The sequence below is a fragment of the Mastigoproctus giganteus genome, chromosome 6, assembly GCF_048544385.1.
Source record: "Mastigoproctus giganteus isolate SK-2022 chromosome 6, ASM4854438v1, whole genome shotgun sequence".
In the NCBI taxonomy this organism is placed as follows: Eukaryota; Metazoa; Arthropoda; class Arachnida; order Uropygi; family Thelyphonidae; genus Mastigoproctus; species Mastigoproctus giganteus.
Genome location: NC_143580.1, coordinates 66931337 through 67219694, shown reverse-complemented (window position 1 = coordinate 67219694; position 288358 = coordinate 66931337). Strand labels below are relative to the sequence as shown.

Here is a 288358-nt window from a genome sequence, read left to right as displayed (position 1 = left end):
ATCAGAGCCTTTCCTTATACAGTTGCCCTTTTGCCAATCTCGCCATGCAAGTTGCCCATCTTTGGACCCTTTCAAGAAGCTCAATGACTTTTTTCAGATGAGCTCTCCATACTTGAATACAGTATTCCAAATGAGCTGTTACAATTGTCTTATACAGTGGGATTATGACCTCCCTGTCTCTATAGGACAATGTTCAATAAATCATCAGTAGGACACCATGAGTTTTCCTGTCTACCTGTTTACACCATTCAGAAAATTTCATATCTGCCTGTATCATAACTCCCAGATCCTGTTCTTCTTCTGCTGTTTTAAATTCAACCCCTCCAAGTGTATAGTTCATTTTGTGGGAGTTATTCCCAAGTGTAAGACCTTGCATTTTGCTTCATTAAAACTTAGCTGCTGCTGTTCTGCCCATTCCTGAAGCCTCTTCAAGTCATCCCAGAAGAGTGCTTCATGGCACTGATCATTAACAACTCTACCAGCCTTTATGTTGTCTGCAAATTTTGACATCACGCCTTCTATCCCTTCATCGATGTCATTTTATGAAAATGAGAAACAACAGTATTCCAAGAACTGAACTTTGATGGGCCCCACTTCTGATTTGACACCAGTCTAAAGATTATTCATTAACCTCAGTAATCTCAACATATTCCAACTTATACAGTAACCTTTCATGAGAGACTAAGTCAAATGCTTTGCTAATTTAGTTAAACATAATTTGCCCTTAACAAAACTATGTTGTATGCTCTTCAGCATGCTATTTCTTTCTAAATGTTCCTGGAATTGCACTTTTAATCATTGCCTCTAAGATTTTCCCTGCTACTGAAGTCAGACTAATTGGTCTGTAGTTGCCGACTTCACTATTAGAACCACTTTTAGGTATTGGCAATACGTTGGCATATCTCTAGTCGAAAGTAATCTCGCTGAGTTCAAAGATGCCATCATAATTAACTTCAGTGGTTCAATACAAGTTCAGGAGACTTACTTGCCTTTATATTCAAAGTTTTTCTAATAAAGAGTTTATATGTAATTTTTAAATCACTAATTTCATATGGCTCAGCTTCACTCGCATAGATTCTTCTCAGCGTAAAAGGGCTTTCATCAGTAAAGGCTGATGCCGAGTACCGATTCAATCATCAGCAACATTAGCTGGGTATCTAAGACTTTCCCTACACCCGGTACACAAGGGTCCAGTCTGATTCACTTTCTTCTCAGTTGTGTTCACATATATGAAAAATTCCTTGTCCCCATTCTTTGCTCTCTTATCCAGTAATTTTTCAAACACAGACTTGGCTTCCCTAACCTTATATGTGGTAATATTACAGATCATCTTGTAACGGTTGCAGGCTTCAGTACCTTTTGTCACTCTAACTATTCCATGCTATCTTTTTCTGCTCTATTACACCAGCCAGCTCTGCATTCCTCCTTTTTGGCATCCTGCTCATATATATTTTCTTAATGGTATGTATGCATTCATGGCTTTTGTGATATTTGATTGAAAGGCATTCCTCAATTCAAACGTATTCACTCTCACTCTGCAATCTGCCCAATTATAAGATGCCATGTAGATGCATAGCAGACAGCTGGGAGGAAGACAGTTTTATATATCTACCCACACTTGTAGGTAGAAGGAATTTGTTTTGTAGAGACGGGATACACTTAAACAAAGGTGGTGCAAAAGTTTTTGCCAGTATTATTGAGGATACCTTAAAGGTTCAGGGAAACTGCTAGTTAGGGGGGGGGGGGTGTGAGTAATACTGACACGCGTTTATCTGATAATATTGGTCAGAGTAACTCTTGCCCATACCACAAGAGTTCTTATCTATTACCCCAACTAGATGTTCTGGGGGCAGAAACGTTTCAAGTGAGCGGGTAGCTAATGCCAGGGAAGCGAGCCTAAAAAACTTCAAGGGTTGTGTTAGGGTTGTTAAATATACAAGAACAGTAAGTCCTAATTGTTTATATAGTAATGTTAGAAATGTCGTCAATAAAATGAGCGAATTCGAACTGCTGGTTAAAACAAGTAACGCGGACATAATAGGGCTTACGGAGACGTGGTGCCACCCGGAAATTGGGGATGATAAGTTTCAGTACGGCTTGTATAAAGTGTTTAGGAAGGATAGGGTAGATAGAAGGGGTGGTGGGGTAATGCTTCTTATAAGAAGCAGCCTGAGTGCAATGATAGCTTTCCCGGATTCAGATGTTTCACATGCTAATATAGAATCTGTATGGTGTGAGATAGTTGGAAACAAAGGCATAGTGCGAGTAGGAGCAATCTACAGACCAGGTGATTGTGAAGATTATGATGAAAGCCTCTACATGCAAATGGAATGGGCAAGTAAGTGTCAATGCCTTATTATGGGTGATTTCAATTTGCCTCTAATTGATTGGAGTAAATGGGAAGGAAACTCGACATGGGGAACAATTTTCAATCAACTAGATGACTTATTTGTATCAGCATGTCAGGGAAAGTACTAGGGAAAAGAATATTCTAGACCTCATCATCACCTATGAACCAGATGACATAATAGGGCTGACAGTACAGGAACCACTAGCAGGAAATTATCACGGAGTTCTATGGTGGATGATAAGAGAGAGGTTGAAAGTCTTGAAAGTTTGTTTGTTATTTGGGAGCATTAACAACTAAGGCCATATTGCTCCGGGTAATTGGTGGTCATTCCCTGACCTTTCCACATCCTCCATATTTGGTGGTCGTGGGCTCGAACCCTAGTCTAATCAAAAGCGTGTGCTATGCACTGCTGCTCCTGCCCACCTGGCTACAGAGGCGCTGAGAGAGAGGTAGCAGTAGTTAAAGGCAAAGGAATGGGTTTTAATTTCAGAAAAGGAAATTACAATGCCTTAAGGTGCTACATGGCTTCTATTAACTGGGTAGATATCGCACAGAGATTGAATACAATTGAACTGTGGTATGCTTTTAAAACATTAATCACAGATGCCTTGAATGCGTATTTACCATTAAAAAAATACTCCACGAGGAGGGTTCAAAGTTGGATGAATAGTGAAGTTGCCACGTTACTTGAGCAGAAAAAGGTGGCATGGAAAGGTTAGAGAGCAATGAAAAGTACTGAAGCCTATAACAGCTACAAGATGATCTGTAATAGAGCCACAGAAAAGGTTCGACAGGCAAAGGCAGTTTATGAGAAATCACTAGCAAACAGAGTAAGGAATTCTTCACATATATAAATGCCAAGAAGAGCAGGACAAACCAGATTGGACCTTTACGTAAGGGAAAGGGGTTAGTATTAAATACACCAGCTTCCGTTGCAGATGAACTCAACAGTTGTTTTGCATCGATATTTACAAATGGAAAACCTTTTGTGGCAATGGAAAATTGTGGGAGCGAAGTTGAAAAATATGTAATTAATGATTGAAATTTCGCAAGATTATTTAATGAAAAAACTTTTGAGCCTACAGGCCAGTAAGGCTCCTGGAGTTGATGGAATATACCCTATAATCTTAAGGGAGGCGGCAAGTGAGTGCATTGAACCATTGAGGCTAATTATGCGAGCATCACTAGACTCTGGGGAGATTCCCTTGGATTGGAAAAGTGCCAATGTATCTCCCACACATAAGGGTGGCTCTCTAAGAGTGAAGTGGGAAATTATTGACCTCTCAGTCTGACTTCAGTGGTAGGGAAAATCATGGGGGTAATGATCAAGGGTGGAATTCAGGATCATTTGGATCGAATTGAAATTCTCAAGGATATTCAGCATGGTTTTGTAAAAGGAAAATCATGTTTAACAAATCTGGTTCGCTATTTTGAAAGGGTCACTCACGAGCTGGATTTAGGGAATAATTTCGACATTATTTAGATTTCAGCAAAGCTTTTGACTCAGTCCCACATGAGCGGTTGCTTTATAAGCTGGAACAGGTTGGAATCACTGGGAAAATCCTTAGATGGATAGCAGCATGGCTTCAGGGCAGGAGGCAGAGGGTTGTGATAAATGGCTATTCCTCAGATTGGGTTGATGTAAGAAGTGGGGTTCCCCAAGGATCAGTATTAGGACCACTGTTGTTTTTAATTTTCATAAACAACATCGATGAAGGGATAGAGGGCGTGATGTCAAAATTTGCAGATGATGTTAAAATTGGTAGAGTAGTTAATGATCACTGTCAAGCTGTGCTTCTTCAGAGAGACCTAGATAGACTTCAGGAATGGTCAGAAAAACGGCAGCTATGCTTTAATCCAGCAAAGTGTAAGGTATTACACCTGGGAAACAGTAATCCCAAAATAACTTATTCACTTGGTGGAGTTAAACTAAACCCAGTATACGGTCAGACATGAAATTCTCTGAGCATTGTAAACAGGTTGAAAGGAAGGCCCATGGTGTCCTATTGATGATCTATTGAACTTCTGCAAGTAGAGATAGGGAAGTGATAATCCCATTATATAAGGCTTTTGTTAGACGACACTTGGAATACTGTGTTCAAGTGTGGAGACCGCACCTAAAAAAAGACATCGAGCTTCTTGAAAGGGTGCAAAGACGGGTAACTCGCCTGGTGAGATCGGCAAAAGGGCGTCCTTATGAAGAAAGACTTTGAATATGTGGGTTGCAGAGTTTGGAAACTAGAAACCTTAGAGGAGATTTGATTGAGGTGTTTAAGGCTCTGAGAGGCGTCAGCAAAATGAATGAGGACGAAATTTTTAAGATTATAAATGATGCTAGAACTAGGGGATATAAATTCAAGTTACGGGAGGGAAATGTTTAGATTGGACTGCAGGAAGTTTTATTTTAGCCAGCGAGTTATAAATTACTGGAATAAGTTGCCTACATCGGTGGTAGAGGCTGACAGTTTGGGGAAATTCAAAGGTCATCTGGATAGTACCTTTGGATCAGGGAAGTGCATAGGATGATAGGTTTAATTTCCTTTTCTTTTATTAATTATTATTATTTATTTATTATTTTTTTTTTTTTTTTAGCTGGTGCAGCATAAGGCCATAGGCTTTCTTGCACCATGCGGCCATTACTAAGTGTGGAGCATATTAGCCCATCTGCTCAACTAATTCTAGTTAGCATGCTAGCATAGTCCTAATCTTTGCCATGAGATGAGAAAGATATACATAAAGGATTAATTTAGTGTCAAAAATTATGCCCAAATATTTCAACTGTGTAACAAGATTTAGAGTGGTTCCTGAGAGTGTAATGCTTGGTGGGTGTCTTATATCTGGGGATCCTTTAAGTAGGATTGACCTAGTTTTGTCACTGGAGATATTGAGCCAACATAGTGGTCCAGTCCTGTAGTTTGGAAAGTATTGTGTTTTCACTATCCTCGAGTGCATCCCAGTTGTTTTCCTTAACAAGGATCATATGATCATCCATAAAAGCAATATATTATGTTTGAGAGATGGGAATGCTTATGTACTCGTTGAGGACGATGGATCAAAAGAAGGGGCCGGGACTGGCCCCAATGACAGTCTCTTGAACCTTGTCTAGTATCAGTTCAAACTGGACAGATCTAAATCCAAGTATTCTTTAAGTATGATTGATCTAGTTTTCTCAGTGGAATTGTTGTGCCTACATAGATGGTCGTCTAGTCCTGCAGTTTGGCAGTTGTTGGATTTTCAATTTGCTTGAGTGCAGCCTGATTGTTTGCCTTACAAGGATCATATGGCATCTGTATAGGTTAACAGGGATTTCTTCCTAGCAAAGTCACCTCAGGATACTCAGCCACCAAAGAACATCAACTGATCCAGAAAAATCAATCGAGGTGGAAAGGTTGTATTTTTCTTGAGCTGAGTTGACTATAGTAACGATGTGTTGCATGGCATCTTCAGTAGACTTGCCCTCTTTGAATTTGTTTTATAGAGTGGAGATAAGTTTTGCCTTTTGGTAGCAAGTAGTTAAATCTGGAGAGGGGTATTGGCTTTGCATTAGCAACATTGTTTTCGCTATATCAATACCCATTCAAGGGTTATGTGCTACAGTGCTGTAGATTGTTTTTTGCTAGATGCCAACAATGTTGAGGGGCACACAGAACATTTGTTCTTGTGAGCTTTATTCAGTGCAAGACTTAAATGAACAAGTGCAGTGTTTGTAAAATGCTCTGACCAGCACTTTTAAAATAAAAAATGGATTGCTAATAATAGATTTGAAAATAAAGAGTGACATAAAAAGCATACTGTTGAAAACATGGCCATGCAAAAGCTTCATTGGCCTGCCTATATCTCTGACTTTAACCCAATTTTAACATCATGTCCTTAGTTGCCCTTGTACCATAAAAACCGAAACCAAACCCAATTTTAACACCTTTGGGATGAACTGGGTCGTTGGCTTTTTGCCATGCAAAGATGCCTGCATTCAGTGGCTGAATGCAGTGTTGAAGGACGGAGGGATGTTCAAAATTCTTTTTTCCTGTTTTTAAAAATTGGTATCAGAGTTTACCAACAAGGATACAGCATGTAATAAGATCAAAGTTGGCTGATATGTTTTTAAATATTTTATCAATAAAAGGCTCTTTGAAACATGCAGGTGTCTAGTTACTTTTAGTAATTGTGTGTGTGTGTGTGTGTGTGTGTGTGTGTGTGTGTGTGTGTGTGTGTGTGTGTGTGTGTGTGTGTGTGTGTGTGTTATAATTCTAGGAAAATTATGTATTAATTTTGTGGGTTTTAGTGTTATTACTTCATGTAAAAATAGTATTTTTTTTAAAACACCTACTAAAATTAGATGACTGGGAGACGGCTCGAAAAGCGCCTTTCCGAACACAAAAGAGCGATCCGCTTAGCGGATGTGGAGCACTCAGCTATTGCCGAGCACATCTCGGCAACCCACCACGACATTGACCCACACCGCGATGTCGTGATTGTGGATGTCCCGCCATTATCTGCGCCGCACCTGGTTGGAATCGTTAAACATCAAATGCACCAATACCTCAGTGAACAGGAACAGTGGTTGTCAAGTCCACCCTATCACCGAAACAACGATCCTGTCCATTGAAAAGCGCTGGCCACGTCCACATACATCACCACAGGCTTCAAATTCAAACAATTAGCCACGCGCTTCACGTACCAGATTGGCAGTACACGCCTCCATTCTAACTGTCATTTCATATCAACTGAAGAAGGTTAACTAGATAACCGAAAGCTCTATGTATCTAATCTAATATATGTATATTTCCTTTTATTAAACCTGTTACAAAAATCCATATTTTTGTATCCGTTTCCCTCTGAGCAACTGCAATTTTAATTTTAGTAGTAATGAATCCGGAGCGCATAGGCCTCTTTAATCATAATCATAAAACACCTAGTTATATTAAAGGCGGCGGCAAAGCAACTAAGCAAACCCTTAACCATAAATTATGAGAGCATCCTTTGACTCAGGGGAGGTTCCCACGAACTGCAGATGTGCAAATGTATCCCCAATTCACAAAGGGGGATTGAAGGGTGACACGAGTAATTACAGACCAGTTAGTTTAAGTTCTGTTCTGGGTAAAATAATGGGGGTCACTGGTTAAAGATGCATTGCAGGGTCATCTAGACAAGACTGCAGCAATAATTCAGACACAGCATGGGTTTGTTAAGGGAAAGTCTTGTCTGACAAATTTGATAGGATATTATGATGTGGTTACAAAGGAACTGGATGCTAAAAATAATTTTGATATCATATATTTGGATTTCAGGAAAGCTTTTGACACTGTTGCGCATGGAAGACTATTGTACAAATTGGAGCAAAATGGTATTAAAGGTAAGTTGCTACAATGGATAAAAGGATGGCTAAGTGGGAGAAGACAGGGGGTGGTAATCAATGGGTGCTGCTCTTCATGGACTAATGTTATTAGTGGAGTCCCACAGGGTTCGGTGTTGGGTCCACTGTTGTTTTGTATATTTATCAATGATATTGATGAAGTTATTTATTATAATAAATAACTAAATAATATAATAAAGATAAATATATATACAAAAAATAAAATAAAAATAAAGTAAACTGCCTGTGTGTTTTATCATGAAGGTAACTTAATCCAGTATTTAACAACTCACTGGCTATATCAGACTTAATGTCGAAGTTTGCAGATGATACAAAGGTTGGCAGGGTTGATAATGACAGCAGTGGCAGTGTGCTACTGCAACAGGATCTAGATAATTTGGGAAGATGGGCTAAGAAGTGACAACTGAAGTTTAACCTTGACAAATGCAAAGTACTGAATATGGGTAGAAGTAACCCCAGAGAAACGTACCAACTGTGTGGTACTACACACACACAACATGGTGTCACATAGATATAAGGAATGCTGAACTGGAATTTGGGGAGTACAATGTGCACAGAAAGGATAGGAAGGGAGGAGGTGTTATGCTGTTAATAAAGAAAAACATAAAATCAAAAGAAGTGCATCCAGTTGATATAGATGAACAGTGCACTGTTGAGTCAGCTTGGTGTGACATAAGCATTGTGAAAGCAAAAATTAGAGTAGGAGTGTGTTATGACTCGAATGAGTACAATGAACAATTGTACAGAGAAATAGAGTGGGCTAGTAAATCGGAATGCCTTATAATGGGGGATTTTAACTTCCCAGATATTGACTGGAACTTGTGGGTTGGGCACTCACACACTAGTCAGACTTTTGTGGATTTATTGAATGATTGTTTTCTGCAGCAGCATGTTCGAGAGGCAACCAGAGAAAGAAATACTCTTGATCTGGTTATCAGCAGTGATCATTCATGTATTAGGAATTTTCAGATAAAAGAACCACTAGGTGACAGTGATCACAGTGTACTGACGTGGGATTTACTTAAAGATTTAATTACCATCAGGGGTAAAGGAAAGGGTTTTTGCTTCCATAAAGGCGAGTACAGTGGTCTCTGACAGTTTTTAAATTTTGTTCAGTGGGATCAACTGACGATGTTACCAACAGTAAATTCTAAGTGGGAAGCATTCAAGGAATTAATCATGGAAGCTACTAAAAGTTTCATACCTATTAAGATATATTGTTCAAGGTTTAGGCCTAAATGGTTGTCAAATGAACTAATGAGACTCGTAACAGAGAAGAAAAATGCATGGGATGCATATAAATTATCAAGCGACTCAGAAGCTTATGGCAGATATAAGTTAATCTGTAATCGGGTCACAAAGGAGGTTCGGCAGACGAAGGAAGATTACGAGAAATCCTTGGCAAAAGATGCTAAGAAAAACAGCAAGGATTTCTTTACTTATATAAACTCTAAAATAAAGGGGATGAATCTGATTGGTCCACTTGACATCGATGGTTCGACTGTTGATGATCCTGCTCAGATAGCAAACAAACTGAATGAGTATTTTGCATCTACATTCACACATGAGGAATTATTAAGGTTTTAAAATGGCAGAAGGTTATCATATTGTAGCAGTGTGCTTAATGATCTTGTAATAACTGAGAGCAAAGTGGAAGAGAAATTGTTGAAGTTAAACGTAAGAAAAGCACCTGGGGTGGATGGCATCTATCCAGTTATATTAAAGGAGGCGACAAAGCAACTAAGCAAACCCTTAGCCATAATTATGAGAGCATCCTTGGACTCAGGGGAGTTTCCCACGGACTGGAGATGTGCAAATGTATCCCCAATTCACAAAGGGGGATCGAAGGGTGACACGAGTAATTACAAACCAGTTAGTTTAACTTCTGTTCCGGGTAAAATAATGGAGTCGCTAGTTAAAGATGCATTGCAGAATCATCTAGACAAGATTGCAGCAATAATTCAGACACAGCATGGGTTTGTTAAGGGAAAGTCTTGTCTGACAAATTTGATAGGATATTATGATGTGGTTACAAAGGAACTGGATGCAAAAAATAATTTTGATTTCAGGAAAGCTTTTGACACTGTTGCGCATGGAAGACTATTGTACAAATTGGAGCAGAATGGTATTAAGGGTAAGTTGCTACAATGGATAAAAGGATGGTTAAGTGCGAGAAGACAGAGGGTGGTAATTAATGGGTGCTGCTCTTCTTGGACTAATGTTATTAGTGGAGTCCCACAGGGTTTGGTGGTAGGTCCACTGTTGTTTTGCATTTTTATCAATGATATTGATGAAGGTATATCAGGCTTAATGTCGAAGTTTGCAGATGATACAAAGGTTGGCAGGGTTGTTAATGACAGTAATGGCAGTGCTACTGCAACAGGATCTAGATAATTTGGGCGGATGGGCTAAGAAGTGGCAACTGAAGTTTAACCTTGACAAATGCAAAGTACTGCATATGGGTAGAAGTAACTCCAGAGAAACGTACCAACTGTGTGGTACTACACTTAAGGTGGTAGAAAATGAAAAAGACCTGGGAGTAATTGTGCAGTCAGATATGAAGTTCTCTGAGCAATGCAGACAGGCTGCCAGAGCAGGTCATGGGGTTTTGTCAATGATATATAGGAATTTTGCTAGCAGGGAAAAGGAGGTGATTATCCCTTTGTACACGGCAATGGTCAGGCCACGCCTTGAGTACTGCATACAGGTCTGGAGGCCTCATTTTAGGAAGGATGTAGATTTACTTGAGTGTGTACAGAGAAGGGCAACAAGATTGGTGAGGGGAATGAAGGGATCCTCTTACCAAGAGAGACTTAAGTTCTGAAAATTGCAGTGGCTGGAGACTACGCACCTGCACGGTGATCTGATTGAGGTATATAAGGCCTTGAATGGGTTGAGCACGCTGAATTCTGACGGGATCCTTCCACTTGTTCAGATTACAAACCTTAGGGAGCATAAATTCAAATTAAGAAAAGACAGATGTAGAATAGATGTGCAGAAATTTGCCTTTAGCCAGAGGGTGGTTAATTGCTGGAACAAACTTCCATCTGTCGTTGTGGAAGTTGATAGGTTGAATAAATTTAAGGAGGAACTGGACAGGCATTTGGAGGGAATGGTGTGTTTTTTTTTTGTTTTTTTTTTGGCTGATGCTGCATAAGCTCATACATTTGCTTTCTTGCATCACATGCCACTACTACTACTATATTATTTGTAATTATACTTATTATAATGAAAACTGCTAGTAATGCTGAATTTATTAATATCATGGACAGTTCTGTCATTGGATAATGATATTTCTCATATTGGTACTTACAACTCCAAAAACCCATTCACTAATACATCACATGTTAATTTAATATTAGTGTTTGAACATTAACAAATATAATTTTATTTTAATTTGGGAGAAGATGTACTGATTGCAGTTGTTAAGATTGCGGAAGCATTATTATTCATATTCCAAGAAAAAATATAATTATAAATCTGCCTAATTGGCATTGTAATATTTCAAAAAAAGACACATAGTAATATTTATTATTAATACACAGTTTGTAAGGATAATTAATATCTGCAAAAAATAGAATATACTGCAACTGAAATTATTGATAATAAAAAAAATTTTCACTAAATACTTTTCCCAATGGATTATTAAATTTAATGTTAATAGAGCATGGTGTATGATTGGCCTGACAGTCATTAGCATTAGTAGAGGCATATGATACAAGAAAGCAAGCTTATATAGCATCAGCCAAAAAAAAAAAAAAAACGTTTCCTGTTTCACCTATCCATTCACTCCAAAAGTTTGTCCAGTTCACCCTTGAATTTATTTAAACTATCAACTTCCACAACGACAGATGGAAGTTTGTCTCAGCAATCAACTGCCTGCTTGCTAAAGACAAATTTTTGCACATCTATTTTACAATTGTCTTTCCTCAATTTGAATTTATGGCCACTCAGGTGCGGAATCATATTCTTAATTCAATCATTGAACAAGTATTGGTGCCATCCAGTTAAAGTGAGGTATTATTGTTAATTATATGGTACAAGGAAATGTTGCAATAGCCAAAAAAATAATGAAATAAATAACTAAATAATATAATAAAAATAAATATATATACAAAAAATAAAATAAAAATAAAGTAAACAGCCTGTGTGTTTCATCATGAAGGTAACTTATTCCAGTATTTAACAACTCACCGGCTAAAAAAAAAGCTTGCCACAATATAGTCTAAACCTCTTATTAATTTGAATTTATGGCTCTGAGTTCTACAAACATAACAGTAAAAGTTTCATCCTCGTTCATTTTACTTTGACCTTTTAGAGATTTATATACCTCAGTCACATCTCCTTTAAGGAGTCTAGTTTTCAAGCTCTCTAACCCACATATTCAGTCTTTCCTCATACCTACTCCCTTTTGCTGATCTCACCAGGCACATTGCCCATCTTTGGAACCTTTCAAGAAGTTTGATATCTCTCTTTATTAGGTGTGATACACAGTATTCCAGGTATAATCTTACAATTGCCTTATAGAATGGGATTATGACTTCCCTATCACTACAAGAAAATGTTTGATAAATTGTCAGTATACCACAGCAGGCCTTCCTTGCTACCTGTTTATGCTGCTCGGAGAACTTCCTTCCTGACCGTATTGTCACTTCCAGTTCCCTTTGTTCTGTACTGTTTTTAATTCACCCCCACCAATTGTATATGTTATTTTGGTTGCTGCTTCCCAAGTCTTCATGCATTAAGAATCTGCAGATAAATGAACCACTAGGTGGCAGTGATCACAGTGTTCTGAAGTGGAATTTACTCAAAGAGGTAACTACCATTAGGGGTAAAGGGAAGGGGTATTGCTTTCGTAAAGGTGACTACGATGGACTGAGACAGTATTTAAATTCTATACAGTGGGATCAACTAATGATGTTACCAACAGCAAATTCAAAATGGGAAGCATTCAAAGAACTTATCTTGGAAGCTACTAGGCTTTACATATCAACTAAGAAATATTGTTCAAGGTTTAGGCCTAAATGGATGTCAGATGAACTAATGAGGCATATGGCAGAGAAGAAAAATGCATGGGATACATACAAATTAACACGTGACACAGAAGCCTATGATAGATACAAGTTGATCTGTAACCAGGTTACAAAGGAGGTTAGGCAGGCAAAGGCAGATTACGAGAAATCCTTGGCAAAGGATGCGAAGAAAAACAGCAAAGAGTTCTTTACATAAGAGTTCTTTGTAAAGAGTTTTTACTTATGTAAAGAACCCCCTAGAGGGAAGGGGATGAATCAGATTGGTCCACTTGATATCAATAGGTCAACTGTTGATGATCCTGCTCAGGTAGCTAACAAACTAAATGAATATTTTGCATCGACATTCACACATGAGGAGTTATTCAGCGAGGGGAATGCCAGAGGTGTATTCAACTCTGGCAGTAAGCTAGAGAATCTTGTAATAACTGAGAGTAAAGTGGAGGAGAAATTGTTGAAGATAAGCACAAGAAAGGCACCTGGGGTGGATGGAATCTATCCAGTTATGTTAAAGGAGGCAGCAATGGAAGTAAGCAAACCCTTAGCCATAATTATGAGAGCTTCCTTGGACTCAGGGGAGGTACCCATGTACTGGAGATGTGCAAATGTGACCCCAATTCACAAAGGAGGATCAAAGGCTGACACAAGTAATTATAGACCTGTGAGTTAACTTCTGTTCCCGGAAAATTAATTAAGGCACTGGTTAAAGAAGCACTGCAGGATCATCTAGACAAGACTTCAGTTATAGCTCAGACACATCATGGTTTTGTTAAGGGGAAGTCTTGCCTGACCAATTTGATTGGATACTATGATGCAGTCACAAAAGAACTGGATGCAGGGAATAACTTTGATATTATATACTTGGATCTTAGAAAGGCTTTTGATACTGTTGCACATGGAAGACTGCTGCACAAATTGGAGCAGTGTGGCATTGGAGGCAAATTGCTGCTATGGATAAAGGGGTTGGTTGAGGGGGAGAAGACAGAGTGGTAATCAATGGACACTGCTCATCGTGGACTAATGTTATTAGTGGAGTCCCTCAGGGTTCAGTATTGGGTACTTTATTGTTTTCTGTATTTATAAATGATATTGATGATGGTATATCAAACTTAATGTCCAAGTTTGCAGACGATACGAAGGTTGGCAGGGTTGTCAAGGACACTACTGACACTATGCTGCTGCAACAGGATCTGGAAAGGTTGAGCAGATGGGCTGAGAGGTGGCAAATGAAGTTTAACATTGACAAATGTAAAGTACTACATATGGGAAACAGCAACCCCAGAGCAACGTATCAACTGTGTGGTACTACACTGACAGTGGTAGAGAATGAAAGGGACCTGGGAGTGGTTGTGCAGGCATATATGAAATTCTCTGAGCAGTGCAGACGGGCTGCAAGAGTAGCTCATGGTGTATTGTCAATGATATATAGGAATTTTTCTAGCAGGGATAAGGAGGTGATTATTCCCTTGTATAAGGCAATGGTCAGGCCGCACCTAGAGTACTGTATACAGGCCTGGAGGCCTCATTTCAAGAAGGATGTAGAGCTGCTGGAACAAGTACAGAGAAGGGCAACAAGATTAGTGAATGGAACAAAGGGGTACTCTTATACGATGAAAGGCTTAAGTTTTGCGAATTACAGTGTCTGGAGACTAGACACCAGTGAGGTGATCTGATAGAGGTGTACAAAGCCTTGAATGGTTTGAGCATGCTCAATGCTGATGGGATTCTTCCTCTTGCTCAGAATAATCACCTGAGAGGGCATAAATTCAAATTGAGGAAAGACAGATGTAGGATAGATGTGCGGAAATTTGCCTTTAGCCAGCGGGTGGTTGGTAGGTGGAACAGACTTCCATCCCTTGTCGTGGAAGTTGATAGCCTAAATAAGTTTAAGGCTCGGCTGGACAGGTATTTTGAACGAACAGAGGGGTGAAGTGGAAGTGGTTATTTTTTATTTATTTATTTTACTTTAATTTTTTTGGCTGATGCTGCATAAGCTTGCTTTCTTACATCAAATGCCTCTACTAATGCTAATGCTAAAAGTGCAAGACCTTGCATTTTCTATACTAAAACATAGCTGCTATTTTTCTGAGTGCCCTTGAGGCCTATTCAGAAGGAGCACTGTTTGGTGTTGATCATTAACCACTCTCCCAATCTGCACATTGTCTCAAATTTCGACATCACACCCTCTACCCTTCATTGGTGTAATTTATTTAAATCATTTACTAATCTCATATCTCATCTTGGGGTTTACCTGTTTTGAAGCAGTCCATTAGATTTAGTTGAGTAATTTATGGGTCAACATACCACTAGTTAACTATATACAAGTTGTGGCAATAAAGTTCTTAGACTGGTGCAATGAAAAGAACACAAAGTGAAGGAGCTCAAAAATGGTTTTATTTTTATTCCAAGTAATTTCCACCTGATTGTGAAGCCGACCGGGCTAGCCGAGTGGGTAAAAGTACCTGCCCGGCAACCCAAAGGTCGCGGGTTCGATTCCCGCCTCAGGCTTGGATCAAAGTACTGCAAAAACCTTGGGAGGTGCAGTATGGCCACAGAAGCCGATGCGCCAACAACTACCAAATCAAAAAAAAAACCTGATTGTGAATGCACTTATTACGCCATTCTAAAAGTTTCTTAAGAGTTATATGATATTCAGTTCAGCAGTTACGTTTTTCTTTATTTACTCAACATACTGAAATATTTCTTTTGAAGGCAGTTTTCATCTTGGGAATGAAGAAAACGTCTGCCGGTATTAAATCAGGGAGTATCATGGATTGATCCTTACAGCACCATGTTTTGTGAGAAATGTCTTCATAAAACATGCATAGTGGTGGAGGTATTGTCGCACCACAAGAACCAGCTGCCTTTCTCTTGAAATTGCGACTTTATCCAGAAAATGTGCTTCACTAGTCTTTGAAGCACCTATACATAGAATGCACTGTTGACTATCTGTAATTCAAGTACAAATTCCTTATGAATCACGCCCTGTTTGTCGAAAAACATAATCAGCATCCTCTTGATCCTGGACTTCTGTAAATAAATTTTTTTGGGCCTTGGTAATAGTAGTAGTGGCATATGATGCAAGAAAGCAAGTGTATGAGCTTATGCAGCATCAGCCAAAAAAAAAAATCACACCATTCCCTCCAAATGCCTGTCCAGTTCCTCCTTAAATTTATTCAACCTATCAACTTCCACAACGACAGATGGAAGTTTGTTCCAGCAATTAACCACCCGCTGGCTAAAGGCAAATTTCCGCACATCTATTCTACATCTGTCTTTTCTTAATTTGAATTTATGACCCCTTAGGTTCGTAATCTGAACAAGTGGAAGGATCCCATCAGAATCAGCGTGCTCAACCCATTCAAGGCCTTATACACCTCAATCATATCACCGCGCATGTGCCTAGTCTCCAGCCACTGCAATTTGCAGAACTTAAGTCTCTCTTGGTAAGAGGATCCCTTCATTCCCCTCACCAATCTTGTTGCCCTTCTCTGTACACGCTCAAGTAAATCTACATCCTTCCTAAAATGAGGCCTCCAGACCTGTACGCAGTACTCAAGGCGTGGCCTGACCATTGCCTTATACAGAGGGACAATCACCTCCTCCCTGCTAGCAAAATTCCTATATATCATTGACAAAACACCATGACCTGCCCTGGCAGCCTGTCTGCATTGCTCAGAAAACTTCATATCTGACTGCACAATTACTCCCAGGTCTTTTTCATTTTCTACCACCTTAAGTGTAGTACCACACAGTTGGTACGTTTCTCTGGGGTTACTTCTACCCATATGCAGTACTTTGCATTTGTCAACATTAAACTTCAGTTGCCACTTCTTAGCCCATCTGCCCAAATTATCTAGATCCTGTTGCAGTTACACACTGCCATTACTGTTATTAACAACCCTGCCAACCTTTGTATCATCTGCAAACTTCGACATTAAGCCTGATATACCTTCATCAATATCATTGATAAATATACAAAATAACAGTGGACCTAACACCGAACCCTGTGAAACTCCACTAATAACATTAGTCCACGAAGAGCAGTACCCATTGATTACCACCCTCTGTCTTCTCCCACTTAACCATCCTTTTATCCATTGTAGCAACTTACCCTTAATACCAATCTGCTGCAATCTGTACAGTAGTCTTCCATGGGCAACAGTGTCAAAAGCTTTCCTGAAATCCAAATATATGATATCAAAATAATTTTTTGTATCCAGTTCCTTTGTAACCACATCATAATATCCTATCAAATTTGTCAAACAAGACTTTCCCTTAACAAACTCATGCAGTGTCTGAATTATTGCTGCAGTCTTGTCTAGATGATCCTGCAATGCATCTTTAACCAGTGACTCCATTATTTTACCTGAAACAGAAGTTAAACTAACTGGTCTGTAATTACACGTGTCACCTTTCGATCCCCCTTTGTGAATTGGGGATACATTTGCACATCTCCAGTCCATGGGAACCTGCCTTGAGTCCAAGGATGCTCTCATAATTATGGCTAAGGGTTTGCTTAGTTGCTTTGCTGCCTTCTTTAATATAACTGGATAGATCCCATCTACCCCAGGTGCTTTTCTTATGTTTAACTTCAACAATTTCTCCTCCACTTTGCTTTCAGTTATTACAAAATCATTAAGCACCCTGCTACAATTTGATAACCTTCTGCCATTTTCAAACCTTAATAATTCCTCAAGTGTGAATGTAGATGCAAAATACTCATTCAGTTTGTTGGCTATCTGAGTAGGATCATCAACAGTCGAACCATCAATGTCAAGTGGACCAATCAGATTCATCCCCTTCCTTTTAGAGTTGCTTCTTGATTAGACCGGGGTTCGAGCCCGTCACCACCAAATATGGAGGATGCGGAAAGGTCAGGAAATGACCACCGCATATCCCGGAGCAATATATGGCCTTAGTTGCTAATGCTCCTAAAAATCAAATAACAAACAAACCTTTTAGAGTTTATATAAGTAAAGAAATGCTTGCTGTTTTTCTTAGCATCTTTTGCCAAGGAATTCTCGTAATCTTCCTTCGCCTGCCTAACCTCCTTTGTGACCTGATTACAGACTAGCTTATATCTGCCATAGGCTTCTGAGTCGCTTGAAAATTTATATGCATCCCATGCATATTTCTTCTCTGTTACGAGTCTCATTAGTTCATTAGATAACCATTTAGGCGTAAACCTTGAACAGTATTTCTTAATAGGTATGAAACTTTTAGTAGCATCCACGATTAATTCCTTGAATGCTTCCCACTTAGAATTTACTGTTGGTAACAGTGTCAGTGGAGACCACTGTACTCGCCTTTACAGAAGCAAAAACCCTTTCCTTTACCCCTGATGGTAATTAAATCTTTAAGTAAATCCCACATCAGTACACTGTGATCACTGCCACCTAGTGGTTCCTTTATCTGCAAATTCTTAATACACGAATGATCACAGCTGATAACCAGATCAAGAGTATTACTTTCTCTGGTTGCCTCTCGAACATGCTGCTGCAGAAAACAATCATCCAATAAATCCACAAAAGTCTGACTAGTGTGTGAGTGACCAATCCACAAGTTCCAGTCAATATCTGGGAAGTTAAAATCCCCTATTATAAGACATTCTGATTTACTAGCCCACTCTATTTCTCTGTACAATTGTTCATTGTACTCATTCGAGTCATTAGGCCTATAACGCACTGCTACTCTTATTTTTGCTTTCGCTACTTATTCTAATAGAAGTTGTGCAAGAATCACCATCACCTCTGCCTATGGCTACTGTTAAACTATTAGTCCTTGTATCCCCCCAAGCTATCAGTTTTCCGACCCACCTAACACTACCTCTATAGCATAACAAATATTCTTGCAACCTTTCTATTTAAGTGTATCCCTTCCCTGTAGAAGCAGTCTCTCCTGTTAACAAATACAGTCCAGGCTGAATTGATCGACAAGCCTCTCATAATATACTCCCTTCTATCGTGTCTGGGCAGAATTGCAGACACTTTCAAATTCAACCCTAATTCCCGGCTTTTGTTTAACAGTGACCTGTACTTGTTAAGTAATTCTGCCGGTCTCCTACTCCTAATATCATTCGTGCCAATGTGTACAACTATATCACCTTTTGTGCCCTTAAAAGATGATATCCGCTCTACAACTTCATCAGCCTTTGCCCCTGGCAGACATACCCTGGTCCTGTTCCACCTATCCTTTTTACAAAGCATGTTTCCTGTTTCCCTGACAATAGAGTCACCAACAACTATTAGTTCTTGTGGGACCAGCGCATTCTGCCTTAGGGGTTGCTACTGTGTTGCGTGATGACCAAGTGCAAGCTCTGGCGTTTATGTGGGCAGCTGAGAGCCTGATGGGATCCTCAATTTATCTTTCGAGGGCATCCACCCTGTCCTTCAAACTCTCATATAGGCCCATAACAACGCTGAGTTGTCGCTTGATTTCCTTACACTCTTTACATCGCGCACACACAAAGACATCCCCCATGGCAATATCATGTTCCGTTCCAGAGAGTTCGGCAAACATTTCACAAGTCGCACATGTTTTTAGGCTCTGATGCATTGGAGAATCATCCCCCTCAGTTCTCCCCCGAGTCACAGCACTCCTGCCACTTTGTGCCTGTTGCTTTGCTGCTCTAGTTTGGGGCATGATACTTTAAATTAATAAAATCAATAAATTAAATTAATTAAATGTCAATACTACGCTATCTAATAGAAATAGTGAAGCATATTACTCTATAAATTATACGTTAGATCTACCTAACTACCTCAATTAAAAATTTGAATTCCCTACCACTATATAAAAAAACAATATCTGCAAGATTCGAACGAAATAACTGTTTTACGTATATTAAGTATTACGTATATCTACAAAAACTGTTTATCTAAATTAAAATAAAAATAACCAGCGTAACTATAACTATAAGACTACGTATTAAGTACAATATAAAATAACAATTATGTAAATAAAAAGGCAAACACTTATCGTTTTTTCGGAGCCTGCAACTCACAACTGTAATTTTTAAAAAAAGTCAGCGCCCTAATGATTTTGAAGTTCACTGCATGCTCTGATGCTTTGTCTCTGGGTTGTACTCCCACAGCGTCTGTCTTCAGTGAAAATACAGTCAAAGGAAATTAGGATTGTCATGAAAAGTCTGGATGATGAAGTCTTTGCACGGTGATACTCTTTGTTGCTTTTTCTCATTTGTGAGACTGTGTGGCACAAATTTTGCACAGATGTTCCTTTTCCCTAAATCTTCATGCAGAATATGACAAATCATATCCATTCAGTCGTCTCCTTATTCATATCCATCTCATCAGCCATCATTCTGAAAGTCAAACGATGATCTCTTACTACAATTTCCCAATTTTTGCAATTCTGTCCTCATTTTGAGAGGTTGACAGATTCCCACTTCTTGGGTCATCTCAAACTTCCTCACATCTGTCTTTGAGCCGCTTATACCATTCAGACACACTGGTACGACTTAGCATTTCATCACCATAAACAGTTAACATTTTATACATTTCTGTTGCAAATTTTCCCAGCTTAAAGCAAAATCATGACATGAAATGTTAATGCTACTAATGGTTGTTACTTGCAACTTGTCAGCTTACTGGACAATCTGTGTACTACCACCTGTTGGAGGCAGTTTGAACTACAACATGACCACAACAGCACCAGTCCAGGAACTTCATTGCACACCTCTTATATCATACAACCTTAGAAATGCTATACCCACATTGCCTTGATTATGTCCTTTAATTTAATATAAACATGTTATTTTGTATCAACTGTTACACCCTACCCATTACTAATAATTGTACTAATTGGTTATCATTAATTTGATTATATTTTACTTATTTATTCAATATTAACTTATATTGATTATATCTTTAAAACTAAAATTAAATTATTAAATAACAGTAATCAGTTCAATTCAGAGGCAGAAGATAGGAAATGGTTATTAATGAACACTGCTCTCCTTGGACCATGTTATTAGTGGGTTCCCCCTGGGTTCAGTGCCGAGCCTGTTACTGTTTGCAGTGTTTATTAATGACACTAATAAAACATATCAAGCTTATTGTTTAAGTTTTCAGATGATACAAAGTTTGCTAGGGTTAATGACAGGTTAATCAAGGCATACTACTGCAACAAGATCTAGAAAAATTAGGCATATGGGTTGAGAGGTGACATTTTTAAGTTCAACATTGATGAGTACAAGGTGTCACATATTGGTCACACTACTAGCATACTTCACAGTAGTAGATCTGCAAGGGGAGGGGCACATGAGGAAAGAACATGAATATGTGGTCTACAAAGCTTGGTAACTAGACACCTTAGAGGAGATCTGATTGGGAATTTTAAGGCTCCGAGAGGGGATAGTGAAATGAATGAAGGCATGATTTTCACGGTTATAAATGATTCCAAAACTTGGATCTATAAATGCAGTTTATGGAAATAAAGATTTATACTGTATTGTATGTCCTCCTAGACATTATAGTGATTTCACCATTTCTCACTCATTAGTAGAGATCTGGTTTTGAGTCCCAGCAGCACCTGGAGTAATTTCTAATATGTCTTCAACCGGGGGCTGTGGCCAACTGATCTCAGGCTGAGAGAGTAGGATTTCCTCTCTGAGTTTTTCCAGGTTTTTCAGCCCACATAACATGTAAATCAGCCTGTGAACATATACTTATGTAGACATAACATGCAGTACACAACAGAGCAATAATGTTTAAGTTGTTGATACTCCTAAAAACCAATATCAACAACAACAGCTGAATCGTAGGAGTTTTCTTTTAGATGATGAGTTTTTAAATACGGGAATAAGTTGCCTCTGTGGGTAGTTGAAGCTGACAGCTTTGAGATATTCAGTGGTCATCTGAATAGATATGTACATGAGGAGGGAAACACATATGTAGTTTATATTCTTTTATTTATATACATATTATCTTATATTTTGGCTGTAAAACAAAAGCCAGTGGCTTCCTTGCACTATGCAGCTAATAATAATGACTGGGACTGTGAAGTCTGTAACCGACTTGGACATTTTGGATGACAATTATGGACAGGTACTTAGAAATTCATGCACATCACAGTACTGTGGAAACAGGCTTTCGGTTTCAGTACAATAGTGCTCCATACCACACATAGCAAAGATCATACAGGCCTTGTTTATGGCACAATTGAATATGATGTCAGAGTTGGACAAGTTGACATAGAGCTTGGATCTCGACCCCATTGAACACCATGGAAGAATGAAGGTTAATCCAGATAATACCACACATTTTAGAAAGTACAGTTGAGGCCATCGTGCAGGCCAAGGGTAGCCCAACAATTTATTAGGTTTTTGAATTAAAATGCATTTTTGCCTCTGTGTGTCTAGATACCTTCATTCATATAGTGTATGTTAAGTTGTAATAACTGGAAATATCAGAGATATCACCAGAATACATAGTTTGAACTTTAAACTATTTCCAAAACTTATGTATGTTTAATGTTGTAATAAAATTTTTATAAAATTCCCTAAAATTTCTTTCAGGCTACAAACATAATTCCTTCGTCACACCATTCACCATCAACTTCTTTACGACCAACTTCTACCCCCCTCTTACATACAGGAGCAACAGCTTGTAAAAATATTTGTTCATCCAACACCCTCATGAAAAGCACTGGACCCCATATGTATGCTCAAGTAAACAGACCACAAAAAAATCCTTATGCTAAATTACGAGGTCATTCAGACTCTGATCGTGATACAGATGAATATGATGATCCACAAAAATTTAACTCCAAAAGAATAGGAATTGCTGTAGTTAATCAATCATCTACACCAGAAGCTGATCTTGGTGAACCCCCTCCAATACCAGAAAAGCACTTTGATATCTCAGAGGTTCCATCACCTGTAAATCCAACTGGTAAGTGTTAAAATTACAAATACTTCAAAATTAAACACTGGATGTACAAGTCTTTGATGTGAAAATAGGTCATTAAAATAATCTTTTAGATATTTTAATATTAGAAAATTTTGACAACTGTATTCTGCATTTAAATCTATTCCTTATTATATATCTTTTTTTTTTTTAATGATTGGCCAAAAAAGGAAGGGGTGTGTGTGTGTGTGTGTGTGTGTGTGTGTGTGTGTGTGTGTGTGTGTGTGTGTGTGAGTAATGGAGTATCAAAATGCTCGTACCCATGCCTAGAAAGGTGAAACTTCACAGGAACTTTAATCCTTTTCTATGTACTCTCCATGTATAGTAACACATTTTTACCATATATAGGTCAGTTGTTTAATTCCTTGATTATAGACGTCAGCACTTTTTGCCTGAAACCACAATTCCACTTCATTGATGACTTCCTGAGACGAATCAAGGCAGTGTCCATGCAATGGTTTCTTCATTTCTCAAACAAGACGTCTGACAGTGCTAGGTCAGAAGGATAGGGTGGATGCTGCAGTAATTCGAAACTGCACACAAATCCAACAGTTGGCAAGGACTGTTGGATTTGTGTGCAGTTGCATTCGACATTGCTTCTGCAAAGGCATCAGCAATTTTGGAACCCATCATGTGGAGAACTTAGACGTGCACATTGTCATGTAAAATTCTGTGGGCAGACCCATAACTAATTCCCACTGCATTTGCTATTAAATGAATTGTCATGTCTGTCACTCAGTGCCAGCTGCTCACTGTCTGTGGATGTTGATGGCCTTCCTTCCCTTGCCTCATCAAAGACTTGTACGACTGCATTGGAACTTCTGTTTCCACCTTTTTACAGTGTCATAGGATGGACAATTCTGCCCGTACACAGTTTTCATTTCTTCGTCAATTTCCTGAGCTTTCTTGCCCTACAAATGCAGAAACTTGATCACTGCTTGATACTCCACTTTGTCAACCGTAGCGTCCTTCCTCAGATTCCTGGCTCCACCTCTGGTCACCTACGGGGATGAAATTCCACATGTTAGTTATTGAATATGTAGACAACTTATATTAAAAACTGCATCTTCCTACTGATGTTTTATCTAGGTCAGGGTATGAACTTTATATATATATATATAATTCTAATTAAATCCAAATGAATCAAATATTAGACAGCAGAAATAAGTGCAAAATTAAGTGAAAATAAAAAAAATAAGGATAGTAGAGCAGACATCAGTCGCAGCAAATATGCAAAAACCACAACATGTTGTGTATTTAACTATAATTTTATGTTTCAATAAAAAGAAATGAAAGTATGCCAGTAGCATGGCAAACTAATAGAGGCGAAAAAGAATTTAATGTGCAAAATTAAGAATAGAGTACTGTTGGAGAAACGTTATTAAATAATTTAGAAAAAAAAAGAGTCCAAATTAAGGGAAAATTTAGCAGTGCTCCCCCCCCCCCTTTGCTAAGCACCAGTTTCCAAATTGCATGAAATATCATTATATGTAAATGTAACCAGCCAACAATACAGAAATAAGTAATATCAAATTGAATTGGGGGGGAATATATATATATATAAAGTGCAAGAGGTATTTAAGAATTTCCTAGACTATCATATATTACACTGTTTGAAAGTAAAATAGACATTCTTGTAAATGTAACCCAAGTTTTAGAATAATATATTAAATATATAATTTTTTAGGTTTGAAAAACATTGTCTGCCAAGACCAGTAATTTCACAAAAGATGTCATAAAATGATTGATTCAGATTCAAATCGACAAGGATATGGCAGAGATGTTACGTCATTTATATTTAAACAGTTTTAATAGTTTCAATTCAAAGTTTAAATTTTAAGCAATGTATACAGTCGCAGTGGTACTATGTATTATAATTATGAGGTGGGAGGCCCTGACTAAAAATTAAGCTTAGCATCAAAGCTTAATCACTAAAAATTAAGCTTAGCATTATTCAGATTTTTGTGTGTATGTTACAGTCTAGTATCTTGATTCTATCATGATATATTAATTAGTTCTAGTTGGCACTGGTTTCAATGAGTACTCCATCGATTCAGATTGATCAGCATTTATTTCTAAAAAGAAATTCTCTGGATATTCTGCTAGATCCCATATTTTCTACAGTACGTGTGGTGGAAAGAAAATGGGCACATTGGAGCAGGCTGTCAATATCTTTGTCATCTGCAAACATTGACACAACTCAGTGAATCAATCAGACTAGTGGTGCCATAAACAGCAGACCCATTAATACTGGGCACTTTCCATTAATACCAAGTCCTTTCCACAAATGAGCACACTAGAGTGGTCTTTTGTGCCTCTTGTGAGATATACCTCTCTGTTATGTATCTCCCAAGGGAGCAAAAGAACTCTTATCAGACTCTTATTCTTATCTCTCTCTCTCTATATGCAAGAAGCAATTTTATGAATGCTAGCACATCTATTTTATATGTGCAGTATTGGACTCATTAACTAGAAAGCTTGAGACCAGAGGCTTTCTGTATTTTTTTGGATCCTTAGCAAGAGAAATTAGAATACATGAAAAAAATAATTAAAATCTTATATTAAGATGTGTTTTATCTAAAAAGTATTAGTAAATACAAATTTTAATACCATCATAATCTAAACAACAGAATTAAAATACAGTAAGCACCGGTTATAGTGATCACGTTTGCAAATCGAATTTTGATTCTAATAAATGGAAATTCTAATAAGCGAAAATCGATCGAATATTATTCAGGCTATAAAAATAAAGATATAAAGCACAAATTTACACTCTATTACCAAAAGTTTTTTACCAATTAAATGATGTGTGAAAATCAGGAGAATATTATCTGCAGGTTAGCAAAATAAAAATAAATTTATACTTATATACATAGCTTAATTAATATACACATTAATTAAACATAACACTTTGTAATATGATTATAATTTTTAATAGTCACTTATTTTAGATTACTTTAAATTATCACTACAAAGTTATAGATTTTTCAATATTGCATAACAGTCTATATTCACGGTCACTTGCACCAGTTTCTTCCAATTCTCCCCTCAGGACGGCTATAGTTTCGTGAGTTTGCGATTTTGTAACTGGATTCGTTCAGGTTCATCTTCATTTTCCTCCTCCTTGGCAAAATTATCAGTAACAGACTGGGCAATTTCTTCTCCTGTTAAAGCTGTAGTTTATAACAGATTGTACAAACAAAAAGGCCCAATAAACTGAAAACTGCAAATTGGTTTTATTGTTCATAAGTTGTGATTATCAGAAATGTGCTTTAGAAAAATATTATAGAGGCATTCAAAATGATTCTTATAACCAAAGATTCAAAATTTTGCCCTCTCAAATATTATTACTTTTTATAATGAACATTAAGTATTTCAATATATATTAATACATGCAGTGCAACCTTGATATAATGTGGTGTCAGGGATATCTTTTAGCACCTGCTTTATAGCCCGAAATAAACTTTACCTAGTTCTTTCCTAATTTTTAATATGAATATGCATGATCTAAACATTTTATTGTAATTTTACTATTTTTATTGTAAGCTTTCATTTTGGCATGTGTAGGGGTGTTTCACATTTGTTGTTTAATTGATCACTTAATGCACACAAATTCACAAGCAATAAATTCCCTCTTCAGGGACAATTATTGTTTCAGTGGCAGAAAGAATTAACTGCAATCGTGAGCCTTAAAGTTTGTGCATGTAAGAAGGTGGCTTTAAGTTTCATTTTCAGTCATTTGAAACAGAATATCTGTTTGCATGTGTTGACATAGTTGTTCCAAGTTCTTCCTATGTGGTGGTGGGGGGAGGAAGTAATTGTGTGACATCTCATGGCTGTTGATGGCAGTTGTTCTGCAGTAGTACTTGTCCTCCAATACATCTTTATGCTTATTGAGTGGGGGAACAGTGACCAAATGTTTCTTTAGTTCTGCCTTGAACTTATTTAAGTTGCTGACCTCCACTACAATTGATGGAAGTTTGTTCCAACTATCAACCACCCACTGGGGCTAAAGGTGAATTTCCACACATCAATTTGAATTTATAACCCCTCATGAGTAATCTGAGCAAGAGGAAGAATCCCATTAGCATTGAGCTTGTTCAGTCCATTCAAGACCTTATACACCTCAATTAGACCACCTCGCAGGTGCCTAGTCTCCAGAAGCTGCAATTTGCAGAACTTAAGCCTTTCTTGGTAACGCCAACCCTTTGTTCTACTCACCAATCTCGTTTCCCTTCTCTGTACTCATTCCAGCAGCTCTACATTTTTCGTAAAATGAGCCTCCAGACCTGTATACAGTACTCAAGGTGTGGCATTACCATTGCCTTATACAAGTGGACAATCATCCACTTAGCCCTGGGCACCTCCGTAGCCAGGTGGGCAGGAGCAGCAGTGCATAGCACACGCTTCTTGATTAGACCGGAGTTCGAGACTGTGACCACCAAATACGGAGGATGTGGAAAGGTCAGGGAATGACCACTGCATATCCCCGGAGCAATATGGCCTTAGTTGTTAATGCTCCTAAAAACCAAATAACAACAACCCTTAGCCCTGCTAACAAAATTCCTGTATATCTTTGACAAGACACCATGAGCTACTCTTGCAGCCTTTTTGCACTGCTCAGAAAACTTCTGCTCAACTTTTCCAGATCCTGTTGCAGTAGCATACTATCATTACTGTCATTAACAACCCTTCCAACCTTTGTATCAACTGCAAACTTAGACATTAAGCTTGATATACCTTCATCAATATCATTGATAAATATATAAAACAACAATGGGCCCAACGCCGAACCCTGAGGGACACCACTAATAACATTGAACTTGGCTTTATCTTGCAGAAATTGAATGTAAAACTGTCAAAGATTAGGAGCAGTAGAGTGATTATTAAAGCTACTACCCCTACAGATAGCAATGTTATGAAAGATCTGAGATTGGTAAGCATGGTGTAAAACCAGAGGCTCTAAACGCTAGGGGACCAGGACCGTCTGTCATATTATTTGATGTCCAAGGGGATATCTATTATAAGAATTTTGAGGGACACTTAATAGTTGAAGAATTTGCTTATCTCTAGTCCTACAGTGTGGTGGAAACCACCTTTGACACCACCTGGGCAACTATAATGATCAGAAATACCAAACTGACCTTGACTAAGGTGAACACACCTTTTGCACTGGCTTTACAGCCTACACACATCACCAGTCATCTTGGTTCCTCCCCAGGGCCTATCTTAGGCCTAGGTAAACTAGGTATGTGCCTAGGGCCCATACTTTGAGGGGATCCATAAATGGCAATGGTTCCTTACAAAATTTTTGCTCGTGTTCCTTACAAAATTTGCAAATAAAATATACTTTCAATTTGTAATGTAGCTTCTACATTCTTCTGAAATATATTTTCAATTTGTAATGTAGCTTCTAGTCAAAATGCATGTGCCACCAATATGTTCAGATTTGTATATATTTCCTTAGAAATATATGCAGATGTATTTGCTTTACAATTTTATACTGATTGTGTAATCCTAATTTTCCAAGGGCCCTATGCCCTATTTTTTTACTATTAAAGTAGGGCATAGGGTCCCCTAAAAATATTTTGCCTAGGGACCAAGTACTCCAAAGATAACCCTGTTCATAATAAACATTTGTACAGGGCCCCAAATAAACTTTTGCCTAGGGCCTGCATATCCTGAAGTTAGGCCCTGTTCCTTCCACATTATTTCAGTTTACTGCAGGCTAATAGTAGATATCACCCCTATAACTCACTTTCTCTAATGTTCTCTTGCATCTCTAGCAGTTAAGAGAATCCTGGTGGCAGTGGATGCCAATTGCCGATCGAGACTCTGGCACAGCCTGACTGAGGACTGTGCTGGTATTCACAATGGCCAAGCAATGGAGAACTTGCTTGCTGCCATGCCGTTTGTGGTCCTAAACTAGCCCCACAACCTGCCAACTTTCAGCTCAACTGTGTGGGAGTCAAATATTGGTGTAACCCTGTCTGCAGCCTCTTAGCTTATAAAATAACTAACTGGTGTGTCAAAGAAGCTTGTACCACATCTGATCACAGAGCAATAACTTTTAAATTTGTCTGTCAATTGGAGGCCCCCTACTTTGACATAACAGGGTATAATATCAATAAATCTGAGTGGAAAACTTTTCAGCAAACCCTCAGAACAGAAGTTAACAAGATGCAATCTTCCCTCCTAAGCCAGCAAACACCTGCAATTCACTGTAAAAAAATTATCCAGGTCTTAAATCAGTACATTTAATTCCTCCATAAGGAAAAAGTATCCCAGAATAAATGGAATCCCTCTGGTGAAGGGTAACCTGGGGCAGAAAAAAAATTGCAGAGGGCAAGAGCTACCTGGCCTGAAAATGAGGTGAATGATCTGTGGGAAACCTATAGGACCCTCTGAAACAAATAAACCACCTTTATAAGGCACAGAATTATATGGGTGTCCAATCTATGGAAATCCCCAAAGTGTACTCATTACAAAGATTGGCCCATTACCTAGAAACCAAGAACATTTGTTCATCACAGAAAGAGTTTTAGTATTAGTAATGGCCATATGGTTCAAGGAAGCCTAAGGCTTTTGGCTGGTGCATCATAAGCCTTAGGCTTCCTTGTAAATAAATATATGTATATGGTATATATGCATTCAAGGTTTCTGTGATTAGTGTTTTAAAGGTATACCATAATTCAATTGTATTTGCTTTCTGTGAGATATCTACCCAGTTAATAGAGGCCATGTAGCAACTTAAGCCATCATAATTTCCTTTCCTGAAATTATAACCCATTCTTTTGCCTTTAACTACTGCTACCTCTATCTTCATCATCCACTGTAGAACTCTGTGATCACTTCCTGCTACTGGTTCCTATACTATCAGCACTATTATGTCATCTGGTTCATGGGTGATGATGAGGTCTAGAATATTCTTTTTTATTACTTTCCCTGGCATGTTGATACAAATGACAGTCATCTGGTTGAGTTAAAAATTTCTCCCATGTTCAGTTTCCTGCCCATTTGCACCAATCATTAGAGGCAAATTAAAATTGCCCATAATAAGACATTCACGCTTACTTGCCCATTCCATTTTCATGTAGAGGCTCTCATAATCTTCACAATCACCTGGCTTGGAGATTACTCCCATTCTCATTATACCTTTGCTTCCAACTATCTCACACAATACAGATTCTATACTATCATGCGAAACACCTGAATCCCGGAAAGCTTTTGTTGTACTCAGACTGCTTTTGATAAGAAGCGTGACCTCACCACCCCTTCTGTCTGCTCTGTCCTTCCTAAATACATTACATGTATTTAGGAAGGACATACCATACAAAGTCCCAAGTACATACCGTACAAACTCATCATCCTCTATTTCTGGTTGGCACCATGTTTCTATAAGGCCTATTATGTCAGCATTACTTGTCCTAACCAGCAGTTCGAATTCACTCATTTGATTGACAACAGTTCTGACATTACTGTATAAACAATTAAGACTTAGTGTTCTTGAATAGTTAACTACCCTGTCACACCCCTTTAAGATATTTAAGCTTGCTTTCCTGGCATTAGCTACCTACTCATTTGAAACGTTTCTGCCCCCAGAACATATTACTAATATGATCTGTTGTGCTGACAAACAGGAACTCTTGAGGTATGTGCAAGCATTACTTTGACCATATTATCAGATAAATGTATATTTATATTACCCTTGGCCCCCCCCCCAAACTAGCAGTTTTCCTGAACCTTTAAAGTATCCTCAATAATACTGGCAAAAACCCTTGCACCACCTTTGTTTAAATGTATCCTGTCTCTACAAAAGAAATTCCTTCTACCTACTAGTGTGGGCCCAAGGTGATAAAAATTTTCCCTCAAGAAGCCTTGCAGAGTCCTTCAAGTCTTGAGTTAATCCACAAGGCCTTCAGCATATAATCCCTCGTATTGTGCCTGGGCAGAATTGCAGATGCATAGACATTATGACCTAACTCGCGGAATTTCTTCAGCATGGTCCTATATTTGTCTAACAAATCGTCAGATCATGTGTGTTTAAAATCATTAATCCACACATGAATAATAATATTCTCTTTACCTCCCTTAATTAAATCGGATAATCTGTTGGTGACATCATTAATTGTTGCTCCCAGCAGACATAGCATTAGCATTAGTAGAGGCATATGATGCAAGAAAGCAAGCTTATTCAGCATTAGCCAAAAAAAAAAAAAAAAAAAAAAACACACCACTCCCATTTCACCCCTCCGTTCGTTCGAAATACCTGTCCAGTTGAGCCTTAAATATGTTTAGGCTATCAACTTCAACAACAAGTTATGGAAGTCGGTTCCGCCAACCAACCACCCGCTGGCCAAAGGCAAATTTCCGCACATCTATCCGACATCCATCCTTCGTCAATTTGAATTTATGCCCTCTGAGGTGATTATTCTGAGCAAGATGAAGAATCCATTGGCATTGAGCATGCTCAAACCATTCAAAGCCTTATACACCTCTATCAGATCACCTTGCCGGTGCCTAGTCTCCAGACTCTGTAATTTGCAAAACTTAAGCCTTTCTTCATAAGAGCAACCCTTTGTTCCATTCACTAATCTTGTTGCCCATCTCTGTACCCGTTCCAGCAGCTCTACATCCTTCTTGAAATGAGGCCTCCAGACCTGTATACAGAACTCTAGGTGTGGCCTAACCATTGCCTTATACAAGGGAATAATCACCTACTTATCCCTGCTAGAAAAATTCCTGTATATCATTGACAAGACACCATGAGCTACTCTTGCAGCTCATCTGCACTGCTCAGAGAACTTCATATCTGCCTGCACAATTACCCCCAGGTCATTTTCATTCTCCACCACTGTCAGTGTAGTACCGCAGAGTTAATACATTGCTCTGTGGTTACTGTTTCCCATATGTAGTACTTTACATTTGTCAATGTTAAACTTCATTTGCCACCTCTCAGCCCATCTGTTCAACCTTTCCAGATCCTGTTGCAGCAGCATAGCGTCAGTAGTGTCCTTAACAACCCTGCCAACCTTTGTATCATCTGCAAACTTGGACATTAAGCTTGATATACCATCATCAATATCATTTATAAATACAGAAAACAATATGGACCCAACACTGAACCCTGAGGGACTCCACTAATAACATTAGTCCACGATGAGCAGTGTCCATTGATTACCACTCTCTGCCTTCTCCCCCTCAACCACCCCTTTATCCATAGCAGCAATTTGCCTCCAATGCCACACTGCTCCAATTTGTGCAGCAGTCTTCCATGTGCAACAGTATCAAAGGCCTTTCTAAGATCCAAATATATAATATCAGAGTTATTCCCTGCATCCAGTTCTTTTGTGACTACATCATAGTATCCAATCAAATTGGTCAGGCAAAACCTGCCCTTAACAAAACCATGCTGCGTCTGAGCTATAACTGAATTCTTGTCTAGATGATCCTGCAGTGCTTCTTTAACCAGTGCCTCCATTAATTTTCCTGGAACAGAAGTTAAACTAACAGGTCTATAATTACTTGTGTCAGCCTTTGATCCTCCTTTGTGAATTGGGGTTACATTTGCTCATCTCCAGTCTATGGGTACCTCCCCTGAGTCCAAAGAAGCTCTCATAATTATGGCTAGGGGTTTGCTTACTTCCTTTGCTGCCTCTTTTAATATAACTGGATAGATCCCATCCACCCCAGGTGCCTTTTTTATGTTTATCCTCAACAATCTCTCCTCCACTTTCCTTTCAGTTATTACAAAATCATCTAGCTCACTGCCAATGTCTACTTTACCTACGTCATTCTCCTTCCTGAATAACTCCTCATGCGTGAATGTAGATGCAAAATACTCATTTAGATTGTTAGCCACCTGAGCAGGATCCTCAACTGTTGAACCATCAATATCCAGTGGACCAATCTGATTCATCCCTTTCCTTCTTGAGTTTAAATAGGTAAAGAACTCTTTTCTGTTTTTCTTTGCATCCTTTGCCAAAGATTTTTCGTAGTCTGCCTTTGCCTGCCTAATCTCCTTTGTGACTTGGTTACAGACCAACTTATATCTATCATAGGCTTCCATGTCGCCCATTAATTTGTATGTATTCCATGCATTTTTCTTCTCTGCCACATGTCTCATTAGTTCATCTGAAAACCATTTAGGCCTAAACCTTGAACAATATTTCTTAGTTGGTATGTAAAGCCTGGTAGCTTCCAAGATTAGTTCCTTGAATGCTTCCCATTTTGAGTTTGCTGTTGGTAACATCATCAGTTGGTCCCACTGTATAGAATTTAAATACTGTCTCAGACCATCATAGTCGCCTTTACGAAAACAAAAACCCTTCCCTTTACCTCTGATGGTAGTTACCTCCTTGAGTAAATCCCACTTCAACACACTGTGATCACTGTCACCTAGTGGTTCATTTATCTGCAGATTCTTAATTAGCATTAGCATTAGCATTAGTAGAGGCATTTGATGCAAGAAAGCAAGCTTATGCAGCATCAGCCAAAAAAAAAAAAAAAAAAAAAAAAAGTAACATAAATAAATAAAAATAACCACTTCCACTTCACCCCTCTGTTCGTTCGAAATACCTGTCCAGCTGAGCCTTAAACTTATTTAGGCTATCAACTTCCACGACAAGGGATGGAAGTCTGTTCCACCCACCAACCACCCGCTGGCTAAAGGCAAATTTCCGCACATCTATCCTACATCTGTCTTTCCTCAATTTGAATTTATGCCCTCTCAGGTGATTTTTCTGAGCTAGAGGAAGAATCCCATCAGCATTGAGCATGCTCAAACCATTCAAGGCTTTGTACACCTCTATCAGATCACCCCGCTGGTGCCTAGTTTCCAGACACTGTAATTTGCAAAACTTAAGCCTTTCTTTGTAAGAGAACCCCTTTGTCCCATTCACCAATCTAGTTGCCCTTCTCTGTACTCGTTCCAGCAGCTCTACATCCTTCCTGAAATGAGGCCTCCAGGCCTGTATACAGTACTCTAGGTGTGGCCTGACCATTGCCTTATACAAGGGAATAATCACCTCCTTATCCCTGCTAGAAAAATTTCTATATATCATTGACAATACACCATGAGCTACTCTTGCAGCTCGTCTGCACTGCTCAGAGAACTTCATATCTGCCTGCACCACCACCCCCAGGTCCCTTTCATTCTCTGCCACTGTCAGTGTAGTACCACAGAGTTGATACATTGCTCTGGGGTTGCTGTTTCCCATATGTAGTACTTTACATTTGTCAATGTTAAACTTCATTTGCCACCTCGAAGCCCATCTGCTCAACCTTTCCAAATCCTGTTGCAGCAGCATAGTGTCAGTAGTGTCCTTGACAACCCTGCCAACCTTTGTATCGTCTGCAAACTTGGACATTAAGCCTGATATACCATCATCAATATCATTTATAAATACAGAAAACAATAAAGGCCCCAATACTGAACCCTGAGGGACTCCACTAATAACATTAGTCCACGATGAGCAGTGTCCATTGATTACCACTCTCTGTCTTCTCCCCCTCAACCACCCCTTTATCCATAGCAGCAACTTGCCTCCAATGCCACACTGCTCCAATTTGTGCAGCAGTCTTCCATGTGCAACAGTATCAAAAGCCTTTCTAAGATCCAAGTATATAATATCAAAGTTATTCCCTGCATCCAGTTCTTTTGTGACTGCATCATAGTATCCAATCAAATTGGTCAGGCAAGACTTCCCCTTAACAAAACCATGCTGTGTCCTAGCTATAACTGAAGTCTTGTCTAGATGATCCTGCAGTGCTTCTTTCACCAGTGCCTCCATTAATTTTCCGGGAACAGAAGTTAAACTCACAGGTCTATAATTACTTGTGTCAGCCTTTGATCCCCCTTTGTGAATTGGGGTCACATTTGCACATCTCCAGTCAATGGGTACCTCCCCTGAGTCCAAGGAAGCTCTCATAATTATGGCTAAGGGTTTGCTTACCTCCTTTGCTGCCTCCTTTAATATAACTGGATAGATCCCATCCACCCCAGGTGCCTTTCTTGTGTTTATCTTCAACAATTTCTCCTCCACTTTGCTCTCAGTTATTACAAGATTCTCTAGCTTACTGCTAGAGTTGAATACACCTCTGGCATTCCCCTCGCTGAATAACTCCTCATGTGTGAATGTCGATGCAAAATATTCATTTAGTTTGTTAGCTACCCGAGCAGGGTCATCAACAGTTGACCCATCGATCTCAAGTGGACCAATCTGATTCATCCCCTTCCTTCTAGAGTTTACATAAGTAAAGAACTCTTTGCTGTTTTTCTTCGCATCCCTTGCCAAGGATCTCTCGTAATCTGCCTTCGCCTGCCTAACCTCCTTTGTAACTTGGTTACAGATCAACTTGTATCTATCATAGGCATCCGTGTCACGTGTTAATTTGTATGTATCCCATGCATTTTTCTTCTCTGCCATATGCCTCATTAGTTCATCTGACAACCATTTAGGCCTAAACCTTGAACAATATTTCTTAGTTGGTATGTAAAGCCTAGTAGCTTCCACGATAAGTTCTTTGAATGCTTCCCATTTTGAATTTGCTGTTGGCAATATCATCAGTTGATCCCACTGTATAGAATTTAAATACTGTCTCAGTCCATTGTAGTCGCCTTTACGAAAGCAATACCCCTTCCCTTTACCCCTAATGGTAGTTACCTCTTTGAGTAACTCCCACTTCAGCACACTGTGATCACTGCCACCAAGTGGTTCATTTATCTGCAGATTCTGAATGCATGAAGAATCACTACTGATAATCAAATCAAGAGTATTACTCCCTCTAGTTGCCTCCCGAACATGCTGATGTAGAAAACAATCATCCAATAAATCCACAAAAGCCTTGCTACTGTGTGAGTGACCAGCCCCCAAATTCCAGTCAATATCTGGGAAATTAAAATCCCCCATTATAAGACTCTCTGATTTACTGGCCCACTCTATTTCTCCGAACAGTTTCTTATTATACTCATCAGAGTCATTAGGCCTATAGCACACTCCTACTCTCAATTTTGATCTCCCAATGCTTATGTCACACCAAACTGACTCGACACTGCACTGTCCAGCGATGTCGACTGGCTTCACTTCCTTGGATTTTATGTGTTTCTTAATTAATAGCATAACCCCTCCTCCCTTCCTATCCTGTCTATCCTTTCTGTACACATTGTACTCCCCAAATTCCAGTTCTGCATTTCTTATATCTGTGTGACACCACGTCTCTGAAATCCCCACAATATCTGCCTTTGATGTTTTGAGCAATACCTCAAATTCATCAAATTTATTTACTAAACTCCTAGCATTGGTGTACACACAAGTATACATGCACCTGTTCTTTTTCTTAGCTACCCTAACACAACCCATGTGTTTACTTGTACCCCAATGATTCCCAGCAGTCTCTGAAATATCCTGCATCTTATTTTCCAGGCTGCGGCTCATTCCAATAGAAGCAGTGCAAGAATCACTTTCACCTCTGCCAGTGGCTACTGTTAATCTATTAGTCCTTGTATCCCCCCAATCTAGCAGTTTTCCGACCCACCTAACATTGCCTCGATAGCATCAGCAAACATTCTTGCACCCTTTCTATTTAAGTGTATCCCATCCCTGTAGAAGCAGTCTCTCCTGTTAACAAGTACAGACCAGGCTGAAAAAAATTCTACCCCTTGAGCCCTGCACAATCTTTCCAGGGCCGAATTGATTGACAGGGCTCTCATCATATACTCCCTCCTATCGTGTCTGGGCAGAATTGCAGACACTTTCAATTTCAACCCTAATTCACGGCTTTTTTTCATCAGTGACCTGTACTTGTCAAGTAATTCCGCCGGTCTCCTACTCTTAATGTCATTAGTGCCAACGTGTACAAATTAATGCATGAAGAATCACTACTGATAATCAGATCAAGAGTATTGCTCCCTCTTGTTGCCTCACGAACATGCTGATGTAGAAAACAATCATCCAATAAATCCACAAAAGCCTGGCTAGTGTGTGAGTGACCAACCCACAAATTCCAGTCAATATCTGGGAAATTAAAATCCTCCATTATAAGACTCTCTGATTTACTGGCCCACTCCATTTCCCTGTACAATATCTTATTATACTCATCAGAGTCATTAGGTCTATAGCACACTCCTACTCTCAATTTTGATTTCCCTATGCTTATGTCACACCAAACTGACTCGACACTGCCCTGTCCATCGATGTCGACTGGCTTCACTTCCTTGGATTTTATGTGTTTCTTAACTAATAGCATAACCCCTCCTCCCCTCCTGTCCTGTCTATCCTTTCTATACACATTGTATTCCCCAAATTCCAGTTCCGCATTCCTTATATCTGTGTGACACCACATCTCTGATATCCCAACAATATCTGCCTTTGATGTTTTGAGCAATACCTCAAATTCATCAAATTTATTTACCCAACTCCTAGCATTGGTGTACACGCAAGTATGCATGCACCTGTTTCTATTCTTAGCTACCCTAACACAACCCATGTGTTTACTTGTACCGCAATTATTATTATTATTATTATTATTATCCATATGATGCATGGAAGCCTGAGGCTTATGCTGCACCAGGAAAAAAAAAAAGTTCCCGAGTAGCCCTGAGAGAGAGAGAGAGAGAGTCAAAAGTAGAAGGGAATCACCAAGAAAGGGAAGAATGATGATATCCAGCTCAGGACCCTGGGTGTGCCAAGCCCATACTCACCAGATGTGAGCCCCCGGGGTTAAATGACTCCCAGCAGTCTCTGAAATATCCTGCATCTTGTTTTTCAGGCTTCTGCTCATTTCAATAGAAGCAGTGCAAGAATCACTTCCACCTCTGCCAGTGGCTACTGTTAATCTATTAGTCCTTGTATCCCCCTCAACTAGCAGTTTTCCGACCCACCTAACACTGCCTCGACAGCATCAGCAAAAATTCTTGCACCTTTTCTGTGGCTCTGCTCTCTGTGGACTAATGTTATTAGTGAATTCCCCAGGGTTCGGTGTTAGCTCCATTGGTGTTTTCTGCATTTATTAATATTATTGATGTATATCAGATGTATATTATTGATGTATTATAGTATATCAGGCTTAATGTCCAAGTTTGCACACTGTACAAAGGTTGGTAGGGTTGTTAATGACAGTAAGAACGGTACACTGCTGCAACAGGATCGAGAAAAGTTAAGCAGATGGGCTGAGAGGTGGCAAATGAAGTTTAACGTTGACAAATGTAAAGTACTACATATGAGTAGGAGCAATCCCAGAGTGACGTATCAACTCTGTGATACTACACTGATAGTGGTAGAGAATGAAAGGGACCTGGAGGTAATTGTGCAGGCAGATATTAAGTTTTCTGAACAGCGCAGACGGTCTGCAAGAGTAGCTCATAGCTTCTTGTCAATGATATACAGGAATTTTTCTAGCAGGGATAAGGAGGTGATTATCCCCTTATATAAGGCAATGGTCAGGCCACACCTTGCATATTGTATACAGGTCTGGAGGCCTCATTTTAAGGATGTAGAGCTGTTGGAACAAGTACTGAGAAGGGCAACGAGATTAGTGAATGGAACAAAGGGTTGCTCTTATGAAGAAAGGCTTGTAAATTTTGCAAATTACAGTGTCTGGAGACTAGGCACCTGCGAGGTGATCTGATTGAGGTGTATAAAGTCTTGAATGGTTTGAGCATGCTCAATGCTGATGGAATTCTTCCTCTTGCTCAGAATAATCAGTTGAGTGGGGCATAAATTCAAATTGAGGAAAGACAGATGTAGATAGATGTGCGGAAGTTTGCCTTTAGCCAGCGGGTGGTTGGTCGGTGGAACAGAGTTCCATCCTTTGTTGTGCAAGTTGATAGCCTAAATAAATTTAAAGCTGAGCTGGACAGGTACTTGGAACGAATGGAGGGGTGAAATGGGAGCATGTTTTGTTTTTTTTTTTTTTTTTGCTGATGTTGCATAAGCTTGCTTTCTTGCATCATATGCCTCTGCTAATGCTAACAAGCTTCCATCTGTCACTGTGGAAGTTGACAGCTTAAATAAATTGAAGGCTGAACTAGACAAACTTTTGGGGTGAATGGATGGGTGAAACAGGAAGAGTTTTTTTTTTTTTTTTGAATGATAAATAAGCTTGCTTTCTTGCATCATATTCCTCTACTAATGCTAATTTATATTAATAGTGGCAATTTTGCTTTCTTGTGTAATTACCACTACTAATACAAATTGAAGAAAATATTTTATCTTGTTCTTTCTGCAGTTATACTGGGAGGACACTGAAACTGGGACGATACCAATAAGGTATATATGTGACAATTAAAACTTATCTTTTGCTGATGGATAAATACAAGTTGCAGCTAAAATGAAATGAGAATCATTGCTTTCCAGTGCCTTACTACTGCACATTTTAACAACATTAATATCGTGCTGCATCTTGTTTTTTTTTTTCTGTACAGATCAGTTTTTGTTTCATTGCAATCAATTAAGTTTTGATTGTACTGAGCCTCTTTAAGTAAATCAGTGTTTTAACCCTTTGGCAGAAAAATGAGGGGTCATAATTTAGAGCAAAGAATTGCTATTAAATTTTTAGTGAAGCTGAGTAAAAATGGTGCAGAAAAGTTGGAGATGTTATGAAAAGTGTATTGTGATGAAACCATGAGTCAGCCATGCGTGTATGAATGGTTCAGAGAGGGACAGAAAGATGTCCATGATGAAAAGAAGACAGGAAGACCCCCAACTTCAATGATAGATGAAAATTTTGAAAAAATTTGAGAGATCATGTACCAAGACCATCAGATGAGCATTCGACTAATTGTAGAACAGTTAAGTTATGCATTGACAAAGAACCAGTAAGAACAATTTTGATGGAGTGGTTGGGCATCATAACATTGGAACATGCACCTTATTCACCAAATGGTACCATCCGACTTTTTCTGTTCCCAAAAATTTAAATCCACCTCAAAGGAAAACGATTGGAGGACTTAGCAGACATTCAGAAGAACACAACACAACACAGCAATTAAAGGTATATCTTCTGAGAATGTCTGCAGCTGTTTTAGATCCTGGAAATTGTGAATGGAGTGCCGCATAAGCACGACTGGAGAGTACTTTGGAGGGAATGAACATTGTTCTATTTAAAATAATAAGCGATTTAAAAAATATTTCTTGTTTCTTTTTAACCACACCTTGTACTTTATTATTTTCCTGTATGCAGTCAGTTGTCTCCTTATCAAACTGGTATTCTACAATTTTCCAAGCAAAACTTATTTTTCTAATTTGGGTTATGTTGATATATTCCTATCTGTTTATTTTGTAATGGATGCTAGTGGTGAGTATGTGTTGTGAGTGTGGACAACATAGCTTGCAATGACACAAATGAAGTATGATGTACTGCATAATGTTTTGGCCATGCTTTGGTGATGTTAAACAAACATATTAAATATACAAAAACCGGATAATCACTGTAGTATGATAATATTGAATGTGTAAGGAAACATCTGGAATATGAATTTTATGTTCCAAATATATATACAGCAGGCCCTCGTTATAACACGGTTCGCTCTACGCTTATTCGCTATAACACTGTTTTTATATTATAACCCAAATCTCACTCTAACGCTGTCACAACTCACTATAACACTCTTTTACCCGCATACGGATTGAATTTTTGGCATGTTTAACGAAAAAGTTTCATATGATGTAGTCGATAGCTTGAAAATGAATAGCAGTTTCCCAAGCTAATTTAATTGCACTATGGTGACTTGTTACGATAAACATTTTAAAAAATGATCGGCTAAGGTAAAGAAAGCCTGCATGAGAAGCACACAAAAGTTTGATGAAATTTACCGGTAAAAGTACTTTGCCATAACGGCATTTGTATTGTTGCTTGCTCAGTAAACAGATAATGGGTGTTATCGGTCTGGAGTAAAAGTTGAATCCCCGAGAGATTGAAACCGTCCTGAAGTGGAGGAGGGTAACCTGACCTTTTTTTCTTTAGAATCACGAACAGAGTCATATTGGAAGTTCTGGCGTCGTAAAAAATGTTCATAATGTAGTTTCACGTGGGCTTCCTTTGCCTTTTTTTTTTTTTTTTCTTAATAAACAGTTTATCCACTAGTCCACCAGTGATTCTAAAGAAAAAGGTCAGGTTACCCCCCTCCACTTTGGGAGGGTTTCAATCTCCCATGGGATTCAATTTCTACTCCTGACCAGTAACACCCACCGTCTGTTTTCCGAGCGAGCAACAATACAAATGCCATTACGGCAAAGTACTTTTACCAGTAAATTTCATCCAACTTTTGCATGCTTCTCGTGCAGGCTTTCTTTACCTTCGCCAAATGATCAAGTATATTGCTTGTAATATTTGCTTTATGTACATTTAGCCAAAGTCTAGTCATCACTCGGTACAGAGCTAGACATCATCTGTAACGGACAGTTTACTCGAACATTGTATCATAATCAATGCAACGCAGTTACATTTTCCAAGATTAATAATGACGGATAAGAATTAAAAAGAAATGATGTCTGGATGCGGTACAAAGTCTACTAAGGTAAGAAAAATACTGAATTTGAAAATTAAATTATACGTTTTGAAGCAAATCGATTCCGTTCAACAACAAGTGGATGTAATTTAGGACTGGCAGGTTCAACTATAAGAACAATTATAAAAAATAAAGAATTAATTTTAGCAGTGGGAAAGACAGCTCTTTCACTGTAAGCAACTAGGCCGGCTATTATAATTGAAATGGACAGAGACTTCTAAATAATTTTATTGAAGATAATATCCAACGCACAATTCCATTAAGTTAAATATTATTAAAGAAAAAGTGATTAGCTTATATGATGATCTGAAGAAAGCTCACCTTTAAAAAAAAAATGTGGAACCATTTAAAGATAGATTTGAAATCCAGGCAGAAGCCACAAGTGCAGCTCAAGAAGGAGCCAAAACTTTCAAAAAATAACTTCTAAAAATTTTTGAAGAGTATTGTTGAACTTCTCAAGTTTTTAACATAGATTAAGCAGGACTTTTTTGGAAACAAATGCCTAATAGAAAAAAAAAAAAAAAAACATGCCAGGCTTCAAAAGCAGCGAAGGATCGGTTGACTTTATTTGGTGGTAATGCTGTGGGAATTTTAAAGTAAAACCCCTTTTAGTTTGCTATGAAGACGGCCAAAGTACAACCCAAAACTGACCAAAGTTACGAAAACTCGACAGCCCAGGACCATCAGATTAATAAATTCATAATTTTGATACGTAATGTAGTTACTTACCACATAATCATATACGTATGTAATGGAGAATATTTTATATGTACAAATTTTTAATATTAAATACAGTAAACCCCCGCTATTCGCGGTATCTGTATTCGTGATCGCCGATTTAATATAAAATGAAACCTAAAAAAATGTGAATTTTTAAGCGCTGTGAATATTTTCCGCCATAAAAAAACATGGGCATGACTAAAATTGTTTCCTGGTCAAAACAGAGCTCAGTGCGTGGGGGGAGAGGGGTGACAAAATCGCTAGCGTGGATGTTTCTCGCTAATCCTTGTTTGGTATGTGTTATGCGCTTGTCATGGGAGGTTTCATCGTTTGCTTTTAATTTATATGCTTATAAATTGAATAAATTTATCAATTTATAAATTGATATGCTTACAAAAATGATAAATCTACCTTTTTGCAGTGTAAAACAGACTTTTTAGAGTGTGTTAACGGAAGAAAGTGACTTTATTGTGGACAACTTCTTTCTAACCCCTACAAAAATATGGCTACGAATATCAAGAGAAATGTGAAAATATCAAAGAAGGTGATGACATTAGCGAATAAAATTGAGTTATTAGATAAAATTTCTAATGGTGAAAGTGTCTCCTCAGTGGCAAAACATTATAAAATCAATGAGTCAATGGTACGATCAATCAAAAAATCGGAAGAAAAAATCGGCCGTAGTGTCCGTGAAAACACGCTAATTGCTTCAAAAATTTGCTCAGTAACTCGTGATGTTAAATTAGAAAAAATGGAAAAGGCTTTAAATCTGTGGATAGAAGACCGAACTCAAAATAAAATTCCGTTAAGTTCACTCATCATTTGTGAAAAGGCAAAACTCCTTTATCAACACTTTAGCGAAACTGTCGATAGCACTGGCTGGATAAGTTTTTTAGCTAGCAAAGGCGCTAGTTTGAAAAATTTGTTTGAAATTTCTAATAAATATTACATTTAATATTAAATTTTCTTATTTTCATTTCGATGCCATATGCTTGCATTTCACTATGTACTATCTATGTACATAGTCATATTATGAAGGTACATATAATACATACATAGACAAAATTTTAGACTAGTTTTTCTTAAATATTTCGTACTTTGGAACGGAACCCCTTTATAACTCAGTATTCGCGTTTTCGGTATTCGCGACATTTCTTAGGAACGTAACCCCCGCGAATAGCGGGGGTTTACTGTATTTTGACCGACATGTGCGTCTTTTCGCTACTGTTTATTACTGATTAGGAAATATCCTATGGCATAGACTGTGACTCAAATATACATATGTAACATTATGGGAATATGGCGCTCACTTAGCGCTCTGCTTTTCCGGGAACGAATTATCAGCGTTAATCGGGGGTCACCTGTATATATATATATATATACAATCGAACTTCCCTATAACGAATTCGATAAATCCAGCAAAAAAATTCGTTATAGAGAAATTTCATTATACAGAGAATATCTTTTTTATTAGAAATTATCTAATTAGAAAAATGAAAACGAATCTACATTTATTTTTAATGTATTTTATTTCAAAAACATACTTATTTAAATTACGTTTGCACAATTTTCGCCGGTAAGTATCACAAATTAAAAAAAAAAATCCGTAATTTTCGTTTGCACAGTACAATTAAAAAATTGTCTGATTCTCAAAGAAAATCTCACATTTGTTCAGAGCATTAAAAACATTATCAGGAACATTTTCACAAAACTGTAGACCCATACGAACCAACGCCTCTGTAGCCAGGTGGGAAGGAGCCGCACTGCATAGCATACGCTTCTTGATTAGACCGAGGTTCAAGACCGTCACCACCAAATACAGAAGATGCGGAAAGATCAGTGAATGACCACCACAAAGCCCGGAGCAATATGGCCTTAGTTGCTAATGCTCCTAAAAAAAAACCAACCCATACGGAACCGTTAATCAAGCGTTAATTATTTCTTCGCGAGTTGGCTTTTCTACAGGTTGTTCTGATGCGTCATCGTTAATTTCTTCGTGATCATGGTCACTTTTAACACTGTTCAGCAGTATTTCATCTTCATTTGGATGTTCTGCTGTGATCTACATAAACATAACTATTCAGTGTTATTTCATTTTCAATGTTTCCGGACGATTCTAATAATGTCCAAAAGTTTTTTAGTTGTGAAAGGGGCAGTTCATCTAGTTCGTCCAGTCGTTGTTCGACTTCTGTATTCAATGCAAATCCTGCTTTCGAAAAACAATTTTGAATAGTATATTCAGCGACATCGTTTGTCCAAACTTTTGCCAGTTCAGAGATGCAGTCTCTAAGGTTGCACAGTACAATTAAAAGTTTCTATTTTCTGATAACGAATTGACAATCTTCATTATTATTCTCTTTCGATAATGAAATTTAAAATTTTTAATAATGTCTTGGTCCATTGGCTGGAGTTTTGACGTTATGTTTGGTGGTAAAAACAACTTCGCACTTTTAAGTTTGGCAGAATGTGCCGGACAGTTGTCAGTCACCAACACGATTTTCCTGTTTTCTTTTGTTATACGCTTGTCTAGTTTTAATATCCATTCTTCAAAAATATCACTTGTCATCCATGCTTTTTTATTAAAAGGTGTAGCCAACTTCCAAAAATTTTGTGCCTCTAAAACATCTTGGGTTTTTTGATATTTCGATGACTAAAAGTCTTAATTTTTCACTTCCTGTCATATTTGCTCCAACTAGCACAGTGATTCTTTCTTTGCTTTGTTTTCTGCCAAAACATTTATCATCCTTAAAAGCAAGTGTTCTATTCGGTAAACATTTAAAGAATAAACCCATCTTGTTAGCATTAGAAACATCCTTACGCTCATATTCTTCCAAAATCTTCTTTAAGGTATTGTTCCTCCAACTGTTGCAATCTTCTTCGCTTACATTAACACTTTCTCCACAAATAACCTTTTCTGCAATTCTGTGGCACTTCTTAAATTTATCTAGCCACCTAGTGCTCACATTAAATTCTGTATGTCCAAGGGACTGTGCAAATTTCAGAGCTTGTTGCTTAATTATTAGGCCCGATATTGGGATATTCTTTTCACGTATCATTTGCACCCATTTTAGAACAGCTTTATCAACATCTTCGTATATACACAACTTAATTCGATTCTTGTCTGCTGCTCCTTCAATTGCATTTAAAATTGATTCTCAATTTTTTTAAAATCGTAGATAAACTGCTTGCAGATATGCCATATTTCTCTGCAACATCTTTTTTCTTAAAACCCTGGTCGATATCGTAACAATCTTTGCTTTATCATTAATACTTAAACACTTTCTCTTCGACATTGTTTTTGCAATTGTAAAAATTACTGGACTGCAGCTCTTGCCGATACATACACTTCAAACTTCGTTGCGCTGGCCATATAGTGAATTGTTAGTACCGCCTACTCAATGACGTTCACTTACCAATTCAACAATATTACTCCCTTTGAAGAAATATATGACTTTGTGAATTTCTTTTATTCTGCTTTCATTCATATATACACGAAAGAAAATTTATGATTTAACGTATGTTGTATGTTACTTTTCAGAAGAAAAAAAAAAATACAAGAGCATATAGCCTATGTGATTGATGACGAACAAAATTTTAAAAAAAAATCATGAAAACCATCTACTGGGAGTCCAGTTAGACAAGAACGGACATATCATATAATGATTGACATGAAGATCACGTGGTACAATTGAGGGGAGAAGTGAATGTCACTCAGTAGGTGTTACTAAAAACCGACTATGGTAGCATAGCATTCTATGTATTGCCGCCGCAACATGCTAAAGGTTTACCGCAGCGAACTTCGTTTTCCCCTGAGCCAACATCAATTTACAAATTACCTTATTTATTGTAAAGTTTACGACCACTTTTAAGAAAACCCATTTGGTTTAATAACTGTAACAAAAATGAAACAAAGACCCTCCTGTGGGCATCAATGGCCACAAGTGTTCACTAAAAGGATGATTATTAATTCCAGATGCCAATGCGCAATTTCGGAAGGAAGGAGGCAGTATATTTGAGCGGCTGTTTAGCAGTAAATGCTTGAAAATCTTCAAAAATGCTTTTACTAATTTTTTTAAAAATTCGTTATAGAGAGACTAACACTTCGTTATGTGGGGTTAATTTTACATGTAATTTCGTTTCAAGGTGCAACGTTTCGCGAAAAAATTCGTAATACAGAGAAATTCATTAAATAGAAGTTCGTAGTAGAGAAGTTCCACTGTATATATATTTTTTTTATAACATTTTATTCAAGTTTAAACGACCCCATCTATATGACTGAGTAAGGCCTAAATGTCATAAATCCAAACATAACAATACATGCAGAGGGGACCAGGCTGAACACTTCTGGCATACATAAACCACTAATTACAAGTAATATTTAAAAAGGCAGAGAGGACAAAAAATGAAACAGATGCCATAATGAAAGAAATTAAATCCTGTGCTGAAAAAGAATGACTTACATAGAGATCTTCAAACCACTTAATCCACTTATGGATGTCTGTAAATTACCCATACTTAAATCTGCATAAAATGAATATTTTCGTAATGGAGCAGTTGTTACTAAAATTCTGTGACTAATCATCAGAATTATTGCACTGAAAGCTCTTTCTCTTTATTTTGTCACAGATGCAGTAGTTGATGGAACTGTGCCTTCGGTAGAAATGTATATAACTCCACATATCAGTCCCCTTGTCCATGATCTTCACCATGCACCCGTTGTACATGAAGAAGTTACAAATTTCCAAGGTAAAGAACTTGTACTGAGTGTTTAGTATAGCATTTAGGCGCTTAAATTTAATGATAAACCCTATTTACAAAATACTGTTGTCTTGGGAAAATTTACAGTTTAATAGTTAAAATATTGATATTAGATGTTTGAATTGTATTCTTTTTAATCTTTTATGTATGTATCTCTCTGCTCATTCTAAACTAAAGGTTACTACCAGGTATAGTAAACAACTAACTTTAAATATCCCCATAGAATGAAATCTAGTGCTGACAAACGGGTTTTAGAGTGCCTGTTTTGTCCTGTGGTGTCCTATATATTCGCATCTTGCATTCTTATTCAGCTGTTCTCTTAATAAATTAGCAGAATGAGAGGATGTGTATTGTTGGAATCAAAAACTGCTGCATTCAAGACAGAAAGCTTTCTCCACACTACAGTTGTTTGAGCTTAGAGAATATAGAATTTAAATTACTCATAAGAGTAAAGAAAAAGTGTCTGATGCCTAAGTACCTCACCCACCACGGAGCAGTTCTAGCTCTTTTTTCCTCAGTTCTAGCTCTTTTTGCACAAGTGTTTTCTGTGGTTTCGTCTCGATTAGGTAGGGGCTACAAGGGGGGTAAGGCAGCTTGTTTTCACCGATTACAAGTGAGAAGCACTTGTAATCAGTGAAACAAGCCATGCAGACTGTGTAATATGAGACCTTACTTATGAAATGTCTATGATCTCCGTTGTCGGTGCGCCAATAAACACCAAAACAACAACAACTTATGAAATGTGGACAATGCCAATTTCCACATCTATGGCTGCTTCTGATGAATTTTCAGGCATAATTTCTAATGAAGAAATGTTGCACAGTAGTCTCGAGTTACTGATCTTCCAAGTGATGCATGATCAGCAGCAATAATGCCCTCATAATCATAGGCCACGATGACCATTTATTTCACCTTTGTTGCTAGCAACATTTTGAGGAGCATGGTTGAAGGGGCTTCCACTGAGCTGATTATGACTTCAGTTCTGATTTATAGTTGTGTGTCTGTGTCTCATCACTGGCAACAGTGCAATTTAAAAACTCTTAATTTTCTTGTTGGTAACATGTGAGTAACTGCATTATAGTCTTTACTCTTTGCTTGTTGTTCATCTGAAAGCAAATGTAGGACCCAATGTTTTTTTTTTTTTTTTAGGAGCATTAGCAACTAAGGCCATATTGCTCCAAGACCCAACGGACAGCAACCTTTTATTTTTATAACACCCCAGTTAAAATTCAGTGAACTGATGATTTCAGTATTCCAGATTCATTAGCTATTTTTTCAAGTCATACTTCTTTTGAATTAACATTATTATCACCATTTTCTCCAAAATAGTGATAACGATTGTTGATGTGTTTATGAATATTTCTGTCTACCTTTTTATCTTCAACACTGGTCTAACCTTGATGAAACCTTAGAGAAAAGCATGGAATTGTGCTATGATCTACTGTTGACTCATCGCACTTACCTCCCACAACAAATCATGAATTGTGCTGGCATTCAACCACGTAAAGTGTTAATTTTGATAAAATATGTTTGAAGTGAAACTGTAATCTGATGTGAAGCAACATCACCATCCATTTCTAAAAGTCTCTATACAAATGTTCAATGCAGGAACTCTGTTTCAAGTGCATGCACGCTGAGGAGGGAAGTCAAATTATTGTACTGATAAATATCATTCACTCAGGCATACGAAGTGTGGAGCACATACGCAGATGCACTTCTTAGCATTAGTAGAGGCATATGATGCAAGAAAGCAAGCTTATACAGCATCAGCAAAAAACCCCATTCCGTTTTGCTGATCCATTCACTCTAAATGTTTGTGTAGTTTGCCTTGAATTTATTTAAGCTATCAACTACCACAACAACAGACTGAAGTTTATTCCAGCAGTCAACTACATGCTGACTGCCGACTGGGCTAGCCAGGTGAGTGAAATGCCTGCCTGGCAACCCAAAGGTCGTGGATTTGAATCCCGCTTCGGGCTTGGATCAGAGTAAATGCAAAAACTTTGGGAGATGCATTATGGCCACAGAAGCCGATGCACTAACAAAAAAAAAACACGCTGACTAAAGGCAAATTTCTGCACATCTATTCTGTAACTGTCTTTCCTCAGTTTGAATCTATGCCCCCTCAGGTTTTCATCTGAGCAAGAGGTAGAATCCCATCAGCATTGAGTGTGCTCAATCCATTCAAGGCCTTATACACCTCAATTAGATTGCCTAGCAGGTGCTTAGTCTCCAGAAGCTGCAATTTGCAGAACTTAAGCCTTTCTTCATAAGAGCACCCTTTGTTCCCCCCTCACCAGTCTTGTTGCCCTTCTCTGTATTCGTTCTAGCAACTCTACATCCTTCCTAAAATGAGGCTTTCAGACCTGTACACAGTACTCAAAGTGTGGCCTGACCATTGCGTTATATAGGGTGGCCACTGAAAGACTGAAGGGTTTGAAAAAGTCATAACTTGTTCATTTTTAATCTTTTTTATTTTCTTTTATTGCAGGTTATAGAGCAACCCTTGGAAATTAAAATGTGGCCACTGAAAGACTGACCACCCTTTCAGAATCTTCTGAAGCGATGTTCTGGCGATGCCTAGTTGAGCAGAGTGACGACGGGTAGAGGCAGATGGATCCTCAAGGACACTCTGCCGTACAGCTTCCACCGCTGCATCAGTGCGCTTAGGACCTCTTCCCAGAAGATCACCGACTGATCCAGTTCTTTCAAACCGGGCAATTAGGTTCCGAATCATGTTATTGCTAGGAGAACTTTAAAATGTTGCCAGTATTTTCTCTGAGTTTCAATAATTGATCTTTCACTGGAATAGAAAAACCCAACAAGTTTTACTCGTTGCTGGACATCATATGTAGCCATTTTAATCTCCAAGGGATGCTCTATAGACTGTAAAAAAAAAAATAAAAAGGATTAAAAATGAACAAGTTATGACTTTTTCAAACTCTTCAATCTTTCAGTGGCCACCCTGTACAAAGGGATAATCACCTCCTTATCCTTGCTCACAAAATTCCTGTATAACATTGACAAGACCCCATGACGTAGTATGGAAGCATGTCTGTGCTGCTCAGAAAACTTCATATCTGACTGCACAATTACACGCAGATCTCTTTCATTCTCCACTACCCTTAGTGTAATGCCACCCAGTTGGTACATTTCTCTGGGGTTACTGCTACAGATATACAGTACATTGCATTTGTGAATATTAAACTTCAGTTGCCACTTCAGCCCATTTGCCCAGCTTTTCCAGATCTTGTTGCAGCAGCATACTGTCATTACTGTTATTAACAACCCTGCTAACCTTTATATCATCTGCAAACTTTGACATTAAACTTGATATATACCTTCATCAGTATCATTGATAAATATACAAAACAAAAATGGGCCTGACGCCGAACCCTGAGGGACACCACTAATAACATTAGTCCACGTAGAGCAGTATGCATTGATTACCACTCTGTCTTCTCCCACTCAACCATCCTTTTATGCATTGTAGCAACTTGCCCTTAATGCCATACTGCTCCAATTTGTACAGTAGTCTTCCATGTGCAACAGTATCAAATGCTTTCCTGAAATCCAAGTGTATATCAAAATTATTTTTTACATCCAGTTCCATTGTGACCACGTCATAGTATCCAATCAAATTTGTCAGACAAGGCTTTCCCTTAACAAACCCAGGCTGTGTCTGAATTATTGCTGCAGTCTTGTCTAGATGATCCTGCAATGCATCTTTAACCAGTGACTCCATTATTTTACCTGAAACAGAAGTTAAACTAACTGGTCTGTAATTACGCGTGTCACCCTTCGATCCCCCTTTGTGAATTGGGGATACATTTGCACATCTCCAGTCCATGGGAACCTGCCCTGAGTCCAAGGATGCCCTCATAATTATGGCTAAGGGTTTGCTTAGTTGCTTTGCCGCCTCCTTTAATATAACTGGATAGATCTCACTCCCCCAGGTGCCTTTCTTATGTTTAACTTCAACAATTTCTCCTCCACTTTGCACTCAATTATTACAAAATCATTTAACTCCCTGTTAGAGTTTGATAAACATCTGACCCTCTTCTCCTTGAATAACTCCGCATGTGTGAATATTGATGCAAAATACTCATTTAGTTTGGCAGCTATCTGAGAATGATCATCTACAGTCAAACCATTGATACCAATTGGACCAATCTGATTTATCCCCTTCCTTTGATACTTTTGGGATGAAGTTGTAGATGTTCAAGGATATCCATATAAAGGCTTGTCTCCAGACTCACCTGGCTTTGGTTTTGGGATAGAGTGATGAAATTTGTCACAGGCCTCCTCTGGCATCCAAGATCACCATCATGCAGTAATACCAGTCACTCTTGCATTGTATAGACTGATGTCCTTACTGCTAAATAATTCATACCAGAAGAGCAACCAAATAACCAGATCGTGACAGTAATTTAAGCAACTTTTTACAATTACATTTTGTTTTGGTTTCACTGCCTTTGTTGATGCCATTGATGCCTGTCCTGTCACAATGTGGTAATGGAAACAAACTTTAATTCAACTGTACTTCTAATTTTAAGACTAAAAGACTTAAAATAGAAATGTTAATCTCCATATCATAAAGAAAATCTGTTTCCTATCTGATATGAATCGCATTTTTATGATGATCTTTTAATCCATTTTGACGTTACACATCTCCATTAAACCATCAATTCACCACTTCTCTTAAGACTAGCATGTTTAGAAATATATCTGTGGGAATTGTCATAGTATGCTTGGCAAAAGATGTTTCTGAAAGTTTGGGCTTTAAAAAGGAATGAAAATAAATTTGTGCTGGTTTTTATTTTGTGTTGTGCTTGCTTGACTCTTGTGAATACATAGTGGTTAAGCTTGCTGCCCTTCCACACCATGCAGAGAAGGTTAGGTTCAAATTCTATTAAAAAGGATGAATTTTGCTAGACCAAGGACAAGTTTGTCATGTATAGGGGGTTGTTTAACCCCAGAAACTTTTTTTTCATTCTGGAAAATTCAAACCAGCTGTAGAATATGGAAAATTTACAAACAGAATACACTGGTACCTTGTAGCTATATTTTTTTTTAGTACAAAAAGAGAATGATGACAACATTGTGCTCTTTTATAAACATGTGCATGTAAAGAATTACATTGTTTAAGGGGGTTCACTAAGAGACTTCAGAAACCATTGTAAAACATAAACAGAAGAATATGCATATAAAGTAAAACAAAAACATGAGCACAAATGGAATGATATTGGTATAGCAGAGACAGCAGTCCAGCCAAAGTTGGTGCCATTCCTTTGTTATGAATATTGTTATTGTGTTGTTAAGGAAGGAAAATCTAGTATCAGTGCCGTTTTGTATCAGATTAATAATAACTTAATACAAAAATAATATACATACCCTAATTGTTTGGGAACCTGTGGTCTAGAGGCCTCTTTTTCAACTTTGTTGAAAAAAAAGCCTCTAGACCAGTGGTTGGCAACCTGTGGCTCTTTAACTTTTAGCACACATGAAGCACAATTTGAAATGGAGTTAGAGGACTTAAAATTCAAGGACGTGCAGTGCCAGACTAAAATGCCTTAAAACTGAAATTGAGGATTTGGAGAAGCAAAAGACGGCTTTTGCAATTCTACACAAATGGACGGCGATGGATGAGTTGAAAAAGCAAATCCAAATTGTGTTCATTGCATGGAGTAGCTTACCAGAGAAGTATATAAATTTGAAAATATTTGCGTTTGGACTTCTCTCAGTTTTTGGTTCAACGCATTTCTGCGAGCAAATATTTTTGAACATGAACTATATTAAAAATAAATCAAGAAACCGTCTGAACAATGTGATTCTCTCAGCATGTTTAAAGATGAAAATTACAGCATACTCACCTGATGTTGAGAGACTTTATCATATTTTCTGAAAATTACAATGTGTGTAGATTGTCATTTTGAGGAATTACATGCAAAGGAAAGATCCTTCAGAGAACAAAGGAAGCAATAATTGAGAAAGAAAGAAGTTACTTAGTGAGTTTAGAGTTAAACTATGGATGAAGTGTTTGAAAGGAAAGAGGGGAAATTGTAGATGCTAGATCAGAACTGCACCTGCAGAAATATCTGAAGAAAGGCACGCAACAGAAATTACATGTCTTAGTGATTGTAAAGGAGTAAGTTTGTAAGTTAGAAATCATTAATTAATCCAATTTAACTATTTTATATCATATAGGGAAGTGCTTTGCAAACTTTTTTTGTCCTCAGAGCCCTTTTACAATCTAAACTTTTTGGTGATCCTAACATCTTTAAAAACAGTAATAAATAGTGATTAAAAATTAACAGAACAGTGCTGGCCTGGGATCCCATTGTGCGGCATGTTTTGAAAACCTCTGCTCTCGGCAATTCTGAATCTTGGATGTTTCTTAATTCGTATTAAAATATTATTAATGTATCTCAAACACCGTCATCCCAGGCATATTTTCTGTGTTGTCTGTCCGTCTTTTGTTAACCTGGCACCCACTGTATAGGACCAGACAGATTGCTCCTAAAAATCAATGCTGCATATTAACCATTATTTTATTTATTTATTTTTTTTTTTTATGAAAACCCCAAACACGACAGGTATTAGAACCTATGGTACTTAGTACCGTGCTTGGGTTGGAGGTTGAGAAGATGAAAGAAGATATTTGTTGACATTAGACTTGAACTTCTGTAGACTGTAATTTTCAGGAAATACGTATGAAGGAAGGTGGTTCCAGAAAACGGCAATTGAATGAATGAATAAACGAGGAAGATGAAAAGTTGATTCTGTGAGTTTGAAGTTGGACAATAAATGGATGTTGGCTGGTGATGGCACATGTTCGTACTGTTTTGAAAGAGAGAGAGGGAATTATAGAAGCCAGTTCAGAAGAACAGTGCCCATGGAAGTATCTGTAGAAAAAGCATGCAGCAGAAATAGTACGTCTATGAAACAGAGAGGAGTCATTAATTAACCTAACTGCCTTCTTCTGAATGGAATCTAGAAGCCTGAGAGAGGTTTTAGGGACACCGCCGCAGATGTGGGAACAATATTCCATGGTAGGGCGGATTTGCGATTTGTACAGAGTGAACAGCTGTTTGGAAGAAAAGTAACACCAAGAACAAGAGAGAAAACCAAGTTTTTTAGATGCAGAGGGAGCAATATTTGTAATGTGTTTGTGCCAAGAGAGGTTAAAAGTTGGGGTAATCCCCAAAAGAGATATATCATTTTGCCTAGAAATCAAAGTGTTACCAAAGATAAGCATAGGAGCAGAAGAATCCATTTTGCGAGATATAAGACAAGACTGAATTTTAGAAGGATTGAAATCAATTAAGTTGTCTTTGCCCCACTGGAGATTGGCAATTTAAGGAATTGGTAGCGGATGTTCGAGAAGTTGAAGCTGATTGAGCGGGGCAAGGATTCTCAAAATGGAAAGTGCATTGCAATGTGCTATCATCAGCAAAACTATGGATAGGATTTCCTGTCAATGGAAGAAGGTCATTAATATACAAGCGGAAAAGAGTGGGGGAAAGAACTGAACCTTGGGGGACACCAGCATTAGTGGAGAAGTTATAAGACAGAGAGAGCCATCTACCATCACCCTCAGTGAGCAATCAGAGAGAAAACTGGATAACCAATTACAAAAAACAATTTGCAAACCATAAGATGGTAGCTTGTGTAGAAGACCTTTGAGCGGGAGAAGACAGAGAGTAGTAATCAATGGACACTGCTCATCGTGGACTAATGTTATTAGTGGAGTCCCTCAGGGTTCAGTGTTGGGTCCATTATTGTTTTCTGTATTTATAAATGATATTGATGGTGGTATATCAAGCTTAATGTCCAGGTTTGCAGATCATACGAAGGTTGGCAGGGTTGTCAAGGACACTACTGACACTATGCTGCTGCAACAGGATCTGGAAAGGTTCAGCAGATGGTCTGAGAGGTGGCAAATGAAGTTTAACTTTGACAAATATAAAGTACTACATATTGGAAACAGCAACCTCAGAGCAACGTATCAACTCTGTGGTACTACACTGACAGTGGTAGAGAATGAAAAGGACCTGGGGGTGGTTGTGCAGGCAGATATGAAGTTCTCTGAGCAGTGTAGACGGGATGCAAGAGTAGCTCATGGTGTATTGTCAATAATATATAGGAATTTTTCTAGCAGGGATAAAGAGGTGATTATTCCCTTGTATAAGGCAATGGTTAGGCCACACCTAGAGTACTGTATACAGGTCTGGAGGCCTCATTTCAATAATGTAGAGCTGCTGGAACAAGTACAGAGAAGGGCAACAAGATAAGTGAATAGAACAAAGGGGTGTTCTTACGAAGAAAGGCTTAAGTTTTGCAAATTACAGTGTCTGGAGACTAGGCACCAGCGAGATGATCTGATAGAGGTGTATAAAGCCTTGAATGGTTTGAGCATGCTGAATGCTGATGGGATTCTTACTCTTGCCCAAACTAATCAACTGAGGGGACATAAATTCAAATTGAAGAAAGACGGTTGTAGATAGATGTGCGGATTTGTTGATTTCTGGAACAAACTTCCATCTGTCGTAGAAGTTGACTGCTTAAATAAATTCATGGCAGAACTAGACAAACATTTGGAGCAAATGGATGGGTGAAAAATGGGAAGGGTTTTTTTTTTTTTTTTTTGATGATGCTATATAAGCTTGCTCTCCATCATATACCTCTACTAATGTTAATCCCTTTTGCCCTCTTATTCCATGAAATTATGGTTTTACTGGATATTTCATTTTGCCAAGAAATGTGACTGTATCGTATCCAGGAATCATCGTAAAGAGGGGCATGACTGCTAGGTTTTTAAGTGTTTTAGATAGGTCCAGCAACATTTATATGCATGGTTAAGGGGGGCACATTACCCACCAGCCCACCGAATATACCCCTTGTTGTTGAAGATAAGCATACAAGGAGCAGACTTTTTTTTTTGCAAGAAAGAAGACAGGACTGGATTTTTTTTTTTTTTTTTTTAATTGAAAGTTTTTTTTTCTTCCCACTGAAAAATTATCTGAAGATTAATAATTAATGTACTGGTGACGAATATTCAGGATGTTGTAGCTGATTGTGCAGAGCAGGGTGTGTAGTGTTGGAGATTAAAAGTAGTGTTTTGCTGTCAGTAGAACTGTGGATAGGATTTTCATTCATTAGAAGATGGTCACTAATATACAGGCATAAAAGAGTGAGCAAAAGAACAGACCCTTGGAAAACTCTGGCCATCTACCATCACAGACAGTGAATGTTCAAAGAAAAAACTGGCTGCAGACAGCTGGCCTTTAAGGTGGAAACTTGTTCAGAAGACCTTTATGCCAATCATGACTGAAAGCATTACTCAGGAACTTTTTCCATTGGAATTTGTTCAAATATGAGTAACAGAACCCAAGATATGACCAGTAGATTAATATTGCCAGAATCCACTTTACTGACTGTTAATCAGATGGAAGGTTTTAAGAAAGTATGAGAGTTGACTGTTGATGGATCTGGAATTCTTTGGAAACACTTGAGATAAGTGCTCGGGAGCATCAGTTAGTTGGGAATTATTTGTCAATTTTTAAGAGCTCTCTGGATATGAGCAAATTTCAATATAGAAAAAAAAAAAAAAAACACACACACACATACACACCAGTAGAAGAGAATATAAAAGTGCAGTGAAAAACAGAAAGTAACTCTGTAGCACTTGTTTTAAGTACATGAAGAAATGCCCCTGGAGACAACATTGCAATAGTTTGGGATTTTTCAAATTTCTTTCTCTTGGAAAACCAATGGAGATATTGAATGGAATGTGTTTGTTATAGTAGGATATATACAGCGATCATTAATCCAACAGTTTGGGGGACAGTAAGATTCTAATATATATACTTTATTGTTATATGAAGATACAATAAGTTGTAACATAAATTTGAAGTATCTATACTAGTAAAATGTAAAAATTCTTGATGCATAAGGCCTCCATTACATCTTAATATAGCAGAGGTGGCTTTGGCAAGAAACCTGAAGGCTTCACTACTTTCTGAACAAGAGAAAAATTGTCTAAGTATTACTTAAGAATCAAATTCTAAAGAAATTATTTTTTAATTTTCAATAAATATTTTAATAATATCTGTTTTTTAAGCCTTTCAAAAACCAGAAGGTATACGCTATTCAACTAAAAAAAAATCCAGAGGGTATACGCTATATACCCTCCACTACAGCCCTGGACATAACTACCATCAAGGGTAAAGAAAAGGCTTTTGCATTTGTAAGGGTGACTATAGTGGTCTCAGACAGTGTTTAAATTCTGCGCAGTGGGACCAACTGATGATGTTAACAACAGCAAATTCTAAATGGGAAGCATTCAGGGAAGTAATCAAAGAAGCTACTAGGCTTTTCATTCCAACAAAGAAATGCTGTTCAAAGCTTAGACCTAAATTTTTGTCAGATGAACTATTGAGACACGTAGCAGAGAAGATAAGTGCATGAATGCATATAAATTATCCTGTGATACAGAAGCCTGTAGAAGATCTATGATCAAGTCACAAAGGAGGTTAGGCAAACTAAGGTTGATTATGAGAAGTCTCTGGCAAAGAATACAAAGAAAAGCTGCAAAGACTTATTTTAACAGAAGAAGAAAGGGATTAAATCACATTGGGTCATTTGATCTCAGTAACATTTGATGACTATGCTCAAGTTATGGACAAATTGAATACTTATTTTGCATCTACATTCACTCATGAGGAATTCTTTAGGGAAGGGGATGCCAGAAGTTTATCAAAATCTAACAAGGAGCTAAATGACTTTGTGATAACCGAAAGGAAAGTGGAGAAGAAATTGTTGAAGATTGACATAAAAAAGGCACCTGGGATGAAAGGAATATATTCAATTATAATAAGGGAGGCAGCAAAGGAGGTGTTCTGCAGCTTTTCTGTTATAGTGTAGTGTGCTTCATATTTAATGTGGACAACAAGATTTCTAGACACGCTCAAACACTAAAATAGGAATCCAGAAAGGCTGGGATTAATATGATCCTCTAGTGATTTATTTAGGACAAGTCTTGTGTTTTTTTGTTTGTTTTTTTTTTTTGTAACAGTTGGCGCATCGGCTTCTGTGGCCATAATGCACACCTCCCAAGGTTTTTGCAGTACTTTAATCCAAGCCCGAGGTGGGATTCGAACCCCCGACCTTTGGGTTGCTAGGTAGGCACTTTACCCACCCGGCTAGCCTGGTCGGCCTTGTGTTCTTAAGATTTACTGTGAGAAGTAGAGAGTAAACTGCAACATCAAGATGCGCTGTGTTCTCCACTCTGCCCCCCCCCTTTCCGGATGGCAGGGTTCTAGAGTGGCTGCAAGACAATGGTTCTTTAAATAACTTATTTAGTGCTGAGAACAGTGTATAAAGAGAGAATGGTCAAGAGGCAAAGTTAAGCAAACAAAACACGGTTTATTGTGTGTGTATATATATATATATATACATATATATATCTCGTTACAAAGGTACTTATCATGGGTCACTCTATCACAAGATAATGATATGACAACTCACTACTTTATTACCAATTATTGTGTTCATGGTACATGTGTAAAATTAGGTTCATGTACTTCATGTAGTCTTTAGTTGATAATATAATTGGCTCTCAAAGAAATCAACAGGGATTAAGCTTTCCAAGTATTTGGGTAATTATGTGAAGCTGCTATGTGAGTTTGACAGTGGCTGAAAACAAAACAATTAGTAATGAGTAATATTGACAATGCATTTTAAGATCCAAGTACAACAAGATAGACACTTATTAGAGTGTATATCTTGTGAGGAGAGATGTGAGTAAGAAATGCAATTTATAGGGTGGGGTGGACTCTATTGTGGACTGTTTCAGTTAATTTGCCATTATAACTAAGGTGAACTTACTAGGATAACTTCTGGTAGGCGTCAGGGATTCGGATTCTGAGCTGTTTTCCTTCTGGAATGATTTCATCTATGTCTCTTTCCTTCACAAGCACGAGAAGATTCTCTCTTCAGCAATTTCCTAACTGCTCTCGGCCCTATCTCTCTGTGTCAACCTGTGAACTGTCAAAAAAAAATCCCTCCCTGTTCCTTTGTCTCACCTTGGTATATAAAGGGTCCCCCCTTTTAGCGATGGGAAAGGCGCCTCCGTAGCCAGGTGGAGAGGAGCAGCAGTGCGTAGCACACGCTTCTTGATTAGACCGGGGTTCGAGCCCGTGACCACCAAATACGGAGGATGCGGAAAGGTCAGGGAATGACCACCGCATATCCCGGAGCAACATGGTCTTAGTTGCTAATGCTCCTAAAAAAAACAAACAACAACAGCGATGGAAAAAATCATATTGGCTAAAAGACTAATTTGGCGGGGGAAGAAAGTTCCAGGGTCGATTGTCTTTCAGACTTGACGTAATTGTCATGAAATTTTTAATGGGAGAAATAGGAACTTAAAATCTGCATGAGGTGGCATTTCCAGACTGTCTAACAGTAGTTTCACGATCTAACATCTATTCATCCTCATCAATTTCTAGACAAGAATTACCTCATAGCTATTAAGTTCAAGTTTCACCTCAAAAATACATCCGTTAATTGGCATTACTCTAATTTTTCCACTGCGAATCCATCGAGAATCACTGACATTTCTCATCATTTTCTTTAAACTTATTTCCGTGACGCTTGCCTAACCCGACAGAGTGACAACCCCCTGCTGTGAATCAGCAGGACAAAACGATAGGGTAGCGTCTCGATTAGTGCTCTCCAAGCATGGTGGCGAAGTACGTCTGTTAGAGCAGACGAAAAAGAAACTTATTGCATGAAGTGGTTGAAACTCTAAATATATATTAGTGGCAAAAATATGGGGTGTATGGAAGTAGATACTGCCTTTGTAAAGTGGCCAAAAGAGTTAAAAATTTTCACATTTTTAATAGAGGTAAGCAAACCCTTGGTCTTAATTATGAGAGCATCCTTGGATTCAAGGGAGGTCCATATGGACTGGAGAAGTGTGAATATATTCCCCATTCATAAAGGGAAATTAAAAGCAGGGGTGGCTTGTCCATAGGCACTGTGGTGCTGCAGCACACCCAGCTATTTAAATCTAGATATACAGTGAATGGAGTTATATGTGAAATTTTGTGAAGAACAATGCAATGAATATTTTTATTAACAGGACCCGCGTATAGTATGCACATCCTCTATTTCCAGTAATCATTTCAATAATAAACAAATAAAAACACTAAATCATTTCCAACTTTGAAGTTTAATTAACCGTAGGCCTCACTGTGTGCCACGCAGTGACACATTTTCATTCCAGTGAATATCTGGTAGTTGGTTGCCATTGACAAGTTACCATATACATTTTTTATACGTGAAACGAATCAAAGTCACTGTAAAGCATGCAGTGAAGATTTCATCATTGGCCATGATTGGTGTATAGCCACAATGTCTTTGTGTTATTCACCCAAATTCTCATTATACAGGAATTTTTCTAGCAGGGATAAGGAGGTGATTATCCCTTTGTATAAGGCAATGTATACAGTACCTTGAGTACTGTATACAGGTCTGGAGGCCTCATTTTAAGAAGGATGTAGAGCTGTTGGAACGAGTACAGAGAAGGGCAACAAGATTAGTGAATAAAACAAAGGGTTGCTCTTGCGAAGAAAGGCTTAAGTTTTGCAAATTACAGTGTCTGGAGACTAGGCACCTGCGAGTTTTTTTTTTTTTTTTTGTAATTGTTGGCGCATCAGCTTCTGTGGCCATAATGCACCTCCCAAGGTTTTTGCAGTACTTTGATCCAAGCCCGAGGCGGAATTCGAACCCGCGACCTTTGGGTTGCCAGGCAGGAACTTTACCCACCCGGCTAGCCCGGTCGGCTACCTGCGAGGTAATCTGATTTAGGTGTATAAAGCCTTGAATGGTTTGAGCATGCTCAATGCTGATGGAATTCTTCCTCTTGCTCAGAATAATCACCTGAGAGGGCATAAATTCAAATTGAGGAAAATCAGTTGTAGGATAGATGTGCGGAAGTTTGCCTTTAGCCAGCGGGTGGTTGATTGCTGGAACAAACTTCCATCTGTCATTTTAGAAGTTGATAGCTTAAATAGATTCAAGGCAGAATTTGCTAAACATTTGGAGCGAGGGGGGGAGGGTTGGCTGATGCTATATAAGCTTGCTTTCTTGCATCATATGCTAATGCTAAAACTATTCTAAAGTAACTAAATAATATCAGTTTTAAGTCAATGCTCAACATTCAACAGTGTAATTATGTGATTACAGCTTAATTGTAAATTGAGCTTGAACTTGGTAAGTTAAAGTTATATTATGAGGTGATGTGTAAGTAAAACATTATTTCTACGACACATGATTTTGTGAAATTTGATTCGATCATGTTCTCCATGAAGTAAATTGCATGACAGTGAATAAACTTCAGCAACTTAGTTTTTCACAATTATCTCTCCAAGAAAAAAATGCAATTAAAAAAGAAGGTCGCCCCACACCAAAGATTCAAATTTCTCAGCAGGGAATAAGTAATAATAAGAAATATATTCGCAGTTTTAAAACTGAATGGTACCAAAGGAAAAGTTGGCCTTGTGGTTGTGAAGTTAAAAATGCATTGTTTTGTTTTCCATGTTTACTGTTTTTTGTAGGTGACTTAATGTGGACAAAAAGTGGCCTTACAAAACATAAACAGAATGAATGAAAAAACTCTAAAACATGAGAGTTTGAAGAAACATATTGATAATGTGATTTCACTATCACTTTTAGGAAGTGTAAATATTAAAGAAACTTAGTGAGGCCTGCAAACTCTCGATCTGCGAACATAACAGAAAAGTTACAAAGAATCACGAGGTATTATTTTGAAATTCCTTTGTGGACATGACGAAAAAGACTATTCTAAAAATCAAGGAGTATTCAGAGGATTAATTAATTTCACCTGTACATTAGATTCCAATATAAAGAACCATTTAGAAAGTAATGCAGCATTTAAAGGCATTTCAAAAACTATTCAGAATGATATTCTTGACTGTTTGCTGCAAATATGCCGGGATGAAATAAAAAGATAAATTAAAGAAGCTTCATTTGTAGCTATCATGGCTGATGACACAACAGTTGTTTCAGAACATATACAAATGGCAATTGTTCTGAGATATGAACTGAATGGAGACATTTTTGAGCATCTTTTGAGTTTTTTCACCCCAGAAAACCAAACGGCAGACGGAATGTCAAAGTGCATTCTAGGTCAGTTCCGGCATCAAATGTCTGAGCAACCAGTTTCCAAAAGCTGGTTGCTCAGACATTTGATGCCGGAACTGACGTCAACCGGAAAGTGTACGAAAATGCACATTTTATTCACTGCTATGCACACCAACTGAATCTGATGATGAGAAATGCAGCAAGTAGTACCTGAGATTCAAGAATATTCTTTTCGAACCTTATGTTGATACCAACATTTTTCTCGAGATCACCATAATGTCTCTCTGTTCGCAGAAAGCATTTGGACAGTTGTGTTGCCCGACCTTCCCCTACAAGATGGAACTTCAATATACGCACCATGAACAGCGTTTATGAAAATTTTGAATCCTTAAAAAAAGTGCATGGAGGAACTACAAGCGACGGCAAACACAGATAAGATTATTTCAGAATCGACTGGAATTTTGCACATCTTAAGTAATAAAAAATTTTAGTTCTGGTTAGAACTTTTCCATCAGATAATGCCTCATGTGGAAGTTATTTATAATCAAATGCAATCTTGAGAAATTGAGGCAGTTAAAATACATAAATATATAGGAAACTAAGAATGCTATTCTAAAAATCAGGAATTCAATGTACTGTGAAAATCCTTCAAAAACACTCATGATTGATGCACAGGAAGTATGTGACTATATAAGTGTTGACATAGGTGAGAAATATTCTTTTACAAAACAATTAATTGCTGCTAAATTGTTTAACAAGGAGAACTTCATTATTCTTCGTATGAAAATGCCCATGGAAGAATTACGGGAGACTACTGGAGCATATCCCACTACTGGAGCATATCCCATGATTGAAAGAGAAAAACTTCTTATGGAATTACAAGTTTTCTATAGCAGACATGATCTACACAATTATTACAAATTAACTGACTTGCTGAAATTTATCTCAGAAAATAATCTAGCTGAAGTTCTTGGTGAACTTACAAAACTCATAAAAGTTCTTTTGACCATTCCGATGACTACTTCAGAGTCCAAATGCTGCCATTCGACATTAAAAAGAATAAAAACATTTTTAAGGAGCACTATGAATCAGGAAAGGCTAAATGCTCGAGCAATACTTTCGATAGAGAAAAGCTTGTTCATCGGTGCACCAAACTTGAATGAAAAAGTTATTAATCTATTTTCAACAAATGAAAACCAAAGAATGGATTTTGTTTTTAAATAAAAGTTCAAGTCTGGTAATGATAAATGTCTAGATAATGTTTTATAGTATTTTTAACTTGCTTATTATTATTACTATGTATGTCTACATGTCTTATAACCAAGGCAATTTGCGCCCTCCGTAGCCAGGTGGGAAGGAGCAGCAGTGCGTAGCACACGCTTCTTGATTAGACCGGGGTTCGAGCCCGTCACCACCAAATACGGAGGATGCGGAAAGGTTAGGGAATGACCACCGCATATCCCGGAGCAATATGGCCTTAGTTGCTAATGCTCCTAAAAACCAAATAACAAACAAACAAACAAACCAAGGCAATTTAATGTAACTTTAAGACCCAGCACCCTCAAACATCAGTCACTAGCCACCACTTATAAAAATGTAACATGAGTAACCAACCCGTTAGCTAAATGTCTATTCCAGGGGAAAATAATGGAATCACTGGTTAAAGAAGTAATGCAGGACCATATGGACAAGCTTGCAATTATACTGCAATCACAGCATGGATTTGTTAAGGGGTGGTCTTGTCTAACCAATCTGATAGGTTACTGTGATGCAGTGACAAAGGAACTGGATGCAAAAAATTATTTTTGTATCATATACTTGGATTTCAAGAAGGCTTTTGATACTGTTGCACATAAAAAAACTGCTGTAAAAACTGTAGCAATGTGGCATAAAGGGCAAGTTACTGTTATGGATAAAGGGATGGTTAAGTGGAAGAAGACAGAGTAGTTATCATTGGGCACTGGTCTCTGTGGACTAATGTTATTAGTGGAGTTGCCCAGGGTTCAGTGCTAGGCACATTGTTATTTTCAATATTTATCAATGATACTGATGAAGGCATAACAGGCTTAATGCCTAACTTTGCAAATGATGCAGAGGTTAGCAGGGTGGTTAACAACAGTTGTGAGGGTGAGCTGCTGCAAGGTCCAGGAAAATTGGGTCGATGGGCTGAGAAATGGCAGTTGAAGTTTAATATTGACAAATGCAAGGTATGCTATGTGGATAGCAATAATACCAGAATAACTTATCAACTACACTCAGGGTAGCAGAAAATGAAAAAGACTTGGGGTAATTGTGCACTCGATAAGAAATTCTCTGAGCAGTGCAGACATTCTGCCAGGACAGCTCACAGGGTTTTGTCAATGATATACAGAGACTTTGTTAGAAGGGATAAGGAGGTGATTATCCCTTTGGGCAGGATAATCACCTCCTTATCCCTACTCTGGAGACCTCACTTTAGGAAGGATGTAGATCTGCTTAAATGGGTCCAGAAAAGGTCAACCAGACATGAAATTATCAAAATGGTGCTCTTACCAAGAAAGGCTTTGGTTCTGCGAATTGCAGCATCTGTGGGAAGATCTGTTTGAGGTGTTTAAGACTTTGAATGAATCGAGTAAGTTAAATGTTGATAAGTTTCTTCCTCGTGCTGAGATCACACGCATAAGGGATAATAAATTCAAGTTCATAGACATGCAGAAGTTTGCCTTCAGCCAGTGGGTGGTTGATTGTTGGAACAGGCTTTTGTCTGTTGCTGTGGAAGTGAATGGGTTGAATAAATTCAAGGAAGAACTAAAGAAACTATTTAAAGAAGTGAATAGGTGAACTGTGCATTTTTTTTTCTTTTTTTTTTTTTGACGCTGATGTTATATAAACTTGCTTTCTTGCATTATTTGTCATTACTACTATTCTCTGCTAACCGCACAATGAAAAATGTAGAGTTACTCACACTCTTATAGTTGTCAATATGTTCAGTTTTAAAATATATCAGATTAATATGGTAGTCATTGAACTTCGATATATATGTCTTGCATAAATATTTATGATAAGTCAGAAATTTCCATTTTGTACTCTTAATATTTTCTACTTACAGAAGCTCCATACACTTTAATTAGTGTCAGAGAACCACTGTCCAAAGTAAGAGAAGAAACTTTACATCAAATACAATTGAGATTAACAGATAGTCCAGTGCAAGTAAGGAATTTCTTTATCTGTTATACAATAAATTCGCAGGAGATTTCCATTTTATAATACAGTTTTACTTTTGATTTAAATTTTTTTTTTTATATTTAGTATCCTTAAAGCTGCCCACTTGTTTGGTAAAAAAACTGCAGCACTTCCATGGCAACTAGACAAGGTTGTTGCTATGTCATTAACTTATGAAAGTTGCATAAATTGTAGTACCAGAGATATATTAAAATTTTACCCATTTTTCTGCTCACCATCCCAACATAACCTTTCTTCAACTTTTATATATATATATATATATATATATATATATATAAAAAAACATAAGACTGGCTTCACCATTAAATTTGAATTTTTTAAAAAAATTCCATGAATTTGTACTTAATTTTATTCTTCATCTCACTTAACAAATTGGCCATCAGGTGTGCTAGTACATGTTGCATAAAATATTCCATATATTGTAATGTTAAACAGTTTGTTTGTATATTAGGTGAAGAAGTTAAAAATAATTTAATATTTTGCTTCATTAAGATACCAATGAAATATTATGTAGTGTGTAAGAAGACATATCCATGATTTTCCATGGATAGTAAACTTCCATTATGAACATTCCTATTTAGAACTCTATCCCACTTTTAGGGTTGGTTCCTTTGAAAGCACTATTACAGGAATTTACTGTATTTTATAAAATTAAAAAAGGTATGTTTGGCTCTGTGGCCTGTATATGTATGTGATTTTTCACTTTCAAGTAATAGGAAGCATGATGTAATTAGACATTTGCAAACAAATTAGCATAAGATTGGATGTGCAGAAAGAAATGAGAAAAGAGATTGTTGAGTGATTGAGAAAAAATGTTTCAAAGAGGTGATAATATTGTCACATGTACTGAATGCTTATTTACACCGTTTATCATGGAATGTAAAAACCCACTGAGCCCTGTTAATCAGTCATTCAGACATTGTTCAGAAATATGTTTCCCAATAGAGTAATAGCCAAAAAATGTATATATGGAATAACAAAAACAGCAGGCAGTGTTATTAAAATTAGACAGCAAAGGAAAAAAAGGATGTAGCAGCAGCTGTGAAATATTAACCATTTTCAGTTGCTACAGATGGCAGTGATTAAAGTGATTCCAAGCTATATCCCATTGTGGTGAACTTTTGTAATTAAAAAAAAAAAATCTTCATCAAAAGCAGCTTGCTCTAGAGCAGTGATGGCGAACCTTTTTGAAGAGTGGATCAGTTATTTTTATTTCTTTTTTAAATACTAGCCCGTGAGTCATAAGTTAATGGCCTCAACTAGAAAGGGGGGGGAATAAAAAGGGTGCCAATTATTTGGAAACATCAAACATTTTGTTAAGAGATAAAGTTGACAGTTGAATCTTTTTGGTTCTCACTTTTGAAATAATCCAAAAAAGGTTTTAGTTTCCTTTTTGATTTATAACTTGAACTTTTGCAAGTGAAAAGCTAAAAAAAAAGTAAATATTGAAGCTTGATTTGATACCTTGTACCACACCAGGTGACATCATGACCACTATTGCCTCTGCACAAAGTATTTGAATGAGCAAGGAATAAAAGAAAACGCTTTTATTTTGAAATATTCTTCATTAATAATTAACATAATTACAGATACAGTATGTGTAATAAAGTTGATAAAAGTATATTTAATGTGAAATTTGTTGTTGCTTACTTTCAGACAGTTTCTTAATATTAGGTACATACTTCGTGTTCATTACTTTAATACATTTTGCAGTCAGTTCATTTCCAAGTTTATTCCTGTTGGAAGATTTAACAAAATTCATTGAGGAAAACAATTTTTCACATGAATATATGTACCCGAACATTGTGAGAAGAGCGTTAGCCAGTTTCCTCATACATGTAAAATTGTTTGGTAAAGAATACCATGCGTTTAATATAATATTTTCAACTTTTAGTGTGGGATCTTCATTAGGCCTATCTACATTACTTTCTGAAATTTTTCCTTCTACTTCGAAAATCAAGTTTTCAAATTTATTTTTCCACCTATGCTGCTTTGGAATTCAATTAATTCCATTTCTAAGTTAGTGATACCTAGCCACATAAAATCGTTTAGCTGCATTGTATCGTACTCTGCTTTATGTGGGCATAAAATAAAGCGAAATGTATTTTTCAAACTTTTAAATTGATTATATCTTATGGAAAGCTTGTTTTATTTCTTGCAAAATAGTTAAATATTTTTTAATTGCATTTTCTTGAATGTCAAGGATATTTTCAAAATCTTTAGTGTTTTGAAAATGTTTTTGTAATTGAGGAAAATATTTCATGGTGCTCATTTTCAAAAATTTTGTAAAGATGTCAAGTTTTTTCATAAATATTTTGATATTTTCAAACATCATTAATGCAATTTGTCCATGTCCCTGAAGTTTTTTATTCAATTCATTGAAATGCTGAGTGATATCACATAAGAACATTAAATCATTTAGCCAATCTATATTTGAAAATTCGTCATAACTATTGTTTTTTTCATTCAAAAAGAGCTTTATTTCGTCTAATAAAATGACAAACCGATTAAGAACTTGACCGCAACTGAGCCATCGAACGTTGTTGTATGTCAAAATCCCAGAATATTGGCACTCAATTTCCTCTAATAATTGTGCAAATTCTCGCTTATTAAGACCTCTTGCATTTATAAAGTTAATAACTTTAATTACAACTGGCATTACATTAGAAAAAGTTTTTAAACCTTGCTTCATGCATAGAACTTTCTGGTGTATTATACAATGAAATTCTATCAGAGAATGTCTAATATTTTGCTTAAGCTGCTGAAAAAAACCAATGTTTTTTCCCACCATATTGGGAGCACCGTCTGTTGTTACAGAAACAATTTTTTGTAGGTCAGTTTCCATTTTTTTAAATGCATTATCAAATTCTTTAAAAATATCAAGACCGGTACACCTTCCTTTCAATGTTATTAGTTTTATTAACTCTTCTTTCATTATATTGCCTGCATTATATCGAGCAAAAACTGCTAGTTGTGCATAACCATTTACATCAGTACTCTCATCTAAAGCAATCAAATACATTTCTACAGACTTTAAGTCGTTATGTATTTGAGAAGAAATATTTCTTTCTAATTCTATTACTTGATCTTTAATAGTATTGCGACTTATTAGTAACTCATTTATACGCTCTATAATAAATCTGAAAACAAGAGTAGCACTACATTCTAAAAATGCTTGTTTTACAAACTCCTTCTGAAAGAGGTTTCCCATGGTGAGCAATGCAATCAAAACTAGCAGCTGTAATGTTATTTTTCGGAGTCAAAAAAGTTTTTAAAACACTTGTTTGTGAATCATTCTGTTTTTTCTTTTGTAAAAAATATTCTCTCCTTTCTTCGTCTGTTGAGAAGCCGAGATTTGAATGCAACTTTTCAAAATGTCTTTTTACATTGAATGTACGAGAGGTGACTTTTTCGTTACAAATAACATATAGAGTTGTTTTATTCTTTTCAATCACACCATATTTATCAAACCATTCTGTTTGATATGGTCTGGAGCTTGTACCATTAGTTTTCATTTTTTTAACCACTGACATAGTTCAAGACTACGCCTGCAAAAAATATATACATATATATTATATATGTAGGATGCAATCATTTTAGATGAACTTTTATAAACGTATGCCCACTTAACATCGGTTATGTAGATGAGAAAATTTGACAACAGAAAAATTAAGTTATAATCAATTTATTATTAACACTTCTAGACGCGTACGTCAAGTCTGCCTCTTAGTCCAATACTGCGAGAGTGCGAGCTGGTCACTTTGTACTAGCCCGATACATCTCTGTTCTTCAATGCAATGACAAATCGCACCAAGTTTGTCACAATGTAATGAGTCACCCACACGCTTAGTTTAATACAATAGAACACTGTTTCCCGATGTCCACATTCCACTTGGATTTTTGTTATATTTTATTTATATATTTTATTTTTATTTATTTTTTTTTTTATAAATCTGACATTACATATTTATATTTTATAATTGTTTAATATTTTCGATTATCTTTTCTCTGTTATAATTTAAAAAAGTAGGCCAATATTACAATAAATGCGTGCGCGTGGGTTACTTACAAAGCCTTCATGGGTCAGTATCTGACCCACGTGTCATAGGTTCGCCACCACGTTTCTAGAGTAACTCCACAAGGTACAACATTAGACATCTTCTGTAAACATGTGATTCCTTTGGAAAACTTAGTGTTGATAGTGCTTCTGTTATTAACATTAGCATTGGTAGAGGCACATGGTGCAAGAAAGCAAGCTTGTGCAGCATCAGCCAAAAAAAAAAAACCTTCCGTTTCACCCCTCCATTTGTTTCAAATGCCTGTCCAGCTCAGCCTTAAATTTATTTAGGCTATCAACTTCCACAACAAAAGATGGAAGTCTATTCCACCAATCAACTACCCACTGGTTAAAGGCAAATTTTTGCTTCTGCAACTGTCTTTCCTCAATTTGAATCTGTGCCCCCTCAGGTTCTTAATCTGAGCAAGAGGAAGAATCCCATCAGCATTCAGCTTGCTCATCCCATTCAAGGCCTTATACACATCAATCAGATCACCTCACAGGTGCCTACTCTCCAGACACTGCAATTTGCAGAACTTAAGCCTTTTTTGGTAAAAGCACCCCTTTGTTCCCCTCACCAATCTTGTTATAGCAACTCTTCATCCTTCCTAAAATGAGGTCTCCAGATCTGTACACAGTACTCTAGTTGTGGCCTGACCATTGCCTTGTATAATGGGATAATCACTTCCCTTTCCCTGCTAGCAAAATTCCTATATATCATTGACAAGACTCCATGACCTGCCCTGGCAGCCCATCTGTACTGCTCAGCAAACTTCATATTTGACTGCACAATTACCCCCATGTCTTTTTCACTTTCCACTTCCCTGAGCTGCCTCCGTAGCCAGGTGGGAAGGAGCAGCAGTGCGTAGCACACGCTTCTTGATTAGACCGGTGTTCGAGCCCGTCACCACCAAATACAGAGGATGCGGAAAGGTCAGGGAATGACCACCATATATCCCAGAGCAATATGGCCTTAGTTGCTAATGCTCCTAAAAAAACCAAACAACAACAACCACTTCCCTGAATATAGTACCACACAGTTGGTACATTATGGTCATCTAAAAACTAGTTGCAGGGGTATTAAAAGAGGAGATTCAGAGATTTAGCACTTAATGGTAATAGGCTGTCCTTGTCATCTGATTAATATGTGTGCTGAAAAAGGAGTCACTTGCCTTCCTCTGAAATTGGATGAATATTTGTCAGACGTTTACTAGTAAAGTGCAAAAAAAAAAAAAAAAAAAAAAATTTAATTAAATTTCTTTGGTGTTCTATAGGACTGTAAATAAAGTACTGTTTTCCACCAGGTTCAAGCAGCCCGTAACTGCTAAATATTATTAATGTTTGTATTGATGATTTATTGTAAACTCCACTGGCCTGGTTGTCGTGCCGAAGTATAAACAAGAACATTATATATCTTCTTTTTAAATTGTGATGTATATATCTCTATTATACTTTGAGTCTTGAGCTGTGCTTCCTTTTATGCGTTCACATATGTATTTCTGTACGTTTGATGTATTAATGTTCTCTAATTACACTGGTTTACAGTGTATCTGGGGTTTGAGTAAAAGTATATGGCAGTTATTTATGCATGTTTACTGATTACTAAACCGAAGTCTGTTTGTTTCTATCACGTAAAGATTTTTCACAATTCATTAACAAAATATTAACTAGGTATTATACGCAAATGTGTACATAACTATAGTTTCTGCAATGGTTTACAAGTTTTATGCCCCTATATTCATAATCAGTATCATATATTTGCCTCAAATACAACAGATTGTGCATGTTTAACCCGTAACTACACACACTGCAAGGTAGCCGACCTTGACCCAAGAAGGTAGACAGCCCCCCACCCTGCTCTTCCGGCCCATCTGTGATTCCCAGAATTTTATTTTCCAAGTGGAGTCTGGGAGACTCCTGTGTGTAGTTACGAGTTAAATTTGTCTGAGCATGCACTCACTTATTTGTACAGTCCACTCAACCACAGAGCCTATATAAGTGGCACATCCCTTATGCAGTCACAGTACTCCTGTAAAAACCGTCATGAGCTCTCGTGTGTTAGTATGGCAACCAGAAAGTGCATAAACAGACCCGACATATTTTGTTACATATGTGGTTGTTTTGTTCCTGTAAAGCAGAGGCGAAATATTACCGTTTTGTAAAAAAATCGTATTATGCATACTCTGACATAAAACTAGGCGTTCAGGATAAATCGTGGGCACTGCATAAGGTATGCCATACATATGTCGAACATCTTAGAAAATGGAGTCAAGGGAAAAAGGCATGTGCTTGCCATTTGCTATTCCTATGGTGTGGTGCGAGCCAGTAAGCCATGCCAAATGTTACTTTTGTGTATGTGACGTTAAAGGTTACAATTCAAAAAATAAAAAGGACATCAATCCAGATCTACCATCAGCCATAAGACTGGTTCTGTGTGGGCCTGATCTGCCTCTAAAACCTCCAACAGAAACTTTGGAGTCCACATCTTCTTCCACCGAAGCAGAAGCTAAAGAGGTTAGTGAAGAGGAATGTTATCAACCAGAAAATATTTTAACACCACAGCAATTCACGCAAGTCGAACTGAACGATTTAGTAAGGGACTTAGATCTTCCAAAGTATGCTGCTGAAATTCTGGGATCCAGACTTCAAGCGAAGAACTTACTTGCTTCAGGTACATCATTTTCCTGGTACAGAAATCGTGAAAGGGAGTTTATACAGTATTTTTCACAAGAAGGTCCTCTTGTATATTGCAGTGATATTGCTGGTTTAATAAGTGCCTTAGGATCTCCATCATGTGTTCCTAGTGAAAGGAGCCTATTTATAGACTCTTCTAAGACTAGTTTAAAAGGTGTTCTCTTGTATAATGGAGATAGGTACACGTCTGTGCCAGTTGCTCATTCAGTCTACTTAAAAGAAATTTATGACAATCTAAAGTTGTTTCTGGAGAAAATTAAATATCAAGATCACGAATGGCAACTATGTGGAGACTTAAAAGTGTTATGTATGTTGTTGGGGCAACAGGGTGGGTACACTAAAATGCCATGCTATATTTGTGAATGGGATAGCAGAGCTAAAGCGCTGAATTGGACAAAGAAGCAATGGCCTCAGAGGCACCATCTTACACCAGAGTCAAAAAATATTGTGCACGAAAGTTTGGTGAAGCCAAATAAAATACTTTTACCTCCACTGCATATCAAGTTAAGCATAATGAAGCAATTTGTTAAAGAATTGAATAAGGATGACAATTGCTTTAAGTACCTTTGCAGTAAATTTCCCAGTTTATCTGATGCAAAACTTAAGAAGGGTATCTTCATTGGTCCCCAAATTAGAAAATTGGTTTTAGACGGTCAGTTTGAAACTACTATGACTGACATTGAAACAGAAGCCTGGATTGCTTTTAAAGGTGTAATGGAAAACTTTCTAGGAAATAAAAATCACAGGACTATGAGAAAATTGTTTGAAATATGCTCAAAAGGCTGCGCAATTCAGGTTGCAATATGAGTATCAAAATTCACTCTTTTCATGCCCATCTTGATTTTTTCCCTTGCACAGATGAGCGAAGAACAAGGAGAGAGATTCCATCAGGACATAAAGGAAATGGAGCAGAGGTACCAGGGAAGGTGGAATACAAGCATGGTGGCCGACTACTGCTGGTGTTTAAAAAGAGAGAAACATGGTACTGTACATAAAAGTAAAATGATTAAACGTTCTTTTCAAACAAAGAGACGAAGGTCTGATTAATGAAAGTTTCAGAATTTTGATTAATACTTGTTAGTATTTACATATTTTTTGATATATGAAAATATAATCCTATCAATTTGTTATTACTAAATACAATAAATTTATATACTTCCGTAAAAAACAATACTTTTTTATTTCTTAAATTGTGATGTATCTGGATGTGATAGAAAAAAAATCTAAGTCATATTTGAAATCACAGCAACATATTTTGGCAGTAGGACGATAGAAAAAAAAATCTAAGTCATATTTGAAATCACAGCAACATATTTTGGCAGTAAGACTTATTGAAATTCAAACCCCAGTGAACAAACTGAAATTTGTAAACTAGTGTTATTATTATATTGTATTGTCACTGTTAACTCCTGGGCTGGTAGCCATGAAGGGCAATATTGAAATTTATCGATTTGTATTATTATGTATGAGTAAACTAACCTTGTAACTTCAAAGTAACTTCCTCCTGCATCCTCCTACTACATGCAACAATCAAGAAGTGACTGGAACAACTGGTGGAAAGCTGTGACTGATACTCTGTTCAGTGTTCCTTTTAAACAGCTCTTTGAATGGTGTTGACATCGGGAAAATAGTAGCCTTTCAGTTGGTGCCTTGGGCTTTGAAACAAAAAGAAGTCACACAGTCTAAGGCTGATGAATTTCATGGGTGCGACTGTATACAGACTTTTTTTGCTAGCCAAAAACTTCCGAACATTAAGAGCCTTGTGGCTTGGGGCGTTGTCATGATGAGGAACTGTTGTCTGCTTCATAATGAGGGTGCACACACAGTGGATTCTCTGCAACAAACGTTTCTAAATGTCCAGATAGTAGGCAACAGTAACACTTTGGCCATTGGGCACAAATTCTTTGCACAATTCTCTTGCTATCGTAGAAATTGATGATATGATTTTGATTTTTAACTTTTCTTGATAAAATTTTTTGACTTTGAGAGAGTTTGCTGACTTACACTCTGCACTTTGTCGCTTCATTGTGGGGTCAAACTGAAAACACCGTCTCATCACCCATAACGATCGAATTCAGGAAGTTGTGTTTGCTTTCAGCTGCCTCAGTGAGTTCTCTGCAGTGTTCAGCACCTGCCTACCATTGACAGTCTGTAAAGAAATGTGGAATTAATCGTGCACAAACCTTCATTTTCTTCATATCCTGGGATATTATTTGTCGATTGGTTTCCTTATTAATGCACAGATCTTCTGATATCTCTCATAGCATTGCACATTGGTCATTGGTAATGATTTTCCACACCTTTTTAACCAACTCTGGAATTCAAACCATTTTGCTGGTTCCAGATGTTCATCATCTTCCAACGATTCTCTCGCATGGACGAAACATTTATGCCACTCGAACACACATTCACGAAACAGATAGTTCTCTCCGTACACTTGCTTCATAATTTGAAATGTTTGCATAGCACTTTTGCCCAGTCGAACACAAAACTTGATATTTGTTCTTTGTTCCATTGTCCTTCCACAACATAGACACAGGAGAGATATGCAGTTTAGCTCACACTGCCTTCTGAAATGGCAGCAATTTCCACCAACCTTGACTGCTGTACTCTAGGAACAAGCACTTTCATGTTTACTTCTAGTAGATGGCAGCACCAGCACTCATCTCATAACATCAGTCTTGTTTTCCAGTTGCTGCACTTTGTAATATGATTGATTGATCTGATTGTAAAAGTATGAATGATTTAGAAAATCTTTCTTCTTCACAGGCAGATGTAGGGAAAAAACCTGCTCCTTGCGTCATTTTTAGCCATTCTAGTACATTAAACCCTCGATTTAACGGACTAATAGGGGAGAAGGGGTGTCTGTTGATGCCGAAAGTCCATTAAATCGAATGTAACCTGGAGGAGGGGCAATTTTTTATTGTTCTTAATGTAAAAAAAAAAGCTTTAATACAATATACAGTACTATACAAAATTAAATTATAATAAAGAATATGTAATATTCTGTTGTAAATATAAAATGTTACAATTTGGCCTTTGATTTATGGATATCAGAAACAGTTTGTTTTTTTATGCTGTAAATTTCACAAACATGTGCTACTGAGATGCCTTGTTCTAATTTCTCAATTAGCTCTAATTTCTATGCCACATTTAAGTTCACATGCTTTCTTTTTTTTTAACTCCTCTATCACTTGATGCCATTTTAAATTGTAAGGATTGCAAAATTATTTAATAAATAAAGTCACAATTCAGAAATCACAGGAACACTGTATACAACCTGACCGCATGATAGCTTGAGGCAGACTGAGACCGAAACAAAGCGAGTCGGTAGACCTGCAGTTTAGAGTCCCAAGTCACGTTCAGCTTGCAAGTCACCGCCTGCTCTTATCTATTGTCTGTAATCTGGGAAAACAGCTATTTGAACACATTTTCAGAAAGAATAAAAAACAATTTCCTGAATTTGATTATAAAAATAAAAGTAGGTAATTATCAATACAATAATGGAAATAGGTAATTATTATTAATTTTTAATTAATAATAACACTGAAATTTTGTATAACCTAAAAAAAATAATACGGTCAAGATTAATATGTACATCATTGTATTATTATTTGTCCAGTCTGTTAAATCTGTTATATCGGGATCAGTTAAATAGAGAGTTTACTGTACTAATATATTATGACACTACAATACAGTAACTGCTTTAAAAATAGTGATTTATCAAATTCAGAACTATCTTGCATTGCATATTTTGTAATCAACGTGATTTACAATTTGTGAATGAATGCTGTGGTTGTAATAGCTATGCTATAACAACCACAGCATTTACTCACAAATTCTTCAGATATATGATGGAGAATCTGTCTGTTTTACTCAGTTTGACCCTTCTCTGTCTCACCATTGTAATATAGTTGGTGAAAAAGAGTTTCTCTATATCTTTTTGAAAAAAAAACCTTTTTTTTTTTTTTTTTTTTACTTTTTTAAATTATTGATAAAATAACAGGAGAGATTGTTTCTACAGGGATGGGATACACTTAAATAGAAAGGGCACAAGAATATTTGCTGATGCTATCGAGGCAGTGTTAGGGGGATTAGAAAACTGCTACTTCGGGGGGGAATCACAGACTACTACATCAACAGTAGCCACATGCAGAGGTGAGTGTGATTCTTGCACTGCTTCTATTGGAATAACCAGCAGCCTGGAAAGCAAGGTGCTGGGGATTTCAAGGACTGCTGGGAGTCATCATGCAACAAGTAAATACATGAGCTGTGTTACGGTAACTAAGAGTAAGAACAGGTGCTAGAATTGCACTCACCTCTGGTAGATATAAGATAAAATTTATAATTAAATTTTTGGTATCTCTTATTAATGGATTTTCTAAAAATTGGCAACATAAAATATTTGTTGTGTGTGTGTGTGTGTTTTTCCCCCCTACTAATTTGACTGTATTTAGGAAGTGCCATCACATGGTGGAGAAGGCTTTTATTCTGAAGTACCAGAAGAGGAACAGATGTATGCAGAAATTGGTCAAGAAGTGATCCCACCTCTTGCTTTCTCAATATCAGAATCAAAGGAACCAGAACTCCCACCAGCTCCTCCCACAGTCGAAAGCCTGAAAACAGTAGCTCAGGCTCATTCACGACAAGGTAAGGTCTTAACTGTTATCACTCAAAGCATTAATATTCAGAAGAATATCTGTTTGATGTCCTTGTTGGTGTTTACTGATCTAGTTGCATATCTTTTCATCTCCCCTTTTTAAAACTCTTCCATCATTTGTTTTCTGTTCATCTAATGATTTCATTTATGTGACTGATGGCTTGTTTATGAAAAGGTTTTATAAAGAATACTGGTATATATAATCAGAATAGCTTAAAGATTTCTTTTGAGGGATACTGTAAATCATAAGATTCTCCAAAAACTTAGATTGACTGCTGTCAGACTATTTACACATTCCCCCAACAATGGAAAGTATCAATATGGCAATTGAATTGACTCATTCCCCTGTTGAACTGAGTCAGTTAGAACCTCTCCTTCCCCTAAATATACTGTGGTCTATTTAAGTTTTTAAATTCTGTACAGTGGCATCAACTGACGATGTTACCAACAGTAAATTCTAAGTGGGAAGCATTCAAGGAATTAATCGTGGATGCTACTAACTAAAAGTTTCATACCTATTAAGAAATATTGTTCAAGGTTTAGGCCTAAATGATTATCAAATGAACTAATGAGACTTGTAACAGAGAAGAAAAATGCACGGGATGCATATAAATATCAAACGACTCAGAAGCCTATGGCAGATATAAGCTAGTCTGTAATCAGGTCACAAAGGAGGTTAGGCAGGCGAAGGCAGATTACGAGAAATCTTTGGCAAAAGATGCTAAGAAAAACAGCAAGGATTTTCTTTACTTATATAAACTCTAAAAGGAAGGGGATGAATCTGATTGGTCCACTTGACATCGATGGTTCGACTTCTGTGCCACATGTCTAATTAGTTCATCTGCCATTCATTTAGGCCTAAATCTTGAACAGTATTTCTAAGTTGGTATGAAAAGCTAGTAGTTTCCAAGATAAATTCTTTGAATGCTTCCCATTTTGAATTTGCTGTTGGTAACATCATCAGTTGGTCCCACTGTAGTGACATTTACGAAAGCAAAAACCTTTCCCTTTACCCCTGATGGTAGTTACCTCTTTGAGTAAATCCCACTTCAGCACACTGTGATCACTGCCACCCGGTGGTTCCTTTATCTGCAGATTCTTAATGCATGAAGAATTACTACTGATAATCAGAGTAAGAGTATTACTCCCTCTGGTTGCCTCCCGAACATGCTGTTGTAGAAAACAATTATCCAATAAATCCACAAAGGCCTTGCTAGTATGTCAGTGACCAACCCACAAATTCCAGTCAATCTCTGGGTAATTAAAATCTCCCATTATAAGACACTCTGATTTACTGGCCCATTCTATTGCTCTGCACAATTGCTCATTATACCCATCAGATTCATTAGGCTTATAACACCCACCTACTCTCATTTTTTCTTTCCCAGTGCTTATGTCACGCCAAACAAACTCAGCATTGCATTGTCCACCAACATTAATTGGATACACTTCCTTAGATTTTATGTGTTTCTTAACTAACAGCATAACTCCTCCCTTCCTGTCCTGTCCTGTCTGTCCTTTCTGTACACATTGTACTCTCCAAATTCCAATTCTCCACTGCTTATGTCTATGTGACACCACAGACATAAGCTGAGACATCTCTGATATCTCGGCAATATCTGCCTCTGATGTCTTGACTAGCACTTCAAGCTCATCAAATTTATTAACTATACTCCTAGCATTTGTATATGCAAGTATACATGCACCTGTTTCTACTCTTAGTTACACTAACACAGCCCATGTATTTACTTGTTCCACTGTGACTCCCAGCAGGCCTGGAAATCCCCATTGCCTTGCTTTTCAGGCTGCTTCTTATTTGCATTTCAATAGAAGCACTGCAAGAATCACTTTCACCTCTGCCAGCGGCTACTGTCAATCTATTAGTCTGTGTATTCCCCCCAAAGCTAGCAGTTTTCTGACCCCCTAACTCTGCCTCGATAGCATCAGCAAATATTCTTGCACCCTTTGTATTTAAGTGTATTCCATCCCTGTAGAAGTAGTCTCTCCTGTTAACAAGCACAGACCAGGCTGAGAAAAATTCTACCCCTTGAGCCTTTGCACTATCTCTCCAGGGCCGAATTGATCCACAAGGTTCTCATCATATACTCTCTCCTATAGTGTCTGGGCAGAATTGCAGACACTTTAAAATTCAAGCTTAACTCGCCGCTTTATTTCAACATTGACCTGTACTTGTTAAGTGATTCCGCTGGTCTCCTACTCTTAATATCATTAGTGCCAACGTGTACAACAATATCACCCTTTGTGCCCTTAAAAGATGATATCTGCTCTACAACGTCATCAGCCTTTGCTCCTGGCAGACATACCCTGGTCCTGTTCCACCTATCCTTTTTGCACAATATGTTCCCCATTTCCCTGACAATAGAGTCACCAACAACAACTAGTTCCTTTGGGACCAGTGCATTCTGCTTTGGGGGTTGCCGTTGTGTTGCGTGATGTTCAAGTGCAAGCTCTGGCATTGATGTGGGCAGCTGAGAGCTTGATGGGCCCCTCAGTTTAAATCCTTCGAGGACATCCACCCTGTCCTTCAAGCTCTCATATAGGCTCATAACAACGCTGAGTTGGTGCTCGATTTCCTCACACTCCTTACATCGCGCACACACAAAGACATTCCCCTTGGCAATATCATATCCCATTCCTGATTGATCCACAAACATCAAACAAGCAGTGCATTTCAAAAGGCTGTGATTCGGAGTACAAACGCCCCCTCATTTCTCCCCTGCGCCAAAGATCTCCCATTAGTTTGAGCCTTTTGCTTTGCTGCTCTGGTCTGAGTCATGATTTCTATTCAATTTCAAATAAAATTCCAATACACAATATTACCCTAAACTTATATCGCAATGCAGTTACAACACTATATATATGTATTTCAGTATCGAATATTATCTCCGAGTTACGTTATATGACTCCTGTCAAGTTATATGTATTAATTTATAATGTTACATTTGTAAAAACTAGGTCATTATATGTATTTAGTTAAAAAAGTAAAATTTAATTGACAATGAAATTTAATAAGATTGGTAAATTTTACTGATTAATTGATACTACTATATTCGCTATCTAGTTTTCCATTAAACCTTACACTATATAGTTCAGGGTATACGTTGTATCGTATAACAATGTCGGCAAGTTACGAACTGATCTACAGACACGGTGTATTAATTACTTTCAAAATTGCACTATCTAAATTCAAAATAAACAATGGAGCTTGACTAGGTCTATAAGCTACTTATAGAAAATAATTTAATGTAACAATTAAGTCAATAAACCGGCTAAATATAATTAAAAACTTAGCATTCGTGGGAGCTGCAAAACTTGTCCAACATGTAGATTAGATACCCTTACCAATACTACGTATAAACCTGTGATATCCAATACTTTAGATATCACAGGCTTATATTCATTTCTATCTAAAAATTCTCTGTCTAAGTTCAAATTAAACAAAAGTATTGTTACTAGGAATATAAGCAACTCTAGAAAATAAATTAATATGCCAATTTAAGTCAATAAAAAAGCAAAAATTTAAGAAAACTTCTCTATTAGCTGGAGCCATAAAACTTCGCCTGTTCACATGTACTCTGTTAATATTTCAAATTAATTTTATATAAACAACTATATAATGCCCTTCTCTCAACACAAATAAAAAGGTATCTTAAGTTTCTCTACTTTTATTCGAGTTTACATAATTCATTTTTTTTTTTTTTTTTTTTTTTAATTTACAGATTGTACAGAATTTATTGTACATATATTTAGCAGTTTTTCATATTATAATTTTTCTGTATGCTTATTTATTTAATTTTTTTCTCAGCATCAACTGCTTCGACATCTTCAGCGGGAAGCTTTGGAGTACCCTGTGTCTCTATTGAAGTTACAGCCTCATCTGCATCTCCTTTGGATATCACAGGTTTATATTCATTTGTAGATCTAGCTACTAAACATAGAAAAACTATTCACCTTGCTGAGGGTGCAAATCAGCAGATTAACCTCACAAATAGCAAAATCGATGAGCTATATGCTAAAGTCAGAAAGAAAAGATTTGCATCATCACCTGGAACCTGTGGATTGGAAGAAACCTCTACCTTTGAAAATATGAAGGTTTCTGATGAGGTCTTTCAACCTTCTATTTCTCCGCTACACTTAAAAGTTCATATCAATAGTGCAGATCCAACGACATTCTGTGATAGTTACCTTGATCCTGCAAAATGTTCTCCAGCCTCACCAAAATCTGATATATGTTTAAGTAGCATTGGAAATTTTCCACAAACTATACCAGAGAAAACAGAAGACGGGAAGACAGATTTAGACCCTTGCTATGAAAGCCTGAGGCATCAAGATTCTGGTGATACTGATCCTGATTATGAAAGAGTAAAAGATTTAGATGATCCAGGATATGAGCGAATCAGGCAGACTACAGACTCTCTTGAACCAGGTTATGAGCAAGTTAAACATGGATGCTGTTTGGCTGATTCTGATTATGAGAAGTTAAAGATGCCTGAATATTTGAACAATGAAAATGAAGAACCAGATTATGAAAGCATTAGACAGACTGATACTTCACTTCTAGTAGAGCAAGATGAAGTAATTAAGAGAGCATCATTTCATTTGAAACATGAAATTTCAAAAGAAGGAAATGAAGATATTGACCCTTTATATGAAAGAATCCAGTTCTCCAGTGATATTTTAAAAGAACAGAAGGCTAACGTTATAGAAGAACACAGTGGAAATCTGTTTGAATATGTAAAGCATTCTACAAAATGTAATTCAGATATAGTAGTTAAACAAGAAGAAATTTGTGAAATGCAGGACACTAGAAATAATTTGGAAATGTTTGGAAAAACTAACCATCTCTCTGATTGTGATGACGATGAGCCTGATTATGAAACATTAGATGACCATACAGATACTCAGGAATATTCATGTCAATTGTTTGATAGAGATTCAAGTTTGTTGTTTGTTGACTGTGATGAAAATAAACAGTTGTCAGATGAAGAGATGAGTTCTTATGAATTGCCATATAGTGGTGAAAATCAAGAGAATGTCATTAAACAGGAGCTCTGTGATGAAAACTTCAGCAGTAAATATCCAGAGCATGAACAAAGAGACCAGAAGAATAGTATAAATACTAGCTCTGAACTAGCAGATACCTGCATGGATTTGGACTCACAATGTGAGGAAAGTAACTTATTACCAAATATAAATTCTTTTTCACATGATGAGATTCATTTTGATAATAACAGTAGCAAAGTTATGGAGGAAAAGATTTTAGAAAATGAGAGCGTGGAAAGCTGTGGAAAATCCGAAATATCAAATCTTTCTTGTGAAGTTATACAAAATATTCATGTCTGTTCAGATGAAGACTGCTATCTTAGCAGTGGAAGAGAAATAAGTGGACCAGAAATGAAATATGAAATATCTGCTACTTCTTCAGATTTGACAAATGTTGGACATGTTGATTTTTATGATTTAAAAGCTGCATCTGATGAAACCAAAGAGAAACGTGTTATAGATGAATTGCATACATCGAACTTTCCACTAAAGTTCGAGAATGAATCAAAGGAAAATGCCTTAGAAAATAGTGGGAATGCATTCCAGAAATTTTTGTACGTAATGGAGGCTGATGGTGGACTACACAAAAAGGAAGATGAGGTATATAAACACTTAAACAAAAATTCATTTGAAACATGTGACAAAATGAATAAAATATCAGAAGAGTCCAGTGATTCTATATGCATCATGAATGACTTAACTGAAATAAAGGCTGGAATTGAATTGACAGATACTTTATGTGAGCAGAGACCTGAAACTAGAAATTTCTCATCAAATGTACTAGCACCAAAATGTATGAATTTTGAAACTAATAGCCAAGCTCAGCATCTGACTTATGAGAAAGAACCATATTATGAAAATGATGAAAGTGACAAGGTAATAATATCCAGACAGAACCAGAATATGGAAACAGTAAAGTTTGAAAAACTGGAAAACGGAAGTTAGAATAAAGTTTTGCTCTATGTTGCTAACTTTATTTATCTAATTTAAAAAATAAGAAAGAAAATTAGATTAAATGGTTAAGAATTTAAATGCCATTGTTACAAGTTAAGCTTCATAAAATTAACTTGTAATACACATGTAAAATTTTTGTTGGATTGTCTTTGGAAAGAACATAGAAACCAGCTTAGTCATGTGCTGCGGAATCTCTGTGAAGAATATTGTTACTGTTAAAGAATAGCTGTATACCCGGTGCTTTTTCAGAGACTTAAAGTTCATAGATTAGTTTTATTGAAAGGTTGCTTGTGTATATATAGTTTTGTAAAATGTACATAGCACACATAGCCTAATAGAAAATAGTAATGTGAAAAATCATTTAAGTTAAAAATAGTTAAATAAATTCTTTATCTAAATGCTCAACTTTGTTATATAGTTCATGTGCTTCTTTTGTCAAGACTTGAGAGTAAATATTCCTGAATTTTATTTCTCTGAAAGTATCACTAAATATGAACAGTGTATACTGTTTTAAGTTGGTTTATAAAATAGTTTTAAATTTAAAACTAATTTAAGTAGAGTATATTGTTTATTTTATTTTATTGTTCTTTGCTTACATGGTGCCTTTAAGAAATTTAAGAAAGTTTATTTTATTTATTTTTTAAGCACAGGTTGTAATACAGCATGAACTTATTATAATGTGACTCTTGTAACAATGTGTTCAAAGTTCCTGTTTATAAACCTTCATTGGTGTTTATGTGGCTTCATCTACTACTTCAGATATGCCTATGGATTGGCACCCATTGTGACCTTCTCTACTGATTGAGAGGGCAGCTGATTTATTCAACCTGCTTAATTAAATGCCAAGCAATATTTTTGGGCATTACTTAACCCAAACTCTTCATAAAGTTTCATAGTTCAAGCACAAAATTTCTATTTTTGTGGTACTCTTTCATATTGAAAACTTTCTGTAGGCTGCCATAACATTTGGTGTTAAAATGGCATTGTTACAAAATTGTCATTATAAATTCCAAATATGTGCCTCGAGTATTTAAAATTTTCAGTTCTAGGACTGCAGAAGTTAAAAAAACACGTGCCACAAGTTGTGCAGAAGGCTTAACCTTTCTGCTAAGTTGTGCAAAAGTAATGCCCCATAGATTTTTTTAGAAAACTATTTATTCTACTCATTATCGGTGCATCCTTCCTGTCTCTTGTCATGCTGATGACATTGTTTTCCCATAGGTGTCGTTGATGTGACTGGAGACAAATCCTAAATTCATGCTGTGATCCAGAAAACAAGAGAGTCCAATGAATCTCACCATAAAATATCTTGTCCACAAAATTGAAAGTCCAAGAATCAGCTGGTAAAGTGACATTGACTGGTTTTTGGGATAATCAGTCAAATGTCACTTTGTTCAAAAATTTAGTGTGGATATTATCCACACTAAATTTTTGGAAAAAAAGGGGTGATCATTTCAGTTCAGTACATTTCGACCAACCTCAAAACAAAGAATTAAAGGAAGTAAAGCCTAACAATACAGCAGTGTTGCTTCAGTGTGATAACATGTGACCTCACTATAACTGTGCAGCACTGGTGAAAATTTTGTTCTTGGATTTAAAGTTATTCATATCTTTGAGCTACAAAGCTTAAAGAACTTGAGATGAACTGTGAAGCAACAGATATGACTCCAGTGAAGAAGTAAAAGCAACTGTGAAGAGGTGATAAGCTTCTCTTGGGCAAAACAATTTTATTCAAACAGAGTACAAAACTAAAGCAATGGACAAAGTATCAAGTATGAATATATAAAATACAAAGTATAGGTACGGCATATATAGAAAAATTATACGTTGAATTGAAGACTTACAATCCTGACATTTAAAAAGACAACACTTTTTAAAGTATGTTTTTGTCTCATTTTATTTCTATATCTTCAGAAGTTATGGAATAAGAGGAATTATTTTTTGGACACCCTCATACAAAGAAGAAAACACCAACTCAGATTGGATTCTTAAGTAACAGAGGCATAATGGTCATTGATAATTAATTAGTGATATGAAAATTGCAGATTGGCATTAATAGAGGCATATGATGTAAGAAAGCAAGCTTATGTAGCATCAGCCCAAAAAAAAAAAAACGCTTCCATTTCACCCCTCCTTCTTTCCAAATACCTGTCCAGCTCAGCCTTAAATTTATTTAGGCTATCAACTTCCACAACAAAGGATGGAAGTCTGTTCCACCAACCAACTACACGCTAGCTAAAGGCAAACTTCCGCACATCTATCCTACATAAGGAACTGGATGCAAAAAATAATTTTGATATCATATATTTGGATTTCAGGAAAGCTTTTGACACTGTTGCGCATGGAAGACTATTGTACAAATTGGAGCAGAATGGTATTAAGGGTAAGTTGCTACAATGGATAAAAGGATGGTTAAGTGAGAGAAGACAGAGGGTAGTAATCAATGGGTGCTGCTCTTCTTGGACTAATGTTATTAGTGGAGTCCCACAGGGTTCGGAGTTGGGTCCACTGTTGTTTTGTATGTTTATCAATGATATTGATGAAGGTATATCAGGCTTAGTGTCGAAGTTTGCAGATGATACAAAGGTTGGAAGGGTTGTTAATGACAGTAATGGCAGTGTGCTACTGCAACAGGATCTAGATAATTTGGGCAGATGGGCTAAGAAGTAGCAACTGAAGTTTAACCTTGACAAATGCAAAGTACTGCATATGGTAGAAGTAACCCCAGAGAAACGTACCAACTGTGTGGTACTACACTTAAGGTGGTAGAAAATGAAAAAGACCTGGGAGTAATTGTGCAGGCAGATATGAAGTTTTCTGAGCAATGCAGACAGGCTGCCAGGGCAGGTCATGGGGTTTTGTCAATGATATATAGGAATTTTGCTAGCAGGGAAAAGGAGGTGATTATCCCTCTGTATAAGGCAATGGTCAGGCCACGCCTTGAGTACTGCGTACAGGTCTGGAGGGCTCATTTTAGGAAGGATGTAGATTTGCTTGAGCGTGTACAGAGAAGGGCAACAAGATTGGTGAGGGGAATGAAGGGATCCTCTTATCAAGAGAGGCTTAAGTTCTGCAAATTGCAGTGGCTGGAGACTAGGCACCTGCGCTGTGATCTGATTGAGGTGTATAAGGCCTTGAATGGGTTCAGCACGCTGAATTCTGATGGGATCCTTCCACTTGTTCAGATTACGAACCTAAGGGGGCATAAATTCAAATTAAGAAAAGACAGATGTAGATTGGATGTGCGGAAATTTGCCTTTAGCTAGCGGGTGGTTAATTGCTGGAACAAACTTCCATCTGTCGTTGTTGTGGAAGTTGATAGGTTGAATAAATTTAAGGAGGAACTGGACAGGCATTTGGAGGGAATGGTGTGATTTTTTTTTTTTTTTTTTTTGGCTGATGCTGCATAAACTCATACATTTGCTTTCTTGCATCACATGCCACTACTACTACTACTACTACTACTACATCTATCTGTCTTTCCTCAATTTGAATTTATTCCCTCTCAGGTGATTATTCTGAGCAAGAGGAAGAATCCCATCAGCATTGAGCATGCTCAAACCATTCAAGGCTTTATACACCTCAATCAGATCACCTCGCTGGTGCCTAGTCTCCAGACACTGTAATTTGCAAAACTTAAGCCTTTCTTCGTAAGAGCAACCCTTTGTTCCATTCACTAATCTTGTTGCCCTTCTCTGTACTCATTCCAGTAGCTCTACATCCTTCTTGAAATGAGGCCTCCAGACCTGTATACAGTACTCAAGGTGTGGCCTGACCATTGCCTTATACAAGGGTATAATCACATCCTTATCGCTGCTAGAAAAATTCCTGTATATCATTGACAAGACACTATGAGCTACTCTTGCAGACCATCTGCACTGCTCAGAAAACTTCATATCTGCCTGCACAATTACCCCCAGGTCTTTTTCGTTCTCTACCACTGTCAGCGTAGTGCCACAGAGTTGATACGTTACTCTGGGGTTACTGTATTCCATATATAGTACTTTACATTTGTCAATGTTAAACTTCATTTGCCACCTCTCAACCCATCTGCTCAACTTTTCTAGATCCTGTTGCAGCACCGTACCGTCATTAGTGTCCTTAACAACCCTGCCAACCTTCATATCATCTGGAACTTGGACATTAAGCTTGATATATCATCATCAGTATCATTTATAAATACAGAAAACAGTGGACCCAATACTGAACCCTGAAGGACTCCACTAATAACATTAGTCCACGATGAGTCAGATGATTGTTTGCTACAAAAACTTTTGTGCTCGAAGGCATGTAAGAGCCATAGGGTAGCTTGCACATACCCAATTATTTTAAAGGAAACATCAAGGGAATGCATGGAATCTTTATAGTTAATCATTGAGATTTTGTTACACTTAGAGATGATTCCATTGGGTTAAAGAAATGCCAGCATATTACCAATCCTTGAATTTTTGTCCAAGAACAAAGTTGCTAATTACAGGGCATTCAGCCTGACATTAATTGGTAGGAAAAATCACAAAAGTACTAATTAACAATGCAATGAAGGGTCATCTAGCTAGAAATCGCATTCTTGAGGGAATACAGCATGGTTTTGTAAAGAGAAGCCTTGCTTTACTAATCTGGTAAATGACTATGACAAACTCATTCGCCAATTGGATGCAGGAAATAACTTTGACCCCTGCAAGAAATGTTGTATATAAGCTGGAACATATTGGCTACAACCAGAGTGGAATATTGTGAACCTAGTTACAGTAAAGGATAAATCCCAAGGTCCCTAGATGGATTGATGGATGGCTGCATGATAGGAGGCAAATCATTCATATATTTGCTGGACAGTAAGATGCACCCAGATTTTAGAAAGAGAATTGGTGGCAGGGGGAATTTATTGCATATATTTGAAACACAAATTCACGATTAACAGTATATTTTCTGAGTTGGAGGAGGACCAAAATGTCTTTCATCTGCCTTGTTCACATATTCTTTGGCATAATTTAACAGCTACAATTTGGAGCCAATAGTGTATAAAAATCTCTTCTGATCTGTGTATGACTATACTACACAAAACCTGGAAACATGAGCTACTAAAGATAGGTTTTGCTTCCCCTCTCCCCCAGCTGGTGATTCATTGATTTATAGAAGGGAATACTGATTCTCAAGGGTTATAGGTGAGTTCAGTCAAATGATTACTAATATTAGTAATTCAAACTGATCACTCTGCTTATTGTTACATACATAAATTGCGGCAGAATTGGGTGGGGGGGATGATCAGTATCTCATATATCAGAGGTACGGCAGAGCTACTTTGTAATCTTTTTCAGGAAAGAGTTTCTAGAATAAAGGGGTTGTGTGTGTGTGTGTGTGTGTGTGTGTGTGTGTGTGTGTGTGTGTGTGTGTGTGTGTGTGTGTGTGTGTGTTCCCTGTGATAATCAAAGACCAGTTCTGATGAGACAGGCAAAACCTCACTTGCATGTGCGAAGTACAAGGGATGGCTTCCCTTCAGCGTGCCACATAGGTTGAAAATGCATTATTCATAAGAAAGCAGAATCAATAACACATCCCTCCCCCCACTACCAATCTACTCACAAAATGTTTTTGTTAGGTACATAAAGGAATTACTGTATACACTAAGTATTTGCTTAGTGTGATTTTTCCTTACAGAATTGATGTCACAAGGAGTGCACTAACATCTTATCTTCATTAAATTAATGCTAAAAAGTGGTGGGTTTCCATTACACTGAAATTCAGGTTATGTTTGACAACAAAGGTAGAAGTTAAACTGTGTACAGCAAACCCCCGCTATTCGCGGGGGTTACGTTCCTGAGAAATGTCGCGAATACCGAAAACGCGAATACTGAGTTATGGCTCCCATAGTAATAAAGGGGTTCCGTTCCAAAGTATGAAATATATAAGAAAAACTAGTCTAAAATTTTTTCTATGTATGTATTATATGTACCTTCATAATATGACTATGTACATAGACAGTACATAGTGAAATGCAAGCATATGGCATCGAAATGAAAATAAGAAACAATTTAATATTAAATGTAATATGCCTTTGCTAGCAAATAAACTTATCCCGCCAGTGCTATCACCAGTTTCGCTAAAGTGTTGATAAAGGAGTTTTGCCTTTTCACGAATGATGAGTGAACTTAACGGAATTTTATTTTGAGTTCGGTCTTCTATCCACATGTTTAAAGCTTTTTCTATTTTTTCTAATTTAACATCACGAGTTACAGAGCAAATTTTTGAAGCAATTAGCGCCTTTTTCACGGACACTACGGCGGATTTTTCCTTCCGATTTCTTGATTGATCGTACCGTTGACTCATTGATTTTATAATGTTTTGCCACTGAGGAGACACTTTTACCATTAGAAATTTTATCTAATAACTCAATTTTATTCGCTAATGTCATCACCTTTGATATTTTCACATTTCTCTTGTTATTCGTAGCCATATTTTTGTAGGGGTTAGAAAGAATTTGTCCACAATAAAGTCACTTTCTTCCGTTAACACACTCGAAAAAGTCCGTTTTACACTGCAAAACAGTAGATTTATCATTTTTGTAAGCAAATCAATTTATAAATTGATAAATTTATTCAATTTATAAGCATATAAATTAAAAGCAAACGACGAAACCTTCCATGACAAGCGCATAACACATACTGAACAAGGATTAGCGAGAAACATCCACGCTCGCGATTTTGTCACTCCTCTCCCCCACCCACTAAGCGCTGTTTTTACCGGGAAAGATAATTTTAGCCACGCCCATGTTTTTTTATGGGGGGAAATATTCACGGCGCTTTAAAATTCACATTTTTTAGGTTTCATTTTATATTACATCGGCGATCGCGAATACGCGAAACCGCGAATACAGATACCATGAATAGCGGGGGTTTACTGTATTCAGTTCTGATTTTTACATTGTTTTTTTATTATTTTATTTTATATTTTTATTTATTTTATTTTTTATATCAATATGTATGCCACTAACAAGATTAGCATGTGCTACATATGGCATAAGATTGATACATTAGGACCATAAGATGTAGAGTGATTTTTATAGACATTTTCCAGGAAGAAAGGTGCATGTTATGTTCTTGCAAATATGCTAATTGTTAATCTTCCAAACAGGCTAGGGTTAAAGGTGAGGAAAAGTACTTCGGGGATTGATGAAATGCAGATAGTCAGCAAGGGCCTGCCGACAGAACCTGTGGGACATCATATTAGCATTTGTTGAGACCACAATCTTGGAATACTGTGTTCAAATATGGAGACTGTGGTTAAAAATATACATCAGGCTTCTTAAGCAGTTCCAAAGATGAGGAGCACACCTGGTGAGATTAGCTATAGGACACCCATTAGGAAAGATTCCAGATATAGACTACAGAGCTTGACAACTGGGAGCCTTAGAAGGGGATCTAATTGATATTTATAAGGCTTTTGGAGGGGATGGGGGAATAGTAAAATGGAGGTAGGTGAAATTTTAATAGTACTAATGACATTAAATCCAGGGGCATAAATTCAAACTAAGGAAGGGGTGATTGAATTAAGGCAATTGTTCATTTAAGGCATTTTGCCTAATTTCCTAGTTTGGCAAAATTGAAATGTCTGCTGGTCCACTACCTACAAGAAGAAGAAAACACACAGCCTCTCCCATGCAGTCTACTGATGCCACAGAACTCTTACTTTCATACACTTTGTGTGCTGCAATAACAATTACACAAGAATTTTGCAAATTTTCTGTTTGCCAAATTGTTTATTTAAGTCAATTTTTAAGATCGTCTTCCAGATTACAGGCAATTATTTTGACTACTTGCAGTTCATGTTTGGATCATGCTTCATCAGTCACAGTGTAAATTTGTCTAACAGTTGTTGTTTATATGCCCCATATAAACCTGTGCTATATCTACACCAATGAGCCAAAACATTATGACCACCTACCTAATATGATGTTGGTCCTCCACGTGCAGCCAAAACAGCTCGTACCCAGTGAGGCATGAATGCTACAAGATTTCTAAATGTGTCTTTTGGTATCTGGTACCAACAAGTAACCAGCAAATCCTTAACTCCTGTGAGATCCATGGTTGAGACTCCACAGATCAGAGTTGCTGTTCCAACACAAACTACAGCTGCTCAATGGGATTGATGCTTGAGGAATTTGGTGGATAGGGAAATACCTGGAAGTCTTCCTCATGTTCTGCGAACCAGTCTTGTACAATCCGGGCAGTGTGGCATGGCGCATTATCCTGCTAAAAGACAGCACTGCCAGAGGGGAAGACTGTTGCCATGAAAAGGTGTACCTGGTCAGCAATGATGTTTAGGTAGGTGGTAGACGTCAGAGTGCTCAGCACATGGATGGCTTGACCCAAGGTATCCCAGCAGAACAATCCCAAAGAATGACACTGCTGCCACCCACTTGTTTTCATCCCATGGTGAATTCAGGTGCCATCACTTCCCCAGGTAAACGATGCACACTTACCCAGCCGTCCACATGTGCAACAGGAAACGTGATTCATTGGACCAGATGACCTTCTTCCAATCACTCTAGGTTCAGTTTTGATGCTAGCAAGCCCATTGTAGGTTATCATGGGCGCTCGGAGTGGCCTGCAGCTATGTAGCTCCATTTTCAGCAGGGTTCAATGTATTGTGTGTTGTGGCACATTACTCCCATCACCAGCATTCCAATTATGGGCGAGTTGCACCACAGTTGCCCTTCTGTTGTCACGTACCATCCAGGAGAGCCTTCTCTCACCTCGAGCATCGATGAGCTGTGGTCGTCCAACACCTCGCCGATGATTTGTGAGTTTTCCCTCCGCGGACCACTTTCGTTAAGTACTAACCACGGCTGACTGTGAGCATCCCACCAACTTTGCTGTTTCGGATATGCTCTGACCCAGTCGTCTGGCCATTACAATTTGGCCTTTGTCAAACTCCCTTTAAGTCCGCTGTCTTTCCCATCTGAAGAACAAGAGTAACACTGATTACCGGAGCTCAGTATCGGGTGTTTTTTATACCGTGTCCTGACATGCACACGCACTGTAGTTCACCTGCAGTTGCTTTGATTTGCATAATGACTCGCTGTCATAATGTTTTGGCTCATCGGTGTATGTCTACATATTGAGTACAATCAATCAGTTCAGTGCATAATCTTATTTCCTGTTACAGTGTCTGATATTAGTTTTGCTGTGGCAGACTTGAAAGAGTTCTGTATTATAGTTGTGAACATGGAAATTATTGAAACAAACTAAATGTCATTTGCTGTTGGAGTTCTTTTTCATTTCACATCTAAAATTTAAATCTGTAGAGAGCTATATGAAAGTTATTTCGTATAGCTCTTTAACAGATCACCAGAATCGTTTGAAATATCAACCAACACCCAAATTGCCAACTGGTCAAAACACCAGCTAGCCCAAATGCTAACTGATTATAATACAATTTGAGAAGAATTCCAAAGAAAATGCTGACAATAACAGGCCAAAAATGTCAACTGTGATCTTTCAGCTTGTCTGAAGTAGTAGCATCACAGATGTTACTGCAATATAGCCTTGAGCTTTCGGGGGGGGGGGGGAGTACATAGTGTTTAGAGTTCAGGCAGTACTGGTAGTTTCCACAACTCCGCAATTTCTTATTATTTTTGTAGTTTATGCAGTATAATGTAGGGTTATGCTGTTCATCTGGCCTCTTAGCCTGAGGGGCCCCTTGGAACACCACTGACCCCAGGTAGTAGGGATTAGATGCTCTGGTGGGACAAACCCTAGCATCACCTGAGCTTACCAGGGGAGGACCCAAAAAATAAAAAAAATTTTTTTTTTTTTTTTGGAAGAGAGTGTGGGAGTGACAGTTTGTTTTCGATAATAATGGCTTAAGTTCTGCACTTTCGATAATAAACACTTAAGTGCTGCTGGAGACTAGGCACCTGTGAGGTGATCTAATCGAGGTGTATAAGGCCTTGAATGGTTTGAGCAAGCTCAGTGCTGATTGGATTCTTCCACTTGCTCAGATTACTCACCTGAGGGGACATAAATTCAAATTGAGGAAAGATGTAGAATAGTTGTGCAGAAATTTGCATTTAGCCAGTAGGTGGTTGATAGTTGGAACAAACTTCCATCTGTTGTAATGGAGGTCAACAACTTAAATAAGTTCAAGGCAGAACTAGCATTTGGAGTGATTGGATGAGTGAAATGGGAAGGGATTTTTTTTTTTTTTTTTTTTTGGCTGATGCTATATAAGCTTTCTTTCTTGCATCATATGCCTCTTTTAATGCTAATAGGTGAAGAGGAAGTATGGTAGAAAAGCTTCCATCAGGAATTTGTAGAATAGAAGAGAGAAGAAGCAGCCCTGCAGAGGCACCCCCTCCACCCCTTGGGGGAACTGTTCAGGACAGCGGGAAATTATTTAAGGTAGTAGAGTCCACCAGATGACGTTTTGGAGTGAAGAAGGGAATGTGCAATTCCCTGGGCATTTTGAGGAGATTAAATGCATAGGGTTGAAGTGCCCTTTGTTAAGGTAGTTGTTATTGGGCATTCTGTTCTAAAGGATATCCCATACTGGCCAGATCAGCGGGAAAACATCCAGGTTGGATGAATCCTCAAGCTGCAGTCATTTTTGGGGCCACCTATCAACAATACACTAACACCACACATCAGTCACACACCTTACCATATATATACGAATACACAGGACATTTTAGAAGGGTGTTTTTTTTTACATATATTCAGGGATGCAAAACAAGCAAGACAAGTTACAGCATTTACTTCTCACATCTGCCCTGTTTCACTTACCAATCATGCACACTGATAGGTTCACAGCACCTTAAACCACACATACATTTTTTTCTTTTCTTTTTTTTTTTTTTTAAATACAGATCACAATCACTCATTTGGCCGTTGCATAGTTTATACACATGGCCAAGGCATTCATGCGACAGTTACATTCCGTAACCTGCAATTATAGTGTTATTAAATTTTTTTATATATATATCTATAAACTGATGTTCAAAGTGCACATTTATGATAATTAATCTAGACATTCTCATATATTCACTCACTCACTCACTCACTCACACACACACACACACACACACACACACACACACACACACACACACACACACACACACACACACACCTGTCACAGCACTCTGAATTAGACTACACAACTTTTTTTTTTTTTTTTTTTGCAGGGTAAGTATACCATTTGTCTGTCATACATGGGGAATCCCACAGGGAGGGACAATGTCCCCATCCATGTGAAGCCTCCTCCTCCTAAACACAATCATCCAGTATGCCTGGATGATTGTGTTCGACAAAAGACAGGAAACCTGAAGGAAGCGGAGGAGTGGAAGGGATGGAATTAAATCTAAGTACAGGGTGCTTATCTATTTTTAAGTTGTATCCACATTCCCCCAAACCCAAGCCAGAAGGCCACCCATCCAGTATAACCATAGTGGAACTAGAGATGATCACTGAAAGTGGAAGAGGGGAAGGTGGGACTGATTTTATTGATATAATTTTGTTCTTTAGTTCCAATTGATCCCTTACAATTTTCTCTTTGATGGGGGTTCTCCTTATATCAAACTTAGACAATGGCATCCCTCACAAGTTGCCATAGGTTAATATGTAACTGGAAGTGGTCACTGGATGAAGAAGAGAGGAAGGTTTACCTAAAATTTAATGTTTCGCGCCATTTCAGGATGACATGTTATCCCTCTCCAGCAAAATTCAACAGCAGTCTCTTTCATCTTCTCTGTTTTTGTATCCCTTCCAGTAATAATAAATTGGCTATGCTGAAGAACTGCTTGCAGTTAAAATAGCCCTGGATCATGTGAATAACCGATTTAACAAACAAACAATGATATGATCTGTTGATTCCTTCAGTGCAATAATATTATTATAGAATACATCCAGGCCAACCTATCATATCTTGAAACAGATTAGGTCACAACTAATTGCACTACATGGTGTTAATCATACAGTTGCATTCCACAGAATGCTGGCACATGTAAGCATCCAAAGAAATGAATATGCAAATTAAGTTGCTAAAGGTACAACCAATCTAAATTCACTTCGTTACTAAGTACCATATATAAACTACAAATCAATTATACAAAAAGTCTGGGATGTAAAATGGATGCAAATCTGGCAGGCTCAGGATAGCTGTAAGCTGTTAGAATTTAAATGCAACCACAACAGACAGTAGAGGAGGTTTGTCTTTCCAGAATGCATATTGGGCAAACTCATATATGACCCATCTTTATCCACTTGTGGGGAAGATCTATCTTATACATAGTGCCACTCTTCACGTATATTAAAACATTCTTTTAGACTGTTGCCATTATCACAATGTCTGGAACACAATTTTCAAATCACTTTCTCAGATACCTTTAACATTTTTAACATATAATAGGAGACAGTGCAAATGTAGCAGAGTTCTTCAATAGATTTTATTAAAGAACTCTGATATTTCTGTTATAGCAATTTATATTTATTTTTGTTATACATTGCTATAACAATAACATTTTGTTATAGCAATGTATAAGGCACCTCCATAGTCAGGTGGGAAGGAGCAGCAGTGCGTAGCACACGCTTCTTGATTAGACCGGGGTTCGAGCCCATCACCACCAAATACGGAGAATGCGGAAAGGTCAGGGAATGACCACCGCATATCCTGGAGCAATATGAGCTTAGTTGCTAATGCTCCTAAAAACCAAACGAACAACAACAATAGCAATGTATAACAAAATGTATATTTTGTTATACATTGCTTTAATGTATAACAAAACTTCTTCATAATGTCAGATTTCCAGTGTGCCATAAAGATAGGCACACTGTGACCTTAGTAGCCCTTATGCCACTAAATAATATATCAGCCAGCCAACCAACCAACTTTCAGTGTCTGATATATGTCATTTCTCTATCTATTTCGATGGGCCTTTTCTTCTGAATCGGAATCCATAATCCTGCCTTTCTTACAAACCAATATGAACACATGCCTCAGCTAATAAACATCCATTGGCTATTCAATTCCAGCCTTACCAAACTAACTTTATCTCCTCATTTATCCATTCTGCTTCTGTTTTCTGGAACAACCTCCCTTAATGTAGTTCCCAAAACCTAGTCTATAGGAATTCATGTCCATTGTACAAGTATCTACTGGCTTCTGAACCTTCATTACATACACAGTACTAAATATTGCGGATTTTAATACCTTTCATATATGACATTGCTATAAAAATTTTTAAAAAAATCAAAACTGATAATTGCTTTTTATGCCTCTGTGGCTATAAATTCAGCTTGAGTTGCAGAATTATATTGTGGGGGGGGGAGTCAGTTACAATGATTTTTTATTCTGAATTTGTTCTTCCTGCTCAAAGTATCAGTATTCACAGTGCCAATACTAATGCTTTGTAATTATTGCTTCAGGCCTGTCTTGGGATACCAAATTGGGTCTCTGCTAAGTTTCACTTGCTAGGCAGTGAAACTGCTTCTGTGGCTTTTCTGTTTTCTCGAAAGGTTAGGTATGTTCTTGCTTTTATACGAACTCAGTTTGGTGAATAGAGGTGCCTAACAGTAATTGATAATGTCTTATGTATATCTATGATTTTGTGCATACATTTAAAATGTTGGTAATTGGATGGGTGTAGTCAGTCATTAGACCTAAATCAAGATGGTACTGTACTTGAAGAAATTACTGCATGTTGTTCATTGAAGAATATGTTAGATACATAACTCCTTTAAAACTATGATAAAATTTTGCTGTTGTTCATTGCTGACCTGAATTTGTGAAGGAAGTTATTTAAACCTGCTACTATACTATTTATTACCTGTCGATTTTCTAGGATACTAGGGTAACCAGTTCCTACTTGATAAATACTGTATGTTACTTCTTTGTTTTACTTGCTTGTTTCTACAAAGCATAAAATCAAATCAAAAATAATAATGATGATAAGACTGTAGTATTCATATACTAAGAATTAGATAGAATGAATCAGAGCTGTAATACTCAATACGTTTTACGTTGATAATATTTGTAAAATAATAAGAAGAGTTTACCTCAATATAGTACGTAGAACACTTCCGTATGATACCCTCCAGAAATTAAAACAGAAAAAACTAAAAAATTGACAACTTACCGGTACATTAGAGTAAAATATAAATAACTAAATAATTAAAAAAACAATTTAACACAATTCAAATCAATTTAAAACAATTAAAAATCAAATTAACGCAATTAAAAGAATCTAACGAAAATATTCAAAACGATTTTCCTTCCTTAAGGAAGGAAAATCTTCTAAGGAAGAGAGAAAGGAAAATCGTTTTGAATATTTTCGTTAGATTCTTTTAATTGCGTTAATTTGATTTTTAATTGTTTTAAATTGATTTGAATTGTGTTAAATTGTTTTTTTAATTATTTAGTTATTTATATTTTACTCTAATGTACCGGTAAGTTGTCAATTTTTTTCGTTTTTTCCGTTTTAATTTCTGGAGGGTATCATACGCAAGTGTTCTATGTACTATATTGAGGTAAACTCCTCATATTATTTTACAAATATACTAAGAATATAAAATTTAAACTAAACTGTACACATTCAGAAAAATTTTATTTTTTATGTGTCCAGTTTAACAAAAGTTTATCACCCATGCTGCTGTGACATATATAACATACATAATGTTCTCTTAAATGGTGCACAGCCCTCAACCATTAGCTTAGGGGGAAAAAAAAAAAAAAAAAAACTAAAACTTATACAGAACAGTGCACTTAACTGCACTGATACTAGTAAATTTATATCATATATATTGCTATAACTTTTGTTCTGCTGCACAAAATATTACAAGTTTATACAGTATATATATTTTTTCTAATCAAAAAATAATTTTTAAATAACAGTGCATCTGCTTTTTCTGATCTCTTATTTCTAACAAATATTGTAGGAATTCTGAATTTTACTCATTACAAATGACAATTTTTTTGAAAATTTAGCTAAAAAAATTGGTATGTTATATAGTAATTTTTATAAAGGGTATTTTTCATTGATAATGGGAATGAAAGATAGCTTTGCATTCTGACTGAACATAATTTATTGACTAGAATTTGTGAAAAGATGTTATGACATAACCTACTGCATCAGAAGTCACTTTGCTGCTTCCCTCTTTGGAAGTAGAATCAGAATTTAATTTTAAACTGTGAACTACATTAGAGGTTGAATTTTAACACACAGTAAATTAAAATCAACAATAAGAACAGTGGGCATGTGTTTTTCTTCTAAATGTAAAAAGTACAGGAATGAAAAACATGCATGTTGAGAAGTATCCTATAAAAGTTTTTGAGACAAAAGATGAAGGTAAATAAACTTTAATAAATAAATAAATACAAATAAAAACACTAAAATATAAGGATCTTTCAAAGCAGTGTGCCACTTTATCAACTTGAACAAAAATAATATGCCATCCAACAACTTCAGTACCAAGGGTATTGCCCTTATATTCTAGCAGGTAGTGAGTATACATACCATTTTATTTTAGTGTATGTTTTATTTCAGCTTCTGATGTAGTTCACTGCTGAAATTTTAGCATTAGCAAGGGCACATGATGCAAAAAGCAAGCTTATATAGCATCAGCCAAAAAAAAAAAAAAAACCTTATTTCACCCATCCCCTCATTTAATTTTATTTTTAAATTTTTATTTTATTTTTACCTGAAAAGAAGAAAGTGAAATAGCTTTTGATTCATTAAGCCATGTAATATATTTTTTCAAATTCAAAATCACTAAATTCTGTTTAGCCAGGATGCAGTGTTCTTTAACCTTAGCAAACAACTGGTAATATCTATATTAATAATTGAAAAGTATCTTTTTTTTTTCTTTTCTTTTTTTTTTTTTTTTTTGTTTATTTGCTTTATATAACCTCACTGCCTGAAACAAGAAATATAAAAATGAATAAACTTGTTTTCACTAAAAGTAACATTTCTCCAGAGAATATATGCACAAATATATATTTTAATATTATAATTTAATATATATTTTATTTTATTTGATATATATACAAAGCAACCTTTCTTAAATTAGTATTAAGGCAGCTGTTTAGCCTATGAAAAATGTCTTCATATCAAACTACCATCTCCTGTGGGATGTATGTATAGATTGTTGAAATATCTTTAACTGATTGTTAAACAGTTTATGTATGAGGTTTTAAATGTTTAATTTTATTGAAATTTTAAATGTAATTTATTTTAATTTAGAGGAATAATTTTGTACATATTTTAAAGAGATGAATATCAAAAGTTTTATTTCACCTGATTTTATAATGTTTACCATAAATGAATACTTACTACTGTTCCAAAGAAAAGTTTTATGATAATCTTTTGTGACAGCTGAGAATGAGTTCCAAATATCTTATAGTGATTTTGACAATGTGTTATAATTTTTTCTCATATGTGGAAGTGTAAACTAAATAAGAAATGTGCTATCAATTTAATATACAATTTTCATATCACTTAACATTTAATATTATTAACTGCTGTACTGTAATATTGTGTTCATTTTTATTTATTTTGACCATTAGCAATTATGATGATTTCTTATAAATCTTTCTAGTTTAATGTTTATTTCTTGTTTAATATACTTAATATATCCAGTCTTAGACCATATTCAGTTTCATAAATTTTATACTAAAAGATTTTTAGATACTTTTTTTGTACTTACTCTATGTATATATTTTACATTTTCAGAGTGGTTATTTAGTCATTTATCATATTTGTCAAAATGTCATCATTACTTTTACCTTTTAACACCTCTCTGATCTCATTGTTATTTATTTTAAATGTATTATACAGTTTATTGCACAGTTATAAGCAAACAGCATACAGATGTGCATGCCTTGTGTAGTGAGAAAAATGGGTACTTTCATTTAAATATTTAATTTATATTTCATAATTTTAATGTTATAAATGTTTGGAAACTTTAAGTATGCATTTAAACAAAATTATATAAATTAATTTTTTCTGTTTTCCTTCTCAGCTTGTCCAGCTGGCCTTATTCATAATGTTTATTTATTATATTATAAAAGATGTTATTTATATATATAACTACATATATAGAATTAAATTTACAATTTTATTAAATCGCAAACTATAAAATAAGTATGAAAGATTGTTTACATACCTTTTTTTTTTTTTTAAATGTATATATATTATTATTTGGCCCTTTTTCTCACGATGAATGTAAAAACTGACTGTAATCTTAAACAGCCACTCCTCGGTTAACGTAATAATTGACTTATGGAAATTCGACTTTACGTAAGTTTTTGCATCCCGTAGGAATAAGTGGAGATAGAAAATATCATAATGTGAACTCGATAACATGTGTTGTTTATTTATTTATTATTTTTTTTTTTTTGGTAATTCGTTCCAAGCCCTCGGAAGTTGAAATTTTCGCCATATAACTAAGCTATTTATCTCTCTAAAAGATTTTTATAATGGAAATTGCACTGCACTTTCGCCGTTATCATATGTTCTTTTTTGAATGCCTTTAATATTTTTCTAAAACACATTTCTGGAGGTCATTACAATAAAGACAATTTGCACTCTCCGGTTTTATTGGGCTTTTCTGTTAGTGCAATCTGTTATAAACGGGTAGTAAACTCGACCTTATTGCATTTAGGATAATACCGATAACTGTAATTCTGTGGATTTTTATGTTACAGTATTATGATGAAATGTGTTCCCCTTCACTGAAATCTTCAATCATAAAAAACATAAATAAATTTTCAGAATCTTCTCTTCATTCCTATTTACTTATTAGAATGGGAAGGGGGAAAGTGACCAATAGAAGGTGCAAGTGGTGACAGTGCTAGGAAACGAAACAAAATTGATTTAGAAATGAAGATGAAGCAGGACATTTAGAAATGAAGTACGAGGCAGGACAAACTTTGTCATCTATTTTACGGGAATTAGGTCTCGCTGCTTCAGCAGTGAATACTATTTCAAAGAACAGTGCACGTATAAAAGAACATGTTAAAGAATCAATGCATTTAAGATCAACAGTGATCACAAAAGCAGTGTTCAGATGCTGTATCGAAGATGGAAAACCTATTAATAATATGGATGGAAAATCAGATTCAGAAGCCCCTGAGTCTAATGGCCATTCAAGCAAAAGCAAGAAGTATTTATGAAGACATTAAGGATAAGTACGGCGAACCCCAAGCCAAGTTCGTGGCAAGCAACGGGTAGTTTAATAGGTTCAAGCATCGCGCTGGTTTCCAAAACATTAAAGTATGCCGTGAAGTTTCCAGTGTCAATTATGCAGCTGCAGAGAAATTTTGTGATGTGTTGGGAAAAAACCCCTTCTAAATCTCCACAGCGGCGTGCTTATCAGCTGGGAATTAATTCTGGCAACGATGCTCAAAAGGTAAAACTTGCTGACGTTATGCCTGTCTCCTCTCTCTTTTTGTAAATTTATAATTTTGAAATTTTTGTAATTTTATACACTTTTGTAATTTTTCCTGCACATGAGATAAAAAAAAAAAAAAAAAATTGAATAAATAATTCTATTTACATGTTCGTCAAACATTTCTTTTTTGGTTCAGTCAAATTTGCGAGTGCTGCATAAGCATTTAGGGAAATTAAGACTTACATAGTTCCTCGGAACGCAACCCTTACGTAAGTCGGGGAGTTGCTGTATATTTATTCTGCAAGAGTTCTTCATTACATGATTTTCATGTCTTTATTATAAAACTATTTTGCATATTTATATATATATATATATATATAGGATGTTTAAATTAAAAGGCACCAAGATCTCTTACTTATTTTTAGGTTTAGGCTTTTTTTTTTTTTTCTTTTTTGTCCTATTTGAGCTGAAGTTTTTGAATTTGATGGTAAAATTGAACTAGGTATTACCATTTAGATTTTTTCAAATTCTGAATTTAAATTTTTCCTAATCAGCTCTTTTTTTCCTGAAAGGAAAAGTTTTTTTCTATACATTTTTGTCGTATTTGAGCTGAAATTTTTGAATTTCATATTAAAATTTTGTCTAATCAATTGCTTTTTTCTCAGTGGAAAAGTTGTTCCCCATCTTTGGTTTAGTCTAAAAACATTATCTCTGTACTTCTGAAATGAATGTAAACTAATTTTATTTGAAGGAAAAAATCAGAACAAACAGCGATTGTTTGATGTTCTCCCTTCAATACATGAGGTTAGTTGTGATTGTGAGTGCAGTTGCCATGTCTTTTCATGTTACAACCATTGAATTTGTTTTTATTTTTGCTTCAAATAAAATCAGTTTGCATTCATTTATAAAGTATACAGACAATGTTTTTAGACTAAACCAAAGACAAAAAAGAACTTTCCCATTGAGAAAAAACAGCTGATTAGGCAAAATTTTAATTTATAAATCATAAAATCTAAATGGTGATACTGAGTTTAATTTTAATATTAAATTAAAATATTTTAGCTCAAATATGCTAAAAATAAGCAGGTATTTTTATCCAATGCCTTTAAATATACAGTGTGTGTGTGTGTTATCAAATATTATAGCATATATATTAGCATTAGTAAAGAGTAGAGAATATCTGAGAGATGTACCTAATTAAATCGATGGAGTACACATTGGTAGATTCATGTTAGAGATTATTAAAATGTATACAAGATAATATGAAAAATGCTTATTATTGCATACCTACAATCTCTGACATTTTCATTTTGATTTTTTTCCCTTTCAATCGGGATCAGCCACCCAGAGTGAAAGGGAAAAAACTACAATAAAAAGGTTTCTGTTTGTAGGTATATATAGGTAACTATCTGTAGGTACGCAACGATAAGCATATGGTATATCTTGCGTATAATTTAATAATCTCTAGCATGATTAGAGATTATTGAGTTTACCAACATGTACTCCATAGATTTAATGGGTATGTATATTAGATATTCTCTGCTCTTCACTAATGCTAAGACATACATTCTACAGTTTATAGTTAACAGTTTATACAATAAATTCCATTATAGTCTTATTGTGCATATTGCTGCTACAATGGCAATAGCCCATAATCCAAATAATAAACATTAAAAACTAATCAATAATTTTTATTATTATTGTATTGCCATATATATTAAGAGAGAGAGAGAGAGAGAGAATGGGCTGTATGTCAGTTTCGTTGCCCACATTACTTTATATTTACATGATGTTATCAGTTTCTTCTTGATAAATTGTGCCTCTTCTTGGTATACTTTATATATAGTCCACCCTGTGTGTGTGTGTGTGTGTGTGTGTGTGTGTGTGTGTGTGTGTGTGTGTGTGTGTGTGTGTGTGTGTGTGTGTGTGTGTGTGTGTGTGTTGACAAAAAACTGTTCTGCTTTACCCACAAAAAATATCCAAATTTAAAATTTAACTTGCTATTAAAATTATTGCTGTTATTTTCATCATAAATTGTGATTGTATTGGCCTCGTTGTTTATCAAGTAATGATTATTTAGTTATATAAATAATACATAATAAATTAAGAACTATACTGATAATAACAGAACCTGTTGATTGCAATGGGCTGTGTTTCTCTTATTCCACATAAATGACTGCACTTATTCATTGCTTTACTTTCCAATGGCATGTTTTAAATGTTTTTAAACATGAGTACTTAAAGAAAACTAGCCATATATGACAAAAGAAAGACATATTCAGTTGTCCACTTAAACTGGAAATTCATTTTTCTTTTTTGTCACAAAAACCAGAGTTATTATATTTGTCCAGTTTTCTTTATCAGATTATTCACTCAATCAATTCATCTAGTAGTTTTGTGTATGGCAAAAAGTCCATTATATCATTTTCAAAGGAAAAAACCCAAAAAACATTATACAATAGATACTTAATAATCAAAGAATACAATAAAAACTGCGTTTATGATTTCATTTAACAGATGCAGAAAAAAGTGAAAAGTCAATGCAATTAAAAGAAATTTGTTAAATTTGATTTTTTTCAACAAGTCTAAGGTTTTTCTCTGATTTTTCTGGACCTGTTTAATAAACAGAATGCTCTACTTCGTGATATGATTTTTATTCTTCCACTGATGCATTGGTGGCACTGCATAAATTCTTAATCTTGGCTTAGAGCATCTTCGAGGAAGGAGCCATAACAGTATCTTCATTAGCTTTTCCTTAATGTTCTGAATTTGTCTTCTCTTTTCCTTCAACTAGTTTATAATATTTTGTTTAATGATGCATTTTTCTGGAGAACAGTACTCATGGTAGCAGGAACCTGTTGACTCCATGGGCTGAGTGACTAGTTTGTATTTATATCTTTTATTCCATATAATGAATGCAGTTTACTCATTGCTTTTCGGTGGTATGATTTTAAATGTTTTTAAACACAAATGTTTAAAACTAGACATACGACCCTGTTTTTCAGGCTAACCAAAAGCTTTATACCCTTCGTTTATTTGTTGATCTTAGCCATTTTTTCACCGAGACATTGCTTTGCACACAATTAGCAGTAAATCTTTGTATTTAATTTGTATGAAAAGTGCTTATTATGATATAGGCATATTATCGTACTCCTAAAAGGCATTTTTTTTCCTTTAGTTAATATTAAGTATTTATTAAAACTTTATAATGAATTCCTTGTAAGTAGCCATATTTATTTGGTAAAATTTTGAGTTAATGGCTAATTAAGACACTTGAAACCTCTGCTAGTTTCGTGATTGCATGCACAACTTACCAAGAAAGCAACAAAGGTTGCATAGTGTGATGATTTGATAATGAAGGTAATTATTGTGTAGTACTGAATATCTTAATTATTATTTAATTCAAAAAGGAATTGACCTGAAAAGTAAACAGCTCATTTAAAACCATAATTAGCATACTCTTACCAGTGTGTTTTCTCAGAAAATGTGTATGTGATATATCAAAAGCATAATAGTTAGTCGTGGCTGTTTTGATATCAGGTATATCGCAGCATTAATATGTCTGCTTTAGTCTTTTCACTGCCACTATAATACAGATGAATAGTATAGCTCAAATTTGTGAGAGTTGATGGGAATGAAAGGCATTATTTTGGACCAGGAATTTTCTCAGGTAGGGTGTTCAGAAATTTTTGAATAATTTTTTTTTTTTATGTGAACTGTTTTATTAGAGCTAAATTAGAATCCAATTTTTATTTTACTTAACTGAATTAGAACACCTAAATTATAACTTATCTTTTCTAAAATTTTGTAAATATTAAGAATGAAACATATGATATCACTGAGAATAGGCACTTGGATTCAAAATTGCACACACAAAAAAAAAAAAAAAAATGTAACACTATATCTACCGTGGCCATTCTCTTGAGTAGTCAGGTTTTCTGTGATTCATTGAAGTGTGGCAGGTGGCCAACATAGAGGGATAACTAACTTCATACTTTAAAAAAGCAGCTAAAAAAAGTGGAAAAAACATTTATTGTATTGTATATGTGGAATATTATGTATGTAAGGTCTTAACCTATTGTCCATTGTTATCAATACACAATAGGAAATGATTTAAAGAAGCATTTAACGCCCTGATGCATAATTCTCTGGGAATAGATATTACCACATTCATAATTCTTTCCTTGAGTTCATTGATATTCCGAATTTCCATGCTGTACACTCTCTTTTTCACCGTACCCCACAACCAGAAATCGCAGGACGTCAGATCAGGGGAGTGGGGGAGACATTGCAAAGGCCCACATCTTCCTATCCATCTTTGTGGAAATGTGTTATCTAGGAAATCACGAACAATATGGCCAAAATGCACAGGTGCACCGTCCTGTTGAAAATAATACCCTGCTGAGTGTATTATCAGTGGAAGTTCATTAATGGTGTAGGACTGCAACATATGTAAGTAGGATTCGGAATTCACTGTTGGGAGTGTCGAAAAAGTAAGGTACAGTTACACTACCAGCGGTAACAGTACACCAGACATTCACCTTTGGGGAGGCACGTTCATGCTTACGAAGTACTTGTGGATTTTCAGTACCCCAAAAGATTGTGTTATGTTGATTCACATGACCGCTAATGTGAAAAGTGGCATTCATTACTGAATGCCATCTGATACACAATGTCTGGTTGGATGTTTGCCATTTCTGCTAAAATCTGGCAGCATTCCACATGAACACGTTTTTCACCTTCTGTCAATGCTTGAACGAGTTGGTATGGTACAGACACATTCCGAAGTCCCGTGTTAAAATTCTCCACAGTTTTCTGTGAAATCCCTGTTTCCAAACTGCATCATTTGGTAGATTTTCCTGGACTATTCAGAATTGATAGCTGAACAACAGCAACTTTCATTTCACTTCTACCTGTTCTGGGACGTCCAGCATTACCTTTGTAGTTGTCCGCAACCGAGCTAGTTCGAACAAACTTTTCGTATATAATAAATCGTTAAATGGCTTGGTTGGTCCCATTGAAATTGTTCTTGGAACATGTTGCGGACTATGGTTGGAGAACGAAACACTTTCCATCAAGCTTGCCACCACTATTCTTTCTTCTAGCATTAAACTATCTGCCATTATATCTAAAAAAAAATTAAATAAAATTCAAATGTTCATTCCATGTGTGTTAACATAATTTTGACATACCCTACATGTGTATGTACAGGTAGCCCTCGTTTTTTGCTAGTCCGATTCGCAATATTGTCAGACAAAATTTATCAGCATCATACTGTGCTGTGCTGTGCACTGTTCACCTGATTTACAACAATCTAAGACAATCAGCAATTGGCAATATCAATTGCCAATCATCAATATCAGAGACAAGAAAGATTCCCGCCCTCAAAGTAACCACTCGTGGATGCAGGTAGTTAAGGTCCATGTGGTGAACCATTCAGTTGGTTGTTGTTTACGCTGTTTACATGTGTTGGAAATTTATTACGCTAACATTTTTTGTTAATTGTGCTATTAATAAATTAAATAATAGTGATATCCATGTGCAGTTTTTGCCAGTCTTGTTATAAAGTTTCTAATTTAATAGAATAAAGAGATGCCATGTCTAGTAAAAGAAGTTCATTGAATCCTAGTGCAATATTCAGAGGATGGAATCTGGTGAAAGCCACCATAATGTGTGTAGGGCTATGAATATGCCTCCATCGACTGTTACTACAACTATGAAGAATGCTAATAAAATAAAACAATCAATGCAAAGTGGTAGGTAAAATTTTTGGTGCCTGGAACCTAACCCTGTGATTTCAAATTGACTCCATTATATAAAGGGTTCCATTTGCAGCTGTCTCCCCCCCCCCCCAGGAACCTAATCCTGACGTAAATCGAGGGCTACCTGTATTTATAAAACTGCACATTTTAATTTTAGGGAAGTTGAATCTTCAAAACTTCCAGCCTGAGAAGTTTGTTTACATGCTAATACAAATTCATTTTGGGGAACTGAGCCCTGAATATGGAGAAATGAAATATTTTTATTGGAAATATGTTGTATGTACCTATATCTCTTGCTGAAAAAGTAATCTATTTATAAAAATGTATTCTTATTTAATGGGTGTAAGTTAAATAAATACTTGAATGTTAGGTTGTATCCTGTGACTAATAATTTTAACGAAGTTACGTTTCCATTTAAAATTTTCTTACAAGTCTATTTTTAATAATTCAAGTCTTGAGTGGGTTGGGGGGGAAAGATCTTGCATAATAGAGAGGAATACTTATTTATATTTAATATTTATAAATATAAAATCCTTTATTGCTAAAAAATATAAAAACAAATAATACACATGCAGGACAATAAATGGCAGTACCCCTTTACAACACCATGGAACTTACAGAACATCTAGATATTATTCATCTTCATCAGCAATGGCATAATAATGCTCCTGCACTCAAAATCAATTTTGAACCTGTTAATTAGCTCAAAAATAGGATTAATTAAGTAGTAGTAAATGATGCAAGAAAGCAAGCTTATATAGCATAGCAAAAAAAAAAAAAAAAAAGAGACTATACTTCTTCCATCCAAACCTTCCAAAAATTTGTCTAGTTCTTCCTTGAATTTATTCAAACCATCAAGGAAGAACTAGACAAATTCTTGGTAGGTATGGATGGGTGAAGTGTGTAGTGTGGGTGGTTTTTTTTTTTTTTTTTTTTTTTTTTCCTGGTGGAAGCCTATTCCGACAATCGGCCACCCACTGGCTGAAGGCAGACTTTCACACACCTATCTGGCAATCATCCTTCCTCAACTTAAATTTATGCCATTCACATTCAACTTATTCAATCCTTTCAATATTTTAAACAACTCAATCAGATCACCCTGCAGGTGCCTAATCTCCAGAAGCTACAATTTGCACAACTGAAGCTCTTTCTAGGTAAGAGCACCCTTTTGTTCCCTTCACCAATCTAGTTGCCCTTCTCTGCACCCATTCAGCAGTTATACATCCTACCTAAAGTGAGGCCTCCAGACCTGTATACTTTATTCAAGATGTTGCCTAACCATGGCCTTCCAATCACCTCCTTAACCCTGCTAGCAAAATTTCTATACAGAAGTCCCCCCCCCTTATCTGCGGGGGGATACGTTCCAAGACCCCCAATGGATGCCTTAAATCCCAGATAGTACCGAACCTTGTATATACTATGTTTTTTTCCTATACATACCTATGATTAAAGTTTAATTTATAAATTAGACAGAGTAAGAGATTAACAACAATAACTAGAATTACTGGAATAAGTTACCTTCATGGGTGGTAGAGGCCGACAGTTTGGGGAAATTCAAAAGTCATCTGATAGTACTTTCGGGTAATGGAAGCGCATAGGATGATAGGTTTAATTTCCTTTTTTTTTTTATTAATTGTTATTATTTATGTTTTTTTGTTTTTATCATTGTTTTGTTCAGATTTTTTTTTTTTTTTTTTTTTGTTTGCCTGGTGCAGCATAAGCCATAGGCTTTCTTGCACCATGCGGCCATTACTAATACTAATACTAATAATAAAATAGAACAATTATAACAATATACTGCAATAAAAGTTATGTGAATGTGGTCTCTCTCTCTCTCTCTCTCTCTCTCTCTCTCTCTCTCTCTCTCTCTCTCTCTCTCAAAATAGCTTATTTTACTGTACTTGCCCTTCTTCTTGTGATGATGATACAATGCCTACATGATGAGGGTGAATGATGTAGGCATTGTGACATAACATTAGACTACTATTGACCTTCTTATGATACGTCAGAAGGAGGATCATCTGCTTTGTGTAATCCTGGATCATTGAGCCATGGCGATGTCAGTAGTTCGGGATCCTCGATAGTTGAAAGTTTTTTTGCTGAAACCTTTTGGAAGAACATTGTAATCGGAAGTTATCTCTTTCTTTTTAACTCATCAAAGTGTTGCTGCAGAAACTGTAATCTTTCGGTGATCATATGGGTGATTTTAATGTTGCATTCCATCCGAGGATCTTATTCCATAATTTTGTCCTTTATTGTCTTTGCAACTCGAAACACTTTGGCAAATTTCGGTAATGTCCACATTGCTGGTTCTGCTTCAATTTCTTACTTATCTTCCTCTGTAGATGACTCAACAAGTTCTTCCAATTCCTCATTTGTTAACACTTCTCGATGGCTTTCAATGTTCTTTCACTTCTTCATCAAGCATGTCGGCAAATCCTTCTCCACCAACTTGTCTTGCTGCGTGAATGATTTTTCAGTCCAAACTTATTCCTGAATCTGTGTAACCATCCCTTATTTGCAGAAAATGGCTTGGTGTCACTCATTTCAGGGGATCCCTTGCCGAAGTCTTTGTATAGGCTCAATGCTTTCTGGCACAACACATTGCCGTTAATTGGAACACATTTTCTGTTCATGTCTTCCACCCACAAATTTAATGCCTTTTCCATCTTAATTAAGCGCTTATCATGCACTGTGGCCTTAACTTTTGCAGTTTGAGGTGCGACAGTAAAACTAGCACGAATTTCTTTTTCCTTCTTCACAATTTTACAGATAGGAGATCCATTCTTAACGTAGATCTTAGTAACCTCAGCATATGATTTTTTTTTCTTTCCTTATTAAGTCGAGAACTTTCACCTTTTCACTTAAAGGAAGCACTTTACGGCTTCTCTTTGGCATATCTGAATTGCTAGCATCACTACTCTTGCACTTTGGGGCCAATTTTATGTAAAATAAGGGTTACTTGAACACAAGCACTGCGATACGACAGTCGATCTGATAACTGAGACAACTACTAAATGACTAACGGGCAGGTAGCGTATACAGCGTGGATGTGGCACGAGATTTCATCACGCTACTCAGAACGGCACGCAAATATTGAAAGCAATAATGTGCCTGCACTGAACCCTAGGGGACCCTACTGATAACATTATACCATGAAGAGCAGTGCCCATTGATACTGGTTACACCTGTCCAGTCTATGAAAGACCAGACAGGACCGATATGTAGTTGGTTTTGAGGAATCCTCCATGCTAACAGATTGAAAAAAAACTATAATAACAGATTATCCCCTCTCTACCAGAAGTGATATTATCTTTTTTTTTTAAAGCAGCAATATACCATATAATCTTGAAGCTGTGATCAAGTCAAGATTCTGCAGCATAACACATGTTGAAGACACATGACGAACACAAATCTTATGATTAAGGCTTTGAGGATTCAATATTCAACTGCCAGTAGAGATCTAATTGAAGAGAGACTACTAAATGACCAAATAGTAGGGGGCATAACTAGCAATTCATAAATGAAAATACATTCTAATAATCTCCTTCTCTGACACCTGGATAAGGTTTTGTTTAAAATTACAATTCATACCAAACAACGACATTCCTAATTGCAGTAATCATTATGAATGTGTTCCTGAAACAACGATTTAGAATCAAAAAATACTCCTATGACCTTACACAGATCACACCTGCTGATTAAGACTCCACCAGATGCTGTAGACACTGGAATTAGATTGCCTGAAAGAGTAAAACAAATGTATTTATTTTCCTTTTAATTTGTCTTATGACCAATCCTGTTTAAGTAAGAAATGACATCCTTGATCTCTTCATTTGACTCTTGGACAAGATTGAGTTTCAATTTACAAAGCCTTCCTAACTAGAGCTTCCTCTACTGCCTATTGACATCACCAGACTGTTACAGTCATTGACATAAGTGGCAAAGTTGCATTAAACATCAAGAAGGGAATCAGAATGGCATCAAATAATACTGCTGAAGGAGCCCCACCCTGAGGCAAACCAGTGGAGATGAAACGAATTATCCAACTCTGCGACTTAAATGCCACTTTGTGAATTAATAAAACCAATTTTAGAATGATCAATATACACCTGCTAATTAAATAATAATTATAGAAAAGACTAATTGCTTTATCTAGTCAGATTCAAATTCTGCACAAACATCAAAAACTGAAGCATGAAATTCCTTACTTTCTTCCCAAGATTTTAAATTAAAAACTTTAAAAACCTCGTGCCTGTGTAAAGTATAAATATGTTAATGATAGGAAGACTTACACAAGGACAGGAAGTTGGACCAATTAACATCCTAAGCTGGTCAAAGTAATCACTATTACTAGATAGGATTAAAAAGGTCCAGAACTGGATTTTTATTTAAACAAAAAAAAAAAAAAAAAAAAGATATTCACAAATAATTTTGAAAGTTCCTGCTGATTACACTGCTTCTGCTTCAGTGGAATATTACCATCCCTTTCATGAGTTTTTTTAGTTAGGGCAAAAAATAAAATTCACAGTGCAATGTCAATTGAATAGGAAGGAAGTTGCAAGGTGGTCCTAGAGTGCTTGGAAAGGTATTCAGCAATTGTATGTTGAGCAGAAGCGTTGTTGTGGAGTGGTTCCAATTTTTCTGTGCCCACAGATTAGGTCCTTTTCTTTTGATAATATCTCTCAAATGTTTAATTAGTTCTAATTACATAGTCATATTAATAGTGTGAACTCCTGGTATAAATTCGTTAGGAATTATACCTTTAAGTCAGTTATTTCAAGTTGGTGAAAAGCTACTCTGTATAAAGAAAGATATCAAACTGTGGGAATCCAATACTCATGGGAACAAGTCATACTTAATAGCTTGACCACAAATAAGCCCTACAAACCTAACACATCTTTATCTGCTTGCAGGCACTGACCCACCACAGTGCACAAACTGAAACACCCAGCTCACTAACCAGCATCTACTCATTGATTGTCCCAGATATAATAGTGACTGACAAACTGTTTACCTCATTTCTCACAACAAACATTTCTTTCAGTATTGCTGACCTCATAACATATATGACACACGTGGCCAAGATTTTTACTTTCCTTAAACAGATACAACTTTGCGATGTAGTGTAAATTTGAATGACTTTTATACAGATAAAATTATGTATTTAACATTACCATAGTTAGGCACATTTTGGCCTTGTTGCCTTTGCTCCATAAAGCCTATAAACTAACAAGTCAGTTATTTATTTGGATCGATTTGGATTTTTCTTCCTGAGAGATGCGAGACTTCCATTCAGAGAGAATTGATGTATTGTCTGTTGGGCTGATTTCTTCAAAAAAATAAATCAGTTTACCGATACTTGTTCAGAAAGTGATATGCTAAAAAAAAAATTGCGATATGAAATTACTATCAACAACAGATAAAAGTAAACCTTTGTGCATGTTTGGCCAGAATGCCACCTGCTATACAAAAAAATTCCAGATCTAGATTATAATATAAAGTTTCTTATTTGTTGTTCAGGTATTTTTAGCAAATTCTGTCCTGGAACCGGTGGTAAACATACAAGTAGTCTTCCCTACAAATAAAGGTACGAATGAAAGCTGTGCACAAAACAATGTCATGTTTTGTGCGCGATAATATATAAAATATAAATATATAAAATATAATATATAAAACCTTTATATTAAAAAACATTAAATGCAAACAGAAAAGGTCACAGAATTTGCAAAAACATCAGCATCTCACTAATTATTAGCAGAACTGTAATAAAAGAAGTGGTATCAACTGGATTAACCAGTTGTTAGTCTTAATCAGAAATAATTTTTAGGTTAGTTTCAAAGGATGTGAAATTTAGTGCAAGGAGTTTAAAAATTTTGATTTTGACATCATATATATCTTAGATTTCAGAAAAGCTTTCAATGCCATTGCACATAAAAGACTGCTGTACAAATTGAAGCAATATGGCATTAAAGGCATTAAATTTTACTGCTATGGATAAGGAATGGTTGAGTGGGGGAAAACAGTGAGTTATTATTAATGGGCTCTACTCTTGGACAAATATTATTAGTGGAGTCCTCCCCCACCCCAGAATTCAGTGCTAGTTCTGTTGTTTTCAGTATTTACTAACAGTACCGATGGAAGCATATCAGGCATAATGTCTAAGTTGCTGGATGATACAGAGGTTGGTAGGGTGGTTAATGACAGTAATCAGGGTATGCTACTGGAACAAGGCCAAGATAAATTGGGCAGATGGGCTGAGAAGCGGCAAATGAAGTTTAACATTGACAAATGCGAAGTACTTTACTTCATATGTAGCATTAATCCCAGATTAATTTAACAACTGTTTGGTACCACACTCGGGGTGATGGAGAATGAAAAAGGTCTGGGGTAAATTGTGCAGTCAGATATAGGATGTGAATTTGTCAGAGTGGGTGCATTGAGTGACAAAATTAGTCAGGGAAACAAAAGGGTGTTCTCAGGAAAGTGGTAAAAGCACCACTTTCCTGATAAAAGCACCCTTTGTTCAGTTCTGCAAATTACAGCATCTGGAGACTAGACACCTGTGAGAAGATCTGATTGAGGTGTTTAAGGCTCAGAATGAATTTAGTAAGCTTGTTGCTGATGGAATCCTTCCTCTTCCCCAAATTAAACACATGGGGGTCATAAATTCCAATTGATAAAAGATGGTTGCATGATAATGTGCAGAAATTTGACTTCAGCCAGCCGATAGTTTGAATAAATTCAAGGAAGAACTAGATAGACTGTTAGAAGGGATGGACAGTTGATGTGGGAAGGTTTTCATTTTTTTTATTTTTTTTTATTTTAGCTTTGCTATATAAACTTGCTTTCTTGCCTAATTTGCTACTACTAATACTAATTACATTATTTAATAGTGTTGGTAACATAAAATAAAACAAACTTTTTAAATTAATTGTTATGTTAATTCTGAATCTGGGCACACAAATTTAACACCCCATCATGGTTTTAAGAAGAGATTGCAACAACTGATTTTAGTAGCATTAGAAAATAGGCATTACTTACTGGTTGTAAACAAAATAGAAAAATAGAGGGGATTATTTATAATTATGAATAATCTGGCAACTGGCATATACCTTTTGGTCATATACCTATTGTCTTTGTTTTTCTTTGTATATAGTGGTTTTCCGAAGTCAATATGGAGAAATGGTACTACTATGGCTGTGAAATCAAAGAAGCCTTAAATCCTCAGTGAAGAAAGAACTGCCATATAGCTATTAAAAGTTTAGGTTGGCAAGTGTCTCTTAAAGTACACTTGACATTCAGAGTGGAATTTTTCCCAATAATGTGGGTTATATAAGTAATTAGGCAAAAGGTTTGCCAAGTTATAAATATAGTGGAACAATACTATCAAGGAAAACGTGTAGATTTTCCTAGATTTTCTGGAAAGTAATTGATGTGGCTAGTGGAGAATGAAAACGACTTGGGGGTAATTGTGCAGTTAGATATGAAGTTTTCTGAGCAGTGTGCAGATGGGCTGCAAAGAGTAACTCATGAGGTCTTGTTAATGATATACAGGAATTTTGCTACCAAGGATAAGGAAGTGATTATCCCCTTGTATAAAGCAATGGTCAAGCCACACCTTGAGTACTGCATACAGGTCTGGAGGCCTCATTTTAGGAAATATAGAGTTGCTAGAATGAGTACAGAGAAGGGCAACAAGATTGGTTAGGGGAACAAATGGATGCTCTTACCAAGAAAAGCTTAAGTTCTGTAAATTGCAGCTTGTTGTTGTTATTATTTAGTTTTCAGGAGCATTAGTAAGTAAGGCCATATTGCTCCAGGGATATGTGGTGGTCATTCCCTGACCTTTCCGCATCCTCTGTATTTGGTGGTCACAGGCTCGAATCCCAGTCTAATCAAGAAGGATGTGCTACGCACTGCTGCTCCTGCCCACCTGGCTACGGAGGCGCCTCAGATTGCAGCATTCGGAGACTATGTACCTGTGAGGTGATCTGATTGAGATGTATAAGGCTTTGAATGGGTTGAGCACTCTGAATTCTGATGGGATTCTTCTGCTTGTTCAGATTATGTACTTGAGGGGGCATAAGTTCAAATTGAGGAAAGACAGTTGCAGAATACATGTGCATAAATTTGTCTTTAGCCAGCAAGTGGTTAATTGCTGGAACAAACTTCCATCTGTCATTGTGGAAGTTGATAGCTTAAATAAATTCAAGGAAAAACTGGACAAACTTTTGGAGCAAATGAAAAAATTAATAAGAAGTGTTGGGTTTTTTTGGTTGATGCTATATAAGCTTGCTTTCTTGCATCATATGCTACTACTAATGTAATGTGAGAGCATAAAAAATGTACCTTGATACTCATGTTGCAACCCAGCTTCTTGAAGTTTGTCAACATACATTCAAGTATGTTCATGTAGTCTGGATCCCTATTGTTGCCTGAGAAGTTCTCAACAACAGACCTGAAGTTAATACATGCCTGCTTTTCCCTTTTATTCATTGCTCCCTCAAATCTCGGTCCCTCGTCAGTTCGCAAATTTGAGGTCCAACAAAAATTTCTTGTTTTAGCTTCTCTTGGGTGATCGATGGGAATTTAGTACAAAGGTACTAAATTCCCGTCTGAAACAGAGACCTTCCTAAGGCAAAGCTTTCACAAATTGTTTCATCAAAACCAGTTTGATGTGCAAAGGTAGAAGGAGAATAGTTTTGTGGCCTACCAAAAGTTTTTGAACTATGTGGTTTATGAACTATGTTCTTTGATCCAGACAACAAACTATCCCTCTTTGACCAGGCTTCCCAGTGCTTGCTCCTTGCCTGATTGTCCCACAAACACAAAAAAAAAAAAAAAAAAAAAACATGACATTTAAGTCAGCACAGACCAACCAACCATGTTCTTCATACTTAATGTGGCACCTCCATAGCCAGGTGGGAAGGAGAAGCAGTGTGTAGCACACGCTTCTTGATTAGACCGGGGTTCGAGCCCATGACCACCAAATACGGAGGGTGCGGAAAGGTCGGAGATTGACCGCCGCATATCCCCAGAGCAATATGGCCTTAGTTGCTAACGCTCCTAAAAACCAAATAACAAACAAACATACTTAATGCTATCAACAACTTCAGGTTCTTATATCTTTCTTTCAAATACACAGAGTAATCTACTGGAATTGACCCATATTTATTTCCATTGTGGAGCAACACACCTTTGAGACTCCTCTTTGATAAGTCAATAAAAAGTCTCCAATGTGTAGGATTCTAACTAATTCCTAAATAGTTCATTGCCATTTATATTACTGCGAAAAAACAATAGAATCGTCCTCAGGAAAGTAGGGGGCTAGTTCTTGTTCTCTGTGTCTGCTATACCATGAGAAAAATGTCCCATTTGCTAGAACAGCATTTCCCAAACTGGGGTCTGGGGGGTTCGTATACCAGTGGGTCAGCGAAACAGACCCTCTGTAGCACATATATATGTATATATGAGGGTCTGCAAAAATTTTTTGATTTTTGAAAAAAGATCCATATATCTCAGTAGTTTGGGAACCACTGTGCTAGAAGATTCTTTGATTTAAGTCGAATCAAGTTCTGCAAATTTCTTTGGTAAATTTAAATCTCTTACCAGATCATTGAATTCATACTGTGAAAACAGTTGAGGGCTTGACTCAATGTCTCCAGGCATGTTGACTTCAGTTTCATCTTCAGAAGCTTCAATTTTAGCACTCCCTGTAGCTACATTCTCCAATATAAGTAGAGGGCATGGAATCAGCAGGTTACCTCCATGTGGGACTAGTCTAATGGCAGATGGAATATTAGGATACACAATGCCCTTCTATCTCTTTGCATTGTGTCTCCCTACATTAACAAAGTAAAAGTCGTCACAGTGGTTTGTAGGCTCTCACTAAATCATGGGAATTGCAAATGGCATAAGCCTTCTCTTTACCATTTTTCTACAATCTCAGTGCATCAACACAGGTTCAGCATACTTTATGTAGAGCCCATTGTTTTTGTTGGTCACTGAGTTTCACTCCAAAATAAGCACAATTTTCCTTTTTTTACAAATTCTGTAATAACTTGTCTTTGCTTGAGCACAACATAACTTAATAATTTCATCTTGTTCAAACATTTGCATGACTACATTTTAGGGCGCCTCCATAGCCAGGTGGGAAGGAGCAGCAGTGCGTAGCACATGCTTCTTGATTAGACCAGGATTCGAGCCCGTCACCACCAAATACGGAGGATGCAGAAAGGTTAGGGAATGACCACTACATATTCCCGGAGCAATATGGCCTTAGTTGCTAATGCTCCTAAAAAAACCATATAACAAACAATAACAGACTACATTTTACTCACCTTTTAGCACAAGTTTGACACAATAACCTCAAAGATAAACTGAAAGTACACTTATAAACACTGCTGAGTGGAGTTTTTAAGGTCAAGAAACAAATGACTGAAGGCAGTGTTGCCAACGTGTGAAGATTTAGTTTACAAATTTCCAGCATTTACTCCTAACTTAATACATTCAGTAATAAAACTCGACATCAACTTATGTGATAGAGAAAAAAAGAATAACATTTCTGAAATCGGCATAAAAAATTGAGTTTCAATGTTTATAAACATTGAAAACTATGCAGATTGGTATTATCAACTGTTGGGGTGGATGGGGTAGTACCGTACAATGTGAAGTTTCTGAATAGTAAGACTGCAAGGACAGTGTGTGAATAGTGGTGTTCAGGAATTTTGCCAGTAAAAATTTAAGATAATTATTCACTGTACAAATCAGTGGTCAGACCACATCTCAGTTTTCCAGGTGCATTATAACCTTGTCATTTTTAAGCCACAAAAAAAATCAAAATAAAATGAAACCACACCTTAAATACTACATACAGGTCTAGAAGCCTCATCTCGAAGATATTAACTTGCTTGAAAGGGCATAAAGGAGGAGCCTAGTTGACAGTTTTGTATGCTGCAATGTGAAATGGTCAAGAATATGAAATTATTGGGTTGCAGCTTTAGCTTTATAAAAAATCTCTGTCTCTCCCTCTCCCATGCATGTTCTTCAGTAAATTATAGTACTGTATGATTTATTATATAATTAAAATATCTTCCATGACAATGTAGTGGTCAGAGGTCTAGGGTCAAATCCTGTCAGAGACTGGAAGAATTCTTAAAGGCCTCTTCAGTCAAAGCTCAAGTTAGATAATTTCAAGAAAGAGGAGTAGAATTTCTTTTTTCACAAGAGGTAATCTGAATTTTCAGCCCACGAACACATACACTTTATGAACCTAATGCATTGTCACAGTATAGCTTACTGGTGTAGCATAAACTGCCACCATCACCAACAACAACAGAACTACAATAAGTAAAGACTGAAATATTTGAGCAATGTAAACTTTAAATGACAAGCATTAAAACAGTGTAAGATTACTTTCTTCAGGAAAGTTTAAAAAACAAGACTGTGAGGTCTGCTATGAAAACATTGGTAGTTAAATAACTTATATGAGTATTAAATATATTTGTTTGCTTTGCACCCTAGCAGAAGGGTTTTGAATTTTTCATAAAGTAACAAACGGAATACTTTTCTTAAAGTGTTGTGAGTTAAGGCTTGATGAATGGAGATGTTTCCGAGTGCAGAAGAATTAGGGGGATCAAGATGCCCTCCCAAATGACTGTCAAATTTTTGTAATAGAAGCATAATCTTCATAAAATAGCCATCACTCGCATTTTCTATTCTGAATTCTCTTAAATCATTAAAGTGATTCCAGTATTTAGGTGGCAAAATTTTTCAGATCATGACTTCATTTATTATCCAAAATTCTATCCCTCTTTTTGCCTCAGATTCCTTAGTTAGTGCATTATTTCTGCTTCCTGTTCCTTGGGGAATACCACAAGTGTACTTAACATTTTGGATGTGGTTAGTATTTACTCCTATTTTTATCTTCAGTAATAGAATAAATTATACAGAATTCAAGAAAGTCAGATGATACTTAAAATCATGATAGTAGGTTAATTTAGTGAATCTGGACATATTTGTTTAAATCATTTTACATGGTTATATATGTTTGAACTGTAAACATGTCTCTTTAAAAAATGAATCGCACAATGATTCATTTTTTACAGTTTACATGTTTACAGTTAGCTTGGTAATTATTTTATAAAATAATATCTGTAATTCATAGTGGTATATAATTTTGTCAGCCAGACATCAAGATATATCACTATGTTATGTTACATAATTCATCATTACATATACTGTATATAAAAGAATGAGATTAAATCTGTTGAATTATATAATTTATTAAGTTAAACTACAAGAAAGTGAAAGCTTTTTTTTTTTTTTTTTTTTTTTTCAAATACCCTTTTGCAAACCTTAATTTTTCACAGTATCCCACTGTTCTAAAAACAGCACAGTATATTATGCATAATTTTTACATATAAATAAATAAATCTGCATCCATTGTCAATCCACTGCAGGATGGAGGTCTGTCACGCTGGTCCATTATGTGTTGGCAGATCAACCGTTTTAGTGATCATGAGCTTGAACCCCAGTCAACTCAGAGCGTGTGCTATTGCACTCCTGCTCCTGATACCTTTGACTATTTAGGGCCTATATATGTGTGTAAAAATTAATTAAAAAGTTGATATAAAGTTTTGAAACCCAGGAGGATTCCATGGATACAACTTGAAAACCACTGCTCCTAAAGCATAGAGTGGTAAAGTTCTTATGAAAATTCTTGATTGTCACTATTGTAGTTTATAAAAAATCTACTAGCGATATTAGACACTTGACATTTTGTACATTTTTTTTGGAGTATTTTTATATATAAAACACTACATCTATATCATCCTGCTAATAGTACAAATAGTTAAACATTGACATCTAGCCAAATAACACGTTTCTTACCACAGCGATATGGCCATGTCAAGTGAAATTTAGTACACATCCTCTGGTATAGCAGATACAAAATTGATCTGACTCTGCTGTTAGAGTATAGGTAATACCAAAGAGTGACAAATATAGTGAGATTGAAATGTGCTAGATCTTATATGTCATTTGTCATTAAATTTTTTCCATACTTTTAAGAATTCTCCCCCTTTCAAAATTGTGAGAGATTTTTTTGTTATTGTTATTGTTATGATTTATTGACATCAGTGAAACCCACTGTAAATAAAGACCATTAATGTGAGATGTTTTGTAGAATAATTGTAATTAATGCATACAGATCTTTTTAAATAACTTTCTCCTAATATGCATTAAGAGCAAGAATTTTATATATCATTTATATGGACAACCAGATGTTTGTGCCAAGTTTTACATTTGAGTCTTGTAACTAAAATGAAAAAATAAAATCAGTAGCTGCCAACACACTAAATTAGTTGCATTGTTTTTTAAAATGTTTTGTTATGATGTGTTTTTCATTTGTATATAATGAAATCCATCTATCCATCTGTTTTGTGATTTCTTTTATTGGAAATTTAAAAAAAAATAAATAATGGTTATTCATTATTCTTATTATACTGTTTCTGAATGAATTTTATTTAAGTGATAATCAGATATTATATTAAGTTAATATTTTACTGCCATCAGATATAAGCAACACATTGAAAGTTTCAGTGGTTTTTCTGAAATAGAATTTCCCACTAAGGCATTAATTATTTAAAGCTGTATAATAAAAACAGATACAATTTAACAAATTAAAATGGTTCATTATGGCAGTACAAATATTTTCAATATATATTGTAAAATACAAATAAATTATTTGAAGAATGATTTGATCTGTGTTCAATGTAAAATAATTTAAAATGAAAATAAATGCACTTGTTATAAGGCAAATAGGCTAGTCACCTTCAACACCTTCATACCTCATATTTTGTGATATCTATTTTTGTAATTTAGGTATGGGTTATTTAGTTTAAGACATAGCCATCAGCATTACTGCCATCTGACAGGACTAGGCCATGCTTCCTGACTTAACCTTAAGATGATTATTAAAGAATTCCTAAAAAAGAAAATGAGGTTATTTGTACTTGCTGTTCATTAAAAGTCGGAGTGCCAAAATGTTTTCATTCATGACATTTTGTATATTTTAGTTTAAATTCTGCTATGAATATGTAATGTGTAATAAACAGACTTCAGAGTGCTAATGAGAGCATCATCCCAGTTATTAATTCATTTTTAAATATAGGATAATAAAGGCCTTTAAAAGTTACCTTTCTAATGTCTGAAGGTATTGTTCTATAGCAGTAAAAGCATACTATATTATTCCAGATGGGATGAAAGCTTGCCTTTTTGGGGAGAGGGAGAAATATAACCATTCATTTTCTGAAATATAAGAGCTGCTCTAGCCTTATAGTATGATCTCACTGCTATAAAAGATATCTTTAGATGTTGACTAGGTGTGCTAAAAGGACGACAACAAAGTAATGGTGTTTGCAAAAAAGACCTAAGTTGAACAAATTGATTCTTTGAAAATAAGACCAGCACGTGTTGTGTTTGCACATCATCAGATTCACTCTTTAGCACGAGTTGATTAGGATTGCCAATGTGCCCATTTGAGTGGGACAGTCCCGATTTGCAAATGCAAATCTTAAAAGCTGAATGGAAAATTATGCTTTCAACTTTTTATTGATTGATATGTATATAGTTCATTTCATTAAATTAACAAATTCGTTCTGTCATTTCCAGATATTCTGATATTATGCAAATCATTAATCGATAGAGAGCGTCTCCATAGCTAGGTGGGAAGGAGCAGCAGTGTATAGCACACGCTTCTTGATTAGACCGGGGTTCGAGCCCGTCACCACCAAATATGGAGAATGCGAAAAGGTTAGGAAATGACCACCACATATCCCGGAGCAATATGACCTTAGTTGCTAATGCTCCTAAAAACCAAACAACAAACAAACAAACATAAGCTAACTCTTAATACATTAGAAACAGAATTAATGGCACAACCACCAGATTTACAATGGAGAATCTGCTTCTTTGTTTTTTTTTTTTCTGCAAGAATTCAGTTTTTTCTTAGTCTTTTTCTTTTTACAAAAAATAAATAAATAATAAATAAAACTACAGTAGAACGTCAGTTATCTGGAATAATTTGAAAGAATGATCTTTCTTTTTTTTTTTTTTTTTTTTTATTAATGGTAGTACAGTAAGCGCTGGTTATAGTGATCACATTCGCAATTTGAATTTTGATTCTAATCAGATGGAGTTTACTACCTGTTTATAATAGATTATACAAACAAAAAGCCCAATAAATCGAAAACTTCAAATTGTTTTTGTTGTTTTATGGTTGTCACCTCTAGAATTCTATGTGACCTTCAGAAATGTGCTTTAGAAAAATATCACAGACTACTAGGTTTTCTTGGAAACCATGAGTGAATTTCAGATTAGTTTAGCTCCAGATTCAGTAAGAATAATATCTGTTCTAAACTGTGCAATTTATTATTTTTCTGAATTTTTTACTGTAAAATGTGAAAGAAATAAAAACACGTAGTTTTAACATTGCAACAAAAAATGGAAATTATTAATAGAATTAGAAAAGGTAAAAAATTTAGGAAATCTCTCAAAGAGTTTAATGTGGGGACTTCAACAATTTATGACATCAGGAAAATTTCCAATGCTATAACAGAATTTGTGTCGATTGTGGATAGTGAAGGGAGATCTAGCAGGAAAAAGACAATGTTGAAACCTGAAAATGCCACTTTAGAGAGTACACTTAATTTGTGGTTTCTTCAGAAGCGAAGTTTAGGTGAACCAATGTTGCGTGAAAAAGCATTGGATTTTAATCAAAAATTAAGAAGTAATGAAGATTTTAAGGCAAGCACACGTTGGCTGAAAAACTTTAAATGGAGCCACATATACGTGAACTAGATATTCAAGGTGAGAAACTTTCTGCAGACGAATCGGCAGTGGTGTCCTTGTAAGTTTGCTTCAGTTATAGCGAATTACAAGAAAGAAAACATTTATAATGTTGATGAGACTGGCTTACTATGAAAAGCATTACTGAGAAAAATCTTAACCACTAAAAGAGAAATGCCTGCACACCAGGTTTTAAGATGAGAAAAGAGGGAGTTACAATTGCTACGTGTGCAAATGCTGCTGGGATGCACAGATTTTCCATGCTCGTTATCAGTAAGTCGAAAAAACCGAGAGCATTTAAAAATCTTTCTAATTTTCGTGTTTAGTATAAAAATGCCTGGATGATGTTTCTGTTTTCTGAGATTGATTTATAAATTTTTAAATTTAATTTAAGATTACATAAATTTCATCTTGCCTTACATTCGATTATCCGGAAGAGGTCTGACATCAACTATTCCAGATAACTGACGCTCTACTGTACTTTAAAATTAAAATGGTAACACGTCTTTCTTGTGCACCATATGGAGATGTGATTTTTCAATTACAGGCAACCCCCGTATAACACAGTACTTCTACAACACGGTTTTGCTCTAACACAATTAATAAATTGCAGTAATCCTCGCACAACAAGGTTTCACTCTAACACAGTTTGAGAATTGCTGTAGAATTGCTTTTGTGCTGGGAAAACCCTGCTATTATGTTAGATTTCAATGTTTCCATTCCTTTTTGTGAATCCATGCTGTTGACTCGCTAGTCGTTATCGACTCGTGATATTTTTCTGAAGCATATTTCTGGAGGTCACTACCATAAAACAATAAAAACAATTCACATTTTCTGATTTATTGGTCTTTTCTGTTAGTGTAATCAATTATAAATGAGTAGTAAACTCGATCTTCTTGCATTTGCTATAGTGCCGATGGCCAGAATTCCGTGGGTTTTCACGTTACTGTGGTGAAATGTGTGTGTCCCCTTCCATGAAATATTCAATCATATAAAAAACATAAATTTTCCCAAACTCATTAACCTGTATCTCACTTGTGCGTATCGTGTTTGTTGCAACTTGTGCATGCCGTGTTCTTTGTTATTAATTGCTTATCGTTTTTACTGTTTTAAATTTCACAACCTAAAAAAGCTAGTGAACAGAAATATCAATTAGTATGTACATATTAATTAAGCTATGTATGTAAGCTTAAATTTATTTTTATTTTGCTAACTGGAAAATATTCTGATTTTCATGTATCATTTAAAGCGGGGATCCACTGTATTTGTTGGGAAATCCATAGGTTAGGTTCTGTGCTATTGAACTTGTGCTTGTTTTGAGACCTTAAAAAATAATTGACTTTGAAGAGTGCAGTTTGTGACTTTTAAAGAGAGCAGGCAGTACACGAAATCTAGATGTTGCAGAAGAGATTGTGCTTAGCAGCGATGAAGAGGAAGAAAATTAAATGAACGTACATTATCTCACATATAAGTATTGCAGTTTGTAAGGTAAGACATTTGTTCAGTTATTACTATTAAGTTACTACTATTATAAAAATAAAGTTAAAATATTAAGTTATTACTACTATAAAAATCAAGTTTCCGATAGTTATTTTAAAAAATGCTGTATTTTTGTTAGCTTTTGGAACGTAACCCACGCCCCTTTTTGTACTGGTTCTTAGTCCCATATAACACGGTTTCACATTACACGAGATTTTGTAGGAACCAAACAACCATGTTATACGAGGGTTACCTGTACAAGCAGCAAGGATTGCACTATAATCTGCCATTTGTGAATAAATATGCACAATGACAGCATGCAGTGCATAGAAAGAAATGCAACAAAAATGTTGCATTTCACAGTGACGATTATGTTATACATGCAGAATGTTTATTTTGGCATATATTCTTTTGTCATAGAACATAATCTTCCTCTGAGTTGTGCTAATCATACAAATGCTTTATTCATAAATATGTTTCCTGATAGTAGAATAGTAAAAAATGATTGTGGAAGAACAAAAACAACAGGTGTTGTTAGTGAAATTCCATAGATAGCAAAAGAAGAGTTGGCGATGGCTCTGTCAGTAATTCCAAGCATTGTGGTGACCTTTAGTAATTAAGAAAAGAAAGGGGGGTGGAATATATATATATATATATATATATATACAGGAACTCCCCGACTTACGTAAGAGTTGCATTCCGCGGAACACTGCGTAAGTCGGAATTTCCCCCATGCTTGTGCAGCACTCGCAACTGTGCTCGCTAAATTGATTGAATCAAAAAAGAAATGTTCGACGAACATATAAATAGAATTATTTATTGTATTTATTCAATTTTTTATCTCATGCACGGGAAAAATTACAGAAGCGTGCAATTTAAAAAAATTTCAAAATTATAAAATTACAAAAAAAGAGAGGAGACAGCCATAACGTCAGTAAGTTTTACCTCTTGAGCATCATTGCCAGAATCGACAGCTTCAGCTGATAAGCATATCATTCACCTCTCTTTTAACTTTTAAGAATCGTTTGCTGCCAGGATCCACCTTCTCAAACCTCTCCATTGCCGATGTAATTTCACAAAATGCTATTGCCATCTCTCTAGTGATAAAGCATCTAGACTCCTCATTTGGTTCATCTTGAGCTTCATCAGCATTTTCTTCTTTCACTATCACTATCTGCAAGTCAATCAGGTCTTCGTTAGATAATTCCTTCTCTTCTTCCTCTATTAACTCCTCCACATCTTTGGCATCAACCTCCAACTGAAGTAGCTCTGCAACCTGTACAATCTTATCTCTAACCGTTTCATATGATTCGTCTTTTTCAAATCCTTTCGAAGCTTTTTACACGCTGTGGGCATATTTTCTTCCAATGTGCCATTTAAACAACTTTTAGTAATTTTCACCCAGGCCTTATTAATGTTTAAGATGGTGTGGTAAATATTGTAAGATTTCAAAAAGTCTCTTAACATAAAATTTTTCTCACTGTCTAATGCAGACAATGCCTGAGCAAACATTGTGCGTAAATAGTATGCTTTTAAATTTGAAATAACACCTTGATCCATAGGTTGAATGAGTGAAGTAGTGTTTGGTGGTAGAAATATGACTCTCACGTTTGAATTGAACTCATCTAGATGCTTAGAATGTCCAGGAGCATTATCTAATAGAAGCAAAATCTTGAAAGGAATGTTATTGTCTTTACAATATTTTTCAACCTCAGGAATGAAGCAGCATTTAAACCAATCCTCAAAGAGAGATATTGTTATCCATGCTCTGTGGTTCAATCAGAAATGCATGAGTAGGCCTTTTCAAGGCACATGGCCTTGAAAAGCACCTGTGGAAAAGTATGCTGTGGTTGGTCACTTAACCATCAAGCAAACTTTGTGCTACATGCATTTAAGTCCTGTTTTTCATTTACAATACAGCATAGACAGTACTGCTCATGTTAGAGGAAATCCCCAGCACCACCAACTTAGAAATCAAATATTTATTTGCAGAGAAATAAATATATGGTATGGTATTTTTCCCTCTTTGTGGCTGCCCCATAGGATAAACAGAAAATGTAATTCACATTGCTGGTAGTCAGCAGTCTAGAAAGAAAGATGAAAACACTGCCACTCTGCTTTCTGCCAGTCAGTTATTAAAAACCAGTGAGAGACGGGTTCAGGGTCACATGAATGACATACAGTTCAATAGATGGCAAAACAACCAGTTGCAAACTTTTCCATGGGTGATAATACATGCAGTACATATATGGCTATATTTGTATTTATTTTCTGGAAGTTACCAAAATAAAAGTCAGTTTATTAATTTTGCCCTCTGTCTTTTGTACACACTATATTATTATTATCCTTTATTCTTGAACTAGAGAGCTAATTTTAAGGAAAGGTTGGTCAGATATATGAATAAAACCGAGTAACTTTTTTTAATGGTCATTGTCGAATAAGCCTGATTTCCTTACATAAGTTTACTTTAAATTAATACCAAATGCTAATTGTATTTTGTTCTTGTATATGGAGCCAGTGGTCACCTACAAACCTGCTTACTAAATACTAATATAAGCAGTTGGTGATTCAGTCTTGCACATTCACTTGTGGTGGCATTAAGTTTGGCTAGACTTTCTTCTAAGCAGAGGTAAAGTTCCAATGCATTGGTTGCATGGACTATCTGACATTGTCAATAGTGTTGCCACCACTTTCATATTGACTTGGAGTTTTTGTTTAAGAATGCCATTTTTTGGGCTCTGGGTTTTGTTGTCATTTCTCCAGATCATGAAATGATAGGAAATAAACTAAAATTTCCATTCTATTTTGAGTTAAATATGATATAAATATATATTATTATACCCTATTTTTTATAATATAACTTGTATAATTATTTAATAATTAATGAAATAAATATTGCTTCTACCTACAAGACAGTCAAAATAAGTAAATATTATTAAAAATAAATTAAGTACATGGACACTCATAGATAAAATATATAAAAAATAATAATAATAAATAAATACACTATGTACAAATTAAAACTGAAATTATAATATAGCCAATAAATTTACAAAAATAATAAAAGATAAACTATTAATATAAAGAAATAAGTGATAAAACATGCCTGAAAATGAAAGCAATAAAATAAGCATGAAGAAGCTTTCAAGGCGATGAGCATGAGCCTCTTTATCAACTTAAGGCACATGATAACAAGTCCTTATATTATGTAGAGGTATAGCCTTCTGTATGCATTAACAACAACAGGTATTGATTATGTGCAGTGAAAAGGCAGAGAGGGGGAACAACAGAATATTAACCGTCACACTCTGCAGGAATGAAGTGGGATATGCTAGCCCTGTTGTTAACCTGCCACCTCTCATTATGATGTAAAATAACAGTCTCCATAATAGCAGGGGGGTCAAAGCATTATAATTAATGGTGGAACCAGCCACAGTTATATGGGGGACCTCGAATCATAAGAGACAGCAAGACTCATGGGCATGGTCTAATATTTCAACATTGGGCTGTGGAATGTAATTAAAATGCTGCTTGCACCAATAATGTGCCATGATGGCAGAGTCAATGAAATCAGCCTGGCAAATAGCCCCTCATGCTTAGAGACTCACCAATACCCATCAAAATGAAGCTACCCCCTTCATGTTCTGAATAAGTTGCAACTTTATGGTAGTGGGTCTAGTTTCCACTGTAACCAAGACAGTTCACTCATTGCCGCTGTTTACATTTCCCATTATCTGGCTGTTGCACTGTTATCGTATTGGATGTGTGCAGCTCCCTAGCAGGAGATTACAGTCAAAGTTGTTGAAAGGAAAATTGACTTTCCACTGTTGCATTGTGCAAATGTGGTTGATAGCATTATTTTCTTGGATTGTGGGGTTTGTTATATCAGTAAGTCATAACACAGATTATGTGATCATGTCTCTGAGCATGAGGGGACTATTTGCTGGACTGATTTCGCCAACTCAGACATCGCGGAGAATTATTGGCACAAGCAGCATTTTAATTACAATCTGCAATCCAGTCTCGAAATATTAGACCATGCCCATGATTCTTGCCATCTCTCATGGTTGGGAGGACCTCTGTATAGCAGTGGCAGGTCTCACCCTTAATCGCAATGTTGGGACCTGCATACATCATATTGTGGAGGCTATTATTTTATATCATGACGAGATGTCAGGTTAACGACATGGCTAGCATATGCCACACCATTCCCACGGAGTCTGACTGTTGAGTACTATATTTTGTTCTTTTCCTTCCTTTCACTACACAATTCGCACCCGTTGTTAATGCATGTGCAAGGCTGTACCTCTGCATAATATATGAACTTGTTATCATGTATCTTGTTTAATAACGAATGGGCATGGTGTACTGGGGTCCATGGTTGAGAAAAATAGATATGTACAATGATAACCCAGTTTAATCTAATATTACATTAAACTGGGTTATCATTTTTATCTTGTTTAAGTTGATAAAGAGACTCATCGCCTTGAAAGCTTCGTGCTTATTTTATTGTTTTTATTTCCATGCATGTTTTATCACTTTTATTTTCTTTATATTAATAGTTTATATTTTTATTATTTTTGTATATTTATTGGCTGTGTATAATTTCATTTTTAATTTGTACATAGTGTATTTATTATTATTAATAAATTTTTATTATTATTAATATATTTTTTTATTTTTCATTTTATCTATGAGCATCCATATACTGAATTTATTTTTAATAAATTTTACTTATTTTGACTGTCCCTTCAGTAGAAGCAATATTTATATCATTATGACTATTATTATTAGAGCATTTAACAAATTAATTAATGATCAAATCAATTAATTTATTAGTTTATGGAAATTTACAAAAGTAGGCAATTAGTTGTCAGATTATGGGGATAAGATGCCTGCAATTGAAGAATGTACATGTATTTCACAACTGAGTTGCTGACTTCTTACAGTACACAACCCGTACATGTTCCTTTATCTTCTGCTTGGATTTTGGCTTTTGGAGTTTTACAAAAGCCTTCTAATGTCAAGTGGCGCACTATGGCCATAGTTGCCGATGCACCTAAGAAATCTCTAAATCAACCAAATCTAATGTCAATTGCAGATATGGTAATTGGACTCTTCAAAGTAGGTTTCATTAATAATATCAACATATATAATGTTAATGTATATGTCGATATTAACCAGTAAGGGTACAGTACTGTCTTTTCATTGATTAAATACACTGTCCACCAACATATATTGGAATGCTAAATGAAAAAAATTCTGGTTTAAAAAGAAGAAATGTTTAATATAGATGTTGTGTAACCACCACCCATGTAGGGATCATGGTCATACAACATCAGTAACCCTCTTGGGGAACGTTTTTGGTATGCGGAAAAAAATATAATAATAAATAAGAATTTTGTCCCACTCCTCTCAAAAGGCTAGAACTATTCTCTACTTGGAGTGGGGCATATGTCCTAAGTTTCTGATGTACCTAAAACCCTATAATAACTAAAAGGAATATATTGCTGGCTCTCAGCTGTTGTTCCAAACTTCCCAAAAGCATCCATTTCAATTATATCTGGCCTCTGGCTTCAAAATGTCAGATCTACTTATCCTGTTTCTATCAGCCCTCAAGTCAGCCCATTAAGGATACCTTTGCAATTATTTTTGATTGTCCATTTAAATGGTTGAAATACTCTGGGAGTTGTTAATAGTGGTCTGCCTTGCTCAGGATGAATATTGCATTACCTTCTGTTTTCTACAGTTGAATTTTGGGTATCCATCATCCTTTCCTATCTAGAAAATTTACATGCCATCTCTAAGACAACCTACTGTCACACTTCTTGTGAAGCAATTTAAGACCTTTTTCAACCCAGTCTGTTCCACCTGCCCATCATTAATTATTCACACTTTTTATATATGCTACTTTTAATTGTTACTGCCATCTTCCTGTCCTGTGACCTGGAATTAACCATCACTTCTCAGGGATTAGTAATGGTTACAGCCACTTTCCTTTCACACTGATTGTAAAAAGCTTGGATTTAAATCCAGCCAGTATGCGAGATACTTTTATGGGCCATTTTTACAATGCTGCAGGTTTATCCATTCTCAGGCAAGGATTGTATAGTCTTGAAAACAAGCCAACCACCAACCAAAGAATAAACAGTTACGAATGCAATACTGGCAGCTCATGGCCTTGATACTTAGCACACGTTGAAGCACTTCACCAGAAAAACCTAAAGATGAAGTGTCCCAGTATGAGTTTGTTATATATTCTTATTGTAAGTTCACATAGCTAAAACTTAAGTAGCTTCTTCTGCTGTCATATTCTGCATATTTCATGATCATTGTGTAGTCTTTTCAGAATGTTATATTATCTGTTTTATATATTACACTATTCTTGGAAACTGGGTTTGTGAAAGTGGTCCCTTTTCCCTGCAGTTGCTAGCCTGACTATCAGCCTTTCTCCTGTATCAAAAGCACAATACCAATGAAAAAATTTATATAAATATGCATTCATTTCTGAATGATTGCAGAGCATGTCTGTTGGAATTTCAAAAAATGGTTATGGAGTTTTCAGTGCTAAAACATAATAAAATAATAAATAAGATTGATTTTTTTTTTTTTTAATTCAAACACCCATCATAATTCCATAACCATTCAGAATCAGACACATATATGAACTTTTTCATTGTTTTCAGCTCCTGAATTGACCTTGAAAGTACATATCACATGTTATGAAACACCCTGTGTATTTTGTTTAATTTTTTCACTCTGCCCCTGTATATTCATGGAATTTGACTTTTTCACTCTGCCCCTGCATTCATGGAATTCTATGCAAGCAGGCTTACCTATGTTTGCAGAGGAATATAGTATAGCAGATTATTTGTGGCAGTGTTACTTAACTATATTACTAGCAAAGTTTAATATTCCTTTTGATTTTTGTTACAGACGGAGTATGTATACTATAATTTTGAAAGTTATTATTTTAGGAAACTGGTTACAAGAGTGGGAAAAACACAGTATATCTATCAAAAAAAGCCACTTTTAAATTTTTCAAAAAGTTAACTATTTTTAAAATAGTCAATATTAACAACAAATGATAGTAGAATTAATTCAGAAATATTCACATGTAGTGGCTTTTATAAGTTTTTGAATGGTGATATATAAAAATAAAAATAGGTACATATGACTGAAAATCAGCTCTTAAATTTCAAAAATAAAGAACTACTGATATTTCTTTATAATATAATATTATGCCATTATGGAGCAATATGCTGCAGTTAGAAAAAATATATTTTAACTCCCTGTGCTAATAAGCATTATTGTTTGGATTCATGTAGGCCTAGGCTCATTATGGCCATATTGCTCTTGCACTGTAAAGCCCACAAAAAAACATGTAGACCTATGAGCATTAGATCCTTATTTAGCTACAACTGCATGGGGGAAGTGAATTTTTCCTTTGGGTGACATTCTAATATTACTGTGTTTCATGCCTATAGGTTGCATGTTTCATGATACTAGTTAACTTGTTTAAGGGATGGAATAAACCTAGAGAAACCCAAAACTTCATCTCCAAGTGAAAGCCATTAAAAGTTACTATGATTTTTAATGGGTTGTACAGTTGGTATACCAACAGTATCAAGCTCAGTCATTTCTAAATGAATAATGAGTAGTATAGCATCTATATTGCTGTACACAGCTATGTGCATTAATTGTATTAAAATCTATTCATACATTGTTATTATTATTATTATTAGCCATGTGGTGCAAGGAAGCCCGAGGCTTATGCTGCACGAGCCAAAAAAAAAAATTGAATACCCTGAGAGAGAGAGAGAGAATCACCAAAAAAGAGAAGAATGATTCTATCCAGCTCAGGACCCTGGGTATGCCAAGCCCATACTCACCAGATGTGAGTGCCTGGGGTTGATGTATATGATAATGGCCTTCAACCTTTTAAATTTGTTAAAACTAAAGAATTTGAAACTTTGTTGTCATCCTTTGTGGACACAACCTGAACAATTCTGTCATTGCTCTTATTCTAAAATTATTGGCATCTCGATTAAATTCTCTTTATATTAATGAAGAGTCAGTTATAATGTTATGTATAAATTATACAAAGTCTATTCATTTAATTATTTGCATGTTTAACTTTTAGTTATCATTGGATGCTGAAGTTTTTTCAATTAACTTTGAAAAGTTTAATGGTATTAAGAAATCCAGTGTTCCTGTGTTGTATATCTTGAGGTAAGTTCCATAGTGCTCTTTCTTTTTGTAGTTTTATTTGAGTGTTACTTGTAAGAAGCATTCTTTATATACAAGAATCAAGAAATACCTTATTGAACTCGTTATTATCACATGTGAATTAATGGGCATTTTTAAATACAGCTTATTTTGTTTTATAATATACATGCCATTAAATATGCTCTTAATTATACTAATAAAAAATTTCTAAAATAAGATGACAGACTATTTTTGACTAATTTACTGCAGAATACATGGCACTTAAAACTTAGTATTACTAGTAACATTAAATATGCATACATATTTAATGTTACTATTTAATGCATACATATTTAATACATATAGAAACATTAAAACGCTTCACTGTTTCTATTAGATACCGTAGTATTGATATTTAATTTATTGATCTTATTAATTTAGAATAGCATACCCCAAACTAGAGCAGCAAAGCAATGGGCACAAAGTGGCAGGAGTGCTGTGACTTGGGGGGAGAACTGGGGGGGGGATTCTCCGACGCATCACAGCCTAAAAAAATGTGCAACTGTGAAATGTTTGCCGAACTCTCTGGAACGGAACATGAAATTGCCATGGGGCATGTCTTTGTGTGTGCGCGATTTAAGGAGTGTAAGGTAATCAGACGACGACTCAGCATTGTTATGGGCCTATATGAGAGCTTGAAGGACAGAGTGGATGCCCTCAAAGGATTACAAATGAGGGGCCCATCAAGCTCTCAGCTGCCCACACCAATGCCAGAGCTTGCACTTGATCATCGCGCAACACAGCGGCAACCCCCAAGGCAGAACGCGCTGGTCCCAAAGGAACTAGTAGTTGTAGGTGACTCTATTGTCAGGGAAACGGGGAACATATTGTGCAAAAAGGATAGGTGGAACAGGACCAGGGTATGTCTGCCAGGGGCAAAGGTTGATGACGTTGTAGAGCGGATATCATCTTTTAAGGGCACAAAAGGTGATCTAGTTGTATATGTTGGCACTAATGATATTAAGAGTAGGAGACTGGCAGAATTACTTAACAAGTATAGGTCACTGTTGAAAAAAAGCCAAGAATTAGGGTTGAATTTGAAAGTGTCTGCAATTCTGCCCAGACACAATAGAAGGGAGTATATGATGAGAGCCTTGTTGATCAATTCAGCCCTGGATAGATTGGGCAAGGCTCAAGGGATAGAATTTTTTTCAGCCTGGTCTGTACTTGTTAACAGAAGGGACTGCTTTTACAGGGATGGGATACACTTAAATAGAAAGGGCGCAAGAATATTTGCTGATGCTATCGAGACAGTGTTAGGTGGGTCGGAAAACTGATACCTTGGGGGGATACAAGGATTAATAGTTTAACAGTAGCTGCAGGCAGAGGTGAAGGTGATTCTTGCACAGCTTCTATTAGAATAAGTAGCGACCTGGAGTGAGGGGTGTGGGGGTTTCAGGAACGGATGGCAGTCATCGTGAAATAGGTGGGTATATGGGATGTGTTATTGTAACTAGGAATAGGAATAGGAGCATGTATACCAATGCTAGAAGTATAGTATATAATTTTGATGAATTTGAAGTGTCGGTCAAGACATCAAAGGCGGATATTCTTGGGATAGCAGAGACGTGGTGTCACACAGATATAAGGAATGCAGAACTGGAATTTGGGGAGTACAATGAGTACAGAAAGGATAGACAGGATAGAAAGGGAGGAGGTGTTATGCTGTTAATTAAAAAAAACATAAAATCAAAAGAAGTGCACCCAGTTGAACAGATGAACAGAGCACTGTTGAGTAAGTTTGGTGTGACATAAGCACTGCGAAAGCAAAAATAAGAGTAGGAGTGTGTTATAGGCTTAATGACTCGAATGAGTACAATGAACAATTGTACAGAGAAATAGAGTGCGCTAGTAAATCAGAATGTCTTATAATGGGGGATTTTAACTTCCCAGATATTGACTGGGACTTGTGGGTTGGTCACTCACACACTAGTCAAACCTTTGTGGATTTATTGGATGATTGTTTTCTGCAGCAGCATGTTCGAGAGGCAACCAGAGAGAGTAATACTCTTGATCTGGTTATCCACAGTGATCATTCGTGTATTAAGAATTTGCAGATAAAGGAACCACTAGGTGGTTCCTTTATCTGAAAAAAAAACTTAAAGATTTAATTACCATCAGGGGTGAAGGAAAAAGTTTTTGCTTCTGTAAAGGTGAGTACAGTGGGATCAACTGACGATGTTACCAACAGTAAATTCTAAGTGGGAAGCATTCAAGGAATTAATCGTGGATGCTACTAAAAGTTTCATACCTATTAAGAAATATTGTTCAAGGTTTAGGCCTAAATGGTTATCTAATGAACTAATGAGACTCGTAACAGGAAAGAAAAATGCATGGGATGCATATAAATTATCAAGTGACTCAGAAGCCTATGGCAGATATAAGCTAGTCTGTAATCAGGTCACAAAGGAGGTTAGGCAGGCGAAGGCAGATTACGAGAAATCCTTGGCAAAAGATGCTAAGAAAAACAGCAAGGATTTCTTTACTTATAAACTCTAAAAGGAAGGGGATGAATCTGATTGGTCCACTTGACATCGATGGTTCGACTGTTGATGATCCTACTCAGATAGCAAACAAACTGAATGAGTATTTTGCATCTGCATTCACACATGAGGAATTATTAAGGTTTGAAAATGGCAGAAAGTTATCAAATTGTAGCAGGATACTTAATGATTTTGTAATAACTGATAGCAAAGTGGAGGAGAAATTGTTGAAGTTAAACATAAGAAAAGCACCTGGGGTGGATGGGATCTATCCAGTTATATTAAAGGAGGCGGCAAAGGAAGTAGGCAAACTCTTAGCCATATTTATGATAGCATCCTTGGACTCAGGGGAGGTTCCCGCTGACTGGGGATGTGCAAATGTATCCCCAATTCATAGATGGGAATCGAAGGGTGACACGAGTAATTACAGACTAGTTAGTTTAACTTCTGTTCTGGGTAAAATAATGGAGTCACTGGTTAAAAATGCATTGCAGGATCATCTACACAAGTCTGCAGCAATAATTCAGACACAGCATGGGTTTGTTAAGGGAAAGTCTTGTCTGACAAATTTGATAGGATATTATGATGTGGTTACAAAGGAATTGGATGCAAAAAATTATTTTGATATCATATATTTGGATTTCAGGAAAGCTTTTGACACTGTTGCGCATGAAAGACTATTGTACAAATTGGAGCAGAATGGTATTAAGGGTAAGTTGCTACAATGGATAAAAGAATGGTTAAGTGGGAGAAGACAGAGGGTGGTAATCAATGGGTGCTACTCTTCGTGGACTAATGTTATTAGTGGAGTCCCACAGGGTTCAGCGTTGGGTCCACTGTTGTTTTGTATATTTATCAGTGATATTGATGAAGGTATATCAGGCTTAATGTCGAAGTTTGCAGATGATACAAAGGTTGGCAGGGTTGTTAATGACAGTAATGGCAGTGTGCTACTGCAACATGATCTAGATAATTTGGGCAGATGGGCTAAGAAATGGCAACTGAAGTTTAACCTTGACAAATGCAAAGTACTGCATACGGTACTACACTTAAGGTGGTAGAAAATGAAAAAAGACCTGCGAGTAATTGTGCAGTCAGATATGAAGTTTTCTGAGCAATGTAGACAGGCTGCCAGGGCAGGTCATGGGGTTTTGTCAATGATATATAGGAATTTTGCTAGCAGGGAAAAGGTGATTGTCCCTCTGTATAAGGCAATGGTCAGGCCACCCTTGAGTACTGCATACAGGTCTGGAGTCCTCATTTTAGGAAGGATGTCGATTTACTTGAGCGTGTACAGAGAAGGGTAACAAGATTGGTGAGGGGGAATGAAGGGATCCTCTTACCAAGAGAGGCTTAAGTTCTGCAAATTGCAGTGGCTGGAGACTAGGCACCTGCGCGGTGATCTGATTGAGGTGTGTAAGGCCTTGAATGGGTTGATCACGCTGAATTCTGATGCGATCCTTCCACTTGTTCAGATTACGAACCTAAAGGGGCATAAATTCATTAAGAAAAGACAGATGTAGAATCTGTCCGGAATCTTTCCACATAGTGCGGAAATTTGCCTTTAGCCAGCGGGTGGTTAATTGCTGGAACAAACTTCTATCTGTCATGAAAGTTGATTGGTTGTTGAATAAATTTAAGGAAGAACTGGACAGGCATTTGGAGGGAATGGTGTGATTTTTTTTTTTTTTTTTTTTTGGCTGATGCTGCATAAGCTCATAACACTTGGTTTCTTGCATCACAAGCCACTACTACTACTATAAGGATTACACATTTGCTTCTCTTAATTCTGTCATGACAGATTATTTCTAAGTTGACAAATATGAATTTCTTTACTTCTCATTTTTTTCTCAGTTAATAACAAAATAGAAATGGAGGTCAGCTACCAAGAATTTAGAGGACAAAGAAACTAATCTTATTTCTTAATAAGGATAAATACAAGTTGCCTTAAATACTGAAGTTTTCCATCTTATACCTTCTAAGTGATGGCATTTGGAAGGAAATAGTAAAACTTCACACTGCATGGAAGTAGTTCCCTAAACTTTTAAATTGGCACCTCTTTAAAAACAAACTATTCTGCATCCTACAGATTTTATATACAGTGTTTATAAACTAGACATGTCTCAGAAAAATATTCCAAAATAAGTCATAAGCATAAATGAAGTACAACTTGATTGATATAGTTGAGCAAGTTTTTAATTGCTACAATAAGTTGCCTCTGTGGGGCATTGAAACTGATAACTGGGTAAATTCAGGTCTGCTGGATTAGTACTAATGGGAAGAGGGAAATACTTTTTTTGTTTTATGTTTCTACAGCTTCCCATTTCCTTGCTTTGTTTGGCAAACACTAATACTGATAGAAAATATAATCATCAGTCACAAAATCAGAATCTGTGGAAATATTCAACTGCAGCTTCATAATTCATGATCCATAATGAGCACCATAGATGAGTAAACAAAAAAAAAAAGTTTTGGTAAAGTTATAATGAATATGCATGTACAAACATTGAAAAATGGGAGGCCGGTCAGGGGTTAATTGGAAGTGTTTGAATAATATGGGTGTGGTCCCTCTGACTTCATTTCAGGCTCACTACAATGTGGTGGCGCCTGAAATGAAGTTAATGAGTGATGCTGCAATGGTTTGATTCCAGCTGCAAAGAAAGTTTTGTCTTGGGCCTCCAGGAATGCATCCACTATAGCAATGACTTCACTCTCACTGGGAAAATGGATGCCAGCCGGTTATTTTTTCAACTTAGGAAATAGATGAAAGTCTGATAGTGCTACACGTGGTGAATATGGGGAAGATGGTCCAAGGTTTCAAAGCCACACTTGTACAGTGCAACCATGACAGTGACAGACTTGTGCGCACATATTGTACTGATGGAACAAGACTTCTTTGATGAGTTGTCTTTGATGTTTTCATGCAAATACTTTGCAAGATCTGCATAATATGCCCCTGTGATTGTCTGGTATTTCTGAAGGTAATCCCAGAAAACCAATGCATCCCCTTGCCATCAGATGGAATCGACTTGTCTTTCTTTGGAGGGGAGAAGAGCAGTGTTTCTGCTGTTTGAAGTGCCTCCTTGTCTCTGGCTGAAAGTGATGAACCAATATCCAGTATGGCCCATGGTTAAAAATCTTGCAATTAAATTTGCTGCATCTGCTTGAAAACATTGTAAATATGTTCACGACAAGTTTTGTTCATTTTTGAACTGCTGTCAACAAATTTGGGACCCATCGTGATGACATTTTTTCTTTAGCTAAAACTTCTGCTATTATGTGGTATACACACTCAGATAGTCCAAGATGCAACATATAAACTATCACTTGTCAATCACTTATCACCAGATCATGCACTGTCAACTTCTCAAGCAATGGATGTTACAGATCTTCCACAGCATGGTTTATCTTCCGGGCTTTCCCTCCTCCTTTTTAATTCTGCTGTCCACTTCTTAACCATGGAATATGAAGAAGCATCCTCTCCTAATATTGTAGCCGTGTCTTCACGAATTGCCTTTGGCATTAGTCCCTTTTATTTCTCAAATATTGGGTGATTGCAGGTAACTGATTTTGTCCGTCTTTCCTCATTCACATAACTTTGACATAGTGTAAAAAAACATTATGGAAATCCTAACATCTTGAAACTTTATTAGACGTGTTGGGCACACAAGTCTGCCCAACACTACTTTTTTGACTTCAGAACTTGTAATTAAAAACATGTTATTGAAACATTATGGGTTACTATGTGAAGTCTTATACATTAAGTATAGAAATTTTAAACACTGTACCACTACCCTTTCATACTCAGTCCACAAACTTTTCGGCCCCCACATGTTATTGACTTAAGAATTGTATTGATCAAGAAATAAAAAATAATCATTTTTAAGAGTCCAGAATTACAAACCAACAAAACAGAGCTTGTCTCTAACTTGACCCATCGAAGTCACTGACTTGCTTTTTACTGGTCATTAACAAAATGTTGCCAGTTGGTGTTGAATAAGTCAATAAAAAAAAGTTGCTCCCATCTAGATAGGAAGATAACAGGCTTTTTTTTTTTTTTTTTTTTACATGTCCAGAAGGACTACATACAGTGGTGGGATTCGGCCGGTTTGCACCGGTTCAGCAGAACCGATACCTCATTTTTTGTTGAGTTCGGCGAACCAGTTGTTAAAATGATACTTGTGATCAGGGTTCTCTCTGAGGTGGGTGCCTGGGCAGCCACCCAATGTGGAAATCACAAATTTACATTCCTTACTCTTTTAACATTCATCTACGCAACAGTGTATTCCAAGTGCCCGTAATAATGTTCATTCCGTCCATGAGTGAAAAAAATTAGACGGAACTATGGTTGTAATATTTATTCATTTCATAAAACTCTATACCTTTGATGAAATACTACATTTTTATTCCCTCGCGTTTGTTACTTAAGTAAACAAACATATAACGTAAAGAGAAAAAGTGCCAAACAACCAGAGGGTGACACAGTCATTTGTTTCAGCTTTGTGTTACACCCTAAATTCACACGAGATATGAGTGCGTTGGTGTTCCCTGATCAATAAAAACAATAGGAAGCTAGGACACAATGAACCAATAGAAATATAGATTTCAAGGGTTATCTTATTGCCCATTTCAGAAGCCGTGGAAGAATGTTCTTCCACGTTAGAGTCCACATGGACTCTAACGCCATTGTGCACATGGTAATTAAGACATTTTTATCACAGCTTTCCTGTGACAAACAGGTTTGTAGTACGCATTATTCTATCGTATTTAATCTGCATAGCCTATGCCATTTATTAATTCAGCAAGAAATTTTTGTTTAGTATCGATAAAATGAAGACAATGTATGTTCTGACTGATATTTATCAATGGTATAAGCACAGCGCTTTTTTTATAAAAGTTTATGATATGACCACACGTGGACAGAACCAGTAAAAATATTCAAATATATAGGCACATATCTGCTCCTGCTCTATAATATATTAAAATAAAATATTTTTTAATTTTTTTGCAGTAGCCCTTAAAAGGATGAAAAGGCAACAGAGTTTGACAGATTTTTTCAATAAGAAACCAAAATCAGAATTGGCCTTGGATGGTACAAAACAGTCACAAGCACAACCACTCCAACTCGAAGAAAACAGCACGTCAATTATTGAAATAAAAAACGATAACTCGAAAATTGAAAATCTTCCTGACGATTATTGACAGTGCAACAATATAACAATTTTAAAGAAAAATATGAGGGACCGGTAATTTTTAACAAAACGTTAGGTTGCAAGTATTGTGCAAAATATGACTATAAAAGAGAAAAGTGTTCATCTGTCAAAAGAATGGAAATGTTTTCAGATTGAGGCATCAGGGAAAAATAAAGAGGTACAACAAGCTTCTCTAAGGAAAAAAATGAAAGAACATTTTTCATGAAAAGCTCATAACATTTGTAAAGAGAACTTAAAACGTGAGAAGGATTGAATAACAGAAGTAATAGATACATTGAATTAAAAATATTAAAGTGCTACTTGTAGAGTATTTAATACAGTTTACAGCCTGGCAAAAGGATGTAAACTGTTTTCAGACATAGAAGATGAGATAGAAGTGCAAATTAAAAATGGATTAGATATGGGAATAGGATTACATTCTCATAAAACTGCTGTGAAAGTAGTTGATTTCATTGCAAAGGAAATTAAAAAAGAAATATTTAAAAAAATTATTGAAAATATGCTTGATTATTGATGAAGCTTGAACAATATACTGCAAACCAAACCAGTTATTATATTTTTCTTAAAAGTTTAGAATTCAGTTCATCAACAATTTTCGTTAAACTAGTTGAATTGGAAAAACAAGATGCAGAGACAATATTATTAGCTACATGGTGCAAGGAAAACTGAGGCTTATGCTGAATTTGAGGTATTGCTCAACACATCAAAGGCAAATATTGTGGGGATTTCAGAGACGTGGTGCCACACAGATATAAGGAATGCAGAACTGGAATTTGGGGTGTACAATGTCTACAGAAAGGATAGACAGGATAGGAAGGGAGGGGGGTTATGCTATTAGTTAAAAAATACATAAAATCCAAGGAAGTGAAGCCGGTCGACATTGCTGGACAGTTCAGTGTCGAGTCAGTTTGGTGTGACATAAGCATTGGGAGATCAAAATTGAGTGTAGGAGTGTGCTATAGGCCTAATGACTCTGATGAATATAATAAGAAACTGTATGGGGAAATCGAGTGGGCCAGTAAATCAGAGAGTCTTATAATGGGGGATTTTAATTTCCCACATATTGACTGGAATTTGGGGGGCGGTCGCTCACACACTAGCAAGGCTTTTGTGGATTTATTGGATGATTGTTTTCTATATCAGCATGTTCAGGAGGCAACTAGAGGGATTAATACTCTTGATTTGATTATCAGTAGTGATTCTTCATGCATTAAGAATCTGCAGGTAAATGAACCACTAGGTGGCAGTGATCACAGTGTGCTGAAGTGGGATTTACTCAAAGAGGTAACTACCATTAGAGGTAAAGGGAAGGGATATTGCTTTTGTAAAGGCGACTACGGTGGACTGAGACGGTATTTAAATTCTGTACAGTGCGACCAACTGATGATGTTACCAACAGCAAATTCAAAATGTGAAGCATTCAAAGAACTTATCTTGGAAGCTACTAGGCTTTACATACCAACTAAGAAATATTCTTCAACGTTTAGGCCTAAATGGTTGTCAGATGAACTAATGAGACATATGGCAGAGAAAAAAAAATGCATGGGATACATACAAATTAACACGTGACAGAAGCCTATGATAGATACAAGTTGATCTGTAACCAAGTTACAAAGGAGGTTAGGCAGGCGAAGGCAGATTACGAGAAATCTTTGGCAATGGATGCAAAGAAAAACAGCAAAGAGTTCTTTACTTATGTAAACTCTAGAAGGAAGGGAATGAATCAGATTGGTCCACTTGATATCGATGGGTCAACTGTTGATGATCCTGCTCACGTAGCTAACAAACTGAGTGAATATTTTCCATCGACATTCACACATGAGGAGTTATTCAGCGAGGGAAATGCCAGAGGTGTATTCAACTCTGGCAGTAAGCTAGAGAATCTTTTGATTCTCTAGACTGAGAGTAAAGTCGAGGAGAAATTGTTGAAGATAAATACAAGAAAGGCACCTGGTGGATGGGATCTATCCAGTCATATTAAAGGAGGCAGCCAAGGAAGTAAGGAAACCCTTAGCCATAATTATGAGAGCTTCCTTGTACTCGGGAAGTACCCATGGACTGGAGATGTGCAAATGTGACCCCAATTCACAAAGGAAGTTCAAAGGGCGACACAAGTAATTATAGACCTGTTAGTTTAACTTCTGTTCCTGGAAAATTAATGGAGGCACTGGTTAAAGAAGCACTGCAGGATCATCTAGACAAGACTTCAGTTATAGCTTAGACACAGCATGGTTTTGTTAAGGGGAAGTCTTGCCTGACCAATTTGATTGGATACTATGATGCAGTCACAAAAGAACTGGATGCAGGGAATAACTTGGATATTATATATTTGGATCTTAGAAAGGCTTTTGATACTGTTGCACATGGAAGACTGCTGCACAAATTGGAGCTGCGTGGCATTCGAGGCGAATTGCTGCTATGAATAAAGGGGTGGTTGAGGGGGAGAAGACAGAGTGGTAATCAATGGACACTGCTCATTGTGGACTAATGTTATTAGTGGAGTCCTTCAGGGTTCAGTATTGGGTCCATTATTGTTTTCTGTATTTATAAATGATATTGATGATGGTATATCAAGCTTAATGTCCAAGTTTGCAGACGATACGAAGGTTGGCAGGGTCGTCAAGGACACTATGCTACTGCAACAGGATCTGGAAAGGTTGAGCAGCTGGGCTGAGAGGTGGCAAATGAAGTTTAACATTGACAAATGTAGAGTACTACATATGGGAAACAGCAACCCCAGAGCAACGTATCAACTCTGTGGTACTACACTGACGGTGGTAGAGAATGAAAGGGACCTGGGGGTAATTGTGCAGGCAGATATGAAGTTCTCTGAGCAGTGCAGACGTGCTGCAAGGGTAGCTCATGGTGTATTGTCGATGATATATAGGAATTTTTCTAGCAGGGATAAGGAGGTGATTATTCCCTTGTATAAGGCAATGGTCAGACCGCACCTAGAGTACTGTATACAGGTCTGGAGGCCTCATTTCAAAAAGGATGTAGAGATGCTGGAACGAGTACAGAGAAGGGCAACAAGATTAGTGAATGGAACAAAGGGGTGCTCTTACGAAGAAAGGCTTAAGTTTTGCAAATTACAGTGTCTGGAGACTAGACACCAGCGAGGTGATCTGATAGAGGTGTATAAAGCCTTGAATGGTTTGAGCATGCTCAATGCTGATGGGATTCTTCCTCTTGCTCAGACTAATCACCTGAGAGGGCATAAATTCAAATTGAGGAAAGACAGATGTAGGATAGACGTGAGGAAATTTGCGTTTGGCCAGCGGGTGGTTGGTTGCTGGAATAGACTTCCATCCCTTGTCGTGGAAGTTGATAGCCTAAATAAGTTTAAGGCTCAGCTGGACAGGTATTTCGAATGAACAGAGGAGTGAAGTGGAAGTGGTTATTTTTTATTTTTTTTTTTTTTTTTTGGCTTATGCTGCATAAGCTTGCTTTCTTGCATCAAATGCCTCTACTAATGGTAATGCTGCACCAGTCAAAAAAAAAAAAAAACCCAAGTTACCCTGAGAGAGAGTCAAAAGTCAAAGGGACTCACCAAGAAAAAGAATGATGATATCAAGCTGAAGACCCTGGGTGTGCCAAGCCCATAGTCACCAGATGTGAGCCCCTGGGGGGGAATATGTTCTTCAGTTATGGAAAGTTTAAATGATGTTGGGCTTACTAAGAACTATCTAGAAAAAAATTTAATAGCATTTTGCTCCAATGGTGCCAGTGTCACACTTGGAAGAAAATCTGGAGTGAGCACTAGGATTGCAAAAGAGTTTCCAAACATAATAATATGGCACTGTTTAAATCATTGGCTCCATCTTGTTTTAGATGATTCGATAAAGGAAATAAAGCAAGTAAATCATTTTAAAATATTTATTGATAAGATATATACTATTTTTCATCAATCCAGTAAGAACCAAATGGAACTTTCCAAAATATCCGAACAACTTGGAATTGAAATTATGAAGATTGGTAGAGTTTTGGGACCAAGATGGGCTGCCTGTAGTTTAAGGTCAACCCTAGCTGTGTGGTGTGCTTATCCAGTGCTATATCACTTTTTATTCAAATAAAAAGTACTTATCTATGGCTGCCCATCTTGAAAATGCATTTGATAACTGATTTTTATGATTGATATTTTAAACGAAATTTGTCTTCTTTCGAGTGCACTGCAAGCAAGAAATATGCAGGGTGACTCAAAAATATTGGTACAAACGTTTAGAGGAGGTAGGTAACATCTAAAGGAATGTGAATCGCATAGGAACCCATAACCGGAAATGGCATCGTAATTATGGAAGGTGTGTTCATGACCATTTGAACAGGCGTTTTGGGCGTCGATGGCCAATGTGGACTTGTTGCCTGGCCCCCATGTTCACCTGATTTATCGAGCCTTGATTTCTTTCTGTGGGAGCCCTCAAACCTATCGTGTATGAATCGCCTGTGGAGATGGAAATGGATCTCGTGGTGAGACTCGTCTGTGCTGCTGCTACTGTCAAAGAAACTCCAGGTGTGTTCGACCATGTCCACCAATCCATGTTGCGTCAGTGTCACGCATGCATCGTGTCTCGTGGTGGAACCTTCGAGCATCTGTTGTAACATCGTGAAATGCATCCATCTCGTACTCCATTATTAATATTATATCAAATAAATGTTTGCCACTAATTGCTGTCTTGTATCATTTCTGCCACTACTTTCCCGTGACGTTTCCGGTTATGGGTTCCTATGCGATTTACATTCCTTGAGATGTTACCTACCTCCTCTAAACGTTTGTACCAATATTTTTGAGACACCCTATAGACATAAAGGCCGAAAAACTCGTGACAAGATCTATTAAAGCACTTCAAATGCTTGGAAAGGAAAAGGGTCCAACGAAAAAAAAAAGTTAAAGAATTAATTACTTCAGAAACCTTCAAAAATATAAAATTTGTAGAAAATCATCGATTTGTCGGGCTTCCTCGAGAAAGACTTAGAAAACATCGTAACGAATTTGAAAAAAAAGACTAATGGATTGTGAACATTTAAAAGCTAGTTGTAGCCAATTTCAAGATAGGAATAAAAATTACAATTTCTCAATCTCAAAATGGAGCCAGATTACTGGAATATTGAAGTACTAGTTCCATTGAAAGCAGCTGAAGAACAATTGCTCGTATTTAATAACATTTTAATTACCAAATTGATACTGATGATTATCGAGATTTCGTGGAAAACGTTTTAAAAAATTCCCAGAATTATGCAATTCCTGAAAGTGTTCAAAGAGCTAAAAATATTGTCAGAACAATTGCTGTAAGTTCAGCAGAAGCGAAAAGGGGTTTTTCAAAGATGAACATAATGTTCTGAGAAGAGAAGTTGCCTAACGGTTTCTAATATATCAAACACAATGACTATTAATCTAATTGCCCTACCTCTAAAGGAATTAGTTTACAGTGAAAAGATGGTTAAGGATAAATCACTCAGCCGGATAAAAGTGAATAAAATTGCACGTGAGGACGCCAATCAAGAAATATGGAAATATCTTAAATAACAGTTTTATTGTTTTTTGTCAGGTATTATTTAATATTTTTTCATTAATATTTTAAAACTCTCTTATAACAATCTAGTTTTGTGGAACCTCTTTTATTGTTCTTAAGTATTAACTGCATGAAATAATAAACTACCTTTGGGTGTATAGTTTTTTTTTATAATTAGAACGGTCATTAGGTTAAATTATTTGAATCCCACCACTGACTGCATACCTCGCTTGAAGTGAAGGTGGGTTTTTTTTTCTTTTCTTTTTTCAGCTAGTTGCCGTTGGAAATTAAGTACGGCGTTATGGAGCTTTATGCTTAAAAAGCTTAAGGATTTTAATCCTTAAGCTTTTTAAGGATTTTAAGGAAATTAAATCCTTATGCTTAAGGATTTAATTTTTGTTTTGAATTTTATTGAATTAAATCGGAATCATGACTCTGACCAGAGCAGCAAAGCAAAAGGCTCAAGCTAATGGGAGTGCTGTGGTTCAGGGGAGAACTGAGGGGGGCAGTTGCCCTCTGAATCACAGTCTATTAAAATGCACTGTTTGCTTGATGTTTGCGGAGCAGTCGGGTACGGGACATGATACTGCCAAGGGGGATGTCTTTGTGTGTGCACGATGTAAGGAGCGCAAGGAAATCAGGCGACAACTCAGCGTTATGGGCCTTTATGAGAGCTTGAAGGACAGGGTGGATGCCCTCGAAGGAAATAAATTGAGGGGCCCATCAAGCTCTCAGCTGCCCACATCAACGCCAGAGCTTGCACTTGGTCATCAGGCAACAGAGAAGCAGCCCCCTAGGCAGAATGTGCTGGTCCCACAGGAACTAGTAGTTGTTGGTGACTCTATTGTCAGGGAAACGGGGAACATCCTTTGTAAAAAGGATAGGTGGAATAGGACCAGGGTATGTCTGTCAGGGGCAAAGGTTGATGACGTTGTAGAGCGGATATCATCTTTTAAGGGCACAAAAGGTGATATAGTTGTACACGTTGGCACTAATGATATTAAGAGTAGGAGACTGGCGGAATTACTTAGCAAGTACAGGTCACTGTTGAAAAAAAGCCGTGAATTAGGGTTGAACTTGAAAGTGTCTGCAATTCTGCCCAGACACGATAGGAGGGAGTATATGATGAGAGCCTTGTCGATCAATTCGGCCTGGAAAGATTGTGCAAGGCTCAAGGGGTAGAATATTTTTCAGCATGGACTGTACTTGTTAACAGGAGAGATTGCTTCTACAGGGATGGGATACACTTAAATAGAAAGGGTACAAGAATTTTTGCTGATGCTGTCGAGGCAGTGTTAGGTGGGTCGGAAAACTGCTAGTTGGGGGGGATACAAGGACTAATAGATTAACAGTAGCCAGTGGCAGAGGTGGAAGTGATTCTTGCACTGCTTCTATTGAAATGAGCAGAAGTCTGAAAAACAAGATGCAGGATATTTCAGAGACTGCTGGTAGTCATTGCGGTACAAGTAAACACATGGGTTGTGTTAGGGTAGCTAAGAATAGAAACAGGTGCATGTATACCTGCGTGTACACCAATGCTAGGAGTTTGGTAAATAAATTTGATGAATTTGAGGTATTGCTCAAAACATCAAAGGCAGATATTGTTGGGATATCAGAGACGTGGTGTCACACAGATATAAGTAATGCGGAACTGGAATTTGGGGAATACAATGTGTATAGAAAGGATAGACAGGACAGGAGGGGTTATGCTATTAATTAAGAAACACAAAGTCCAAGGAAGTGAAGCCAGTCGACATCGATGGACAGGGCAGCGTCGAGTCAGTTTGGTGTGACATAAGCATAGGGAAATCAAAATTGAGAGTAGGAGTGTGCTATAGGCCTAATGACTCTGATGAGTATAATAAGATATTGTACAGGGAAATAGAGTGGGCCAGTAAATCAGAGAGTCTTATAATGGGGGACTTTAATTTCCCAGATATTGACTGGAATTTGTGGGTTGGTCACTCGCACACTAGCAAGGCTTTTGTGGATTTATTGGATGATTGTTTTCTACATCAGCATGTTCGTGAGGCAACAAGAGGGAGCAATACTCTTGATCTGATTATCAGTAGTGATTCTTCATGCATTAAGAACCTGCAGATAAATGAACCACTAGGTGGCAGTGATCACAGTGTGTTGAAGTGGGATTTACTCAAGGAGGTAACTACCATCAGAGGTAAAGGGAAGGGTTTTTGTTTTCGTAAAGGCGACTATGATGGTCTGAGACAGTATTTAAATTCTATACAGTGGGACCAACTAATGATGTTACCAACAGCAAACTCAAAATGGGAAGCATTCAAGGAACTAATCTTGGAGGCTACCAGGCTTTACATACCAACTAAGAAATATTGTTCAAGGTTTAGGCCTACATGGTTGTCAGATGAACTAATGAGACATGTGGCAGAGAAGAAAAATGCATGGGATACATACAAATTAATGGGTGACATGGAAGCCTATGATAGATATAAGTTGGTCTGTAACCAAGTCACAAAGGAGATTAGGCAGGCAAAGGCAGACTATGAAAAATCCTTGCCAAAGGATGCAAAGAAAAACAGAAAAGAGTTCTTTACATACTTGAACTCGAAAAGGAAAGGGATGAATCAGATTGGTCCACTGGATATTGATGGTTCAACAGTTGAGGATCCTGCTCAGGTGGCTAACAATCTAAACGAGTATTTTGCATCTACATTCACGCATGAGGAGTTATTCAGGAAGGAGAATGATGTAGGTAAAGTAAACATTGGCAGTGAGCTGGATGATTTTGTAATAACTGAGAGGAAAGTGGAGGAGAGATTGTTGAGGATAAACATAAAAAAGGCACCTGGGGTGGATGGGATCTATCCAGTTATATTAAAGGAGGCAGCAAAGGAAGTAAGCAAACCCTTAGCCATAATTATGAGAGCTTCCTTGGACTCAGGGGAGGTACCTATGGACTGGAGATGTGCAAATGTGACCCCAATTCACAAAGGAGGTTCAAAGGCTAACACAAGTAATTATAGACCTGTTAGTTTAACTTCTGTTCCAGGTAAATCAATGGAGGCACTGGTTAAAGAAGCACTGCAGGATCATCTAGACAAGAATTCAGTTATAGCTCAGACGCAGCATGGTTTTGTTAAGGTCAGGTCTTGCCTGACCAATTTGATTGGATACTATGATGTAGTCACAAAAGAACTGGATGCAGGGAATAACTTTGATATTATATATTTGGATCTTAGAAAGGCTTTTGATACTGTTGCACATGGAAGACTGCTGCACAAATTGGAGCAGTGTGGCATTGGAGGCAAATTGCTGCTATGGAAAAGGGGATGGTTGAGTGGCAGAAGACAGAGTGGTAATCAATGGACACTGCTCAACGTGGACTAATGTTATTAGTGGAGTTCCTCAAGGTTCAGTGTTGGGTCCGTTGTTGTTTTCGGTGTTTATGAATGATATTGATGATGGGATATCAAGTTTAATGTCCAAGTTTGCAGATGATACAAAGGTTGGCAGGGTCGTTAAGGACAATACTGACGCTATGCTGCTGCAACAGGATCTGGAAAGGTTGAACAGATGGGCTGAGAGGTGGCAAATGAGGTTTAACATCGACAAATGTAAAGTGCTGCATATGGGAAACAGTAACCCCAGAGCAACGTATCAACTCTGCGGTACTACACTGACAGTGGTGGTGAATGAAAAGGACCTGGGGGTAATTGTGCAGGCAGATATGAAGTTCTCTGAGCAGTGCAGAAGAGCTGCAAGAGTAGCTCATGGTGTCTTGTCAATGATATACAGGAATTTTTCTAGCAGGGATAAGGAGGTGATTATTCCCTTGTAGAAGGCAATGGTTAGGCCACACCTAGAGTTCTGTATACAGGTCTGGAGGCCTCATTTCAAGAAGGATGTAGAGCTGCTGGAACGGGTACAGAGAAGGGCAACAAGATTAGTAAATGGAACAAAGGGTTGCTCTTACGAAGAAAGGCTTAAGTTTTGCAAATTACAGAGTCTGGAGACTAGGCACCGGCGAGGTGATCTGATAGAGGTGTATAAGGCTTTGAATGGTTTGAGCATGCTCAATGCCAATGGGATTCTTCATCGTTCTCAGAATAATCACCTCAGAGGGCATAAATTCAAATTGAGGAAGGACGGATGTCGGATAGATGTGCGGAAATTTGCCTTTGGCCAGCGGGTGGTTGGTTGGTGGAACCGACTTCCATCACTTGTTGTTGAAGTTGATAGCCTAAACAAATTTAAAGCTCAACTGGACAGGTATTTCGAACGAACGGAGGGGTGAAATGGGAGTGGGTTTTTTTTTTTTTGGCTGATGCTGAATAAGCTTGCTTTCTTGCATCATATGCCTCTGCTAATGCTAAAAGGGACCTTTGCATGTAGTGTAATGGTTATCACTCTATTCCCACACTAGATGGAAAAGGCATGAGTTCAAATTCTGTCAAAGATGTTAAGAATAGTTTCCTCCAGTGCAGCTGAGTTGGTCAGTCTCGGATAAGGGCAACTACTGGTACAATATACTGATGCCTCACAGTCTGAATTGCTTTGCCACATAGCACCTAAAATCTAAGAGTGTTAGCTAATCTTAAAAATCAAAATTGTAAATGCAATGGATTGTTTTGGTTGGGTTTTTTATAGGGTATTTTATTATTATTATTATTACTACTAGCCATATAGTGCAAGGAAGCCTGAGGCTTATGCTACACCAGCTAAAAAAACAATTTGAGTTACCCTGAGAGAGCAAGAGAGATCATAACTCAACAGAAAAAAACTGTCTAACCCAGCAAAATCCTCTTAAATGATGGATACCAATTGTAGATCTCACTTGTGGTATAGCCCTGAGGATGGCCACGCAGTTTCCCAGAATGAACAGCGCTTAGATTTCCTCTCGTCTTCTCCATTTGAAGTCCTTAACCAACCACATCATTTCTGCCTTCAGCAATACGCTGTTGGAAAGCACCATTGACATTACCCTCGCCACACGGTTCATAGCACAAGTTCTCATCATGGATGGTTCAAGAGGCCTGGACCACCTCAGACCACGGGCCCATCTCCTTCCATCTATCTAGACAACTTGATAGTACTCCTCCCGTATATACCATGATATCATCAGATATTCCACCAAAACAGCTGATTGAAATGCCTTCAAGGATAATATAAAATCAAAGCTACAAATGGATATATCCCAGCAAAACCATCCATCTTGATCCACAGCATCTTTCCCTTTTAACAACCACAATCCAAGAAGCATGGGAGAGAAGTATGAAAAAACGTCGGAAGCACTTAAAAGCAGTCCCATGGTGGTGTGCTGAGCTAGAAAACCTAAGGTGCCAAATCCACAGTGCCCGAAAAGTCTTCCAGAGAGCCTACCCCCCCCCCACACGAAAGTGTCTTGGCAGATCGATGTGACAACTACTGGTCATGCAGTTCCTTGGAAAGGGGGATCGTTTATCGTATCGTTATAAACAAGCTGCCCAGGGGAGATGTTAAATGCAACCCTGACTCCCAACAAACACATGGGCTGAATCCATTAATAATATTCTGAATGCCCTACTTCAGACTGATGAGAGTTCCATCAATGACGAATAAAAGCAAATTGAACAAAACAACTGGGCCGTCAACAATAAAATAGAACCTTCTTTCAGCTCTGAGGAAATGAACAAAGCCCTTGACAGAACAAAAATAAATAAATGCCCTGGTCACGATAATATTGAGGCTGAAGTCATCAAAAAAGCAGCTATACATCTTCCAATCCACCTATTAGCACTGTTCAACGAGCCAAAGGAATTTTCCCTGATTCTTGGAAACAGGCGGCGTTTCGACTCATCCTAAAAGGTCCAGACAAAGATCCTATTCTCCCCAAATCTTACTGCCCCATTGCTCTTCTCCCGGTCTTGGGCAAGGTAATGGAGTAGCTGCTTCAATCTATATTATCTATCTACTACCAGACAGCCAATCTAGACTCTAAAGCAGTATGGCTTTAAGCCAGGATTCTCCACTGAACACGCTATGAACAATCTCCTCAACACAGCAAACTCAACCACAAAAAAATATCTACTAGCTATCTCCATTGACTTTGCTGGTGCCTCCGTTTCCATCTAGTGGCCCAGCATTGTCAGGAGATTACATCAACTCAATATTCCACTCAATCTCTACTGCTGTCTTAAAAACTAACTCCATGTGCTCTAACTGTCCCAGCAAATTTTCATAAAACTTCCCGACCAATTGTTAGAGGTTGTCCACAGGGTTCAGTACTTGGCCCCTACTTTTGGAATTTAATACTACAATTTCTTCTTATGGATCTAGTCCCTGTGGACTACATGGCCTACAGATGACCTCATCCTCCTTATCAAAAATGATTCTGGAACTGAGCTTAGGCAAATTGCCTCCCCCGCCTTAATGATCCTCCAAAATTGGGCAACCAACCACAAATTAATCATCTCTGGATTAAAAAACGAAGACTATCCTCCTCCAAGGATCCTTGGACATAAGAAGACTGCTCCAAATTAAAATCTCTGGGCAGACATTGCAACTCAAATATTTAGAATAACCTTTGACTCCTGGTTAACATTCTTACCTCACCTTAATTACCTCTCCAACAAAATATGTTGTTATACCGCCATGATCGTAAGAATTAGCAGGGCAGACTGGAGTTGGAAGAGGACTCTCGTGGTACTTTCCAAAACGATCTTACCAGATGTGTGCTATGGTGCAAGCATATAGTTCGATTGTGCCATCATTGCACATGTTAAAGCAAAGCTACATACAATTCAACACAATATCCTACTCACTATGACCAGAGCTTGCCACCCAGTCAGTAATCCTGCCCTGCAGGTCTTAGCAGGTACTCTTCCTCTGGACATGGAGGTCATTCGTCACAGTCTTGCATACCTCCCAGTCTGAGGAGGAGGGTTGCCGGTGCGGACGTGCATTTCTGCCGCTCTTGGAACAGAGAAGTTTTTTCTGATTTATTTTCTGCTTTATTAGTTTAAATTGACATATTAACTTATTTTCTAGAGTAGCTTATATGCCTAGTTACGGTACTTAAGTTTAAAGTAACTTAGATAGAGATTATGTAGGTATTACTTAGTATCGGAAAGGGTATCAAATCCACGTGCTTACCGTTGTAACGAGCCGCCATTGTTACGGGAAAATTAATCAGTAAAATCTATTAATCTTGTCGAACTTCATTGGCAATTAAATTGTACTTTTAACTATACATATAACCACTTAGGTTACGTAACGTAAATAATTAGTAAATAAATAATTAATACATAACTTGAAACGGAAGTTATATAAAGGGATTTCGTAGATAACACTCGTTACTGAAACAAATATTTCGTAGATAACACTCGTTACTGAAACATAAATATAGCATTATAACTGTGTTGAGATACAAGTTTAGGATTTAATTTTATACTGAAATTGAAATTTTATTGAAAGTAAGTCGAAATCATGACTCAAACCAGAGCAGCAAAGCAAAAGGCTCAAGTTAATGGGAATGCTGTGGCTCAGGGGAGAACTGAGGGGGGACAGTTGCCCTCTGAATCGCAGCCTTTTAAGATGCACTATTTCCTTGATGTTTGCGGGGTAGTCGGGTATGGGACATGATACTGCCATGGGGGTTGTCTTTCTATGTGCGCGATGCAAGGAATGTAAGGAAATCAGGCGACAACTCAGCGTTGTTATGGGCCTATATGAGAGCTTGAAGGACAGGGTGGATGCCCTCGAAGGATTACAAGTGAAGACCCATCAAGTTCTCAGCTGCCCACACCAATGCCAGAGCTTGCACTTGATCATCGCGAAACACAGCGGCAACCCCCAAGGCAGAACGCGCTGGTCCCAAAGGAACTAGCAGTTGTTGGTGACTCTATTGCCAGGGAAACGGGAAACATGCTTTCTAAAAAGGATAGATGGAACAGGACCAGGGTATGTCTGCCAGGGGCAAAGGTTGATGACGTTGTAGAGCGGATATCATCTTTTAAGGGTACAAAAGGTGATGTAGTTGTACACGTTGGCACTAATGATATTAAGAGTAGGAGACCGGCGGAATTACTTAACAAGTACAGGTCACTGATGAAAAAAAGCCGTGAATTAGGGATGAATTTGAAAGTGTCTGCAATTCTTCTCAGACACGATAGGAGGGAGTATATGATGAGAGCCCTGTCGATCAAATCGGCCCTGGAAAGGTTGTGCAGGGCTCAAGGGGTAGAATTTTTTTCAGCCTAGTCTGTACTTGTTAACAGGAGAGACTGCTTCTACAGGGATGGGATACACTTAAATAGAAAGGGTGCAAGAATGTTTGCTGATGCTATCGAGGCAGTGTTAGGTGGGTCGGAAAACTGCTAGACTGGGGGGTTACAAGGACTAATAGATTAACAGTAGCCACTGGCAGAGGTGAAAGTGATTCTGCACTGCTTCTATTGGAATGAGCAGCAGCCTGGAAAATAAGATGCAGGATATTACAGAGACAGCTGGGAATCATGGGGGTACAAGTAAACACATAGGTTGGGTTGTGTTAGGGTGGCTAAGAGAAAGAGCAGGTGCATGTATACTTGCGTGTACACCAATGCTAGGAGTTCAGTAAATAAATTTCATGAATTTGAGTTATTGCTCAAAACATCAAAGGCAGATATTGTTGGGATTTCAGAGACGTGGTGTCACACAGATATAAGGAATGCAGAACTGGAATTTGGGGAGTACAGTGTCTACAGAAAGGATAGACAGGATAGGAAGGGAGGAGGGGTTATGCTATTAGTTAAGAAACCCATGAATCCAAGGAAGTGAAGCCAGTCGACATCGCTGGACAGTGCAGTGTCGAGTCAGTTTTATGTGACAAAAGCATTGGGAGATCAAAATTGAGAGTAGGAGGGTGCTATAGGCCTAATGACTCTGATGAGTATAATAAGAAACTGTACAGAGAAATAGAGTGGGCCAGTAAATCAGAGAGTCTTATAATAGGGGATTTTAATTTCCCAGATATTGACTGGAATTTGGGGGCTGGTCACTCACACACTAGCAAGCCTTTTGTGGATTTATTGGATGATTGTTTTCTACATCAGCATGTTCGGGAGGCAACTAGAGGGAGTAATACTCTTGATTTGATTATCAGTAGTGATTCTTCATGCATTAAGAATCTGCACATACAGGAACCACTAGGTGGCAGTGATCACAGTGTTCTGCAGTGGGAGTTACTCAAAGAAGTAACTACCATTAGTGGTAAAGGGAAGGGGCATTGCTTTCGTAAAGGTGACTACGATGGACTGAGACAGTATTTAAATTCTATACAGTGGGATCAACTGATGATGTTACCAACAGCAAATTCAAAATGGGAAGCATTCAAAGAACCTATCTTGGAAGCTACTAGGCTTTACATACCAACTAAGAAATATTGTTCAAGGGTTAGGCTTAAATGGATGTCAGATGAACTAATGAGGCATATGGCAGAGAAGAAAAATGCATGGGATACATACAAATTAACACGTGACACAGAAGCCTATGATAGATACAAGTTGATCTGTAACCAAGTTACAAAGGAGGTTAGGCAGGCGAAGGCAGATTACGAGAGATTGATGACAAGGGATGCAAAGAAAAACAGCAAAGAGTTCTTTACTTATGTAAACTCTAGAAGGAAGGGGATGAATCAGATTGGTCCACTTGATATCGATGGGTCAACTGTTGATGACCCTGCTCAGGTAACTAACAAACTAAATGAATATTTTGCATCGACATTCACACATGAGGAGTTATTCAGCGAGGGGAATGCCAGAGGTGCATTCAACTGTAGCAGTAAGCTAGAGAATCATGTAATAACTGAGAGTAAAGCGGAGGAGAAATTGTTGAAGATGAACACAAGAAAGGCACCTGGGTTGGATGGGATCTATCCAGTTATATTAAAGGAGGCAGCAAAGGAAGTAAGTAAACCCTTAGCCATAATTATGAGAGCTTCCTTGGACTCAGGGGAGGTACCCATGGACTGGAGATGTGCTAATGTGACTCCAATTCACAAGGCAGGATCAAAGGCTGACACAAGTAATTATAGACCTGTGAGTTTAACTTCTGTTCCCGGAAAATTAATGGAGGCACTGGTTAAAAAAGCACTGCAGGATCATCTAGACAAGACTTCAGTTATAGCTCGGACACAGCATGGTTTTGTTAAGGGGAAGTCTTGCCTGACCAATTTGATTGGATACTATGATGCAGTCACAAAAGAACTGGATGCAGGGAATAACTTTGATATTACATACTTGGATATTAGAAAGGCTTTTGATACTGTTGCACATGGAAGACTGCTGCAAATTGGAGCTGTGTGGCATTGGAGGCAAATTGCTGCTATGGATAAAGGGGTGGTTGAGTGGAAGAAGACAGAGTGGTAATTAATGGACACTGCTCATCGTGGACTAATGTTATTAGTGGAGTCCCTCAGGGTTCAGTATTGGGTCCTTTATTGTTCTCTGTATTTATAAATGATATTGATGATGGTATATCAAGCTTAATGTCCAAGTTTGCAGACGATACGAAGGTTGGCAGGGTTGTAAAGGACACTACTGACACTATGCTGCTGCAACAGGATCTGGAAAGGTTGAGCAGATGGGCTGAGACGTGGCAAATGAAGTTTAACATTGACAAATGTAAAGTACTACATATGGGAAACAGCAACCCTAGAGCAACGTATCAACTCTGTGGTACTACACTGACGGTGGTAGAGAATGAAAGGGACCTGGGGGTAATTGTGCAGGCAGATATGAAGTTCTCTGACCAGTGCAGACGCGCTGCAAGGGTAGCTCATGGTGTATTGTCAATGATATATAGGAATTTTTCTTGCAGGGATAAGGAGGTGATTATTCCCTTGTATAAGGCAATGGTCAGGCCACACCTAGAGTATTGTATACAGGCCTGGAGGCCTCATTTCAAGAAGGATGTAGAGCTGCTGGAACGAGTACAGAGAAGAGCAACAAGATTAGTGAATGGAACAAAGGGGTGTCTTACGAAGAAAGGCTTAAGTTTTGCGAATTACAGTGTCCGGAGATTAGGCACCAGCGAGGAGATCTGATAGAGGTGTACAAAGCCTTGAATGGTTTGAGCATGCTCAATGCTGATGGGATTGTTCCCCTTGCTCAGAATAATCACCTGAGAGGGCATAAGTTCAAATTGAGGAAAGACAGATGTAGGATAGACGTGCGGAAATTTCCCTTTAGCCAGCGGGTGGTTGGTGGGTGGAACAGACTTCCATCCCTTGTCGTGGAAGTTGATAGCCTAAATAAGTTTAAAACTCAGCTGGACAGCTATTTCGAACGAACAAAGGGTTGAAGTGGAAGTGGTTATTTTTTATTTTTTTTTTTTACTTTATTTATTTATTTTTTTTTTTTTGGCTGATGCTGCATAAGCTTGCTTTCTTGCATCAAATGCCTCTACTAATGCTAATGCTAATGTCGCATAAAGAGAGGAATTCCCACCACCATTCTGGATATAACACTCAATCTAGCTAATGATCCAAAAAACGAAATGAAACAGATTTCCTCTAAGCTCTTCTAGAATTGGCAACGATCTTCGGAGCAAACAGCCAAAAGTGAAACAACTGAAAGATTTCTTCCACAAGTTATGATTACTGCACCAAAACCTCTGCCGTGGTACTCACCCTGTCTTCACGTCTTGTTCTTCCTCCCTGGCCATGGATCGTTCCAGGTCAAGCTGCATGCCCTGTGTCTCACCGATTCTCCTCTCTGCCCTTGCGGTGACGACGAAGACTGGTTTCACCTCATGTATAATTGCCCTCTTTATGATTTACCCAGAAGTCTCGTAATTACCAGAACTGGAAATATACCCCATGGGCAGGAACATCTCTACATAATTGTCGAAACCAACTACAAAGCCTTCACTACTTTTGCTCAGACTGTATTGTTTGTCCTGGTAATCTTCAAAAGAATCTTTAATACTTCTTTTTTATTGTATTTATTTATTTTTTGTTGGTGCTTATAGGAGAGAAACAACCAATTTGTTTTGCTCCTTAAACCTTCGCTCGTCATATAAATCGTCCTTCACATGAACATCAGTTATCGCTTATCATCAATCTACCCGCCATCCTTTGAACCCAATCTCTAGATGGGAGCCAAAAAAGAATCTAAATGTTCTTTGTCTTTTAGGTTCATCTTTTAGATCTGAACACAATCCAAATGTGGTTTCATCATAGGTTTTTTTTACTGAGAACAATGACATCCTTCTACATACTGTAAGCGTCTCTGAAATCATAAAGAGGACGTCACGTTCATTACCTTTGACTCCCGGTTAACATTCTTACCTCTCCAACAAAATATGTTGTTATACCGCCATGATCGTAAGAATTTGCAGGGCAGACAGGTTTGAAGAGGCCAATGGCGTTTATAAGGTTTTTTAGCTGTTTCAGCAACTTAGACCATATTGTTCCGTATATAATGTCTGTAAATTGCGTGTTCTGTGGCTCTTTGCTGGTTAAACCATACTACCCTCGACTGAGACCGACTAACTCTGCCACGTTGTGAAAAAGGTACATAAACATTATTGGCGTCGTTGAAGGGATGTGGGGAGGACGGAGATTATACCAACTGTTCTACTCACGAGGACATTCTTGCCGCCTGCTTACTCTGCATGAGCCCTCGTGAGTAGCACAGTTGGTAGGATCGCTGTCCTCACACCGGGTGGAAAAGACCTGAGTTCTAGTCACATCGATGATGATGTAAGCAATTTTTATGGGCCTTTTTCACAAATTGCTGAATTAGTCGGTCTCGGGCGTAGGATAGCATTGCTTATTTCTTCTGGAAACTTGGATATTTCGTCCAGCAAAAAAAAATTAACCTCAGAACACACGCAATTTACAAACAATATATATGGAACAAAGAGGCCTTAGTCGCCAATGCTCCTAAAACTCTACTACGACAACATACCCTGCATGATTTTCATCTCATTACATTATCGTCCACAAGTGTTTTAGGCCTTGAATCACTTTAACTTACAATCCAATTTATTATAATTGCTGGATTTTCCAAACATAAAACTTTTCAATTAGAAAATTGAATACTTGAACATTGGCGCCTCCGTAGCCAGGTAGGCAGGGGCAGCAGTGCATAGCACACGCTTCTTGATTACACCGGGGTTCGAGCCCGTTCGATGCGGAAAGGTAAGGGAATTGACCACCGCATATCTCCGGAGCAATATGGTCTTAGTTGCTAATGCTCCTAAAAACCAAATAACAACAACAACTTATACATTGAACGTTATTTTCCATTTATCAGACCACAATTGCAACTAATCCAGGACATTTTGAAACAACCTATGGTTTGGTTATTGGAGGCTAGAAAGGTTGTTGCCTCCAATTATCAGAAAACTTGAGCAGTTCTCCCAGTTCGATTAAGTAATGGTCCTATCTGATTCTCTCTCTCTCTCTCTCTCTCTCTCTCTCTTCAGTAGAATGCTGGAAAAAAGTCGCAAGTTACGGTTCAATTTGAAAGTGTCTGCAATTCTGTCCAGACGCGATAGGAGGGAGTATATGATGAGAGCCATCTCAATGAATTGGGAGAATTGGGAGAGATTATGCAGAACTCATGGGGTAGAATTTTTTTCAGCGTTCTCTGTGCTTGCTAACAGCAGAGACTGCTTCTACAGGGATGGGATACTCTTAAATAGAAAGGGTGCAAGAATATTTCCTGATGCTATCGAGATAGTGTTAGATGGGTCGGAAAACTGCTAGCTTGGGGGCTTGTTCACAGACTAAAAGATTAACGGTGGCTGCAGGCAAAGACGAAAGTGATTCTTGCACTGCTTCTATTGTAATGAGCAGCAGCCTGGAGAGCAGGTTGCTGGGGACTTCAGGAGCTGCTGGGTGTCATCACGGAACAAATAAATACATGGTCTGTGTTAGATAACTAATGGTGCGAACAAGTGCATGTACACTAATGCTAGAAGAGTAGTAAATAAAACTGATGAATTTGAAGTGCTGATCAAGACATCAATGGCAGATTTTGTTGGAATATCAGAGACGTGGTGACACACAGATATAAGCAGTGCAAAATTGGAATTTTGGGAGTATAATGTGTACAGAAAGGACAGACAGGTTAGGAAAGGAGAAGGGGTTATGCTGTTAGTTAAGAAACACGCAAAATCTAAAGAAGTGTATCCAGTTGACACGGGTGGACAGTGCAACATTGAGTCTGTTTGGTGTGACATTAACACTGGGAAGGGGAAAATGAGAGTAGGAATATGTTATAGGCCTAATGACTAATGAGTTCGATGAACAGTTGTACAGAGAAACAGAATGGGCCAGTAAATCAGAATGTCTTGTAATGGGGGATTTTAACTTTCCAGATATTGACTGGAACTTGTGGATTGGTCACTCGCACACTAGCGAGACCTTTTTGGTTTTATTAGAGGATTGTTTTCTATAGCAACACGTTCGAGGGGCAACCAGACGGAGTAATACCTTTGTTCTGACTATCAGCAGTGATTATTCATTCATTAAGAATTGGCAGATAAAGGAACCACTAGGTGACAGTGAACACAGTGTACTGATGTGGGATTTACTTAAATATGTAACTACCATCAAGGGTAAAGGGCTTTGTTTTCGTAAAGGTGAGTACAGTGGTCTCAGAGAGTTTATGATTCTATACAGTGGGATCAACTGATGATGTTACCAACGGTGAATTCTAAATGCGAAGCTTTCAGGGACTTAATCTTGGAGGCTACTATGCTTTTCATACCAACTAAGAAATACTGTTCAAGGTTCGGGCCTTAATGGATGTCGGATGAATTAATAAGGCTCGTGGCATAGAGGTAAAATGCATGGGGTGTATATAAATTATCAGACGACACAAAAGCCAACGGCAGATATAAGCTAAAAATCAAGTCACAAAGGAGGTTAGGCAGATTACGAGAAATTTTTGGAAAAGGACGCAAAGAAAAACAGCAAAGAATTCTTTATTTATATAAACTCTAAAAGGATGGGGATGAATCAGATTGATCCACTTAACATAGATGGTTCGACTATTGATGATACTGCTCAAGTAGCTGATAAACTGAATGAGTATTTGAATCTACATTCACACATGAGGAGTTACTCAAGGAGGTTTATGCCAGAAGGTTATCAAACTCTATCAGGGAGCTAAGTGATTTGTAATAACTGATAGCAAAGTGGAGGAGAAATTGTTGAAGTTAAACATAAAAAAGGCACTTGGGACAGATGGAATCTGTCCAGTTATAATGAAGGAAGCAGAAAGGGATGTTAGCAAATCTTTGGCAAAGGATGCTAAGAAAACAGTTCAAGGATTTCTTTACTTATATAAACTCTAAGGGGGCGAATCTGATTAGTCCACTTGATATCGATGGTTCGACTGTTGATGATCCTGCTAACAAATTGGTTATCAAAGGTTATCAAATTGTAGCAGGGTGCTTAATGATTTTGTAATAACTGAGAACAAAGTGGAGGGGAAATTGTCGAAGTTAAACATAAGAAAGGCACCTAGGGTGTATGCAATCTATCCAGTTATATTAAGCAAACCCTTAGCCATAATTATGAGAGCATCCTTGGACTTAAGGGTATGTCCCCACCGACAGTAGATGTGAAAATGTGTCCCCAATTGACAAAGGCGGATCGAAGGGTGACACGAGAAATTACAGACCAGTTAGTTTAACTTCTATTCCGGGTAAAATAATGAAGTCACTGGTTAAAGATGCATTGCGAGATTATCTAGACAAGACTGCAGCAATAATTCAGACCTAGCATGGGTTTGTTAAGGGAAGGTCTTGTCTGACAAATTTGATTGGTTATTATGATGTGGTCACAAAGGAACTGGATGCAAAAAATAATTTTGATATCATATACTTGTATTTCAGGAAAGCTTTTGACACTGTTGCGCACGGAAGACTACTGTACAAATTGGAGCAGAATGGTATTAAGGGTAAGTTGCTACAATGGATAAAAGAATGGTTGAGTGGGAGAAGACAGAAGGTAGTAATCAATGGATGCTACTCTTCTTGAACTAATGTTATCAGTGGAGTCCAACAGGGTTCGGTGTTGGGTCCACTGTTGTTTTGTATATTTATCAATGATATTGATGAAGGTATATCAGGCTTAGTATCGAAGTTTGCAGATGATACAAAGGTTGGCAGGGTTGTTAATGACAATAATGGCACTGTGTTACTGTAACAGGACCTAGAAAATTTGGGCAGATGGACTGAGAAGTAGCAACTGAAGTTTAACATTGAATAATGCAGAGTACTGCATACGGGTAGAAGTAACCCCAGAGAAACGTACCAACTGTGTGGTACTACACTTAAGGTGGAAAAAAATGAAAAGACGTGGGAGTAATTGTGCAGTCAGATATGTAGTTTTCTGAGCAATGCAGACAGGCTGCCGGGGCAGTCATGGGGCGTTGACAATGATATACAGGAATTTTGCTAGCAGGGAAAATGAGGTGATTTTCCCTCTGTATAAGGCAATGGTCAGGCCACGCCTTGAGTACTGCGTGCAGGTCTGGAGGACTCATTTTAGGAAAGATGTAGATTTGCTTGAGCGTGTACAGAAAAGGGGAACAAGATTGGTGAGGGGAATGAAGGGATCCTCTTACCAGGAGGGGCTTAAGTTCTGTAAATTGCAGTGGCTGGAGACTAGGCACCTGCGCGGTGATCTGATTGAGGTATATAAGGCCTTGAATGGATTGAGCACGCTGAATTCTGATGGGATTCTTCCACTTGTTCAGATTACGAACCTATGGTGGTATAAATTGAAATTGAGGAAGGACCGATGTAGAATAGATGTGCGGAAATTTGCCTTTAGCCATCAGGTGGTTAATTGCTGGAACAAACTTCCATCTGTCGTTGTGGAAGTTGATAAGGTAAATAAATTTAAGGAGGAACTGGGCAAATATTTAGGGGGGGGGATTGTTTTGTAATTAATTTTTTATTTTTTTTTATTATTATTACTTTATTTTATTATTATATATTTTTTTTTTTGGCTGATGCTGCAAAAGCTCATACACTTGCTTTCTTGCATCACATGCCAGTACTACTACTTAGCCATAATTATGAGAGCATCCTTTGAATCAGGGGAGGTTCCCATGGACTGGAGATTGCAAATGTATCCCCAATTCATAAAGGGGGTTCAAAGGGTATCAGAAATAATTATAGAGCTGTTAGTGGAAAATAATGGAGTCACTGGTTAAAGAAGCACTGCAGGATCAGCTAGACAAGGGAGCAGTTATAGTTCAGACACATCATGGGTCTGTTAAGGGGAAGTCTTTTCTGGCCAATTTGATTGGATATTACGATGTAGTCACAAAGGAACTGGAAGCAAATCCTCTTGATACTGTCGAACGGGGATGGTGCTATTTCTCTACTACCTCGGCGATAGAGGGACCCATGCTTTGGGCACCCACCATCATCCTTCTTTCGAAGTCGGTTAACTCACAACGTTTATTCATACTTATACAGTATTGAATTTCTATCTACGTGAATGCAGATTTTGTTGGGATATCAGAGACGTGGTGACACAGATATAAGCAATGCAAAATATGCCTCCCAAGCGGTGGGTTCCTCCACTAGCAAGAGGGATAACAGCGTCGTGTTGCTCAGGAACAAGGTATCGTATGAATTCTGTTCTTTCCGTGTATAAGGTGTTTCTAAAACGAAACGAAAATCGTTGCTTAACAACTACTGCGCATGTCAAAAACATTCATATCGTGCTGTAGCTTCTTTTTTCCTGTACAGATCAGTTTCTGTTTGGTTGCAATCGGTTTAGTTTTGATTGAACTGTGCCTGTTTGAGTGAATCAGTGTTTTAACCCTTCGGCAGAATAATGAGTGAACGTAAATTAGAGCAGAGAATTATTATTAAAATTTTAGTGAAACTTGATAAAAATGGTACAGAAACGTTGGAAATGTTATGGAAAGTGTACCGTGATGAAATCACGAGTCAGCCAAGTAAAAGTGTAAAGTGTTCGATGTCTTTACACTTTTACTTGGCTGACTCGTGGTTTCATCCCAGCTCTGAACTGCTTGTATTAATGGGATAAGTAGTTCAGAGAGGGACGGGAAAATGTCCACGACGACAAGACCACCGTCTGCTGAGCCAAAATAATCGCAGAACAGTTACCCATTGACAAAGAAACAGCAAGAACAATTTTGACAAATGGGTTTTCATTGTGACAATGTGCTGTGTCGTTCCTCTGTCGCAGTGGGAGATTTTTTACGGAGAAAAATCACTACATTCCTTATATCCCCGATCTGGCGCCGTACGCCTTTTCTCTGTTCCCGAAAATTAAAATCCACCTCAAAGAAAACGATCTGAGGACTTCGCAGACATTCAAAACAACACAATACAGCAATTAATTACGGTAACTTCCGCTGCTGTTTTGCATTATGGAAATCGCGAGTACAGCGTTGAATCGGCGCGGCTGGAGAGAGTACTTTGAAGTGGATAAACATTGAAATTGTCGTTGATAAAATAATAAGTGTTTTAAAAATATATTTCTTGTTTCATTTTAGGCGCACCTTGTACGTATACCAGTGCAACAACAGTTGTAGAATAGACTGCTGAAGTTTGCCTTTAGCCAGCGGGTGGTTGATTCCTGGAATAGACTTCCATCTATGGTTGTGGAGGTTGATAGCTTAAATTAATTTAAGGCTGAACTAGACAAACATTTGGAGTAACCGGATGGGCGAAATGGGGAAGAGGTTTTTTTTTTTTTTTTTTTTTTGGCTGATACTGTATAAGCTTGCTTTCTTACATCATATACCTCAACTAATGCTAATGCGAAAAACTTGTTAAAAAGTCAAAGTTTGTTCTGTTCTCTGCATTAAGGCCAATGCGTTACCAAAGTAGTTTTAACCGTGCTCGTCTCAGACAACATGAGATCACATATTCATCATAAATCCACATGATTTTGTAGTCATTTTATATTCTGTTATATACTTTATTTTTATTTGATTAATTTATTTTATATTTTATTGTTATTATAAATTTTATATTTTAATGTTATTATAAATTTTAATTATTTTCGTAATTAATTAAAATTATTTATCAATATAATATAACTGTATTTTGATTTGTTTAATTATTAATTAAATATATTAAATTAAACTTGTTTTGGTAATTTAACATTATTAATTTTCTTCCGGTTATTGACAGATCACGTACTGGATATGATATTTTCATCCAACACGTTTGCATGCATATAACTTTTTTTTTTATGTAGAATGTGGTTGTTAATTTTTAATGGAATATTTATAATACTTTATGCGTTTTCCTGATAGAAACACTAAATACGGAGGATGCGGAAAGGTCAGGGAATGACCGCATATCCCCGGAGCAATACGGCAATAGTTGCTAATGCTCCTAAAAAACAAATAACAACAACCTGATAGAAATTGGACATTAATGATATTTTATGTTTTTATTTTGTTTTCAAAAATGAAATATATATGAGCATTAATTTTGTATATTTTTTTTATTTCAAAAGCCAAATAGCCACAAAAGAAGAATATAAATGTTCCGTAAATATATTATAAGATAAAAGTGTACTATGACTAAAAAATGTTTGGCAAACGCTGTCCTGGAATAACAAACGCGGACCTGTCGTGTATATTGTGAAACTGAGCCGTGCAACCCATTGTTTTCTTTTGCACTAGTGATTCGGTTAAACAGTTAAAATTGAGTTGTAAACTCTTTTGCCCGTCCATAGTGTTTTATTTTATTTATAAGCGTTTATTTATTTCTCGATAGAAGCTTTAAACGTTCCATGACATACTGTGCAAAATTTATGTTCCTGCTTTCACTTTCTACCACAAGGTGACTCTGTTGCGATGAAATCAGACGATCGGTTGGTTTCGCTGCAGTAGGTTGTTGTTTGTCGAAGTGATGTGAGTTACTTATGATAGCTAAATAACGATTTGATTTTCACCAGATGAAACTTAATTGAATTAATTTTCGCACTCCTTTCCCCATGAGTTTTTTCCTTTCTTTTCTCGCCGTCACAACGTTTTTTTGTTTAAATCAGTAAATAAATAAATTAACAAATAGTTCTTGATATCATATTCGAGGTTCCATCTGGATGCTGCGTTATTAAAAGGCAAACGTAAATGTAAGTAGTAGAGTAGCGAAGATTGATCAGTTAAATTACTATTAACAACAGGATGCTGTTATTATCATTATTTAACTTAGGCTGATCTGTTAAATTAGTATTAAGATTGGTAACGTGATTCAATAATTATTATTTTTATTGTTTATAATGAAAAAACTCGGAATGTTATTCCCCATTGTGGCCAATATGTTTCCGATTAACAACAAAGACAAGAAAAAATAAATGTCAGTTTTAAAACAATGAAAAATTAAACCGAATACTAAGTAGGGGGAAAATAAGACGAATAATATAAAGAGAACATTAAATAGTATGAAACAAACTATAATTTTCGTGTGGTGGGTAAGGCTGTAATTGCAAACGAAATTATGAAGATTATGTATTTATTAAAATACGTTTGTTTTTTTAATATTTTTTATTCATTATTTTGTACTGTATATGCTGTTTTTTTTTTTCGTCAGAGTATGAAATTTTGCTGCTTGCTTGAGATCATTTTATTATTTAATTTGTGCACAATAATAACGTTTATTAATTTCGAAATGATTATAGGTCGGTAATTACCCACTCGCAACACTACCAGAACTTGCAAGTTCGCGATTGGTAGTGTGGATATCTCATATGTTAAACAGCGCTTATTTTATGTTTCTAATTTGCTTATATACCCCCGAATCAGCCCTAGACTAGTTACCACTAACCATACACAGGGCGCTCATCCTCACAATCTAAAGGCAAATGTATGCTTTTTTTATTTTTTATTTTTTTGCAGCTCCAGTCTGTATGTACCAGGCTCCCCCGATGTACTGAATGCATAATACAGTGTCATGCAAACTGTTCCACGGACACTTATTAGGGTCCGACCGAAGATAGAAGCTCATCTGTCAATCTAATTCTGAGGGTGAGTTTTTTTTTTTGTTTGTTTTTGTTTTTTTTATTATTAATATTTAGGTGTGCAACAATAAAGCTAGGAATCCAAATGGGGCCGTGACCGAAAAAGTTCGCGTGACATCGGCTAGTGGGTATTCTTAATTACCTGAAGAAAAAAAAAATTCAGTATTATTTTCCAAGTGACGTATTCCATATTTTCATTTATTATTATTATTTATTATTATTATTTTTTTTCAAATACTGTACTACTTTACTATATAAGGACAAGTTCTGGACCGACTTGTTAAATTTATTTTATTTTTCTTAGTACAGTATAAAGCATATTTACGTAAAAGGGGCGCATTATAGCCTTAGATGCTAATGCGCCAATAAAACCAAACCAAACCAAAACGTAAAAGGGCAAATTGAAAACGTGCGATTTAAGTGAGCGAATAGCAAAGGCATAACTAAAAAATTCTGCGTCACGGTTTCTTAAGCCATACCAAATCAAACCGTCAAATTCCGTTAGTTTTACACCAATTGTGAATCACCATTTTAACTTTTTGGTATATTTGAATGGTTGAAGCAAACATAAAGCCAGTATTCAAAGACCAGTGGCATCTCTAACTAGGGCCTAAACACGAGTTCGTGGGCTCAGATACAAACCCACATTTGGGGTCTCCTGGCAGCTTAGTAATGGGCATAATTGAATTATTAGTAATCGACCAATTCAATGATCGAAACAATTGATTATCGAAAATAGCATATGTTATTAAACAAACAGTGGAGGTATTCGAACTGAGGTTATCAAAACAAAATTGTAATTCGGCCATGTCTACCACTCGGCTTCCCACACACTCACAGCGCGGGTGAGAATTCCGACTGTACTTCAGTATTCAAACATTGTAATTTACTCAACTTCAGTAATTTGGCAAATCTGTTTTAAATTCCAATAAAATAGGACAGTAGAGTTAATAGAAACTAAATAATTGACACATGACATTAAGTAATCGAAACTAATTAACTGTAGTTGTGAAGTGCGCGTAATCTGTTTAAACCAGTGAATTCGCCATGTCAAGAAATGATGCTACGAAACAATTCATACGGCCCAATAATGAGAGGGTTAAAAACGACGGGTTTTTCTTCCTGTCGAGCGTTCAAACCGGTGCGTTCAAACCACCGGTTTGAACGCTCGGCAGGAAGAGAATGTCCTCATTGAAGCAAAAGTTAACAAACAGGCCCCTGTTGGGGGATCCGAAATTGCATTTGTACGTGAGGGGGAGCCTTAATTCATTGTTTGATTCTGCTCAAATAGGACACTAAACTTAGAGAGCCAGTACGTGCCGTGGGACTAACGTTATCGTAGCCCCCCCCCCCCATTTCTCTTTTCTTAATTTGTGATAGTAGTTCCCATGCCCAGGGAAACAGACCTGCTCAACTGGAAGACTGTGAAACGACTATTATTGAGTCTCAAACAAGGATTGCTTAACGCATCGACAATTGCTGTTGGCGAGAATGTAAGTAGGCCATACACTCTCGAGCAAGTTTATCAAAGTTACACGACAGATTGGTTTGTAATGCAGGTCTGTGTGTGGGAGTATTAAAATTTTGTGCTGGAGCTTGTTGACCGTGCCCATCCACGATTAACCACGCTCCAGCAAGTTTGTCGAACTTGAGCACGGTCTAAACATATAATAAATATGGATGATTCTTCTAGGTTTTGATTGTAATGCAACACTGTAAATTAGCCCATTTTCATAACTGAGGGTAAATTTTACCTGTTTTTTTTTTTTTTTTTAACCAAACGAAAGGGGAAAATACAATAGCTAATATATCTTTATTCATTTTATTTCAATAATCATTACCTATGAGTCATATTTGCAATCAGCGCTTTGTCGTCGGCAGCCAATATTTGCAAAATTGGCTGCTGACGACTTATCAATACATATATTGTAGTGTGCAACAATGAGATTTTCGTGGTCCTGCTTATCGATTCATAATGTTTATCATTATTTATTATTATTAATTTTTTTTTTTCATCATTATTGGCCATATGGTGCAAGGAAGCCTGAGGCTTTTGCTGCACTAGGCAAAAAAAGAAAAGAAAAGAAAATTTCTGAATTACCCTGAGAGAGAGAAAGAAAGAAGAATATGATATCCAGCTCAAAATCCTGGGTATGCCAAGCCCATACTCACCAGACGTTAGCCTCTGGGGTTTCTGTATTATCGGTGACTTGAAATATTTCTTCAATTATTTAATTTATTCAACAAACATTAATCTTCAATTAACTTTAGCAGTGGCGAAATTACGAATTGTGGACCCTCCTACGGCGCCCTTCCTTGTTCTGAAAACAATGGTGCCACTGCCAGAAAGTAGAATTCATCTTCCAGCTGCTCTCACATGTTTACTAGAGGTGGACTGGATCAAAAATCCTTACCGGGGAAAACAAATAGAATGTAATGGAGGTCAGAGTGTAATATTGAAAATCACACAGGCCTCTGGTAAGCCTTATGGCCAGTCCGCCTCCGTGTATTACTGTCGTCTAGAAGAGTTTTTTTTTAGCAATTGAAACCGTTTGCAAATTTAAATCCTTCGCTGATCCCCAATACTTTTAAAACCCGTTATCATTAATAATAAGTATATTTGTACGAATTATTCTTTTACAGAACCCCATCTACATTTTCTGGCTGTCTTTCATAAAAAAAAAAATAATAAAATATTTAAGGACAAATAAATTCTCGATTTAACGTACCAAAATAAATAAGTACAAATAATTGGTACAGGAACCCTTAATGCATTACACCAGAGAAATCATAGATCGAGAATCATAAAATCATCTGTCATTAAAAATGTTTACTCTTAGAGTTCCACTGGATCCAGTTTGAAAGCCTCTAGAGCCGACATCACACTCAAACTGATTCTCGAGTTTATCCTTGCCGTCTTGGACATATTGCTTGCCTTTGAGATTTGAACCCTGATTTATACTAACAAGTGGCAAGTGACGAACAAACTGCCAATTATAAATGCCGGATTTACTTGATCTTGGGGTCCTGGAATTTAAAAAAAAAACTCCATTCTTTAGAGCAAAGTATCAAACTCAGAAGTGCTTTTACGCCGCATAAATGTTTCTAGGGGTGGCTCTATTTTGCGTATAGTAACAGGTGGCATTACTGGAAATATATTAATAATGTTTTCATGTTCACCTTGAGCAAAAATACACCATATAGTGACCATTCATGATGGTTCATAAGTTAATTTTTATTTAAAGATGATACACTAATATAAGATTTAAATGTCGCCATTTATTTTGGCGCACAATGGTCACAGATGCCGATGCGCCTAATGACTTTCAGGCCTGATGTAGCCGAGTGGTCAGGAGCGCGAGTGCAGTACAACCCGCTCTTTGAGTAGTCTGGGGTTCAAGCCCGTGACTGCTGAATACGATTAACAATTTGTATTGATTGATTTATTGTAAACTCCACTGACCTGGTGGTCGTGTCGGAGTATAAACAAGAGCATTTTTTAAATCCTAACCATTTATTTACTTTTTTAATTTTTTATTTATTTCATATAGGTTTAACCTGTTAATCTGTGAAAGTTGACAACGCTCGTGCAGAAGGGGGGGGGGGGGGGTACCGGCGAGTCGCTAGTTTGGCTTGTCTACCTTGGTTCGGCATCCCTGGAGCCATTGCACCTCAATGAACCCGGCCTTGCTGAGAATCCCGGATTTCAGAGTACAGATATTAAAACGATTTTGAGAAACTGAGGAAAAGCTGAATAATAAGGATAATTACTAATAGCTTACTGCAAGCGATAATAAAAATGAATCGAAATAATCGGCACGGCAGACGAAAACAGTTAGCGCAGAAAACGCGTTGTCAAAGAAAAATTCTCGAAATAGTCACTACGGCCAAATGAAATTTGAATTGTCAAATCATAATGTTTGATAATTCAAATTTCATTTGATACAAGAAAATTTGAATTGTCTTATATCATAATGCTTGTGATACTGCCTTAAAAGTAAGAGTTGTGTGTTTCATTATTTTTTGCTTATCTTTTTTCAAAAGCATTTGGATTTTCAGAATTCGTAGGTTTTTTCATTTGCAAGTTTATTTTAACCCCGAACCGGTCCACCTTTTTTTTAAAGATGTAATATGTGAAATTCAAGAATGTTCTTTATTAGATATCTGCTAAAATGATATGCACGTCATTTCCACTTAAGTGTATAACTTCATACGTTGCTATGCCAAAACTGATATTCAAAATAAACCACTTTGTGGATAATATGAAAAATCAACCGGAGTTAGCGTGACCGGACACGGTGTTAATAAGGAAAGTGTTTATTTATGTAGTTGACGATTAAAAATAAAAAAAAAAACACACTGTTAAAAGCCAGTATCATTATTGATATGCATTAAATAATTTGGTTTGAAGTTTATTCTATTTTTAACAACCGATTTGACCGAGCAATTGCGAATCAACTTGGATACCTCACTAGTTTTAATTGCAAATAAGCTGTGGTCATGTAAAACATTAGCGAGTTATACTGGAAATGTATTCTGTTGATGTTATTTCAATATAATTGACTTTGTAGCTGAGTGAGGAATCACTATCCATAGAGAATGAGGTAATTACTACCCACACCTCCTTTGTTTTCCCGTGCTGTTACAACCATCCCCCCCCCCCCCCCCCAACAATGAAAAGGCTCGATTCGCCCTCAGAATGTCTTGGATTATGTACTGCCAGCGACCTGAGCTTGGACTATGGTGGAAAAAAAAAAAAAATTTAATGTAACTTTCTTTACCCCCTTTCCTTCGATCTATAGACTAGCGGTCCCAGATAGGGCTGAAGGATTAATGCCTACCCGTTATGATAAAACTAATGTGTGCCTTTTTTTTTTTTACTGCTGCATTGTGATTAAACACCACCGATTGTGGGGACTCCCCTCCTTTCAGAAAATCCTGCGACTGCCACGGTTACGGTAACGTATATGTGTGGGAAGACGATCGAGTTGGTCTGCGCTGCTAGCAGCTGTGCGGTAAAGCTTGCGTCTCCGCAGAGAAACTGCATTGCGTCGCACAGGCTGATAGCATTCGTATTCATAGAGTCGGCTCTAAGCAGATGGAGAGTATATATATATTACTCGGCGCCTTCTTGTAATGCGATTTCAGGTTATAAGGGCCGAATGTTAAATATATGAATGCCTTATTCCATTAATTACGTGCGCTTAGTTATTTTTTTTTTTTCTTTACCCAATCCTTTCTGAAATTAAAACACTTTTTGATAGTGTTATGCGAAACGATAGCCAAATTTCCGGATGTTGTTAACCCGATTCGCGTCCGTTAGGTGTTGAGTTAAATTTTATGTAAAATTATAGCTTAAAAGCTCCTAGTTATCAAGGTTATAAATAATTTAGTTACTTTGAAGATAACACCTCAATGCAAAATTTCTCTTTATACACTGTATGGCCTCTGCCATAAGGGTGTAAAACTTAAACTTTTATTGGAGCCGATTTTTTTTTTTTTTTTTCCTGTTGTACCGGCATAATCTAGTAATAGGCTTGGCCACATACGTTTCCCTGCATGTTTTGTAGCTAGTCACAAAACCTATTCGTGAGCATTTTAGAGATAGGATTGCCAACTTATGGGTACTTATTCTATTTAATATTTTTTATAGGTTAGAACACAACTTATGAACAATTCACAAATTGTAATGCAATTTTTTTTACATGTTTATCATCCCCCTTCCTGTAGCACTTCAATGGCCATATCTGGCTTATTGGAATTCCCCCAGTAGTCTGAACCGTTGTGGAGATGCCCTTTTTTGTAATTAATATTTGTAACTTGGCTGTACACGAGTATAAATGCTTTCAACAATGAGTGTACTCAATGCTGATGGCATCATTCCTCTCTCAAACCACACATGCATGTGAGGGGGCATAAATTTAAATTGAGGGAAGATGGTTTCAAACTCCCACTTGTTTGTATCAGGATTAAACTAAAAATGCTTAGTAGAATTTCATAAATGATCTTGCATTTTTCCTGTGTTTGCATGATAACTAACATATTTCCAGAATTTTCAGTGGAAAAATCAAAGAAAACATTTATTGACAGCTACTATGCAGTTTTAACTGTGTAGACTGAGTGGACACAGCTAAAATCATTGAAATTTGTGTGGGTCTCAAACCCCAAGCACATGGTTCTTGATTAATGAATTATTGCAGAGAAATTTTCTTTTGCAATTATGGCAGAAATACATGTATGTAGTATATCTACTTCTCTCTGAGCTTCATGGCAGAGGTAGATACATTAATTCCTCCTACATATTCATCATAATCTGATTTATCCTTCTCAGAATTTAGGAATAAAGCCTCATTCTAAGAAAATTTTAAACTAAAGTGTAGCTGCCTGTTCTCCAAGTTTATGATAGAGGATCAGTCTTTTTGACTCCATTTGATGCCTTCTCTGTTTTGTTGTCATAACATATTTCATAATTTCGTTTCTCCATCTTAATGCAAAAAGTTTTTTCCATCTTTTCCTTTTCACAAAAAAAAAAGTAAAATTGCATTAAAGTCTAAATGTTTAAAAAAAATTCTGTAAATTTCGTATTTTTGTTAATGAAAAAGTGTGTAATAAACTCTTTAAAATACTTGCTACAGTTGTGTTTTCCATAAATGGGGGGGGGGGACGCCTACTGTTTTTCATTTCCACTGCAATGTATATTGTTTGTTTTGTTTGGTTTTTAGGAGCATTGGCAACTAAGGCCATGTTGCTCCGGGGATATACGGTGATCATTCCTCACCTTTCCGCATCCCTCCATATTTGGTTGTCACGGGCTCGAACCCCGGTCTAATCAAGAAGCCTGTGCTACGCACTGCTGTTCCTGCCCACTTGGCTATGGAGGCGCCGCAATGCATTTTATACAGCTCAATGATACCCTCAATTTGGAAAGCACTAATGATTAATAAAAAGTCAGTAAATAAAAAGTCACTAATATCATTAAAAGATTTATTTTGAAAAAAAAAAAAAAAAAAAAGGGCTGGCAAAGCCTAAACTTACATTTCTGATAAACTATAAATGATAATTGAAACACTACTCTCTCTCCTTAAACACTACCACTTTCCTTAAAATATTAAAGGTTGCATTCCTTTTCAATCATAATTATAAAAGGCCAATGAGTGAGACAAAGGTTATAAATGTCAATGTTTTGATCAATGACAAACTGAAAAGTAGTACATCATAGCATTTATGGTAAACTTGACTAAAGTGTGTTATACATACAATGAAAGAAAAACTATTAGTGTGCTGCTACCAGTGTTACAGCATCAAATATTTTGTATCACTATGAAGAAATTTGGCAAATTGTAAATTTTCTTTGTTGGCCAGCTGACTTTCTATCATGAATTACAAGACTGCAAACAGGGCCGGCACTGATATGTAAGGCTTTGTGCAAACAGTTTTTCATCACTTCTTCAATGACCTAACTGTTAATTTGAGCCCTCAGACCCAGAAGCATTATAATAGTCACTGTTTATGAAGGACAAAAAGACAAAAGTAAAGATGTTGATACTACATATAACAACAACCTTTCACCATATAAATGCTTTAATAACAAAAATAATGTTACAAGAAAAATATCATTTTTTATATTATGATTATAAAGATATTTCTGACATTATGGTTATAAAGATATTTCTAACATATTTTTAATACAATATTGTAACTTTTCTGGCTTTTAAACTGGCAAACATTTTGATTATATTACTTAAATCTAATTCTTCTAATACTTCACTTTCTATAGAATTGTTGATAAATTAGATAATCTCTCTTGTGATATTGAGGATCTTAAATAATTTTTTGTTTTCTTCAGTTTTGAAAAACATCATTTGGCAGTAGCAACTGTTACCGGTAATGACAAATATATTCTTAATGAAATAGCAATGTTTGGCAAAGAATCAACTAAATGATTATTGTAAAGAAAATTCAAAACATCCTTAGGTGTCATGTTTTTATTTAAGAAACATTGCAAAGATTTTATTTCTTTGAATAGAGATACACCATCTATATCACTACCCCTATTTGAGTAATCTGTTAGTTTTAGTTGTAAATCTTTACAATGTGTTAGGATTTCACTTTCATCCCAATCCGATCGTGTACTTAATTTCAATATAACTGTAAACATGTCATTATATTCTTCTAAAAATTTAAATCGCTCACACAATGACATTAAAGCAGAATCTATTAATACTAAAAAAAAGGATGTTTTAAAATTTAATTTTGGATCTATGATGCATTCATCTATTGATTTGTAATCAAAACACTTTTATCTTTGTCTTGTACTGACAGGAAACGTTGGTTTGATATCTATGTCTTATGTGATTTGAATCATACAACTTATGATAGATTCAAATTATTCATCTGTTCTAAATTCATTTAAATCATCTCTAATTTTTTAAAAATTTTTCAGAGTTTTGCTCAGGTTAAAATTGGGACTCTGTAGCATTTTGCTAATGACATTAATTTTACTCAAAATATCATGCCACACAATAACGGAACAAATAAATTTAAATGATTTTAATTTTGATATCTGTGTTTAGCCTGAAATCTTGTGTCCATATCTTTTGTTGAATCATTTGCAATTTCTTTTAAAGCAAGATATATTACTTTGGTCTGCCATTTTAAAGGTCTAATTGCTTCAATTCGACTTTCCCATCTAATATTAGATAATGGTTTGTGTTAGTTTTTTTACATATTTAAGTAAAATACTCCATTGCTTTGTGGATACAGAAAAGAAATTGTAAAATTCTTGAACTACACTGAAGAAATTAACAGCTTCAAACGAAATTTTTGTAGCATCATTGACGACTAAATTAAGACTATGGGCTGAGCAAAGAACATAAAAAGCTCTAGAGTTAGTTTCTAGTATTTTTTGCTATAACCCGTTGTATTTACCCCTCATATTAGGGGTTTACCCCTCATATCGTATCCTTGTCTGCGAAGATTTTGAATGTCCAATTTTAGTCTATAAATATGACTTAAAATAAATTCATAGAATCCCTGTCCAGTTGTGTCATCTACAGGAAAAAAAGCCTAAAAAATGTTCTCTGATTCCATTTGTGCTTGCTTCTTTATTATAATGTACGAAGTGGATTATAATTGCCATTTGTTCGACACTATTTATATCAGGCATTGTGTCCAAAATAATAGAATAATATTTTGCATCTTTGACCATTTCTATTATATTTTGGCCAATGGCATCAGAAAGTAGTTCAACATTTTGAATTTGATGTCCCAAATAATGAGCAATGTTTTTTGAAGTTGAGCTTTGAATACGGTGTAAATGTTCTGCCATAACTGCATCAAATTTTGAAAAAGCTTCTATTAACTTCAAAAAATTGCCATTATTATTTTCATAACTGTTCAGATGATCCATAGAAAGCTATAGATTGTCAGGCTAAAAATTGTACTGCATGAATTATATGTTCAATTATTCAATTCTGTAGTTTTTTTCTGTCTCATACAACTTCTGTTCTCGAGAATCAATTGTGATATTTTTTGCTAAATTCATTCAAAGTTAAGCAAAACTACTACTATTTTTGATATGAGATTCACTTTTTTCATGTTTACTTAAAATATGTGACAAATGTTACCAGTCTTTTGCATCCAAATTCATTATTAAGTTGCGATTTGCCATCTCCAAAAAGTTTGCAATACAAACAAAATACTGAATCTCTTGAAACTGAGTATACTGGACATAATCTCAATACTTTTTCTCCATTTGGAAGTAACCTACCATAATAAAAAGCAGAAAATTTCCTTTCTAAATTATCTCTTGGAAGATCCCATTTGATTATTTGAGAAGGAGGATGTTCGACTAAATAGTCTCTTTGGTTCATTGTTAAAAATTTTGGCAACTTCCCTGGGTCCTCTAATTGGAAGAACTTTTAGAAACGTCAATTTCTGTTTGTTTAATCGATTCTGGAAGAGTAGTAGTAGATGTTGATGGCACACTGTTGTATTTGCATTTCTGTTCTACTTTTTTATTTTTATTAGCTATAGGGTGCAAGAAAGCCTGAGGCTTATTCTGCACCAGCCAAAAAAAAAAGTTACCGAGAGAGAGAGAGTCAAAGTCAAAAGTAGAAGGGAATCACCAGAAAGAGAAGAATGATGATATCCAGCTCAGGACCCTGGGTGTACCAAGCCCATACTCACCAGATGTTGAGCCCCTACTTGTTTTTTTCTGGTTCTGTTTGATCAATCCTATCAGGGGCTCACATTTGGTGAGTATGGGCTTGGCACACCCAAGGTCCTGAGCTGAATATCATCATTCTTCTCTTGGTGATTCCCTTCTACTTCTGATGCTCTCTCTCTCTCTCAGAAAATTTTTTTTAGTTGGTGCAGCATAACCCTCAGATTTCCTTGCACTATATGGCTAGTAATAATAATGAATAATAATAATCAATCAATTCTGAAAGAATAACAGTGGACTTTGATGGCATACTCCATTGTTCTTGCACTTCTGTTCCACTTCCTTCTTCAAATGATTTCAGAAAAATGATGATCATCAGCCATTTTCAATCCACTGCAGAATGAAGGCCTCTCCAGCAACTTTCCAGTTCCTTCTGTTTTGTGCAATGGCCATCCATTTACTACCCACAAACTTATGAATTTCATCCATCCATCTCTGCCGTTGTCTTCCAGGTTTTCTTCTGGCTCCTCTTGGGTACCATTCCGTTATTTTCTTAGTCCATCTGTCATCGTGTCTTCGAGCTGTGTCCTGCCCAAGACCATTTTAGTTCTTTAGTTTTGATAAGAATGTCCTTTACTTGAGTTTGTTGCCTAATCCATGTGTTTCTCTTCTTATCTAACAGTCTGATTCCCAGTATAATTCGTTCCATTCTTCGCTGTATAGTTCTCAGCTTCTCTTCCATTCTTTTGGTGAGTCCCAAGTTTTACTTCCATAAGTCATGGTGGAGAGTATACATTGGTTCATTATTTTACATTTCAGACAAACTGGGATATTGCTCCTCAGTATGTGACTATATTTCCTGAATGCTATCCATCAAAAATTTATTCTCCTCTTGACTTCCGTCCATTTATCATTATTACAGCTAATAACTTGTCCCAGATAAGTATCTGACTCCACCTTTTCAATTACTGCTCCTTCAATCATTATATCCCTTTCTGTGGCATACTTGTTCATCGTTACTTTTGTTTTAGCCATACTCATCTTTAGTCCAAAATCCCTACTAACTGAGCATAACTGATTTAAAATTTTCTTTTAATTCTTTGGGATCGTGGCTTATGCTGTATAGTTCCATTCTTCGCTGTATAGTTCTCAGCTTCTCTTCCATTCTTTTGGTGAGTCCCAAGTTTTACTTCCATAAGTCATGGTGGAGAGTATACATTGGTTCATTATTTTACATTTTAGACAAACTGGGATATTGCTCCTCAGTATGTGACTATATTTCCTGAATGCTATCCTTATGACCACAGTGTCATCTGCAAATTGTAAATGGTTTAGGTACTTTCCAAGTTCCTTGTGACGACCGACTAACTGGTTAAAATAAATTTTATTAAAATAAAAATGATATATACATAAGATAAAACAGAAATAAAATAAGATAAAAGCGTTAAAATACAAAAAGATAAGAGTTAAAAAAAAAAAAAAAAAAAATATATATATATATATATATATATATATATATATATATATATATAATAAAAGTGTTAAAATACATAGATAGCAGCTTTCGAAGCGGAGTGCCTCTTCATCAGCTGGTGTGTTAATGGTTACAATAGCACAAGTCAGCTGGGCATGATCATGTATCATGAGTCTGGTGTTGGTAAAGCAGAATTACGTACACTTGATGATCGTCAGCGCTCATCACACTGCAATACAGTACATTCTATAATAGGGTGTAAGTGTACTCCCCTCGTCCGATTCATAGTAATATTATTGGTGGCTATGTGTAGTGCTTCAAGCCATGAGCACTGGCGGTAATCACGTGAACAGTCAACGATTTCAATATCCCGCTGGGGATCAAGATTGTGCTGCTCAACCCAATAATGTTCAGCGACTGCGGACTGTTCAGAATTAGCGGTTCGTTGAGCCACCTCATGTTCAGAAACCCGATCTTTTAATCTTCTACCAGACTCACCTACATAACACCCCCCACAATCCGGACATGTAATATGGTATATGGAACCTCTCTGTAGGAAAGGAGGAACTGGTGTTTATACCTTAGAAATAATAGATTGTAATTTCCTCCCCAGAAATTGCACACATCATATATGATGGTGATGCAAAATCTTAAAAAGATGTTCCGATACGCCCGGATAATAGGGGATGTAGGCAGTAGAGATAAATTGATTGACGCGAGGCGGATTACATTTCTTAAGAACTTCGTGAGCCTGAAGCTCACATCTATCTAGAACATGAGGTGGATAGCCGCAATTTGAAAGCTCCGCCCTAATTTTAGGAATCTCCAACTGCCTGTCATTAGTCGAACTAGAGTCCATCCAAGCGTGGGAGAATAAGGTGCGAGCAGCACCACGTAAATGACCAGGAGCGTGCGCAGAGCCATAATTGGTAAATTGGCCTGCACACATTGGTTTCCTAAAAACGGAAGTTACTAAATGCGCATCCACACGCTGGACTAACACATCCAAAAAAGGAAGGGTATTATCAACCTCTAGTTCAATCGTAAATTGAATGACGGGCGACAGGGAATTGAGATATTGCAGCAGCCCAGATTCTGATCCCTGGGGTACAATTGTAAAAATATCGTCAACATAACGACACCAGAAAGTGATAGGAATAGGTAAGTTCAAGAAAATCTGACTCTCAAGTTCCTCCATGGCGATATTAACCACGATAGTACTAACAGGGGCACCCGTAGCTGTGCCTTGTATTTGGTAGAACAGAGTCATTGAACGTGATCACGCTTCCTGTTAAACACAGATTTAGAGCAGTACAAATATCATCTGTAGAGAGCGAGGTTCTATCTCCCAATGTGGTATCCCTGCTCAAAAGACATCTCACACAGGCAATAGCCTGTTGTACAGGAACAGAAGTGAACAGAGAAACCACATCAAAGGAGACCATAACATCGCTCTCAGAAATAATAAAATCTATAATAATATGCAGAAAATGCATACTACTAGAAACAGTGTAAACAGTTTTCCCAACAAGGGGTGCTAATAACTTTGCAACATGTTTACAAAGTTCATACGTAGGTGTATGACAACAAAAATACGTAGGTATGTGACAACATGTTGTGAAGTTACTGCTCTCAATCTGTGTTTAACAGGGGGCATGATCACGTTCCATGACTCTGTTCCGCCAAATACTGGGCACAGCTATGAGTGCCCCTGTTAGTCCTATCATGGCCAATATCGCTGTGGAGGAACTTGAGAGTCAGATTTTCTTGAACTTACCTATTCCTATCACTTTGTGGTGTCGTTATGTTGATGATGTTTTTGCAGTTGTACCCCGGGGATCAGAATCTGGCCTGCTGCAATATCTCAATTCCCTGTTACCCGTCATTCAGTTTAACGATTGAACTAGAGGTTGATAATACCCTTCCTTTTTTGGATGTGTTAGTCCAGCACATGGATTCGTGTTTAGTAACTTCCGTTTTCAGGAAGCCAATGTGTGCAAGCCAATTTACCGATTATGGCTCTGTGCACGCCCCTGGTCATTTACGTAGCACTGCTTGCAGCTTATTCTCCTGCGCTTGGGCACACTCTAGTTCAACTAGTGACAGGCAGTTGGAGATTTCTAAAATTAGGGCGGAGCTTTCAAATTGCGGCTATCCACCTCATGTTCTAGATAGATGTGAGCTTCAGGCTCACGAAGTTGTTACAAAATCTAACCCGCCTCGCGTCAATGAATTTATATCTACCGCCTACTTCCCCTATTATCCGGGCATATCGGAACGTCTTGTTAGGATTTTGCATCACCATCATATACGATGTGTGCAATTTCCGGGGAGGAAATTACAATCTATTATTTCTAAGGTGAAAACACCAGTTCCTACGGAGTGGTTCTGTATACCGTATTACGTGTCTGGATTGTGGGGGTGTTATTAGGTGAGTCTGGTAGAAGATTAAAAGATCGGGTTTCTGATCATGAGGTGGCTCTGCGAACTGCTAATTTTGAATGCTCCGCAGTCACCAAACATTATTGGGTTGAGCAGCACAATCTTGATCCCCAATGGGATATTGAAATCGTTGACTGTTCACGTGATTACCGCCAGTGCTCATGGATTGAAGCACTACACATAGCCACAAATAATAGTCCTATGAATTGGACGAGGGGAGTACAGTCCTATGAATTGGACGAGGGGAGCACCTATTATAGAATGTATTGCAGTGCGATGAGCGCTGGCGATCATCATCACCTGTACGTAATTCTGCTTTACCCACACCAGACTCATGATACATGATCATGCCCAGCTGACTTGTGCTGGGCATTTGCTTGTAACCATTAATATATACTGAAGTACACCATTCACACACTAGCTGATGAAGAGGCACTGAAAGCTACTATCTATGTATTTTAACGCTTTTATCTTATTTTATTTCTGTTTTATCTTACGTATATATCATTTTTATTTTAATAAAATTTATTTTAACCAGTTAGTCGGTCGTTGCAAGAAACTTTGATGATTTTTCAGTCTTCTTTCATTTTTTCTTAGGTTTCTAAGAACTTGTTTAAAGAACCTGACAGTTGGTTGCACAATTCCTCTATTTTGAGCACTAGATAATTTTGTTGATTTTTTTCTCGGACATCTAGGGTAAATAGGAATTAGTTTATTATTTAATGAGCAGGAAATTGGAATTTTTTTTTTTTTTTTTTCAGAAAAGAGAATTCTTAGCTACTTAAAATAAAAACGAAGGGATTATAGTCATTCAAAGTAAATTTAATTTTTAAATTTCGAAAATTGAAAATTTATCTGAATTTTTGAAAAATTTGTTTAACAATCTGTTATATTAAAAGTATTTTTTTATTATTTTTCATATTTATGATTTTTCATAATTTTAAAAAATTTTCAAAATTTTATAATTATGTCAGATTCAGTAATTCTTTTGTTATTTTGAGTTCAATTGAATTTCAATTCTTATAACTAATGAGAGAAACTGAAAAAAATTATAAAATTTTACTTACCACGAGGAAAATTAATAGGAATTCACATAAACAACTATAAATATTAAATAACAAAAACAATAATGCTTGATAAAGAAAATTGCTCTGTTTTTACTCCACCAACTAGAAATGTTGAGTAAGGACAATTGCAGACCTATATATATATATATATAGAAAATAGATCTTTAACGGATTTAGTACTGATAACAAGCTGCAATTGTTTTTCCACGAATCTCTGTGCCCAATAATTAGTAAATATTCTATAAAATTGCATAAATAATGTAAATTAACATTATTGTTTAATTTAATGTATTACTCTAATGCATTAGGGCTTAAAGCCTCAAGCTGCGAAAGTGATTAGACTACATGTATTTTAGTGCAATTGCATCATTTATACACAGCTAAATAAAGATTAGCAAATTTGCAATAGCGGCATCGTTTAAGTTGCATCTTGTTCAAGGTTTAGGCCAAAATGGATGTCAGATGAACTAATGAGGCATATGGCAGAGAAGAAAAATGCATGGGATACTTACAAATTAACACATGACACAGAAGCCTATGATAGATACAAGTTGATATGCAACCAAGTTACAAAGGAGGTTAGGCAGGCGAAGGCAGATTACGAGAAATCCTTGGCAAGGGATGCAAAGAAAAACAGCAAAGAGTTCTTTACTTATGTAAACTCTAGAAGGAAAGGGATGAATCAAATTGGTCCACTTGATATTGATGGGTCAAGTGTTGATGATCCTGCTCAGGTGGCTAACAAACTAAATGAATATTTTGCATCGACATTCACACATGAGGAGTTATTCAGCGAGGGGAATGCCAGAGGTGTATTCAACTCTAGCAGTAAGTTACAGAATCTTGAAATAACTGGGAGTAAAGTGGAGGAGAAACTGTTGAAGATAAACACAAGAAAGGCACCCGGGGTGATGGGATCTATCCAGTTATATTAAAGGAGGCAGCAAAGGAAGTAAGCAAACCCTTAGCCATAATTATGAGAGCTTCCTTGGACTCAGGGGAGGTACCCATAGACTGGAAATGTGCAAATGTGACCCCAATTCACAAAGGAGGATCAAAGGCTGACACAAGTAATTATAGACCTGTGAGCTTGACTTCTGTTCCAGGAAAATTAATGGAGGCACTGGTTAAAGACGCACTGCAGGATCATTTAGACAAGACTTCAGTTATAGCTCAGACACAGCATGGTTTTGTTAAGGGGAAGTCTTGCCTGACCAACTTGATTGGATACTATGATGCAGTCACAAAAGAACTGGATGCAGGGAATAACTTTGATATTATATACTTGGATCTTAGAAAGGCTTTTGATACTGTTGCACATGGAAGACTGCTACACAAATTGGAGCAGTGTGACATTGGAGGCAAATTGCTGCTATGGATAAAGGGGTGGTTGAGGGGGAGAAGACAGAGAGTGGTAATCAATGGACACTGCTCATCGTGGACTGATGTTATTAGTGGAGTCCCTCAGGGCTCAGTGTTGGGTCCATTATTGTTTTCTGTATTTATAAATGATATTGATGATGGTATATCGGGATTAATGTCCAAGTTTGCAGACGAAACAAAGGTTGGCAGGGTTGTGAAGGACACTACTGACACTATGCTTCTGCAACAGGATCTGGAAAGGTTGAGCAGATGGGCTGAGAGGTGGCAAATGAAGTTTAACATTGACAAATGTAAAGTACTACACATGGGAAACAGCAACCCCAGAGCAACGTATCAACTCTATGGTACAACACTGACAGTGGTAGAGAATGAAAGGGACTTGGGGGTGGTTGTGCAGGCAGATATGAAGTTCTCTGAGCAGTGCAGACGGGCTGCAAGAGTAGCTCATGGAGTATTGTCAATGATATACAGGACTTTTTCCAGCAGGGATAAGGAGGTGATTATTCCATTGTATAAGGCGATGGTCAGGCCACACCTAGAGTACTGTATACAGGTCTGGAGGCCTCATTTCAAGAAGGATGTAGAGCTGCTGGAACGAGTACAGAGAAGGGCAACAAGATTAGTGAATGGAACAAAGGGGTGCTCTTATGAAGAAAGGCTTAAGTTTTGCAAATTACAGTGTCTGGAGACTAGGCACCAGCGAGGTGATCTGATAGAGGTGTATAAAGCCTTGAATGGTTTAAGCATGCTCAATGCTGATGGGATTCTTCCTCTAGCTCAGAATAATCACCTGAGAGGGCATAAATTCAAATTGAGGAAAGACAGATGTAGGATAGACGTGCGGAAATTTGCCTTTAGCCAGCGGGTGGTTGGTTGGTGGAACAGACTTCCATCCCTTGTGGTGGAGGTTGATAGCCTAAATAAGTTTAAGGCTCAGCTGGACAGGTATTTTGAACGAACAGAGGGGTGAAGTGGAAGTGGTTTTTTTTTTTTTTTTTTTTTGGCTGATGCTGCATAAGCTTGCTTTCTTGCATCAAATGCCTCTGCTAATGCTAATGCTAATCTCATATTGCGAATACCTTCACGACAAGTTGCCATGACATTGCACTACTTCAAATAAGTAACGCTTCACCCAAAGGAGAAGACTGTTGTTACTTATTCTCAGTGGATACCACCACCACCACCACACCACCCAGATGGCACCGTTTCAGGGCTATTTGGCCCTTCTTCAACGATGCCGCTATTGCAAATTTGCTAATCTTTATTTAGCTGTGTATAAATGATGCAATTGCACTAAAATACACAGTCTAATCTCTTTCGTAGCTTGAGGCTTTAAGCCCTAATGCTTTAGTCTTAACTTATATCATACACCATCAGGCATCTCTCATATTGTGAAGATATACTTCACAACTGTTTTGCCATCATTACATCACTTGGGTACCTACCCACCCACTGAAGAACGGCCAAATAGCCCTGAAACGGTGCCGTCTGGGTGGTGGTATCCACTGAGAATAAGTAACAACAGTCTTCTCCTTCGGGTGAAGCGTTACTTATTCGAAGTAGTGCAATGTAATGGCAACTTGTCGTGAAGGTATTCACAATATGAGATGTAACTTAAATGATGCCGCTATTGCAAATTTGCTAATCTTTATTTAGCTGTGTATAAATGATGTAATTGCACTCAAATACACATAGTTTAACGTATTATTAAAAAATAATTTTATTATTATTATTTTATAACATTTTTCCTACGACCACGTATAAAGTACAGTACTAATTTTTGGCAAGCATTTTATTAGTGTGTAAAATATCACTTTTTTGATACAGTACCTAAAAAGTATTTCAGGCACTGGTGTGTGTGAAATAAATCAATATGGGCGCCACAAATGGCAATTATATGAAATATCAACAATTGCACTGATCAGTTTGTATTGATTTAAATTTTTTTATTATAATTTGTAAGAATTATAATAAAATTTGATACTGAATCTAATAATTCATTTGATATGTTTGCATTTTTATGATACCAGCATATAGTTACAAAAAAATACTTATTCTCAATTGCCAACTCTTATTAGTCATGTCAGTTATACATGTAATTATAATTTATTATCAGTTATTGCGATCTCAGAAAAAATTTTGTATGTAATACGTGTGTAAAGGGCTGTTTTTGATCTTGTGCTACCATTTTTGTGTTCGACTAACGCCTCGTGTATACCTTTGCACTCAATCAAAAATGCCTCCTTTACATATTTATTACATAAATAACTATTTCAGATATTTCATATGTTTATATTTTATATACTTATTTTTTATATATTTACATTTTATTATTATTATTATTTGAAACCCAATTTGGCACCCCTCTTTAACTGGCACCTTTGTGCTGGGCACAATCTGCACACCTGCTTGTGCCGCCCCTGGCCGCAAAATGCACTTCTTTGCAGCAGTCGAAATTCTGGTGACTCTAAACAGAAGTCGTACGTAGCAAGTTTCTAGCTCAGTTGTTAGAAGCATTAAGTAATATTTTATTTTAGCATAATCATATTTGGATAACCTAACTTTTCAATATCATTGAAGACAAAGAAATAATGTTCTGACATATCATTACTTACATAATGATGAAAGAATTGAAGTACAGTTATCCTTCATTGAGAAACTGATGTATGTACAAGGAAGCTTTAAGTGTATTGAATTATCCCAAGTCATGATTGGCATTTAACAATTCTTTATGGCAGTGCTGAGTGTAAAAAAAAAAAAAAAAAAAAAAAAAACCCCAACTGAGTTTGGATTTCTTTCTGGAAAATCTTTGGGATGCTCTTGACATCTATATCTAAACATCAGTAACATTCTTATAAACAACTTTGAGTCAACTTTTTTGAAGTGGGCTAAACATCACTATCTGTAGTAGTATTTTTTAAAGCAGGTATAATCATTTTGGCCAACAGGAGTTTTCAGTCATACAATGGATGTTTCTCTCTTTGCTCTGTAGATGGGCAGATTAAAGTTGAAAGGAATTGCAATTTGTATAAAGAACTGAGTAGACAGATTTTTGGTTTTGCATAATTTCTTTAATATATTGTAAATTTAATTTTAAAAATAAATTTAATTACTACATTTTGTAGAAGTGATTCTGGTTGAGTTAGTCTTTCAGGTTTTGTGTAAATTTAAATTATAAATTTTTGATATCTGCTTAATCATTAATTTTTTTATTTAATTTTGTAATATTTAGTAAATTTAATTCTTACCTTCACAGTAGTTATTAAAAGATTCGCATTGGATACTTCATCCAAGGACATTGTGAATTAGACAGCAATGGCCATAGGCAATTCCAATAATTCATGAATTTATCACCTGCAGTGTGCAAGACTTTTTCAAAGGTCGATCTCGTTGATAATCATAGCTCAACTGATGATTAAGGTTATTACTATATTAATACCGCTCATATACCATGTGAAATGAATAATATAGTTTATTAGGCTGTTTGCCTAATTACTATTACATTTCAGGCATCTTACCGATACCCATCATCAGATCATGTTATTGGGAGCAGAAAATAGGAAGGATTACAAATTTGAATATTACAGTTACGATTAGAATTATAATTACACATACACAATTCTAAAATATTAAGTTTTATTATGACTTTACTTCTTTCAGTTCCTAATGCCAGAAAAGTGAGAATTGTTACCCTGCAATATATGATCTTTTTTAAAACTCTGAAGTCTCCAATTACTTTAGGAAATAGCTTGTTAAAATTTGCTTTGACTGTGTATAAGCCTTTGATCCTTAATGTAATGAGGCTGGATTTGCTTTCTAAATATAAAAATCAATTGTTGTGCAAAATGAGAGCCAACAAGTTCTCATTTTGCAATGATTCTGCTGTGATTTTAAGGTAATTGATTTGAAAGTTCATCTCTGAAAGATCATATTTATCAAATAACTTTCATTTATGTATTTCCTCTCTTGACATTAGCTTTTAGAAATAGTAATTCTTAATAATTCTGTACTATGCACTGCCTTTGTATAACATTTTAATTATATACCAAACATGTATGCCAGATAGCAAGTGTCAAGGTAGGAAATATTTCTCAGAAATCTATTTTTAAAGAGGTCAGTGACAGATTACAAGTAGTTATGGAAGGAGCTGCTAGAAAGCAAAAGTTTGTGTATTAACTTTTGCTGTTTAGTGAAACAGAAATGCATTTTATCTCTTTTAGAACAGAAGCTTTTTATCACTTTCTTGTGAATAAAATCCACTTTTTAAAGGGAGATATTTATTTATTTTTTTTTTTCAAGAGGGTTATTGTAGCATAAGATGTTGATAGTGAGACCAAGTTTTTGGCTTTTCCAATTCACTTTTATTTCTGATATGAAATTCATTTATACAAATAAAAGGCTTATTTTGTTTCCAAGTTACTTTTAGAAATATGGGTCACTTTTATGGAGGTTGAACAGAACAGCATTTATTATGCAGTCATCCAAGAAATTACAGGAATATGGGTTATACTTCCTTGTTGGTTTAGTCATGCACTATCCTAGAAAAACTGGACAAACTGGTTTAAAGAAGCCATTTTAAAGAAATGGTTATACTATTTAAGCAGAAATTAGAAAGAGCTTTCAGTTTTAAATTTTTTTTCCTCATAATATCATGTAATGAAATTCAACTGACATAATTGAAAGGCTAAGTTTGAGAGTTATATGATACTGTGCATTTATTATTACTGCACTGATTGATTGCACTGTAAACTAGCCTCTTTAAATTCGGTAGGTGGATCATATAAAAGTCCTGTTACATAGTTTAATTTGTTTATTAGGTTATTTTTCACATTTAGCAGTTGTTTCATTATGGTTGTTCTAATACATTATTCTCACAGGAAAAAAGTTCCAAATAACACTACCAAGGAAAAATATAGCACCAGCATTGTATCCAAAACAAAATTTCTTCCCTTATTAACTTGAAGATTTAACTGCCAAGATAGTGTAATTTGAAAATTTTTTTCATTTTGTTACCATAAATTATTCATACATTCTGAGATATTTAATACTAAGAAATTTGGAATCATAGTTACTAAACTTATAATTAGCTGTTAATTCTATGTATTTTTATTATTATATTGAATTGATCCGAAGTGAATGATCTAACACAGTATACATATGCATGGTGTATAGGTGGTTATGTATGTACTTTTGTTTAGTTATAGGCAGGAACTTTATGTGCATTTAAGAAATTTATTTCCTCCATTATTTCACACTGGACACAGTTTGTTCAGTGTGATATTTCAAAATTCATTATGTATGCATCGCATGTATGATGAGTTACTTCTCATATTTTAAAAGAAATGGCCAAATAGCCTATTGTTTATGTAGATTCCCAATAGTCTTTCACCAGTACTTGGAAATCTGGCAGAATTCTATCTTGAATTAAGTATTTGATCAGAACCAATTTTCCAAAAGATAGATCAGATGCCCTTGGCATTCTTTAGTCTACATTGCTTTAAAAATTATTAATGCATTTTATAGCAAACTTTGCTTTGTTCATTCCATAAACACTCCACTAAGAGTTTTTATACCGCCAACTCTAATACTACAAATATTCTGGACTTGATAATTGCTCATGAACCAGATATTATTACAGCATTAACAGTATAAGAACCCTCAATGGAGTTCTTATACTGTCATAATTGTTTTTAAAATATTAAAATGTTCTGATGATATACATATTCCAGGGGCTCATATCTGGTGAGTATGGGCTTAGCACACCCATGGTCCTGAGCTGGATATCATCATTCTTCTCTTTTCTTTCGTGATACTCTCACTCAGGGTAACTTGGAATTTTTTTTTTTTTTTGGCTGGTGCAGCATAAGCCTCAAGTTTCCTTGCACTATATGGCTAATAATAATTACAAACATTGTAGTTGATTTAAATTATCCTCCACAGTGAGTTCACTTTTTAATTGCTTCAGTCAATGCATGTATGCTGGCGCCTCCATAGCCAGGTGGGAAGGAGTAGCAGTGCGTAGCACACGCTTCTTGATTAGACCGGGGTTCGAGCCCGTCACTACCAAATACGGAGGATGTGGAAAGGTCAGGGAGTGACCACCGCATATCCCGGAGCAATATGGCCTTAGTTGCTAATGCTCCTAAAAACCAAACAAAACATAAACATAAAAGCATGTATGCTGATATTTTAAGAGGCAGGTGGAAAATCTCCCATTAAGACACTTACTAGCCTTTATAATTAACCATATTCAACAGTATGGAAATATCTGGTTTCATGTGTAGGTTCTGAGCAGTGTGCACATAAATCTACATTTGAAAGTTGCTTCAAGCATTGTTCCTTTAATACATGAACTGTCTTAATTTTTCTGGTGGTGCTGCCATCTTTTATCTACATTTATAACTAATTGTAGACAACTTGTAATAGATTGAAGCACCAAAATAGCTTCAAAAATCAGAGGATAAGCTTACACTTGTTGATCTAAATTGTCTGATTTAGGCATATAAATGCTGAAATTGAAGAATTTTAGAGGGATTCCGATCCAGAATTTGATGAAACAGAATCAAGTAATACATAAATAGATGTAGAGGACATTGTTGCATCAAACAGGTAATGACAAGTTTTATTTAAAGTTTTACAATTTTTTTTATACATTTTTTTTAAATTTTGATTTTTGACAGTTTTGCTGAAGTGTTGGGCTGTAATGTCATCATAAGAACATTTTAATGTTTTAAAGCAATTATGTACAAAGCTTGCATTTTTTAAAAAAATTTTAAAATAAAAAAAAATTCACTCCACACAACTTGCTTGCTGCGTGAGCCACCACACCTGTGGCCGAATTGCTGCTGAAAGGGTTAATTTAATAATTTTAAAATAAAGTTTTTACACAAAGCTGCTAACTTTTTATATAAATTAATATAGATAATAATAATTATAGTCATATTTTTGGTTATTTTGTTGGAACTCCTCCCCCTTAAAATATTTCATGTTCCTCCTCCAGAACAAGTGTAAATAGATTTGACAAAATTCAACTACGAGTATTCATACTTATATCAATTAATATTTACTACGATATATTTAATTTCAGATGTTGAAATAATTTGCTTTACATCTTGATTAGTGGGATTGTTTGGTTTTTTTTGTTAAAAAAGTATTTCATAAAAATATGCCAGAGGGCACTCAAAATACTGAATCTTTGTTTTAACTCAATTTGGCATCTATGATGAATTAGTACCTATGGCCATAGGTACTGATTCACCTATATTTGTCATGCCTTAGTTACACCACTATTTCTATCTGTTTCATTCAGCTAGAAATGGATTCATTTTACACAGGAAGAAGCACTACTTTATTTTAGTTGATAGGCTTAATTGAACAATTTTCATAATCAAATGATTAATAGTTGATTATTTCATTATCAAAATAATTGATTATATGCAGATTAGTCAATTATTAAATCTACAGTAATCAATTATGGCATTTCCATATATATAGAAATGACTGAATGGAACTGTTGCCCAAGTGGTAACATCACTCAATCCTTAGTTTTGATAACATTGAATTGAATTCCTCCTGTGTATGTGTTGCTTCAGTTTTCTTGTCAATTTTGTAATCCCCTTATTTGCATGTAATTGATTATAAAAATGCCATAATTGATTATTTCTGTTATGACTCTTGATAATGTCCATCACGATTTCATTTGCTTCATTTTTCTTTGCATGTGTTATCACTAGAAAGAAAGAAATGAACCACATTAGACTACTAGATATGAAGGACATAACTGTTGATGATCCTGTTCAGGTTGCTGAAAAATTGAATGAATATTTTTCATTTACATGCATGAAGTTCTAGGGATATCAAGCTATAACTGGAGCAAATGATTTTGTCATAACTGAGAAAAAAATTGGAAAAGAAATTGTTGAAAATTAAATAAGGCTCTTGGGGCTGATGGAATCTATCCAGCTATATTACAAGAAGCAGCAAAGGTGAGCAAACCTTTGATCATAACTATACCTGTACCAGGTGTGGATCTAAGAGACCCCAAGGATCGATTTTTCAGTAGATAAAAATTATTAGAAGGAATGTTCAGTTCATGAGTTCTGTCAGTGATATACTGGAATTTTTCCTGGGACAAGGAAGTTATTTTCCTGCTGTATAAAGCAATGGTTAAGTTGTATGATGAGTATTCAATATAGGTGTAGAAGCTTCATTTTAAGCATGATGTATATCTGTTGGAATGAATGCATAGAGGAGCAAGAGATCAGATTAGTTTTCAGTTTCTGAAAGTTGCAGTACTTGAAAACAACATCTGTGAGAAGGCCTGATTTTAATTGTTTAAGGCTTTAAAAGGATTGGGTAACTTGGACAATAAAAATGGGACACATTCCTGAATTGAAGGATGGTTGCAAGACAAGTGCATCAAAATTTGAACAACCTGCAATCTGGTGTGGAAGTAGGTAGTATGCTATAAATTTAAGAATCGGGTTTCTTCTTTGTTGATACTGTATAAGCTTGCTTCCTTGCATCATTTGCCACTACTTGTATGCTAAAAAAAAAAAAAGTAGAATTTGAACTTCAGTGAATAAATATGAATATCATACATGTTGGGCAGAGAAAAGGTTACTCATTTGAAGTAGGATGTGGTTTAGATTTAGAAGATTAAGAAAGAGCAGTTTTTTCAGTTTTCTGTTATACAATAGCATACGTACTATCATATATATGGCACACTATGGCCATAGATGCTGATGTGCCTAAAAAAATCCCCCCTAAAAAACAAACAATCTGTTGCTCTTTGCTGCTCTCTGAACATTAGCATTAGTAGAGGCATATGATACAAGAAAGCAAGCTTATGCAGCATCAGCCAAAAAAAACATGCTCCCATTTCACCGCCGACCGGGCTAGCCGAGTGGGTAAAGTACCTGCCCGACAACCCAAAGGTCGCGGGTTCGATTCCCGCCTCGGGCTTGGATCAAAGTACTGCAAAAACCTTGGGAGGTGCAATATGGCCACAGAAGCCAATGCGCCAACAACTACCAAATCAAAATCAAACCCATTTCACCCGTCTGTTCATTCCAAATACCTGTCCAGCTCAGCCTTCAATTTATTTAGGCTGTCAACTTCCACAACAAAGGATGGAAGTCTGTTCCTCCAACCAACTACGCACTGGCTAAAGGCAAACTTCTGCACATCTGTCTTTCTTCAATTTGAATTTATGCCCTCTCAGGTGATTATTCTGAGCAAGAGGAAGAATCCCATCAGCATTAAGCATGTTCAAACCATTCAAGGCTTTATACACCTCAATCAGATCACCTCGCAGGTGCCTAGTCTCCAGACACTGTAATTTGCAAAACTTAAGCCTTTCTTTGTAAGAGCAACCCTTTGTTCCATTCACTAATCTTGTTGCCCTTCTCTGTACTTGTTCCAGCAGCTCTACATCCTTCTTGAAATAAGGCCTCCAGACCTGTATACAGTACTCAAGGTGTGGCCTGACCATTTCCTTATACAAGGGGATAATCACCTCATTATCCCTGCTAGAAAGATTCCTGTATATCATGCAAAGTGCTTTTGCAACAGTTGCAAAAGCACTTTGCTTTGAAAGAGAGTGACTCGTTAATTACATTTTGGCTTCACAATATGAGATTAGTCCTTTCTGGCCAAGTCTTTCTAATATAGTGATTACCTTTAGCCCTACTGTCCCATTTGTACACCAAACAGAGGAATTTTGTGTAACCCAACTATTGTCCAATATTTATGGTTGGTGCTTTCAGTATTGTAAATGCAAAAATAACAATCCTGATTTGTGGTTTTTGGATTCACACCACAACAGGTATACTAAATGCAGGGAATTACCTTCCTTTAACTCATTGTCTCACATTATTAATATGCAGATAGCAAACAACGTGAGGCCCCCACGATTTGACATTGTCACTGATTCTAACACCAAAATAAGCATGTTTTTTTTTCTTGTAAAATAGACTTTTTGTCTGATATAACATTAACTGAAAAAAATTACATTAATAATAACACCTTAAATTAAATTAACAAGTAAAATACAATGTCTCTTTTATTTCTATAAAAATACAATTCTTTGATATTCTGTCAGTTGAATACAGTAGAGAAAACAATCCTGTTTTGAAAAATAGGTGGAGGTATAAACAAAAAGATGATTTTTGGTAATCCCATCAGGAAGGGAATAAAATTAGGCATAGCTTTCAATAAGCAAAAATCGTATATACCAGTGTTACAGAGGACCTCCATAGTTGAGTAGATTTGCCATTCTGTGCATTTTGATCTAAAGTCCCAGTCATCGAAATGACTGGAAGAACTTTGAGTCCTTTTTAGGTGGGACTGAGTTAACTGACCTCGGTTCTTCCTCCTCCTCCTCCCCTTAAGCTTTCTTCCTCTTGGATGATTGTTTTCTGCAGCAGCATGTCCGAGAGGCAACCAGAGAGGGTAACGCTTGATCTGGTTATTAGCAGTGACCATTTGTGTATTAAGAATTTGCAGATAAAGGAACCACTAGGTGGCAGTGATCACAGTGTACTAATGTGGGATTTACTTAAAGATGTAATTACCATCAGAGGTAAAGGAAAGGGTTTTTGCTTCCGTAAAGGTGACTACAGTGGGACCAACTGATGATGTTACCAACAGCAAATTCTAAGTGGAAAGCATTTAAGGAATTAATCGTGGAAGCTACTAGACATTTCATATCTATTAAGAAATATTGTTCAAGGTTTAGTCCTAAATGGTTGTCAAATGAACTAATGAGACCTCGTGGCAGAGAAGAAAAATGCATGGGATGCATATAAATTATCAGGCGACACAGAAGCCTATGGCAGATATAAGCTAGTTTGTAATCAAGTCAGAAAGGAGATTAGGCAAGCAAAGGCAGATTACGAGAAATCTTTGGCAAAAGATGCTAAGAAAAGCAGCAAGGATTTCTTTACTTATATAAACTCTAAAAGAAAGGGGATGAATCAGATTGGTCCACTTGATATCGATGTTCGACTGTTGATGATCCTGCTCAGATAGCAAACAAACTGAATGAGTATTTTACATTTAGATTCACATATGAGAAGTTATTAATGAAAATGCCAGAAGGTTATCAAATTGTAGTAGGGTGCTTAATGATTTTGTAATAATTGAGAGCAAAGTGGAGGAAAAATTGCTGAAGTTAAACATAAGAAAGCACCTGGGGTGGTTGTGATATATCCTGTTATATTAAAGGAGGTGGCAAAGGAACTAAGCAAACCCTTAGCCATAATTATGAGAGCATCCTTGGAATCAGGGGAGGTCCTCATGGACTGGAGATGTGCCAATGTATCCCAAATTCACAAAGGGAGATCGAAGGGTGACACAAGTAATTACAGACTATTTATTATTATCATTAGCCATATGGTACAAGGAAGCCTGAGGCTTATGCTGCACTAGCCAAAAAAAAAAAAAAAAAAAAAAAAAATCTGAATTACCGAGAGAGAGAGAGAGAGAGAGAGAAGTAGAAGGGAATCACCAAGAAAAAGAAGAATGATGATGTCTAGCTCAGGACCCTGGGTGTGCCAAGCCCATACTCACTAGATGTGAGCCCCTGGACTAGTTAGTTTAACTTCTGTTCTGGGTAAAATAATGGAGTCCCTGGTTAAAGATGCATTGCAGTATCATCTAGACAAGACTGAGCAATAATTCAGACACAGCATGGGTTTGATAAGCGAAAGTCTTGTCTGACAAATTTGATTAGATACTATAATGTCGTTACAAAGGAACTGGATGCAAAAAATAATTTTGATATCATATACTTGGATTTCGGGAAAGCTTTTGACACTGCACATGGAAGACTACTGTACAAATTGGAGCAGAATGGTATTAAGGGTAAGTTGCTACAATGGATAAAAGGGTGGCTGAGTGGGAGAAGGTAGAGGGTGCTAGTCAATGGGTGCTGCTCTTCGTGGGCTAATGGTATTAGTGGAGTTCCACAGGGTTCAGTGTTGGGCCCAATGTTGTTTTGTATATTTATCAATGATATTGATGAAGGTATATCAGGCTTATTGTCGAAGTTTACAGGTGATACAAAGGTTGGCAGGGTTGTTAATGACAGTAATGGCAGTGTGCTACTGCAACAGGATCTAGAAAATTTGGGCATATGGGCTGAGAAGTGGCAACTGAAGTTTAACATTGACAAATGCAAAGTACTGCATATGGATAGAAGTAACCCAAGACGAACGTACCAACTGTGTGGTACTACGCTTAGGGTGGTAGAAAATGAAAAAGACCTGAGAGTAATTGTGCAGTCAAATATGAAATTTTCTGAGCAATGTAGACAGGCTGCAAGAGCAGGTCATGAGGTTTTGTCAATGATATACAGGAATTTTACTAGCAGGGAAAACGAGGTGATTATCCTTTTGTATAAGGCAGTGGTCAGGCCACGCCTTGAGTACTGCATACAGGTCTGGAGACCTCATTTTAGAAGCATGTAGATTTGCTTGAATGTGTACAGAGAAGGGCAACAAGATTGAGGAGGGGAATGAAGGGATCCTCTTACCAAGAGAGGCTTAAGTTCTGCAATTTGCAGTGGCTGGAGACTAGGCACCTGCGAGGTAATCTGATTGAGGTGTATATAATGCCTTGAATGGGTTGAGCATGCTGAATTCTGATGTGATTCTTCCACTTGCTCAGATTACAAACCTAAGGGGGCATAAATTCAAATTGAGGAAAGACTGTTGTAGAATAGATGTGCAGAAATTTGCCTTTATCCAGCTGGTGGTTAATTGCTGGAACAGACTTCCATCTGTCATTTTGGAAGTTGATAGCTTAAATAAATTCAAGGAGGTTGTTGTTGTTATTTGGTTTTTAGGAGCATTAGGAACTAAAGCCACATTGCTCCGGGGATATGCGGTGGTCGTTCCCTGACCTTTCCACATCCTCCGTATTTGGTGGTCACGGGCTCGAACCCTTGTCTAATCAAGAAGTGTGTGCTACGCACTACCGCTCCTGGCTGTGGAGGCACCTTCAAGGAGGAACTGGACAAACATTTAGAGGGAATGGTTGTGTGAATATTTTTTTTTGGCTGATGCTACATATGCTCATACACTTGCTTTCTTGCATCACATGCTTCTATTACTATTACTATCTCACAAACAGACTAGCTTTTAAACATATGCATTTGTTTATAGCTGTGAATTAGTTTCACAGTCTTCGTTTTCTTAATGCCAACTGAAAACAGATCAGTAATATTCTAGAATATAACTTGATTTGTTACCAGTTTGGCATTAATCTGATTTATCAGTTTGTTAAATTTTTTGCTGTATGTGAACAGGAGTATTGATTACTATCAAGCAGTTTTTGTTTTTCCCCCCATCTTTAGGATTATCTTACCTTATGTGATGAAACCTGACATCCTGGAAGAGATGGCATCACAACAGAATCCAAAAAGTCACATACCGAGACTACAGCGATCAGCCTCACTACGTTTAAATGGTGAACAAACCATTTCTCAGATACCTGGAATCATCTGTACTTCACAAAATATGAATGAAAAATACCACTCCAGAACCTCATGTGGTTCTTGGAAGGGCAATAATAAATTCCTTATGAATGAAAATGGTTCTCATTGCCGTACACCTTCCGAACCTGCCACACCAGATGATAAAAGTTCAGTAAAAAGTTTTGGAAGTTGTGCAAGTTTTATTTCTTGTGATATTAATACTCATCATCAGGGAATAGAATTATCTACAGATAGAAATCAACACAGAAAATATGTACTGCATTGTCAACAACGCATTCAGACTCCAGTGCAGTATTTAACACCAACACAAAGAAAGGCTCGTCAGATAAGGCAGCTAAAATTAGCTTTAACTCAGGCAGCTGAAAATTGTGAAAGAAAAGATGCTGAGATTGACAGATTGAAAACTGAAGTGGATCAGTTGCGTTTTATTTTAACCAAGGTAAGGTAGTCTGTTGGATTTGTTTAATTAGTTATAAATGACATATTTTAATAGGAACTAAAATAAGACAATTAGGTTAATGCTGTCATTGCTGGTGAAAAGCACGTAGGGACCAAATGTAATGATTATTTGTTTACTATACTGTTTATATTAACATCATTTTTGTTAGTATAAACATTATAGTAAACCTACTATTTTGGATAAAATTAATTTCAATTGTCATGAATAATAAACTTCACATAACCTTTCTCTGAGGATGGTTGACAGCTCTGAAACATGCTAAATTGTTTATAGATCTGCATTTTTTTTAAAGGGGAATTCAGTAAGTTATCTTTCTTGACTATAAGTATGTTTGATTTTTAAAAAAACAAACTAACTGTACTCCTTGCATACTCTCAAAATTGTCTGTCTGTCTTATTTGTGCAGATCCAGCTCTATACAGTAAATTATGAAATGCCAGAAGAGATTTAAAGTAGGAAACCAAAAGGAAAACATAATGTTGTGAAAATAAAGCATCAGGCCATTATCAAATTTGACAAAAAAAAGAAAAGAAAAAAAGGAAATGGACCAGGAGTTATTTATGAATATGTGAAAGCTATATATTGTTTATGCTGATTTTTCTCATTACTAGATAAAATTTTGATCTAAATGGTTTAAATGAGATCAGAAATCTATAGAGAATAACCCTTGTTCAGGAAAACCAAGAGAAGCAAACTCCAGAAATGTTCCAAAAAAATTGAATAGCCAGTTATTCAGGATAGACATAAGTGTCTGATTGCCAAAGAATGTAACTGTATATTTGTTGTAAGGCCAGTATTGACCATCCTCCACGAATACTTGCCTATGTCAAGGGTCATTTCTCAGTGGGGGCTAAGAATGCTCACACCTCTTTGGGAAACAGTACAGTGCTCAAATTTAAGAGCAAAAATTACACATACATGATGCAGATCAGCAAGGGTTTCTTTCAGCAATTGTAGTTTGTGTTGAAATGCATATTTATCACTGGGATTTAGGAAAAAAACAGGAGTCCATGCACTAGAAATGCCATGGGTCATCACTGCCCAAAAATTCAAGGCTCAACCTGCCATGAGGAAGATCATGGCTAACATAGTTTGGCATGCAGAAGGAATTATTTTGATATAATACATGACACATAATAAAACAATTGCTAGAGATGTCTATTGCTGTTCTCAAATATTTAAACCATTAGCAGTTGCAAAAAGGATTGGTCTTCATTTATGTGTGGGCCACTCTGATCCCATATGTCCCATTGATATGGGCACTTGTATGTGATGAGGGACCTTTTAGTGATGCTGCTGGTCCCCCAGTTAGCATCACTGGAATCCACCACCCACAGCCTAGGTTCTAGCCTACCACCATAGGAATCTGGTGTTTTGCTGACCCATAGAAACTCAAAAAGGGGGATCTGGTGGTTGAGAGGCCTACCTTCAACACACCATTCTAGTCCTGCTTCAACAATTTGGATGGTCCTGGGATAGCTTGCCCAGGATCAATTGCTAGTGGATTCACCTACAAGGCATTAATTGTGTCAATGCCATACTCCAACCCTCATTGTCCAAGGAACATGATTCAGGCTGGTACAGTGCCTTGGTAGCCCTGGCATCCCATTCCCCAGTGCATTTATTGCTTACCAGCTAGTGGGTGTCCTTTTGTTCTCTGTGGCGGGTGGGAAGCCTGGGTACTGAAACAAAAAAAAAAAAAAAAAAAACTATGAATTCTGATAATCAAAACTCTTCTTCAGGATCCCATCATGTATCCTACAATAAATCTCAGTCAGTGACCCAGATAACATCAATTTGGTAAAGAGGTAACAAATTAAGGAATTCACTCTACTAGTGAGGAGCTCATAGGGAAGAAGTTCCGTTCTTCATCCAGGAGGGTTTGGAAGTTTGGCAGGCTTTCTTAAATCAGTCAAATAGCTTCATTTGGGCAAAATCCTCATAAAGAGCAGAAGTGACAAACATCAGAACAGCGTCTCTGAGCCAGATCTCTTGGAGGAATGGCAGTCATAATTACCCCCACAAGGTACTGAATTCATCCCATGTCATTTCAGAATGAGATCTCCTTAGTGTCTGAAGAGGAAATCTGTTCTGAACTTAAAAACTAACGGAGTGACAGCTGTGAAATGAATATTTGTCCATAGGAACAAGCATCTTCTTTCCCTGAGAAACCTCATCCTTACATTTAATTTTCCAACATCTCCTAATTCAATCAAAGGTGGCATATATTACATTATTTACTGTATATATTCACTAAATCCTTTAGGGTGCTTTAAGTGCCAAAAATATGGACATTCACAAATGGCATCTCATTGGAGTCCCTATATGCACTTGAGGTGGTGTAAAGTACCACAAAATAACATGTTCAGCTACAAAACCTACTTGCATTAATTGTTAAGGAGGAGCACCCTGCATACTCATGAGCATGCCAGAGGTGGAAGGAAGAAATACAGTAAACTTAAGGTAGAGGTGAGCATTTCATACCAAGAGGCAAGAAAAGCAGCAAAATCTCAAAATACCAGCAGACCTTCATATGCCGAGAAGGTAAAAGGAAGTTCCATCGGAACTCAAACCAAAATGACTATCCCACAAAGAGCCATTCACTCTTTTGTGTGCTACTTAAACTTGCAAAAACCTGGATAGAAGGACCACTCAGCAGCCACTTCAATATCTTCTAATCTCCTCCACTGGTTACAGAACAAAATGGCAGAGAAAAGCCCAAAAAACTTCAAGTGCCCCATGAAACCCAAAAAAAAAAATGGGTATTGAGGTGAAGAAGGTATCAGACAATTCAGTCTTCAAACTCTTTATAGAGGAAGAAATACACATAGGGCAGTGTCCATACTTCCTCACTAAAGATAAATGAACCAAGCCAAAATAATGGCTAAGTTCCTGTAGTAGAATGAGAATCTGTCATGGACTCTGGCAAAGTGTAGATGATCTGAGTGGCAGTACTCATAGTGTACGAATGTGGAACTTAAAGACATAACTACTGTCAAGGGTAAAAGGGGAAGGGCTTTTGTAAAGGTGCCTACAGTGTCTCAGACAATTTTAAAATTCTGTGCAGTTTCACCAGCTGATGATGTTACCAACATCAAATTCTAAATGGCAAGTATTTGGGGAAGTAATCAGAGCAGTTATTATACTTTTCATACTAACAAAGAAATACTGTTCAAGGCTTAGACCTAAATGGATGTCAGATGAACTACTGAGACAAGTGGCAGAGAAGAAAAGTGCATGGAATGCATATAACTTATCAGTTGATTCAGAAGTCTATGGTAGATATAAATTAGTCTGCAATCAAATCACAATGGAGGTTAGGCAAGCTAAAGAAGATTATGAGATATCTCTGGCAAAGAATGCAAAGAAAAGTGGCAAAGACTTCTATGCTTATATTAACAGTAGAAGGAAGGGATTTAATCACATTGGGTGACTCAGTGTGAATATGCTAACTGTTGATGACCCTGCTCAAGTTGCTGATAAGTTGAATAGATATTTTGGATATACATTTACACATAAAGAATTTTTTATGGGAGGCGATGCCAGAAGATTATCAAACTCCATTGTGGAGCTAAATGACTTTGTGATAACTGAAGGAAAAGTGGAAGAGGAATTATTGAAGCCGAACATAAAAACGGCACCTGTGATGGATGGAAACTATCCAGTTATATTAAGAGAGGTAGCAAAGGAGGAAAGAAAACCTTTTGCCATAATTATGAAAGCATACTTGAATTCAGGAAAGGACCCTATCAACTGGAGATGTGTGAATGTGACCCCAATTCATAAAGTGGGATCAGAAGGTGACATGATTAACTACAGACCTGTCAGCTTAACAAATCTGTTCTAGAGAAAATAATGGAGTCACTGTTTAAATAAGTAATGTAGAACCGTATACACAAGAATGCAATTATAATGAAGTCACAATATGGATTTGTTACGGGGAGATATTTTCTGACCAATCTGATTGGATACTATGATGCAGTAACAAAGAAATTGGATGCAAAAATAATTTTGATATCGTATAGTGGGATTCGGCTTATAGTTGAAATTGGCTTCGTCTTCACTAACAGAAGATATATCGTGAATGATGTTACTGTTCCGAACAAGTTAAATGTTGGAAGTGATCACAGAATGGCAAGATGCACACTTGATATCGATGTAAGAAAAGAAAGAAAGAAAATTACTTAAGTAAATAATACGAAGGCCTTTGAGAAAACACCAACACAAAGTGGAAAAAGACAGTGGTAATCAATACACACTGCTCTTTTCAGACTAATGTTATCTGTGGTTCACTGCTGAGCCCATTGTAGTTTTCAATATTTATGAATGATATCAACGAATAAGGATATCAATGAATAAGGCTTAATGTCAAAGTTTGCAGATAGAAAGGTTGGCAGGGTGGCTAACGACAGTAATCAGGAAGAGCTACTGCAAAAACTTTTGACATTGTTGCGCATGGAAGATTACTGCACAAATTGGAGCAGTATGGTATGAAGGGTAAGTTGCTACAGTGGATGAAAGGGTGGTTGAGTGGAAGAAGGCAGAGTGGTAATCAATGGACACTGCTCTTCTTGGACAAATGTTATTAGCATAGTCCCCCAGGGGTCAGTGTTGGGCTCTCTGTTGTATTGTATATTTATCAATGATATTGAGAAAGTATTATCAGGCTTAATGTTAAAGTTTGCAGATGATTCAAAGGTTGGCAGGGTTGTTAATGAGAGTAACGGCATTGTGCTACTGCAATAGGATCTAGAAAATTTGGGTAGATGGGCGGAGAAGTGGCAACTGAAGTTTAACCTTGACAAATGCAAAGTACTGCATATGGGTAGAAGTAACCCCAGAGAAATGTACCAATTGTGTGGTACTACACTTAGGGTGGTAGAAAATGAAAAAGATCTGTGAGTGATTGTCCAGTCAGATATGAAATTTTCTGAGCAATGCAGAGAGGCTGCCAGAGTGGGTCATGGGGTATTGTCAATGATATACAGGAATTTTGCTAATAGGGAAAAGGAGGTGATTATTAGCATTAGCATTAGTAGAGGCATATGATGCAGGAAAGCAAGCTTATGCAGCATCAGCCAAAAAAAAAAACCCTTCCACTTCACCCCTCCGTTCGTTCGAAATACCTGTCCAGCTGAGCCTTAAATTTATTTAGGCTATCAACTTCCACAACAAGGGATGGAAGTCTTCCACCAACCAACTACCCGCTGGCTAAAGGCAAATTTCTGCACATCTATCCTACATCTGTCTTTCCTCAATTTGAATTTATGCCCTCTCAGGTGATTATTCTGAGCAAGAGGCAGTATCCCATCAGCATTGAGCATGCTCAAACCATTCAAGGCTTTGTACACCTCTATCAGATCACCTCGCCGGTGCCTAGTCTCCAGACACTGTAATTTGCAAAACTTAAGCCTTTCTTCGTAAGAGCAACCCTTTGTTCCATTCACTAATCTTGTTGCCCTTCTCTGTACTCGTTCCAGCAGCTCTACATCCTTCTTGAAATGAGGCCTCCAGACCCGTATACAGTACTCAAGGTGCGGCCTGACCATTGCCTTATACAAGGGAATAATCAGCTCCGTATCCCTGCTAGGAAAATTCCTGTATATCATTGATAAGACACCATGAGCTGCTCTTGCAGCCCATCTGCACTGTTCAGAGAACTTCATATCTGCCTGCACAATTACCCCAAGGTCCTTTTCATTTTCTACCACTGTCAGTGTAGTACCACAGAGTTGATACGTTGCTCTGGGATTGCTGTTTCCCATATGTAGTACTTTACATTTGTCAATGTTAAACTTCATTTGACACCTCTCAGCCCATCTGCACAATCTTTCCAGATGCTGTTGCAGCAGCATAGCATCAGTAGCGTCCTTAACAACCCTGCCAACCTTTGTATCATCTGCAAACTTGGACATTAAGCTTGATATACCATCATCAATATTATTTATAAATACAGAAAACAACAATGGACCCAACACTGAACCCTGAGGGACTCCACTAATAACATTAGTCCACGATGAGCAGTGTCCATTAATTACCACTCTGTCTTCATCCCTTTATCCATAGCAATAATTTGCCACCAATGCCACACTGCTCCAATTTGTGCATCAGTCTTCCATGTGCAACAGTATCAAAAGCCTTTCTAAGATCCAAGTATATAATATCAAAGTTATTCTCTGCATCCAATTCTTTTGTGACTACATCATAGTATCCAATCAAATTGGTCAGGCAAGACCTTCCCTTAACGAAACCATGCTGTGTCTGAGCTATAACTGAATTCTTGTAAAGATGATCCTGCAGTGCTTCTTTAACCAGTGCTTCCATTAATTTTCCGGGAACAGAAGTTAAACTCACAGGTCTATAATTACCTGTGTCATCCTTTGATCCTCCTTTGTGAATTGGGGTTACATTTGCACATCTCCTGTCTGTGGATACCTCCCCCGAGTCCAAGGAATCTCTCATGTGACTAAGGGTTTGCTTGCTTACTTTGCTGCCTCTTTTAATATAACTGGATAGATCCCATCCACCCCAGGTGCCTTTCTTGTATTTATCTTCAACAATTTCTCCTCCACTTTACTCTCAATTATTACAAGATCATCTAGCTCACTGCCAGTGTTTACTTCGTCTATGGCATTCCCCTTCCTGAATAACTCCTCATGTGTGAATGTAGATGCAAAATATTGATTTAGTTTGTTAGCTACCTAGCAGGATCATGAACAGTTGAACCATTGATATCAAGTGGACCAATCTGATTCATCCCCTTCCTTCTAGAGTTTACATAAGTAAAGATCTCCTTGCTGTTTTTCTTTGCATCCCTTGCCCAAGATTTCTCGTAATCTGCCTTCGCCTGCCTAACCTCCTTTGTAACTTGGTTACAGATCAACTTATATCTATCATAGGCTTCTGTGTCACATGTTAATTTATATGTATCCCATGCATTTTATTTCTCTGCCATATGTCTCATTAGTTCATCTGACATCCATTTAGGCCTAAACCTTGTACAATATTTCTTAGTTGGTATGTAAAGCCTAGTAGCTTCCATGATAAGTTCTTTGAATGCTTCCCATTTTGAATTTGCTGTTGGTGACACCATCAGATGGTCCCACTGTATAGAATTTAGATACTGTCTCAGAGCATCGTACTCGCCTTTACGAAAGTAATAACCCTTCCCTTTACCCCTGATGGTAGTTACCTCCTTGAGTAAATCACACTTCAGCACACTGTGATCACTGCCACCTAGTGGTTCCTGTATGTGCAGATTCTTAATGCATGAAGAATCACTACTGATAATCAAATCAAGAGTATTGCTCCCTTTTGTTGCCTCCTGAACATGCTGATTTAGAAAACAATCATCCAATAAATCCACAAAAGCCCTGCTAGTGTGTGAGTGACCAACCCACAAATTCCAGTCAATATGTGGGAAATTAAAATCCCCTATTATTAGACTCTCTGATTTACTGGCCCACTCTATTTCCCTGTACAGTTTCTTATTATACTCATCAGAGTCATTAGGCCTATAGCACACTCCTACTCTCAATTTTGATCTCCCAATGCTTATGTCACACCAAACTGACTCGACACCACACTGTCCAGCGATGTCAATTGGCTTCACTTCCTTGGATTTTGTGTTTAACTAATAGCATAATCCCTCCTCCCTTCCTATCCTGTCTATCCTTTCTGTAGACGTACTCCCCGAATTCCAGTTCTGCATTACTTATATCTGTGTGACACCACATATCTGATATCCCAACAATATCCCCCTTTGATGCTTTGAGGAATACCTCAAATTCATCAAATTTGTTTACCAAACTCCTAGCATTGGTATACATGCACCTGTTCTTTTTCTTAGCTACTCTAACACAACCTGTGAGTTTTCTTGTACCCGAATGACTCCTAGCAGTCTCTGAAATATCCTGCATCGTATTTTCCAGGCTGCTGCTCATTCCAATAGAGGCAGTGCAAGAATCTTTCACCTCTGCCAGTGGTTACTGTTAATCTATTAGTCCTTGTATCCCCCCAATCTAGCAGTTTTCCGACCCATTATCCCTTTGTATAAGGCAGTGGTTAGGCCCTGCTTTGAGTACTGCATACAGGTTTGGAGGCCTCATTTTAGGAAGGATGTAGAGTTACTAGAGTGTGTACAGGGAAGGGCAACAAGATTTGTGAGGGAAACAAAGGGGGTCCTCTTACCAAGAAAGGCTTAAGTTCTGCAAATTTCAGCGGCTGGAGAGTAGGCACCTGCGAGGTGATGTGATTCAGGTGTATAAGGCCGTGAATGGATTGAGCATGCTGAATTCTAATGAGATTCTTCTGCTTGTTCAGATTACGAACCTGAGGGGGCATAAATTCAAATTGAGGAGAGACGGTTGTAGAATAGATGTGCAGAAATTTGCATTTAGCCAGTGGGTGGTTAATTGCTGGAACAAACTTCTGTCGTTGTGGAAGTTGATAGCTTAAATAAATTTAAGGAGGAACTGGACAAACATTTAGAGGGGAATGGAATTTTGAAATTGGGGTGTTTTTTTTTTTTTTTGTGTGTGATGCTACATAAGCTCATATGCTTGCTTTCTTGCATTACGTGCCTCCATTACTGTTACAAGATCTAGGAAAATTGGGTCACTGGACTGAGACGTGGCAGTTGAAGTTTAACATTGACAAATGCAAGGTAATACTGCATAGGGATAGCAGTAATCTGAAAGTAACTTATCAACTGTGTGGTACCACAATCAGGGTAGTGGAAAATTAAAAAAAAATCTCGGGGGAATTGTGCAGACATGCTACCAGAACCCTCATGGGGTTTTATCAATGATATACAGAAACTTTGCCAGCATGGATAAGGTTGTAATTATCCCTTTGTACAAAGTCATGGTTAGGCTGCATCTTGAGTATTGTATACAGGTTGGAGGCTTCATTTTAGGAAAGATGTAGGTTTGCTGGAACAGGTGCAGAGAAGAACCAGATTGGTGAAGGGAACAAAGGGGTGCTCTTATCTAGAAAGGCTTCAGTTCTGCTAACTGCAGCTTCTAGAGATAGGCACCTGCAGGGTGATCTGACTGAGGTGTTTAAAGCCTTAAATGGATTCTAAAGCTGAATGTTAATGATATTCTTCTACTTGCTGAGACTACACATATGAAGGGGCATAAATTTCAGGTTGAGGAAGGATGGTTATAGAATTGATGTGCAGAAGTTTTCGTTCAGCCAGCAGGTGATTCATTGTTGTTACAGGCTTCTGTCTGTTGAGGAAGTGGATGGTCTGAATAAATTCAAGGAAGAAATGGATGGGAGAAGTGTGTAGGTTTTTTTTTTTTAGCTGATGCTATATAAGCTTGCTTTCTTGCATCGTTTGAAATCTCCAACACCTTGCTTTCCAGGCAGCTGCATATTCTAATAGAAGCAGTGCAACAATCAATTACACATCTACCTGTGGCTATTGTTAATCTATTAGTGTGCGTATCCCTCTATGCTCTCGGTTTTCCGACCCACCCAACACTGCCTTGATATATCAATAAATATCTTGCACTCCTACTTGCGGCGAGTTGACGTCAAAGACAACTAACACACTAACAATGCTCCTATCTAAGTGTATCCCATTCCTATAGAAAGTTTTTCCTATTAAGAAGCACAGACCACGGTGAGAAAAATTCTACTCCATGAACATTGTACGCCGACTGGGCTAGCCGGGTGGGTAAAGTGCCTGCCTGGCAACCCAAGGGTCGCGGGAAAAACCAGAAATTTCCCTCTCGCGAACTGATGAGCAGTGCTGTGTACCGACTTACGGTGACGTTTCCGGTTATGGGTTCCTATGCGATTCACATTCCTTTAGATGTTACCTACCTCCCCTAAACGTTTGTACCAATATTTTTGCGACACCCTGTAGTATCACAAATAGGTTGCTCGAGAGTTCGAATCACATATGTGGCAATAGATAGTTATAATAATTTATTATCTATTATAACTATTTAGAATTATAGCGTAAAACTTAAACTCGATAGGAGACACTGAATTCATATAATAATATAAACTTGGTAGGAGATAGGAAGTACATACACCGGAAGTTCGATATCAAAAAAAAATATATATATATATATATATATATTCAATAATGTAAAATCATAGCATAACCGGTGCATAGTGTTATTACTAGATTAGGATAAAAGTTTTAGTATTTTTAATTATATTGGAACCGAAATCAAGCAGCAAAGCAAAAGGCTCAAGGTAGTGGGAGTGTCGTGGCTTGGGGAGAACTAAGGGAGTGGTTGTCCTCTGAATCATAGCCTTATGAAATGTACTGCTTATTTGATTTTTGTGAAGCTATCAGGAATGGAACATGATATTGCCAAGGGGAATGTCTTGATGTGTGCTTGTTGTAAAAAGCATAAGGATGTTAGGCATCAACTCAGAATTGTTATGGGTCTTTATGAGAGCTTGAAGAGTAGGGTGGATGCCCTTGAAGGATTTAAATTGGAGGACCCATCAAGCTGTCAGCTGCCCACATCATTGCCAGAGCTTGCACTTGATCATCAGGAAACAGTGTTAATCCTCAAGGCAGAATGCACTGGTTCCACAGGAGCTAGTTGTTGTCAGTGACTCTATTGTCAGGAAAATGGGAAATATATTATGCAAAAAGATAGACTGAATAGGACCGGGGTATGTCTGCCAGGGGCAAAAGTTTGATATTGTAGAGCAGATATCTTTGAAGGGCACAAAAGGTGATATTGTTGTACATACTGGCACTAATGACATTAAGAGTAGGAGATCTGCAGACTTACTTAACAAGTTCAGGTCAATGTTGAGAAATAGTTGCAAATTAGGGTTAAATTTGAAAGTGTCTGCTACTCTGCCCAGGCACAATAGGAGTGAGAGCCTTATCAATCAGTTCGGCCCAAGGATATATTGTGCAACACTCATGGGATAGAATTTTTTCTCAGTGGGTTTAAGATTGTTAACAGGAGAGACTTCTACAGGAATGGGATACACTTAAATAGAATGGGTGCAAGAATATTTGTTGATGCTATTGAGGCAGTGTTAGGTGGGACAGAACGAAAACTGCTGGCTTTTTGGGGGGGGCGATATACAGACTAATTGATTAACAATAGCCACAGGCAGAGGTGAAAATGATTCTTGCACTGCTTCTAATGGAACATGGTACCCTGGAATGCAAGCTGTCAAGGATTTCAAGAACTGCTGGAAGTCATGGAACAAGTAAATACATTGGCTGTGTTAGGGTAACTAAGAGTAAGAACAATTGCAAGTTTGCGTGTACTCTAATGCTAGGAGTTTAGTAAATCAATTTGAAGAATCAATATTATAACTTTGAGTTGCTGGTCAAAACCTCAAAGGTAGATATTGTTGGGATATAAGAGACATGGTGTCACACTGATATAAAGAATGCAGAATTAGAATTTGGCGAGTACAATGTATACAGAAAGAATAGGAAGGGAGGAGGGATTATTCTGTTAGTTAAGAAACACAAAATCTTACAAAGCGCATCCAGTTGACATGGGTGGACAGTGCAATGTTGAGTCAGTTTGATGTGACATAAGCACTGGGAAAACAAAATTGAGAGTAAGTGTGTTATAGACCTATTAACTCTGAGTACAGTGAACAACTGTACAGAGAAATAGATTTGGCCAGTAAATCAGATTGTCTTATGACGGGGGATTTTAACTTTTCAGGTATTGACTGGAACTTGTGGGTTGGTCACTTGTAAAACTTTTTGGATTTACTGAATGACTGTCTTATACAGAAGCATGTACAAGAGGCAACCAGAGGGAGTAATAATCTTGATCAGATTATCAGGTGTAAATAATTATTGCATTAGTAAACTCCTGATAAAAGAACCACTAGGTGGCAGTGGTCGTAGTGTACTGATGTGGGATTTACTTAAAGTAGTAACTACCATCGTGGGTAAAGGGTAGGGTTTTTGATTTTGTAAAGGTGACTGTGGTGGTCTCAGACAGTTTTTAAATTCTATCAAGTGGGACCAATTGATGTTACCAACAGCAAATTCTAAATGGGAAGCATTCGTGGAATTGATCTTGGAGGCTACTAGACTTTTTGTACCAACTAAGAAATACCATTCAAGATTTAGGCCTAAATGGATACCAGATGAACTAATGAAACTTGTGGCAGAGAAGAAAAATGCATGGGATGCATATAAATTATCAGGCGACACAGAAACCTATTGTAGATATAAGCTAGTCTAATCAAATCAGTTAAGAAACACAAAATCTTAGGAAGTGTATCCAGTTGACATGGGCAAGGCTTAGAGGGGAACAGGCATTCTGTTTGTTATCAGACTCAGTCTAAAACACTGATGGATCTAATATCTTTCTATTTTAGAAGATTTAGGAGAAGTCCGGTTGGCCTGCCTCCCTAAAATCCACTTGTGCACACCTTGATGGTAAGCCCTGTCACATCACTTTGGTGGCAATAAACATGTAGAGTGGTTCTCTTCAAGACACCTGGTCAGTGTGAAGAGGAAAAGACCAAACCCGACAGCACAACGAAACAAATGGGCCTCAGTCCCCAGTGGCTTTCACTCCCTCTCTACAGCAGTGAGAGGATCAGAGTGGAAGCAGAGGTTGCTAAGAATCTCTGGGTACAACCAGGCTGCCATGTACGGAAACTGAACTTGGCCTGCTACAAGGTCGCTCATCGGTGAAGATAGAATATTAGACCTGGTAAAGGAATCAGAAAATGTGATTTGGAATATCATCAGTTTGGCTGAAACAACAAGAAGAAATGAATCACTTATATAATAAGTTTATCAAGTGGAAATCTGCTTTACACCAATAGAAACAGTGAAAGGAGTGAAGGTGGAGTAGGCTTTCTGATCCATAAAGATATAAAAAACAACATTTTGGAATTCAAAAGAATATCACCAAGAGTGTCAAGACTACTTTTCAGGATTTCTAAGAGGTACAAGCATAAAGGTTATAATGATTTATGCACCAACATCGAGCCATGATGATGAAGAGGTTGAAGAAATGTACACTGAAATTGAGAGACTTCTAGATGAGCAGAAAACCCACTACACGATCATTGGGGGAGGGGGGACTTCAATGCTGGAAAAAGATGCTTCAATGCTGTGTTGGAAAGAGACAAAATTGTGCAGAAAAGGAAACTATAGGAAATTCTGGAATTGGTGAAAGACTTGCGGAATTTGCAGAATCTCGAGGAATGTCAGTAATGAACATTTATTTTTTTTTTTTTAACGAAAAGGGTGAACAGAAAGTGGACATGGAATAGCCCAAATGGATTAACAACTAATAAAATTGACTTCATCCTCATTAACAGAAGATATATTGTGATATTACAATATATCTATTGTAATATCACAATATTACAATAGATATATTGTAATATATTACCATCCTGAACAAGGTAAATGTTGGAAGTGATCACAGAATGGTAAAATGCACACTTGATATAGATGTAAGAAAAGAAAGGAAAAAATGACTCGAGTAAATAATACGAAGGTCTTTGAGATAACAGAAGAGGAGAAAAAGCAGTATGTACTGGAACTTAAGAACGAGTTTCTGCTTCTGCAGACTGCTCAGGACCAAGATATCGCTGAGGAATATTACAGCTTTCTGGAAGTGATAAAGCCCATGAAACCTATAGGTAAGAAGAAATCCAAAGAAGAAAAAATTAGTCAAGAAACACCTGTCATGATGAACCAAAGATGACGAGCAAGATAAACACTGACAACGACAAAATTGAGTATACTGAGTTATACAAAGCCATTAGAAAGAGACTCAGAGAGGACATAAAAAGATTTAACACAAGAAAAGTAGAACAAGCATTAAGGGAAAACAAAGGACTTAAATCAGCAGCCATGAGCAGTAATACAGAAAGACAAATGATGCTGAAACTGAAGAATAGCAATGATGTATATATAAATAGCAGAGAAGGCATAATTCAAATAGCAGAAGACTACTATAAAGAATTATATAAGGAGCGAGGGAAGATGGATCACAAATTAGTAACACATATGACATACCCGATATCCTTCCTGATGAGGTAGAACATGCGTTTGAAGGAAAATGAAAATCAGGAAGTCCCAGGGAAGATGAAATTACTGTAGAGTTGTTAAAATTGGGAGGAAGAGACATGACCCAAAAACTGGCAAGACTTTTCACAAAATATATTAGGAAAGGTGTGACACCTAAGGAGTGGATTAATGCAATCATATTTTTACTGCATAAGAAAAGAGATAAATTGGAAATTATAGACCAGTTAGCTTGTTGTCCCACATCTACAAGTTGTTAGCATTAGTATCAGTAGAGGCATATGACGCAAGAAAGCAAGCTTATGCAGTATCAGCCAAAAATAAACGCTCCAATTTCACCCCTCCATTGGTTCCAAGTACCTGTCCAGCTCAGCCTTAAATTTACAGTGGTGAGCTATAGTGAGCTCACGAGAGCCCACTGTTATTTTTTTTTTGAAAATTTGCGAGTCCATTGTTGAGATGATCATTTATTTTACAAATGAAATCCTAAATGCACAATTATTGAGTATCCAGAGCCCAAACTACGGAGGGGCGAATGGGGCCCCATTCCCTGCATTTTAATGACGCAATCGATCAGTTATGTATTTTAAAATTGCTTCATTTTTGATTTAATTACAGTCGGACCTCTGTTTTTCTCTTCTTTATACCGAATTTTTTTAAATTCCCCTTGGTAATTACATTTAAAATACAGTAGTTTCCGCAGAATGAAAATTATTTCCGTGTAAAGAACAGATTAGGAGAGACAACTTTGTATGCATTGTTCTCATCTCTGGCCTTTAGGTAATTAGAAAGCACGAGTTAAGGGTGAAAGGGATTACCATTCCACAACATTAGTGGTGTCCGTAAAACTTATGCAGCCAAATTCCGAGAAGTTGCGCTAGTCAATATGCTTTCCATAGCCAGTCAGAGGATTATGAAGATACCCGACATGGATAATAGCCTCTGGTCAACCTGTGTTGTGGTTCCCCTTTACTCCGACAAACGGGCGTATGTTTTTCGGAGAAGTGAGTGATCCACGCCTTCCAGTAAATTTCTCCTGTCTATGTTTACATGTTCACAGTAGCTGAATATCTGAGTGATTCCAATATTTTGCACAGTATTCAAAGAACTAGTGACAGTAGCAACGTGGGGGGGGGAGATTGAGAAAACTAAGATTTTATATAAACTTTAAGAAGATGAAATGTTGACAGATTTTGAAACTTTGTCGAGCCTTTCACTGCGTAGAAAATGTTCTAAAATATAATGGCATACAGGCAATAATTTAAAAAAAAAAAACCATTACCAATCTCCAAAACACTAGTGCGAATTAAGGATGATTGCTAAAGAACTTGATGTGGAAACTACAAAGATCAGTCGTGTTCGGGCTACGAAGAGCATCTTGTAGCTTGCGAATGGTAATTGCGGGTTAAGGGAATTATCCTGCATTGTGCAAACATTTTAGATCAGATGCCGCCATAGCCTAGTGGTCAGGCGCGCGAGTGCATAAGTACACGTGCCTTGAGTGACCGGGTTCAAGCACCCTGACTGCTGAATACAGTGCTGTTTCTTGTATTCTGACTACCTTGTGAACTCCTCTGACGGTATGGTTGCCCTGGAGTATAAACAGGAAATTTATTTTTATTTGGGATTGTTAAAGCGACTTTTAAATCTGGAATTTCTTAACCATTTAGCATTAATGATTGACATCCTGCAGGAGATCTCTTACATTTCAGAAGCTTTACAGATTCACTATGGCAAAAGCAGATAAATTAATTATTCGAACTATCAATGCTATTGCTAATTTCAAAAGGTGATATAGTTGTACACGTTGGCACTAATGATATCAAGAGTAGGAGACCGGCAGAATTACTTATTAAGTACAGGTCACTGTTGAAAAAAAGCCGTGAATTAGGGTTGAAATTGAAAGTGTCTGCAATTCTGCCCAGACACGATAGGAGGGAGTATATGATGAGAGCCTTGTCGATCAATTCGGCCTGGAAAGATTGTGCAAGGCTCAAGGGGTAGAATATTTCTCAGCCTGGACTGTACTTGTTAACAGGAGAGACTGCTTCTACAGGGATGGGATTCACTTAAATAGAAAGGGTGCAAGAATGTTTGCTGATGCTATCGAGGCAGTGTAAGGTGGGTTAGAAAACTGCTAGCTTGGGGGTGGATACAAAGACTAATAGATTAACAATAGCCACTGGCAGAGGTGAAAGTCATTCTTGCACTGCTTCTATTAGAATGAGCAGGAGCCTGAAAAACAAGATGCAGGATATTTCAGAGCCTGCTGGGAGTCATTGCAGTACAAGTAAACACATGGGTTGTGTTAGGGTAGCTAAGAATAGAAACAGGTGCATGTATACTTGCGTGTACACCAGGGCTAGGATTTTGGTAAATAAAATTGATGAATTTGAGGTATTGCTAAAAGCATCAAAGGTGTATATTGTTGGGATATAAGAGACGTGGTGTCACACAGATATAAGGAATGCAGAACTGGAATTTGGGGAGTACAACGTCTACAGATAGGAAGGGAGGAGGGGTTATGCTATTAGTTAAGAAACACATAAAATCCAAGGAAGTGAAGCCAGTCGACATCGCTGGACAGTGCAGTGTCGAGTCAATTTGGTGTGACATAAGCATTGGGAAATCAAAATTGAGAGTAGGAGTGTGCTATAGGCCTAAGGACTCTGATGAGTATAATAAGAAACTGTACAGGGAAATAGTGGGCCTGTTCATCAGAGAGTCTTATAATGGGGGATTTTAATTTCCCAGATATTGACTGGAATTTGTGGGTTGGTCACTCACACACTAGCAAGGCTTTTGTGGATTTATTGGATGATTGTTTTCTACATCAGCATGTTCGGGAGGCATCTAGAGGGAGTAATACTCTTGATTTGATTATCAGTTGTGATTCTTCATTCATTAAGAATCTGCAGATAAAGGAACCACTAGGTGGCAGTGATCAGTGTGCTGAAGTGGGATTTACTCAAAGAGGTAACTACCATTAAGGGTAAAGGGAAGGGTTATTGCTTTCGTAAAGGCGACTACGATGGTCTGAGACAGTATCTAAATTCTATACAGTTGGACCATCTGATGATGTCACCAACAGCAAATTCAAAATGGGAAGCATTCAAAGAACTTATCATGGAAGCTACTAGGCTTTACATACCAACTAAGAAATATTGTACAAGGTTTAGGCCTAAATGGATGTCAGATGAACTAATGAGACATATGGCATAGATGAAAAATGCATGGGATACATACATATTAGCACGTGACACAGAAGCCTATGATAGATACAAGTTGATCTGTAACCAAGTTACAAAGGAGGTTAGGCAGGTGAAGGCAGATTATGAGAAATCTTTGGCAAGGTATGCAAAGAGTTCTTTACTTATGTAAACTGTAGAAGGAAGGGAATGAATCAGATTGGTCCACTTGATATCGATGGGTCAACTGTTGATGATGCTGCTCAGGTAGCTAGCAAACTAAATGAATATTTTGCATCGACATTCACACATGAGGTGTTATTCAGTGAGGGGGAATGCTAGAGATGTATTCTACTCTGGCAGTAAGCTAGATAATCTTGTAATAACTGAGAGTAAAGTGGATATGAAATTGTTGAAGATAAACACAAGAAAGGCACCTGGGGTGGATGGGATCTATCCAGTTATATTAAAGGAGGCAGCAAAGGAGGCAGCAAAGGAAGTAAGCAAACCGTTAGCCATAATTATGAGAGCTTCCTTGGACTCAGGGGAGGTACCCACAGACTGGAGATGTGCAAATATGACCCCAGTTCACAAAGGAGGATCAAAGGCTGACACAAGTAATTATAGACCTGTGAGTTTAACTTCTGTTCCCGGAAAATTAATGGAGGCACTGGTTAAAGAAGCACTGCAGGATCATCTAGACAAGACTTCAGTTATAGCTTGGACACAGCATGGTTTTGTTAAGGGTAAGTCTTGCCTGACCAATTTGATTGGATACTATGATGCAGTCATAAAGGAACTGGATGCAGGGAATAACTTTGATATTATATACTTGGATCTTAGAAAGGCCTTTGATGCTGTTGCACATGGAAGACTGTTGCACAAATTGGAGCAGTGTGGCATTGGAGGTAAATTGCTGCTATGGATAAAGGGGTGGTTGAGAGGGAAAAGGCAGAGAGTGGTAATCAATGGACACTGCTCATCGTAGACTAATGTTATTACTGGAGTCCCTCAGGGTTCAGTGTTGGGTCCATTATTGTTTTCTGTATTTATAAATGATATTGATGATGGTATATCAAGCTTAATGTCCAAGTTTGCAGACGATACAAAGGTTGGCAGGGTTGTCAAGGACACTACTGACACTATGCTGCTGCAACAGAATCTGGAAAGGTTGAGCAGATGGGCTGAGAGGTGGCAAATGAAGTTTAACATTGACAAATGTAAAGTACTACATATGGGAAACAGCAACCGTAGAGCAACGTATCAACTCTGTGGTACTACACTGGCAGTGGTAGAGAATGAAAAGGACCTTGGGGAATTGTGCAGGCAGATATGAAGTTCTCTGAGCAGTTCATACGGGCTACAAGGGTAGCTCATGGTGTATTGTCAATGATATACAGGAATTTTTCTAGCAGGGATAAGGAGGTGATTATTCCCTTGTATATCTGGAGGCCTCATTTCAAGAAGTATGTAGAGCTGCTGAGAAGGGCAACAAGATTAGTGAATGGAACAAAGGGGTGCTCTTATGAAGAAAGGTGTGAGTTTTGCAAATTACAGAGTTTTGAGACTAGGCACCAGTGAGGTGATCTGATAGAAGTGTATAAAGCTTTGAATGGTTTGAGCATGCTCAGTGCTAATGGAGTTCTTCCTCTTGCTCAGAATAATCACCTGAGAGGGCATAAATTCAAATTAAGGAAAGACAGATGTAGGATAGACGTACGGAAATTTGCCTTTAGCCAGCGGGTAGTTGGTTGGTAGAACAGACTTCCATCCCTTGTCGTGGAAGTTGATAGCCTAAATAAATTTAAGGCTCAGCTGGACAGATATTTCGAACGAACAGAGGGTTGAAGTGGAAGTGATTTTTTTTTTTTTTTTTTTGGCTGGTGCTGCATAAGCTTGCTTTCTTGCATCATATGCCTCTACTAATGCTAATGCTAATTTGAAAAATTCTGAAGGAAAATATGAAGCTAAAATTGAGCGCATGTTGAAGTGGAAAGAATTTGAAGGAATCAAAATCGAAAGTAAGAACAGTAAAATTACCTCGTGACAAGTTATTAAATGCCTTGTTTTATTCTTAAAGGATAAGTTATTAATGCAATGGGGTGATTTTAAATTAAATAAAGAAAATAATCATACCATTAAAAGAAATTTTAAACATATTCTACCAGAAATTGTGGAATTTAAAAGAACTTTCGTCTCGGTGGCAAGACTGTGAAAACCGAATAAGAAATTCGTTTTTTGATAAAATATGAAATAAAAATTAATGATTTTAGTGATTTTGTCGAAGACAGTTTATCTTTAAAATCGAGTGAAATTCCTTTTACAATTAAGAAAGCCAGAAATATCTTTGAAACCTCTGCGATTAGCAGTGCTGAACTGAGCAAACTTTCAGCGTAATGAATAATATCGTGTGAATGAATGATGTTGAAAATTAAACATGTTGCAGATTATGATGACCATACATATAAATGGAAAACCATTGTTTCAGTTTGATCCTGATCATTATGTCAATATTAATAAAGAAGTAAATTTCATATGGCAATTTTTAAAAGAAAATTTTCTTGAATATTTGTGCAATATTTTTTCCATGTAATCTGTGATTTTTGTGTACCTTTTCTAGAACAGTTTGTTTTTTATGTAATATTTGTTTTTATATTCTAGAATGTTTTGTGATAATTCATTATTTGTAATATGGGAAATATTTTTGTTATTTTTTATTCGCAATATTAAAATTTTATCATGAAAAAATATGTATCCATTATATTTCCATAGTTTTAAAAAAAAGTCTCGCGTCTGCCAAGCACGAGCGGTAGATGGTTTTATGTGAAACATCCTTCGAGTCACTATATGACGTCATACTATTCAAAAATTCCCAACAGAACTCGAGATTTCATACTGGTCATGAAAAATGCGTCATATGCTCTAATCTAATCATACTACTAGTGAGTGTCTCACACAGACTAGTTGTCTGAGCGTGGGATACACCTCTGGCAGACGCCACGGGTGACGTCACTTCTGTGACCAATCAGATTTACTCTGTGGGTACCTCTCCCCCCCCTTCAAAAGGATGTTTCACATCAAAAAGTCGGCAAAAGTGCGAGCCCATTGTTAAAATATTCACAGCTCACCACTGTGTATAGCCTAGTAGCTTCCAAGATAAATTCTTTGAATGCTACCCATTTTGAATTTGCTGTTGGTAACATCAGTTGGTCCCACTGTATAGAATTTAAATACAGTCTCAGACCACCGTAGTTACCTTTATGAAAGCAAAAACCCTTCCCTTTACTCCTGATGGTAGTTACCTCTTTGAGTAAATCCCACTTCAGCACACTGTGATCACTGCCACCTAGTGGTTCCTTTATCTGCAGATTCTTAATGCACAAAGAATCACTACTGATAATCATATCAAGAGTATTATTCCCTCTAGTTGCCTCCCGAACATGCTGAAATAGAAAACAATCACCCAATAAATCCACAAAAAGCCTTGCTAGTGTGTGAGTGACCAACTCACAAATTCCAGTCAATATCTGGGAAATTAAAATCCCCCATTATAAGACTCTGATTTACTGGCCCACTCTATTTCCCTGTCAGTTCCTTATTATACTCATCAGGGTCATTAGGCCTATAACACATTCCTACTCTCAATTTTGATCTCCCAATGCTTATGTCACACCAAACTGACTCGACACTGCACTGTCCGGCAATGTCGACTGGTTTCACTTCCTTGGATTTTATGTGTTTCTTAACTAATAGTATAACCCCTCCTCCCTTCCTAACTTGTCTCTCCTTCCTGTACATATTGTACTCCCGAAATTCCAGTTCTGCATTCCTTATATCTGTGTGACACCACATCTCTGATATCCCAACAATATCTGTCTTTGATGTTCTGAGCAATACCTAAAATTCATCAAATTTATTTACCAAACTTCTAGCATTGGTATACATGCACCTGTTCCTATTCTTAGCTACCCTAACACAACCCATGTGTTTACTTGTACCGCAATGACAAGGGGTCAATTACTAATAGATTAAAAAAAAAAAATACTTGATGACAGTGCTTTTTTTGTAAGAAAAAAAGTGCCGGAACTCACATCTTGTTAATCTTTTATTAAAAAAATTATATATTCACTTAACATAAATTTAATTTATTGTATTTAAGGCAAATGTTCATAGTGAATTCCAAAGTTTTTCCAATTCTCATCTGACAAATCTTCTCGACTCCTTTCCTTGCTGTTAGTATCTATGGCCGAATGTCGTCCTCTGAGTAACCACAGATCAACGTACTTTGAAGGATTGAAAATTTCAGAGGTGATCCGACAAGTTTGATGAACAAAAGTGTTGAAATTGTCTTAGTCTTCAACGAAGCTCTTGTTGGGGTGGCAATTAGATTCATCTGCAAAAACCTGCATTCACTTGAAGAAATGGGAATGGTATTCAGAGTCCGTATCAAATGCAACAGTTTTTCTGGATATATCTTTGTGGATTCCGAGAATGTATTCACGGAATCCACAAATCATTTCTCTTTCATTTAGTTGCAGTCTGATTGACAAGTTCTAATTTCCACTTCTCCAAATGTCAGTTGAGTATTAACATCTTCAGGCCAACGTTTTTGATCAAGTACGTGAGACCAATACGCCAAACCAATACGTCTTTGCTATCAAGCAATCTTTTTTCGATTGACTCTTTCAATTTTGTATAAAATGTACTTGGGTCAATGGGAAGATCCTTTCCTGAATCTTTTTCGTGAAGTAAAACTCCATGAAAGCGAACATCACGTACAGCAGCAACAGTGCATTTATAATAGGGCCCAAAGTTCTGTCTTCTTTCTTCAAAAACTACCAGTATTTTTATTTTCTTATTTGCCTCATACAGTTCCACGTTGCAGTTCTGTAGGTCCAAACTTAATTCTGATAATTCTTGGAGAGCATCACACATCAATCCTAGGTCCAATAAAAATTCTGTAGATGTGATTTTTCTTTTTAAGCCATCATAAGTGCATTTATCATTTTTATCTCTTGTAGGATCATGCATTGCTTCTTCAAAATGATACACAAGGGATTCAACATTCCACACAGCCTGTATGCAAAGTAGATGACACCATCTAGTTTGCATACAGGCAAACTAGATGGATTCTTGCAATTTTCAGCAGCTCAGCCCCCAGTAATTCTGCACATAAATGCAATTCTCCGCTATTCTTTGCCGAAGCATGGTATATGACGTAAAGTTTATCAGTAAACGATTTGAATCTATTTATTCCTGAAGTTTCCTTGATGGCATCACCTACTGATAATTCTAGTCTGTGATTAGCACAATGCCAAACTATAATATAAGGAAAATGTTCTGACAGCAATTTTTTCGACAGCAACTCTGACAGCAACTCCACTTTTACACCCTAACATCACAGCAGTGCCATCACATGCCAGAGAAACCAAATATATTTTTAAATAATCTTCTGTCATTCCATAAGAGTGAAGACATTGGAGTAAGGAATCAAATACTCCTGCCGTTACTTTTTCATGTTCTACCAAGTCCAAAAACAAACTTATCGGTGAATTCATTTCCAACACCTTCGATACAGCATCGAACATATACTATGAGGGTAGTTTTTTGCTTATTGTGGTTGATTCATCAATTATCAATGAAATTTTATTATTGGCTTGAACAATTTCTTTAACCACAGTTTTCCTCATTTCTTCACTTATATGATTAACAACGTTAATACACGCATTTGTAGAATGAAGAATACAACCCATTTCAATTCCATTCAGTTCTTGTAGATCAATTTCATTTTCAAAATGATGGAATGATTGATTTTCCTTTGCTGCTTTATATGCAGTTTGAAACGTTTTTGCAGTTATTATTTTTTCATGAGGTAATGAAGTTAAAAAAACATTCTCAAGAGTCATTTTTTTGCTTTCAACAACTATTTTTAATGCTGCTTTATATGCAGCAGATTCTCTGTGATCAAAAATTTTTTTTCGAAGTGAGCTCAACTGTTGCTTCCTATCTTTGCCAGAATAGGTTATCTCATTGTTCGTCCATTCTTTGGAAAGTTTCATTCCCATTTCCATTTCAACTCCAAGAGTTCCAACTTTTCTACAAGGCGTACAGCCAAGTTTCATTTTGCAAACACAGACCCATTCATTTTTCAAGCAAAACTCATTTTTTTTTAATCATAGGTCCAGCAGTCCGGCCAGTCATTTGTAGTTTGGCTTTGCTTCTCAAGATGAGATTCAGAAATATCAATAGGTGTTGTTATTTTCATGTGTTCTGTCGTTGTGTCTGTTAATATTCTGGCCTTTTTTATTAGCAGGATCGGTGGTTGAGAAGTAATTAGTAAATTTTTTTCATTTTTTTTCATTTTTAAAAATTTTTTAAAGATTTTCAATTCACCAATGATTTTTTAAAATAAAGAAATTATTTACCTTTCGCACATAGTCAATCACTGTACACACACCCACACACGTCAGTTGTGTAATGAAACATAACGGTCGCCACCTGCAGTAAGCACTCAGCGTGCGACCACACAACCCATCACAACCAGCGCGGACGAAGTATGCATGCATCGGACTTGACACACAAGCAAGCCCGCATGCACCATTTTAATGATTTTGCCGCTGACCTGCTATGCTCGACAGGGCGATTCAAGTCCATGTGGACCAAACATCAAATTTTCAAAAGTTACTTTTAAAACTTGGAAAATCTGTCAAAAAAAGGTGCCGGAATGCCGTTCTGGTGTGTTCTATGACAAAAAAAAAAAACACTGCTTGATGAGAATCAACCGAAAGTCCAAGTTGGCTTTACGGCAGGATTCTCGACTGTGGATCTCCTTCACGTAATATTATAGCTAATTGAGAAAGCAAATGAATACAAAACACCATTATGCCTTGCATTTGTGGATTATGAAAAAGCATTTGACTCCATACATCATAAGGCAATGTTTCGGGCACTGAAAAGACAAGCCATAGATACCCCATACGTTATGACTTTGAAGAAAATATATGAGAACACTACCTCCTTTATTAGACTAGACAAAGAGAGTAACATATTTAAAATTGAGAAAGGAGTTCAATAAGGAGACACATCTCCGAAGTTGTTTATTGCTGCCCTTGAAGCTTTCAGAGGATTAGACTGGTCGCAGAATGGGGTCAATGTGAATGGAGAGTACCGAAACCATTTATCATTTGCAGATGACATTGTGTTTCATAAGCCATGATACCAAAGGATGAGCAAAATCTTAATCAGTTATGCAGAGTTAGTAAGGATTTTGGACTAAAGATGAATATGGCTAAAACAAAAGTAATGATGAACAAGTATGCCACAGAAAGGGAAATAATGATTGAAGGAGCACTAATTGAAAAGGTGGAGTCATATACTTATCTGGGACAAGTTATTAGTTGTAATAATGATAAATGGCTGGAAATCAAGAGAAGAATAAATTTTGGATGGATAGCATTCAAGAATATCCCAATTTGTCTGAAACATAAAATAATGAACCAATGTGTACTCTCCACCATGACTTATTGAAGTGAAACTCAATAAGTCATGGTGGGCAATTTTGGGCACTCACCAAAAGAATGGAAGAGAAGCTGAGAACTGCACAGCGAAGAATGGAACGAATTATATTGGGAATCAGACTGTTAGATAAGAAGAAAAACGCATGGATTAGGCAGCAAACGGAAGTAAAGGACATACTTATGAAAACTAAAGAACTAAAATGGTCTTTGGCAGGACACAGTGCAAAGACAAGATGACAGATGGACTAAAAAAATAACTGAATGGTACCCAAGAGGAGCTAGAAGAAAACCTGGAAGACAACGACAGAGATGGACAGATGAAATTCATGAGTTTATGGGTAGAAAATGGATGGCCATTGCAAAAAACAGAAAGAACTCGAAAGTAGCTGGAGAGGCCTTCATCCTACAGTGGATTGAAAATGGATGATGATGAAGAATCCTGTCACAAACAAGGTTAGGAAAGTGAAGGCAGATTGAGAAATCTTTGGAAGAGGATGCAAAGATAAACAGCAAAGGCTTTACTTATGTAAACTCCAGAAGGAAGGGGATGAATCAGATTGGCCCACTTGATATGAATGGTTAGACTGTTGGTAGTCCTGCTCAGGTTGCTGACAAACTGAATGAGTATTTTGTATCTACATTCACGCATGAGGAATTCTGCAGGGAAGTGGAGGCCACTTCCCTACATTTAGCTCCCTGATAGTGGAGGCCACTATCATGGAGCTAAATGATTTTGTAATAACAGAGAGGAAAGTGGAGTAGAAATTGTTGAAGTTAACCATAAAGATGGCTTACATAAAGATTTTGCACTACTTTTTGCCCTAATTTAATGTGACTGGTTGTGTCTCGGTGATGTTAACATGCATTGGCTTTCACTTATTACAGTTGATAGCTGTTCTCCTTCACTCTGTTTAGCTTTCACTAATCACGATAGATAACTGGGCATCTACCATTTTAGCTGGATGTTAAAAATGAATATAGTATAGTTGTATACATATACACAGTATACATGTGTGGTATTTAACATAACTTTAGCCTTTAGTGGCAAATGATGCACGAAGCCTTCTTGCATCATTTGCCGCTACTAATATTTTGCTGAAAACTTGAATTTTAAAGGAGAAAAAAGTTTACTGAGTGCACAAATGAACATTTTTTTTTTTTTTTTCAAACTTTAATAAAAAATACACTAATACAGTAAAAATAACAACAAAAAAAAGCCAAAATCGGTATGAAAATGAGTCCTGGATCCTGCATTCAACTGGAGCCATAAAACTAGTGAATAGTCTACAGCTCACATATAAAGATTGGGTTAGAACAGGAGAAACAGTATTAGGATAGTCACTTTTCCAAGAATTGAGACTGTGTAATACTAAAAAAAAAAAAAACTGTATCAAAGTAAAGGTCCAGAATTACTGGCAGGTTCTATGTACTTCCTCTACTGATATTGGTATTAGTAGTGACAAGTGACGTAAGAAAGCAAGCTTATACAGCATCAACAAAAGAAAAAAAAATCCCATTAACCTATTCATCTCCTCCCATACTCTGTCTAGTTCTTTGAATTTATTCAAACTATCCACTTCCACAACAATGGATGGAAGCTTGCTCCAGCAATCAACCACCCATTAGCATTAGTAGAGGTATATGATGCAAGTAAGTAAGCTTATTCAGCATCAGCCAAAAAAATAAACCCCTCCTATTTCACCCATCCATTTTCTCCAAATGTTTGTCTAGTTCTGCCTTGAATTTATTTAAGCTGTCAACTTCTATGACAGATGGAAGTTTGTTTCCAACAATCAATGACCTGCTGGCTAAAGGCAAAATTCTGCACATCTATTCTACAACTGCCTTTTCTCAATTTGAATTTATGTCCCCTCAGGCAAATAATCTGGACAAGAGGAAGAATCCCATCAGCATTAAGCTTTCTCAAACCATTCAAGGCCTTATACACCTCAATCAGATCGCTTCGCAGGTGCCTAGTCTCCAGAGACTGTAATTTGCAAAACTTTAGCTGTTCTTCGTAAGAGCAACCCTTTGTTCCATTCACTAATCTTGTTGCCCTTCTCTGTACTCATTTCTGAGCCACAACACTCTCACTACCTTGTGCCTTTTGCTTTGATGCTGTGGTCTTGAGGCATAATTTCAATACAATTAAAAATATACCACAAAACTTATATCCCAATGCAGTTATAACACTTGCAGAAAGGTCAGGGAATGATCACCGCATATCCCCAGAGCAATATGGCCTTAGTTGTTAATGCTCCAAAAAACCAAAATAACAACAACAACAACTCAATATTCCAAAATGAGCATTTGCAACCTTTATACAACAGTATAAACAGTTTTGGTAAACAAGACAGTTATGGCTCAAATGTTATCAGAAAACAAAATGAACAGTTCACCAGGTGCAAACTAATATTTAGTTGAACCGCCTCTGGCCCTGATGACAGTAGCACATCGTTGAGGCATTGACAGGATCAATTTCTGAAAATAATCAACTGATAGTTCCATACACGAATTATGGCATCCTGAAGTTCAAGAAGGGTCTCTGGTTTCTTTCTGGCAACTGCAGATTCCACGTGATTCCAACATTTCGCCATAGGATTCAGGTCCGAGCTCTTTCCTGGCCAGCTAAGAGTTGTAATGGACCATTCTTCCAACCATTTTTTTCACCTGTAACAAATGTAAACACATTACTGCAGAACTTCTAATGCAGAAATGAAGCTAAAGTAACTACAGAAGTGCCTATTTCGACTTTTCGCCCAATGACAAGTTGCATTGTAGTCCTGAAAGACGTAGTTACTTGGCAGGTTGAAATGTTCTGTAATTGGTGGCAGCAATTTGCCTTCCAATATAGCCAGGTATCCATTGGCATTTACGGAACCTTTTATAAACAGCAAGTGACCTACTCAGTGATACGAAATGCACCCCTATATCATTTGGCTGGTAGGGAATTTCACTGTAGATACCATACAGTCTGGATGGTATTCTTTCTCACGTCTATGGCGAATCATTGGTGTCAGCTATATAAGCCATGCAGGTTGAATTTCTTTTCATCCGAGAAAATTACTGACTGCCACTGCTCCGAGGGTCCATTTGACATGCTCCTTACATCAAATTAATCAGGCCTTTTTCATTTTTTGTGTGAAGAGGGGTTTCTTCTTAGAACGACAAGTCCATTTTTGAAGAGGCATCTTCTGACTGTTACTGCACTTGCTACCACTCCTGTATGTTCTTCCCGTTCTCTTTTCAGCTCAGATGAAGGTTTACAGTTTTTAAGGCATAAGTGCCTCAAAACGCGGTCCTGTTTTGGCATAGAGACTCCTTTGTGTCTGGTTCCTTTTTTTCCTGTCAGCAGAACCAGTATTCTTGAATTTGGATAAAAAATCTACTCACTGTCGTCTGATTACAAGACACTCTATAAGCAATATGACGGGAAGAACATCCTTCCTCACATAAAGCAACAGTAGCACTCTTTCTTTGTGGCGTCAACTGCACGTAACTCGCCATCCTGGCACAAGCAAGGAACGAGTGCAACTCTTGCAGAGTGTGCTTATATAGCTGAAAGTAACAGCTGATGCAATATTATGTCATCACCTATGCATGTCAGTCTTATCTGATGCAATCTGTAAGAAATATTGCCATATACTTACATTATTCTGACGACAATTACAATTTTAAAGGGTGATGCACTTTTTTTGAATGTGTGTGTGTATGTGTTTTAGTATTGAGTTTTATCTTCTACCAAGTTACATTATATGAACTTTGTGGACTCCTATCAAGTTATAACGTTACATTTGTAAAATCTAAGTAGTTATAATAGATAAGAACTTTAACTATCTATTGCTACCCACGTGGGTTCGAACTCTCCCGCTAGCTACCCATGCCAAATCACCGATTCTAAAAGCTCTACGGATATTAGTGTCGTTACGATCTACGTGACAAGTTAAATTATTAAAACATGTAAGTAGTGCTATAATTTATAATCCTCTGCTATACTGATTACACAGCTACAAGTTACGTAGAAACTACCAGTATCTGTTATGTCGATATGAAAACAATGGCGGAAGATTCAAATGCTACTGTCAATTCAATGCCAGCAGGAATTGACTGTGGTTTCTATGCAATTACAAAGCCGTGGAAAGAATAAATGCACCAAATTAATCAGAAAATCACAAAAAAAAACTATACTACTAAATTTAAATCAAAAGTTATACAAAAACAATAATTTCAAATCAATAACTAAAAAAAAAAAAGCGAACTTAGCTGCTTTGACCACGTCTGGCTCCCACTAGCCTTGTCAGCAAACTTGCAGCTGAAGGCAAACTTCCACATATCTATTCTGCAACCATCCTTCCTCGGTTTCCTACCATTGTTTGGTGTATAATGCTTTTATCTGTCTTTGCGCCATAAACCCACCACCAACAACCTTCCTCAGTTTGAATTCATGTCTCCTCATGTGCATAGTCTCAGCAAGTGGAAGAATGCCATTAACATTCAGCTTACTCAATCCATTCAAGGTTTTAAACACCTCAGTTAGATCTCCTAGCACATGCCCAGTCTTAAGATGCTGCAATTTACAGAACTGAAGCCTTTCTAGGTAAGAGCACAGGTCTTTTCCCTTCACCAATCTGGTTGCCTTTCTCTGCACCCATTCCAGCAGCCCCTCATCCTTCCTAAAATGAGCCTTCTGGACTTGTATGTAGTCCTCAATATGTGTCTTGACCAGTGCCTTATAGAATGTGATAATCACATCCTTATACCTGCTAGAAAAATTCCTGTATGTCATTGACAAAACCCCATGTGCTGTCCTGGTATGGTAGCCTGTCTTCACTGCTCAGCGAACTTCATATTTGACTACACAATTAACCCCAGGTTTTTCATTTTCCAGTACTCTGAGTGTAGTACTACTCCGTAGGTATGTCACTCTGTGATTACTGTTACCCATATGCAGTACCTTGCATTTGTCAATTTTAAGCTTCAGTTGCCATTTTTCAGCCGAAATGCTTAATTTATCTAGATCTTGTTGCAGCGGCTTACCTTCATTACTGTCATTTAATCACCCTACCAACCTTTGTATCATCTGTAAACTTAGACATTAAGCCTGGTATACCATCATCAATATCATAAATAAAAAATACAGAAATACTGCTTGATGATTGCCAGTGTTGTTTTTTTTTTTTTTTATTTACTTTCCCTCACGCTTAACTTATTGAAACTGTTGCTTATGGTTAGTTTAGGAAAATGGGGCTCTGTTAATATAATATTTATTTATAATTTACAGTTAAATGAAAGCAATTTGTTAGCTTCATGAAATATTGCACTTTCTAGTCAGCTCAGTATTTCATGAAACTAAAAAATACCATTGATCACAGTTGGTTGTGCCTGCATTACATTGTCAGTGGAACTGACCAGGTGAAATGTTGGTGAGTGATATTAGCATTAGTAGAGGCATTTGATGCAAGAAAGCAAGCTTATGCAGCATCAGCCAAAAAAAAAAAAAAAAAACAACCCACTTCCACTTCACCCCTCTGTTCGTTCCAAATACCTGTCCAGCTGAGCCTTAAACTTATTTAGGCTATCAACATCCACCACAAGGGATGGAAGTCTGTTCCACCAACCAACCACCCGCTGGCTAAAGGCAAATTTCCGCACGTCTATCCTACATCTGTCTTTCCTCAATTTGAATTTATGCCCTCTCAGGTGATTTTTCTGAGCTAGAGGAAGAATACCATCAGCATTGAGCATGCTTAAACCATTCAAGGCTTTATACACCTCTATCAGATCACCTCGCTGGTGCCTAGTCTCCAGACACTGTAATTTGCAAAACTTAAGCCTTTCTTCGTAAGAGCACCCCCTTTGTTCCATTCACTAATCTTGTTGCCCTTCTCTGTACTCGTTCCAGCAGCTCTACATCCTTCTTGAAATGAGGCCTCCAGACCTGTATACAGTACTCTAGGTGTGGCCTGACCATTGCCTTATACAATGGAATAATCACCTCCTTATCCCTGCTGGAAAAATTCCTGTATATCATTGACAATACTCCATGAGCTACTCTTGCAGCCCGTCTGCACTGCTCAGAGAACTTCATATCTGCCTGCACAACCACCCCCAAGTCCCTTTCATTCTCTACCACTGTCAGTGTAGTACCACAGAGTTGATACGTTGCTCTGGGGTTGCTGTTTCCCATGTGTAGTACTTTACATTTGTCAATGTTAAACTTCATTTGCCACCTCTCAGCCCATCTGCTCAACCTTTCCAGATCCTGTTGCAGCAGCATAGTGTCAGTAGTGTCCTTGACAACCCTGCCAACCTTTGTATCATCTGCAAACTTGGACATTAAGCTTGATATACCATCATCAATATCATTTATAAATACAGAAAACAATAATGGACCCAACACTGAGCCCTGAGGGACTCCACTAATAACATTAGTCCACGATGAGCAGTGTCCATTGATTACCACTCTCTGTCTTCTCCCCCTCAACCACCCCTTTATCCATAGCAGCAATTTGCCTCCAATGTCACACTGCTCCAATTTGTGTAGCAGTCTTCCATGTGCAACAGTATCAAAAGCCTTTCTAAGATCCAAGTATATAATATCAAAGTTATTCCCTGCATCCAGTTCTTTTGTGACTGCATCATAATATCCAATCAAGTTGGTCAGGCAAGACTTCCCCTTAACAAAACCATGCTGTGTCTGAGCTATAACTGAAGTCTTGTCTAAATGATCCTGCAGTGCTTCTTTAACCAGTGCCTCCATTAATTTTCCTGGAACAGAAGTTAAGCTCACAGGTCTATAATTACTTGTGTCAGCCTTTGATCCTCCTTTGTGAATTGGGGTCACATTTGCACATTTCCAGTCTACGGGTACCTCCCCTGAGTCCAAGGAAGCTCTCATAATTATGGCTAAGGGTTTGCTTACTTCCTTTGCTGCCTCCTTTAATATAACTGGATAGATCCCATCCACCCCGGGTGCCTTTCTTGTGTTTATCTTCAACAGTTTCTCCTCCACTTCACTCCCAGTTATTTCAAGATTCTGTAGCTTACTGCTAGAGTTGAATACACCTCTGGCATTCCCCTTGCTGAATAACTCCTCATGTGTGAATGTCGATGCAAAATATTCATTTAGTTTGTTAGCTACCTGAGCAGGATCATCAACAGTTGACCCATCAATATCAAGTGGACCAATCTGATTCATCCCCTTCCTTCTAGAGTTAACATAAGTAAAGAACTCTTTGCTGTTTTTCTTTGCATCCCTTGCCAAGGATTTCTCGTAATCTGCCTTTGCCTGCCTAACCTCCTTTGTAACTTGGTTGCATATCAACTTGTATCTATCATAGGCTTCTGTGTCATGTGTTAATTTGTAAGTATCCCATGCATTTTTCTTCTCTGCCATATGCCTCATTAGTTCTTCTGACATCCATTTAGGCCTAAACCTTGAACAATATTTCTTAGTTGGTATGTAAAGCCTAGTAGCTTCCAAGATAAGTTCTTTGAATGCTTCCCATTTTGAATTTGCTGTTGGTAACATCATCAGTTGGTCCCACTGTATAGAATTTAAATACTGTCTCAGTCCATCGTAGTCGCCTTTACGGAAGCAATAACCCTTCCCTTTACCCCTAATGGTAGTTACCTCTTTGAGTAAATCCCACTTCAGCACACTGTGATCACTGCCACCTAGTGGTTCGTTTATCTGCAGATTCTTAATGCATGAAGAATCACTGCTGATAATCAAATCAAGAGTATTACTCCCTCTAGTTGCCTCCCGAACATGCTGATGTAGAAAACAATCATCCAATAAATCCACAAAAGCCCTGCTAGTGTGTGAGTAACCAGCCCCCAAATTCCAGTCAATATCTGGGAAATTAAAATCTCCCATTATAAGACTCTCCGATTTACTGGCCCACTCTATTTCCATGTACAGTTCCTTATTATACTCATCAGAGTCATTAGGCCTATAGCACACTCCTACTCTCAATTTTGATCTCCCAATGCTTATGTCACACCAAACTGACTCAACACTGCACTGTTCGGCGATGTCGACTGGCTTCACTTCCTTGGTTTTTATGTGTTTCTTAACTAATAGCATAACCCCTCCCCCAAATATTGTGCCATATAAGAATGCAGTCTTTAAAAATCTCTCAATAGAATGTTTTGGTCTCCTAAATTTAACTTATTACATCCTATTTTTAAAAAATGAAGGGTAAAGTGCTTTTTGCCAAGTTGTTAACATGTTTCCTCTTCTTACAAACACAAGTGCATCTCCTATTTGATTTTCATCACTGATGGTGAAAAATATTCAAGGAGCATCACTGTTAAGGACACCTTTTCTATTATTTAGAAGGGCATCCAGTGGTAGAACCATTCAACTAGTTTGTCATGAAACATCTAAAAAGTTTGAAATTTAAAAAAAAAAAAAAAAAAAATTCATTCACCTTATTATTCAGCCATTAATAAATGTCATAGGAATTATTTTCAGAAAATAAGTTTGTTTTTTTTTTTTTTGTTTTTTCTTTTTCAGCCAAAAGCATCTACCAATAACTTCCAGGTTCATCACATAGAAAGTCAAGTTAATGAAACTGGTTCTGAAACTAATAACATAAATGCGACATTTAAACAGGAAAGAGTGACAGCAATAGATCAAGCATCTTCTCTTGAAGATAGTGGTATTTTAACAGACATTGCTTGTAACCAGGAAGTAAGTGCACAGAAGACCATAGATGAGAATAGTAAAGATAGCATAGCTTTAGGTATTGAGGATCATTCCATTAGTCAACGATCAGATGAATCTAATAGCAAAATAAATAATCGTACAGATGAAATAAATAAATTCTATCAAAATATGTCTGAATCTTTTCCTGACATACATTTCAGATTGCCTTTCAAATATTCTTTTGAGGAAGAGAATACTCGAAATCACAGACTAGTAGAGCAGATGACCAGGGATGAAAGATGGAATGCAACAAAAGAAAGAAGAAATGGGTTATTGAATATTAAGCCTTTTCCAAACAGCTCTCATCCAGAAAGAAAAAAACATCTGCATGAAGAAAATGATATCTTGATTCATTATGAGCACGAAATTGATCAGGTGAAAAGAGACCATGCTATGGAATATCAGGATTTGAAGGAAAAATATAATGATAGAATTGAAAATCTTTTGCAGAAACTTAGTGAAGCTAATGCTAGGTAAGTCACTAATAGCATTTATCAGGTATATCTTATCACCTTTATAACACTAAAGTTAACATTGGTATCATTGATATGAAATTTTTAATATGTGCAAGGTGATTATAAATAAACTTTTTAGCATTTCAGAATTTAATGCTTTGGTAATGGTCAGTACTACGTATGTGGAATTTCTCACAGAAAAATCTTATGTGCATAAGACTGTCTATGAGGAACTCATTTCTAAAAGTTCTGTTGTTATATGGTTTTGACTGTGAGAAGGACTACTACAGTTTGCTTTGCATATTTTCAGCAGATCAGGATATAATCTAATTGCTTACACATGCTTGTATGCAAGAACCATTATGCCAGTAGGAAAGCCAAAAAAAAAAAAGACTTGGCAGTATTTTCAGGGCATAGATCCCCACTTTACAAGTGAAGCCAGTTTCTTAATCACATTGTTTTGGGATTGTGGCCTAAAGTTTTTTTTTTTTTCTGGCAAAGTAAGACCTCTGTTCATGTGCTTTTTCTCTGTGATTATGAAAATGAATTATAAATATTCCTTATAACAGATTTTTTTAAAAAATTATATAATTTTATAAAATGTTTTTAAATCAATACCATAATTTTGTATTAAAAGCTGTACTTAGGTGATAGGAGAAATTATATATATTACAATTGCATTTGAAATTTTTATTTTCCTGAAGGTTGATTTTAAATCAACCAGGTATTACCTGTGAAAGAAATTTCTCATTGAAATAGTCCGTATTATAAATATGTGAACATTTGCTAGAAGAAAGATATGGATATCACACCTTTACTATATTTTTGCACAATTTTAATGATTATTCTCACACTTAAGCAATGGTACAGCGTACTGTCACAAAATAAAAAGAAAAAAGTGACAATATTGGGTACCAGTAATTGCTCTTTTTTTTCCCTCCAATTTTCATACTGAAAAAAAAAAAAAAAAAAAAAATCATTAAGCAGATGTAGAAAACTTAAGAAGGCCTTACGTTTTCATGATTTTAAAGTATTTTCATATAGAAATATTTCTCATACATTAAAAACAAATTGACATATTAATAAGTAGAAAGTCATAAGTTGTATCTGCTGTAGTATATTTATAAATAAAAACGATATTCACTGAACTAAATGCTTTTGCTCTTGTAGTATACAATTTAGCAATTTTATTTATTTATTATTGATTTTAAAGTCAATATTTAATTAAAATAAATTACTTAATGTGTGCAGTGTATTACATTTCGGGTGAATTAAATTTTTTTCATAAATTAAATGAATTTTTTTTCTGCAATTAACAGAAGTGAAAATTAAATATAGTTATCAATTAATTACTACAATTATAACTTTGCAGAATACTTCATGAAAGTCTATAGTTTGAATTCTCTAAACTTAGGCATTCAGTGTAATTACAACTATGCAATATTTATTATTCTTCACCCATATCCTTTTTTTATAGTCTTTTCTCTCTGTTTATACGTATCCTTTTGCAAGCAAGATTGTGTGGCGCCTCCTTAGCCAGGTGGGCAGGAGCAGTAGTGCATAGCATACGCTTCTTGATTAGACCAGGGTTCGAGCCCGTGACCACCAAATACTGAGGATGCGAAAAGGTCAGGGAACGATCACCGCATATCCCCGGACCAATATGGCCTTAGTTGCTAATGCTCCTAAAAACCAAATAACAAACAGCAACATTGTGTTCATGAGTCTTATAAGGATACGCACAATGTGCATGGTCTGTCTAAAGCTAATAATACTGAATTTAATATATGTATTACTTTTTACGTAAAAATTGTGTGAAGAAAAAAAAAAAAGAAATAATTGCCAGTTGTCTATTTTTCCAATTACAATACAGTAGACTGTTGAAATGACAGAACATTCAAGCTAGCGGCACATTGAGATCGGATGTTTACATACAGCACAGATGTCTTGCAGTACTGAAAAAAAAAACAGCAAGTCACGTGATTACCATATTTGTTTGTTTGGCATTTTGAAAGTGAATTCTGTATTTATATCACAGATATACTGCTGTTTTACATTTATTTTAAATTAAAAACGACTCACTATGGCTCCTAAAGTTAATAAACCTCATACAGAGAAGAAAAGAATAACATTAAAACTTAGTGACAAACTTGATATAATCCAAACTATTACATTAGTTACCCGGAAAGTTAATTCATATACCCATTGTGTCTGTAAATTGAGTGTGTTCTTTGGTCAATTTTCATGTTTTGCTGGACGAAAAACCCCAGTTTCTGGGGGGGGGGGACCTTTCTATCTATGCCTGAGACAGACTAACTCAGCCATGGAGTGAAAAAAGCCCATAAGTTCCTCGTATCATCGACAGGGTTCAAACCTGGCCCTTTTCCACCTGCTGTGGGAAGGATGGTGATGATACCACTGTGCTACTGCACAGACTAAACTTGATATAATAAAGAAAATAGAATGGGGCATAAGTAGGAGTGTATTAATGGAAGAATATACCATTGGATCGTCATCATGTTTGCTTTTTATGTGCAGTTAATAAAATTGCATTCTTAATCTCTCTTTCTTATTTAACCTCATTATTTCTGCATTAAATATAATAAAAATAAAACTTTCTAGATAACAGAAATAACGGCACCTTGAATTCCCGAAGGTGCCGTTATTCTGAAAGTCTACTGTAAATTTAGAATGCCTCAGAAAATATTTTCAGGAAACTTTCAGGAAATGGAGTTTCTGGGGGGGGATTACAAACAGTTGTTATGAATTATTAGTCCTTGGCAATGTATAATAACAAGTAAGACTGGTTGCAACAGAGCAGTGCTTAACTGGGTGCTAGAAATCTCTCCTCTGGATGGGAAGAATGAAGCAGATGACCTGTATATCAGATGATAGCAAGGTAGTGTACAAGATTATGCACCACAATTGTCCAGCTATGTATATAGATGTCTGTGATAATAAAAAAATAATAATAATAAATAAATAAAAAAAGTTGTACATTCCATAATCATCCAGAATCTTGACCACCACCAAGAATTGATTCAGGAACACTTCTGGGTTGTGGATGGAATCGGTCATAACTTCGCTATCAATATAATAAACATGGAAGAACATAATATGAGAAAATGGATGGTGATTACATATGGGAAAACTGTTAAATAAGTTTTAGATATAATGGCTCTGTAAATTCCAGGTTTGAATTAACAGCATAAGTTTTTATGTGTGGTGCAAAAGTTTTTGCCAGTATTATTGAGGATACCTTAAAGGTTCAGGGAAACTGCTAGTTAGGGGGGATGTGGGTAATACTGACACGCGTTTATCTGATAATATTGGTCAACGTAACTCTTGCACATACCCTAAGAGTTCTTATCTTTTACCCCAACTAGATGTATTATCTAGATGTTCTGGGGGCAAAGACGTTTCACGTGAGGGGGTAGCTAATATCAGGGAAGAGAAGCTTAAAAACTTCAAGGGTTGTGTTAGGGTTGTTAAATATACAAGAACAGTAAATCTTAATTGTTTATACAGTAACGTTAGAAGTGTCGTCAATAAAATGAGCGAATTCGAACTGCTGGTTAAAACAAGTAACACGGACATAATAGGGCTTACAGAGACGTGGTGCGACCCGGAAATTGGTGAGGATGAGTTTCAGTACGGCTTGTATAATGTATTTAGGAAGGATAGAGTAGATAGAAGGGGTGGTGGGGTAATGCTTCTTATCAGAAGCAGCCTGAGTGCGACGATAGCTTTCCCAGATTCAGACATTTCACATGCTGTAGCCAGGTGGGAAGGAGCAGCAGTGTGTAGCACACGCTTCTTGATTAGACCGGGGTTCGAGCCCGTCACCACCAAATACGGAGGATGCGGAAAGGTCGAGGGAATGACCACCGCATATCACGGAGCAATATGACCTTAGTTGCTAATGCTCCTGAAAACCAAATACAAACAAACATTTCACTTGCTAGTATAGAGTCTGTATGGTGTGAGATAGTTGGAAACAAAGGTATAATGCGAGTAGGAGTAATCTACAGACCAGGTGATTGTGAAGATTATGACAAAAGCCTCTACATGCAAATGGAATGGCAAGTAAGCGTCAATGCCTTATTATGGGTGATTTCAATTTGCCTCTGATTGGAGTCAATGGGAAGGAAACTCGATATGGGGAACAAAATTTTTAAATCAACTAGATGACTGTTATTTGTATCAACACGTCAGGGAAAGTACTAGAGAAAAGAATATCCTAGACCTCATCATCACACATGAATCAGATGACATAACAGGGCTGACAGTAGAGGAACCAGTAGCAGGAAGTGATCATGGAGTTCTACGGTGGATGATGACTAGAGAGGTAGCAGAAGTAAAAGGCAAAGGAATGGGTTTTAATTTCAGAAAAGGAAATTACGATGCCTTAAGGTACTACATGGCCTCTATTAACTGGGTAGATATCGCGTTGAGAATGAATACAATTGAACTGTGGTGCGCTTTTAAAACATTAATCACAGATGCCTTAAATGCGTATATACCATTAAAAAAATACTCCATGAGAAGGGTTCCAAGTTGGATGAATAGTGAAGTTGCCACATTACTTGAGCAGAAAAAGGTGGCATGGAAAGGTTACAGAGCAATAAAAAGTACTGAAGCCTATAACAGCTACAAGGTGATCTGTAATAGAGCCACAGAAAAGGTTCGACAGGCAAAGGCAGTTTAGGAGAAATCACTAGCAAACAGAGCAAAGAGGGGGGACAAAATTCTTCACATATATAAATGCCAAGAAGAGCAGGACAAACCAGATCGGACCTTTACGTAAGGGAAAGGGGATAGTATTAAATACACCAGCTGCCATTGCAGATGAACTCAACAGTTATTTTGCATCGATATTTACAAATGAAAAGCCTTTTGTGGCAATGGGAAATTGTGCGAGCGAAGTTAAAAAATATGTAATTAATGATATTGAAATTTCGCAAGATTATTTAATGAAAAAACTTTCGAGCCTACAGACCAGTAAGGCTCCTGGAGTTGATGGAATATACCCTATAATCTAAAGAGAGGCGGCAAGCGAGTGCATCGAACCATTGAGGCTAATTATGCGAGCATCACTAGACTCTGGGTTGGATTTTGGTAATTGGATTTCCAATCCAATTTTGGATTGGAAAAGTGCGAATGTATCTCCCATACATAAGGGTGGCTTTAAAAGTGAAGTTTGAAATTATCGACCTGTCAGTCTGACTTCAGTATTATTATTATTATTATTATTATTAGCTATATGGTGCAAGGAAGCCTGAGGCTTATGCTGCACCAGCCAAAAAAAAAAAAATTCCCAAATTACCCTGAGAGAGAGAGAGAGAGAGAGAGAGAGAGAGAGACAAAAGTAGAAGGGAATCACCAAGAAAGAGAAGAATGATGATATCCAGCTCAGGACCCTGGGTGTGCCAAGCCCATACTCACCAGATGTGAGCCCCCGGGGTAAGTAGGGAAAATCATGGAGGCAATGATCAAGGGTGGAATTCAGGATCATTTGGATCGAATTGAAATTCTCAAGGATACTCAGCATGGTTTTGTAAAGGGAAAATCATGTTTAACAAATCTGGTTCGCTATTTCGAAAGGGTCACTCACGAGCTGGATTTAGGGAATAATTTCGACATTGTTTATTTAGATTTGAGCAAAGCTTTTGACTCAGTCCCACATGAGCAGTTGCTTTATAAGCTGGAACAGGTTGGAATCACTGGGAAAATCCTTAGATGGATAGAGGGATGGCTTCAGGGCAGGAGGCAGAGGGTTGTGATAAATGACTATTCCTCAGATTGGGTTGATGTAAGAAGTGGGGTTCCCCAAGGATCAGTATTAGCACCACTGTTGTTTTTAATTTTCATAAACGACATTGATGAAGGGATAGAGGGTGTGATGTCTAAATTTGCAGATGATGTTAAAATTGGTAGAGTAGTTAATGAACACTGTCAAGCTGAGCTTCTTCAGAGAGACCTAGATAGACTTCAAGAATGGTCAGAAAAATGGCAGTTGTGCTTTAATCCAACAAAGTGTAAGGTATTACACCTGGGAAACAGTAATCCCAAAAAAACTTATTCACTTAGTGGAGTTCAACTAAACCCAGTACTGGAAGAAAGGGACTTGGGTGTTACGATACGGTCAGACATGAAATTCTCTGAGCATTGTAAACAGGTTGCAAGGAAGGCCCATGGTGTCCTATCGATGATCTATCGAACTTTTGCAAGTAGAGATAGGGACGTGATAATCCCATTATATAAGGCTTATGTTAGACCACACTTGGAATACTGTGTTCAGGTATGGAGACCGCACCTAAAGAAAGACATCAAGCTTCTTGAAAGGGTGCAAAGAAGGGTAACTCGCCTGGTGAGATCGGCAAAAGGACGTCCTTATGAAGAAAGACTTCGAAAATGTGGGTTGCAGAGTTTGGAAACTAGACACCTTAAAGGAGATTTGATTGAGGTGTTTAAGGCTCTGAGAGGCATCAGTAAAATGAATGAGGACAAAATTTTCAAGATTATAAATGATGCTAGAACTAGGGGACATAAATTCAAGTTACGGGGGGAAATGTTTAGATTGGACTGCAGGAAGTTTTATTTTAGCCAGCGAGTTATAAATTACTGGAATAAGTTGCCTTCATGGGTGGTAGAGGCCGACAGTTTGGGGAAATTCAAAGGTCATCTGGATAGTACTTTCGGGTAAGGGAAGCGCATAGGATGATAGGTTTAATTTCCTTTTTATTTATTTATTTATTTATATATATTTTTTTTTATTAATTATTATTATTTAGTTATTTATTTTGTTTATTTATTTTATTTATTTATTTATTTTTTGTTTTTATCATTGTTTTGTTCAGATTTTTTTTTTTTTTTTTTTTGGCTAGTGCAGCATAAGCCATAGGCTTTCTTGCACCATGCGGCCGTTACTAATAATAGTTCTTGAACTAGTTTGTAAATATCATAAATCATAGATTTAAATTCTGATGGAAGTCAATATTGTATGTAGATTACTTTTCAAAATATGTTCTTCAGCAGTTTAGCTAGTAAATTTTTGATTAATTTATGATTTTAATAGAATTATTAATCCTTTTAGATATTTAGAACTCAGACCAGATTATGATCGAGCTCAAGACAGAATCAGACAACTGGAGAATCAGTTAGATGGTACAAGGAAGGAAATGTTAGCACAGGAAGAATGGCATAGTCAGATGTACTTAAAAATGTACAGGTAAGTTAGGAGAACATTTAAAAAAAAATTCTCAAAGATGTAGGGGAAGTGCATCTTTCATCAATACTTGAATCAGTATTGCCCTGCTTTTATTAAATTTATGTTTCAAAAAGTCACCAGAAATGGCTTCTGCAGCACTTATTTTCAGTTGATAATTTAAAAAAAAATAAAATAAATAAAAAAATTTTCCCTCTACTTATGTAAAGAATTTTATTGCATTAAATTTTAATAAATGGAAGACAGTTTAATAAACGGAAGCTCTGCTGTCTTAATTAGGAAGATTACACTTGCACCCTCTTTGACAGCATTTGTGAGACAGATAACATTTCTGGGACAAAACATATAAGCCAATAAAAGTTACTTAAGCAGTTATTATTATTATTAGCTATATGGTGCAAGGAAGCCTGAGGCTAATGCTGAAATAGGCAAAAAAAAATCCCAAGTTACCCTGAGAGAGAGAGAGAGAGAGAAAGAAAAAAAAAAATTAGAAGGGAATCACCAAGAAAGAGAAAAATGATGATATATAGCTCAGGACCCTGGGTGTGCCAAGCCCATGCTCACCAGATGTGAGCCCCCGGGATTAGTTGTAATGAATGTATAAGCTAGTAAAGTAATGTTTGACCTGCTTATATAAGAATATCATAAATAAAATAATTTAAACTGCTGTTTAAATCTTCTAAACCTAATACTGTAGCGCTGACTGAGATTAATATCATAGCAGCACTCCAAGTCCTTGATGAGACAACTGGGACACATGTCAACAAAGGTACAGTGTGCAGGATGTTGTTTGATATGTGTTACCACATCATGCAGCCATCCACAAGCCACTAATACCAGATGCCACCTAGATTGGTATAAGGCTTGCCATTCTTAGACCATAGATAAGTGGAAATATTGCTAATAAATAACTTGGTAATATTATCTTGTAGTGAAGAGTGATGGTACATGATCTGCCAGTCTGACGGTCATTCCTGGGTGTAGCAGATACTCAGAGAAAGCTACCTGCAAGGCTGTATTTTCCCAGCAATGAAGTTTGACAGAGGCAGCATGATGGTATGGGGCTGTTTTTCGTGGTTTGGCCTGGGACTATTGGTTATTTTGGACAAAACCATGAATGCTAAGATTCAGTGGTCCTGGACAATATTATCTCCATTTTTGCAGCACATCAGCAAAGGCCTATACTTGCACCAACAGGACAATGCTTCATGTGCAGTGTTGCTTTTATATACTGGTTGATCTGAACTTTTTTTTTTTCTGCATGGAACATTGCTACTCGTGATTGCTACTTGTGATTCAAAGTTTAAGGACATGAACATTGTGTAGTAGTCACACTGACCAGCCCAGCCAAGCCCAGCCCAAAGCTCTGACCTACCTTAACCTGTAGAGAACTTCAGAGATGAATTGGATCATTGGGTGCATGTGAGGGAATACTACCCTAAAAAATTAAGTTGAACTGATTGCTGCTTTGAAAACCAAATTGTGGAAAACGTTGGAGGACATTTATTAAAAAAATAAATAAATAAATAAAAAAAAATAATGGTAAAGAGTCTTCTACACAGACCAGAGGATGTTAAAAAAGCTAAAGATTTCGGATTTAATAAGAAATTGATTTTCCTGTAAATAAAGATTATTTGTATATGTGTAGGTGTTGGAATATTATTGGTAGGGCAGTGTATGTGGAGCTTTGAGTCAAATTTTTGCCACTAGCAAAAATTTCTGACTTTTTTTGTCACGGGTTAATTCTTTGACCATACCTGCAAAGAATCATTTACAAATCTTGCAGGTATGTGGTGATTTGCATATTCAATGACCCTCCACAAGCATCTTCCACTTCATCAGTGGATATCCACATGTATTCTTCTCCAATATCTTGATGAATTTTACAAATATCATTATAAATAGTTCTAAAATTCTTTCTCGAGGTAGACTGTTCTGGAATGTTTTGATTTTATTTTAAAAACTGTTTGAAATCTTGATTGCTTAACTTATTAACAGATATTGGTACTTACCAAGACAAGACATGGATCTTTGAAAAGTCACTTCTCTTCTCTCAAGATACATGGATTGGTTAAAAGTGACTGAGCAACCAGTTCTTCCTTGCTTTTTCTGTTTGGCCACAATGTGCAGCATTGCTTTTATATGCTGGTTGATCTGAAATTTTTTTCTGCATGAAACATTGTTTTAGCATTAGCAAGGGCACATGATGCAAGACAACAAGCTTATACAGCATCAGCCTAAAAAAAAAACACACACTCCCTTCTCATTTCACCCATTCACTCGCTCCAAATGTTTGTCCAGTTCTACCTTGAATCTGTTTAAGCTGTCAACTTCTACCCACTGGCTAAAGGCAAACTTCTGCACATCTATCCTACAAATGTCTTTCCTCAATTTGAATTTATGCCCTTTCAAATGATTATTCTGAGCAAGAGGAAGAATTCCATCAGCATTGAGCAGGCTCAAACCATTCAAGGCTTTATACACTTCAATCAGATCACCCTGCAGGTGCCTAACCCCCAGACACAGTAATTTGCAAAACTTAAGCATTTCTTAGTAAGAGCAACCCTTTGTTCCATCACTAATCTTGTTGCCCTTCTCCATACTCGTTCCAACAGCTCTACATCCTTCTTAAAATGAGGCCTCCAGACCTGTATACAGTACTCAAGGTGTGACCTGACCATTGCCTCATACAAGGGGATAATCACCTCCTTACCTCTGCTAGAAAAATTACTGTATATCACTGACAAGACACCATGAGCTACTCTTGCAGACCATCTGAACTGCTCAGAAAATTCATATCTGGATGCACAATTACCCCCGGGTCCTTTTCATTCTCTACCTCACAGTTGAGGCGCCTCTGTAGCCAGGTGGAAAGGAGCAGCAGTGCGTAGTACACGCTTCTTGATTAGACCGGGATTCGAGCCCATCGCCACCAAATACGGAGGATGCGGTGGTCATTCCCTGACCTTTCCGCATATCCCGGAGCAATATGGCCTTAGTTGCTAATGCTCCTAAAAACCAAATAACAACAACAACTACAAAGTTGATACGTTACTCGGGGGTTACTGCTTCTCATATGCAGTACTTAACATTTGTCGATGTTAAACTTCAGTTGTCACCTATCAGCCCATCTGCTCAACTTTTCTAGATCCTGTTGCAGCAGCATACTGTCATTAGTGTCATTAACAACTCTGCCGACCTTAGTATCTTCTGCAAACTTGGACATTAAGCCTCATATACCATCATCAGTATCATTAATGAATACAGAAAACAACAATGGACCCAACACTGAACCTTGGGGGACTCCACTAATAACGTTAGTCCAAGAAGAGCAGTGTCCATTGATTACCACTCTGTCTTCTCCCCCTCAACTATCCCTTTATCCATAGCAGCAATTTGCCTCCAATGCCACACTGCTCCAATTTGTGCAGCAGTCTTCCATGTGCAACAGTATCAAAAGCCTTTCTAAGATCCAAATATATGATATCAAAATTATTCTTTGCATCCAGTTCTTTTGTGACTACATCATAGTATCGAATCAAATTGGTCACACAAGACTTCCCTTTAACAAACTCATGCTATGTCCGAGCTATAACTGAAGTCTTATCTAGATGATCTTGCAGTGCTTCTTTAACCAGTGCCTCCATTAATTTCCCTGGAACAGAATTTAAACTAACAGGTCTCTAATTACCTGTTAGTTTAAATGTGATCCCAATCCACAAAGGAGGATCATTTTGATCCTCCTTTGTGGATTGGGATCACATTTGCACATTTCCAGTCCATGGGTACCTCCCATGAGTCCAAGGAAGCTCTCATAATTATGGCTAAGGGTTTGCTTACTTCCTTTGCTGCCTCCTTTAATATAACTGGATAGATTCCATCCATCACAGGTGCCTTTCTTATGTTTATCTTCAATTTCTCCTCCACTTTATTTCAGTTATTACAAGATTATCTAGCTTACTGCCAGAGTTTAATACACCTCTGACATTCCCCTCCCTGAATAACTCCACGTGTGTGAATGTAGATCCAAAATATTCATTTAGTTTGTTAGCTACCTTAGCAGGACCATCAACAGTTGAACTATTGATATAAAGTGGACCCATCTGATTCATCCCTTTCCTTCTAGAGTTTATATAAGTAAAGAACTCTGCTGTTTTTATTTGTATCCTTTGCAAAAGAATTCTCGTAATCTGCCCTTGCCTGCCAACCTCGTTTTGACTTAATCACGTCATCGACCTTTACAGACCAGCTTATATCTATCTTGGTTACAGACCAGCTTATATCTATCATAGGCTTCTGTGTCACTTGTTAATTTATATGTATCCCATGCATTTTTCTTCTCTGCCATATGTCTAATTAGTTCATCTGACATCCATTTAGGCCTAAATCTTGAACAATATTTCTTAGTTGGTATGAAAAGCCTAGTAGCTTTCAAGATTATTTCTTTGAATGCTTCCCATTTTGAATTTGCTGTTGGTAACATCATCAGATGGTCCCACCATATAGAATTTTAATACTGTAAATCCCACTTCAGCACACAGTGATCACTGCCACCTAGTGGGTCCTTTATCTGTAGTTCTTAATGCATGAAGAATCACTACTGATCAGATCAAGATTATTACTCCCTCTAGTTGCCTCCCAAATATGCTGCTGTAAAAAACAATCATCCAATAAATCCACAAAAGTCTTGCTAGTGCATGAGTGACCAACCCACAAATTTCAATCAGTCTCTGGGAAATTACAATCCTCCATTATATGACACTCTGATTTACTGGCCCACTCTATTTCTCTGCACAATTGCTCATTATACTCATCAGATTCATTAGGCCTATAATGCACACCTACTCTCATTTTTCCTTTCCCAGTGCTTATGTCACACCAAACAAACTCAACATAATCCACAATTCCACCAACGTCAATTGGATGCACTTCTTTAGATTTTGTATTTCTTAACTAACAGCATAACCCTTCCTCCCTTTCTGTACACATTGTACTCCCCAAATCCCAATTCTGCAATGCTTATGTCTGCGTAACACAATGTCTCTGATATCCCAACAATATCTGCCTTTGATATCTTGGCTAGCACTTCAAGCTCAACAAATTTATTAACTATACTCCTAGCATTGATATACATGCACCTGTTTCTACTCTTAGTTACCCTAACACAGCCCATGTATTTACTTGTTCCAGTATGACTCCCTACAGTCCTGGAAATCCCAATTGCCTTGATTTCCATGTTGCTTCTCAATTGCATACCATCAGGAAATATTCTTGCACCCTTTCTATTTAAGTGTATCCCATCCCTGTAGAAGCAGTCTCTCCTGTTAACAAGCACAGACCAGGCTGTGCAAAATTCTACACTTGAGCCTTGCACAATCTCTCCAGGGCCGAATTGATCGAAAAGGTTCTCATCGTATACTACCTCCTATCGTGTTTTGGCAGAATTGCAGATACTTTCAATTTCAACCCTAACTCACAGCTTTTTTTCAACATTGACCTGTAATTGTTAAGTAATTCCACCGGTCTCCTACTCTTAATATCATTAGCCAACGTGTACAACAATATCACCCTTTGTGTCATCAAAAGATGATATCTGCTCTACAGGTCCATTAGGCACCTCAGATCACAACTTGGTGATTGTCTCTTCTGCAATGGAGCCTTTATCTCATGGCAATTCCCAACCTTGTGTTGTTTGGTATTACAAGAATACAAAATGGGATGACCTGCGAGATTTCTTTTCTTCTTTTCCTTGGTCGGACTACTGTTTCAAAACTTCTGATGTCAACGTTTGCTCAGATCGTGTCAGTGAAATTATCCTTGTTGGAATGGAATCCTTTATCCCACACTCCACTTTAAAATCTCGTCCTTTACCTAAAACTTAGTTTTCCAATAAATGTGCTAAGGCTGTTCAGGGGAAGAATGTTGCATATCATAATTGGCTTGTTTTCAATTCTTCAGTTTCATTTTCTGCCTACAGCAAAGCTTGCAACAATTGTAAAGCTGTTATTAATCAGTCCAAACTAGAGTTTGAACAGGCTAAGAGTAGAAAACTTGCTTCTTGCCCTAATGGTAGCCGAGATAATGTCCCGTTCCCGATTGCTCCACAAACATGAAACCAAGCTGTGCATTTCAAAAAGGCTGTGATTCGGGGGCCAACCACCCCGCCCTTAGTTCTCCCCTGAGCCGCAGCACTCCCATTAGTTTGAACCTTTTGCTTTGCTGCTCTCGTCTTAGTCATGATTTATATTCAATTTCAAATAAAATTCCAATACAAAATATAACCCTAAACTTTTGTATTGTTTTCATGAACAATACAAAAGATTACACTGTGATCCACTGTAAAATGTGTTCCATGATTGGCAATCCACAATTCCATAAATTTAGCAGCAGATTAGATATTTGTCATACTGAATGAAAGCTTCAAACTGCCTATTGTTAAACATTTTATAGAAAATTCATAGCATTCAAAGAATATGCTTTTATTGAATGCATTGATGGAATGAGAATTAAAACAAAACGTCACTGAAGTTTTCCCACACTGTTTTTGTAATATTCTGATGATATCAATGACCAAAATCACAGTTCCAAGTTCAATGTCCAAAACACTGATCAAATTAAAGAAATAAGCTGTGTTACTTGTAATATTTCTGTTATATGCACTAATGATTAAAATTACCAAAATATACATGTAATTCTGTGTCTAGTCATATTTATTATTAAGTTTACCTTCAAAAATGCATGATATTTTCATCCATACAGAATGCTTATTTGCATTGTTTATCATAGAACACAATCTTCCTATCTAGGTATAAGGTATGTTCGTGTCAGACGGCACCTGGGATTTCTCCCATCTCCGCGTGTATTTTGCTGTATCAAGGACAGTACACTGTCAATCCAGAGACTTGAAAGTGTGTGGGCCGTGTCTGTGAAGTGTGATATGTTGTACCCATTGTTTGTCCCGGGCCCCTAGTGGGGCCCGACGTTGCCCATACCTTGCCACGTGGAGGCTAGCCGGGTGTATCTAGTATCACAACAAATTGCTCTGGCAGCTCCTGCCACCTAGTTTCCTGGGATTTCAGTGGCTAGGACCTAATTTTAAAAAAATAATAAATAAATAAAATATGCATTTGACATTAATGCTTAATGCGATTTCTGTTAGGAAATTTCTGGTTGGGGTTGAATGCTAAAGAGATGTGTTAAAGGCCTAATAGGTTGGGCAAAATTTTGATGTTATTAAATTTAGACATGTGAGGCTATACCCTAGATAAAAGCTAATAGTGTTAGTTGTCTTAGAGATTTACATGAAGCCAGTAGAATTTAGACATTGATTAGAATTTCGCAGCATTGCTAAGGGTGTACTCGGTCGATTTAGTGAGAGGAGGGGGAGACTGAAGACTGGGGGAAAACAGATAGAAGAATAGGAACGATAGAGTAGGCATCCCTAAAGAGGTCAGTGGAGACGAGCCCCACCAGGCGAAGTATGGGAGGGAAGAGAGGAGACAGAGATCCGTCTCCTCCCTCCCCTGCCTGGGGATGGGTTTTTAAAGAGAACCACCAGGTTAGAGTACCCAGTTCAGATCGCCAATGGCGTGTTGGCAGCAAAGCCGCTGAATGTCTTTGTCGGTGTCATGTCCAAGCAGTGTCGAATCCAGTATGAAGGTCAAGCTGCCCATCCCGCTCCCGAGGTGGGATATGTTAGCTGGCAGTGGGGAACCCACCAGGCGAGGGGGTGGGGGAGAGACACATTTACTTCATTCATAATCTGCATTCTCGCTCTACTTGCATTCTTTTCTTTATTTATTTTTTTATTTATTTATTATTATTTTTTAATACTTTTTTTCTTATTTTATAATTTTTTTTCCAAGTTTTTTTTATATATATATATATATTTTTTTAAATTTATTTATTATTATTTTTTTTTTCACTGAACTCATTCATCTTTTTCTCACACACCAGGAGGGGATGCAATGATGTGTAGCGTAAATTTAAATACTAATTAAAACTAGGGTTAGTGTTTACTTAACTGTAGCATCTATGGTTTGTGTTTTTTTCTCACACGCTTACACTTTTATTCATTCTTCTAGCTCTCATCTCATTTATTCGACTCTTACTTTCTGCACTGCACTCTCTGGGCACCCCAGCTTACTATTATTCTTCAGTTGTGGTGCAGGCCTAGCCACAAGTTTTTTTTTTTTTTTTTACAGGCCAGGGGAGAATGCAGTGATAGTGTTTATGTGGTTAGTAAATGTTTGTTAGTACAGTATATATAAAGTGATGTAAGTTATTTTTAACTTTGTATTCTTTTGGCCAATTACATTTGCTCTTCCACTCATTCCCATTCACTCTCTCTCTTTCCCTCATGCTAGGTCACTCTTTCTTTCACCAAAACTGCCATTTATTCCCTTTTACCATAATTCCTAGTTCACTCAGTGCCCAGCCTATTTATTCTATCTTTCATTTTCATTCATTCATTCATTCTGTCTTTCATTTTCATTCATTCATTCTATCTTTCATTCTACATTGCATCCCCTTCCTACTAGCTTACTGATATTTTTCAGTTAATCTGCTTCTCTGGCTGCCTGTACATCTCCCTCCCCTACATGGTTACTTATTTGGTGTGGGGCCCCAGGTTCCTACACGTGGCAGGGTAGTCCTGGGGAGTTTTGTTATGTCGGGGTGCAGAATACTGCTGTCCTGACGATATTGCGTGATTTTCGATTTAGACAAGTATTACAACATGGATTTTTCAGGTTTAAAGAGTATCACAAATGAAGGTAAGTAAATTAAGTCGGACAAGAATAGTTTTTGTGATTGTATTTGCTTATTTTTGCTCTTTTGAAAGTGTTTTTGTTCAGCGCGATTGCTACAGCTTCACCTGTAGCGAACCCACTGGCATAGCCACTGATTTGAGTACATCTCAAAAGTCCAAAAATTTGAATATATTATACTTCAAAACTGCTTGTGATAAGGTTATTTTGTATGGAAAATATAATACTACTGACAGAATTAACTTATACTTAGTTTATAAGATAGTTTTCTTTGTCTACAGGCGTTTCCCGCCAAAACTGGAAAGTCGCGATTTCTAATTTCTGGTGGGCCTACACTGGAAATAAGTACCTCAGAGACCAGTACTTAAAATGGCAGAAATTGACTTATTTATGCAAAATTGAATTTAATGCAGAAATTATGGCTGAAAACTCAAATAATGACAAAATTCTGGTCAATGACTTAAAAGACTGCTCTGAAAATGACGCTCGAGTGCTCAGGGAGAGAAAGCCCCTGTTAATGAGGAAAATGGTAATGAACTGGATAGCTGGCCTCCTGGCCTGCTCAGTATTAAGAAGGGCAGGAAAGGAAAAAATCAAGAAACTATAGAAATTCCAGAGATGCAACAAAAGACAGAAGAAAAACTAAAACTTGACTACCTAACAAATTTGACTGACCCTATCAAACAGCAAAGGAAACCAGAGTGTATCTAGAAGAATATATGCACAAGCAAACCAGCAGGATTACTTCTGCAATTAGGCTGCAGATAGTGAACTGTTGGTCACTGCTTGAGCAGCAACTGATTGAATTAAACATAGAGAACCAAGTATTAAAATCAAAATTAGAGGTTACAACTGAGGAGAAGAACTATAAAACAATGAACACATTAACCTATGCCCAATGTGCAAAGGTTAATGGCAAACAGGACATAACTAAAGCAAAACAAATAGCTACTAAGCAACCTAATATAAACAAGGAAAGCAACATTATTATTCTAAAAGCAAAAAGTGATTCTACTCATAAAACCAGTAAAGCATTTAAGGATACAGTGGTAACAAAGCTGAGGCCTCATCTGAGAGAAATAAAGATAAACAACATGTGGAAAATCAGGAATAATGGAGTCCTGATCGAGGTAGCAAGCAAAGAAGATCTAAGAAAAATAGAAAACCACCCCGAGATGGAAAAACTGGGCTTGCTCCCTGAAAAACCAAAAGGGAAAAACCCTAATATTATAATCTTTGATGTACCTGTGTCAGTAATAGAAAAAGAATTCATGATGGATATCTACTTCAAAAACTTTAACAATGAAATGACAATAGATGAATTTGCTGCTGAATTCCTGCTGAAAAGAGCAACAAAAAACAAAAGGAATGGACAACTCAACATAATTGCAGAAATTACACCAAAAATTTGGAAGGTATTGCAGGGACAACAGAGAATCTATGCTGGCCGGACCAGTCATAGATTTAGAGAACACTTCCCTATCCAAAGTTGCTTTAACTGCCATAAATATGGTCACATTTCCAGAGACTGCAGTCAGAAAGAACCTGTTTGTGGTCACTGTGCAGTAACTGGTCATGATTACAAAAATTGCAAAAATAATCTCAGCAGCCAAAATGTGCTACTTGCAAGGCAGCATGGCTGACTGACTATACACATAGTATCAGGGATGATAAATGCCCCAGTAATAAAAAAAAAATGGCAAAACTTATTCAATCTAGGACCAACTATGGGCCAGATTGAAAACGTGAATGTGACTATGGCTCTAAATCTTGTCCAATCGAATGCTCAAAGAGCAAGAGCCGTTGTAGATCAGATCAAACTGAAATTAGAAGAAAATAATATAGATATCTTGGTACTCCACGAACCCTACACCCATATGGGTAGGGTTCAGGGATATTCATGTGTCCCTTCTACAGCAATAGTAGTTAAAAATACTGACCTTACAGTCACAAAGGTGGGTCACCTCTGCTCCCCAGTGGGAGTGTGTGTCCATATCACCAGTGCTGTAGGACAGTTTTACATTATTTCACTATATTGCAGACCAGGTGAAGATATAAATCCAACTATTGAATACTTACAAGTAGTCAACTTGCTACCTACTGCAAATATCATAGTGTGTGCTGATGTCAACTGCCGGTCACCCTTATGACATAGCAGTACGGAAGACAGAGCAGGCACACACAACGGCCAGATACTTTTAGACTATATAGCCACCTCACCCTTTCAAGTGCTAAACCAACCAAATAACCTCCCCACTTTTAGCAGTACCATGTGGGAGAGTGACATTGATGTTACTCTTGCCACCAATTCAATAGCTTATAAAATCACAGACTGGTGTGTCCAGCCAGCCTGGACCACATCAGATCACAGAGCCATTTCCTTCAAACTAAACAGGCATTTACAAACAACCCAACACTCTGTTGGATATCAAAAGGTATAACCATAAAAAGGCAAACTGGCAGATTTTTGCAGAACATACAGCAGCTGAGCTACAAAAACAGGAAAATGAGTGGTCTAGTTCAGGCAACTGTAGCCCGGACGAGCAGGCACTGACTATGACAAACATTTTAACAAAAACAGCAACCCTGTCTATCCCACGGCAAAAACCGAGGACGCAGACAGTTCCCTGTGGTGCCCCGAACTGACTATACTCAGAAGTAGGGTACACCAAGCAAGGAGACATTTTCAAATAGCTAGAACATCTTGGCCACAAAATGAGGTGGATTCACTGCGAGATTGTTATAGAACTCTCAGGAATCAGTATACAGCCCTCATAAGAGACAGGAAAAATGAATGCTGGAGGCACTTGGTGGGAACTACTGGAAACAATAACCCTTGGTGAGTTGTCTACAGAATAGTGACCAACAAGTTGCCAAGAGGAGATGTCTTAGAAACTACTGTCAAACCAGATGGAACCCCAACCCTGTGTTGGGTGGATTCTGTAAATAACATCCTAGACAGTATCATTCGGACTGAAACTGGAAATCATTCCCCCACACAACTAGACATTATAAAAGAAAACACTGAATATGACAATGCTAATATTGAACGTCTGTTCACTATACAAGACTTAGAAATAGCACTATCTAAAACCAAAAACAATAAATGCCCAGGTTTTGACCTCTTAGAGGTTGAGATTATCAAAAAATTAGCAGAAATAGCACCACATAAATTAATAGCACTATATAATAACTGTATGACAGAAGGTGTATTCCCAAAAATATGGAAACAAGCTGTGTTAAGATAATCCTCAAAAACCCTGAAAAACTCCCTACTGATCCCAAATCATATAGCCAATAGCCCTACTCCCTGTACTAGGGATAATATATGAAAGACTAATATATAGCAGATTAGCTCAATATTACACAGAAGCAGGTTTGCATTCCAACAATCAGTATGGTTTTAAGCAGGGCAATTCTACGGAGGATGCGATGCACCACCTACTGACAACAGTTAAAAACAGAGGAGAAATATATGCTGGCAATCTCCATTGACTTTGCTGGGACATTTGACTCACTCTGGTGGCCTAGTGTCCTTAGGAGACTTCGCCAGGCAAATGCCCCACAAAACCTCTATAAGGTAATAAACAGCTACCTTACAGACAGAAGTGTCTCAGTACGCACAAGGTTCCAGGAATTGACACGCCCTGTGAATAAAGGCTGCCCACAGGGTTCAATCCCTGGCCCTTTCTTTTGGAACATTGTTCTGGACGAATTTCTGGCCTTGGATCTGGGCCCTGTGGAAAGCCTGGCCTTTGCAGATGACATGATTTTCCTTGTAAAAGGTAACTCACGAGTGGTTGTAGATCAAAGACCAAATGCCGCCCTCTTGCAGCTGCAGGAGTGGGCACAAATGCACATGCTCAAAATATCGCCTGAAAAAACCAAACAAATACTTCTAAAAGGCAATTTGGACATAAGAAGACGTCCACAAATCAAAATTAACACAACTACTATAAAAATGGTAACAGAACTAAAATATCTTGGAGTGGTCTTTGATTCAAAATTAACCTTTTACCCCCATTTGATCTACTTGGCGAAGAAAGTGAGAAATTATGCAGATATGATTGCCAGGATCAGTCGAGCAGACTGGGGACTCAAAAGAAAGACCCTGGCAATCATATACCGTGCAATGTTCCTACCTGTTATCACCTATGTAGCCGGTGCGTGGTTCATCCGCTCGGCCATAGTAAGAAATAGGAATAAATTAGAATTGATACAAAGGACAATACTACTCACTATTACCAGAGCATGTCGCACAGTAAGCACACCTGCACTACAGTTGCTGGCCGGAACTCTCCCACTTTACCTGGAAGTAGCCAAAAGAGGCTTATATTATAGATTTAAAAAGGGCATACCCACAGAAATTCTGTGGGTATACCACAGAATTTCTGGGGATAGCCCTTGACAAAGCCAACACCTTCAATGATTAAAATAAAAGAATAGCCACAAAGCTCCACGAGCTATGGCAAACAAAGTGGGAGCAAGAAACCAGAGGTCTGGTTACCAAACGGTTTCTGCCACTGGTGTCAATGGTTAGCCCCAAGCCACCTAAGTGGTATGCCCCTGGACTTTTTACAATATTTATATTTACAGGTCACGGCTCCCTAAAGGCGAAACTAACCTCCTTAGGCCTGACCGATGACCCAAACTGCACCTGTGGAGAAAGTGAAGACTGGGCACACATTCTATATGAATGTATAATATATGACATTCCCAGAACAGAGCTAATAGCACAGATTGGTCCCCTTCCCAGGGGAGAAGAACATCTGTTCATCATAGAAGAGCAAAATTATAAAGCTTTTACATCTTTCACACAGAAAGTATTCGAAATGTGCAGAGCAATGCAAAGAATGGCAATTCAGCCCCCCAGCAATTAAACAATAATCAATAGTAAAATTGCCCAAGTTTCCCACCACGCCCAGACGATGACTTAAAAACTGTCAGGATAGCAGTATTCTGCACCCTGACAGAAACCTGACATGACAAACCTCCCCAGGATTACCCTGCCATGTTTAGGAACCTGGGGCCCCATGCCAAATAAGTAACCATGTAGGGGAGGGAGATTTACAGGGAGCAGATTAGCTGAAAAATATCAGTAGGCTAGTAGCAAAGGGATGCAATGTAGTATGAGTGAGAATGAAAGACAATTAATAGGCTGGAACTGAGTGAACTAGGAACTAGTAAAAGGGAATAAATGGCAGTTTTGGTGAAAGAAAGAGTGACCTAGCATGAGGGAAAGAGAGAGTAAATGGGAATGAATGGAAGAGCAAATGTAATTGGCCGAAAGAATACAAAATTAAAAATAACTTACATCACTTTATATATACTGTACTAACAAACATTTACTAACCACATAAACACTATCACTGCATTCTCCCCTGGCCTACAAAAAAAAAAAAAAAAAAACTTGTGGCTAGGCCTGCACCACAACTGAAGAATAACAGGAAGTTGAGGTGCCCACAGAGTAAGAGTCAAATAAACGAGATGAGAGCTAGAAGAATGAATAAAAGTGTAAGCATATGAGAAAAAGAACACAAACCATAAATGCTACAGTTAAGTACACACTAACCTTAGTTTTAATTAGTATTTAAATTTAAACTACACATCATTGCATCCCCTCCTGGTGTGTGAGAAAAAGATGAATGAGTGAAAAAAATATATATATATATACATATATATATATAAAAAACAAACTTGGAAAAAAATTGTAAAATAAGAAAAAAATATTTTAAAAAAATAATAAATAAATAAAATAAAAATAAATAAATAAATAAAAATAATAAATAAATTAATAAAAAAAAAAAAAGAATGCAAGTAGAGTGAGAATGCAGATTATGAATGAACTAAATGTGTCTCTCCCACCCCCTTGCCTGGTGGGTTCCCCACTGCCAGCTAACATATCCCACCCCCAGAGCAAGATGGGCAGATTAACCCTCATACCGGATTCGACACTCCTTGGACATGACACCGACGAAGACATTCAAAGACGAAAATAAAAATAAATAAATAAATAAAAATAATAAATAAATTAATAAAAAAAAAAAAAGAATGCAAGTAGAGTGAGAATGCAGATTATGAATGAAGTAAATGTGTGTCTCTCCCACCCCCTTGCCTGGTGGGTTCCCCACTGCCAGCTAACATATCCCACCCCCAGAGCAAGATGGGCAGATTAACCCTCATACCGGATTCGACACTCCTTGGACATGAAGACGAAAATAAAAATAAAGAAATAAATAAAAATAATAAATAAATTAATAAAAAAAAAAGAATGCAAGTAGAGTGAGAATGCCGATTATGAATGAAGTAAATGTGTGTCTCTCCCACCCCCTTGCCTGGTGGGTTCCCCACTGCCAGCTAACATATCCCACCCCCAGAGCAAGATGGGCAGATTAACCATCATACCGTATTCGACACTCTTTGGACATGACACCGACGAAGACATTCTGCGGCTTTGCTGCCAACATGCCATTGGCGATCTGAACTGGGTACTCTAACCTGGTGGTTCTCTTTAAAACCACATCCCAGGCAGGGGAGGGAGGAGACGCATCTCTGTCTCCTCTCCTCCCTGCCTACCCCCATACTTCACCTGGTGGGGCTCGTCTCCACTGACCTCTTTGGGGATGCCTACTTTATCGTCCCTATTCTTCTATCTGTTTTCCCCCCAGTCTTCAGTCTCCCTCCCTCTCTAACTAAATCAACCGAAGTACACCTTTAACAATGCCGCCAAATTCTAATCAACGTCTAAAATCTACCGGTTTCCTGTAAATCTCTAAGACAACTAACACTATTAGCTAACGTATAGCTTCACGTGTATAAATTTAATAACATCAAAATTTTGCCCGACCTATTTGGCCTTTAACACATCTCTTTAGCGTTCAACCCCAACCAGTGATTTCCTAACAGCAATCCCATTAAGCATTAATGTCAAACGCAATTTTTTTTTTTTTTTTTTTTTTTTTAATAGGTCCTAGCCACTGAAATCCCAGGAAACTAGGTGGCAGGACCTGCCAGAGCAATTTGTTGTGATACCGGATACACCAGGCTAGCCTCAACGTGGCAGGATATGGGCAACGTTGGGCTCCACTAGGGGCCTGGCGGCCAATAAGCCAGATAAACAATGGGCACAACATATCACACTGCACAGACACGGCCCACACACTTTCAAGTCTCTGGCTTGACAGTGTACTGTCCTCGATACAGTGAAACACACGCGGAGATGGGAGAAATCCCGGGTGCCGTCCAACACGAACATACCTTATACCTTATGTCCTAACAGTTTAAGTCATCTGGGCGTGGTGGGAAACTTGGGCAATTTTACTATTGATTATTGTTTAATTGCTGGGGGGCTGAATTGTCATTCAGCCCCCCCCCCAGCAATTAAACAATAATCATTGCATTGCTCTGCGCATTTCGAATACTTTGTGTGAAAGATGTTAAAAGCTTTATAATTTTGCTCTTCTATGATGAACAGATGTTCTTCTCCCCTGGGAAGGGGAAGAATCTGTGCTATTTGCACTGTTCTGGGGATGTCATATATTATACATTCATATAGAATGTGTGCCCAGTCTTCACTTTCACCACAGGTGCAGTTTGGGTCATCGGTCAGGCCTAAGGAGGTTAGTTTCGCCTTTAGGGAGCTGTGACCTGTCAATATAAAGGTTGTAAAAAGTCCAAGGGCATACCACTTAGGTGGCTTTTTGGCTAACCATTGACACCCATGGCAGAATCTGTGTGGTAACCAGACCTCTGGTTTCTTGCTCCCACATTGTTTGCCACAGCTCATGGAGCTTTGTGGTTATTCTTTTTCTTTCATCATTGAAGGTGTTGGTTGTATCAAGAGCTATTCCCAAAAATTTTGTGGGTATGCCCTTTTTAAATCTATAATATAAGCCTCTATTGGCTACTTCCAGGTAAAGTGGGAGAGTTCCGGCCAGCAACTGTAGTGCAGGTGTGCTTACTGTGCGACATGCTCTGGTAATAGTGAGTAGTATTGTCCTTTGTATTGATTCTAATTTATTCCTATTTCTTACTATGGCCAAGCGGATGAACCACACACCGGCTCCATAGGTGATAAAAGGTAGGAACATTGCATGGTATATGATTGCCAGGGTCTTTCTTTTGAGTCCCCAGTCTGCTCGACTGATCCTGGCAATCATATCTGCATAATTTCTCACTTTCTTCGCCAAGTAGATCAAATGGGGGTAAAAAGTTAATTTTGAATCAAAGACAACTCCAAGATATTTTAGTTCTGTTACCATTTTTATAGTGGTTGTGTTAATTTTGATTTGTGGACGTCTTCTTATGTCCAAATTGCCTTTTAGAAGTATTTGTTTGTTTTTTTCAGGCGAAATTTTGAGCATGTGCATTTGTGCCCACTCCTGCAGCTGCAAGAGGGCAGCATTTGATCTTTGCTCTTCAACCACTTGAGTTACCTTTTACAAGGAAAATCATGTCATCTGCAAAGGCCAGGCTTTCCACAGGGCCCAGATCCAAGGCCAGAAATTCGTCCAGAACAATGTTCCAAAAGAAAGGGCCAAGGATTGAACCCTGCGGCCAGCCTTTATTCACAGGGCGTGTCAATTCCTGGAACCTTGTGCGTACTGAAACACTCCTGTCTGTAAGGTAGCTGTTTATTACCTTATAGAGGTTTTGTGGGGCATTTGCCTGGCGAAGTCTCCTAAGGACACTAGGCTACCAGAGTGAGTCAAATGCCCCAGCAAAGTCAATGGAGATTGCCAGCATATATTTCTACTGTGTTTTTAACTGTTGTCAGTAGGTGGTGCATGGCATCCTCCGTAGAATTGCCCTGCTTAAAACTGTACTGATTGTTGGAATGCAAACCTGCTTCTGTGTAATATTGACCTAATCTGCTATATATTAGTCTTTCATATATTTTCCCCAATACAGGAAGTAGGGCTATTGGTCTATATGATTTGGGATCAGTAAGGGGTTTTTCAAGGTTTTTGAGAATTAATCTTAACATAGCTTGTTCCCATATTTTTGGGACTATACCTTCTGTCATACAGTTATTATATAGTGCTATTAATTTATCTGGTGCTATTTCCGCTAATTTTTTGATAATCTCAACCTCTAAGAGGTCAAAACCTGGGCATTTATTGTTTTTGGTTTTAGATAGTGCTATTTCCAAGTCTTGTATAGTGAACAGAGGTTCAATATTGGCATTGTCATATTCAGTGTTTTCTTTTATAATGTCTAGCTAGGTGGGGGAATGATTCCCAGTTTCAGCCTGAATGATACTGTCTAGGATGTTATTTACAGAATCCACCCAACACAGGGTTGGGGTTCCATCTTGTTTGACAGTAGTTTCTAAGACATCTCCTCTTGGCAGCTTGTTGGTTACTATTCTGTAGACAACTCCCCAAGGGTTATTGTTTCCAGTAGTTCCCACCAAGTGCCTCCAGCATTCCTTTTTCTTGTCTCTTATGAGGGCTGTATACTGATTCCTGAGAGTTCTATAAGAATCTCTCAGTGCATCCACCTCATTTTGTGGCAAAGATGTTCTGGATCTTTGAAAATGTCTCCTCGCCTGGTGTACCCTACTTCTGAGTATAGTCAGTTCGTGGCACCACCAGGGAACTGTCTGCTTGGTTTTTTCCATGGGATAGACAGGGTTGCTGTTTTTGTTAAAATGTTTGTCATAGTCAGTGTTTGCTCGTCTGGGCTACAGTTGCCTGATCTAGACCACTCACTTTCCTTTTTGCAGCTCAGCTGCTGTATGTTCTGCAAAAATCTGCCAGTTTGCCTTTTTAAGGTTATACCTTTTGATATCCTTTTGTTATACCTTTTGTTTGTAATTGTCTGTTTAGTTTGAAGGAAATGGCTCTGCGATCTGATGTGGTCCAGGCTGGCTGGACACACCAGTCTGTGATTTTATAAGTTATTGAATTGGTAGCAAGAGTAACATCAATGTCACTCTCTTACGTGGTACTGCTAAAAGTGGGGAGGTTATTTGGTTGGTTTAGCACTTGAAAGGGTGAGGTGGCTATATAGTCTGAAAGTATCTGGCTGTTGTGTGTGCCTGCTCTGTCTTCCGTACGGCTATGCCATAAGGGTGACCGGCAGTTGACATCAGCACACACTATGATATTTGCAGTAGGTAGCAAGTTTGTGACTACTTGTAGGTATTCTATAGTTGGATTTATATCTTCACCTGGTCTGCAATATAGTGAAATAATGTAAAACTGTCCTACAGCACTGGTGATATGGACACACACTCCCACTGGGGAAGCAGAGGTGACTCACCTTTGTGACTGTAAGGTCAGTATTTTTAACTACTATTGCTGTGTAGAAGGGACACCTGGGGTGTATGGGGTGTATTCTATTATTTTATAGCCTCTTGGGTATCCCTGAACCCTACCCATATGGGTGTAGGGTTCCTGGAGTACCAAGATATCTATATTATTTTCTTCCAATTTCAGTTTGATCTGATCTACAATGGCTCTTGCTCTTTGAGCATTCAATTGGACGAGATTTAGAGCACTAGTCACATTTACGTTTTCAATCTGGCCCATAGTTGGTTCTAGATTGAACATGTTTTGCCATTTTTTTTATAACTGGGGCATTTATCATCCCTGATACTATGTGTATAGTCAGTCAGCCATGCTGCCTTGCAAGTAGCACATTTTGGCTGCTGAGACTTATTTTTGCAATTTTTGTAATCATGGCCAGTTACTGCACAATGACCACAAACAGGTTCTTTCTGACTACAGTCTCTGGAAATGTGACCATATTTATGGCAGTTAAAGCAACTTTGGATAGGGAAAGTGTTCCCTAAATCTATGACTGGTCTAGTCAGCATAGATTCTCTGTTGTCCCTGCAATACCTTCCAAATTTTTGGTGTAATTTCTGCAATTATGTTGAGTTGTCCATTCCTTTTGTTTTTTGTTGCTCTTTTCAGCAGGAATTCAGCAGCAAATTCATCTATTGTCATTTCATTGCTAAAGTTTTTGAAGTAGATATCCATCATGAATTCTTTTTCTATTACTTGACACAGGTATATCAAAGATTATAATATTAGGGTTTTTCCCTATGCAGTGTTAATTTTGAAGGGCCATTGTTCAGTAATATTTCTTGATAGTAATTAAGAAAAAAAAATTTTCTTTTTTTTTTTTTTTGAGAGCCAGTGGCTTACTCGAATTATATGGCTAATACACACAAGACCATGCAATATCAGTGTGTTTTGCTTTAACATTCTTAAAATTCCTATTTCTTCTCATGCAGTTCATAAAAAGAAAAAAACCTGCAATAACTGAATTATCTAGAGCTTGCCAGTGAAAAATTCTAATAATATTAGTAATAATGTTGGCAAATGATGCAAGAATGGAAGCTTACATAGAATCAGTCAAAAAAAAAAAAATAATAATAATCTTTTCACCTATCCATCCACCTCTAATAGTTTGTCTAGTTCTTCCTTGAATTTATTCAAACTATCCACTTCAAAAGATGAAAGCTTGTTCCACCAATCAACCACTTGTTGGCTGAAAGCAAACTTCCACATCTGTTCTCTAACCATCCTTCCTAAGTTTGAATTTATGCCTTTGAATTTATGTGAATAGTTAGAGTAAGAGGAAGAATCCTGGCAACATTGAGATTTCTTGAGCCATATATAGACTTAACACCTCAATCACCTTACAGGTGCTTAGTCTCCAGATGCTGCATTTTGATGAAATGAAGCCTTTCTTGGTAAGAGCAACCTCTTGTTCCCCTCACCAATCTCATTGCCCTTCTCTCTGTCCATTCCAGCAGCTCTACATCCTTCCTAAACTGATGCCTTGAGGCCGGTATGCAGTATTCAAGATGTGGCCTAACCATTGCCTATACAGTGATATAATCACATCCTTATCCATGCTAATAAAATTTTCTATATCATTAACAAAACCCCATGAGTGACTCTGGCAGTCTGTATACACTGCTCAGAGAACTTCATATCAGACTGCAAAATTACCCCAGATCCTTTTCATTTTCCACTATACTGAGTGTAGAACCATACAGTTGATGTTACTCTGGGACTACTGCTACCCATATGCAGTACTTTACATTGGTCAGTGTTAAACTTCATTTGCCACCTCTCAGCTGCTCAACTTTTCTAGATCATATGATAAAAACTTTATTGATGTTTTGTTTTAATTTTATGCCATAAAAGCATATTCTTTGAATGCTATGAATTTGCTATAAAACGTTTAACAACAGGCAGTTTGGAGCTTTCATTCAGTATGCCAAATATCTAATCTGCTGCTAAAGTTATGGAACTGTGAATTGCCAATCATGGAAAACATTTTACAGTGTAATCTTTTGTATTGTTTGTGAAAACAATGTTCCATGCAAAAAAAAATTTCAGATCAACCAGCATATAAAAGCAATGCTGCACATTGTGGCCAAACAGAAAAAGCAAGGAAGAATTGGTTGCTCAGTCACTTTTAACCAATCCATGTATCTTGAGAGAAGAGAAGTGACTTCTCAAAGATCCATGTCTTGTTTTGGTAAGTAGCAATATCTCTTAATAAGTTAAGCAATCCAGTTTTCAAACAGTTTTTGAAATAAAATCAAAACATTCCAGACCAGTCTACCTTGAGAAAGAATTTTAGCACTATTTATAATGATATTTGTGAAATTCATCAAGATATTGGAGAAGAATACATGTGGATGTCCACTGATGAAGTAGAAGATGCTTGTTGCCCTTATACTATGCATCTGGTATGTGGAAAATTAGGTGGACACCATTTTCGTCTACATGTGATTGCCTTGTAAGGTCTTTGAATATGCAAATCACCAGATACCTGCAAGATTTGTAAATGATTCTTTGCAGTTATGGTCAAAGAATCAACTCGTGGCAAAAAAGTCAGCATTTTTGCTAGTGACAATGCTCCACATACAATGCCACATGCACAATCTTGCTAGGGCTGAATTGATCGACAAGTCTCTCATTCCATACTCATGACTGTTTTTTTAACATTGCCCAGTACTTGTTTAGTAAATCTTCAGATCTCCTGCCCTTAAGAGATATCTGCTCTACAACATCAACTTTTTCCTCTCGCAGACACACCATAGTCTTATTCCACCTATCCTTTTTGCACAATTTATTTCATTTTCTCACTTTGGCCGACACTTTCAAGACTTGCTGAAAATTCTAGAATAAGTTCTCTAGCCATCAATAGGATTTTAAATGTGTAGTCATTCCACTTGATCATCTTTACTAAGTTTGCAAGAGATCACTGCCACCAGTGAGTTATTTTACCTGCGTGTTCTTGATGCATGAAAAATTGCTGCTGATAACCAAATCAAGGGTACTGCTTCCTCTTGTTGCCTTTCTAACATTCTATTGTAAAAAGTCATCCAGTAAATCTACTAAATATTTTCTAGTATGTGTGAGTGACCAACCCACAAATTATAGTCAACATCTGGAAAGACTAAAATCCCCCAATATAAGACATTCTGATTTACTGGCCCACTCTTATTTCTTTTTGTAGTTGTTTGATATACTCATCATAGTCATTGTGCTTATAGCACACTCCCACTCACATTTTCCCAGTGCTTGTGTCACAGTAAACTGACTGAACATTGCTTTGGCCACCCATGTTGACTGGATATGCTGCTTTAGATTTAATATGCTTCTTAGCTAATAGCATACTCTCCCCCAATCCTTTCGCTCCTTCCTATATCATGACACAGAATACATTATAAAAACATGCTCTCTGCTTTTACAGAGTTTGTGTTGTGTCTGTGTTTACAAATGTGGAGTTCGGGGAGACCTCCAGAGCCGCTTGACAAGAAACACTGTACTCTATATATTGCCCTCCTATATACATTGTACTTTCCATATTCAAATTCAGCAACACTTATGCCTGAGTGACACCATGTCTTTGATATTCCTACATTTGCATTCAGTTACTTAATCAATACAGTCAGTTCTGCTATAACACGATACATGTGTTCCTAAAAATCTCCACATTATGGTATTTCGCCATTAAAAACAACAGGGCTTATGGGAAGAATAGGGGCAGGCAGAGAACTCAAAAAATGTCCAGCCTGGTAAGTAAAACATTAAATAAAGTTAGAAATCTAATAAAATTGCTAATGCAGGTTTAAACATCTTAAATTTGTAACAAACAAATAAATATTACAGTAAATATAGTGCTTTACCTTGACAAGATACCTTATATTGGTTGGAGACTATGTACACTTAAGTACATAGCTTAAGACTATAATGCATTAGGGCTTATGCCTCAGGCTGTGAGAGAGTAGACTATGTACAAAATTAGTGCAAATGCTCATATCAGTACACAGCCAATTCTAGATTAGCAAATTATTTCCAAAAGCAGCATTGTTTAAGTCATATCTCATATTGTGAATACTATTGTTACTTATTTTCAGTGGATACCACTACCACCCAGACTGCAGTGTTTCAGGGCTATTTGGCTCCTCTTCAGTGGGTGGGTGGGTAGGTACCCAAGTGATGTAATGATGGAAAAACAGTTATGAAGTATATCTCCACAATATGAGAGATGCCTGATGATGTATAAGATGAATTAAGACTATAATATATTAGGGCTTATGCCTCAGGCTGCGAGAGAATTAGACTATGTACAAGTTAGTGCAAATGCATCATATTAGTACACATAATGACTAGCAAGTCATTATGCAAATTGAAGCAACTGCAAGTGAACTACGGCGTGTGCGTGAGTCGGGACATGGTAAAAAAAAAAAAACACCTGATACTGAGCTCCGTTAATCAGTGTCCCATCTTGTTTTTCAGATGGGAAAGGCAGCGGACTAAAGCGAGTTTGACAAAGACCAAATTGTAATGGCCAGACAACTGGGTAAGAGTATATCCGAAATTGCATGGCTGGTGGGGTACTCACAGTCAGCTGTGGTTAGTACCTACCAAAAGTGGTCCGAAGAGGGGAAATCCCACAAACAGCCAGCAAGGTGATGAACAGCCATTGCTCATTGATAATGCTCGAGGTGAGTGAAGGCTCTCCCGGATAGATGGTACGTGGCAACAGAAGGGCACCTGTGACGCGATTAGCCAGTAATTGGAATGTTGGTGACAGGAGTAATGTGTCACAACACACAGTACATCGAACCCTGCTGAAAATGGGACTGTGTAACCGCAGGCCGCTCAGAGTGCCCATACTAACAACGGTTCACCAGCGACAGCGCGTACAATGGGCATGTGAGCATGACAACTGGACCTTGAGTGATTGGAAGAAGGTCATTTGGTCCAATGAATCGTGTTTCCTGTTGCACCATGTGGACGGCCAGGTATGTATGTGTCATTTACCTGGGGAAGTGATGGTGCCTGGATGCACCGTGGGACAAAAACAAACTGGTTGCGGCAGTGTCATGCTTTGGGTGATATTCTGCTGGGATACCCTGGGTTCAGTCATCCATGTGCCAGACACTGACGTCTACCACCTACCTAAACATCATTGCTGACCAGGTACACCCTTTCATGGCAACGGTCTTCTCTTCTGGCGGTGCAGTCTTTCAGCAGGATAATGCATCATGCATGCCACACTGCCCAGATTGTTCGAGACTGGTTCACAGAACATGAGAAAGACTTTCAGGTATTGCCCTGGCCTCCAACTTCCTCAGACATCAATCCCATCGAGCATCTGTGGTTTGTGTTGGAACAACAACTCCAATCTGCGGCGTCTCAACCACGGACCTTACAGGAGTTAAAGGATTTGCTGATTACATGTTGGTACCAGATACCACAAGGCACATTTAGAAATCTTGTAGTGTCCGTGCCTCATTGGGTACAAGCTGTTTTGGCTGCATGTGGAGGACCAACATCGTATTAGGTAGGTGGTCATAATGTTTTGGCTCATTCAGTGTACATGGTGTTAATGTTAAAATATCAAGGTGGATATTTTAACATTAACAATATAAATGCTAACAGAAACACTACTTCTATGAACACTAATAGAAGTAAGAATTGGTTTCACCTCTGCCTGTGGCTCTAGTTGATCTATTAATCTGTGTATCCCCCCCCCCACAACCTAGCAGTTTTTTAACCTGCCTATCACTGCCTCAATTTCATCAGTAAATACTCTTGCAACCTTCTGTTTAAGTGTATCCTATCCCTGTAAAAACAAACTCCTGTTAATAAGCACAGATCATACCAAGAAAATTTTTACCCCCATTTTCTTTGCACATTCTCTCTGGGGTCGAATTGATTTACAAAATTATCAACATGTACCTCTCCTCTCATGTCTGGGCAGAATTGCAGACACTTTCAAATTCATTCCTAAATTGCAACTTTTTCCTAACATTACCTTGTCGTTTTAAGTAAGTCCTCAGATTTCCTACTCTTAATATCATTAGTGCCAACATGTACAACTTGCTATTCTTCAGCCATGATAGTAGGTCCCCACCCTGTGAAATCCAGGTTTTTCGTGCACCCTAAACAATTTGCCCATAAGTCTATGATGATTTTCTGATCACAACCTTGATAGCTTGATTTTCTGCAGCTGAAACTACTGATTAGTGTTCATTCCTGCATTTCATACTTGGGAGTTATAGGTTAACACATGAAGTGCCCTTTGGACTAGGACAGTGCTTTTCAACCTTTTTTTAATAACGGCACCCTTAAGTAATTTATTTTATTTTGCAGCACTCCTACTCAATTTTTTGTGTGTGTTAATTTTATTCTTTATAGAGAGGTACTAAGTAAACATCAATTATAGATCACCACAAAATTAAAAAGATACTGTACACTTCTTTATAATGAAATAAACATAAATTTAAAAAAAAAAAAAGTTTAAGTAACTTAAACCCAAATTGTGGCACCCCTGGAATGTTGTTGCAACACCCTAAGGTGCTGCGGCACCTCAGTTGAAAACTACTGGACTAGGATATAGACTTGCAAAGAAGAGGCAATACAATAATAGTAACAACAGTTACTCTACTAAGCTGGAAGCCCCATCTGAAAAAATTGGCTATTAATGGATTTTAATATTTCATTTGCAAGAGCCATCCTCAAAACTCCAAGTTTTGTCTTGCGACATGGGATTTTTTAAATTGCCAAACTGCTTTCATGTCTTCGTTGGAATATTTTCTGTATAATGCAATATAGGTTGACACAGAACAGATCTGTTTTAAAAAGATGATTATGATATGACTCCATAAGACAAATAAATGCAATCTATAAAATCATATAAATAACTTTTCATTACTTTTGCCACTAGTAGGTATAAAGTGCAAAAAAAGTTTCTAATATAATGTTGAAGGGCAGGCTTAACATGCAGGTAGAAAACAGGTTTAATAAGCATTTCATATGAAATATAATGAAAAATTTAACTGCTCAGCAGTTTGCATTAACCACTAATTTTATTAACAAGAACTAAATTTATAATTAAGAAATCTGTAATATTGTATTTACAATCTGGTTTTGTATATCTTCTGGGACAAAACAGTTGGGCTAAAGTAAACAAAGAACTTAATGTACATACCTGTTTTATAAAGTCCTACTGCTATTGGGACAACATCCTCTTGTTATATTGTCAAAATCATTTCGGTTCTGAACTGCATATAATATGGGAGCATTGTCCCAACAATGGTTAAGACCTTATAGCAGCACTTAAATTCTTCATTCACTTTAGCCCATTTGTTTTTCCATAGAGGAAGACCTACAAATCAGGAAATGTATGCTCTTCCAAATCATCTTAATTATAAATTTCAGTTCTTGTTACTTAAATTTAATTTACAGTTATTATGAAATGTTTTAAGCAGCTAACAATAAACTTGGCTCTATACTTCATACAGAGAAATAATTATTGAATCAGTCAACCCAAAAAAAAAAAAAAAAAACACCATTTCACATTAATAGCCATACTTGAGTTATAGTTGATAGATGTTTACTATAAATTTTTTCTGGTATGCTGTTTGAATAAATTTGTATATTTAAGTGTTGTGTATAGAAACAGTACATTATCTGAATGAGCTATATAAATATTGTTGCTTTGGCTTTTAGAAATAGCAGGTCAACAGAGGGAAGTTATTTCCATGTTTTGGGTGTTCATTAGAGCAGAGTACTTTCTGAAAGATCTGGAGTGACATTACAGTTAGGTCAGAGGTAAATACTTGTACATGCGGCCATACTCATGTTCATATTTTTTTAAACTTAAGAGTTCCAATTGCTCTTTACCTAATGTGACATGCTAGATATTGCAAACATTTTTTTTTCCTTTAATTTATTTTTAAAGCAGGTGAACTAACCAAAACTTTTACTTTGTTTAGTTAAAATATACATTTCGTGAGTAGCGTCAAATTGAATTGCAGTTTGACTGAGATACTCATTTGCAGGTATCCTAAATTGCTTATTTTGTCACATGAAACTTAACATATATACCAGTTTCTTTACACCTGAATGTGTAAAAGTAAGTGTGCATTGTGTCTTCTATAACATGTATTTTGAGTTCTCATTATGATCTTGACTAGTGTCAGTGCCCTCATTTCTTGTTCCAGCCATCTGCCATTGTCAGTTTATGCTGAAGGAAAAGATATTAATGTGAGTGGAAATTCAGTTAAATTGTTACAGAGAGGAGTGACTTTGTATGATCAGAAATCTGCCCCTTATATGGCTTTTTTGCTGTATAGGTAAGCAGATTTCACCAGGGAAATCCTGAAAAAAAATTTTATTGAATTAAAAAAAAAGCAGAAACAATAAAATTATTAAAAATAAGACAATACTTTAAAAAAGAATAAACAGAATAAAAAGAAAAGTTTATTTTTAAGACAATGTACGTACAATTACATGCTAGTAAAAGAATATGAAGGAACAATTTTTAAGGTAGCAAATTCCAATTAAAAATTGCTTACATTGAATGCCTAAGAGAAAAAAAAATCACAAAAAAGAACAATAAGTGAAAAATTATATTGTAAAAGTTATATGATAATCAAGGTAATAATGGTATTAGATTAGTTACATAGGGATTTCCAGAAATGAGAAGTGTTTTTAAAGATTTCTGTTTGACAAAAAAAAATTCAAATTCATTCTAATTGAATGATTTTGCTAATTTAAAAAAAAATAATAAATAAATTTGTTTATGTATGGTATGTTTATTATTGCCACAAAAGCTACTGTAGCTACATTGCACCTGCCAGATTCAAACAATCTGTATAAGATTTAATTATTACAAATGTTAGACTGTATAAGTGGCCTCAAAGAAGAACAGTTAAAAATTAAGCTTTAAAAGCTGGGAACAGTCGGTGGGGCCAAAAATAAGTTTAATCAAAAGAGACCTATTGTGAACAATGATGTTTTAACATCATACAGCAACTTTGTCATGGGGAAGAGAACATTATCCTTTTTAATTTGGTTTAGAAACAAGTATAGATTAAATGCATTCATTTCTATACTTTTTTAAACAAAAAAAAACAAAAAAAAAAAAAAAACAAAGGTGGGAAACTAGTTTCACAGTCTTGTCATTTGTCAAATTCATTGTTGTGCAATAAAAGATCATTCGATGGTTTGTATATTTTCTCAGGACTGGTCCCCCCCCACTGACTGGTATTGGACTGCAGACTACACTTGGGGAAATGTTGATATAATGTTTTACTTAAGATTACCCAATGAAATCATGTCCCAGTTATGTACATGCTAAATGACTTATTTTAAAGTACAGTCAAATCATACTTTTCACCTTTTTCTCTAAAGAATTCTTCAAAAAATGAAGTGTATGGCCTTATCAAGTATACATATAAAACTGAAATAAGTGACATTTTTACCTAAATAACATATATTTCCACATTGAAGGCAGAATGTCACATTTTAAGTTGTTTTGTTAAATAAACAAGTACAACAGAAAAAACACTACACCTAACTTTAATTTACTGTTAATCCTTCAGCTGTAGAGATATTGAGAGTTTACACATATTAGTAATCCATTCATGTCAACAAGGGACTCAACAGTGTGTAACAATTCATGAAATGGTGAGAATGACATGTGAAAGTTCATAAAAATATTTATGTATACAGTAAAATGTCAATTTAATGAATGCGAGATTGACAAAATCACTTTCCCTTCCCCCAGTTTACCACATATCTTTATGTAAAATTCCTTCATTTAACAATTACCATTGTAATGAAAATATCAGTTATTGTTTAAAAGAAAACCTTTTGTACATTATGATGTACACTTTTTAATCTTTGATCTTTAGCATCTGTCAATGCTTTATTAATTGAGCACTTAATTGTCTGTTTGAGATTAATGGGGTTTCATCTGTCCACCTTCCTGAAGGCTCATTTGAGTAAATTTGGAAGTGACAGGGACTGTTCACTCAGAGTTACATATTTAGTGAAATGGGCTGGATGAGATGCCAGGTTAAAATTGTTCACAGGTTTGTGTGAAGTATGGTAGTGTATGTTACATCAGCTGGTAATTGAGGTTATGGTTTTATAAATTAGAAAGGGAAGAGATTGCAGTTCCATGTTTATAATGTTTTTCCCCCAGGCAGAATTAAAAGTTTTTTCCCATTGAAAACTACAAGCAAAAAAATAATAATTTTTTAATTTATTTTTCATTAAAAAAATATAAAATTACATTCAGTAAGTTTTGTTATTATTTTTCAATATGTAACATTGTCCTGCACAAATTTGTTACATTGACATTTCACTCTATTTGAAAATTCAAGCTGAAAATGTCTGATAGCTATGAACTGATTAGAGAAGGAACCCATTTGATGACACATAAGTAAATGCGCCTCCATAGCCAGGTGGGAAGGAGCAGGAGTGTGTAGCACACGCTTCTTGATTAGACCAGGGTTTGAGCCCATCACCACCAAATACAGAGGATGCAGAAAGGTCGGGGAATGACCACCGCATATTCCCGGAGCAATATGGCCTTAGTTGCTAATGCTCCTAAAAACCAAATAACAAACAACATAAGTAAATGCTGACGAGGCTGTCCAGATGTACAACTTTTTCATGAGCTGCTAAGTGGAACATTCTTTATTGCTTAAAAATAATTTTTTAATATAAATTTTGATTTAAAATTAGGTAGTCCAGTTATTATTAGTGATTGATTGGGTGAATTTGTTTATTACCTGTATTTTTACAAAGGCCAGGTAACAGCCAAGCTTAAGTAACTGCAGTTGACTTTTGTTGCCATCGTGTTGTATCAAAAAGAACGTTCAAAATTCTGCTACCATTGTTATAGTATATTATAGGTGATAATTGGAGGTTTTTTTAAGTAGTTTTGTAATCAGTATTGGTAGAGGCCTATAAACATTATAATTTAAAGCAATACAACTGTATTTTAAAAATGTGAATTTATCACATAGTACTTAATGTAAGCTAATTAGTTTGTAGAACAGTTTGTACTGCTGTTAAGTAAGCAAAATTAGCATAGCATTATTCATCTAAGGTAAAGAAAGCCAACACAAGAACCACTGAAAACTTACTGGACAAACTGGTTTCCTGCTACTGCAGTGACTCCCTGCATTCTCGGTAGACAACTTTGCGTGTTATCAGTAGTGGCAGTAGAAGTCTATAATGATGTATTGATTAGTTTTTTCTCATTATTAAAAGCAGATTATTAGAGTTCATGAGTGTTTTCGTGGCTGAAATTTACTTACGGGTACACCCTCCAGACTACCTCAGTCTTGGGGTGTTTATATGCCCCCTTCCTGCTGTTTTAAAATATGAAAACAACTTCTACTGCCACTAGCGATAAAATGCACCATCTGTAACCCCTTGAGGGATTAAAAGAGAGGGACTCAGCTGTTCAACCCAATGCTTGAGCTCATGCTCCAGCATCAGACAACACAAATACATCCTCTGCAGACAGAAATCCTTGGTCCCACAGGAAGTAGCTATATTTAGTCACCCAATTCTCAGGGAAGTGGGAAATATATTGTGCAGAAAGAACAGGTGGAATAGGACCAGGGTATTTCTGCTAGGGGCTAAAGTAGATGTAGAGCAGGTATTATCTTTTAAGGACACAGAAGGTGATATTGTCTTATATATTGACACAAATGAAACCAAGAGTAGCAGATCTGAGAATTTAACAAGTACAGACAATGTCAGAAAAAGTTGCAAGTTAGGATTGAAATTGAAAGTGTTTGCAATCCTGCCCAGGCACAATAGGATGGAATACATGATGAGAGCCTTGTCAGTAGTGGTGTAACTAGGGAGGAACACATGCCTTGAGTGCCAAATTTGGGGGGATGCCTTTTTATGGTTAAAAAATGCAAAAATTCCAAAAGAACAGTTTTCAAGGGACACTTTTTTTTTTTTTTTTTTTTTTTTTACCTGAGTGCCACAACCGTAGTTATGCTACTACTTGTCAATCAGTTCAACCCTGGAATAGACTGCGCATGTTTCATGGAGTAGATTTTTTCTTAGTGTGATCTGTGCTTGTTAACAGGGATGACTGTTTCTATGGTATGGGATACCCTTAAATAGAAGGGGTACGAGAATATTTGCTGATGCTATGGAGATAGTGTTAAGTGGTTCAGAAAACTGTTAGTCTGGAGGAGGAATGGACAGGCTAATAGACTGAATAGCTGTAGGTAGAGGTGAAAGTGACCCTTGATTCTATTAGAACATGCAGCAGGCTGGAATGCAAGGTGCCAGGGATTTAAAGACCTGCTGAGATGTAGCACCTCCTGAGGCAAGGTTAACCCTGCAGTGGTGGGACTGCACCTTTGAGGTATTACATCTAAAAAAAAAATGAGCCCATGCCAAATTTTTTTGGCAATAAAAAAAAATATTGATTTCTGTACCTTCCTAAACAGTCAAATTTTTGTGCTGCTCCTAAATTAAATTAAAATCATGTCTCAGACTAGAGCAACAAAGCAAAGGCTCAAAGTAGTGAGAATGGTTTGGAGCAGAACTTCCAAACGAAAACTGCCTTTGGAAGTTCTGCCCCAAACGGGAGTATTCCTGGATGTCTTTGAATTATAAAGACATTTATTGATATGTATTTTGAATTGTTTATCATTTTCTTAGAGTTATAGCTTTTTTAGTACTCAGCAGGTACAGTGCCATCATATTTTTACTGTTTTTTATTGACAATAGTATAATTCACTATTTATGATGCGAAATATTTGTTGCTTTCATTTTGCATTATTTTCTGTCTAGCTTCAGAAATATTGTGAAGTGGTATAATTGATATTTATGTGAAATAATGATTTTGCAAATGATTTACCTTCAAGGCACTTTCTGTGCAATATCTTCATTTCACAGTGTTTGATGTTTTATCTTGTTTGCTTCGGTTTCACATTTGCTTCAGTAATTTCTATTATCTAGGCAGCTAGATATTTTTCTAATGTGACTTAGATTCTCTTTCCTTCTCTCCTTTATTAGTATTATTTATTACTTTTGAATGATCTCTTCAATCAGTGTAACAGTATACTTAGAGCATTATAGCATTACCATTGGCAGACAATGCAAGAAAGCAAGCTTATGCAGCATCAGCCGGAAAAAAAAAAAAAAAAAGGTCCGATTTCATCCCTCCATTCTTTCCAAATATCTTTCCAGCTCAGCCTTAAATTTATTTAGGCTATCAACTTTCACAACAAAAGATGGTAGCCTGTTCCACCAATCAACTACCTGCTGGCTAAAGGCAAACTTCTGCACATCTATCCTACAACTGTCTTTCCTCAATTTGAATTTATGCCCTCTCAGGTGATTATTCTGAGCAAGAGGAAGAATCCCATCAGCATTGAGCATGCTCAAACCATTCAAGGCTTTATACACCTCAATCAGATCACCTCACAGGTGCCTAGTCTCCAAACACTGTAATCTGCAAAACTTAAGCCTTTCTTCATAAGAGCAACCCTTTGTTCCATTCACTAATTTTGTTGCCCTTCTCTGTACTCGTTCGAACAGCTCTACATCCTTCTTAAAATGAGGCCTTCAGACCTGTATACAATACTCAAGGTGTTGCTTGACCATCGCCTTATACAAGGGGATAATCACCTCCTTATCCCTGCTAGAAAAATTCCTGTATATCATTGACAAGACACAAGATAAGACAAGCTACTCTTGCAGACTGTCTGCACTGCTCAGAAAACTTCATATCTGCCTGCACAATTACCCCCCCAGGTCCTTTTCATTCTCTACCACTGTCAGTGTAGTACCACAGAGTTGATACATTACTCTGGGGTTACAGTCTAAAAGGCTTCTAGTTATCCAAATAATAGACTGTGTTACAAAGTAGAGCAAATGCTATCTAATTTACAATTTTTTTTCACAAATTATAAATAGGAGATTAACCTTTTACCGTGACTGCTCGTGTGAAAATAGTGCAATACTAGTACAACCCATGCAGGCAAAGATTTTTTTCTGCTATGAGCAGAAATAGTAGAATAGACTATGGTAAAGAACTGTCCCAGATGTTCTGATTCTGTAAACATCAATAGTCTTAAAGCAGTGTTTTTGAAAGATTTGTTAATGTTTTTCAGGTGTAACAGTTTTGAATAATCAAAGTGAAAACACCAAAGGCAATATTCACTCAGATTAGGAGTTAGTGACATTCAAAATTTCATGTGATTGATTCATGGTGCACCAAATTTTAAATAAGTTAAAAAAAATTGTGAATTAAAATTTGGAAAATTGAAATAGTTTATATGAAGAGTTTCAAAAAAGATTTGTATCCACCCAGAAGTAGTTGGGACAGAAAGATAATTTTTTTTTTGTTTGATACCTTAATCTGTATAGTAACCACAGAAATTTTGGTTTCATTCTGACAATTTCAGCCTTTCCAAATCACAGCCTTATGAAATGTACTGCTGTTTTGATGTTTGCATATCTATCAGGAATGGGATATATTGCAAAGGGATGTCTTTGAGTGTGCTCTATGTAAAGAGTGTGAGGATATTAGGTCCCAACTCAGCATTGTTATGGGCCTTTATGAGAGCTTGAACAGGGTGTATGCCCTTAGAGGATTTAAACTGAGGGCCCTATCAAGCTCTCAGCTGCTCATATCAACACCAGAGTTTGCACTTGATCATCGGCAACACAGCAGCAACCCCCCAAGGCAGAATGCGTTAGTCCCATCGGAGGTAGTTGTCAGGGAAGCAAGAAATATATTGTGCAAAAAGGATACGTAGAATAGGACCAGGGTATGTCTGCTAGGGGACAAAAGTTGATGACATTGTAGAGCAGATATCTTTTAAAGGCACCAAAGGTGATATTGTTGTGCACATTGGCACTAGTAACTTTAAGAGTAGATATGAGGATTTAGCAAACAGATACAGGGCAATGTAAAAGCAAAAAAAAGTCATGAGTTAATGTTAAATTTGAAAATGTCTGCACTTCTGCACAGACACGATGATAGGAGAGAATATATGATAGGGGCCTTGGAGAGTCAATTCAGCTTTGGAGAGATTGTGAAAAGCTCGTGGGATAGAACTTTTCACAGTGTAGTCTATGCATGTCAACAGGAGAGACTGCTTTTAAACGGATGGATACACTTAAATAGAAAGGGTGCAAGGATATTTGCTGATACTATTGATTTAGCATTAGGTGGGTCAGAAAACTTCCAGCTTTGAGGCAGGGGGATACACAGACTAATAGATCAAATTTAGCTGCAGGCAGAGGTGAAAGTGATGCTTGCACTGTTTCTGTTGAAATGAGCAGCAGCCCGGAAAGCAAGTTACCAGGGATTTCAAGGATTGCTGGGAGTAATCATGGAACAAGTAAATACATGGCTGTGTTGGGGTAACTAACAGTAAGAATAGGTGCATGTATACTTGCATGTACATCAATGCTGGGAGCATAGTAAATAAATTTGATGAATTTGAAGTGCTGGTCAAGACTTTAAAATCAGATGTTGGATATTAGAGACAGGTTTTGACACAGATATAAGGAATACAAAATTGGAATTTGGAGAGTACAATGTGGACAGAGGATAGGAAGGGAGGAAGGGTTATGCTGGTAGTTAGGTAACACAAAATTAACGTCAGTGCATTCATTTGACATGGGTGGCAAAGGCAATGTTGAGTCAGTTTGGTGAACCCCAGTGGCTCACATCTGGTGAGTATGGGCTTGGCACACCCAGGGACATGGGCTGGATATCTACATCATTCTTCTCTTTCTTGGTGATTCCTTTCTACTTCTCTCTGTCTCTCAGGGTAACTCAGGAATTTTTTTTTTTGGCTGATGCAGCATATGGTGCATCCTTGCACCATATGGCTGATAATAATAAAAATAAAAACTGGGAAAGCAAAAATGAGAGTGTTATAGGTTATAGTGTTATAATGAACAACTGTACACAGAAATAGTGGGCCAGTAAATCAAAATGTCTTATAATATGGGAGATTTAAACTTTCCAGATATTGACTGGAACTTGTGGATTGGTCCCGTGCATGCAGCAAAACTTTTGTGGATTTATTGGATGACACACAGCATGTTAAAGAGGCAACCGGAGGGAGTAATATTCTTGATGTGATTACAGTGATTATTCATGCATTAAGAATCTGCAGATAAAAGAACCACTAGGTGGCAGTGATCAGTGTACTGATGTGAGATTTACTTACAGTAACTACCATCAGGGGTAAAGGGAAGGAAAAGGTTTTTGCTTTTGTAAAGGTGACTATGGCAGTCTCAGACAGTTTTAAATTTTATCCAACTGATGATGTTACCAACAGTAAATTCTAAATGGGAAGCATTCAAGGTATTAATCATAGAAGCTACGAGTACTAGGCCTTTCATACCAACTAAGAAATACTGTTCATGGTTTAGGCCTAGGTGGATGTCATGAACTAATGAAACTCATGTCAGAGAAGAAAAATTCATGGGATGCATATAAATTATCAGATGATACAGGAGCCTGTGGTAGATATATGCTAGTCTGTAATCGTCACAAAGGAGGTTACACAAACAAAGGCAGATTATGAGAAATATTTGGCAAAGAAAAACAGCAAACACTTCTTTACTTATGTAAACTCTGACTGTTGTGAACAGTCAGAAATAAGCAAACACTTAGCCATAATTATGATAGCATCCTTGGGTTCAGAGGAGATCCCCAAAGACAGGAAAGGTGTGAATGTATCTCCAATTCACAAAGGGTGATGAAAAAGTGACAAGTAATTACAGACCTGTTCTGTTCCAGGGAAGATAATGCAGTCAATGGTTAAGGAAGTAATGCAGAATCATCTAGACAGGACTGCACTTATCATTCAGACTCGGCATGTGTTTGTTCAGGAGAAATATTATCTGACCAATTTGATTGGACATTACAATGTGTTCACAAAGGCACTGGATACAAATATAAATTTGTAATTGGAACAGTGTAGCATTAAGGGCATAGTTGCTGCTATGGATATAGGGATGGTAGAGTTGAAGAAGATAGTGGTAATCAATGGACACTGCTCTTTGTGGACTAATGTTATTAGTGCAACCTCCCAGGATTTGGTGTTGGATCTATTGTTGTTTTCTATATTTTCAATGATATTTAAGAAAGGTATATCAGGCTTAATACCCAAGTTTGCAGATGATACAAAGGTTGGCAGGGTTAGTGATGACAGTATGCTATTGCAACAGGATCTAGGTTCTAGATTTCTGAATCTAAATTTAGGCAGAAGTGGCAACTGAACATTGGAAAATGCAAATTACTCCATTTGGGTAGCAGTAACCCTGCAGAAACATACCAACTGTGTGGGTACTACCCTCAAGATAATGGAGAATGGGAAAGACCTAGGGGTAATTGTGCAGTCAGATATGAAGTTCTCTGAGCAGTTCAGGCAGGTTGCCAGGACAGCTCATGTGGTTTTGTTAATGATATAGACAAATTTTGCTGGCAGGAATAAGGAGTCAATTATCCATTTGTATAAGGTTGATGGCTGGGCCACACCTTGAGTACTGCATACAGGTCTGGAGGCTTCGTTTTAGGAAGGATATAGAGCTGCTGGAATGAGTACAGAGAAGGGCAATGAAATTGGTGAGGGAAACAAGAGGAATGCTCTTACAAAGAAAGTCTCTTCAATTCTGCAAATTACAGCATCTGGAGACTAGGCACTTGCAAGGTGATCTGATTGTGGTATTTATGACTTTGAATGTTTGAGCAAGCTCAGTGCTGATGGGATTCTTGCTCAGATCACACACTTGAGGGGGCATAAATTCAAATTGAGGAAAGAGTTGCAGAACAGATGTACAGAGTTTTGCCAGCAAGTGGTTGATTGCTGGAACAAACTTCTATCTATTGTTGTGGAAGTTAATAGCTTAAATAAATTCAAGGAAGAACTAGACAAACTTTTGGAGAGAATGAATAGGTGAAATGGCGAGTGTTTTTTTGTTTTTTTTCTTTGCAGCCTGAATGAAGTTGTCTATTGAATAAAATGGAATACATATTAGTGATTCAGTTTCTCTCTCTGCAAGGGAAAACACCCAAAACAATCCATGAAGAAATAGTTGCCATTTATGGAGAAGATTCCCATTGGTATAAACAACTGAAATGTGGAAGTACCTTGGCATATGATTATTATTATTAGCCATATGGTGCAAGGAAGCCTGAGGCTTATGCTGCACCAGCCAAAAAAAATTTCTGAGTTACCCTGTGTGTGTGTGTGTGTGTGTGTGTGTGTGTGTGTGTGTGTGTGTGTGTGTGTGCGTGCGTGCGCGCGTGTGTGAGAGAGAGAGAGAAAGAAAGAAAGAGAAGTAGGAAATCACCAAGAAAGAGAAGAATGATATCCAGCTGAGGACCCTGGGTGTGCCAAGCCCATACTCACCAGATGTGAGCCCCTGGGATGATGATGAAGAAATCCCAGGACACTCAGCAACTGCTGTAACATAAGAGTGTTTGCAGAAATTGAGGCATTAATCCTAGGAGATCACCATATTAGCATCAAAGAACTAGCTGCAGAGTTCCAAATTAGTGTAGGGTCCATGGAGAACATCATCCATCAACAGTTGCATATGAGTGAAGTGTCTGCCAGATATGTTCCCAAAATTCTGACTGCTCACCAGATGAAAGGGTACAATGTGCACATGAAATGTTGATGTGCCAGGAAAGTAAGAAGAGTTTTTTCACAACTAGTCACATCAATGAAAATTGGATCCATCACTATGGATCCTAAACAAATGTTGAAACAATGGAAGCATGCAGATTCCCCCCACCCCAAAAATGGCAGTGGTGCTGGCAAGGTGATGATGTTAGTTTTTTGGGATGACCATGATGTAATTCTAATAGATTACCTTCAAAGGGGCTGTACTGTGACAGTGAAGTATTATTCCATCCTCCTTGTAAAGCTATATGCCGCTATAAAAGAAAAGAGATGCGGTAAGCTGTTAAAAGATGGGAACCTGCTCCATGATAATGAACCTGCACATTCCTCATATGCTGCAGTGAGGCGTGCCCACGAATATGGGTTTGAAATATTCCTGCATCCTGCTTATTCCCTTGCACCTTCAAATTTCTTCCTCTTTCCTGCCCTTTAGTCCTTTCTTCATGGAAAATACTTTGCTACTGCTGATGATGTGATTTCTGCTGCCGAGTTTTAGACAGAAGACTTCTACAAAAGTATGTCTTCTGTTCACTTAAATATTTAATTTGTTTAATGTTTTTTAAATATTTAATTTTTATATTAAAAACTAAAACAGAATGTATAATAAGTATTCCAATCCATTTAAGAAAAGATGAGTGTCTGTAAACTCCAAGCAGAATTTAAAAAACCCCATAACTTTTACCAGAAAATGAAAAAGAAAGTTTACACTTGTCCAGTGTAATGCCACCATTTCTGTAATAATTATGGGCTCCACTGCAGGGGTGCAAAAGTGCCTCCAGTTTTTGTTTTTTAAATTTTAACAAGAGCATGTAGGTCTCATATTTTTTTTGAGAGACAAATTTGCTGTAATTGCATCCTTTACCCCTTTGTGAGTCAGCTGAAAGAAGATGAAATCAGCAGTGTGCATTTCTAACAAGTCAATGCAGCTCTGAAGATAATATCTTCATGCAGCTGTTCCTGAAAATGTTTGAGGCATTCATTTGATAGGACATTTGTTCCCTTCATTTTCCTGGTCATGTACTTCTGAATTCTTTGCTCCCTCTGGAGCACAATGATAACACTGTTTATAGAGATTACCTGCACATGCTTCAAGAGATGGAGGAAGCCATAATGCACATACTTATGAACTAATTGACTAATTAAAAATTAATTATGAACTAATTAAATATGAACCATTATGAACTAATGTAAGTGAAACAGACTTTATTTGGGTTTGCAAATGTGTTTTGGTGTCTGCATGCACATGAGCACCATTTTGAATTGTAAAGGTTTGTACAATAAACATTTTCTTGTTTTTATTATTTTTTTTTTTTTCATGTAGTCCATTTAAAGAGGTGCATGTTGGTTTTACCTATACCCTACAATTAAAAATTGTGTGGATTCAAAGACCAATGGACAAATGGATAACAAAATCAGTTTTGGGAGTGCAGTAGCACGAGTTAAGTTCACTGTTGGAAAAATGTCCAGAAGTTTTAAGAAGAAATAACAAAATTGCTACTTCAGTGGAATTGTTATGTTTTCCAAGTCGATGTAGATGACCTATGCAATCTTATCTCCTGACAAATCCACATGCTCTGACCAAGCATTTTGCCAAACTCTCCTCTAGAGGCAGCAGCAGAAGTCCAAATAGCTATTAATGTTCATATTGCAATCTGCTCCTTGTATATATCTCACTAAGCCATCCAATCCAACAAAATAACTAGATAATATAACCCAACTATCCACACCTTTCTGCATCTTGGAGGGGATTCTAAAGTACACTATGGGGTAAAAATCAGAATCAAAGAGGAAAAATTGCAGTGTTTAGACAATAACAACCTTGTCCTCAGTGGCAAGTTACCTACATATATTCGCTTTCCTTTCTGAGCAAATACTGCAAAAGATCTGCCCATCTGTTCAGCGACTATATCCTACTAAAATAGAAGATAATTAATGACCCACTATACAATGACCATTTTCAATAATTGAATTACTCAATGAGTTCTCCGTTCACCTTACAGTAGAAGAAATCCACAATGCTACACTAAGAAAGCAGATTGGCAAGCTTATAAAAAAAAAAAAAAAAAAAATCGTGACACTTGGCCCATAAATAATTCAGTCTTCAAACAATTCAGCAATCTACCATACTCTAATGGATAAATTATTGTTCAACCACAGTTTATCCTTTTGAATATACCACACAAGTATTATATATGGCTGAAAAATGGGAAAAAATTTTTTTTTTTTTTGTTGATGCTGTATAAGCTTGCTTTCTTCCAACATTTGTCAATACTAATACCCAAACAAAGTTGATACAGTAATGTTTGTAGATGACCTCATTATTTAATGTAATGCAAAGAACATACACACTGTTAAGAAACAGTTACAAGAGAACTGTGGCTTTCAGCTTTCTTCAAAGAAAACTTGCATTCAATTTTTTTCTGTCACTATAATCTCCACCCAGATCTGGAACTGCAACTCAGTAGTTAACCAATATCAGTATACATTGTGTTTGGTTCTTAGGAATCATTAAACTCAACTTAATTTTAGCACACATTAAAAAGCAGAGAACTTCCTTTCAGCAAAATCTAAATGTTTCAGGTTTCTTTCAGCAACTAAGAATTTAGGATCTTTAGAATTTTAGAATCATTTACTGATGGACTCAACCAATCATACATTTCATGGATGTTTTCTCCTCTGCTTCTTCATGATCATGCTATTTCACCATCACAAAAACACCAAAAGACTGAACTGGCAACTGCATGCAATAAGTTGTTCTTTGGCCCTAGTAAGTTTTGTAGTGATCTCTTCATGCCTCTCACATAAGTCTTCTTTATGTAAGACTAATGTAATGTTTGAAGGGCATGTTGCACTAGTCGACATCGATGGACAGGGCAGTGTCGAGTCAGTTTGGTGTGACATAAGCATAGGGAAATCAAAATTGAGAGTAGGAGTGTGCTATAGGCCTAATGACTCTGATGAGTATAATAAGATATTGTACAGGGAAATAGAGTGGGCCAGTAAATCAGAGAGTCTTATAATGGGGGACTTTAATTTCCCACATATTGACTGGAATTTGTGGTTGGTCACTCGCACACTAGCAAGGCTTTTGTGGATTTATTGGATGATTGTTTTCTACATCAGCATGTTCGTGAGGCAACAAGAGGGAGCAATACTCTTGATCTGATTATCAGTAGTGATTCTTCATGCATTAAGAACCTGCAGATAAATGAACTACTAGGTGGCAGTGATCACAGTGTGTTGAAGTGGGATTTACTCAAGGAGGTAACTACCATCAGAGGTAAAGGGAAGGGTTTTTGTTTTCGTAAAGGCGACTATGATGGTCTGAGACAGTATTTAAATTCTATACAGTGGGACCAACTGATGATGTTACCAACAGCAAACTCAAAATGGGAAGCATTCAAGGAACTAATCTTGGAGGCTACCAGGCTTTACATACCAACTAAGAAATATTGTTCAAGGTTTAGGCCTAAATGGTTGTCAGATGAACTAATGAGACATGTGGCAGAGAAGAAAAATGCATGGGATACATACAAATTAATGGGTGACATGGAAGCCTATGATAGATATAAGTTGGTCTGTAACCAAATCACAAAGGAGATTAGGCAGGCAAAGGCAGACTATGAAAAATCCTTGGCAAAGGATGCAAAGAAAAACAGAAAAGAGTTCTTTACATACTTGAACTCGAAAAGGAAAGGGATGAATCAGATTGGTCCACTGGATATTGATGGTTCAACAGTTGAGGATCCTGCTCAGGTGGCTAACAATCTAAACGAGTATTTTGCATCTACATTCACGCATGAGGAGTTATTCAGGAAGGAGAATGATGTAGGTAAAGTAAACATTGGCAGTGAGCTGGATGATTTTGTAATAACTGAGAGGAAAGTGGAGGAGAGATTGTTGAGGATAAACATAAAAAAGGCATCTGGGGTGGATGGGATCTATCCAGTTATATTAAAGGAGGCAGCAAAGGAAGTATGCAAACCCCTAGCCATAATTATGAGAGCTTCTTTGGACTCAGGGGAGGTACCCATAGACTGGAGATGTGCAAATGTAACCCCAATTCACAAAGGAGGATCAAAGGCTGACACAAGTAATTATAGACCTGTTAGTTTAACTTCTGTTCCAGGTAAATTAATGGAGGCACTGGTTAAAGAAGCACTGCAGGATCATCTAGACAAGAATTCAGTTATAGCTCAGATGCAGCATGGTTTTGTTAAGGGCAGGTCTTGCCTGACCAATTTGATTGGATACTATGATGTAGTCACAAAAGAACTGGATGCAGGGAATAACTTTGATATTATATATTTGGATCTTAGAAAGGCTTTTGATACTGTTGCACATGGAAGACTGCTGCACAAATTGGAGCAGTGTGGCATTGGAGGCAAATTGCTGCTATGGATAAGGGGATGGTTGAGTGGCAGAAGACAGAGTGGTAATCAATGGACACTGCTCAACGTGGACTAATGTTATTAGTGGAGTTCCTCAAGGTTCAGTGTTGGGTCCGTTGTTGTTTTCGGTGTTTATGAATGATATTGATGATGGGATATAAAGTTTAATGTCCAAGTTTGCAGATGATACAAAGGTTGGCAGGGTCGTTAAGGACAATACTGATGCTATGCTGCTGCAACAGGATCTGGAAAGGTTGAACAGATGGGCTGAGAGGTGGCAAATGAGGTTTAACATCGACAAATGTAAAGTGCTGCATATGGGAAACAGTAACCCCAGAGCAACGTATCAACTCTGTGGTACTACACTGACAGTGGTGGAGAATGAAAAGGACCTGGGGGTAATTGTGCAGGCAGATATGAAGTTCTCTGAGCAGTGCAGACGAGCTGCAAGAGTAGCTCATGGTGTCTTGTCAATGATATACAGGAATTTTTCTAGCAGGGATAAGGAGGTGATTATTCCCTTTTATAAGGCAATGGTAAGGCCACATCTTGAGTACTGTATACAGGTCTGGAGGCCTCATTTCAAGAAGGATGTAGAGCTGCTGGAACGGGTACAGAGAAGGGCAACAAGATTAGTAAATGGAACAAAGGGTTGCTCTTACGAAGAAAGGCTTAAGTTTTGCAAATTACAGAGTCTGGAGACTAGGCACCGGCGAGGTGATCTGATAGAGGTGTATAAGGCTTTGAATGGTTTGAGCATGCTCAATGCCAATGGGATTCTTCATCTTTCTCAGAATAATCACCTCAGAGGGCATAAATTCAAATTGAGGAAGGACGGATGTCGGATAGATGTGCGGAAATTTGCCTTTGGCCAGCGGGTGGTTGGTTGGTGGAACCGACTTCCATCACTTGTTGTTGAAGTTGATAGCCTAAACAAATTTAAAGCTCAACTGGACAGGTATTTCGAACGAACGGAGGGGTGAAATAGGAGTGGGTTTTTTTTTTTTTTTTTTTTGTTGGCTGATGCTGAATAAGCTTGCTTGCATCATATGCCTCTGCTAATGCTAATTATCTTGATCTAAATACTTGAAATGAAAGGGCTTTGTCTTTGAGAAGTTTAGAATCTATTTATTACTAATAGAACCTAACAGGCACATTTTAGTGATGTTTTCTCCTTCGATTCTTCAGTGATTGTGATCTTGCTATCTTGCTGTTACAATCACCGAAGAAGCTGAAGAGAAAACATCTGCAAAATGCATGATTGTTAGATTCCATGAGTAATACATATACTAAACTTTATACAATGTCTCTCATGAAAAAATAGGCCAGAGTATTTTTACCATTCGATTTGTGAAGATAAGTATATGGTAACATATACATATCTTCACACTAGCATAGTAACAAAAAATATGGAACATGAGAGGTAGGTGGGTGTGTGTGTTCTTTAGTAACTATTCTAGTAATAGTAGGCTAATGAAAAAAGAAGTTAAAGGCTATTACACATCATTACATTTGCATGTAAAAAATGATGTTGGGAATCCAAAAATTATTTCCTTCACCCCTACACCATGACTATGAAGTAGTAGTGGCATGTGATTCAAGAAAGCAAGTGGATGAGCTTATGCAGCATCAGCCAAAAAAAAAAATCACACCATTCCCTCCAAATGCTTGTCCAGTTCCTCCTTAAATTTATTTAACCTATCAACCTCCACAATGACAGATGGAAGTTTGTTCCAGCAATTAACCACCTGCTGGCTAAAGGCAAATTTCTGCACATCTATTCTACATCTGTCTTTTCTTAATTTGAATATATGCCCCCTTAGGTTTGTAATCTGAACAAGTGGAAGGATCCCATCAGAACTCAGCGGTGCTCAATCCATTCAAGGCCTTATATACCTCAATCAGATCACCGCGCAGGTGCCTAGTCTCCAGCTGCTGCAATTTGCAGAACTTAAGCCTCTCTTGGTAAGAGGATCTTTTCATTCCCCTCACCAATCTTGTTGCCCTTCTATGTACACGCTCAAACAAATCTACATCCTTCCTAAAATGAGGCCTCCAGACCTGTACGCAGTACTCAAGGCTTGGCCACCATTGCCTTATACAGAGGGACAATCACCTCCTTTTCCCTGCTAGCAAAATTCATATCATTGACAAAACTTCATATCTGACTGCACAATTACTCTCAAGTCTTTCATTTTCTACCGCCTTAAGTGTAGTACCACACAGCTGGTACATTTCTCTGGGGTTACTTCTACCCATATGCAGTACTTTGCATTTGTCAAGGTTAAACTTCAGTTGCCACTTCTTAGCCCATCTGTCCAAATTATCCAGATCCTGTTGCAGTAGCGCACTGCCATTACTGTCATTAACAACCTTGCCAACCTTTGTATCATCTGCAAACTTTGACATAAAGCCCAATATACCTTCATCAATATCATTGATAAATATACAAAACAACAGTGGACCCAACACCGAATCCTGTGGGACTCCACTAATAACATTAGTCCACGAAGAGCAGCACCCACTGATTACCACCCTCTGTCTTCTCCCACTTAACCATCCTTTTATCCATTGTAGCAACTTACCCTTAATACCATTCTGCTCCAATTTGTACAATAGTCTTCTATGCACAACAGTGTCAAAAGCTTTCCTGAAATCCAAATATATGATATCAAAATTATTTTTTGCATCCAGTTCTTTGTAACCACATCATAACAGAGGGCGCTGACTCTCTTTAAAAAATCACAGCTGTGAATTACATGCTCCGAAAAAGCGATGTTTGCCTTTTTATTTACCTAATTGTTATTTTATATTGTACTTTATACGTAGTCTTATAGTTATTGTTACACTGGTTATTTTTAATTTAGATAGAGTTTTTGTAGATTACTACTTAATACACTTAAAACCGTTATTTAATTCAAATCTTGCAGCCATTGTTTTTGTATAGAGTAGTAGGGAATTAAAATTTTTAATTGTGGTAACTAGGCAGCTCTGACTTATAATTATATAGCGTAATACGTATCACTGCATTTAGGATTCTATTAGATAGCATAGTATTGACAATTAATTAATTAAATTTATTGATCTTATTAATTTAAAATATCATGCCCCAGACTAGAGCAGCAAAGCAACGGGCACAAAGTGGCAGGGGTGCTGTGACTCGGGAGAACTGAGGGAAGCAATTCCCCAACGCATCACAGCCTAAAAAAATGTGCAGCTTGTGAAATGTTTGCCGAACTCTCTGGAACAGAACATGATCTAGCCAAGGAGGATGTCTTTGTGTGTGCCAGGTGCAGAGTGTGTCTAGAAATTAGGCATCAACTCAGCATTCTACTGGGCATCTATGAGAGCTTAAGGTGTAGGGTAGATACCCTCGAAGAAATTAATATAAGGGGCCCGTCAAGCTCTCAGCTGCCCAACTCAGTGCCAAAGCTCGCTCCTGGGCATCAGGCAACACAGCGGCAATCTCCAAGGCAGAATGCGCTGGTCCCAAAGGAACTAGTTGTTGGTGACTATTGTCAGGGAGACAGGGAATATATTGTGTAAAATGGATAGATGGAACAGGACTAGGGTATGTCTGCCAGGGGCAAAAGTTGATGACGTTTTAAAGCATATATTATCTTTTAAGGGCACAAAAAATGATATTGTTGTACACATTGGCACCAATGACATTAAGAGTAGGTGATCTGCAGATTTACTTAAGAAGTACAGGTCAATGTTGCAAAAAAGTTGTGAATTAGGGTTAAATTTGAAAGTGTCTGCAATTCTGCCCAGACATGATAGGAGGGAGTATATGATGAGAGCCTTGTCAATCAATTCAGCCCTGGAGGGAATGTGCAAGGCTCAAGGAGTAGAATTTTTTTCAGTGTGGTCTGTGCTTGTTAACAGGAGAGACTGCTTCTACAGGGATGGGATACACTTAAATAGAAATATTGCAAGAATATTTGCTGATGCTATCGAGGCAGTGTTGGGTGGGTCGGAAAACTGCTAGCTTGGGGGAATTCACGGACTAAAAGGTTGAAAGTAGCCGCAGGCAGAGATGGTGATTCCTGCACAACTTCTATTAGAATAAGTAGCGACCTGGAGCGAGGGGTGCTGGGGGTTTCAGAGACTGATGAAAATCATTGTGAAACAGATGGGTATATGGGATGTGTTAGGGTAACTAATAATAAGGATAGGTAATGTATACTTTCATGTATACCAATGCTAGAAGCATAGTAAATAAATTTGAAGTGTTGGTCAAAACATCAAAGGCAGATATTGTTGGGATAGCAGAGACATGGTGTCACACATAAGGAATGCAGAACTGGAATTTGGGGAGTACAGAAAGGATAGACAGGATTGAAAGGGAGGAGGTGTTATGCTGTTAATTAAGAAAAAACATAAAATCAAAAGCAGTGCATGCAGTTGATATAGATGAACAGTGCACTGTTCAGTCAGTTTGGTTTGACATAAGCACCAAGAAAGCAAAAATAACAGTAGGAGTGTGTTATAGGCCTAATGACTCGAATGAGTACAATGAACAATTGTACAGAGAAATAGTAAATCAGAATGTCTTATAATGGGGAATTTTAACTTCTCAGATATTGATTGGAACTTGTGGGTTGGTCACTCACACACTAGTAAGACTTGTGGATTTATTGGATGATTGTTTACTGCAGCAGCATGTTCGAGAGGCAACCAGAGGGGGTAAATACTCTTGGTCTGGTTATCAGCAGTGATCATCCGTGTATTAAGAATTTGCAAATAAAGCAACCACTAGGTGGCAGTGATCACAGTGTACTGATGTGGGATTTACTTAAAGATATAATTACCATCAGGGGTAAAGGAAAGGGTTTTTGCTTCCGTAAATGTGAGTACAGTGGTCTCAGACAGTTTTTAAATTCTGTACAGTGGAATCAACTGACAATGTTACCAACAGTAAATTCTAAGTGGGAAGCATTCAAGGAATTAATTGTGGATGCTACTAAAAGTTTCATACCTATTAAGAAATATTGTTCAGGGTTTCGGCCTAAATGGTTATCAAATGAACTAATGAGACTCGTGACAGAGAAGAAAAATGAGTGGGATGCATATAAATTATCAAGCGACTCAGAAGCCTATGGCAAATATAAGCTAGTCTGTAATCAGGTCACAAAGGAGGTTAGGCAGGTGAAGGCAGATTACGAAAAATCTTTGGCAAAAGATGCTAAGAAAAACAGCTAGGATTTCTTTACTTATATAAACTCTAAAAGGAAGGGGATGAATCTGATTGGTCCACTTGATATTGATGGTTCGACTGTTGATGAACCTGCTCAGATAGCAAACAAACTGAATGAGTACTTTGCATCTATATTCACACATGAGGAATTATTAAGGTTTGAAAATGGCAGAAGGTTATAATGGAAGATGATTTTGTAATAACTGAGAGCAAAGTGGAAGAGAAAATGTTGAAGTTAAACATAAGAAAGGCACCTGGGATGGATGGGATCTATCTAGTTATATTAAAGGAGGCAGCAAAGCAACTAAGCAAACCCTTAGCCGTAAATATGAGAGCGTCCTTGGACTCAGAGGAGATCCCTACGGACTGGAGATGTGCAAATGTATCCCCAATTCACAAAGGGGGATTGAAGGGTGACACGAGTAATTACAGAACAGTTAGTTTAACTTCTTTTCTGGGTAAAATAATGGAGTCACTGGTTAAAGATGCATTGCAGGATCATCTAGACAAGACTGCAGCAATAAGTCTTCATTAAAGGCCCAGAGCTGTCCTATTAAAATAAAAATTAAAATTACACATTACTGTTATTATGTAAGCTTATTAATAGTACACATAGGTTATAAGTACTGCAAGAAGATTATGAACAATAGCACAAATAGATTAATATCTTTTCCATTGTATGCATTAGAGAAATATTTTATGTTTAGTTTTAATTTTGCATGTTAACATTTAAATATGATGCTCCAGCAGACACAATGTCATGCCCACAGGTTTGTTGCTTTGTACTGTATACCATTCAGTTTTGGAAAGGCTAGAAATATATTAAAATAGTATGCTTTCATGTGTTTTAATACAGTACAGTACAGTGCATCAGCATCTTAGGCCATATTTGCCAATACAGTGAATGTATATTATTGCAGCAGTATGCAAAAAATGCCTGTTGGATCAAAAAGCATTACATTGTACATCACTATGTTTTAAAAAAAATCAAGTTAATATATTGGTGTATTCTTTTTTGTTTATTCTTTATTTTAATATTTTAATTTAAAAAATTAAAATTAATAATAAAACAAGTTACATCAACAGATTGTACTGGTAGGTTAAGTGAAAACTACAGACTCTTATCTGGAGGCAGGTTATCCAGGATCTCTGTGGCCCAGTTAATCTTGCTTTGTCTTGTATAGTCTAACTACATGAAATGGTAAGGTAGTATTACTTTAGCTGAGAAAATTGTTTGGAAATCTTTTTTTTTTTTTTTTTCGTTTTTATTTTTCAAAAAATATATATTAAATTTTGTTACATCCTCCCATGCTGTAGCATACTTTTATAAATATGAATATATTTTATAAATTTACAGTTATATCTTTCATTTTGCACATTATCCAGAGAAATTTTTATTCAAGCTAAAACTGGAAAATCCGAAGTTTACTGTATAATGGAGTACTAAAATTCACATGGTCACTCTTAATAGATATTTTGTAGTGAACATAGATTGCACACACTTGGGTTAAAAAATATATATATATTATCATATCTTATTCATAGAGATAATTGTAATGGTTGTCTATAAATCAGTTTGGTATGTCATTTTTATATCCAATAGGAAAGGTCAAGAAGCAGCAAAATTTGAGCATGCTGACGAAGTTCTTGAATTTGCCCACAAAGCTCCAAAGCGTGTTTCTGTTCCAGAGCTTCTCCAACAACTTCATCGTACTGAACTTGAGTTAGAAGAAACTAAAGAGATGTATCGCTGTGAGTTATACAAGCAAGCAACAAGAGGTGGCACAGAGCGTCAGTCAGAGTACACATTGAGATTCCTTAAGGATGCCATGTTCTATTTCTTGACAGAAAAGGATAACAAGGGTCATTTACAGGCAATTGAGAGTATTTTGGGTTTCAGTGAATCTGAGAGAGCAGCTGTTACTAAAGCTCTAAAACACAAACGTTTGTAGTGTCTTAACACTTTTGATGGCTAAAATATGGGTCCTGACAAGTAGCACAATTCACTGATTGCATATATTTAAATTAATTTTTTCTTTAGTTATTTTAGTATTAAGTAACTTTGATCCTCATTTCCAGTGAAAAATTTGTTGGAATCAAAGGGATGGGGCAGGGAAGTTTAACTTAGTGAAGCTGTTACTGTATAAAAAAAAAATCTTTTTTTTTTTATGGTATAATTTTTTTAATAAGCAGTTTTTAGAAATCTGTTTTTTGCAGAATAACTTCATTCTTTCAAGTGACAGTTGCCATCCTTTTATTTTTAATTCAATTGTAAAATGGATGACATTTCCTAAGTTGCTAGTTGTAGAAAAAGAGACGTAGTAAATGATTAATTTAACTTAACCTACTTCTGAGTGAACTGTGACCAAATAAGATTCAGTACTTTATATCTGATAGTTATTTGTGTGGTGATTGTATAATATTAAATTAAAGTCCGTGCTTAAATGTACACTAAAAAGAAAGAAAAATATAACTGTTTCATACATTTAAGGTAAGGTAGTAAAGGTAATCATGATGAGGATTTTATTAAAAATTTGATTACATCTTGGAAATATATAAAATCATCCTGGAAATTTATGTTAATGTCACCTTCATCCAGATAATCTCAAGCTGTTTTTGAGATTACCTTCTCCAGTCACCTTCACTTATCATTAAACAGTGAGCCAGTATTAGATGTAGTGAATGCTTAATCGAAATGTTTGGGATAGCTGAGTAAAAAAGAACTGTTCTGTGTTCAGATTCTGTTAGATTGGATTTACATTATTTTGGTAGGAGTTGGAACTAAAACATTCAGTATAGCTGGTGTAATTTCATATACTCATTTCAAACTGCTAGATAAAATTAGTTTTACATAAAAGAAATTTTTTTATGTACATAAATTCTCTACTCACTAATAGTAACTTAGTTCCAATATATATTCAAATAAGATAATTGGGTTGTGTATAAGAGCTGGCAGCACTAATCCTAACAGCCATTCTAGACCAGGACTGCACTCTGGCCAGGGCGAAC

The 288358-nt window shown here is 37.0% G+C and overlaps 1 protein-coding gene across 4 annotated transcripts; it reads left to right on the top strand.

The window, feature by feature from the left end:
• The first annotated feature begins 165243 nt into the window (after window positions 1-165243).
• On the top strand, window positions 165244-287554 carry LOC150084390 (protein quick-to-court-like). Of its 4 annotated transcripts, none has more exons than XR_016547105.1 (6): window positions 165244-165524; window positions 196298-196877; window positions 230138-230802; window positions 237881-238015; window positions 264780-264881; window positions 286953-287066. XR_016547105.1 is itself a non-coding variant. In XM_090376029.1 (6 exons), coding segments are annotated over exons 1-6 (1626 nt in total). In that variant the 5' UTR covers window positions 165244-165522; the 3' UTR covers window positions 287302-287554. The 4 variants fall into 4 exon arrangements, 3 of the variants coding, with proteins under 3 accessions (XP_090232155.1, XP_090232154.1, XP_090232153.1); XM_090376029.1 differs by lacking the exon at window positions 264780-264881 and adding an exon at window positions 287129-287554 and having other exon boundaries at window positions 286953-287023; XM_090376028.1 differs by lacking the exon at window positions 264780-264881 and adding an exon at window positions 166288-166416 and having other exon boundaries at window positions 165245-165524; window positions 286953-287554.
• Window positions 287555-288358: the final 804 nt, after the last annotated feature.

What these genes read in the sequence shown, in the direction of transcription:
- LOC150084390 (XM_090376027.1), top strand. An exon ending in TGCGTTTTATTTTAACCAAG is followed by an intron (nt 196,878 to 230,137) that starts GTAAGGTAGTCT and finishes TTTCTTTTTCAG; the next exon opens with CCAAAAGCATCTACCAATAA. An exon ending in CTTAGTGAAGCTAATGCTAG is followed by an intron (nt 230,803 to 237,880) that starts GTAAGTCACTAA and finishes TAATCCTTTTAG; the next exon opens with ATATTTAGAACTCAGACCAG.